Source organism: Globicephala melas, chromosome 6, assembly GCF_963455315.2.
Source record: "Globicephala melas chromosome 6, mGloMel1.2, whole genome shotgun sequence".
Taxonomy (NCBI): Eukaryota; Metazoa; Chordata; class Mammalia; order Artiodactyla; family Delphinidae; genus Globicephala; species Globicephala melas.
In genome coordinates this window covers 99,917,226-100,171,816 of record NC_083319.1, presented here as the reverse complement: position 1 = coordinate 100,171,816, position 254,591 = coordinate 99,917,226, and the positions used below count along the sequence as shown (strand labels likewise).

At 49.6% G+C, this 254,591-nt stretch overlaps 1 protein-coding gene and 1 pseudogene across 1 annotated transcript; both read left to right on the top strand.

Annotated features, from left to right (window-relative positions):
* The first annotated feature begins 29,599 nt into the window (after positions 1-29,599).
* Positions 29,600-242,359, top strand: PEBP4 (phosphatidylethanolamine binding protein 4). Its single transcript, XM_060300032.1, has 7 exons — positions 29,600-29,697; positions 29,783-29,919; positions 35,044-35,170; positions 143,263-143,361; positions 227,879-227,924; positions 230,166-230,279; positions 242,110-242,359. Exons 2-7 carry the CDS (start codon positions 29,801-29,803, stop codon positions 242,259-242,261), a joined length of 657 nt encoding a protein of 218 aa, XP_060156015.1. The 5' UTR covers positions 29,600-29,697; positions 29,783-29,800; the 3' UTR covers positions 242,262-242,359.
* Positions 197,393-198,178, top strand: LOC115840124 (small ribosomal subunit protein eS4-like; annotated as a pseudogene).
* Positions 242,360-254,591: the final 12,232 nt, after the last annotated feature.

Here is a 254,591-nt window from a genome sequence, read left to right as displayed (position 1 = left end):
AAAGCAGCCCAGCTGTACATCCGCAAACTCGACAGGGGCTCTGCTGGACGGCAAGGTCACCCCGCAAAGCATCACTCTGGGGAGCTTGTCACGCATACCAAAGCGATCACAAGACTCCCACCAGGGGTGGGGAGGTGACTCCCCTGGGAGAGCTGGTGCAAGATGTGGGTCTCATCTGGCCCAAGCGGAGAGGTTTGGGAGGGACAGAGAGAGGTGGGGGACTGCAGGGGCTGAGGAGAGCAGGACAAGAGTACTAGCCCAAGGGGGCACGTGCTGTCATAGGCTTGGAGCCAGAGGAAGTGCCCCTTGTCCTGCAGACACGGCCTCTTCCCCTTTGTCTCCAGGAGCTGCCAGTGGGCCCAGCTCACCCCATCAGGGCCTCTTCTTTTGCCATTTGGCCTCAGCCAGGAGGAGGGGTCTCTATGATTAGAGTGCTCTCTAATTGTCTCCCCCATTGTTCATTTCCCCATTCACTCTGTGATGGCTTAGTGAGGGCTGCCTGTGACAGCAGGCAGGGAGAGGGTCAAGACTTCCTGAAGAAGTGCCTTGAGAAGAGACAGGGGAACCACTAGGTGGCGTCTCGGGGGGCTCCAAGGCGCTCCGGTCCTTTATGGCTCAGCAAGGAAAGAATTCAGAGAGGCAAAGTGATAGATAAGAAGTGATTTATTAATGGGAGGGAGACGCAAGAGGGAGGAGATATGGGGATATATGTATACATATAGCTGATTCACTTTGTTACACAGCAGAAACGAACACACCATTGTAAAGCAATTGTACTCCAATAAAGACGTTTATTAAAAAAACCCAAAATAACCAAATTGGGCCACATGTTATAAGGTATTAGGTTCACCTACTGTGCTGAGCTGCAAAAAGAGAACTTATAAAAACAACAAATTCAACAAATTGTACCTTTAGTCCAAAAAAAAAGTGATGTATTAGAATAGGATGCTCCTGAGGCTTCCAAATGGGTGGGCGAGAGGGTGCCGCACCCCGAGAACTTAGTGGGCTGGAGTTATAATCAGAGGAAAAGTGGGGAGGGGGAAAAGACCACCTTCCTCCTCATTCTTGAGTAGACGTCATGCTTCCATCATCAGCTCATCCTCCAGGTTGGGCTGGGGAGTTTTCTTGTCCCTACATGGTCAAGCCACGACTGTCACGGCACTACGGAAAAATTATTTTAGGTTTCAGTACAATGAGGGTCTTTCACTTTGAAATGTCACCTTTCCATAAATTATTGTTTTTTAATGCGTGCAGAGAGCATGTCCCAGGGGTCATTAACTTACTGAGCTCACTGCGCAGGATGTGAGTCTCGTGCCACCATTGTTTTATTGTTTCGGGGCATATCTCACGCTTCTGCTGCCTGGGTTTTATTGCTAAGCAAGCCTGCTTGGTTTTGTGGTTAAGGGAACCTGCTTTCTTGAGTGATAATTAACTCACTGGGGGCTCCCATCCTTTTTCTTTACTTACAATTCCCTAATGGGATTAACCATTTAATTGCCTACTTTGTCCCTTTACTCTGTCCCTATCAATAAGAAATTGAAAAGGGGCTACCCAGGCAGGGGAGAGACGTAAGGAGTGTCAAGGTGCAAATGAAATATGTGCAAAAGCCCAGAGGCAAGAGGAGAGCCTATCTCCATGAGAGACCACAACTACTGCAGAGTCACAGGAAGGCAAATTCAGAAACGCATGAGGCGGGACTTCCCTGGTGGTCCAGTCGTTAAGACTCTGCACTTCCACTGCAGGGGCCTCAGGTTCGATCCCTGGTCATGGAGCTAAGATCCTGCAAACTGCGCAGTGAGGCCAAAAGAAAAACAAAAACAAAAACCCCAGAAACACACAAGGGGAGACAAGGCTGGTGGGGAAACGGAGGCCACACTGTGAAGGGCCCTGAGGGGAAGCTTGGACTTCGTCCTGACAGAATAGGGGACCGTGAAAGCAGGGGTTCTCTAACGTGGGAGCAAATTAGGAAACTGGATTGTTGGGTCTTGCCTCAGATCTACAAAATCAGGAACTCAGAGCTGGAGGTCTGCGATCTGTGGTTAACAAGCCCTCCACATGATTCTGAGTCATGCTGAAGTTTGAGAACAGCGGAGCAAAAGCTGTGCAAGTTGGTTTGTGCAAGTGGAGACAATGAGGAGAGGTTGCTCTTTCAGGAAGTTTGGCTGTGAAGGAAAGGAGAGCAATGGATGAGGGTTAGCGGGGCTTAGAGAGTGTCTTAAGTCAGTTCCCTGGAAAACAGATGATGAGACGGAGGTTTGCAGGCAGGAAGTTTCTTGGGGAGTACTCCAGAGGGTGGGGGCTGAGTGAGGGAGCAGAGGGAGAGGTGAACTGTGATGCAGCGATCCAGGTATTGGCAGAGCCCTCTGGGAGCTGTGGAGCTAGGATGGCCCTTCCTAGATGTCCCAGAATCAAGTTAAGGGGGCTTGGCATTTTACCCCATGTATTAATCGTGTCATTTTATTTTCTGTATTTTCTGTTGTTTTGACATCTGGAGCCTTGCTGATTCTGGAGAGACTGCCCCTCCCGGGACTAGCTAATTCTAGAGATAGAAGATGACTCCTCTGTGCACATGACTTTCCTATGCAAATCAGCCAATCCAGGGTCCATACCCCCCAACCATCTCCTTTATCAAGATCTTACACCTGGGCCTCTATCCACCTGTCCTAATCATCTCAGGATCAGACACCAGAGCCATCCATATACCCTAGAGCCCATGAAAGTATCCAAACTGACCAATCCTAAACCCGCTTACACTGTCTCACCTTGCCTTCCTCATGGAAACCATAATAAAGGTTCTCACATTTTCCCCTATTTTCCCCTCTCTCCCTCTGCTTCCTGACCAACTCTGGTGCTTCCCCATGTGGCCCTGCATGGTGTGCCATGTCTCCTGTTTCTAGGGATCTATGGGTATAAACCTATTCCTTCATGACAGTCATCTCCATGCCTGCATGTCTTACTATACCTGCTGAAAACAAATCCCAAGTACCCTTAAAATGCCCCAGCACCTACCAGCCATAGGCTGTGGCCTGCCCTGGAGAATGGGTGTCACCTTGGGCAAGGCAGCTCCCTGTGGCAATTCCCGGAGGGGGCTTGAGCTGCCAGCTGTCAGCAGCCAACACTCCTGGCAGCTGGAAGAATGAATGTCTCTGTGCAGAAAGGGGCATCTGGATTATGTATCACAGCATCCACTACAGAGGGATCTTTTAAAGATGGAAGAGGGGCGGGGCTTCCCTGGTGGCGCAGTGGTTGAGAATCCGCCTACCGATGCAGGGGACGCGGGTTCGTGCCCCGGTCCGGGAAGATCCCACGTGCTGCGGAGCGGCTGGGTCCGTGAGCCATGGCCGCTGAGCCTGTGCTCCGCAACGGGAGAGGCCACAACAGTGAGAGGCCCGCATACCACAAAAAAAAAAAAAAAAAAAAAAAGATGGAAGAGGGGCTTCCCTGCTGGTACAATGGTTGAGAATCTACCTGCCAATGCAGGGAACATGGTTTAGATCCCTGGTCCAGGAAGATCCCTCATGCCACGGAGAAACTAAGCCCGTGCACCACAACTACTGAGCCCGCACTCTAGAGCCCGCGTGCAACTACTGAGCCCGTGTGCTGCAACTACTGAAACCTGCGTGCCTAGAGCCTGTGCTCTGCAACAGGAGAGGCCACCACAATGAGAAGCCCACGCACCACGTTGAAGAGTAACCCCCACTCGCCGCAACTAGAGAGAGCCCGCGTGTAGCAATGAAGACCCAACACAGCCAAAAATAAATAAATAAAAATAAATAAATTTATAAAAACAAAAAAGATGGAATAGACATAAGTATACTTAAGTGCTGGTAGGAAGAATCAAGTTGAAGGAGAGGGATTAAAGATACAGGAAAGGAACAACTGACGGGCTGAGTGAGGAGGAGAGGGGGAGGATTAAAATATAGTAAGAGGGATAAGTCTTTGACCTAGGGAGGGACACCTTTCCCATTATGTTGGGAGGAAAGTAGAGGAATTCAGGTAGTCCTTGTCTCATAGCTTCTGTTTTTGTTTTTTGGGGTTTTGTTTGCTTGTTTTCCTGTAAAATCAGTCTATGGGACTGATGAGTTTCATGAGGTTGAGAAACAGCTTTAGTGGGAGTGAAACAGGAGGGAAGGGGGCAGGGCACAACCTTTAAAACAATGACATAGCCCAAGGATACAACATAAACTGATTAGAACCAAATAAGTACAAGATGGCAGACAAGTCAGACAAGCCGACTTCCACTAGATCTTGAGCCTCAGTATAGCTCACTGTAACACATCCCCATGCTAAATGACACACCCACAGGCTCCATGATGGTTCCAAGGCTGACCCTAAAGGTCAAAAAGTGGGCAATGGCTCAATATTTGGAAATCCCCCCCTTTCCCAAAATAGCTGGAATAGTCCTCCTACAGATTAGCCTAAGAAATTGCCCACCCTTATAAAAACTGACAACCTGAAACCCTGGTGCCTTTCTCACCTTCTGAGATGGCCCACACTCTGTCTGTGGAGTGTGTTTCTAAATAAATCCACTTCTTACTTATCACTTTGTCTCTCCCTGAATTCTTTCTGTGACAAGACATCAAGAACCTGAGCTTCGTTAAGTCCTGAGACCAGGTGTGTGATCTCAGTTAAAAGACCTTGTGTTCAAGTCCCAATCTGAGTTGCACAGTTTCAGGAGGAGGTCAATGAATGAGAGAGCTGGAAGGATGGGGCTGAAAAGGAATGTGAGATTTCAGATAGCAGAAGTGGAGCAGTGTGCCCTGGGGAGAGAGTGGCAAAGACACAATGGATGCAAAGCTCTTAGGAGGTGAGGTAGTAAGGAACTAAGAAGCCATCATGTTGGATCACTCAGACTTGGGATGCTGAACTGACTTAGAGGATGTTAAGACCTGAGTAGAGAAGACAGTCAGCTGGGTTTCAGAGCCCTTGGGGAATGAAGAATTGTGATTAGGAGGTCAGCACATGGCCTCCATAGGGAAGCAGAGAGGGCAGTATGTCTTGGAAGCTGGAACAGAACCCTTAGAAGTCAGTCGTGATGCCCTGCAGAGAACTGACTTTCCCAACTCCTGCATGTCTGTACTTTACTTATTTAAGCCATACTTTTGTCTGTCTTGCCTCGTTACTGAGCTCAGTTTCGCCTGCTCACTGCTCGAAAGCCAATACTCGAGAGACAAGTGTTGGTTGGAAAGGAGAGGTTGTTTTATTCAGGAGGTGGCAACCTGGGGAGAAGGTGGACTTGTGTCCAAAAACCAACTCCTGGGAATTCCCTGACGGTCCAGCCGTTAGGACTCCATGCTTCTACTGCAGGGGGCATGGGTTAGATCCCTGGTGGGGGAACTAAGATCCAAACAAACAACTCCTAAGATTCTGCTCAACCATGCAAGTTTTTAAAGGGAGAATCATTTGGGGAGGGGATAAAAGTCTTCATTATCTTCCACTTTGTGCAGACTTTCTCTGATTGGTTCAAGGTGAGGTGACAGGGCAGTGTTCAGGAATCTTGGGCTCAGCGTGAAGTTACCATCCTCTACCTGGGTGGGGGCCTTAGTTCCTGCAAAAGACTTAACGGTATTGTTATGTATATTCCTTGAGGAGGAACCAGGACCCTGCTTTATCTCTGCACTATTGTTCCTTGAGTGCTTCTCTTTTGTTTCTGCATTCCTTCGCTTACCTGATTAGTAACTGCTTGAATCTGCCCTTTGGCACCTAGGGAAGGTCTCAGAGGTGAATGAAGCCAATTTTCTGCAAACAAGAAACAGGGAAGCTGAAAAAAAAAATGTAAAAAAAAAAAGAAACAGGGAATGTGGAAAGCATTTGTACCTGGGAGGGCCCCACAGGGTCCTGCTCAGTTTCAGTTTCAAGCCTATTACTGCAGGTTATGAGGTCTGTTAGATAAGAATTGTGTTTCTTCTTTAAAGGGAATTTTAGAGAAAAGGATCTTGTGGAATCATAATGTGATTTTACACATTTGAATAAAATCTGCAGATATACATAGTTGGGCTGAGAATGCCAACCCCCATGAAGGACAGTGTGACCATTTAGGAAGATTCTTATTACCTCTTCTCTCTCTTCTCTCCATCATATACCTATCTATTCTCCTCTCTCCCAACCCACTTACTGAATATCTTCTGGATTTATCACAGCAAAACATATGTTCACTTTATAACATTTTGAAGGAAAGAAAAATTAAGATGCAAACACAAAAAACTACAACACTTGGGCTTCCCTAGTGGCACAGTGGTTAAGAATCCGCCTGCCAGTGCAGGGGACATGGGTTCGAGCCCTGGTCCGGGAAGATCCCACATGCTGCAGAGCAATTAAGCCCGTGTGCCGCAACAACTGAGGCTGCGCTCTAGAGCCCATGAGCCACAACTACTGAGCCCAAGTGCCACAACTATTGCAGCCCGCATGCCTAGAGCCCATGCTCTGCAACAAGAGAAGCCACCACAGTGAGAAGCCTGCGCACAGCAACGAAGAGTAGCCCCCACTCACCACAGCTAGAGAAAGCCCGCGCACGGCAACAAACACCCAACACAGCCAAAATAAATAAAATAAAATAAAATTAAATTAAATTAAATTTTAAAACTATAACACTTGCCCCTAGCAATAACCACTTTTTAACTCTATAAACATGCACATTCGTAACCCAAAAGCAACCCCTGTAAATATTTTAACTTTTTTTTTTTCCCATCCAAGCTTTTTACTTCGTCTTAAAGCCATAACTAATCTGAGAACATGGTATATCTCTCCATCTGTTTGTGTCATATTTGATATCTTTAATCAGCGTTTTATACTTTTCTGAAGACAGGTCTTTTACCTCCTTAGGTAGGCTTATTTCTAAGTACTTTATTCTTTTTGTTGCAATGGTAAATGGTATTGTTTCCTTAATTTCTCTTTCTGATCGTTTGTTGTTAGTGTATAGGAATGCAAGACAGTTCTGTGCATTAATTTTGTATCCTGCAGCTTTACCAAATTCATTAATTAACTCTAGTAGTTTTCTGGTGGCATCTTTAGGATTTCCTACGTATAGTATCATGTCATCTGCAAACAGTGACAGTTTTACTTCTTCTGTTCCAGTTTGGATTCCTTTCATTTCTTTTTCTTCTCTGATTGCCATGGCTGGGACCTCCGAAACTATGTTGAATAATAGTGGTGAGAGTGGACATCCTTGTCTTGTTCCTGATCTTAGAGGAAATGCTTTCAGATTTTCACCATTGAGAATGATGTTTGCTGTGGGTTTGTCATATATGGACTTTATTATGTTGAGGTAGGTTCCCCCTATGCCCACTTTCTGGAGAGTTTTTATCATAAATGGGTGTTGAATTTTGTCAAAAGCTTTTTCTGCACCTACTGAGATGCTCATATGGTTTTTATTCTTCAGTTTGTTAATACGGTGTATCACATTGATTGATTTGCGTATATTGAAGAATCCTTGCATCCCTGGGATAAATCCCACTTGATCATGGTGTATGATCCTTTTAATGTGTTGTTGGATTCTGTTTGCTAGTATTTTGTTGAGGATTTTTGCATCTATATTCATCAGTGATATTGGTCTGTAATTTTCTTTTTTTGTAGTATCTTTGTCTGGTTTTGGTATCAGGGTGATGGTGGCCTCATAGAATGAGTTTGGGAGTGTTCTTTCATCTGCAATTTTTGGAAGAGTTTGAGAAGGATAGGTGTTAGCTCTTCTCTAAATGTTTGATAGAATTAACCTATGAAGCCATCTGGTCCTGGACTTTTGTTTCTTGGAAGATTTTTTTTAAAATAAATTCATTTATGTATTTATTTTATTTTTGGCTGCATTGGGTCTTCATTGCCACATGCGGGCTTTCTTTAGTTGGGTCAAGCGGGGGCTACTCTCCGTTGAGGTGCACGGGCTTCTCATGGCGGTGGCTTCTCTTGTTGCGGAGCATGGGCTCTAGGCACACGGGCTTCAGTAGTTGTGGCACGCAGGTTCAGCAGTTGTGTCTCACGGGCCTTAGAGCGCAGGCTCAGTAGTTGTGGCACATGGGCTTAGTTGCTCCGCAGCATATGGGATCTTCCCAGACCAGGGCTCGAACCCGTGTCCCCTCATTGGCAGGCAAGTTCTTAACTACTGCGCCACCAGGGAAGCCCTATTGGAAGATTTTTAATCACATTTTCAATTTCATTACTTGTGATTGATCTGTTCATATTTTCTATCTCTTCCTGGTTCAGCCTCGGAAGGTTATACCTTTCTAAGAATTTGTCCATTGCTTCCAAGTTGTCCATTTTATTGGCATAGAGTTGCTTGTAATAGCCTCTTAGGATGCTTTGGATTTCTGCGGTGTCCTTTGTAACTTCTCCTTTTTCATTTCTAATTTTGTTGATTTGAGTCCTCTCCCTGTTTTTCTTGACGAGTCTGGCTAATGGTTTATCAATTTGGTTTATCTTCTCAAAGAACCCGCTTTTAGTTTCATTGATCTTTGCTATTGTTTTCTTTGTTTCTATTTCATTTATTTCTGCTCTAATCTTTATGATTTCTTTCCTTCTGCTAACTTTGGGTTTCATTTGTTCTTCTTTCTCTAGTTCCTTTAGGTGTAAGGTTAGATTGTTTATTTGAGATTTTTCTTTTTTCTTGAGATAGGCTTGTATTGCTATAAACTTCCCCCTTAGAACTGCTTTTGCTGTGTCCCATAGGTTTTAGATCATCGTGTTTTTGTTGTAATTTGTCTCTAGGTGTTTTGTGGTTTCCTCTTTGATTTCTTCGGTGATCTCTTGGTTATCTAGTAACATTATTTAGCTTCCATGTGTTTGTGTTTTTTACAGGTTTTTTCCTTGTAATTGATTTCTAATCTCATAGCGATGTGGTCAGAAAAGATGCTTTGATATGATTTCAATTTTCTTAAATTTACTGAGGCTTGATTTATGACCCAAGATGTGATCTATCCTAGAGAATGTTCCATGTGCACTTGAGAAGAAAGTGTAATCTGCTGTTTTTGGATGGAATGTCTTATAAATATCAAGGAAATCTATCTGGTCTATTGTGTCACTTAAAGCTTTTGTTTCCTTATTAATTTTCTTTTGGATGATCTGTCCATTGGTGTAAGTGAGGTGTTAACGTCCCCCACTATTATTGGGTTACTGTTGATTTCTCCTTTCATGGTTGTTAGCATTTGCCTTATGTATTGGGGTGCTCCTACGTTGGGTGCATGAACATTTATAACTGTTATATCTTCTTCTTGGATTGATCCTTTGATCATTATGTAGTGCCTTCCTTATCTCTTGTAACAGTCTTTATTTTAAAGTCTATTTTATCTGATATGAGTATTGCTACTCCAGCTTTCTTTTGATTTCCATTTGCATGGAATATCTTTTTCCATTCCTTCACTTTCAGTGTGTATGTGTCCCTAGGTCTGAAGTGGGTCTCTTGTAGACAACATATATATAGGTCTTGTTTTTGTATCCATTCAGCGAGCCTGTGTCTTTTGGTTAGAGCATTTAATCCATTCACATTTAAGGTAATTATCGATATGTATGTTCCTATTACCATTTTCCTAATTGTTATGGGTTTGTTTTTGTAGGTCCTTTTCTTCTCTTGTGTTTCCCACTTAGAGAAGTTCCTTTAGCATTTGTTGTAGAGCTGGTTTGGTGGTGCTGAATTCTCTTAGCTTTTGCCTGTCTGCAAAGCTTTTGATTTCTCCGTCAAATCTGAATGAGATCCTTGCTTGGTAGAGTAATCTTGGTTGTAGGTTCTTCCCTTTCATTGCTTTAAATATATCATGCCACTCCCTCTAGCTTGTAGAGTTTCTGCTGAGAAATCAGCTGTTAATCTTATGGGAGTTCCCTTGTGTGGTATTTGTCATATTTCCCTTGTTGCTTTCAATAATTTTTCTTTGTCTTTAATTTTTGTCAATTTGATTACTATGTATCTTGGCGTGTTTCTCCTTAGGTTTATCCTGGCTGGGACTCTGCGCTTCCTGGACTTGGGTGGCTATTTCCTTTCCCATGTTAGGGAAGTTTTCGACTATAATCTCTTCAAATATTTTCTTGGGTCCTTTCTCTCTCTCTTCTCCTTCTGGGCCCCCTATAATGTGAATGTTGTTGCATTCAATGTTGTTCCAGAGGTCTCTTATCCTGTCTTCATTTCTTTTCATTCTTTTTTCTTTATTCTGTTCCATGGCAGTGAATTCTACCCTTCTGTCTTCCAGGTCACTTATCTGTTCTTCTGCCTCAGTTATTCTGCTATTGATTCCTTCAAGTGTATTTTTCATTTCAGTCATTGTATTGTTCATCTCTGTTTGTTTGTTCTTTAATTCTTCTAGGTCTTTTTTAAACATTTCTTGCATCTTCTCGATCTTTGCCTCCATTCTTTTTCCAAGGTCCTGGATCATCTTCACTATCATTATTCTGCATTCTTTTTCTCAAAGGTTGCCTATCTCCACTTCATTTAGTTGTTTTTCTGGGGTTTTATCTTGTTCTTTCATCTGATACAAAGTCCTCGGCCTTTTCATTTTGTCTATCTTTCTGTGAATGTGGTTTTCCTCCCACAGGCTGCAGAATTGTAGTTCATCTTTCTTCTTGAAAATTTCTATTTTAACATTTCATTTTTTAATCCACCTGAAATTTTTTCTGGGTAAATTACGGTGTTAAAATCCAGTTTTATTTTTACATATGGAAATTCAGTTATCCTGGCAGCACTTATTGGATAGTCTGCTCTTTCTCCATTGACTTCAAATGTCACTTCTGTCATGTAAGGAAGTTTGAATAAGCAAATAATATTACTGAATGTTTGCCATGGAAAACTGCTTAGAGCACACTCTTGTAGGTTTTCTGAGATTCTGCCCCTTTCATGACTTGAGCTATTTTAAAACTCCATAAACTGTAGATAATGATGTAGATAACTAAAAACAATGCTGAATAATTCTTGTCTATAAACATGTAAGTAAATTCTGTGTGATGGAGGTTCATTTGATTTCCCTTGCCCATTGCATGTTCATTTCAATATTCCTGATCAATCAATGTGTCTATTCTTTGGCTTGCCCTTGAACCAGTTATAAGGCCTTAATTCCCTCTTTAATAATGAGTTAAATAAAATTTTTAACATATGTTTGTATCTGTGTGGGAGTGATGATTTTCCCTTTTTTGAAAATTATCCTTTAGCAGTCATATATCTAGGACATCTAGCTTTAAGAAAACCCAAAGATAAACGATTGTTAGGTAGCAATTATTCACTTATATAAGCTCTTCCCATGTGAGCAGTTACAATAGGATCCAATTCACAAGTGTTTAGACTCTTTCTTTAGGGGCACAGACCTGAGTACAGAGGCATGTTTTTTGCTTATAACAGTGTTCTGGGTGGCCAGGGGGAAAGAAACCAAACAGGATACATATTCTGATATGTCTCATCCGTATTATAAGGAAACTTTCCAACATTGAGATGGTGGTAGAATCAACACTGAGCATCTGGAATGAAGGTGCCTGACTCAACAAGGCAGAAGATATGAGCTTTCTAGAAGTTTCCATCCACCCATGCATTCCTCAACAAATATTCACTGAGTGCCCACAAGTGCTGTGCTCAGTGCTACACGCAATGAATCAAGAAGTAAAAAAAGTCTCTTCAGTCTGGTTGAAATGTATTTCCTAACTCCAAAGGTGGAACTCGCCCCTCGGTCCCTACAAAGAAAGATGTGATGGGATCAGATATGAAGAAGTAAGAGGATATGAGAGATGTGACTTGGATCTGAGAACGTCAAAGAGCAAGTTGTAGTGCTGCCTCCTGTCCCAGCCCCAGGAGGGGCTGTACTGAGAACTTCTATCTCTCCCGCTACAGGCAGGGGCACATGGTCCTGGCTGGTAGAGCAGGGCTGGTGTCCTTCTTGCCACCCTGTGCTCTCGAGGCCATCATCTGTGAGGACTCCAGGAGATGTGGCCGACTGGCAGTCCTACCAAGGAAAACCTACTTCCAGGGCCCCTGTGGGAAGCCGTGGTGTCATCTGTTTACAGTCTAAGGACCACAGGCTCTACTAATTTAGGAAAAAAATCTGGTGACCAAAGAAAGTCTCATTACTGAGTGACATTTCCCTGGGGAACCCAAGCCCCTCAAAAGGTAGTTTTCCCAAGACCCCTGCCAATGCAAAGACATAGTACCTCAAGGAATATGAACCCTGCTTGAGAAGGCAGACATGTACAGATGAAAGTCAAACAGACATGTCAGCTTAAGGGATGTAGGTCTGGAGGAGCACTCAAGGAAAACTTGCAGCAGGAAACAGCCATGAGGTGGGCATTAAAGAGAGGTCAGATTTGAGAGTAGGGTAAAGGAGGACATTCCCAGGGCAGAGTAGAGTGGAGTCCCCAGAACAGGTGGGGAGTAAGCCAGAGGAGTCCCAGAGGCAGGCGGTGGTGGGGAACCTGACTGTTGGGGGATGTTATTTCTCACACATGAGCGTAGGGCCTGGAGTGAGTCTTCCCTTCCTGAGAGGGGGAGGTTGGAGTTGGCCCCCTGGAGCGGAGCTCCTTTCTTGGACAACCAGGATATCCCCTGAAAGCCCCTCATTTCAGAAGCCTGTCCCTCTCACATGTGTCAAAAAATACCCAGGCTGTGTGTGTGGATGGGCCGGGCCCCCATCCAGCCTCTCAGGAAGGTGCCTTTCCTCCCATCAGACTGCTTTCCTCTCCTACAGGATAGACCAGGGAGGCCCCTGGAAGCTTGGAGGGGACGTTGAAAGTGGAACACAAAGTTTGGCAGAGGGATGAAGTCAGTGAAATCAAACACGGCCTTATTCACATGCTGTCTGGGGTCATCGGACAAACAGACGGAAACACCAAATCCCAGTTCTACGTATTAGCTCCTCCCTGGAATTCCTTGGAACTTTCTCCAACTGCCTCCCCAACGACCAACCACTGCCTCCTCCGCTGGCTACTCCAGGAGCCTTCCCTATACTCCCAATCCCTGAACACCGCCAGACCCTGATCGCCTTAAGGGCCCATACGCTAGGGCATCCTGGAGGGAGCTTGCTCCCCACCTTCTCCAGCCCAGAAACCTGCCAGGATTGCTCGCTCCCCTGCAGCCGTCACCACCCAACAGCTCCCACACTGCTCCGAGTAGGTGACAGTGCTCTTCTCCCCTATGTGGGGTATGAGGTGTGAGGTAGGGACTTTCCATAAAGACCTTCTAGAGCGACAGAGAGACAGAGAGAAGGGAGAGGCCTCAAGGATGAGAACTGTGGCCTGGAGAACTGAAGGGAATGCATGTTTAGGGTGGAATTTCTGTATGATTTGAAGCTGTTCTTCAAGGAGTTTCTATGCTTGTCTCTGAGCATCCAACATTTATCTAACTTTCCTAGAAAGGACTCTTTGGTACATTTCTCACTCCTGGAGTTCTGGACTGGGAACTAGCATTACTAATGGGATTAGCATTACTGATTTAGTTCATTCAGGCCTTACGGAGGAAGTAAGTAACAGACTCAGAAAGTTTCCTTCCTTTGTGGGGTCCTGATTTCCTCTTCCATGGGAAGAAGGATCCCCATTTCCTCCCATCTTTAAACGTGGGAAGAATTGGAGACTGGAACTATTTGCGAAAGGAGGGGGCCAGGTAAATACGCAGCTCTGGTGGGCTCTAAGCTCACTTCTCACCTCCATGAGGAGAAACAAAATTTTCAACCTTCCAAGGGTACCATGGCAGCAAATGAACCTGAAAGACGCCACCGTTTCATAACACATCTGGGACCTTCCATTCTGTGGATGGAGTGATTCATTAGTATGTACTATATATGGCTAAAGAAATGGGCTTATTAGGTCAATGGTTGGTTGCTGAAACCAGCAGCCTGGGGCTCTTGGAAAGGAGAACTTGTGTCACTGGAATGAAGTGGCCCAGGCCCCTAGCTTCCAGCGAGAGGTCTAGCAGGTCCTTGGATAAGAGGAGTGGTTGGGGCAGAGCTAACCACTGGGCTTTTCTCACGGACACTCCATTAGTCCCCTCACTCTTGGGAAATGTAACTGCTAGAAAATACAGCTCTGGAGCTCTCCCTGCCACTGCCCCCAGGCCCTGCTCTCTGTCACCACCACCAGCTCCTATATCTTCAGCTTGATAAGTTAAAGATCTCTAATACAAAATGTGATGGAAGGAAAGCAAGCATTCTTAAAATAACAAGAAAAAGATATACATTTTGAAACTTTTGCTTGTTTGTTTTACCTGCCTTGGGTCTTTGTTGCTGCGCACGGGCTTTTCTTTAGTTGCAGCGAGCAGGGGCTACTCTTCGTTGCAGTGTGCAGTCTTCTCATTGGGTGGCTTCTCTTGTTGCAGAGCAGGGGCTCTAGGCGCGTGGGCTTCAGTAGTTGTAGCACTCGGGCTCAGTAGTTGTGGCTCGTGGGCTCTAGAGCGCAGACTCAGTAGTTGTGGTGCACGGGCTTAGTTGCTCCACGGCATGTGGGATCTTCCCTGAGCAGGGCTCAAACCCGTGCCACCTGCATTGGCAGGCAGATTCTTAACCACTGCAGCACCAGAGAAGCCCACATTTTGATACTTTTACGTTCCAAGACAATTTCCAAATTGGTCATCTGAAGTGAAAGGCGCATGAAAAGCAACGGATAGTAGCTGATAACTAAAAGATGGTCCAAGTGCATTTTGAGAGTCTGTGGAGTTCTTTCCTGTTCTCCTAATATGAAGAACAGCAAAAGGTCAGCATAATCTGTTCACAATGTATTGTTTTTAACTGTGTGTGCTTGTTTATTTCCAGCATCTACTATGTGCAAAGTACCGTGGGGAACGCAGAGACAATTGGGGCCCTCACGGGATGAAATATATGCACAGAGAACTAGAGTAGAAGGAAGATACTGATGACTGCTATCAAGAAAGGAACAGGGCTTCCCTGGTGGCGCAGTGGTTGAGAGTCTGCCTGCCGATGCAGGGGACACGGGTTCGTGCCCTGGTCCGGGAAGATCCCACATGCCGCGGAGCGGCTGGGCCCGTGAGCCATGGCCGCTGAGCCTGCGTGTCCGGAACCTGTGCTCTGCAATGGGAGAAGCCACAGCGGTGGGAGGCCCGCGTACCGCAAAAAAAAAAAAAAAAGAGAGAGAGAAACAAACTGCCCTGGTGCACAAGTGAGACCCAGATTAATAGAGGTGGAGGTGGGGCCTTCAGGAAGTCTATATCCACCCCGCCCTCCCTTATTCTCTTCCTTCTTTAAGTGGTAATTGAGCATCTGCTGTTTCCCAGGCACCGTGCTAGGTGCTAGACACAGCAATTCACAGGATACATATGGTCCCTCCCCCGTAAAATAACAGACCAACACACGTAAATGGCAAATAAAAATGGTCTGATAATACCATCATGGTGGAAGTATTGCAGATACTGGATGTAGATATGAGAGGATACCCAAGAAGTTTCCCCGAAGGAAGCGATGTTTAAATAACACCTGAAGGGTGAGCAAAAGTTAGCCATATGGATCATGGGGCAGGAGAGAATGGCACTCCTTGCAGAGAGAATAGCTTCTGCAAAGGCCTTAGGGTGGGGAGAGCATAGCTGACTGGGAGGATGGACAGCAGTCTACACAGGCTGATTAAGTTGTCCATACAGTGAGGAAAATGGATTAGGTCAGTGTTTCAAAAGTGGGCTCTATAGAACACTAGGTCCTTGGATTTGTGTTTATGTGCACAGGCATGTGTGTGCACACACTTGTGTTAAAATATACGTAACATACCATTTACCATTTTAACCATTTGAAGTGTACAATTCAGTGGCATTAATTAAATTTACAATGTTGTGCAACCATCACCACTATGTATTTCTAAAACATTTATTACAGAAAAGAAAATTTGTAACCATTAAGCAATAACTCCCCATTCTCATAGCCCCTGGAAATTATCATTTTGCTATGAATTTGATAACTCCAGGTACTTCGTATTGGTGGAATCCCACAGTATTTGTCTTTTTTGTGACTAGCTTATTCCATTTGGCAAAATGTCTTCTGGGTTCAACCATACTGTATCATATGTCAGAGTTTCCTTCCTTTTATGGGTGAATAATATTTCATTATATGTGTACACCACATTTTGTTTATCTAGTAACCTGTTCATTGATGCATGGGTCGTTTTCACGTTTTGACTGCAATGAACACTGGCATACAAGTATCTGTTTCAGTCCCTGCTTTAAATTCCTGTGTGTATATGTCCAGGAGTAGAATTGCTGGATCATAAGGTAGTTCTATGTTTAGCTTTTTGAGGAACGACTAAACTGTTTTCCACAGTGGCTACACCATTTCCCATTCCTACCAGCAGTGTGCAAGGGTTCCAATTTCTTCACATGCTCTATAACACTTGTTATTTTCTCTGTGTGTTCGTGTATCTGTGTCTGTATGTGTTTAGCAATAGCCATCCTAATGGGTATGAAGTGGTATCTCATTGTGGTTTTGATTTGCATTTCCCTAATGACTAGAGATGTTGAGCATTTTCTCATGTGTTTATTGGCCATTTGTATATCTTCTTTGGAGAAATATCTATTCAGGTATTTTGCACAATTTTTAATTGTTTATTTTGCTGTTTTTGAGTTGTAAGAGTTCTTTCTATATTCTGGTATTAAGCCTTATCAGACCTATGATTTGCAAATATTTTCTCTCATTCTGCAGTTGTCTTTTCACTGTCTTGATAGAATTCTTTGATGCTAAAACTTTTTAATTTTGATGAAGTCCAATGTACTTATTTTTTACTATGTTGTCTGGGTTTTGGTGTCATATCCAAGAAATTATTGACAAATCCAGTATTATAAAGCTTTCCCCTATGTTTTCTTCTAACAGTTTCATAGTGTTAGCTCTTACATTTAGGTCTTCGACCCTTTTTGAGTTAATGTGTGTGTATAGTGGATGGTAAGGGTCCAACATCATTCTTTTGCATGTGGCTATCCAGTTGTTTCAGCACCATTTACTGAAAAGACTGTCCTTTCCCCATGGTCTTGGCACCCTTGTTGAAAATCATCTCACCACATATGCAAGGGTTTATTTCTGGGCTCTCTATTCTATTCCACTGGTCTATATATCTGTCTTTATGCCAGTTCCACTTTGTTTTGATTACCCCAGTTTTGTACTAACATTTGAAATCAGGAGCTGTGAATCCTCCAACTTTATTCTTCTTTTCAGTATCGTTTTGGTTATTCAGGGTCCCTTGGGATTCCATATGCATTTTAGGATGGATTTTTCTATTTCTGTGAAAAATATCACTGGTATTTTGATAGGGATTGCATTGAATCTACAGATCACTTTGGGTAGTATGGACATCCTAACAACATTAAAGCTTCCAATCCATGAACACAGAATTTATTTCCATTAATTTGTGTCTTCTTTAATTTCTTTCAGTAACATTTTGTAATTTTCAGTGTACAAGTCTTTCTCCTCCTTGGTTAGGTTAATTCCTCAGTATTTCATCTTTCTGATGGTATTCTAAATGGATTTTTTTTCCTAATTTCTGTTTCGATTGTTTAATGTATAGAAATGCAACTGATTTTTGTGTGTTGAGCTCATATCCTGCAACTTTGCTGAATTCACTCTGAATCATTAGAGTTTTCTACATATAAAATTGTGTCATCTGACAATAGAGATAATTTTCCTTCTTCCTTTTCAATATTCCTTTTATTTCTTTTTTTTTTTTCATGTAATTGTTCTGGCTAGAACTTCTAAGAGTATGTTGAATAGTAGTGGTAAAAGTGAGCATCCTTATCGTCATGGTCTGAAATGTGTTCTCCAAAAATTCATATATCAAAGCCCTAACCACATTCAGTACCTCAGAATGTGACTATATTTTGAGGTAGAGCCTTTAAAGAAGCGATTAAGATAAAATAAGACCATTAGGATAGGCCCTAATCCAATATGACTAACATCCTGTAAGAAGAGGAAATTTGAACACACAAAGCAACACAAGGGTTGCACACACACCGAGAAAAAACCATGTGAAGACACAGTGAGAAAGATAAATATTTGCAAGCCAAGAGGTCTCAGGAGAAACCACCTTTGCTGACGCCTTGATCTTAAACTTCCAACCCCCAGAACTATAACAAAATAAATTTCTATTTTTTAAGCGATCCAGTCTGTGATATTTTGCTATGGCATCCCTGGCAAGGTAATACATTTGTTTTTGTTTGTTTAATATTTATATCTTTTTTTTTTTTTTTGGCTGCGTTGGATCTTTGTTGATGCACGCGGGCTTTCTCTAGTTGTGGCGAGTGGGGGCTACTCTTCGTTGCAGTGTCTGGGCTTCTCATTGCGGTGGCTTCTCTTGTTGCGGAGCACAGGATCTAGGCAAGCAGGCTTCAGTAGTTGTGGCACACGGGCTCAGTAGTTGTGGCTCACGGCTTAGTTGCTCCGCGGCATGTGGGATCTTCCCGGACCAGGGCTCAAACCTGTGTCCCCTGCATTGGCAGGCAGATTCTTAACCACTGCGCCACCACAGAAGCCCAATATATTTGTTTTGTTCCTGATCTTCAGGGAAAATTTTTCAGTCTTCCACCATTGAGTATGATGTTAGCTATGGGTATTTCATATATGGCCTTTATCATATTGAATGAGGATGTTTCCTTCTCTTCCTAGTTTGTTGAGTGTTTTTATCAAAAAAAGGTGTTGAATTTTATCAAATCCTTTTTCTGCATCAATTGAGATAATCATGTGGCTTTTCCCTTTATTCTGTTAATGTGATATTATGTGATATTAATGTGATATTAACAGAATAAACACAATTACATTGACTGATTGTGGTAGTACATTGATTGACATTTGTATGTTGAAACGTTCTTGCATTCCAGAAATAAATCTCACTTGTTTATGTTGTATAATGCTTTTAATATGCTTCTGAATGCAATTTGCTAGGATTTTTACATCAGTATTCATAAAGAATATTGGGCCATAGTTCTCCTTTCTTAAAGTGTCTTTGGTTTTGGTATCAGGATAATGCTGGCCTCATAGAATGACTTAGGAAGTGCTCCCTCCACCTTAATTTTTTGGAAGTTTGTAGTGACATGTTTTTATTTCCTTCTCATTTCCTTTCGTGTATATCCTATAGATATATTTTGTGGTTACCATGGGAATTATATATAATGTCCTAAAGTTATAACAATTTAATTTGAATGAATACCAAATTAACTTCAATCACATACAAAAACTCTACTCCTGGGTAACTATACCCCCCACTTTGTGTTATTGATGTCACTAATTACATCTTTATATGTCTGTTCACTAACATATAACTATAATTACTTTTGTGTATTTGTCTTTTAAATCCTATACTTTTAAAAAGTGGAATTACAAACAAAAATTATAATAATACTGGCTTTTATGTTTGCCCATGTATTTACCCCTACTTGAGATCTTTATATCTTCGTCTACTGTCTATTGTCCTTTCATTTCAACCTGAAGGACTCTTGTTAACCACTTCTTGCAGGGAAACTCTATAGGTAATGGATTTCCTCAGTTTTCGTTTATCTAAGAATGTCTTAATTTCTCTCTCATTTTGAAGAACAGTTTTGCTGGATATAGAATTCTCAGTTGACAGTTTTTTCTTTAAATATCTTAAATATATCATCCCAATGTCTTCTGGCCTCCAAGATTTCTGCTGAGAAATCAGTTAATAATCTTATTGAGGATCCCTTGTGCATGACAAGTCCCTTCTCTCTTGCTGCTTTCAAAATCCTATTTTTGTCTTTCAACAGTTTGGTTATGCGTCTTGGTATGGGTCTCTCTTAGTTTATCCTGCTTGAAGTTTTTTGAGCTTCTTGTATTTGTAGATTCATGGACTTCATTGAATTTAGGAAGTTTTGGGTCATTATTTCTTCAAATAATCTCTCTGGCCCTTCTCTCTCTTTCTCCTGGGACTCTCATCATGCATATATTGGTCTGTTTGATAGTGTCCCATAGTTCTTATGCTCTGTTTACATTTCTTCATTCTTTTTTCTTCCTGCTATTCAGACTCAATAATTTCTATTTTCCTATTTTCAAATTCACTGATGTTTTTCTCTCTGCTAAAAAATGCTACCAAACCCCTCTAGTAAATTGATCATTTCAGTTAATTTTCAGCTCCAGAATTTGTTTTGTTCCATTTTATAATTTTTTATATTTTTGCTGATATTTTGATTTTGTTCATATATTATTGTCCCGATTTTCTGTAATTCTTTGTCCATATTTTCCTTTAGCTCTTTGAGTATATTTAAGACAGTTATTTTAAACTCTTTGTCTAATATGTCTGATGTATGAACTTCCTCAGCAACAGTTTGTGTCAACCTACTTTATTCCTTTGAATGGGCTTTGTTTTCCTGTACCTTGTGATTTCTTTTGTTGTTGTTGTTGAAAACCGGGCATTTAAATGAAACAAGCACCTCTCCCAGTCTTTTAAGAGTGCCTATGTGCCAGAGAAGTCCTCACTGATTAGCTGGGTATGCTCTAGGTCTAGGGATCAGCCCAAGGTGAAAACTTAAGGTCTTCTCAGGTCTTTTCTGAGCATGTGTCTTGCCTGGACCTGCATGTGGCTTTTTCAATTCCCCCACATATACAGCTGTTTTTGAATGTCTTAATTTCCCCAAGAGTCTCATCCTAGCTTCTGCTTGGGGCCTTAGATTGCCTTTTATGTGTATTCACCCATAATCTCTTGCCCCAGGTGTCTGTGGATCTGTAGTTTCCCTGCAGCTTTTGTGAACAATGCCCACTCCTTATCCCCTCTGAGATCTGAGTTAGGCAAAACAGAAACTAGTCCTTTAGACAATTCCTTGATAGGTTAGAACACTGCAATAAGGTCTTCTCTGCTCCCTCTGATTTGAGGGAGAAAACTGGTAACTGGGTTGCAGTCTCCTCCAAAGCAAGACTGAACTATGCCAAAGAGGGGGTGGGGCAAATGCAAGTGAACACGTCATGCAATTTTCTACTACTTTGAAAGTAGCTTTTTCTTTTCTTTCTTTCTTTTTTTTTTTTTCCAAACTCCTAATTTATCCCCCTCCATCCCCTTTGGCAACCATAAGTTTGTTTTCTATGTCTGTGAATCTATTTCTGTTTTATAAATAAATTCATTTGTATCATTTTTTTAGTTTCCACATATAGGTGATATCATATGATATTTGTCTTTATCTGGCTTACTTCACTTAGTATGTTAATCTCTAGGTCCATCCATGTTGCTGTAAATGGCATTATTTCATTCTTTTTTATGGCTAAGTAATATTCCATTGTGTATATATACCACATCTTCTTTATCCATTCATCTGTTGATGGACCCTTAGGTTGCTTCCACATCTTGGCAATTGTTAATAGTGCTGCAATGAACATTGGGGTGCATGTATATTTTCAAATTATGTTTTTCTCCAGATATATGTTCAGGAGTGGGATTGTGGGATCATATGGTAGCTCTATTTTTAGTTTTTTAAGGAACCTCCATACTATTCTCCATAGTGGCTGTACCAATTTACATTCCCACCAAGAGTGTAGGAGGGTTCCTTTTTCTACACACCCTCCCTAGCATTTATTATTTGTAGATATTTTGATGATGGCCATTTGACCGGTGTGAGGTAATACCTCATTGTAGTTTTGATTTGTATTCCTCTAATAATTAGCAACGTTGAGCACCTTTTCATATGTTTTGTGTCCAACTGTATGTCTTCATTGGAGAAATGTCTGTTTAGATCTTCTGCCCATTTTTTATTGGGTTGTTTGCTTATTTTGATATTGAACTGTATGAGCTGTTTGTATATTTTGGAGATTAATCCCCTGTCGTTCGCATCATTTGCAAATATTTTCTCTCTTTCTGTAGGTTATCTCTTTGCTTTGTTTATGGTTTCCTTTGCTGTGCAAAAGCTTTTAATTTTAATTAAGCCCCATTTTTTAATTTTTGTTTTTATTTCCATTACTCTAGGAGGCAGATCCAAAAAGATATTGCTGTGATTTATGTCAGAGTGTTTTGCCTATGTTTTCCTCTAGGAGTTTTACAGTATCTGGTTTTATTTTTAGGTCTTTAATCCATTTTGAGTTTATTTTTGTGTATGGTGTTAGAGAATTCTAATTTCATTCTTTTACATATAGCTGTCCAGTTTTCCCAGCACCACTTATTGAAGAGACTGTCTTTTCTCCATTATATATTCTTGCCTCCTTTGTTGTAGATTAATTGACCATAGGTGCATGGGTTTATTTCTGGGCTTTCTATCCTGTTCCACTGACCTATATTTCTGTTTTTGTGCCAGAACCATACTGTTTTGATGACTGTAGCTTTGTAGTATAGTCTGAGGTCAGGGAGCCTGATTCCTCCAGCCCCATTTTTCTTTCTCAAGATTGCTTTGGCTATTCAGGGTATTTGGTGTTTCCATACAAATTTAAAAGTTTTTTTTTTTTCCAGTTCTGTGAAAAATGCCATTGGTAATTTGATAGGAATTGCATTGAATCTGTAGATTGCTTGGAGTAGTATAGTCATTTTCACAATATTGATTCTTCCAATCCAGGAACATGGTATATCTCTCCATCTGTTTATATCATCTTTAATTTCTTTCATCAGTGTCTTATAGTTTCTGCATACAAGTCTTTTGTCTCCCTAGGTAGGTTTATTCCTAGGTATTTTATTCTTTTTGTTGCAGTTGTAAATGGGAGTGTTTCCTTAATTTCTCTTTCAGATTTTTCATCATTAGTGTATAGGAATGCAAGAGATTTCTGTGCATTAATTTTGTATCCCGCAACTTTACCAAATTCATTGATTAGCTCTAGTAGTTTTCTGGTGGCATCTTTAGGATTCTCTCTATATAGTATCATGTCATCTGCACACAGTGACAGCTTTACTTCCTAGTCCATCATTTTGCATATGTTACCTGGATTGTTTTTATTTAGTTAGGTTTTTGTTTGTTTGTTTATTTTGGCTGCTCCAGGTCTTAGTTTTGGCATGCAGGATCTTCATTGAGACATGCAGAATCTTTAGTTGCAGCATGCAGACTTCTTCGTTGTGGCCTTCGTACTTCTGAGTTGCAGCATGCATGCAGGATCTAGTTCCCTGAACAGAGATCAAACCCAGTCCCCCTGCATTGCAAGTGTGGAGTCTTATCCACTGGACCACCAAGAAAGCCCCTGAATTTTTCTTTTTAAAGATTTATTTATTTATTTATTTATTATTTTATTTTTGGTTGCGTTGGGTCTTAGTTGTGGTATGCGGGATCTTCATTGAGGCATGTAGGATCTTTGTTTGTGGCACGCGGGCTTCTCTCTAGTTGCGGCGTGCAGGTTTTCTCTTCTCTAGTTGTGGCACGCAGGCTCCAGGGCATGTGGGCTCTGTAGTTGTGGCACACAGGGTGAGAGCACGTGGACTCTGTAGTTTGTGACACATGGGCTCTCTCACTGAGGTGCGTGAGCTCAGTAGTTTTGGCATGTGGGCTTAGTTGCCCCACGGCATGTGGGATCTTAGTTCCCTGACCAGGGATCGAACCCACATCCCCTGCATTGTGAGGTGGATTCTTTACCACTGGACCCCCAGGGAAGTCCCCCTTGGATTGTTTTTTAAACAGCTTTATTAAGACATGTTACACATATTACACAATTCACCAAATTGTATGTATGTATAAGTTAAATGTGTATAATTTAATGGTTTTTAAAGTGTATAATTCAACAGTTTTTAGTGTATTTACAGATGTGTGAAACCATCACCACAGTCCACTTTAGAACACTGTCGTCACCTCCAAAAGACACTTCATACCTTTTAGCTATCACCCCTACCTTCCCCATTAACCCACCCACCCGCCCCCAGATTTAAGCTAATCAACTTTCTCTCCCTATATATTTCCCTACTCTGGTTATTTCATATAAATGGAATCATGCAATATGTAGTCTTTTGTGACTGGCTTCTTTCACTTAGCACAGTGTTTTTCCTCATCCCTTTGCACCAGGCTCTGTAGAAGGTGTAAAGTACCAAGAAGATAAGTGGGAGTGGGGAGCAGCAAGGGTGCAGAGTGGAGCAGGTAGACTCTTGGACTGGTCCAAAACTGGAGTTACACTCAACAGCCACAACACGAGGGTAAGGAGGTAGCAATATAGATGTTGGCAAGTGAATAGTAGAAATGAACGTTCCCAGGACCCAGGCACCAACATAGATAAGGAGAAAGGAGAGTGGTTAAAAGATTGAAGTTCGGAATGAGATGGAAGACTAGATGCAGTGGGAGTAACAAAATGAGTGACTAGGAAGGAGAAGAGGTTGTCATCAGAATGGCTGCTTGAATTTAAGATTTTTGGCATGGAATGGTTTCAGTGATGACAGTGTCTAAGAAGTCGTCATGGGAAGAGAGTCTGGAGGTGTTGGAAGAGGTGACCCATAGATATAGATGTCACCCAGGGTCGATAGCAAGACTTGGAGCAGGAAACAAAGTCCCCATGCCAAGTAGCAATGTCTTCAGTGAACAAGGAGTGGTAGGAAGGCAGATGACACTGATTAGAAGTATTTCAGATGGAATAAGCCCCATGAAGTTTAGATTTTGACAAGAAGGCTGAGAGATCATGGTCTAGAAGCACCAAAGGGGAGTGGGGGTGCTCATTGACCTTACCTCCCAAACCTGAGATACATGGAGAAGCAGCTTCTCAAGGGGACAGGGAGGCTCTGGTTATGGCAGGAGGTGGAGGTAAAGGGGTTTCAGTGGGGAAAGCAAAGTCCTTTCAGCAAACGGTGTTGGAACAAGTGGATAGCTACATGCAAAAGAATGAAATTGGAACTTTACCTAACACCAGATGCAAAAAATAAGTCAATGGATCGACGATGTAAATGTAAGAGCCAAGACTGTAAAACTCTTAGAAGAAAACATAGGAGTTAAGTTTCATAACACTGGCTTTGGCAACGATTTGTTGCATATGACCCCAAAAGCATGGAGAACAAAAGAAAAAACAGATAAATTGGACTTCATCAAATTTAAAAACTTTGTGTATCAAAGTACACTATAAAGAAAAGAAAAAGAATGGGAGAAAATATTTACAAATCAAATATCCAACGAGGGTCCACAGTTCTGACACCAGTTCTAATGTGTGAGTTTTTCCCCCACACCAAACAATTCTCTGACACCATCTGGGTATCCTACAGTTCAACTCAATTCTGATGCTTCTTACCTGAAGATAGCATCAGCTCTCACAGGTTAAAGGCTCAGTTCTACAAGACTTCGCCCCAACTTCTGGTGCCAATCAAAATCCAGGTTGTCACCTGGGCTTCTGATCTATAGGGTATAGGTTAGAGGTTCCAATGACCCCTTCTTGGGTTTAATTAATTTGCTAGGGCGGCTCACAAAACTCAGAGAAACATTTTACTTACTAGATTACAAGTTTATCACGAAAGGATATAACTCAGGAACAGCCTCAGATACAAGAGATGTGTAGTGTGAGGTACGCAGGAAGGGGCGTGGAGGTTCCATGCTCTCTGGGTGTGCCACTCTCCCCAAATCTCCACAAGTTTACCAACCCAGAAGCTCTCTGAATCCCATCCTTTTGGGTTTTCATGGAAGTTTCATAACATAGATATGATCGATTAAATTATTGGCCACTGGTGATTGATTCAATCTCCAGCCCCTCTCTCCTCCGTGGAGGTGAGGGGGTGGGAGGAACTGAAAGTTCCAACCCTCCAATCACGTGTTTGGTTCCCCTGGCAACCAGCTTAGGTGCTTTCCAAAAGTCACCTCATTAACATAAACTCAGGGGCGGTTAAAAGGTGTTTGCTATAAATATCAAAACACTTTTATCAGTGTCTAACATCCAGAATATATAAAGAATCCATATTACACAATAAGAAGACAACCAATTTTTTAAATGGGCAAAGGATTTGAATGGACATTTCTCTAAAGAAGATATACAAAGAGCCAAAAGTTCATGAAAAGATGTTCCACATCATTAATCGTTATTAAAATGCAAATCAAAATGACATAAAATACCACTTCATGCTCACTAGGCTGGCTATAATTAAAAAAGAAACAGTAAGCACTACTGAGGATGTGGAGAAATTAGAACCCTCACTGCTGGCAGGAATGTAAAATGTAACGGCCACTTTGGAAAACAGACTGGCAGTTCCTCAAACTGTTAAACATGGAATTATCATATGACCCAACAATTCTACTCCTAGGCATAACCCGAGAGAATTGAAAATATAGGTTCACAAGCAAAACAAAGCAAAATGTACACAAATGTTTTTAAAGGCATTACTAGTAATAGCCAAAAAGTGGACACAACCCAAATGTCTATCAACTGAGTGGATAAATAAAATGTGGTATATCCATACAGTGGAAGATTATTCAGCCATAAAAAGGAATGAAGTACTGATACATGATACAACATGATGGACCTTAAAAACACTATGCTAAAGTGAAAGAAGCCAGTCACAAAAGAACACATATAGTATAATTCCATCTATATGAAATGTCCAGAATAAGCACATCTACAAAGGTAGAAAGATTTAATGGTTCCCAGGTTCTGGGGGAGGAAGGAATGGGCAGCAACTGCTAATGAGTTATTTGGGCTCCTTTGGGGTGATGAAAATGTTCTGGAATTAGTGATGATGGTTGCACATCCTTTAGTAATTTTTGTACTAAAACCCACTGAATTGTACATGTTAAAGGAGTGAATTTTATGGTATGTGAATTATATTTCAATTTTTTTTTAATGAGGGATGAAAGAAAAGAATGAGGGGGAATTTGGTCCCTGCAGTACAGCGATTCCTGAAGGCATAAATGGAAAGGTTGAGGAGAGAGGGAAAGCATGAGAGTCTGCGTCTGGGTACAGAAAGGAGGTGACACTTGGGCAGTGATAGGGGGGTGTCAGGCACAGGAGGCCTGGAGGGATGGGAGGGGGGTAAAGTGTTCCAGGAGCACTGGTCCAGTAGATCCAGATGTCTGGAAGGACCAGGACATCTCAGGAAGCCAACCGATTTGGCCTTATTGATGGTGTTGGGAGGCGGTCTCAGCCCAGGTGCCTGAAGGAAGAGAAGGCAGCTTCAGGGATGGGCACCGAGGGGTCTGGAGATGGTGCCTCTAGAGTGAAGCAATTGAGCAAAACAGGCTGGTGATGGAAATGGGGAGCTGTGCTCCCCAGGCTTGAATGTGGCTCTCCAATCTTGGACTCTGAGTTCAAAGCCAAGTCCTGTAACTCCCCAAGGAAAGGATCAGATTCAAAAACACCAAGAACCGCTGCATTCTGTCAGATCTCTCCGTACAAAAACAAGCCAAAGAAAGTTAGATAAATAAGCAAAAGGGATCCAGGGCCCGAGGCCAACCTGAGTGGTTAGCTTCCTTCTGATATTTATAGAGAGTTAGGAGCTATTAAGTGAAATGAGGACGATCAGAAACAGAAGTGGCAAGTTTGTCAGGCATTCAAACAAGAATTTATTTAGCATCTAGGCCCACCAGGGAAAGCTAGACACAGACTAGGTACTGCCTCTGAGAAGCTTGTAGGCTGGGGGATGGGGAGACTATAAGCAAATCACTAAGTAAATAACTACAAAACTATTTTACAAACATATAAGAACAATAAGAAAAGGAGTAAATTGCTCTGATTCTGCATAACGGGAATCTAACGGAGTCTCGGTGTCAGAGCAAGTTTCTCTGAAGAAATGACCCTTCGGGATCCCCCAGGATGGACTGGGAAGTGAGGGCCGAGCATAGGAAGGCCCTGGGGCAGGAAATAGTTTGAGGACAGGCGGAGAGTAGAGAGACGTGGCTAGAGAGGCAGGAAGAGCCAGATCTTGCAGGGCATTGTGGGACACCTGGACGATTCGGGACTTTATTCTAAGAACAAAGGGCATAGAGGGGGAGTAAGTGGAGGCACAGTGGAGCTGCAAGAGGGGGCAGTAGAGCAAAATGGTTAAGGAGCATGGAGTCAGCCAGCGAGGGTTCAAATTCCAGGTCGGCCACTTACTACCCATGTGACCCAGGTCAGCTAACCTCTCTGTGCCTCAGTCTTCCCCTCTGTAAAATGGGATCATAATAGTACCTACCTCAGAAAATCATCATCATGAGGATTCAGTACTAAAAGCCTGGTGCTCACTGAGTAGGGAGGAATTGCTGACGTGAGTGGGCTCCACAGGAACAAGCCTGCACCGTGGACTGGCCCCCACCTCCCGACAGCCATTCGTCACTGGGGCTAAGAGCTGTTGGCACCCATGAAAGTTCTGGCATCTCTAGTGGCTGCCACTTTGAAGACAGGAGTCTCTTGGCCTTGGATGACCATTCTGGCACCATCACCCTCTGGCTCTGGCTGTCCTGTTAGCTCCATGAGGACAGGGGCCATGGTCAGCCCATGCCCGGGGACCAGCCCAGGGCTCAGCACATAGGAGGTGCTCCTACCTGCTGGTGAGATGGATTGTGTGGGAATGAATGAAGGGATGGATGGATCTGTGGAAGAATATTTACACTATCCATTAATTATTGAGCATTCTCTATGTGCCAGGCACCTTACTAAGTGCCTTACATAATTCATTTCATTTTATTTTCACAACCGTCTTGTGGGGAGGCTGCTAGGAGACACTCTCCAGTAGGGGAGATCTTGGGAAGGATCTATGGGGGAGCCCTAGTCATACTTCAGGGAGTCTGATTATTGAGAAATGTGTTTCATTTGTAACCTCAAGGAAAGGCTTTTTGCTGGAAGTTGGGATCCTGGAAGCAGGAATTCAAGCGGAAAGCAAACTCAGCTGAAAACGGTTTCTCTAAAGATCTAGCTGCATAGACTGCAGAGCTACGATCTCATCTTCCTTAGCCAAGCGCAAGGGCAACGGGATCACTTGTTTTTGAAGGATGAATGTGGTGTGTTCTAGAGAGGCATGGGGCCCTCCAGCCCTGTGGAGGAGCTCAGAGCAGAACCCAGGAGTCCTCAGTCCCCCCCATCCATCCCCCCAAGGTGGGAGAACCGTCTTTGATATCCCCCCATCGCGCCCACTCCCACCCGCTCTGGATCCAGTCAGAGCTCCACACACTCCTGCCTCCTGCTGGCCTGTTCCGTAGGGAATGCAGGCCGCCCTGCGGTCCCAGCCAACTGGTTCGGGGTGCACCCCCTCCTCCCAGCACAGCGCTGTGCACGCGGCCCCCTTCCCGAGCAGCCCTGCTGGCCTTTTTCTCCAGGGACTATTATTTTGGGAGAGTGCTGAGTTCAGCACCGCGGCAAGCTGTAGCGGGACGCGCCCTTCTGTCCTCAGCTGGCCCTCCGGAGCTGGCCCGGGGCCCGGCGGCTCTACCCCTCGTGCAGCAGCCCTTCCTACACAGGGTCACCGCGTCCAACCACGGCCACCGTCCGACAGCCCCAAGGTTGTCAAGACAGGTGGCAGAGGAGCTGTGGGTGGGAGAAGCAGAGCTGTGCAAGGGGCACAGCCCAGTCTCACTCCTGCTCCTAGAAAACCCAGCAAGTTGGGGCCCTCATCAGCACCCCCAGAACCCGAAGCCGGGGGTCACCAGCCTCCCAGGGTTTGCCTTAAAGCCAAAGGAGCGGGCTGGCCCTCAGCCAACTGACCGCGCACGGGGCAACTTGGGTGGGTGTGTGTGTGCAGGACGAGGGCCTCGCAGGAGGCTTGTATAAACCCTCCTGCTCTGCAGCCTGCTCTGTGCCCTGGCAGCAGGACAGAGTGACGGCACGGCCCTGCTCTCATGGAGGCGGGGCCTCGGCCACGACTGTCAGTTGAGTCCAGCTGGGAGGAGGCCCAGGGCCGCCCAAGATACTTGTGTCCGGTGGCGGATTAGCTGCCGGAGCCCAGGCTGCGCCCACCTTTCTCCCTGCTGAGCAGAGGGCTCTGTCCCACCAGGTGGGCCCCCAGGGTTGGGGGCTGCAGGGTGGGAAGGGCGCCCCCTGCAGAGGGCCAGCAGCACTACGGGCTCCTTCCATTCCAGGTGCCCAAGAGCTGGACCATGAGGCTGGCCGTGGCAGCCCTGCTCCTGGGCCTCACGATGATGGCCACCGGAGACGAGGGGGACAAGGACCCGTGCGTGTACGAAGCCCTGCCTGACAACGACGCTGTCCTCTGCAAGTAAGGCTGGGCGGCCCCCCTACCCCAGAGGGCAGAGGGAGGAGGGCTCCGGGAACCGAGGGCCACTGCCTCACAAGGCGGCCTCTGTGGACAGGCAGAGCATGAGTCAGCTCTGGGGCCACCCGGCTGGAGGACAACACCCAGGGAAGGATTTTGAGACGGGCCCGGGCCGTCCGTCCAGACGGCGGTTCTTCCAGGATCGGGAGGGCACACGGACCTGGCCGGCTCCCCCTGGGGCCTCCACACCGGAGGGGCCCTGTGGGGCTGGCCTCACCCTCCCTGCTGGGAGCCCAAGAGAGACCATCCCTGCCTACAGCCTTGAAGGCTCCTTCCCCCCAGCAAAGTGGCATTTTAAAGAAAAGTGGCATTTGACACACGGTGTGTGATGGTACCCTCCCTGTGAGAGGTGGTTGTTTGCTTTTCTCTAACAAGGCCCCGGGAATGTCAGGACAGGCAGGAGTGTGGCCACTGGACGTCGTTCAAAGAAGAGGCTGGGCGTGGGAGGCTGGCTGTGTCCCTTCCAACGGTGCAAGCTTCTCCCCTTCTGCGTCAGAAGTCAGCTCTCTCCTCACCCACTGTGGGTCAGAAAAGCCAGTCTTCATTGTCCTGGAGTCATGGGCCATCCTGAGGGCTGCCCAGGCCACGTTGCTGCCAACACCCTCCGCCAGCCTGGTGGCCGAGGACACTGGCATCCCACTGAGGCCATCAGAGGTCAGAGCGGGTCAAGGACTCTCACTTCTTACTCTGTCTCCTTGAGTACATTTGAATTCTTACAGACATGACTTTTAGAAAGAAAAATGTTTTCCCTTAAAAAGTTAGATAGGGCTTCCCTGGTGGCGCAGTGGTTGAGAGTCCGCCTGCCGATGCAGGGGACACGGGTTCGTGCCCCGGTCCGGGAGGATCCCACATGCCGCGGAGCAACTAGACCCGTGAGCCATGGCCGCTGAGCCTTCGCATCCGGAGCCTGTGCTCCGCAAGGGGAGAGGCCGCAACAGTGAGAGGCCCGCGTACCGCAAAAAAAAAAAAAAAAAAAAAAATTAGATAGTTGAATTCCCCCCCCCCAAAAAAAATAGACACTGATTTTGTTCCATTTTTTAACTCTGGTGAAACAGTCCTGTGTGCAGTTTTGTGTGGGGCAGGAGGGAACAGCTACCCCTGCCATGTGGGCACCAATGCTCTGGGTGCTCTGCTGAGTGGGACCTTCCCAGGAGTGGACAGTCCTTTCCCTCTGGCAGGCAAGTCAAGCCCCGCAAGCTGGGGATGACAGCAGGCCCAGGGCAAGGCCAGGCCGGGCTATGATCACAGCCCCATACAGAGCGCCCCTGTATGTTCCCTGTGGAACATGTAGAACGTGATCACATGTGTACGGTCACTGGAGGAGACCGGCTTGCACCCCAGCTGCCCCAGGCTCGGCCCTGCAGACGTCCGCACACTCGCACCCCGGTGGCCTGTGTACTGTGGCACATGCGGGAGCTCTGGGGCACCTGCTACCTGCCAGGAGTTCTGCTGGCGATTTTAAATCTTTGACTTATTTCATTGTTAACATAACCCACCAAGTAGGTGTTATCATCCCCATTTTGAAGATGAGGAATCCCCAGAGATTAAATAACTTGCCCACAGTGCTCACACACCTGACAAGTGGCAGAGCTAGGATTCAACCCCCCTCGTCTGACTACACGCATGCTCTTTCCCCACCCACCTTTAGCGGCTGACCTTCCTCCAGGGCCCAGAGTATCTCAAGGAAAGGGGAGCTCTCTCAGTCCATCTGGGCTGCTATAACACAATGCCACAGACTGCGTGGCTTACAAAGGACAAAAACTTATTTCCCAGCACTCTGGAGGTTGAGAAGTCCAAGATCAAGTCACCAGCAGATTCTGTGTCTGGTGAGAACCTGCTTCCTGACTCATAGATGGCCATCTTCTTGCTGTTTCCCACAGAGGGGAAGGGGTAAGAGAGCTCTCTGGGGACTCTTTTATAAGGGTGCTAATCCCATTCATGAGGGTTCCACCCTCATGACCTAAGCACCTCCCAATGGCCCCACTTCCTAATTCCATCTCACGGGGGGCTGGGATTTCAACCTAATGATTTTTCAGTCCATTGCAAGAGTCACTCTCAGGACTTCTTAGAAGACACCAGCAGATCCCCAGTTTGAGAAACATGGACTTACAGCACTAAGCCTGCCTGGTAGGACGATGGCTTTTGATTGTAAATCATCATTGCACAAGGGAAGCTTTTGTTTGTAAAAGATCACCACTGAATGAGAACACATCAAGGACATATCAGACCCCAGAGGAGAGATCAGTATGCTGGAGCCCCTCCCCAAGAGCCCTGCTCAGCTCAGGCTTCTGACTCCACCGAGAGACTGCCCCCAGAAAAGCACCTCCTTTCACGGGTATTGTTAGAGTCTAATAGGGAATTCTTGAAGTTAGGACTCAATACCTAAAGGTATTAATCTATAAGGGAGGAATTTTTTGTGCTGTGACAAGCAGTGGGGAAACATTGTTAAGAGAAAAGTTCTCCCAGAATAATACCTTACCCACTCCTGAGAAAGCCAGACTGGACTGACAAAAACTCGGAGAGTCAGAACCCTAGGCTCGGTCTCAGAAGTGAAGGAACCATAGTCGTCCAACCCTGACCCAATGGGTGAACCTACTCAACACCCCTCTCCCTGCTGCCTCCGCACGTGTGGCCTCAGTGGACTGTCCCAGGGACCAGGACCTGCCTCCCCAAGCCCTCTCTTCTGTGCTGAAAAGCTTCCCCCTCAGAGGGAACACCTTTATGTCAAGGCGGGGGCTGCCTTTCTTTCACTTCACCCCATTCTTCCTAGTTTTGCCCCCAGGCACTGGATAGAACAAATCTAGTCTCTGGAGGGTCCTTCAGCTGTTTGGACACAGATGTCATACCCCCCACCTTCACCCGCTGCTCTTTCTTCTCTGGGCATCCACCTCCCATCCTTCAATTCCTCCTTAGGGGCTTTGTTCTGGGCTCCCGCTTTCGAGAAGAGTCAGTTGGAGACAGACCCACACTGAGAACCATGCAGCAGAGGGTGGGTTGCCCCCCGAGCCCCCAGGCGCCTCTGTGAAGGCTACCTTCCCTCCATGGGCCTTTTGGTCTCCCTCGCTTTGGGGCAGGTGGGATTTGGAGCTTTTTTCATACCTGATCTGGTTCTTACAATGCTGAAGGGACTTCTGTGACCATCCAGTCCCAGGGAAGTGCAGACAAGACTCTGCAGCCCTTCTCTATTGCCTACAGCACAACACCCCAAACCTAGCAGCAGCACACGTTTATCGCCTCGGTTTCTCTGCGCATGGCCCAGCTGGGCACCTCTGGCCCAGGCTCTCAGGAGGCTGCCGTCCAGCTGTTGTCTGGGGCTGCAGTCTCATCTGAAGGATGTGACTTGCAGGCAACATGTGGGCTTCCATCCCTGGGCAGGCAGCGCTCCGTGGGTATGACGGGGACCTGGGGGGGACGGACCTCACTCCTGGTCCCCTGGCATGTACCCTGTGAAGGCACTCTCTGGGGCTTTAGGCCCACTCACCAAATGTCAACTCGGTGATTTTGCTTAACTGTTTTAACATTTGCAGCAGTTCTACTGGGATCAAAAGAGGAGGAACTTTTGTTCCCTGGGGAAGGCCCCCTCTGGTTCTCAGTTTCCCTCCTCCCCACCCCTTGCCTCTCCCAGTTCCGGGCTGTGGGCTGAATCTCCATCTCTCTGCCAGTAGAGGGTCCCCTCTCTCAGCCTCGGATCTCGATAGCTGCAGTGGCAGGGAACTGTGGCAGAAACAACCCAAAAATTCCTTAAAATGCTGCCGTGATGGGAAATGAAAATCCATCCTCTAAAACTTCTTTAAAAGCTATTAAAACTATGCCATTGGAAAGGCACTACTGTAAACTTGCAAGGAGTTAAACTGGCTTCAGTGAATAGTCCTGCTTCAAGGGGCCTGAGTCCTGGCCTTGGCTGTGCCGGTCTGAGGAAGCATCCTGTGTCTGCAGACTTGGGCTACCTCTGCCCAAGGCAGGACCTCAGGATCCACTGGAAGGGGTGGGGTGGTGGGAGGGGGAATGTGGGACTCTCCAGCGGGAAGTGATCCCTGTACTTCTCCCGGGTCCTGACCTCGGGAGCTCCCCTCCAGATCTACTCCCCCAGGGACATTCTCAGGGGTGCCCTTCAGGCATCACCCCCAGCAGGAAACGTGGCCAGCTCCGGGTGACCACTGTGGAGCTGGTCTGCCATGCTGGGCTTTTGGAAAGGCTGAGCGAATCATCTTAACCAAATGACCCCAGGCCTTGGTGATAAAACATGACAGTAGGATAGGGAAGAAGGGCAAGCAAAAAAAAAAAAAACGTTGACACAGAGGTGTTTTTCCTGTATCTGTTTGAAAGCCTGGTTTCCATCCCTGAGTTTCAAATACAAGTGAGCCCTTAAGTCTAACCCTGGTGAAGGTGTGGGATCAGCCTGCACGGCAAGCCCAGTTCTCAGGGCACTTGTGCAGTTCAGAGCTTCTCAGGGAGAAAGTAGATAAATGGATGCACACCACGGACTTAGGGACTAGGTATTTTCCCCCCTGAGAGATATTTGCATTTTGAAAGCACAGTGAATGGCAGATTGAGAGCCTAGGGTAGGGGCAATGCATCACCCAAAGAAGTGGGTTATTTAATTACTGGTGGGATTTGCAGGTATGGAGAGGGTCTTGATAATTTAGGGGCCAGAAAAGTCTGTGCCCATGAAGAAGCCTGTGCTAACTTGCTAAACCTTTCTTTATGTAATAAGAACATTCCAGAAAAGCAATGTGAATATATTGTTCTTATACGTCCAGTCCTACTTTAAAGACACTGACCAGGTTTGCCTCTGGATGTATATATTTTTTGAGAAGTAAACACTGACAGTAATGAGTACTTTCTGACCCCTGATAACCTGCCAGGCTCCGTTGTAAACACAAATCACCATTTTACTCCTCTTAGCGACCCTACAAATAGGTATTATTAGTGTCCCCATTTTACAGGTAGAGAAACTGAGGCACAAGTGGTCAAGTAACTCAGGCTACACAGGTCAGACTGAAGCCTTACGCACCCCGGGCTCCCCTAAGATCCTGACATGGGCCAACCACCTCCCTCTCTCCCTAGGGGCCTTAAGGTTTTCTACCCAGAGTTGGGGAACCTCGGCTGCCTGGTTGTTCCGGAATGCAACAACTACAGACAGAAGATCACCTACTGGACCGAGCCGATCGTTAAGTTCCCTGGGGCCTTGGACGTGAGTGAGCCAGCCTGGCTGGATGGGAGGGTCATGGGTCTCGAGTTCCCTCTGGGTTTGCTCATCTGGGTGACACGAAGCCACGTGCAGAGCCAGCTGGGTTGGCTTTGGTGGTACCAGATGGCCGTTGCTATAAGCACGTGCCTTCTTTAGAGCAGCCCCGCCACCTTGGAGGAGGGTGGGGTGGGTAGGAGGGCCGCGGGCGGGAGCTTTGGTGGGGCTCCGGGGCCGCTCCGCCGGGGCCTCTCCCTCTCCTGGGCCCCTGAGCCTGGCTCCTCAGTCAACATGGCGACCAGCCGGGGTGTGCTTTGGAGTCGGCAGAGAGAAGGAGGAGAGAGGGGCTTGTGGGGACTTGCTTCTCAGGGTGCAGAGTGGCTGGGCTTTCAGAGTGATCTGAATGGGGAGGGACCCGGCTCTTAACGGGCAGCGCCTCTCACGTAGGTTAAACAAGCAGAGGTCCGTGCCCTTGACTCTTGGGCATCCCAATATGACAGTCGCTCAGAAGTTTGCCCCGAGGGGTAGGAAATAAAAAATAGAAACATTTTAAGAATTGTCAATAACTGTTCCTTTTGCTGGGAAATGATTGGCACCATCTTGTTCTGGAAGCTTCCCTGGGCTTGGGGATGCGATAAACCTGGGGAAGGGCGCTGGGGCGTGGGAAACGGGGCTGCAGCTGCTGGGGAAGCTGCTCCAGTGTCCTGGTCAATGTCTCTGTCTTCCTTGACTCTAGGCTGAGCCCCCAGAGTGTCAGGGGTGGAGGGTGACCCTCGCTTTGTCTGCGTGTTTTAGTCAGAGGTGCCAGTGTCAACCTAGGCACAAGGACTGTTTTGTGTCCAGGACTCAGGCCACAAAGGCGTGGAGACAGAAGGGTCATGGCCGGGATGTGACCACATGCGCACTGCGGTCAGCCTCCTGGTCCCCTCTGTTCACCGTGGCAGGGAGAGTCCACAGAGGGCTCCTCCCTTCTGTCGGTCCAGCCTGGGGGCTGTCAACACAGGTATACCTAGATAACAGGTTCTAGGGTGGGGAGCTGCACAGACTACCAGGAAGCAGAGGGGAAGATTTTTCTTTCTTCTTTTTTTTTTCTCTGGCAGCACCTCAGGGCTTGCAGGATCTTGTTTCTCCCACCAGGGATCAAACCCGGGGCCCCAGCAGTGAGAGTGCTGAGTCCTAACCTCTGGACTGCCAGGGAATTCCCGAGATTTTTCTTTCTTTAACTGCCTTTCACTATCAGGGAACAAATAAGTGGCGATATGTCTCAATTTATGAGGCTGAGAACATGAAGAACATGAATAGCCTTTGACAGGCTATTGTGTTTGTCACCGTGACAAACATCCTTTCCTCTGGGAGGCTAAGAAAGCAAGTCATGAAGACGCCTTCTGGGTGTCCTCTCCCTCCATCCTCCCAAGCCTGGCACACATGCACACGCATGCACATGCACGTGCACACACGCACACGTCAGCCCTCCCCACCGGAAACCCTTGGGCTGGGTCACACCCCTGGACGGGCAGGACAAGCAGAGGAAACGTAAGCCTCGGTGATTGTAACTCAGGACAGGAGCAGGGCAGGAGCCTAATCCTCTAGGGAAGAGTATAACGCTGTCCCATGGGACAAGACTCTCGCCTTCACCCTTACTTCACTTGTTCTTAAGGAGTGAAGAGTTTGGACCAAATACTTTCACAGTCCAGTGACTGTCCCGAGAGGGAGTCTAAGGCAAGAGCTCCATCCCATGTGCTATTGCTACAGATGTCCACTAGATGGCAGTGTAGACTTTCCTGAGTACCTGGTGCCCTTAGGAGGGGCAAGTTTAAAGCCCGTTTGGGAAGCTTTTGCATTTGATCCAGTCTAGTTGGTACTGATTGTCCTGGGGTACGGACACAAAACGCAGAGAAGATATCACCCCCTCCAGATCCTGAAATCTCCTATCCTGTCTCAGCTCAGAGGTGGGGCAGGGGAGAAAATCTGGAGATTGATGAAGGATGCAGAGCTGAGGTTAAGAAATCCAAGGAGGGCAGAGATTTCACAAAGGACGGCTCGGTCAGAGTGGTGGAAAGAAAGAAAAAGTAGTATTCTACTGCTATAGAACTAAAGTTTATGGAAATCTGCCCTTTGAGAAGGCAGGTTCAGCTAGAGTATCAAAAGCTTCCATTTATTGTGTGGTACTTACTTTATGTTGGAGACTATTCATGTGTCGTTTCATTTAATGTGCTCGTCAAGTTAAGTATTTCTTTAGTCAAGACTGTTAGTAGCAAGTGACAAAAATCAACTCAAACTGGCTTGTGCCAAAAAAGAGGGAAGGTGTTACTGGTTCACAAACTGAAAGCTCCAGGGAATACTTCAGGCATGGCTGGATCCAGGTGCTCAAATGACGTCACCAGGAATCTATCTGTCCCTTTTCTCTACTTTTTTTCTGTGCTCGTTTTTTATGTAAATAGACTCTTTCCTTGTGGTGCCAAAGATGACCTCATCATCTTCAGAGTTATGTTTTACTAGTTTATTAACCCACTGGCAATAGATTGGCCCCATCCAACCATTAAAGGTCCCAAAACTTGTCCTGTTTGGATTACATGACCGTCCCTGACCCAAACAGTGATGCTGGGCAGTCCCACTTAATCTACAAGGGCTGAGAGCAGAAGAGGATTGTTCCCCCAAAGGAGAATCAAGGTGCAGGGGGAAAGGATGTTGGGTAGGAAAAACAAGAGAAGGTGCAGGGCCCCTCAAAAGTGGGGGCGGGGGAGCCTGAGTCCTTAGTAACAGAGACGAAAATGAAGGCATTTCCTCTGGGACAGGGCCTGATGGAAAAAGCAAGAGGTTGGTGACTGGCTATGTGGAGACAGTGCCTCGCTTCAAAGGGGATTAAAACAATGCCACCAAAGCAGCAGCTGCCAGTGGACATGCTCAGGGAGCCCCCCCACCGAGCAAGCCCCGAAGCCCTGGAAGGAGGGGCCCAGAGGTCAGGGGACAGCGTCTCTGTGCCCAGCAGGGGTCTTCCTTCCTGCACACCATTGCTCAGGCCACTTCCCCAGACTTGGACCCTGTATTCTGGGATACCCTGCCCCTACCAAGACGCTTTCTCCTCCAAGAAGCCTTCCTTGACTGCCTCCCTCTGGGTCCCACCCCCATCTCACTCAGGTCTCTTCTTTCTCCAAGCGTTTTTCCCCTACCCTCCAAACCCAGTGTTTACTTGCCTCTGTCTTGTATTGCTTATTCATATCTCCCATAGCCTCAACCAGTTTATAAGCTCTAGGAAAGCAAGACCATGTGTTGTATTTCTTTGAACCACCCACAGTCCCTACCAGCATCGCAGACCCCGCGTTGGCTGACTGGGTGGCCAGGTGGCCGAATGAATGAATGAAGGAGTGCATGAACGGCAGGTGGACGGACGCCTTCTGGAGGGGGAGCTCTGAGGTGTGTGAGCCCGGTGGTTTGCACTTTAAGCTGCCGGGTGTCCTGGCGCCTCTGCAGAACGCCGGGTCAGCACTAGTCTCTCCTCCGCCAGGGTGGATGGGGTCTGGGGTGGATAGGAGGAAGCAGAGAGAGAAGAGGAAGTCAGGTGGGCTCCCGAGAAGGCAAAGTAGTGCAGGAAAGTGTGGATGGTCCTGGTGCCGACAGCCGCTGAGGGCTGAGAGAGGTGCTGAGGTAAGAGGAAGCTTTTCTCCCCTGGTGCTGTGACAAACATTAAGAGGCAAACATCTCGAAATGCATCCCTTCTCAAGCCAGCGAAGACTGAAAGGCCCTCCAGAAGCTTCTTAACTGGGGCTTAGTCTTCACCTTGAATTTAACCCGCTGGAATCCTTTTGAAGGGAAGAAATTGCCGTTACGTGGGGAACGTGCATTGCATTAGAAGGAAGGAACGCAGACCACAGCTGTCCTTCCTGCGGTCCCTTGGCTTTCCAGTCAGACTCGGCTCAGCCCTATTCTCCTCCTCAGAAAGCTGGTGACCCCGAGTGTCCTCCTCCTGGGCTGGGCAGGCACGTCCCCATGTCACCCTGGGCCTGCAGCATCTCTGTGTCTGCCTTTTGGGGACCACCTCCCTGCCCTTGGCAGCCCAAGGTAGAGACACAAGTTTGGGCACAAATCTTCTAGGCCTGGAAATCTGGAGACGTCCACGTGTGGTAGGGTCACAGACGCTCCTCGATGAAAGAGACCTTGGAGCTCCCCGGCCCACCTCCCATCCTTCTTTTTATGCACAGAGAGAAAAATGGGAGCTGCTGCCGTCATGAAGTAGTTAGCAGAGGCAGGACACAGGGTGCCGACACGCGGGGTAGTTCTGGTCAGAGCAGCCCCTGATGGGTGAGGCAGGCCCCCCCGGCTCGTTCAGGAAAAGATACCGAGAGGGAGCGTGCACACGTGCCGGGGCAGCTAAGTGCATCTGCTCCTGGGACAGCCGCCGGCACGCAATTTGGTGCTGGGGATGTGAAATGATTCACTAACAAATACAGATGGAACACACAGGCACCCTCTTAGTGCTGGAGATTCAAAGATAAAGGGCACCGTCAGGGAGCTCCCAAGTCTAAGGTGGGGAGACAGACAGGTGGACGGATAGCAGGGACACGGTGTCAGTGCTTCAGGACAGGAACCTCAGGTAGCACGAGGGCCAGGAGCGGCCTCCAGGAGGGGGTGACCCCAAGCTGACCTGTGCTGGTGACTCGGCAGGGGATAGACAGGGGAGCAGGGTTGGCCAGGTGTGGGATGAGGCTCCAGAGAGGGCAGGACCATGCTCTGAGGGGCCACAGGTGCTGGTTCGTGGGCCCTGGTGTGGAGTCTGAATTTTATTGTGAAGCCAGACTGGGGAAGGGGCGTCACCGTTCGATTTTTAGGCTGATGGATGTGATCGGATTAGCAATTCAGGAAGGTCACTTGGGTAGGTCACTGAGGTGCAGGTGGGAGGATGGAAGAAAGGTGAGGCTGGAGTCAGGGAGAGTACCTGCTGAAACAGAAGGGCAATGGCATGGACCGGGGCCTGAGCTTGAGGGTGTAAAGGAGGTCGAATCCATGGAGCTTGGTGACTGTGGAGGAACGGGGATTGCAGGGAAGGAGAGAGTTGGGATGACCCTTGGGTTTCTGCGACAGGCAGGTGGGTGGCTAAGGGTTAAGCTGAGCATGTAATTCATCCACTGAAACGACGTTTTTGAGAGTGAACGGGGAGGTGCTGTTAATAATCGGGACGAAGGGTGTGATTGGGCACTCTCCCTAATACTGGTGCTGTCCCCAAGCAAGGGACACAGGAGAAGGCCTGTATCTATAGGGACCACGGGCAGCGGAAGCAGCTTTGCATCCCTGAATCTGAGGCCCCTACGTGCACCCAGTACGCGGATCAACTGTCTGATGCTGGGAAGAAAAGACAGGGCTGGAGGCCTAGCTTTGGCATCCAGGGGTTGGGGGTGGGGGGTGGATTCTTCAAGGTAGCCAGGCTCCTTGGGGAGAAGATACGGAGAGGCCAGAATCGGCCAGCCCACAGAGGTCAGGTCAGAGAGGCAAGGGAGAGGCTGCTGCAGGGCCGGGCTGGGGAAGAGCCGTCGGATTTGCCAAATTCCCTGGCGCTGCTCTCGAGCGAGGGGGAGAGGAGTTTCAGGACAGTGAGCCTGGGAAAAAGGTAAAGTCAGGACACGGTAAGGAGTTTACTGGCGGGGGTTCACCAACGTGCTAGTGAGGCTTTAGGGAAGAACTGATGAGGTGTAACTGTAACCCAGTGCCTGGCAGTGGACAGGAGCGTGATAAATGGTACAGGTTGTCATATGATAAGAGGCTGCTTTGTAGTCTGAAGGGCAAAAGACACAGAAGAAGGGTTTGGGCTTCTGGAGGCTCTGGAAGGAGCCAGTGCGGTGGTACCAGAGACAGGGGCTGACAGGTGGAGCCAGGCCAGGAAGGCAGGTGAGGAGAGCACCCCGCACCCAGGCAAGGACGCATGCGTGGAAGAGAGCCCGCTCCCATGTCATTTTAACCTTCCTGCTCGGTCAAAGGCTGCTAAAATCACCCAGCTGTGTCCCACCCCAGCCCAGGCCAGTCCACCATCTGTTATGGGAGCACCTCCAGCCACAACAGGACCAGGCAGGAGAGGAGCGACGCTTATCACCACCTCTAGCCTTTGCAGACAGATTTTGAGGCCGTAGAGAAACTTCCCATGCAGGATTTCACAGTCCTCCTAGCAACGTTGGGAGCTAGGCAAAGTAGGGATTATCCCCACAACTACAGGATGGGGGACGCTGCCCAAGGTCAAGGTCACGCTCACCCAAGCTGGGGAGTGGAAGAACCAGCCCTAGATGGCAGGTTTCCTGCCTTCCAGTTTCGCTGCTCTTTCACCTGCGAAATGTTGCCTCTCAAATTTACCCCAGCTCCTGGAGAATTGGCCCCGATGTCCAGACTTGGGGTGTCATGCATGTATCCGTTCCCTGGTGCAGATCCTGTCCCTCTACCGGACACTGTCACAGGAGCCAGGGACACACACACAAAACAAATCCCCACCCCGCCCACGAAGGGCATCTCGTAGTGGTGAGAATGCGAGTCGCTGTCATTGTTGAGAGGATGACGGGAGAAGCGCTTGTGTGGCTAACGTTTTGCTCCCGGGTGCCTTCGTGAGGGAGCTTCCTGGCCTTGATGTTCAGTTCCAGTCCTCTGTATCCCCCGCCACCTTTCCTGTCGTTATACCCTCTGCTCCAGGGTTTACAGAACCTCTGGCCAGACCTTTCAATAAAGCCACCTGTTCCCAGTCTGCAGGGATGTTCCTCAGAGCACAGGCGAAAAGGGCGTTTGTTCAGTAATTGTTCGGTGATGTCGGCTGAGAGCTTCCAGTCCAGTGCTGGGGAAATGGGTTCCAGATGTTTTTCAGATCAAATCATGTTTCTTTGAAAAAACTTTGTGGGCTGTTCCACCGAGGGGGCAGATGGGGCCTGAAAGGCAAGTCCAGCAGGTTTGCATCCTGGTTTAAAGAAAAAAGGTCATTCAGCCGGTGTGTGTTTTGGAGGGGTGGAGCGGGGATTGCCGTATGACTGGGGTCTGTCCCCGGCGGTCTGCTGGGAACGTGAGCAGAGGCTTCTTGGATTTTAAGTAGCTGCCTGGCCTCAGTCGGAGCCGTTTAGAGGAACAAACACTTGAACTTTGAATGCTGCAGTGACTTCTTTTTTTTTTTTTTTTAACAATTTAATTGATTGATTGGTTGGCTGTGTTAGGTCTTCGTTGCGGTGCGCGGGCTTCTCATTGTGGTGGCTTCTCTTGTTGCGGAGCGCGGGCTCTAGAGCACGCAGGCTTCAGTAGATGCCGTGCGCGAGCTCATTAGTTGTGGCTCATGGGCTTAGTTGCTCCGCGGCATACGGCATCTTCCCGGACCAGGGCTCGAACCCACGTCCCCTGCATTGGCAGGCGGATTCTTAACCACTGCGCCACCAGGGAAGCCCTGCAGCGACTTCTTGCCTCCTCTGGCTGGAGTTCTGGGAAAGCCTGTGAGGAATTTTAAATGAGTAATAATGTCCTTTATTGTTCGTTAACACTTGAGGACTTGGGGGTGAGGGGGGAGAGGAGGAGGTGGGGAGGGCCTCTGCTGGCAGAGCAGCTGCTGGGACAAGGTACCCACTGCAGTCTGAGCCCTCCTGGGGGCAAGGGCTGGGGGCCGGCGGGGCGGTTGTCATGCCTTCTGGACTTTGAGGGTCTCTCTCCATCACCAGGGAACTCCTGACGCCCCGCCAGCACGCAGCTTTTTTTAGAGCCCATCTGGCCGCTAACCATGACCACATGGGACTGGCAGAGTGAGCGTGGTTGTCTCTGCTTTACAGATGCAGAAACAACAGCTCAAGGGAAATTATATGTCTGTTTCATTTTTAATACTTTATTTTTTAGAGCAGTTTTAGGTTCACAGCAAAAGTGAGTGGAAATTACAGAGACTTCCCCCAGAAAGCCTCGCCTACTATCAACATCCCCCGTCAGAGTGGTACCTTTGTTACAACTGATGAACCTACGCTGATACATCATAATCACCCAACGTCCATAGTTTACATTAGGGTTCATTCTTGGTATTGGACATTCTATGGGTTGGACAAATGTATAACAACAAGTATCAATTACAGCATCATATAGAGTGTTTTCACTGCCCTAAAAATCCCCCGTGCTCTGCCTCTTCATCCCACCCTCTTCCCTAACCCCTGGTAACCACTGACCTTTTTATTGTCTGCCTATTCCAGAATGTCATATAGTTGGAATCACACAGTATGTAGGCTTTGGGGATTAATAGCCTAGGCTACCACCTGGGGCTCCGGTTCTAGCACCTTCTTCACCGTGCAAGGTTTGGTAACGCTGTCTATCTTTCCCCAAGCCAGTGGCCAGTTGTCCTGTGGCTTAGCTCCCTCCTGGGAATTCTGCTTTTCTTAACTGGACGCTTAGGAGTGGACAGAACCCACCTACGCCTGCCCGTGGTGTCAATTTCAGCGTTCTCACCACTTGTTTTCTTGTCTGTCTCTCCAGCTACAAGGTAAACTCCCTGCGGGCAGAGACCTTTGTATGCTTGAAAGACAGGCAAGAAAAATAGGCAACTCCCTGGGCATGAGATTCGTGCTCCAACGTGGAGCTAAGTGCAGGGTGCTGGGGGCAGGGTTGTTTCTCAGTAACAAGAATGTGTTACAATTTTCAAAGCCCCTTCCCTGTCCTGAAGGTCCTTATCTCTGATCAGTCCTGAGAGGTGGGCCAGGCAGGGGTCTCTGCCCACGATGGGGAGCCCGAGGCCTCGTTTGCGTATCATCACAACCTTGTGGACATCGGTTTGCTCTAACAGAGATGTTAAATGATGAGACCAGAGCTCGGACGCTCTGGCCCCTATACCGTGCTCTTTCCCATGCCCCCTCCATCCCGATGGTCCCGAGTATATAGTCCGTCTTGACATTTACTGACCGTCTTCCACGCAGCCAGACTGTGTGCTAAGTGCTTTATGGACATTATCACACTAAAACCTTACGACTACCAGCACAGTGGCAATGATTACCTTCATTTTACAGGTCAGGAAACTGAGGCCCAGAAAGATTCCATAGCTCATGAGCAGCAGAGTCAGGATTTTAACCCAGGTCTGTGTGGGTTCCAAAGCTCGTGCCCTGACCATACCACAGCACCGCCACCTAAGCGGTAGAGGGCAACCTGCGGTGCACCCCAAATGGCCTGAGCTGTTTCCCGACTGCCGCCAGGCTCCAGGTCCAGGAAGAAGCCAGTTCCTAAACCAACACAGGGAAGAAGTGGGTTGTGGAGTTCCTCTTGTTCATCAGCCCTCATGGGCTGATGGAGACCCAGCAATGTCAAGTGACTTAGCAAAGGGACAGATTGGGGGGGGGGGGCGTACAGAAGCGTGAACAAATCAGGGCCCGTTTCCTCCCCACCTGCAGGTCTGTACCACTAATCCAAGGTAAAGTCAGGAGAATCCATCGGACGTTCTAATTCCCAGGCCTGAGTTCTGCTGGCCACGTCGGGAATGCAGAGATCCTTGACGCGCCCTTAGAGGCAGGCGACGCCCAGAGGGCCAGGAGGGAGCAGGGCCAGGCCCGGCTGGTAGGCGTGGCTCTCCAGGCCCAGCTGGTTGGAAGGCGATGGCCTCCTCTACCTCCTGGAGCTGCAATTGCAAGAGTCGACACCAGGGGGAGATAGGCAACCGTCATCCTGCCCCGTCGGGGTGAGCGGGCTGGGTGGCCAGGGTCTCGGGCACAGGCAGGCGATGGCCAGGGCTGTGGGACGGTGGAGACCTGCCTGGTAATGGAGAAACAGAGGGTCCCTGACTTGGGTTGAGTGTGCACGCCTCTGCACCCCTTGCTCACCGATCCTTTGCCAGCTGGCTGTGGAAATGCCCTTCTATTCAAATACAAATATGCCTGGACTGGAATTCCTTACACTAGGGGCCATGAACTTGACATGCCCTCAGGGGCCAGGCCCCTACTGAGGTGGGTGAAACAGCTGCTTAGAAGGCAAGGAGGAGGGCAGAGGCAGACCTGCACACAGAGAATGCCCCTCACATCCCACCTGGTAGTAAAAAGTTGTTTTAAATTGTGTTGGTGGCCCTCTGTTCATCCCGTTTTGCTTGCCTACAGACTTGACCTGCAGAGTAGGAAGAGTCTGGCGGGACTGGAAGCTGCTGGGTGTGGGAGCTGACTCACTGGTTCACAGAGGCTCGGAGCCCCGAGGGCTGGTATGAGAAGCAGCCAGGGCTCTGGCTTTGCACAGACCTTGTCTTACATCCTAGTTGATTGCTCATAACGCCGTGACCTTGAGCAAGTTACTTCTTCCCTCTGAGATTCCTTTTCCTCACCTTAAAATGGGTGTAAGATCCCTTTCTGGTAATATGAGCGATCCGTCATCAATCCTAAGCTTCCCTATTTATTTATTTATTTATTTTTGGCTGCGTTGGGTCTTCGTTGCCGCGCACCGGCTTTCTCTAGTTGCGGCAAGCGGGGGCTACTCTTCGTTGTGGTGCACGGGCTCTAGGCACACGGGCTTCGGTAGCTGTGGCTCGCGGGCTCTAGAGCACAGGCTCAGTAGTTGTGGCGCACGGGCTTAGTTGCTCCGCGGCATGTGGGATCTTCCCAGACCAGGGCTCGAACCCGTGTCCCCTGCATTGGCAGGCGGATTCTTCACCACTGTGCCACCAGGGAAGTCCCAATCCTAAACTTTCTTGGCCCATCAGCAGCATTTGGTCTAGCTGGTCTCCTCCTCCTCGTGGTTTCTGGGACCCACACACTCCGGATCTGCCTTCTCCGTTTCTAGTTCTTCACTTCTTGGTCCCCTCTGCTGGGTTCTCCTCCCGCCAGCTTCTCCATGCAGGATACCCCAGGCCTCAGGGTTTGGTCTTCTTGTCATCTTTATCTACACTTTCCCCCTCTGTGGTCTCATCCAGTGTCACGACTGTAAATGTCATCTGTATGTATGCTGTCCTACTCACATGGCCACTGGGGTGACTGATGGACACGCTCACAGGCAACACGTCCAACCCCAGTGCCCAGTCTCTACCCTCCCACAAACCCGCACCGTCTGCCGTCTTCCCCATCTCAGCGAAGCGCTGCCCCGGCCTCCCAGCTGTGTCGGCCAGACATCCTGGCGTCATCAGTGACTGCTCCTTCTCTCCCACCGTACATCCAACCCACCAGGGAACGCTCTTGTCTTCGCTTTCAGAATCTATCCGGTCGCCGACCACTTCTCTCCTCCACTGTTAACACCCTGGCCAGAGCCACCTCCTTCTACCTGGATTATTGCAACAGCCTCGTAACTGGTCTCCAACCCACCACACCTGCCCCAAATGCCCAGCGTACCCTTAACAGAGCAACCAGAGCGAGCCTTTACATCTCCAGTTCAGATCAGTTCACTCCTCTGCTCAAAATCCTTCCATTTCTCCTTAGGTCACCAGAGTGAGAGCCAAAGAGCTCACAGTGGCTTACAAGACCCCATATGACCTGGCCCATTGTCACCCCTCTGACCTTGATCCTGTCATTTTTGCTTTGCTCACTGGCTCCAACCTCCTGGCATCCCATCTGCCTTTTTTTTTTTAATGAATTTATTTATTTATTTATTTAATTTTGGCTGCGTTGGGTCTTCATTGCTGTGCACAGGCTTTCTCTAGTTGCAGCGAATGGGGGCTACTCTTCATTGCTGTGCTCAGGCTTCTCTTGTTGTGAAGCACGGGCTCTCGGCGCGTGGGCTTCAGTAGTTGTGGCACACGGGCTCAGTAGTTGTGGCACAGGGCTCAGTAGTTGTGGCACACGGGCTCAGTAGTTGTGGCTTGCGGGCTTAGTTGCTCCGCGGCATGTGGGGTCTTCCCGGACCAGGACTCAAACCTGTGTCCCCTGCCTTGGCAGGCAGATTCTTAACCACTGCGCCACCAGGGAAGCCCCTCCTCCTTGACCACAGCAGCTATGCTTGAGGGCCTCTGCGTGGTGGTTCCCTCTGCTGGAGTCTGTCCTCCCCTCACATAGTCATGGCGCACATCCTCACCTCCTTCCAGCTCTGCTTAAATGTCATCTTCTCAAGGAGGCCTTCCCAACCCTGGCCCTGGCACCCCGAGCCTCCTTATCCCTCTCTACTTCTTTCCCTCGTATTTATCACCTTCTAAGCTACACACAGTTTCTTTAGTTATTATGTTTATGTGTTTGTTTTGCCTATTCCTGCCTCCACCCCACAGCTGGATATAAGCTCCGTGGGGGCAAGAATCTTTGGTTTATTTGCTGGTGTATCCCAAGCACTAGGACAGTCTCTACCACATAGTAGACACTTAATAAATACTTGTTGAATGAAGATTATTGAATGATGATTACGAGAGGACACATATGTAAAGGCTGTCGGTGCCAACACAGGAAGCATTCAGTAAAGGATGATGGTGATGGTGGTGGTGGTAGTTATAATAATCTTCTCCAACGCCCAGGTGACTAGTGCATCCTGCAACGTGAAAGCTGAGGCAGGGCAGTGACTAGAAGACATGGGATACAAGGCAGAGGGTTGTGAGGTGTTTTTAGGGGTTTAAGGAGAGATAACAGAGAGCAGGAGATGGGAGGGAAATATTTTATCCCTCGTTGGAAAGGAATAGACCACCATGGCTGGACACAGAGGTATGCAGAGACTAGACCCTAGTAAACCTGTGGAATGAATGAATAAATCCCTTGCCTTGTCAGCACATGCAGAGATGACTTTAGTAAGTGGGCAAACAGCCTTGGCAAAAAGTTTGGGGTGCTGAATTGAAATAGGGACAATGGAAGGAAGGCGGTTATCTCCTGAGGCTGGACAGAGCGGGGACAGTCTGCAGCAGCATCTTCCCAGATGGCGTCCGAAGTTAACCACCCTCTGCTTGGGATCACAGCATCCTGCCTGGTACTCACTGACTCTTGGGGCCCTTTGGGTGATTGGACTGAAGAGAAGGTCCACATCTCTGGGGAGCTGAAGTCCCAGGTTCCCTCTCCCCCACCCCCACCCCCTGTACCTCTTCTTCATGCAAACCTGGTATTTGGTGAAATGCAATGCCAGCAAGACAGGCTTTAGTTCTTGCAAGTAGAGTGATGGTTAATTTCAGGTTTGGAATCTACTCCCTTGATTTCTAACGTGCTAAGGATGAAGCTGCTCGCCAGCTCTCCATGCATCTGGCACCCCCGATCCTCCACCTTCCCATCTCAGATGGGAAACAAAGCCACGTGAGGTGTACCTTTTTCAGTGTGTAATCGTGAAACAGCTATTTCCTCCTCCCTGTTCATTTCTCCCATTCACTAGCAAAAACCAGGACTCCATGGAAAGGTGCCTGCAAGGCTGAGATCTCCTGAAAGGCAGGAGCAGCAGGTCAATTCCTGCATCTCCCTGGCAACCATCTCTAACCTGGCCCTGCAGACTCCAGCCTCAGGACCATTAGACAAGAAAATGCAGAACCACACCTGTATAAGAAATCCAGGCGTTTTAGAGCAGTCAGTGTGAAATCAAAACCACAGAGCCATAAAATGGCTAGAAAAGCAACATACAGATAAATATTTATCGGATTTCAGGTTAGAGAAGGTCTGCCTGGGCATAAAAATCTAAAGATAAAGTCATAAAGGAAAAGAAGGGTGGATGTGAGTTACAACAATATTTGAAACTTCTGCACTTTAAAAAATGCCATAAACAAAATAAAAATCCAACGACAAACTGAGAGAACATATGTGCCATAACTATGACAAAGGATTATTATCTTTATGCATAAAGAGCTCTTATAAATCAATAATAAGAAGATGAATACCGCATAGAAAAAGGTGGCAAAGGATGTTAATGGGTGATTATAGACAGAAGAAAGTTCATTAAAAATGTGAGGGGAGGGCTTCCCTGGTGGCGCAGTGGTTGAGAGTCCGCCTGCCGATGCAGGTAACACGGGTTCGTGCCCCGGTCCGGGAAGATCCCACATGCCGCGGAGCGGCTGGGCCCGTGAGCCGTGGCCGCTGAGCCCGCGCGTCCGGAGCCTGTGTTCCGCAATAGGAGAGGTCACAACAGTAAGAGGCCCGCGTACCGCAAAAAAATAATAATAATAATAATTTTTTTTAAAAAAAGTGAGGGGAAAGCTTAATTCCATTTATAATTCAAAGAAATGTAATTTTTAAAAATGGTATAGACTTTATTTAAAACCGACCAAATTTGAACTTTGGATTTTTTTTTTAAGGAGAGTATACATTACAGGAAGACGTATAAATTGCCCCAACCTTTCTGGAGGGGATTTAATAATGCATATTAGAATTATTTACATATTCATTGCGTTTGAACAATAATTTTAGTTCTATGAATTTATTCTAATCTGATTAATGAGACACACACAAATTGATGTAAAAGGATGTTCATTTTAGTGTTATTGAAAATAGTGAAAGAAAAAAGGAAAATCATCTAAAAAGCTCAACAATAGATTGGTTAAATAGAATATGTTCTATCCATATGAAAAAATACCATGTAGCTATTAAAAATCATGTTCTCAGGGAATATTTAAGGCTATTGGAAAGTCTTACAATATGTTTTTAAGTGAAAGAAACCAAATGATAAAACAGTAATTTCACTATAGTCCCAATTTTCAAAAATTATATCTTTTTATGCATGCATGCAAAAAAAAAAAAAAAAAAAACTAGACGAATGAAGAATACATCAAAATGTTAACATTGGATTGCTCCGAGTGGTGGGATTAAGGGTAATTTTTATTTTCTCCTTTACACTTGTCTGTAATTTCCATATGTTCTCCAGTGAATGTGTATTACTGTAATAATAACAGAAAAAATGCTATTTGGGGAGAGGAAAAAAGTGAATGCTAAGAGGAAAAGGCTTCAGCTACCCAAATGGTCTGAGTGCTGGTTGCTGTGGAAACTGTAACTTTCAATTGCCCAACTTTTTGTGAATTACTTCCCTGCTCTGCAGGGTTAGCACTAGGGCTGGATTCAGTGTTATCAGGGCAGGCGTGGGCATGCGTCCAGGGGGTGTGGTAAAACTGACGGGCGCTGCCTCAGGCGAAGGCCCACAGGCGGACCCGGGGGTTCATCCTGGCTCCTCTCCCCTTCCACGTGTGGAGGGGTCTTGTGTCCCCCGGGGAATGCCTGGGCACAAGCTGCCCCATGCGCAAATCAGCTAGGGAACCAAGAAGAAGCCCACTGCTTCTCTGAAAGGGTTCTCCCAGTGCCTTGTGGAGTACTGATGGTTCTAATCAATCAGCCTTTCACCACTCCCAGCCTGGCACTTAAGGATGGGGTCCCAGCAGTGGCGTGGGGAGGCGGGGCAAACAGCTGATACAGCTGAGTCCCAGAGACAGTTCGCGGAAGTGAGGCATCTAAGCAAAATCCCAGCTCCAGTTTGAGCCTTGACCCTGTGCCGTCTTGCCTGCCTTCTCTTTACCCCCTGGAGAGCAATCCCTGCTCTGAAGGGGAGCCGGGATGAAGCACTAGCCCCAGGGCCTTTCAGGAAGCTGCCCGGGGGGGCTGGGTACCCCGAGTGCAAAGGCACTTTCAGATGCCTATTCTCGGAACACGAATGTCTCGCTGCCATTTGTGAATCCTGCTCCGAGCTCTAGGGTGTGGAGAACTGGTTGATTTATAGATCGAGGCAGCCACAAGTTGGAATTTTAAAAAGCAATGTGTCCTTTGAGCAGGAGCCCGGGCTGGGGGCTTTGCAGGCTGTCGCTTTGTCCCAGGGACCAGATGGAACTTGTTTTTCTGTTCACTTGGGGGTTTAACCCTTCGTGCACTCCCTCCCGTACAGCCCCACTCAGGAGTTGCTGCCTTTGGGGCAAGGAGTCAGCTATGAGACAGAATCCACACATCTGAGCCTCCAAGACATTTATTGGATATGCCTCATCTTTTCAATCCCCTGCCTTGGCCGGATTATTTTGTTTTATTTAGCACAGTGACATGTGCCAGGCGCTTCTAAGTGCTTTAGAAATACTAACCCATTTACTTTTCACAATCATTATTATCCCAGTCTTACAGATGAGTAAACTGAGGCACAGATAGGTTAAGCAACTTGCCCAAGGTCACACAGCTGGTGAGTGATGAAGCTGGGATTTGAAGCCCAGCTGTCTGGTTCCCAAATTTGTGTGTTTAATCACAAAATCATGGCTGCCTCTCAGATAGCAGGCAAATGGACTCTGCTCTTAACAGTTCGGAGTTCCTGGGGTGATTCTTCCCACTTAAGCTATGAGAATGTAAGGCACCATCAGCGTGAGATGAAATCCAAGTCCCAGGCGTTTGTGCCTGAGATATCACTGCCATCCTGGGTCTGTCTCACCTGATGCTCCTTCAGGCTTGTCACCTGATTCTCCCTATTTATGAGGTCCGTGCGGCGTAATGAGAGAGGTCCAGTGTTCAATGCCCTCCTCCACTCCACCCACAGCCTGTGTGAACCCAGTGGGATCCAGGGTCCCTGAGTTTGGAACTTGTTCTGCTGGAAAAACTTTGTGTCATATATAGTTTTCCTCCAGCAGGGGTCCTGGGGTCTGCCTTTGGTCAAGCTCTCTTGCGTATTTATGGAGCAAAACCCACAGGGCTCTGCGAACATTTGTAAAATATTGGAACCCCAGGCAGGCAGATGGAACTGTTCCTTACCCTAGGGAAGTCAACACGGTTCTTTGTCCCTTCTGTACAGGGAAAGGAGTTGGACAGAGACTGGGGCTGTGACAGCGGTGGTCAGAATTGGGTGTCCACGGCACCCAGGCTGCATAGGGAGAGGCTGCAGCCTGGGGAGAGGGTAAGAAGGCATCAGGTGGGGCTTGTCACCTCCTCACCGAGGTCACGGGTGCCCGCGGGAACACTGTGCCTCGTGCCAGGGGACCCGGAGAACTTGGGGTGGTTTACTCAGGAAATGACGTGGGACTTGGAGTCATTTGAAAAAAATGGCACTACAGTGATACCATGCTGGAAGTGAGCTGTTCTTTCTAAGCTCACCTTCTGGATAATCGAACCTTGCCCGTTGACATACTCCAACTTCTTATTTTAATCGTTTTGTATGGCAGTCTCTCTAAAATAGATTACATACAACCCCGCCTTCTTAAACAGTCTAACGAATATAGCTTAACCTCTGTTAAATGATTCCATGTCATCCTTGTAAACATCTGTCACAGCCGGTGCCCTTGCTACCTACGGCCGCTTCTTCAGTGCCGCAGCAGGAGTTGCTGAGTCATGTTGTAGCAGGGCTTCCGGGGACTTCTAGCGGCTAAGGCCACGCCCCTGTGGGCAGGTCCAGCCTGGCCCTGGGGGGAGGTAGCCCTGATGATAAGTCCTCTTAGACAGGGAATCAGAACGCTGGAGGCTGCCTCAGGGGCCCGCAGTGTTTTCTCCCACTGGGCTTCTGATACCAAATGCGGGGTTTTATCCACACCGACAGCTAGCTCTCCGTCTCTCCAACGTGGAGCCCTACAGTTCAACTCAGTTCTCACCAAACTACCCAGACTTAGTATCAGACTCCACAGGTTAAGGGCTCAGTCCCACAAGACCATCCCCTACTTCAGACGTTCATCACAAGTATTGGTGCCAAGGGTACCCACACTTCTCTCCGACTCGGCTAAAGAATTATGGTCCCCACTACACATTCCCTTTCAAGTTCAATAATTTGCTAGGAGAGCTCACAGAACTCAGGAAAGCAGTTTTCCTACTATTACCAATGTATTATAAAGGATACAACTCAAGGAACAGCCCAATGGAAGAGATTCATAGAGCAAGGCATGGGGGCAGGGGTTACGGGGGGCTTCCGTGGCCTCCTCCGGAGCAGCACCCTCCCAGCACCTTAAAGTGCTCACCAACTCAGGAGTTCTCCAAATCCCATCACTTAGGGTTTTCATGGAGGTTTCATTACAAAAGCATGATTGATTAAGTCGTTGGACATTGGTGATTGACTCAATCTCCACCTCTCCCCTCCTTGGAGGTCTGGGGTTGGGGCTGAAAGTTCCAACCCTCTAATCATGCCTTGGTCTTTCTGGGACCAGTCCCCATCCTGAAGTTATCTGGCATCTTCCCCCACCCCCCCATCCCCGCCCCCAACCAGTCACCTCATTAACACACAGAAGACATTCTTAATCACTCTGGAGATTCCAAGGGTCTTAGGAGCTCTGTGCCAGGAACCAAGGATAAAGACCAAATATATGTTTCCTATTATGGTACAGTTGTGTTTGACAGTGTAGGGAGTGGATGGGTGGTATTGCAGATGACTTTATATGAAGTTAGGCAAGACCAAGAGGGGACTCATCCCTCTCCAGGGGTCGCAAGCTGCTGATTAACATGACACGCTCCCTCCAAGGGCACAGGCAACACCAAGAGGTCACAGAGAGTCAGTTAACTTCACAGCTGAAGGCCCTGAACCTAGGACTACGCTGGCACCTGGCAGGTGCCTGATCGATAGTTACTGATTGTGTAATTGACAAGCAAATGGCTATTTTGCACCAGTCACCTGGTTTCACGTTAATGTCTTCATCAGCTTCCCTTTTGCTGTCCCTGAGTCTTCAGTGAATCTGTGATGCATTGCTCTTTTCACAGTGGTACTGAGAACAAAAGCTTCAGTTCTGTGTCTGTGCTCTGCCTTCACTGTAGAGGTGGAACGTGCCCAGAACAGGGGCTCAGAAAGAAGAACAAGAATCTTGAGGAACAGGAGTCTGAGATGCTTGTGGTCCAGCTGCCCTGCCCAACACAGAGTTTCTTTTTTCTGGAGCCAGTTCTGCCTTAGGAATATAGGTTTTATTTTATTTTCATAAGGAAGGCAAACTTTTTTTTTTTTCTTTTTTCTTTTTTTTTTGCGGTACGCGGGCCTCTCACTGCTGTGGCCTCTCCCATCGCGGAGCACAGGCTCCGGACGCGCAGTCTCAGCGGCCATGGCTCACGGGCCCAGCCGCTCCACGGCATGTGGGATCTTCCCAGACCGGGGCACGAACCCGTGTCCCCTGCATCGGCAGGCGGACTCTCAACCACTGCGCCACCAGGGAAGCCCCAGACTTTTTTTTTTTAGATCACTCACAAGTGATAGCTGTAGAGATCAAAGAAATTTGTAAGGTTATTTGTTTCTACACAAAACCACCCAACACTGCTAAAATTACTTTTAAAATTTATTTTCCTCCTGTCATCTGTTATTTCTTGCTCCTGTCAAAGATGATTGGTATCCTTATGTCCCTTCTGATCTGCAGCAGGATGGGAAAACTGATAACCAAACAGGTCAGAATTATTTCTAAACCAAGAGTAAACAGGCTCAAAGTGAGAACGTGAGTCAAGTGCCTGAGTTTTCACCTACAAGCCCCGTGACGTATATGAGATGCCTCTGTGTGTATTTTTCGGAGCCGGGGGCTGGGGGGGGGGCGGGGTGTTCAGGAAAGCATCACAGGGGGGTCAGAGCATGAGCTCGAGGTCTAGAAAGACAGATGTGAGTTCAGATTCCAGTTCTGTATCCAACTACCTTCACTAGTTTCTCAACTTCTTAGCCTTACTTCCCTCATCTGTGAAAGCGGATGGTAATATCTACTTTGAGAGGATTAAAGAGGAAAATGGTCAAAGCAACCAATTTGAGTGCAGAGAACTTTCCCACAGTAGGCGCTCGGCCTTCCCTTTCTGATGTTCCGCCGTGTTCTGGACACTTGGGGTCGTGGGAGAGGTGACCTCCCGAGAAGTCGTTTTTATTGTCTCTCACATTTAAAGAGCCTATTATACATTGTGTGTTCCTCATCCTTGTCTCATAACGGTCCCCTGGGCCTGGCACAACCTGTACCACGATCCCCGATTTGCAGATGAGAAAGCTGAAGCCGAGAGACGTTAAGGATTTTGCCCAAGGTCACACGGGCGGGGGGGATGGAGCCCCCACCAGAAGCCCGCTCTCCTGGCCTTCTGCTTTCTCTGTGCCTCGCCCCTTCTGTTGTCACAGGTTCCCCCTCCACGTTCTTGACTTCCTCACTTGCAACGTTGGCTAATAAAACCTTCCTGGCCTTCCCTGCTGTCTCTCGGGGTCCAAGATGGTTTAGCTGTTGTCCCAGGCCCCAGGTGCTTCAAAAGACGTGGTACCCATGAAAGCTCTTCGAAAAAAGTAAAAGCGGTACACAGGTGAATTCTGCCATTTTTCTGCTCTATTTTAATCCCTTTCTAATGACACTGGGTAGGTGAGATGCCTGACAGCCCTCTTCCCTCCATCCCCTCTATCCCTTCCCCCGACCCCAGGGGAAAAACAGCCAGGAGTCAGAGCAGCTTTTCCAAGAGGACTGCCGCTCCACTGAATTCAGAGTCCCGGGAGCTCGGCATCAGGCCGTGCGCAGCAGGGCACACCCGGAAAACCTTCCAGAGGAGAAAGCTAACAAGCACTTTTTTTTTTTAACCACCTGTAAAAGCAAGTCTTCCTCATGCCTGGGCTTTTCAGAATTAACGGTTTTGAAGGCTCAGCCATCTCCTGTGAGCACTTCAGGCCCCTCAGACCGGGACATGAGCCGAGTGAGCCCTGCTCTGTCATCCCAGGGCCGAGACTCCCCAGGAAGGGGCTGGCTCTTGCCCAAAGGGGCCGGGTTGGGCTGGGGACGGGTAAGGGTAGGGGACGGATGGCCAAATGCCCAGCAGCCCTTGGCTCTGTAGGTCTGCGTCCAGCTTGCTGAGGGCAGCTTTTCCCTCCAGAGAGCAGGGCGTGATGAGAGCTAACTGGTCAGGTGCAGTCCTAAGTTCTTCAAGTACCATCATCCTTTAATCTTCCCAGCAATGCTGTGAGGTGGGTGCTATTATCACCCCCATCTTCCAGATGAGGAAACAGGTGTGTAGCTGGCCCCAGGTGCTGAGCTTCAGAGCTGGCCTTCAAGCCCACGGGTGATCTGGCCCCAGAGGCTGTGTATTAACCACCACACTGCACTGATTGTCTAGGACAGTGGACTGTAATTCCAAGCCACATTCCCTCCAGTGGAAACATCCACTGGAGGGACTAGCAAAGTGAGACTTGGGTTCAGTTTCCCTGCCTCATCTAGTTTCCATGGTGAGGGCTGTCCCTCTCTGTCTTCCTCAGCTTCTCCACTCTAGAGGGTAAGGGAGCCTCCTCAGGGCTCAGCCCCTCAAAATTCACCCCTTTATTACCAGCAGGGCTCTCCAGCCTGCCCTGCCCTCCATCCTGGCTGCTGTATTTCAATCACAAATTTTCTCTTACAAGCAGTGTCTCATCTACCCCAGACCCTTGAGAAAGACTTAGTAACTCCAGAGGAGAAAGAAAAGAGGCAGAGGACCTAACAGACATCCCAGGGGCCCACTCTTGCTTCCTCCTGGGAAGGCAGAGCATGAGGGAAACATCTGATTCTCTCGGGTAAGAACATCAATTGTTGTCTTTCAAAACTTACCCTAAACCACAGGTTAGAGCACTTTGGTTGAGGTTCTTCATATTAGATTGAGCTGTTTGATGACTGGGAGGATACTTAACCAATTTCTGAGATGGTGTCTTAGTCAGCTCAGGCTGCCATGACAAAATACCATAGACTGGGTGACCTGAACAACAGAAATATATTCCCACAGTTCTGCAGGTTGGGAAGTCCAAGATCAAGGTGCTAGCCAGTTCAGTCTCTGGTGAGACCTCTCTTGTCTTTTCTTGTAGACAGCTGCTTTTTCTCTGTGTCCTCACATGGAGAAGAAGGAGAGAACAGAGAGCAAGTTCTCTGGAGTCTCTTCTCATAAGGGCACAAATCCCATCATGAGGGGCCCACCCTCACGACCTCATCTAAATGTAATCACCTCCCAAAGGCCCCACTTCCAAATACCATCACATTGGGAATCAGGGCTTCAACATATGGATTTGGGGTGGCCACAAACATTCAGTCCACAGCAAATTGGAAAGACTAAGGGAAGAGCATGTTTAGGGGATGGGTGCAAGAACTCGGGCCATCTGATCTGAACATGCTGAGTTTGAGGTGTTATCAGACATCCAGGGAGAGATGTTGAGCGAGTTTTTATACAGAAGAGTTTGATGTTCAAAAGAGAGGTCCAGGGCTTCCCTGATGGCGCAGTGGTTGAGAGTCTGCCTGCCGATGCAGGGGACACGGGTTCGTGCCCCGGTCCGGGAAGATCCCACATGCCGCGGAGCGGCTGGGCCCGTGAGCCGTGGCCGCTGAGCCTGTGTGTCTGGAGCCTGTGCTCCACAACGGGAGAGGCCACAACAGTGAGAGGCCCGCGTACCGCAAAAAAAAAAAGAGGTCCAGGCTGGAGATAGAACTGGAGTTGAAACTTACGTCTCCAAACCACAGTTTTCTCAATTATAAAATGGGATGATGAGTAATACCCATCTCATAGGGTTGTTGTAAGGTTTGACGTAGAAAAACAAAATGCCTTGTGATGTTGCTATGCATGCTAAAACCAGAGAGCTAATTCTCGGAAGTTAAACGGCAGAGATAAGCCTGGCGAAAATTATGACATAGTTTGTCTCTGGTACCTCAGTCCTCCACGAATCGTGCCCTTCCCCTCATCTTTTTTCCCCCTTAGACATGTCAGCATCCTCTTTCTTCTCCAACCCACCCCCATCTATGTCTGTTCTTCTCAAACACATCACATCACAGTGTGGTGACTGATAGCAGCTTAAAATGTTATCTGCCTCAAGGGATTTTGCATGCTAAAAGGCTGAACCGGTCTTAAATTTAAAGAAGAAAGAGAAAGAAAAGGAGAAGGGCGGGGAGGGCTGTATTTTCTCAATTAGCGGAAAAACGTAGTCTTTACTCAGTATTAATTTTTTCCCCATACTTTTTATAGTCTTTCTTAAATCTTTTCCCTTCCCTATTAATGTCTACATTAAGCCTTTATAATATATGTATTTTTTAGTATATTTAGTATGCTTGATACTTGATTTAGCTATATATTTGTTTATACCTATCCGTGTATAAAGATTATCTATCTATTGATCTATCATGTGTATATGGAGAGAGAGAAACAGAGAACCATCATATGCTATGCATCAATATAAGTTGAGAACTACTGAGCTAAAGAAAAGAGACACTAATGGTGGGGTTTTAGGCATCATATATCAGGCGGTGAGATGGATTGAGGCTTCTGACACCTCTGAAATTCTGTCCTGCCATAAACTGTCACTTCCTAAGTTCAGTGTAATTCTGGTTCTACCAATGAGCAAATTAGATTGGGAGAGTCTTAATCATTGCTGACCCTCAGCTTGAACAAGCAGAGAGAAGCCAAGGACAGGTGGACAAAATGAGAAATGAAATAGGTGATGTGGTTTTCTAGATATCCAGAACTGGAAAAATCTTACTGGACTAAATGTCAGGAAAGTTAATGTAGAAATGCATCTGATTCAGCCCCAAGAAACCCATGGAGAGAGGGGTGGAAGGAAACTGACCATTTGGATGATGAAGGGAGATCAGAAGAGACTCAACTTGGATGGAGGGTACTTGAACCCCAGTAATATCCCCGCTGAACATCGCAACCATCAGGTAAATAAGCCATTGGGGTGAGAATTCACAGGTAAGGAGAGGCAAAACTCCAAAAACAAGTACAAAATTCCTGGTTACTAATGGATGTTAGCCCTGACCCATGCATTGCTCTAGCTCAGACCTTCATTATACCATGCTCAGGTTATGACTCAGCTCCCTGTCTCTTCTCCCAGATTACTACATCTTCCTCTGCGCTCCCACATTACTCTGCATCCTAAGAGCATTTATCTCACTCCACATCAGGATGTGGTGTTTTGGAATCATGTCTCTTTTCCCCAACTATGTCACTAGCAACTTCCAGGGAGCTGTCTCACATCACACATCAGCCCTGCCCCAGAACCAAGGAAGCACCAGGTAGGCAGTAATTGGGAGCTCAGGCAAGCAGGATGGCATGAAGCAATTTGCCCATGGGAAGCAGGGTCCATGCCACTAGGCTGGGCTCGGGGCTAGGTCTCATCCCCTAGGAGGCAATCTCTCAAAAAGGCAGAACCTTCATCAAGGAAAACTAGATAGGTTACTGAAATGGACCTTAGGATGATCTTATAAGCAAATTGGACATAGCAGATGAAAGAATCAGTGAACTTGAAATAGATCAATAGAAATTATCTAAACGCACATAAAGAGAGAAAAGAAGAGACAGAGCAGAGCATCCAAGAATTGTGGGACAATAGAAAATGCTCTAACGTACACGTAGTTGGAGTCCCAGAAGAAGAAAGGGACAGAACAGGGCAGAAGAAATATTTGAAGACAGAATGGCCAGTACATATTTTAAGTAATGAAAGGCAACAAACCGCAGATTCAAGAAGCTCACACAACTGTAATCAAGGTTAAACAAACAAAATACCAAACACCTAGACATATCATGATCAAACTTCTAAAAACCAAAGATAAGAGAAATTCTCAAAATTCTGAAGACAGCCAAAGAAAAAAATAATGCTGGCATTCCCCTCACCAAAGTATTTCTAAATACTCATGAAGGAAAGATGTTCTCAGGGGACAGAGTTAGGGAGTACACGAGGGGGGCAAATGTGTTAACCTATGCCAACATTTCCGTAGTTCTCCACGTATTTAGATTCTTTCCTTTATATTATGTCAAGGAATTCCTGTCACCTCAATCTCATTTAGTGTAGGATACCACTGAGTTCAGATGTCATCATATAACCCACTGAGCAAACAGAACCACCCCCGGATGATCGAGCTAACTTTGGATCTAGAATCCATATTGATCAATCTGGCCCAGTCTAAGATTATCTTCTTTTCTCTCTGATCTAGTATCTTTCCCACATATATTTCTCAGATTTCTGGCAATAAATATAAGAAAACAAATGACAATTATTTTTGTACGGAAGTCTGCCGTTTCAGGATCAGACTTTGTACCTCTCCACGGGACATGCTGAAATCTGACTCTAGAATAGGTTGTGAGCAATGAGGGTTGTCAGTGTGGGCATCAAGAACAGATATTCTGTTGCAAGGCAAGATCAGCCTTGTCAGACAGAGAGAAGGGGTAGCTTCTGCTGGAAGGGGAGGTGCAGTGGGGTCTGAGGTTCAGCCATCTGAATCATGCATCCCACTTCAGAAGGTCCCAACCTTTCCCAGTCAGTGCTCTCTCCCATAAGAGACCTGAACAGAACTTAGGCTGTAATTCGGCAAACTGCAGGGTCAGTTTCCGTTTCTGATTCCTATTTTGTTGGCCCTGAAGCTGCAGGCTACTTGAAGATAACCCACATCTCACTGATGTAGCATTCTGGGGTTGTTTTTTTTCCCCCAAAGGTTCTTTCAGGCTAGTCATAAGTGTTCCCTGCTCTTCTGATTGTGCCTTGAGTCAAGAATTTAATCCCCAAGTTTGTTATTTTTTTCTTTAATCTCTCTACTTCAGGCAGAAGAAGCCATCTTACTCCACTGTCTTTATATTCATTAGTGCCAACATAATCAACTATCACGAACTCTACCAAACTCTTATCTTTCATAGACATTTTATTCTAAGCAACCACATTTGACAATTAAGAATCTTTCACTGCTGTAAATATCATGGGCTACCAGTGTCACATTTTATATTGGTAATCTGTTCCCCCATCTGATTTTAAGCAATTTGCTATCATGTACTTTGGTGTCATTTATGTCATGTTGCTTTTGCTTGGAGTTTCTTTTACTGAGCTTCTTGGACCTGTGGGTTTATAGTTTGCATCAAATTTAGAAATTTTTCAACTATTATGTCTCCTAATATTTTTTTCTGCCTCCCTCCTTTCAGGAACTCCAATTACATCTGTATTTAGCTACTTGAAGATGCCCCATAGCTAACTGATGTGCCGTTCTGGATTTTTCCCCCCAGTCTTTTTTATTCTCTGTTTCTCATTTTGGATAGTTTCTATTGCTGTGTCTTTAAGCTCACTAATATGTTATTCAGTGTGGCTAAGCTTCTGTTCATTCCATTGAGTATATTTTTCAACTCAGACATTGTACTTTTTTTTTTAGCCCTTCCAAATCAATTTGGAGTTTTAAAAACTATGCTCCATCTCTCTTGGGATATTTAAGCATCCCTACCTTCTTGAACGTATGGAATATAGTTATAATAATTTTTCATGTCTACTACTTCTATCTGTGTCATATCTGGGTCTGCTTCTATTGATTGATTTTTGTCCTTGTTTTGCTTCTTTGCATGCCTGGTAATTTTTTTTTTAGGTGTGTGCTAGACATTGTGAATTTTTACTTTGTTGGGTATGAAATATTTTTTATATTCTTGTAATTATTCTTGAGTGTTGTTCTGGGGTGTAGCTGGGTTCACTGAAAATAGACTGATCCTTTTGAGGCTTGCTTTTAAGCTTTGTTAGTGGGAGACCAGAGCAGCCTTTTTCTAGGGTTAATTTTGCTCTACTGCTGTGTATTCTACTACCCCATGAATTGTAAGGCTTCTTTTTTTTTTTTTTTTAAATCTGGCTGGTGGGAATGCAAACTGTTCTTAGCCCTGTGTGAGCCCTGAAGATGTTCCCCTCTGTTCTTTTGGGAGTTCTTTCCCTGGACGTACATAGTTTCCTCACATGCAAGTTCTGATCAGTACTCCACTGAAGACTCAAGGAGGACTCTCTGCAACTTCCAGAAATCTCTGCACAGCTCTCTCTCTCTCTGTCCTGTGAATTCTGGGCACCTTGACCTTCTTGGACCCCCAGCCCTATCTCTTCGATGCAGAATGACTGTCAGACTCCACCTGGGTTCCCCTTCCCGGCACTGCAGCCTGGAAACTCTGTTCAGGCAGTAAGCTGGGGTAATCGTAAGTTTCTCCTCATTTGTTTTCCCTGTCTCACTGATCACTGTCCTGCACTGCCTGCTGTTCAAAGTCCGAAAACCACTGTTGCACATATTTTGTTCTGTTTTTTAGTTGTCTCAGGTGGTAGGGTAAATCTGGTCCCTGTTACGCCATCTTGGCTGGAAGCAGAAGACTTTTACCTGTCTTCAGACTGGACCAGACAGGCGACCAACCCCAAACATGAGGGTCTACTGCCTGCAACCTCTTCTAGTTCCAAAACACTACATCAGTCAGTGCTGAGTTATGGAAAACTGAAACCACACTCTAGCTATTTTGAGCAGGGATGTACTTACTACAGGAAACTGGGTGCTTACAAAACTGTTAGATGGGCTGAGGGGTGAGCTCTAGTTTCAGCCTCCAAGAATGACTCCTCCAGGAATAAAACCACCGAGCTGGCCTACCAGGGGAGCTGCTTCTTCTGCCCCAGTGAGGAAGCTGGGGAATCAGGATGCTGTCTCTGGAATTGCTGACTTCAAAACACCACAGCCACTGCATCCAGGGGTCAGGGGGCTGTCTCCAGCTCCGAAGAGACATTTAGCTCCCGTGAAGTCAGTGACTGGACTTGAGAACAGTGAGTGTGGAGGTCTCTGTTGCTGCATCTCTCCCCTCGTGAAGCTGCCATCCAAGACTGGAATTTTGCTGCAGAGAAACCCAAAAGTCTTCACAACTGCACCAGCCCAGGAAGTAGGAGAAGGCCTCTGCCTCACCTTGTTGTGTGGGTGTATCTCATTGGTGGAATCAAATTTGCATCCAGAACCCCCACTGCGAGGGAGTCTGGGAAATGTAGTTTTTAACTTCCAGCCTCTGCAGTTCAGGATGGTCCACTTGCAGGAGGTTGCAGAGGGTGCCAAGTGACAATCACTGTGTAGTAAAGAAGAGCCTGATTCAGGAAGAGGATGAATGTGGGAAGTTAAACTGAAATGCACAGAACTATGATTTATCAGGACAAGGCTGGATTCTTTTTCCACCTTGTGTCCTTTAATAGTCTCCTTGCGTGGAGTTTATAATCTGGTACATCCTCGCTGTGATGATGAGAAAATCTCCAGTCTAGAGAGAGTGGGACTCTTGCTGACTGTAAAGAGACGTTCCAGAGATGCAGGAGGGCAGTGGGCCCTGTGCCCCCACCATGGGGTGGTCCCTAAGTCTTCAGCTGGTGACAGCACAAGCAGGGACCACCATGTACAGCCACATCCATCAGCCAAAGGAGTTAAAGTGACACTTTTATTGATAATTTCTTATCTCATCTCCGAGCAGTGACATTCCGAGTCAGCGACCTGATATAAGCACCAGGTTTGATTGAAAGGGACTGCAGAGGAAGAAAAGCAAATCTTGAGGGCAGGAGGCACACACCTCAGGTATTTTATTGCTGGTATGCTCCATTGTACAGAGCAGAGCCCTTATCCTGGGACTCATCAATAGTCTAGAGACCCTGGCTAGGCTTTGGGGAAGCCACAAACCCCCTAAATTATTTGCAAATTTACTTCTGCAAAGTGTTTTTTGGATTCCATATGTTTTAAAAATTCTCTTTAGGGTTCTATGATTTTAAATAGTTAAGAATCCCCTGAGGTGTGGGGATTTCTCTTCCAAGAATAAATTCTTTATTTCTCTTTCCTTTTTTATAGCCTTTGCAAAGCAAACTGTCCCAGTGGTTTTTGAAATTATCTTTTTATTAATGGCACAAAGCATCATGCCCATTTTCAAGCTATGACAACGGAAGCCCAAGAAATTTGAGTTTGTTCTCATTCTAAGTTAAATTGGCAATTGAACCATCACTTAGCCTGAAATCTTCTGGGTCCCTCAGCCCTCACTTAACCCACAGAATCACGCTACCTGCCAACATACAGTCTCTAATTTGATCACCCACGGCCTGTCAAGACCAGTTTTAGAAGCAGAACGCAGGCTTCCTGCCCTGTGTTTTGTTTACCGTAGTCAGGGGAAACAAAAGGGTCACCTTTATGTGCCAAGGACATACAAAGGAAGGGAAGACTAGAATGAGTAGCCTGAGTCAAGGAAGCCTTCTTGGGAGAGATGAGCCTTTAAACCACTTGATGTTTACTTGGTACCATCATATAGAAGAAGAAAGGGCGGAATATTCAAGATGAAGGTATGGAGCAAAGCTCAGGGGCTGAAGAGACAGAAGGAAACTAACATTTCCTAAGTACCTACTTTATACCTTAATTTCATTTCATCACAATCCTAAGAGGAGGTTGAGATATTATTATCTCTAGTTCCCTTATCAGGAAACTGAGGCTCAGAGAGGTAAGTGGCTTGTCCAAATTAATACATTTGTGAATCATGATAAAAATCAATCAAAACACCTGCCTGAAATGGAGGGAAAAAAAAAACACACACAAAACTTCAGAAATTTAATCCAGAAAATGTAGGCCTGTTTCCGTGTACTTATTTTATTCTTGTTAATGTTCCTGCCACTCTTTGGCAAAATGTAACCTCCTAAACTTTGGAACTTGAGATTGATATTTCGTTGCTATGGTCACAGCGATAGTAAAAATAATATGAAAAACATCTACATTAAAACATAACCTAGGACCCTTACCTTATACCATATACAAAAATTAATTCAAAATGGATCAAAACCTAAAACTAAGAGCCAAAGCTACAAAACTCTTAGAATAAACCAGGGTAAAGCTGGATTTAGGCAATGATTTCTTGGATGTGACACCAATAGCACAGGCAACAAAAGAAAAAATAGATAAATTTGACTATATCAAAATTTTTAAATTGTCAAAGGATATAATCAACAGAGTAAAAAGGCAACTACAGAATGAGCAAATATTTGTAAATCATATATCTGATGAGGGATTAATATCCAGAACATATAAAGAACTCCTACAACTCAACAACACCAAAAGGAGTCCAATTTAAAAAACGAAAAAATGACTTGAATAGACATTTTTCCAAAGATACACAAATGGCTAAACGAGCACATGAAAAGATGCTCAACATCACTAATCATTAGGTAAATGCAAACGAAAACCACAATGAGATGCCACCACATACCTGTTAGGATGGCTACTATTTTTATAAAGGAAAAGCAAAGACAATAACAAATGTTGGCAAGGACGTGAAGAAATCGAAACCTTGTGCACTGTCGGTGGGACTGTAAAATGATGCAGCTACTATAGAAAACAGTATGGTGGTTCCTCAAAATATGAAAAATAAAATTGCTGTATGATCCAGCAATTCTACTTTTGGTTAAATATCCAAAAGAATTGAAAGCAGGATATTGAAGAGGTATTTGTACGCCCATGTGAGCAGTATAATTCAAAATAGCCAAAAGATAGAAATGACCCAAGTGTCCACTGACAGCTGAATAGATAAACAAAATGTGGTCTTATCCATAAAATGGAATATTATTCAGCCTTAAAAAGGAAGGAAATTCTGACATGTGAGACAACGTGGATGAACTTTGAGGACATAATGCTAAGGGACATGAGCCAGTCACAAAATGACATATACTGTAGGATTCCACTTGTTTGAGGTCCCTAGAGTAGTGAAATTCATAGAGACAGAAAGCAGAATGGTGGTTGCCAGGGGCTAGGTGATGGGAGAACAGGGAGTTGTTTCATGGACATGGAATTTCAGTTTTGCAAAATGAATTTTAGTTTTGCAATATGAAAAGCGTTCTGGAGATTGGTTGCATGACAACCAACCACACAACACTACTGAACTGTAGACTTAAAAATAGTTAAGATGGCAAATTTTATGTTAGGTGAATTTCACCACAGTGTTTGAAATATATCACCAATACATGGCATTTAGAAATAATTCAGAAGATACATTACTTGGGAAATTATTTTTAACTACTTTAGCACTAAGTAGGCTGACTACTGAATTTCCATTGCTCATACTTTGAGTTAATTAAGTATGATTCTTAGTGCCTCTACTTTCTACTTTCTTGGTTTCTGAAGGTATGAAAGAGGCTGTGATTATGGCAGAAAGGTGGTGGAAAGACCCAGTTATAATCCCATCCTTGCCCCTGCTCAGCTGTGCGAGGCCGTCTCACCGATCTGGACTTTATTAAGGGCCTTAGTTGTCTCCCAGAGACTGCTCTCTAAATGACTCTAATATTTGCCTCCATAGCCCTGAAGTCTACATAAATAACATCCCATGGTATGCTAGAGGTAATACCATGCCTTAACCACGTTGCCATCCCCACACCCAGACTCCTCATTCCCCAAATAGCTGTGCTCTCTGGGCAGTAAATGACTCATGCCAGACCAAGAGAGCATCTGAGTATTTCATGCATTTGCCACTTGGGTTTCATTGGCAGGTGAGGATGTGGGAGAAATCAGGTGAGATTATCAGGGAAAGCAGGAGGCACCAGGCTCCAACCCTCTCAACCCAGCCTTCTGCGCTGGCTTCTCTCTACTGCAGGATCTAATATGAGCCACTTACACTTTGTTTGTCTCGGTTACCTCATAAGTACTCATTCATTCATTCATTAGGCAAGTGCATTCTGAAGAAATACAAAAGGGAACTGGCCCTTTTTGAACATCTGGCTGTGTCGAGCTCTTTATAGATGTTATTCCATTTAATAAGACGGGTAGAATTTGAGGAAGAACTTTATTCCCAAGACACCAGTGAGGAAGCTGAGGCTCAAGGAGGAAAATAATTTGCCGAAGATGAAGCATGCTTGTCAGTAAGCGGTGGAATCGGAATTCAAACCCACGTTATCTAATTCCAAACTCCACACGGTCCACCACACTGCACTGCTCCCTGTCATCTGCCAGGCTGTCTCCAAATATGAGTGGTGTCTAGGCACTCAGCGTCCAGTGGATGACGCACCGTGAGGTGGCGGGTAGAACCGCAGAGGTGTGCCCACCGTGTTCCAAAGCACAGAGGAGGGGAGCAGGGAGTTGGAAAGATAGAGCTAATGATACCTTTCCCATGTGAGGATGGGGGAATGGACCAGATTACTTCTTGGGGTCTTTTCCAGCTCCAAGATTTGTAACTCTATGCCTTGAAGATGCTTGAGGTCTAGAGAATTGCTACCCCAAGTGTGACCCATGAAATTAGCAGCATCAGCAGCCCCTGGCAGCTTGTTAGAAATGCACGGTCTCGGGCCTCATCCAGACCTACCAAATCAGAATCTACGTCTTAGCAAAATTCCCAGACACATTTCCCAGCGCTCATCGCTACAGCTTCTCTGCTGGATGTTCTCTGGCCTTTCACCCTTCAGCCCCTGGATGTTCTAGAGCACAGTCATTGCTGGGCTCCCAGGTTACCTCTTCTCCATCACCATCTTCTTCCAGGGCCTTCTGTCTCCCTGCCTGTTGAGGGTAGTGAGTGCGGGCTCACATCTCCCCACTCCTCCCCAGGAGTGTGAAGTCTTCCAGGTAACATCTGGTAGTGCTCAGCCGCTTGCTCAGAGACCTCAATATTGCTTGGCTCAACCAAAAATAAATTGGAAAAGAAAATTGAACATTGCATCAGTTTGGAGCAAGTTTATAAATTCTGCGGCTAAGCAATACCAATAGAAAATGATAGATCGCTGCAGAGCAGGGCGTCCCTGCAGTGATGTATAGTCACATTAGCTGAAATACCGTATTACATGATTCTGCTTTATTACCAGTGTTGGTGGCAGACAGAAAAACAGATTACACTTGAGTTCAAATCGATAGGAACTTTATTTACTGGCCTTGTAAAAACATATTTCTGCACTTTATAAAAACATACGGTAGATGCTATTGATAGAGCTTGTCTGCTTGTTAAAAAGCAATTTGCCCAAAACGAGGCTTTTAAGCTGTAATTTACGGCATTACCTTTTTTTTCAGGGTTCTGTTCGCCTGGCTGTGCTTTGACGACTTCCTTAGACTCCTCTTGCCTTTAATTTTCTCTCTACTTATCATCTCCCTAAACTCCAAGCTCCCCAGGGCCTCAGAGCAGGAAGGAGAAAGGAGCAGTCTTCTCTCAGTGGAGGCTGGGGTGTGTTCCCCAAAGCCCACCCTCCTATCCTCAGCCCCCTTCTGTTGTTCTAGTTTTTGAGGGGGCTCCTGTGAGTTCAGATGGCCCGGCCTCCCCCTCCTGCTGTTTCTCACTCCCATGGACTCTCCTTTCTCTCCTTCCGCCCTCTGAGAAAGGCACGTCTCTCTCCCAAGCCCTGATTTCAGTCATTCTATGTGGTAGGAATATTACTTCCATGTTATAGCTGTGCAAACTCAGGCTCAAAGAGCTCAAACCCAGATCTTCTGACTCCAAGTCAAATCAAGTCTTTTTCTTTTTCTTTTTTTTGGCCGCACAGTGCGGCATGCGGGATCTTAGTTCCCCGACCAGGGATCGAACCCGTGCCCCCTGCAGTGGAAGTGCGGAGCCCTAACCACTGGACCACCAGGGAATTCCCAAATCAAGTCTTTTTTTTTTTTTTTTTGCGGTACGCGGGTCTCTCACTGCTGTGGCCTCTCCCGTTGCGGAGCACAGGCTCCAGACGCGCAGGCTCAGCGGCCATGGCTCATGGGCCCAGCCACTCCGCGGCATGTGGGATCTTCCCGGACCGGGGCGCGAACCCGCGTCCCCTGCACCGGCAGGCGGACTCTCAACCACTGCGCCACCAGGGAAGCCCAATCAAGTCATTTTTGAGGCTGGAAGATGTGTGTGGCAGTAAGCGGGTGCTATGGGGATGTGGAAGAAGGCTAATGCGTGAGCTGGGTTATCCAAAAGACTGTGATCCAGTTGGGGAGACAAAACAAAGCTATAGGCAGACCTCGGAGTTATTGGGTTTGGTTCCAAACCACCACAATAAAGCAAATATAGCAATCAAGCGAGTCACTCAAACTTTTTGGCTTCCCAGCGCATATAAGTTACATTTACTGTAATCTATTAAGTGTGCAATAGCATTATGTCTAAAAAAAACAATGTACATACCTTAATTTAAAAACACTTTATTGCTAAAACATGCTAACCACCATTGAGTGATACTGTAATCTTTTTGCCAGCGGAGGGTTTGAAATATTATCGAAATGTGATAGAGACACAAAGTGAGCAAAAGCTGTTGGACTATGGCACCAACAGACTTGTTCGATGCAGGGTTGCCACAAATCTTCGATTTGTAATAAGCGCCATTAACTGCAAAGTGCAATAAAGCAAAGCACATTAAAATGAGATACGCCTGTTCTTTGCAATACACGACGGGAGGCGCTTATCAGTAGTTGAACTGAATAGTGACCGAGCTCGTGGGAGTTTGAGGAAGAGCGGCACAGGCAGGCAGAAGTCAGGGAAGCTTCCTGGAGGAGTGAGGACTTGAGCTCAGCCCTGAGGGATGGCCAGGGTTGGCCTCGCTCAGCCAGGGGAGGGGAGAGATGAGAGAGCTCCCTGCGGCAGGATGATCAAGGTGAGGGTATGTACGTCAGCAAAGCGGAGCCCAGCACGTTCCTGAAGGGAGAAGAGCAGCCCTGGCTGTGTGCCCGAGAGAAGTGAGACATTAGCCTGAGTGCATGGCAGTCCCTGACTCCCAAGGAGAGAGCTGAGAGTAGATGGGGACAGCGAAACGGCGTTGTAGGTTCCCGGGTGTAGGACTAGCCCAGAAATAATGGCTTAGGGAGATTTATGCCACAGCGATGTGAGACCATGGTTGAAAATATGGAGACTCAGAGAACGTGCCTGCAGCTGTGCCAATGGCCCTGCTCAAGCCGGCATAGCCCTGCTCAGAAGGGCACCAGGTGGGCTGGGTGGAGGTGGGCAGACCCGGGCGGGCGGCCGTCTCAGTGACAGGTCCCAGCCTTGGAGCCAGGGGCCTGAGACTGATGGTTCTTCCATAACTCTTTTTTTTTTTTTTTTTTTGCGGTACGCGGGCCTCTCACTGCTGTGGCCTCTGCCGTTGCGGAGCACAGGCTCCGGACGCGCAGGCCCAGCGGCCATGGCTCACGGGCCCAGCCGCTCTGCGGCATGTGGGATCTTCCCAGACAGGGGCACGAACCCACGTCCCCTGCATCAGCAGGCCGACTCTCAACCACTGCGCCACCAGGGAAGCCCCATAGCTCATTTTTAAAGAAGTATCCGTTGAAGATGTATTGCGTGGGAAAGACAATTAAATGTAAAGAAGTAGAAAGCAATTAAACTTAGAGCACTAACTCCCTTTACATTGTTGTCATTGTCATTATTATGAAATGTTTTGAGTCAGCAGGTGTATACGGGTCACTGTAAAAAGTGATTCTCGCACTCAGCTCTCCACCTCTGAAGCAACCACTGTCACCCATCTTTGTGTGTGTGTGCACCCTCCAGAGATACTTTACGGGTTGCTGACCTCTCCCCACCCCCTGCGTCTTGGCCTTGACCTGAGACCCCAGACTTCACAAGTGCCGAATGCTTTGGACATGATTCCATTTAACCCTTACAACTCCATGAAGTGGGCATGGTTTCCAGCTGCATTTTAAAGATGAGGAAGTCTAGGCTCAGGAAATTTAAGAAAGCCTCAAGTTCCCCCAGCTACCAAGGATGATCAGAGGCCATGAAGTTGAGGGCCAGATCCACATAGCTGTGGGCTGCATTAAGTGGTCTCCTGTAAGCAGCCTGGACGTAGGAGTTTGTCTTTCGCCTGTTCCAGAAATGTGGCAACTTGCAGACAGAGAAGGGAGAAATGTAGCCAGATCACTGACTAGGAAAGCCTTGACGATTCCTCACATCCAGGCAGTCAGGTGCCGTGTTGAAGCCCTCTGTGGGTGGCTGCCTCTGATCCCGTCTCTCTGTGAAGTGCAGCAGTAGACAGTGTAGCACTGAACAGAGGGTTGATTTGCACCGGAGGCAGGATTTGTCTAGTAAGGGTCTTATTACTGAAGAAACGGTTGATGAGTGAGTGAGGGAATGAATCGACAAATAAATGTAACTTCCCTCCTTAATCTACGATTCCATGTTGATTATGCTTAAAGATCACACAAGAGAGGTGAGCCTGACTCCTCAGAAGGGGTGGATGGATAAATCAGCTCTTTACCTAGTATGTGACTAGGAAGTAGTAAAGCAGATTCTGGGAGTGACCCATAAGCTGGCACGAAAGGCGATTCCCAAACGCAGGTGCTCCCACACTCTTGCACCCTGGCAGTGTGCCTGGGACACAGGACAGGCGTCCCCGGGAGGGTCCTGGGGAACACCACTGAGGAGTATTCATTGGGATGTGTGAGTCCTGACTTCATTCAGAAAATCGCTGGCGACCTTTGCCAGAGCTGCTTCAATAGCGGCGATACTACAGAAGCCAGAAAGCAGAGATAATTAGTGCCTATGGACTGTCCTTCTATGTCCTTCTCATCTCCTTTGCTTGAGCAGAAAGGGAAGTGTCAGCATCCTGGAAGAACAGAGAGGGGTCACAGTTGTGTCCTGACCTGGGGCTGGGGAGGTGGACGAACAGGGCCTGGCAGCTGGCATCGCTGAGCTTGGCACTCATCTCGTGGAAGAGACCAGTGCCAGCCTGGTTTTCGTGTTTTGTCTCAGATGAAAAGGGAGGGGGCTGGAGTCATGCAGACCTCAGTTCGATTTCTGGTTCGGCCCTGTACTATCTGTGTGACCCTGAACGAGTCATCCAAACTCACTAAGCCTCAGTTTCCTAATCTATAAAAAAGAGAAATAAGAGAAATCGCCTCACAGGATTGCTGGGAAGATTCAATGATTTGTATAAAGCACTCAGCATTTATAAGCTCTCGATAAATAGGGCTATTTTACTACTAGCATCAAGCGAGGGTGGTGCACATTTTCTAGGACTAGGTGATACCCGTTTTCACTGTTACGTCCATCTCTGCTCGCATCGCCCAATGCACCGCCATGTGCAGAGATGCCACATTCCATTCTCACTTCCAAGAAGTGTACACTTCATCCGGGAGCGTGCAGTGAACTCTGCGCAGATGTAACCTGGTAATTATCTAACAGTAAATAAATGCCCCTGTGACTCAGGACAAAGATAGCACTGCAGGGTGGAAGAGGTGAGCCTGGGTAAGACTTGCATGAGCAGAGAGAAAAGGGGAATAGGACGAGCCAGGACACAGAGGCAAATATTCTCACTGGAGGACTCAGCAAAATTAAGGAGAGGACCTTGGGAGAATATGATGATGGGATGGAATTGAACTGGTCATGTGAAGGCTGGGGATAAGTGAGAAGCCTGTTCAGAGGAGAAAAAAGGAAGGGGAACATCCAAGTCAGGGGGACGGACGTTGATCCTCGGAATGAACACCCCGCCTTCTCCCTTCCCCACCTCCTGGGGTCCTCAACAGTTGTGAACTGAGTGGATCTCATCAACTGGCCCTTCCTTGATTAACCTCCCTCCTAGATCCTGAGTCATAGTTTGCACCTGCTTCCACCTATTAGCCAGTGCACTCCCCCATCCCACTGGAATCTGAGAACACACGTCCTGACATTATAATAGGCTCCTCAGAGGAGGAAATGCCATCATCCGTGTTGGTGACAGCGGCTCCCAGTCCTGCCAGGTAGCTTTAGCAACGTCCTAGTCTTCCTTGTCTTGTTAATTAGGAGAGCCTATCTCACAGATTTGGGCAATGAATCTCAGCTAGCAGCTCTTCAGCCTTCATAACTACTTCTAACTAGGTGGTGGGACCAGGTGCATTTCGTATTCCGCCTAAAGAGGCCTTTGGGTTTGAGGTCTGTGTGTGACCCCTCTCCGCAGTGTGGGGGCAAGAGGAACCGCCCATGATGGGGAAACAGAGGGACATTCTCTGCAGCCTGTTCAATTGCCTCCAAACTTGCTCATTCTTCAGCCCCAGAGCCAAGATCGGTCTACTCGGTCCCCTTCCCTTCAAGGATGTGTGTCTAGGTGTCAGGGAGCCTTTGCACTTCAACATAAATGCTTGTGAACACCCAAGCTGAGAACTGGTGAAATCAGCTGATGACGGAGTTTTCCCCCTCTTTTAATATTCCCCGTAAATAGTATACAGTAATCAAAGTTTAAGCCGCCCGAGACGAAACAATTGCTTAACAATCATATAAGACAAAAATGATCCAACAAATGACAATGAGGCCCCGTGATATACAGAACAGATGCATTCAATGTACCATATTATAATGTGCTAATACAAGATTGACAGCACGATAATAGGAGTGAGCAGCCATTCAGCCTATAATTCCGAACCAAATGTGAGGCTGTCCACAGAACTCAAATCCTAGCAGGCTGCAAAATTAGAGGTAACACCGCGCAAAGTTCAAGACAACTCATTAGCAGGTTGGCAGAGTGTTTCAGGAGCAAATTTGTCTGTCGAAGGAACTCATTTTGCGCCATCTTCAGCTCAACTTTCTTTTTTTAAAGTGTGCAGATACCGTATTCCCTGGAGAGGAATGCAGGGGTGGGAGTCGGAGATCTGGTCGTAGCCCTTGGGGCACAGTGAGGTCGCTGTTGTCAGTATTTGAGCGGCCGGTATTGGGTGTAATCTGGATGTGTTCTGTGGAGCTGACAGCGGTGATGGTGACAAACACTGTTTAGATTAGTCTCAATGTGAAAGAGTGAAGGGATGCCTTGCTGGCTGTTGGGGGGCTGTTCCCACATCAGAAAGGGTTTGGATCAAGGATGTCATTAAGGATATGCTAAGGATCCTTCCAGGTCCTGAATCTCTAAACTTCTATATAAGTGTCATAATACCTGCTTTGTGCAAATGCCCCTACTCTTTGAAGGATGCCCAGGGTTTGTTTGAAGCAGGTGTGGTAAGACACACGACACAGAAGTGACTGCCATAAAGGAAGAAGTTTTTATACTGACAGGTCCCTAGAAACTAGAGGCAGACCACGCAGGGGGACCGCATGGGGAAGCACCAGGGTCTGTCAGGGAGTGAGGGAGTGAGGGGAACTATAGGCAAAAGCCTTTATTGTAGTTTCCATGGGTAGGAAATAGGTGAAGTAGGGTAAGTAGGCTTAGGATTGGCTAGTTTGAATAACTTCATGGGCTCTGGGGTATAAGGGCTGTCCCCAGTTGACTGGTGCCTGAACCTGGGGTGATTAGGCAGGCGGATGGTGGCCCAGAAAGTGAGAACCTGATGAAGGACTGGGGACATAAAGACCCTGGATGAGGCTTCCCTGGTGGCGCAGTGGTTGAGAGTCCGCCTGCCGATGCAGGGGACGTGGGTTCGTGCCCCGGTCCGGGAAGATCCCACGTGCCGCAGAGCGGCTGGGCCCGTGAGCCATGGCCGCTGAGCCTGCGCGTCCGGAGCCTGTGCTCCTCAACGGGAGAGGCCACAACAGTGAGAGGCCCTCGTACTGCAAAAAAAAAAAAAAAAAAAAAAAAAAAGACTCTGGATGGTCTGCTTAGCATATGAAAGGCATGCTCTGCTTATAAGAATTAGCTAGCCCTGGGAGGGGCAGTATCCACACCCCACCCCTGGCATCAGTGAGACCCCAAGACATCAAAGCATCAGAATACAGAACAAAAAGACATGATGAATGAACACACGTTCATAGCCACACACCATCAGCTGCCTTCCCTTTCCTGCCAGGCTGGGGCCTCCCCCATCCCTTGCCCCAGACCCCTAATGAAAACAGGGCATGGTGACATCACCATCTGCACGTGACAAAAAGCAGGTTGTGTCGGTATGTTACCCAACACCACCCCAATCCGGGGTCTGTGGGGTCAGGAAGGGAAGACTCCCACCACCCTTTGACCAATGGAGCCATTGCCAAGCTCCTCCCCGTCTCTCCTCCCTCTTTGGGGGCCCGGGTGCTGCCTGGGTGTGGACGGCACCAGCCACGTGACTGGGGCTGTCTTAGAGCGTGATTCAGAAATCCTACACGTCTCAATTCCACCAATAACGGGCTGCGTGGCCATGGCAAGTTTGCTTCACATTTCTGGGTTTCCGTTTCCTTCCCTAGAGAGAAATTGGACCAATCCCAGTTCTAAATGCTTTGTTTCTCTGAAAAATTGGGGGAAAGGATGGGGAGAGGCAGCAGAAAAGCTAAGGAGATGGGTAGGGGTGTCTAATCCTCACATAAAACCAGTGATGTGCGCAAGGTCAGAGAAGCCCCCCACGCCCCCCAGCCCTCCTCCTTCATCCATCCTGTGGAGCTGACACTCTCCCAAGTGATGGTGACGATGATGACCATTAGAGTAACAGGAATCCAGCCCCTTCGGGGTGGCCAGGCTTTTACATTCACTACCTTATTTAATTCTTACAACAGCCCGAGGAGGAGCAGCCCCACTCAGCACCATTGTTCGGCTGGGGAAACTGAGGCTTAGAGAGGTTAAGTCAGTTGCTGGCTGTCACACAAGCAGTAAGTGAAGAGCCAGGTCTCAAGCCCAGAGACTCATTCCTAATCACTGCACTCTGCTGCTCCCTCTGCCGTGGGCAGGTTGGTCCAAAAAGGATTCAATGGAGTGTATCCCAAGAAGCAATAGATATTCATTCCAGGAGGGAGAATGAACCCCCAAGGAAAGGCATTGCCCATGGGGAGAACTCTGTTTGGAACTTAAGGGGTTTCACTTTTTCTTTCACCAGCTATTCTGAGTCTTTTAGGTGCCTGGCATGGCTCTAGGCACTGAGGATGCACAACCGTGAATGAGACAGGCCAGGCCCCTGACTCAGGGAGCTCTCAGCCCGGTGGAGGGAAGGGGGCAGACAAGAGGAAGCGAACGGGTAAATACAGTAGCCGTAGAGGGTACCAGCCTGACAGGCTCCGGCCCTCCCTGTGTCAGGGCCTGCAGGTTGGAAAGCTCCAGACACCGGAAAAGGCGCAAGGCCGCCGTCAGAGGGCAGAGGGTGACCGCCGCCGTCAGTGACCAGGTCAGCCTCCCTCAGGACTCAGGGAGCCAGCGATCGAGACCAAACAGGAGGAGCGCAGCCCAGCTGCCGGCCTAGCCGTACCCTCCCCCTCAGCCCCCTTCTCAGGCCTGAGTGTGGGAGCAGCTCTTCCGATTGGCGGCCAAACTTAAGCGCGTGCAGAAGCCAGAACAATATTTTCAGCTGCGGGAACAACAACAAAAATGATGTCTAGCAGCCCCTTTCATGCAAATGCATCGTGCCCATCTGAGTGAGGTAGAATTTCACCAAATTTTACGATGAAGTAAACATCCCAGAAAATACTTGTTTTCTTCTCTGGGGGAGGATGCAGAGATGTTGGTAATTAAAACTCCCATCGATCACTGCTTAGATCTCAGAGATAATTGCACGACTGCTGCAGATGTGTGTTGAATCATGCAGTTTTGTTTTCACGGGGGTGTGTACCCCAAGGCCTGGAATCACACCTCCCCCGGCGTGTCCCCTGTCCTCCCCCACCAGCGTGGGGCGGCGTGAGGACTCTCGGGGGGCAGTCCTGGAGCCCCGAATTAGCTGTGTGGGGTTGTGTATGGCGCTTAACCTCTCAGGACGTCAGGTTTGTCTTCTGTCAGCTGAAGAGTAGGACCTCGATTATCTCAAGGTTCTTTCCACCTCTCTTGCTTCCTGGAGTTGACCTTCCCCTCGAGAGCTGATCATGTTACCAAGTCCAAGCTCGTACTGCTCGCTGCATGGCAGGCCACTCAAGCAAGAGACGAGTTTTGGGGGCAAAGGAACAGGGGCTTTATTTGGAAAGCCAGCAGACCAAGAAGATGGTGGAGTGGTGTCCCAAGGAGCCATCTTATCCTTGTTAGAATCGAGGCTTCTTTTATACTAGAAGAGGAGGGGGTGTAGTTGGTTGGTGCAAACATCTTGGTGCCAGAATCCTTTGTTCTTGCAGCTCTGTGGGTAGGTCCGGTCACAATGTTCCTGTAAACCTCCAATAAAACAAATGTTATTCTCTGTTCTGCAACTTTTTATCTCTATATGAATAGGAAAGTGTTATACCTTTAAAGGTCAAAGCCTTGAGAATGGGCGATCCTGCATATTTCAGGCTATAGGCAACAGTCTTATAGCAAAAGCAGAAGAATCCAAAGGTTACAGTAAAAGAAACAGATCCAGTATGGAGTCAGATTAGCTCTTCCTTATTACAATCATCTCTCCACATTGAGTTTTAATCTCATCTCTGCAACTGATTCACGTGTCTGTGACACACTTATTGAGTGCCATGTGTGTGCCAGGCCCAGTGCTAGCCTTGGAAGCACAAGGATGCCTGAGGTCCACCCTGCCTCTGAGGGGCTCACAGTCTGGTGGGCTGGATGGCCCGGAAGCAGACACATCACAAGAAAATATGTTGTGTGCCTTTCCAGAGATTCGCACTCTTGTTGTGTGGCCAGCCTGCCCTGAGGTACCATCAGCTGTAGTGAGACCTCGCGGGAGCATTAGCTGTAGTAAAGCATTTCCCCTGGGGCAGGACCCGAACTCTCCTTCTTCCCAAGAAATCAGGTACACAGAGGAGATACGGTGGATGGGTCCAGAGCCACACTCAGGAACAAGAACCATAATTTGTAGCTCTTGCCCTCACCCGTGGCTCTCTGATAAGAAGCCAGATCAGCACCATTCTAAATGCTCCCTTATAGCCTCTGGGATCGGCCCTTGGTGGCTTGACTGTGACGACTACAGTTGAAGAGCCAGAAACCTTTGGAAGGGAGGGATATTCTTCCCTCAGCATCCAGCATGGCCTGGGTGTTCGGTTTGCTACCGTATTCCATGAGCTCCGAGCCTCCTCTGATGAAGCCAGGGATGCAGCCCTGTTCGTTCTTGCACTCTGCTCAGGGCTGACCAGGAGTGAGGAGCCCCTGTACATGTCCCGGAAGCAGAAGGAAGGAGACCCTTTTCCCGGCTGGCTCCGGCTCCAGGAGCGCCACCAGGCTCTCCCGTGTACTTTGTGATCAGAACTGAGCAACCAGATGACTCAGAGCCTCCGCCGGAGGCAGCAGCAGCGAGCTCACTAATTTGGCGCGACAGGTAAACTGACAAGCAGAGAAGTGCAAAAGCTCCACCCAGAGACGGGAGGCTTCTGCAGTATACCCGGTTCTGCCGCGTCTCAGAGCCCTCTCCCTGAACATCTGCAGTTTGCATATGGCTTTGACCTGCAGTATAGGTTTGAAGTAGAGGCCCCCATATCCCCTCTTACTACTGTATTCTCCAACCTTCCATGCCAGGGACTTAGCCCCTTCCTTCTTCGCCATCCTCACCCCATCTCTACCTCACCCTCCCTAGGAGTTGCTGTGCAGCCAGCCTCCTATGCCTGCGATGGATTCGCTGGCAAACGCCCAGCCCACAGTAGTGCAGTAGCCCTGGAGACCCCAAGAGGTCTTTCCCCAGCCAAGTCTCGTTTGGAGGGGAGTGTGGGAGGAGGTGGGGACAGTGAGAGGCCCTTTGACTGTACTGTGTTCTTCCCTGCCTCCCAGTTACTACCGAGCTCGTGACAGAGCCTCTGCACGTGCACCATGGATGGATGGATGGATAAATGTCCCCTCTGTAGTGGGATGGGGAAACTGTCCTCTCCCCCTGTATCTTTCTGCCTCTCCCCAACTCCATGCGTTCCCCACAGCAGGTGTCTCTGAGGCAGTGTTTATGCAAGCAGCTCGTGTTCTGCAGAGTTACAAGAAGCTGTTGTCAATTTGAGGAAAGCCCCCAGCTGCCCATGTGTGCGTTGGTCGTCCCTGACAAGTTCGTAACAGGACTGGAAGCCGGGTGGGTGGGCTTCCTGGACTTGAACCACTGGACTGGGGGCCTCCCTGCTGCCGCCCGCTGTGTGTCTGTCTGAAGCCTCTCGGGGCCTCGGGCTTCCCAGCTTGGTGTCCGGAGCCTGTGTCCCTCTCCTGTAGTAAGTGCGTCCTGGCTCTGGCTGGCCGCTCACGGGAGCACAGTACCTCACTTAAGTGAGGGCAAAGAAACCTGACTCTTGAAGGCATGACAGTCCCCAGGACGACCAACCCTCCAGCAGGCCCAGATGAGCTCTGCATCGCCCCTCGGTGTTTAATTCCAAGTCAGGAAAAGCAGCTCTTCGATGATATGCTCATTATACACCAATAGTCCCTTTCTTCCCAAGTCGTCCCTGACCTGATCCATGTGTCCACGGATAGGAAGGGAGTGAAAAAGGTTTTTGAGCCACCAAAACAGTTGAAATGGCTCAGAAACCTTATCCCTGAGGCTGAGGGGCTCCGTTTAAGGATTCCCACCCAGCACAGAGGTATCACAAAGCCTTGTCACTTCTCGGCTGTTTTCTAATAGGAGAACCCGGTTTGGGGAGAACAAAGTCCGAAACGTGATGTTCATTTGATACGTGTAAAAGCAGAAAAAAGTCCTTGAAAACCAATCCACCATGAAAAAGCTTCATGTTTCTGAAGGGCTTCTCTGTTCCAGACACATGCTACCAAATTCACATTTAGATCCTCACAAGGACCGTATAAAGGAGATACTCTTATTCATATTATCCCCATTTTAAAGATAAGAGAGGTTAAGTAACTGACCCAAGGTCACACAGTGGCTGAAGAGAGGATCATGGAAACTCGAAACTCGGAGTCTTTTTTTCCTACCCTTCACGTCACAGAAATTTGCTTACCTAGTTTGGTCAGCAAGAAAATGTATTGGTTTTGCCCTGGGGAAGCTGATGTCCCACCTGAGAAGTAGCTTTGTTTAAATAGCTGAGGAAACAATTCCTAGCTCATTCATTAACTTCTACTTTACATACTTCAAGTACTGCTTATTTACACAACCCAGGCACTGTAAACACACACTCACCAGTGAAGCAGGGCTGTGAGCTGAGGTCGAGATGGGTGCGTCACTCCTGCACCGAAAACTTCCTCACTGGATGGTGACCTCCTTCCTGAGTTTCTGGGTTTTCAAGCGCTTCCAAGCAATCTCATGCAAATCCTTTCCTGGAATGGGGTCTAAAGAGACCATTCCCGAGACGCCCAAGAAGGAGCTGGATGCCGTCTCTTCTGGGTAATGCATTCATTCCATCCTTCCACAAACCCTGGCTGAACTTCACCATGGACAGGATGTACCTACCGGTGATGCAGAGAGTCCTAAGACGCCACCTCTGTCCTGGAGGAACTTGGCAGAAAGAGTCAGCAGACACGTTACTGTAGTACGTATGGGATGCACAGGAGCTGCGTGATAGTAAGAGGGGTGGCTGCGCATTTGAGCTGACTCCTGAAAGCTGAGAAAACCAAGTCTAGAAAGGTCAGAAGGAGTGTTCCAGGTGGAGGGAAGAGTACATGCAATGACAGGAAGATCTGGAAAGCCTGGGAGGTGTTTCGAAGCATAGCATGAGACTTAGCCGGTCTCAGGACAACGTGAATGGAGAGGAGCTGGAAAGGAAGTGGGGGGGCCGGACCTGTGAGGCCCTTGAGGGCTGAACCCGGCCCCTGATTGCTGCCAGCTTCAGCCCTCTCAGACAGCAGAGGAGCAAGTCGCTGGGGTTCCAAGAACCGTGTTACGGGCTAGAAAGTTACGGGCAAGAAAGTGCAGAAGTTTGTAAACAATTAAACAAACAAAACCAAAACCAGTCATCTCCTATTTGAGATTTTTGGTAAAATAATGTCCTATATGGTTTCCTGACGAGGGAGAGAAAGGGATGGAGTTAGCCTTCGTGGGCAGGGAATTATGCATAATAGCCAGTGCCCTCTCTCAGGGCTTGAGAGAGCTTGAGAATCACTTCGCACGTGAGTCTCCCTGGTGCAAAGGCTGCGCACAGCTGGCTCCGAGGGATAAATTCATTATTCCTCTAACAAGGTTGTCTCACAAGGCGAAGAAGGGAAGCGATTTCAAGGTTGTGGGTATATAGCCTGAATGGGGAAGCAGGGTAGCAGCCCTAGACCCCCACCCAGAACGCCAAATGAGGAGGAAGACCGCCAAAACCTCCCTTTCTTAAAGCCCCGATGAACAGCTGAAAATTACTTGCCCCTGGAAAAAAAATAATAATAAATTCCACATTATCATTTCAATGGCTCCTCACATAAACACCAAAGAATCAGAAAAGCTGGTGCCTCGTGTTGCTCCCAGAACCTGAGAAATGGTATCTTTCAGTTATCAGATTTTATTTCTTTGCAGCGTTACATTTTATACATATTTATTCATGCAGAACAGAAGCGCAGCGTTATTGAGGCTGCCATGGGAGCGGAAGGAAAAGCTGTTATACATAAGAATGCACCGCATTTACATCGTCGCACTTTGCGACAATTGAACTGTATGCAACTTTTTTTTAATACTAAGAAAAAGACTCTGACTTGCATTTAATTTGCTGATTTTTTTTTTCGTTCTTCCTCCTGCATTTTCCTATGCCACAGCAATGTGAAATGGGGAGGGGTCGAGATCCTTGAAGATACAGAGGGTTGGGGGCTAGCAAGAGGTAGCTTTCACGGGGAGGGGTCAGGGACCCAGGGCATGTTTATAACTATTTCTTTTTTAACAGATGCAGTGAACTGAACTGCAAAACATTCATCTTCCGATTTAATAACTCATTCTCCCTGCATGGAGACGGAGGTATTATAATGTTGGATATCGCTCTTCGGGCTTTTGAGTGTCAGTGATGAATCCCCCATCTTCTAATGAAACACGTTTTCATAGTAATTGAAATAATCAATTTTTTTTTTTGCCTCTTCATTTTCCCAGGGACTTATAAAGGGGCTTTTGACTTCTTTCCCTTCCCCTCTTCCGATCTTCTTTTAATTGAAATTCCTTCAGCCCCTGAGAGGCACAGGGTCCGTCTTTCTGGAATCTGTGTTCTGATGGCCTTTATGCTTCCCCCACAGTCACAGCCACAGGATGGGCTCCAATTCCAGCAAGTTAGGGGGCCTGAGACCTGGAATTCTGGGCTAGGTGTGGCTTTTCACCTTAGCAAGCTGAGCATCCCCAGGGAGGGAAAAACATGGTAACCAGGCAGTCGCGGGGACCCCAGAGAAGAGCAGGGAAGGGCCCCAACCTGACAAATCCTGAAGCTCACACATTAGACCAACGCCTAAGTCTCCCCTAATACCCCCAAGGTCAACATCTGGGACTGCCCCTCCCCATTCTGCATGCACCTCTCAGGCTGCACGTGACCTCATCCCTGAGAATTAAAATAAATATCAGTGTGTTAAGAACAGTACTGCTTCCTCAAGAATAAAATTTGGGAGGGGGCAATGGGGGCAATGATGATGTTGCACTGAGTGTAATATATTTAATCCGCAAGTTACTTTAAATGCTATACTGGGGGCTTCCCTGGGGGCGCAGTGGTTGAGAGTCTGCCTGCCGGTGCAGGGGATGCGGCTTCGTGCCCCGGTCCGGGAAGATCCCACATGCCGCGGAGCGGCTGGGTCCGTGAGCCATGGCCGCTGAGCCTGCGCGTCCAGAGCCTGTGCCCCGCAACGGGAGAGGCCACAACAGTGAGAGGCCCGCGTACCGCCAAAAAAAAAAAAAAAAAAAATGCTATACTGGTAAACTTAACTGGAATGGACAAATGTAACGTTGTCCCCTAAGACTTCTTTTCCTCTCATCCTTTCCTCCATGGCTGACACTGAAGAGAAAGAAAAGCTTTGAACAATCGAGGTACAGCCTCTCTGGTAAGTGTACCAGCTTCGGAAGATTTTCCTGGCCCTTTCTCTTCATACCCACCCAGGGAAAGATGATTTTGGTGGAACCTTGCTCGGTTGCAGCTGTAATTTAACTTTGCCTATAGGAATTCTCCCCTTTCTGTGTTTAGTCTTTCCTGATCTAGCAAAAAATAACTTGGAAGTCAGGAATCAGGATTTGGAACCAGTCCTGGCCAGGAACTCAAAGTAGCCATTGAGTAAAAAAGGTCAGGGAGACTGATGGCCTTTGGAGGCAACTTCTTCCTTCACAGTCATGGAAATAATATGTTTTTGCCCCTTCGTTTTCCGAGGTACCTTATAGAAAAAGGCTTTTGACTTCTTTCCCTTCCCCCATCCTATCGGAAAACTCACACGTGGTACCCTGCCATGTCCCAGCTAGCAGACTTCACCTGCTCCGTGCAAGTATATGGGCTGCAGCCAGCATACTCAGTACCTTTGTCCAAATTGCAGAAAGGAATCCTGTCTTTGGGTCTGATCATCCCTAGGCCAGGAGGCATGGTTTGGCAAATGGAGCAGGGGCTGAATTTTAACCCCTAGTTTAACCCCCCTCTTACCTGGGGACCTCTGTGCAATGCACGCATTGCTTAACCCTGCTGGCAGTAGATGGTAGCTTTTGAGTTCGAAAGACCCAGGTTCAAATCCCGACTCCACCATTTTCTAGCTATGTTACCTTGGGCAAGTAGCTTGATTTCATACGTAATAGTACCTGTATCCTAAGAATGCTATAAGAACTAATTGAGATAATACTTTGAATCTCTCAGTGCTAAATCTCTGGTGACTATTATTATTCCAGAGAAGCTTTTTTGGTCCTTTAGCACCCGTGAGAAGCAGGAGTGAAAATAACATTTTTGGTTTTTTTTACAACAGGAAGGGGTGACAAAATGTTGGCCCAAGCCTGGATGTGAATTGCCCTTAGGACAGAAGTGCTGGACTAAGAGATCTGATCAGTTAAATACAGGAGGGGGCAAGAGAGGAGAGAAAACCAGTGGCTTGTTTGACCTTGGCTTCTTGACAGAGGCAGGACTTCTGCTCCTATTTCTGGGGTCACCTACCCCAGCTGTCCTTGCTTCTCCATGAGCATTTCAGTGGATTAAAGGGCCCTGCTTCCCCCAGGACTTTGAGCCTGGGGATGTGGGCAGCAACAGGAAGTCTCTTTTATGTCCCTGCCCTCGTTGCCTAGTTGAGTAGGAAGCAGACAAGTCCAGGGCATCTGTAGAGCCTCCTCCTGGATGTCCCCCCAACACCCACACCTAAGGCCATTCTTTGTTGGTTTTTTTTTGCGGTACGCGGGCCTCTCACTGTTGTGGCCTCTCCCGTTGCGGAGCACAGGCTCCGGACGCACAGACTCAGCGGCCATGGCTCACGGGCCCAGCCGCTCCGCGGCATGTGGGATCTTCCTGGACCGGGGCACGAACCCGTGTCCCCTGCATCGGCAGGCGGACTCTCAACCACTGCGCCACCAGGGAAGCCCCTAAGGCCATTCTTGATGCTGAGATTTTTGAGATGAGTGAGAGTTGTTCCAGAACAAAGCCCCTTCTCTGGCAAAAGCCAAGGGATTCTTTGGCAAGGTGAGAAGAAGCCTGCAGATCTACTGCTTGCAAAGACCTGTGGCCCACTCAATCTATTTTATTTTATTTTTTTTTAGTAGACTTCATTTTTTAGAGTCATTTTAGGTTCAAGCAAAATTGAGTGGAAAGTGGAGAAAGTTCCCGTACACCCCGTCTCCACACATGCGTTGCCTCCCCCGCCCCCATCAACATCCTGGACAAGAATGTTACATTTATTATAGTCAGTGAACCTACTTGGAGATGTGGTTACCACCCAAAAAGCCCATAGTTCACATTAGGGTTCACCCTTGGTGTTGTACATTCTATGGGTCTGGACAAATGGATAATGACATATATCCATCATTACAGCATCATACAGAAGAGTTTCACTGCCCTAAAAATCGCCTGTGTTCCACTCATCTCTCCCTCCCTCCAGCCCCTGGAAACCACTCATTATTTTAGCTATCTCCATAGTTTTGCCTTTTCCAGAATGTCCCATTGGAATCATACAGTCTGTAGCCTTTTCGGATTGGCTTATTTCACTTAGTAATATACCTTTGTCTTTATCCATGATTAATATTCATGTCTTTTCATGGCTTCAGAGCTCATTTCTTTTCAGCACTGAATAATATCCCATTATCTGGATGTATCACAATTTATCCATTTACCTACTGGAGGATATCTTGGTTGTTTCCAAGTTTGGACAGTTATAAATACGGCTGCTATAGATATCTGTGTGCAGGTTTTTGTGCGGACATAAGGTTTCAACTCATTTGAGTAAATACCAAGGAGCACGACTGTTGGATTTTACCGTAAGGGTGTGTTTAATTTTATAAGGAACTGCCGCACTGTCTTCCAGAGTGGCTGTAGCATTTTGCATTCCTACCAGCAATGAATGAGAGTTCCTGTTGCTCCACATCCTCTCCAGCATTTGATGATGCCAGTTTTCTAGACCGTGCCCATTCTAATAGGTATGTGGTGGCATCCCATTGTTGTTTTAATTTTCAAATCCGCAAGGATATGATGTTGCCTATTTTCATATGCTTATTTGCCATGTGTATATCTTATTTGGTGAGGTGTCTGTTCAGGTCTGTTGCCCATTTTTGAATTAGGTTGTTTGTTTTCTTATGGTTGAGTTTTAAGAGTTCTTTGTAGATTTTGGATACCAGTCCTTTATCAACTATGACTCTTGCAAAGACTTTCTCTCGGTCTGTGACTTGTCTTCTCATTCTCTTGACCCCATTCAATTCTGTTCCCTCTTCCTGTGTGTCCTGCAGACCCACAGCTTCTTATCTCCCTGTAAGCGCCACCAAGCAGCCAGACCAGCTGTGGTACGTACATAAGCATATCATATAGCTTTCTAGAAGTAAGTACAATGTGAAGAAAAAAAGAACAAGGGAGATTGGAGGTGTTTGCATGGGGGAGGTTTGCCATCTAAATAGGGTGGCAGGGTGGGCTCCACCGAGAAAGGGACATTTAAGTAAAGAAGATGCAAGAGGGCAGAGAGATCAAGCAGAGAGGCCAGCCAGTACAAAGGCCATGAGGCAGGAGTGCGCCTGACGTGTCTGAGGAATTCCAAGGATGTGGCGGAAGTGGAGTCGAGGAGCAATCAGAAGAGAGGTTTCTCATGGATTTGATGTGTGGGTGAGAGGAAGGAGAATCACAGATGACACCAAGATTTTTGACCTGAGCCATTGGAAGGACGTCATTAACTGAGATGGGGAAGAGCAAATTTCCAGGAGGTGGGGCGTGGGGACATAGATGAGGAATTCTGTTTCGGACATGCTGAGTTTGTGCTGTTAGACATCTTGGTGGAGACATCTGGTAGGCTGTTGGATAGATGGGTTTGGAGTTCAGAAGAGTTTGTGTATAAGACTCTGGGCTGAGAGCTGTAACAGAAAGAATAAAACCCAGTTCCTCCACCCCTACCTTTGTCCAGGAGTCACTGGGCACTCGGAGGGAGTGCGGGAGGGCAACGCATAAAACAGGCACCCCCCCTTGAGGCTTGAAGGCAGGTGAACAAAATCCAAGCTACCCAAAATTACACTGAAGACAAATCAGATGAAAGACAGCCCCCAAACCTCTTGACTGCTCGCTTCTAGGAAGTCGGCAAGAAGCAGAAACCAGGGTGGTGTTTTACCTTGCCCAGTAGCAGCAACACAGACATGTCAGATTTTTTTGAAGATTATCACAAGGGCCCCTCCTGGCCCATTTGCCTTCCCATTCACTTACAAGGCACATAAAGGCAGAGAAGGAAGGCTGAGAGGGGGCCCAGCAGCTGCAGGGGCAGTCGCTTCAGCTCTCCTGCTCCCTCGGCTCTGCCCCCAGCCAGATCAACCCCGGATCAGGCCAGGCTGGGCTGGGTCCTGTGGCCCGTGCATGCACAGAGCTAGCTGTTTAAAGGGAAGAGAACTGGGACTGTGGGTTCAACCCCACATTAGATCCATATTAGGCCAAATCCCTCGTATCAGTAACCCGGGTCCCAGGGTTAACATGCCAGCTGTGGTCCTCACCCTGAAATAGTCAATCGCCCAAAGCAAGAGCTGTGTTTTCACATTAAACATCCCCGAGTCTCTCCTGCTCAAGTGGCAGATGGTGAATTTCATGCAATGACGTGAGCAAAGGCCCCTCTATTTCCAGCCTGGAACTCGGAATCTGCAGAGGAGCTGCATCTCTGCATCCTGTATACTGAACGCTGCAGCTCTTGTTTGGAGGAGGGCCGGGGGGTCAGAATGTATCTGAGAGGGCTGGGGCCAGGAGGGGGAAAAGCAGTGAACTGGGCTTTGTCCCAGGTTCTCCAGCAGAGAAAGGGGAACCAGGGCACTTTGGGCAACCTGGGCTGGATGTGGAGGACAAGACCTGCCAGCCACCACCTGAAAATCTAGTGCTTTAATAAGCTGAGGCTGATATTAGAACTGGTGTGCCCAGGGACCTCAGAGGGATGGGCAGCATGGAGCAAGCGGGGAGGAGGTTACTAATGGAATGTCTTTGCGGGCTTGGATCTGAGTGAGAGTAAAACTGAGTTACGAAAGGGGGCCAGATTAATGAAAATGTACATCGTTAACAAGCCATCCTCAATGACTTCCGCCCGAGCTCTTTGGCCCCTTCTGACCCAAATATGTTGACCGAGTCTAATGTCCTACACCCAGCCTTCTCACCTCCGAAGACAGAAAAAGATATAGAACACAATATATAGAACACAGTAATAACCTTCAGGAATCACAGCCAACTCCTGGACCGCTCTCTTAGATCCCCGAGGGAATTAACCCCTCAGGGAAGGTTTTAGGATAATATTAAGGGTTCGGAATTCTTTATTTGAGGGATTTGACAAGAAATTCAATTGAGGCCTCTCCTCCCACACTCTGGCCCCTCTTCACTCCTATCACATAGACAGACTTCCTTGCAGTTTCTTCAGCCAGCCTGTCCTCCTGCCATGCCTTTGAACCTCTGGGGTACATGGTCCTCTCCCCTGGGGTTGCCCTTCCTAGGCTTCCCACTGGGCAAATGCAAACATCACCATCTTTTGGAAATTTTGCATTCAAGCTGTACTTTAATACCATTTATTGCTTTTCTTTTCTTATAAAATTCATATTCAGTGCAGAAAATATGGAGCTTATAAAAAAAATGAAGAAAACAAAAATCACCCATCATTTTGACATATATTCTTCTGGTCTTTTTTTTTTTTTTCTGAGTGTTTATATATATTCTAATTGGGAGCGTCCTGTACATTCTGTTTTGTGATCTGCTTTTTTCCCCTCACTTAAGGGTAGATAGTTAAGCAAAAAAAAAAGGGGGGGGGCAGTTTAGTATAGTGGTTATGTGTGGGTGGGCTCTGGAGTCAGAATGTCTGGGTTCAAATCCTGGCTGCACAGCTACAGTCCTGAGACCTGAGCAAGTTACTGACTCTGTTTCCGTGTTTAGAACAGTGTGGTTTACACTGAATTTTAATCTATAATTTTGTTTTCTCGCTTTTTCACTCAACTGTGAGTTCCTTGAGGTCAGAGAGTGACTCTCGTTGGTCTTTCTGTCCCCAGCATCTTGCTCCCACATAATAAGCATCCCCAGAATGTTAAATGCATGAAAGACCCCAAAGAAGAAGGCCTATGGGCTTCCCTGGTGGTGCGGTGGTTGAGAGTCCACCTGCCGATGCAGGGGAGACGGGTTCGTGCCCCGGTCCGGGAAGATCCCACATGCCGCGGAGCGGCTAGGCCCGTGAGCCATGGCCGCTGAGCCTGCGCGTCCTGAGCCTGTGCTCCGCAACGGGAGAGGCCACAACAGGGAGATGCCCGCGTACCGCAAAAAAAAAAAAAAAAAAAAAAAAGAAGAAGAAGAAGGCCTAGAACTAGGAGTCAGATGAAAGTTCCTGAAATAGAGAACCAAGCATTTGCGAGCTCGGCCTTGCAAATGCTCGGCCTTACCTCTCTTAGCTAAAGCTGGACAATACATTGTTTTCTGAGGCTCCTGCTTCATCTTTTGTCAAATGGAGACGCCAGGGTGATTGTGAGACAAGCAGGATAACTTGGTGGACCTGCTCTGCAAACTGCAGAACTTTGCAAGTGAAGTTGTGAGCTCCTAATTTCACACGGCTCCTCTCCCCCTCTGAATGGGGACTGGGCACGGACCGATGTCCTCAGTTCTCGGTAAAGAAACAGCGAGCGGGGCGGGGTGGGGGGCAAACTGTGCGCGCTGCGGCTCAGGGCTTCTCGCCTCCCGGAGTCGGTCAGCGCGCGGGACCCCGGGCGCATCTCGGGGCACTGGCTCTGAGTCGGAGGAGTGGGTGTTGGGGCACCGGAACCAGGAGAGCCAGGGCTGCGCTGGCCACTGTGCAGCGTGCCCCGAATCCCGGCCCGGGTCCGAACCCGCCAGGCCCCTCTGGGTGCCGCCACAGTCGCTCGGGGCCCCCGTTACTAGCTGCCCCCTCCTTTCCCCAGGACCCGTCCTTCCGACCACCAGATCCGGTTGGGGGGCGGAATCCTATTCCCCCTTCTCCGGGATCCGGGCGGGGAGGGGAGGGTGGTGGTGGCTAGAACTGAGTCTTCCTTTGCCTCCTACTCTCCGGCAGAATCCGATTCTTTTCTGAGCAGGATGGGGCGGGGGCGGGGGGCCGCGTGCGCGCCGGGCGGAGGGAATTCCTTCCCCGGCGGGCGCCGCAGCGCCTGCCCTTTTTTTAGCTCTTCCCCGGGGCTCCTTCTCGGCGCGACCGGGGGGTGGCGGCGCGCTCCGCCTCGCGGTGGGGGGACCGTCGCCCCCCACCCCCAATCCGCCCGCCCCGCACCCCTGCAGGCGCCAGGGCAGCGCGAGTGGAAATCGGACAGCGACGCGAGGGTCCCGCCGCCGCGCTCGTGGGTGGGCAGCAGGGAGACTTGCTGGAGGAAGACCCGGGGTGATTCCCATCCACCCGCAGCTCTCCCAGGGCTGCCCTGAGCAAGGAGTTGTTTCGTCATTTTGAAAAGACACCTTCCCCCCGCCCCCTAGGCTGTTTCAGAAATGGCATTGAGTCAGACCTGAGTCACAGGAGATCGTGGGCCCCTCTCTCCCCTCCCCGGCGATTCTTTCTCGTCCAGCCCGTAGCCCCGCTCTCTACCCCACCCCACCCCCTCTACACCCCCATCCGTGATGCGGCCCCAGACGCCGCGGCCCCGCCCGCTTCCTCCTCCTCCTCTTCCCCCTCCTCCTCCCCTCCCCTCCCCTCCCCTCCTCCCCCTCCCCCTCCTCTGGGATACCTGCCCACCCGCCCCGTCACCCCGCCCCCTCCCGGTTGCTGCAAAGGCAGCTCATCTGGGGACAGCAATCGCGTCCTCAGACTGTGAAAAGGCCACAGTCTGCCCCCTGCCTCCGGGCACGGCAGGCCACCTGCCCCTGACCTGCCCACGCAGGCGGCGCTGCTGGGGGTCAGGCTGAGCGGGTGCTCGGCGGTGGCCACGGTGTCCCCCTCGGTAGTTTACTGTAGCGCTGACCGCCCTCTAGGACTGGGTCAGCTTCTTCCACCTCTGGCTACCTGTGTTCTCACCCCTTCCAGCCTTTCCTGAGCTTCTGCCGGGAAGGGGCTACACAAGTCTATTTTTAGTTCTAACAAGCTGCCTGCCAGAGCAGCTTTCCATCTGCAGCTCTCAGAGCCCTTTACAAATGCTAATGAATGGAAGCTGCTGCCTCCAGAGTAACTTAGATTCCTCTTCCCCCCTCTTCCCCACCCCCACGCTTTCCTAGTGGGGAAACTGAGGCACGGAGTTAGGGTATGGAGGTGTGATCAAGCCGGGGTCAGAACCCCAAGTTTCCTACGGCCTGTTGGTGGTTCTGCCTTGGCCAGTCCCTTCTTTTACTTCACACTCAGTGCCAGGTCCTGGATCAAGTTCAGGGGTCAGACAGTCCTTGTTCTCAGTGAGCTGAGGTTCGGGGGAGAGGGGAGCGTAGAAGCCAATCATTAGAGTACAAATAGGTGGCCCCAGAGAGCTGTTTCTGCAGAGAGCGTTGTAGGAGCTCAGAAGTCTCACCCAGTGTGGCCACCGGGGAGGAAGGGGGTTAGGGCAGTTAGTGGCTTATTTCCTAATCAGGTGAGGCTTCCTGGAGGAGATGACCACCTGAGCTTAGTCTATAATTGAGAATTGGAGTTGATGGAGCAAAAAGGCAAGGGGCATTCTGGGAACAAAATACAGGGTGGAGAAAGAAACAGTTCAGAGTTGCTGGTGGTGGAAATGTTCCATGTGTCAGGCTGGGGAGGATCTTGGTGCAAGAAGGGAAAGGACCCGGTCAGATTGGAGGGTTTTTGTGTTTGTTCCGTTTGTTTTGTTTCGTTTTGTTTGGTTGCGTTTGGGTCTTTGTTGCTGCACAGGCTTTCTCTAGTTGTGGCGAGCAGGGACTACTCTTCGCTGCGGTGCGCAGGCTTCTATTGCGGTGGTTCCTCTTGCTGCGGAGCACGGGCTCTAGGCACGCGGGCTTCAGTAGTTGCAGCCCACGGGCTCAGTAGTTGCAGCACGTGGACCTTAGAGCGCACGGGCTTCAGTAGTTGTGGCTCGCGGGCTCTAGAGCACAGGCTCAGTAGTTGTGGTGCTCGGGCTTAGTTGCTACGGGGCATGTGGGATCTTCGGGGACCAGGGATCGAACCCGCGTCCCCTGTATTGGCAGGTGGATTGTTAACCACTGCGCCACCAGGAAAGTTCCAGATTAGAGTTTTAAATACAGCATTCTGGTGGCGGGGAGGAGGGCGAGCTTGACGGGATAAGAGTGGAAGCCGGGAGACCAATTAGAGGTGATGAAGACCTGGACCAGGTGCCGTGGAGAAGACAGGGTGCATTTGAGACATGTTTGACAATTACCGAACTGGAAATCCAGAGTGACACAGTCTTTCTTCCTTCCTTCCTTCCTTCCTTCCGTCCTTTCTCTCTCTCTCCCTCTCTCTCTCTCTCTCTCTCTCTCTTTCTCTCTTTTCTTTCTCTCTCCCCCTCTGGCCCACTGTTAGGTTGGCAGGGCAAACATCTCCCTGGGAATTCAACGAGGTATCACCACCCAGGTGGCACCCTTCTCTTTTGAACTGGATGCCTGGAACCCCTGGAGGGCAGTACCTACCCTCTATCTCTGCCATGGCAACTAACAGCACTGCAGACAGTCCCGTTTCAATGCTGGTTCAATGAATGGTGCTTTGATCAGATAAGGGTAAACAAAAGGGGTGGGAAATTCTTCAACTGCAGGTAGGAAATATGCATGCAAGACCCTAACCACTGTTTATCAGAGTTAAAGCCCTGCGCTCACTTCCACAGAAAGCCAGCCCTTCCTCTAGGGCTTTCACCATGAATCAGAAAACACTGCCAACTGCTATGAATGCAGCTTCAGAAGCTGTAGGAAGTCTCCTTACCAGTTTCAGGGCCCTGCTTTCCAACCAAAAAATCATGGAGCACCTGAAATGCATTCCTGCTGGAGCAGGCTGTGCAGAAGATGGGAGTGCATGTTGGCCCTGGGGATACACAGACAGGAGGGTGACACGGAGGGACTCACCCACATCAGCAGTTTTGTACATTGTGGTGGCAGGAATTCAAGGCGATAGGCCTTTGCTCACTTAATTCTCCATGTTACCTGTGTTGTGCTGGAGATTCCTACTGCTGCCTTTCACAGCAAATAGCTTCCTCTGGTCTGTTGTGGCAATAAAGGTCTGCAACCTAGTTAAGAGCGTGGGCCTTGGTCTAGGCTCAAATTCCATATCCTCTGCTCCTACTAGCTGTGTGCCCTTAGAGAAAGTTAAGTGACTCAACCTTTTCAAACCTCCTTTTCTCATCTGTAGATTGGGTGTATGTTAGAGATATTGTGAAGTCTGAAAGAGCTGATGCCTGTTTAAGCGCTTAGGACAGTGTCTGGTACATGGTAAGCCCTCGGTAAATATTAATTGTTGTTAATATTACCAGAGTCCTCTGTCGTCTATTTGGTATGGCTGTACTTCCAGCTCCTTTTACCAGCTGCTCAACCCATGCTGCTGTTTTGGAATCCCGTGAAGTCTTCCCTCCATCCCTTCATTCATTTTAAGTCCCTGGATACTTAACTATTGACACTGTGATTCCTGAATCACTCTTCTGGGGGCAAGAAAATAGACTTCATTTAGAAAAAAAGATCCATTTTTGATTGAAGATGAGATACTCTTGCAAAGATGACTGAGATATAGAATCATAGAATATGGAGCCGGAAGACGTTTTGGAAGTACTAATTCAAGGTCACATTTTTCAGAGACGCAGCAAGATGGAGTTACTTGTGTAATCAGTGGCAGATGGACGGTGGGAACCCCGGCCTCCTGCTCCCAGTGCCTCCTGACCATCACTGCCGGCTTCCCTGGGCTCTTCTCTCGCCTGCACCTTCAGGCCATCTGAGTCCTTTTGGTCTTTGCTCTTCTCTCACTCTTCTCTGCCTCTGGTCGAGCCTTCTCTTGTCTAGTCCAAAACCACACTAGTGGTCTGTCCCTGTATCAGTCAGGATTCAACTAGAGAAACAGAACCAGTAGGAAATATATAGCAGGGGGTTTATTGCAAGAAATTGGCTTATGTGATTGTGGAGACAGCTAGGCAAGTCCCATGTGTGGCGTAGGCCGTCAGGAAGAGCAGGCAGGGAACTTGGGCAGGAATTGAGGCTGTAGTTCACAGGTGGAATTTCTTCTTCTTCTGGGAAAATTTAACTGATTGAATCAGACCCACTCAGGTTATCTCTGATAATCTCCTTTACTTAAAGTCAACTGAGCAGAAGCAAGAAGAGCTACAATCCTGCAGCCTGTGGAACAAAAACCATGTTCACAGAAAGATAGACAACATGAAAAGGCAGAGGGCTATGTACCAGATGAAGGAACAAGATAAAACCCCAGAAAAACAACTAAATAGAGTGGAGATAGGCAACCTTCCAGAAAACGAATTCAGAATAACGATAGTGAAGATGATCCAGGACCTCAGAAAGAGAATGGAGGCAAAGATCGAGAAGATGCAAGAAATGTTTAACAAAGAACTAGAAGAATTAAAGAACAAACAAACAGAGATGAACAATACAATGACTGAAATGAAAAATACACTAGAAGGAATCAATAGCAGAATAACTGAGGCAGAAGAACAGATAAGGGACCTCGAAGACAGAAGGGTGGAATTCACTGCCACGGAACAGAATAAAGAAAAAAGAATGAAAAGAAATGAAGACAGCTTAAGAGGCCTTTGGGACAACATTAAATGCAACAACATTCGCATTATAGGGGTCCCAGAAGGAGAAGAGAGAGAGAAAGGACCCAAGAAAATATTTGAAGAGATTATAGATGAAAACTTCCCTAACATGGGAAAGGAAATAGCCACCCAAGTCCAGGAAGCACAGAGAGTCCCATACAGGATTAACCCAAGGAGAAACATGCCGAGACACATAGTAATCAAATTGGCAAAAATTAAAGACAAAGAAAAATTATTGAAAGCAGCAAGGGAAAAATGACAAATAACATACAAGGAAACTCCCATAAGGTTAACAGCTGATTTCTCAGCAGAAACTCTACGAGCCAGAAGGGAGTGGCATGATATACTTAGAGTGATGAAAGGGAAGAACCTACAACCAAGATTACTCGACCCAGCAAGGATCTCATTCACATTCAATGGAGAAATCAAAAGCTTTACACACAAGCAAAAGCTAAGAGAATTCAGCACCAGCAAACCAGCTCTACAACAAATGCTAAAGGAACTTCTCTAACTGGGAAACACAAGAGAAGAAAAGGACCTACAAAAACAAACCCAAAACAATTAAGAAAATGGTAACAGGAACGTACATATCAATAATTACCCTAAAGGTGAATGGATTCAATGCTCCAACCAAAACACAAAACACTTGTTAAATGGATACAAAACAAGACCCATATATATGCTGTCTACAAGAGACCCACTTCAGACCTAGGGACACATACAGACTGAAAGTGAGGGGATGGAAAAAGATATTCCATGCAAATGGAAATCAAAAGAAAGCTGGAGTAGCTATACCCATATCTGGTAAAATAGACTTTAAAATAAAGAATGTTACAAGAGGCAAGGAAGGACACTACATAATGATCAAGGGATCAATCCAAGAAGAAGATATAACAATTATAAATATATATGCACCCAACACAGGGCACCTCAATACATAAGGCAACTGCTAACAGCTCGAAAAGAGGAAATCGACAGTAACACAGTAATAGTGGGGGACTGTAACACCTCACTTACACCAATGGACAGATCATCCAAAATGAAAATAAATAAGGAAACGGAAGCTTTAAATGACACAATAGACCAGATAGATTTCATTGATATTTATAGGACATTCCATCCAGAAACAGCAGATTACACTTTCTTCTCAAGTGTGCATGGAACATTCTCCAGGATAGATCACATCTTGGGTCACAAATCAAGCCTCAGTAAATTTAAGAAAATTGAAATCATATCAAGCATCTTTTCTGACCACAACGCTATGAGATTAGAAATCAATTACAGGGAAAAAAACTTAAAATACACAAACACATGGAGGCTAAACAATACGTTACTAAATAACCAAGAGATCACTGAAGAAATCAAAGAGGAAATCAAAAAATACTTAGAAAAAAATGACAATGAGAACACGATGATCCAAAACCAATGGGATGCAGCAAAAGCAGTTCTAAGAGGGAAGTTTATAGCTATACAAGCCTACCTCGAGAAACAAGGAAAATCTCAACTAACCAGTCTAACCTTACACCTAAAGGAACTAGAGAAAGAAGAACAAAACACAGAGTGAGCAGAAGGAAAAAATCATGAAGATCAGAGCAGAAATAAATGAAATAGAAACAAAGAAAACAATAGCAAAGATCTATAAAATTAAAAGCTGGTTCTTTGAGAATATTAACAAAATTGATAAACCATTAGCCAGACTCATCAAGAAAATGAGGGAGAGGACTCAAATCAATAAAATTAGAAATGAAAAAGGAGAAGTTACAATGGACACCACAGTAATACAAAGCATCCTAAGAGGCTATTACAAGCAACTCTATGCCAATAAAATGGACAACCTGGAAGAAATGGACAAATTCTTAGAAAGGTATAACCTTCCAAGACTGAACCAGGAAGAAATACAAAATATGAACAGACCAATCACAAGTAATGAAATTGAAACTGTGACTAAAAATCTTCCAACAAACAAAAGTCCAGGACCAGATGGCTTCACAGGTGAATTCTATCAAACATTTAGAGAAGAGCTAACACCCATCCTTCTCAAACTCTTCCAAAAATTGCAGAGGAAAGAACACTCCCAAACTCATTCTGTGAGGCCACCATCACTCTGATACCAAAACCAGACAAAGATACTACAAAAAAAGAAAATTACAGACCAATACCACTGATGATTATAGATGCAGAAATCCTCAAGAAAATACTAGCAAACAGAATCCAACAGCACATTAAAAGGATCATACACCATGATCAAGTGGGATTTTTCCCAGAGATGCAAGGATTCTTCAATATATGCAAATCATCAATGTGATACACCATATTAACAAATGGAAGAATAAAAACCATATGATCATCTCAATAGATGCAGAAAAAGCTTTTGACAAAATTCAACACCCATTTATGATAAAAACTCTCCAGAAAGTGGGCATAGAGGGAACCTACCTCAACATAATAAAGGCCATATGTGACAAACCAACAGCAAACATCATTCTCAATGGTGAAAATCTTAAAATGTGTATGGAGACACAAAAGACCCTGAATAGCCAAAGCAGTCTTGAGAGAAAAAAACGGAGGTGGAGGAATCAGACTCCTTGACTTCACACTATACTACAAAGCTACAGTAATCAAGACAATATGGTACTGGCACAAAAACAGAAACATAGATCAATGGAACAGGATAGAAAGCCCAGAGATAAACCCACACACCTATGGTCAACTAATCTATGACAAAGGAGGCAAGGATATACAATGGAGAAGACAGTCTCTTCAGTAAGTGGTACTGGGAAAACTGGACTGCTACATGTAAAAGAATGAAATTAGAACACTCCCTAACACCGTACACAAAAATAAACTCAAAATGGATTAGAGACATAAATGTAAGACCGGACACTATAAAACTCTTAGAGGAAAACACAGGAAGAGCACTCTTTGACATAAATCACAGCAAGATCTTTTTTATCCACCTCCTAGAGCAATGGAAATAAAAACAAAAATAAACAAATGGGACCTAATGCAACTTCAAAGCTTTTGCACAGCAAAGGAAACCATAAACAAGATGAAAAGACAACGCTCAGAATGGGAGAAAATATTTGCAAATGAATCATCGGACAAAGGATTAATCTCCAAAATATATAAACAGCTCATGCAGCTCAATATTAAAAAAACAAACAACCCAATCCAAAAATGGGCAGAAGACCTAAATAGACATTTCTCCATAGAAGACATACAGATGGCCAAGAAGCACATGAAAAGCTGCTCAACATCACTAATTATTAGAGAAATGCAAATCAAAACTACGATGAGGTGTCACCTCACACCAGTTAGAATTGGCATCATCAACAAGTCTACAAACAGCAAATGCTGGAGAGGGTGTGGAGAAAAGGAAACCCTCTTGCACTGTTGGTGGGAATGTAAATTGATACAGCCACTATGGAGAAAAGTGTGGAGGTTCCTTAAGGAACTAAAAATAGTATTAACATATGACCCAGCAATCCCACTACTGGGCATATACCCAGAGAAAACCATAATTCAAAAAGACACACGCACCCCAATATTCATTGCAGCACTATTTACAATAGCCAGGTCATGGAAGCAACCTAAATGCCCATCGACAGACGAATGGATAAAGAAGATGTGGTACATATATACAATGGAACATTACTCAGCCATAAAAGGACGAAATTGGGTCTTTTGTAGAGACGTGGATGGATCTAGAGACTATCATACAGAGTGAAGTCAGAAAGAGAAAAACAAATATCGTATATTAACGCATATATGTGGAACCTAGAAAATGGTACAGATGAACCGGTTTGCAGAGCAGAAATTGAGACACAGATGTAGAGGACAAACATATGGACACCAAGAGGGAAAGCGGTGGGAGGTGTGGGTGGTGGTGTGATGAATTGGGCAATTGGGATTGACGTGTATACACTGATGTGTATAAAATGGATGACTAAAAAGAAAATAAATAAATAAATAAAGAGATTACCTGAGACCAGATTAGAGGAATGCAGGCCCTGCACAATAAAATAATTAAATAAATAAAATAAAGTCAACTGATTGTGGACATTAATCACAACTACAAAATACCTTCACAGCAACACCAGTGTTTGACTGAATAACTGAATTCTGTAGCCTTGCCAAGTTGACACATAAAACTGACCACCACAGTCCCCTAGTGACCTTGCCATTTCTACTCCTTCTAGTCTGTCTAATATACTGCTGTTATATTCACCTTCCCAACGCTCTGCCTTGCCCTCCTTTTTGAAGTTTTCCATGGTGGTCCACAGGTTACAAGAGAAAACCCAGCTTGCCAACTATATCTCCCACTTAAACCTTCTGTTTTAGTCAAACCTGTCTACTTGTCCTCTGAACAATAACCATCCCTTCCCTCGCCCAGTTGCTTCCCAACTGCCCAAGCCCCACCCCTCCCTTTAAGGCCACTCTGTTTGGTTCCTGCCCCAAAGCTCCCCTACCACCACTCATCATGCCCTTCGTCACCACTGCAGCCCTTCCATCCGTCCCTCCAGTTCCAGAGGCATCCGTTCTCTGCACCCCTCACTTGCTGCTTAGCTAAACAAGCAGGAGAGATTAATTCAGGATGCAGAATTGGTAGGGAGATGGGGAGAGGATCACTGCTCCTCCCTCCTCCCAGACCAGCCAGTATGCTGGTCAAACCTAACACATTGCTCCTAAGATCTTATCGCTAAAGTGAAAGATGGGGTCCAGGTTATTATAAATGGCAACTGAAACAAATTTCTCTCCATTTCTTTTTACTTCCCCTGTCCACCACCTCCACCCCACACCTTTCTGTCAAGAGAAGTTCTTAGTTCTTGATATCTCTTTATAATCAAGTTGACATCCCTTGGATTTAAGGAAATTCAGAATGCAAGACTCCAGACCAGCCAAAACAGAAAATAGGTCCGTGACATGAGAGAGCACCCCCGTTAATGTTTTAAGAGGTTCTCCAGTGGATTCTGCTAACTGTAATCTACCTCAAATCTCTCTCTTTCTTTTTTTAATTGAAATACAGTTGACTTACAATGTTGTGTTAGTTTCAGGTGTACAGCAAACTGATTCAGTTATACACAGTACACATATATCTTTTTTTCAGATTCTTTTCCCTTATAGGTTATTACAAAATATTGAGTATAGTTCCCTGTGCTATATGGTAGGTCCTTGTTGGTTATCTGTTTTATATATAGTAGTGTCCAAACTGCTGATTTATCTCTCCTCCCTGCCTTTCCCCTTTGGGAAAGCTTGTTTTCTATGTCTGTTGGTCTGTTTCTGTTCTGTAAATAAGTTCATTTGTATCTTTTTTTCTTTTTAGATTCCACATATAGTGATATCATATGATATTTGTCTTTGTCTGGTTTACTTCACTTAGTATGATAGTCTCTAGGTCCATCCATGTTACTGCAAATGGCATTATTTCATTCTTTTTTATAGATGAGTAATATTCCATTGTATATATGTACTACATCTTTATTTATCCGTCCATCAGTCAGTCAATGGACATTTAGGTTGCTTCCATGTCTTGGCTATTGTAAACAGTGCTGCAATGAACATTGGGGTGCATGTATCTTTTCTAATTATAGCTTTCTCTGGATATATGCCCAGGAGTGGGACTGCTGGATCATATGGTAGCTCTATTTTTAGTTTTTTAAGGGACCTCTATACTGTTCTTCATAGCGGCTCCACCATTTTACATTCCCACCAATAGTGTAGGAGGGTTCCTTTTTCTCCACACCCTCCCCAGCATTTATTATTTGTAGACTTTTTGATGATGGCCATTCTGACCGGTGTGAGGTGATACCTCAACAAATCTTGCCAAAGCAAGATGTTCATACCAGCACAGTGTAGTGTGAAGAATTTGCCTGGCGACTTCCCTGGTGGCTCAGTGGTTAAGAATCCTACTGCCAATGCAGGGGACACGGGTTCGATCCCTGGTCCGGGAAGATCCCACATGCCATGGAGCAACAAAGAGTAGCCCCCGCTTGCCGCAAGTCTGAAAGCCCATGCACAGCAACAAAGACCCAACGCAGCCAAAAATAAATAAATAAAGTTATTAAAAAAAAAAAAAAGGGAATTTGCCTGCCTGGGTGTATAGGCAAATTTCCGGCAAATCTAATAATTTCGTTTGTAGATATAGGGTAAAGTATTTAGCCTCTCTGTGCCTCAGTTTCATCATTTGTACAATGGGCATAATAAAAGATATTTACTTATCCTACCTAAAACCCACCTCTTGGGTTTATGGTGAGGATTCAGTTAGTCTGTGGAAAGCACTTAGAAAGCCCGACATGTTGAAAGAACTCTGTACATCTTAGCTACCGCTTTTATTAGCAAATGGGCAAATGGAGTCTCCACGTCTCTCTCTGCACATGCCGATATCAGCAGGCTAAGTTACTTTTATAAAGTGCCCAATCTCAACCCGTGGCCCTGCATCAGCATCAGGTAACAGACGTGGCAATGAGGTTGCACTGCCTTCTAGCTCATTGTGTCAGTCGCTTAGAAGTCAAGAAGCCCTGCACTCTAAGGGGTGCAAATTTAACTCTATTTGAACAAGTGTTTATTGGTCGTCTCCCATGTTCAATATATTGCGCTGGGCCCTGGAGATGCTGAGATAAGATGTGGTCAGGTCCTCAGGAATTTACAAGGGAGATGACTAATGTGGAAACCATCAAGAATACCTCGAGGCAGCATGGCGTGTCAGGAACATGGACGGTCAGTGCTGTCACGGAGTCATTCCTGAGCAGCGTGCCAGGAGCTGAGCTTGAAGGGAGGACACGTGGGAGACTGTGGGTACTCATCTTCGCGTCCCTGCCTTGCACAGTGCCTGCTACATAAATGATGCTCAGAAGATCTTTGTGAATGACTGGCTATAACCGAGAGTCTTGAGAAAAGCTTCATGAAGCAGGTACCTTGGGTTTTAAGCTTTGAAGACAGAGTCAGATTTTGAAGGGGCAAAAGAGATGGGAATGGATGAACAGAATGTCGTATATACGTACCATGGAATATTATTCAGCCTTTCAAAGGAAAGACATTCTGACCCATGCTACAACATGATGCAACTTGAAAACATTGTACCAGTCACAAAAAGACAAACACCGTAGGATTCCACTTATATAAGGTACCTAGAGTAGTCAGATTCATAGAGACAGAAAATAGAATGGTGGCTGTCAGCGGCTGAGGGGAATGGGAGTTGTTTCATGGGAAAAGAGTTTCATTTTTGCGAGACAAGTTTTGGGGCTGGGTTGCTTGTCAGTGTGAAGGTACTTATCACTGCCGAACTGTCCACTTAAGAATGGTTAAGGTGGCAAATTGTATATTATGAGTGTTCTAGCATGACTGATAAAAACGAAAGCCAGGAAGACGCCTGTAAGAACCAAGGTGTTAGGAAAGGTAGAGGCAGAAAGTGCAGGACGTGTTCAAGGGAGTACGACTGGGACATGGCAGGAGATGAGGTCAGCTGGAGGTCAAATGTGCCTCAAATGCCATGTCAGGGGGTATGGAGGTTAAAATTTTGACTTTGCTTTCATGTGCCGCTGAGGTGAGTCTTCTAATATTCTCTTCAACCTTGACTACTATAGGATCATCCTGGGTACTCTGTGGGCCAGTGTACCAAGCCGTTATCCCAGTTCTACACTAACCCCACCTCTTCTGCTAAGCAGACCCCAAGGCCCACCTCACCTGGGCCAGAGGGGGGCCCATGGCACCGGCGCCTCTAGGCAGTTCTTCTGCTGACTTTGGTTTGAACTGACCCTCACAGGAGTGTTTAAGTTCCAGATGCCCTGATGGAAACTCAACGAGATCCCAGTCTGATTAGCCTGACTTCTTTCCAATTGAATATTCATAAGCTGCAAGCACCACTCTTGGCAAATCGCTAGCTCTGCATCAGAAGCCACTTGGATTTTCCCACCCCTGACTTCCTCCTGAGGTGCAGGCTCCGCGAGGGGGGGGTGGGGGTGGGGGTGGGGGATGGGGAGTGGGATGGCCACGTGATCAGGTTACCTGGAGGCGCTGCCTTACTTTGTGTTATAGGCTGGGCTCTTTTAGGTCTAAGACAAAAGGCTTCCTTGTTGAAAGTAGAAATGAGTGGGTCTAGGACATTTTGGAGTTCAGTTTGTTGTAATGTTTGTGTTTGCGTGTCAAGGACACACTGGGCAATGCTGACTTCTAGATGGAGCTGTGACCCAGATGGCTTAAGACAGACCTCTCAATGTAGCTCTGTTTCTTACTTAACATAAGATTTTTAAGCTTGTTATCATCTCTAAGTCTCGGTTTCTTCATCTCAAAAATGAATGTAATAATCCCTTTCCTGCTTTCTAAGGATATCCGGAAGATGAATGGATGACGTACTTTGAAATCTGAATGACAGGATGAACACATAATACTATGCATTCTCCAAGAATGCTGGGACTAAACCTTTGCCAGTGAGGAAGTATTGTGCATGCCTCGTATCCCTGTATTTACCAAATGGAAACAGAAGAAAGTTCTTGTTCTGAGGTTGACAATAAGCCTTAAACTGAGTGGTCATTCATTGAAAGACAGGCCAATTCCCTTCTTGGGCTACAGTGCTAAAAACAGTTCAACTCCTTAGATGCCCTGGCTATTTTGCTGCTCACCAGCTGAGAAAGGAACTTAGTAAGAAGAAATGCAGGAATCTAGATGATTCCTTTCACCATTCCCTTACCCACACCATCCCGCTTTGACCCGCTGTGTCTGTCGGTTCACCTGAAGCTCCAGCTTCTCACTGGGACCCAGAGAGGAACCCTCCTTAGTTATAATAGCGGCAAGAGCAAAGAATGTCATAGGCCACCCTGGTCACCTCAAAGAATTCTACCACATGGGCCCCACGCTCTACAAAATAGTGGAGAAGATGCTTAGGATAACAGCCAAGAGCTTTCCCTGTCCTTGGTCCATTAAACATGGACTCTGCACCAGGCCATGGACAACCCCTATTTCAGGTAATTCTCATGGATAGCTCTCCTCCTGCACCCTCTCCATCATGTCGTGTCCATCTCCATGGCTCACTGCTCCCTGACTCAACACACTGTCTTAAACATGTACAAAATGAGAGACTGAGAAAGCAGTTCATTAGGAATATTCAGTATTTGAGGTCAGTTACTGGCTTCTCAGTTTCATAACCCACTTCCATCTCCCTCTTTGATTCTAGACTCTGAATCCCACTAGAATCAACTCTAGAAGCTCCCCAACCTAGAGTTCAGATGAAAGACCCATCCCACCAGTCCTGGGTTCAAGAGCCCCACCAACCAGACCAGCCCCTGGCCCACCATCTCGGCTTCTAACTCAGCTTCTGCTATTTACTTGCTGTGAATCCTGCTCATTGCACGGAGGCCAAAATACACTGAGCGTCAGCCTTTCACCCTGGGTGGTCCTTCAAGAACTTGCCTCTGGCCATAAGTGTTTCTGGGATGAGTGAGAGGCAAGAGGCAAAGAGAAGGGTACAGCTTTGGTATACAGGGGGAGCCCCATGCGGTAGGGAGGTTTCATCTATAAATTGGGAAGTCTTACTGAGAGCATTAGGGCAATTAAACCAAAATGTGAGAGAGAGAGTGTGTGTGTGTGTGTGTGCGCGCGTGCACATACACCACTCAGTGTGCTTTATAAGTAGCCCAAATATTTACTATAAAATTTTGGACTAGCCACATTTTTAAGAAAGAAAGAAAGGAATGGAGGGAGGGAGGGAGGGAGGAAGGAAGGAAGAAAGAAAGAAAAAGGGAGGGAAATGCTCTTACTCTGGCACTAAAAGATGATTAGTAATAATATCTTGGTATAAATTCCTCCACATTTTTTATATCTATAAATTGTATCTTACTTTATATACTGGTTTATAATTTTAATTTTTTCCACATAAGAGTGCCTCTTTACATGTCATCAAACATTCTCCTATCATTGTTAATGGCTGAATGACATTCCATGGGATTGTGACTTTACCAGACTTCATTTCACCAACTCTTCTTTTTGGACATTGGTTGTTTTGTGGGAATTTTTTTTCTTTCACTACCATAAATAATTTGGCATCAGGAAAACTCAGACCTAAATTTTTTACTGTATATAATTTTTATTTATTTATTTATTTATTTATGAATGTGTTGGGTCTTCGCTGCTGCACACGGGCTTTCTCTAGTTGTGGCCAGCGGGGGCTACTGTTCGTTGCAGTGCGCGGGCTTCTCATTGTGGTGGCTTCTCTTATTGCAGAGCATGGGCTCTAGGCACGTGGGCTTCAGTGGTTGTGGCACGTGGGCTCAGTAGTTGTGGCTCGCGGGCTCTCGAGTGCAGGCTTGGTAGTTGTGGCTCATGGGCTTTGTTGCTCCGCAGCACGTGGGATCTTCCGGGACCAGGGCTCGAACCCGTGTCCCCTGCATTGGCAGGCGGATTCTCAACCACTATGCCACCAGGGAGATCCTTTCACTATATTTTTAATTCCTTAGGATAAAATCCTAGAGGAGTAGTTAATAGGTTAAAGGGTATGTATTCTTCAAGGTTTTTGATATTCGTTGCCAAGTTGGCCCCAAGAAAGTTAATCAATTTCTACTCCCATACCTTCAACACTTTAACAACACTGGGTATTATAATTTGTTAAAACAATTACCAGACTGGTAGGTTAAAAACAGTATCTCCCTCTTTGATTGTGGAGTAAGTTGGATTTTTTTGATGTGCTTTTTGGTCATTTGTATTTATTTTGTGATTTTTCTGTCCACTGTTGCCCATTTTTCTATTGAGAGTTTTTTCTTATTGGTTGGTCAGAGCTTTTTAATACATTAAGGACATCATCCCCTTTGTCATACATGTTGCAAATATTTACTTGGTCTTTTGTTTGCTTTTTACTCTACGGTGTTTTGTTTTCTCTTTTGATGAAGAGGGATTGTACATTTTTGCATAGTCCAATCCATCACTGTTTTTCCTCTATGATTTCTATTTTCATGTTATTATTGGGAAGCCTTCCCACTCATTAGAGCATTCTTTCTCATTAACTTAACTCTGAATCCTTGGAACATAATACTTCAATCTATTTTATCTCCGGAATCCTGACCTTCAGGGATGCATTTTCTCCAAGACTCACAGGAGACTCACAGGGTAAAAGGGGGGAATATGGAAAATGTAAATCTGAACACAGACCTCACATCTGATAGAGTCTCCGAGGGCTGGGAAGGGACCTTACGGCTGTTCTGGTCTCCCGGCGACAATCTGACAAGTCCAGACTCTGCTTCAAAATCCCTAGTTATGTCACCTGTGGATTTAACTTCTTGTCCAAATCTTTAGAAAGGGTCCCTGGGTTCAGAATAATGTCAACATCTTTCCAAACGTCCCTCTCCCAGGAGCTTTCAGTGCCACCAAACCAGGCGGCCTGTGCCCTGACACGTCCACCCTGCACAGGGCCAGAGGTCACCCCAGACAAGTGGGAGAGAGAATGGAGGGGTTGACCCCATCACCGTGAGCATGGCGATGTTCCACTATCGGCTACGGAAACACTGACCACAAGGCAATGTTTGTGCTGTTCACACCTGGGTTGTGACACCCCTGCCGGGGTTTGAAAATGCCTTTCTTCCCTGTGTGTGTGTGTAAGCACACACGCACACACTCGCTCACACAAGTTGCGGACACACTTTCTAACTTCACTCTTCTACTGGTTAATCCTAAATGGGAAAAACTGTCTCTGTAATTTTGAAGAGGGGGATGGGGCAGTGGAGCAAATACAACCTTCAGTAGACAAAGTAAGAAAAAGATGTGCACTGAGCATGTGCAGAGTAATTTTTCTTCTACATGCTTTATTAAATAATTATGTGACATAATTACACGTTATAATGTCTTTACACATATTTATGGTAATTACGTCAATGCACATTTGATGTTCTGTAATTACAGTAAATGTACAACAATCCTGACAAATTGCTTGATCAAGAATTCAGATTCCCTACGTGAAGACCCGGGCGAAAAGACATTAACCCTTCTGCTTCCTGATTGCCCCAGGGCCTGACTTTTCGTCTGCCTTTTCCTGACACTTTGGGGGTTATTTTTGTCCCTGGGTGTCCCCAAGGCACAGTTACATTGATTTCCGTCAGGAACGTTCCTGAGATGGGTCCCTACAGCAACACCACTTATTTTTAGCATAGTTTCCCCTACAACGCTGCTGTGCACGCTGTTCATGGAGGAGGAGTGAGTGCCAGGCCCTAATGGGGCCCCAGAGGCTGGTAGGTCATGAACGGGTGTTGGTGAGCCCTCAGTGAAGAGAACTGTCCAGGGAGATGTGGGAAAATCCAGAGAAAGTTGCAGGTCGAGATCCATCTCCTGTGGAATCGGAGCCTCATGGATGGAGTCAGCAGTGAGAATGAATACTGTTCCCTTACCTACAGGCAACTGTTAATTTCCAAGCCACTTTGCCATTCAGTAAACTCCTAATGGACCATGTTTAATTCTCTGGCACCTGGAATCATGCACTGGGACTTTTCCTATCGAGGCTCTGATACTACCGTCTATGTACGGCATTGCATGCATTCATTATGCCAAATGGATAATTTTCTTCTCCTATATGAATATTTTTCATTGTCCAGTCATCTCTTGACTCTGGTGTTGCAGGTTTTGTGGTTCTTGCAAACTAGGACCCATGGCCTGTTTATCAAATACAGTCAGCGATTGGTGTCATTGTCCCAGCCGAGGTGCTTCTCCTGTGATCTATTTATCTGTCTGTCCCAATCCCTCCGAAAGTCTGGAGGAAGTGTTTCTTTCCCTCTGCCCTGACAAAAATCATCCAGATAAGAGCCCCCTGTGGATTCAAGCCATCGTCCATTTAGCCCAGAGAAGGAGTGCTGGGCCTCTAGGAGGCAGCAGAAGAAACCAAGTGCAGGATTTGGACTCCAAATCCCCAGAGACATAACAATGGTTCACTCTACTGGGTTTCCTCTGGTGGAAGAAATCTACCATGAGGCAAGTTGTAGACATGAAAGTATACCCAGGGCTGGCGGTGGGCGACCCTCTCTCTGCAGAGATGGGTACTTGCCTACCTACTTCAGGGACCGTGAGCTAATAGATGTTACGGAGTTTGAAAAGTTAAAAACTTAATAAAAATCAGGAATTTGCAGTAAACTCTCTCCTGTGCCCAGCATTGGCCTCCCTTCGTGTGGAAACAGGAATACCCTCCCTGTTTGCATCCGCCAATTTCATCCCACCTCTGTGACCCATAGAAACGAATTATCCCTATAACAGGTGGTCTTGAAGGGAAATTTCACTTGATCCCTACAGGTGCAAAAAAGAAATGTTACACTGGTTCAGGCCAGGGTGGGATAGGACTAAAATGAGGGCTGACTAATGACGCCTAGAAGTAGCCAACTTCTTGACTAATATAATTCTTAGTCATGACGTCACCATAGTCCATACATGCTGAAATCAAAGCAATTACAGATTTAAATGAAGCTGGAGTCCTTAGCGCGGAAAATGCTTTAGCGCAAGATGGGGGCTCAAGGTGAGCAATCCGTTACTCCCCCAGTAACGAAAGCGCCTTGCAGCCTGCAGGCTTCTGGGGATGGTAATTGCTGGGGACTGAGGTGGGCATCTCACCACTCTAATGAGGCCCTATTCCTTTTTTGAGGCCTCACTCCGCTTTTCACATAGCGCCTCGACTGCCCAGGAACGCAGCACGTCTTAGCCTTCTGCATTTTTCAAAAACGTCACCATCATCTTTTTTTTTTTTTTTTTTTGCGGTACGCGGGTCTCTCACTGTTGTGGCCTCTCCCGTTGCGGAGCACTCGCTCCGGACGCGCAGGCTCAGCGGCCATGGCTCACGGGCCCAGCTGCTCCGCGGCATGTGGGATCTTCCTGGACCGGGGTACGAACCCGTGTCCCCTGCATCGGCAGGCGGACTCCCAACCACTGTGCCACCAGGGAAGCCCCACCATCATCTTTTAGTCTATCTTTCTTTCCTTCTTCCATCCTTCCGTCCTTCCTTCCTTCCTTCCTTCTTTCCTTCCTTTCATTGTTAATCATTTAGGATCTGGTAAATTTAGACCAGTGTCTCATCCATGTAATGAAACACGTGAGCGAGTGAAACGGAAACAGATGTAGCATTTTCTTTCTTTTTTTTCCTTTTAGTGAGGACTTTGCATGGCCAGGAACCATAATTCAGATTTTCTTCACACTCACAAAAGATTCTGCTGGAACCAAGTCTGTGTTGGGAAACAGATTTTTCTAGGCTCTTTCTGGTTGGCCGTTGTAGTTGATGTGTTTCTAACTGCTGTTCATTTACCAACTACTAGAAAAGGTGGACTCAGAGGGAAAGTGGACCAAGGTTTGCGCCTTTTGTTTTCTTTAATAAATTTATTTATGGCTGCGTTGGGTCTTCGTTGCTGCACACAGGCTTTCTCTAGTTGTGGTGAGCGGGGGCTACTCTTTGTTGCGGTGCGCGGGCGTCTCATTGCGGTGGCCTCTCTTGTTGCAGAGCATGGGCTCTAGGCTCAGTAGTCGTGGCTCGCGTGCTCTAGAGCACAGGCTCAGTAGTTGTGGTGCACGGGCTTAGTTGCTCCGCGGCATGTAGGATCTTCCCGGACCAGGCCTCGAACCCGTGTCCCCTGCACTGGCAGGCGTATTCTTAACCACTGCGCCACCAGGGAAGTCCCAGGGTTTGCTCCTTTATACATAGATTCAGAAAAGAAACCAGGAGGTTTGTGCTCTTTTGAAGGTCTTTGAAGGTGTGCCTGAGGGGACCCCACAGATGCGTTCGCGCAGTCAGGGCAAGGCCATTCCACAAAAGCAATTTCTTGCCTCAGAACAACAGGTAGAGGGAAAAGGGAGAAAGAAAGAAACTCAGCTCTCCTACTTTCTAAGGGTTGATGCTTTGGAGGTGGAGGGCAGGAGTTTGAAATTAAGTATTCAGAAGAGAAATCAGCAAGGGGCAAACTCCCCAGCAAAAGACGTCCATTAAGTCTCAGTGATGGGGCTGCTGATGAAGTCTGTTTCAGCCTCCACCACCCCCCTCCCTCGCCTCATCCCCACCAGCAGGTTTGGGAGTTCAATAACTCCTCCAGAGGGATGGTGCTCTATTCTCTCCAGGTCTGTAGAATCCTCGGCTGCCGAGCTACCAACCGCGGTCCCTGGGGATTGAAAATCAATTTCTTTCCCTGCCCCACGCGGCTGATCCCAGCTGGCCCGTGGCTCAGCTGGGAGCTGGGGTCAGATGTGCGAGACCACCAGGGGCTTGGGGTGCACGATCAGGGCCTTGGGCCGAGAAGGCGTCTAACGGTACAGAAATGGCATTTTCTGCTTAACTCAATTGCCGCTTGCCGGGCTGTCTCTCTGCACCAAGATTCAATTATCAGGGCCGACGCATGTTCCCCCTTCCCCCCCAGTCCTCGCCTGTGCTGCCTGGAGAGCTGTGTCGTGTCCTCTTTTTCTGGCAGCTGTGGGTGATGGGATTCCCATAGCTGCAGACTGTCAGCTTCAGAACTAACTCTGATGTGCAGTGGGTGGCACCACGGAAGAGTACCGGAGTGTTCTAGCTGTGTGGCCTTGGGCAAGTCACTTAACCTTCCTGAGCCTCAGTGTCCTCCTCTGTACAACAATAAAGTTATACCAGATGATCTCTGGTCTCAGAGTCTAGTTCTAAAATCCCAAGGCGTCTATCTTAGTACATTTCACTGAAGGTCCCAAAGCACTTCCTTGACCAGGAGTGGGTTCAGTCTCAAAAAGTAATTCAGAAGAAACTAGAATACAAAGCCATGAATCAAGGGCATTGCGGGACCCAGTAACTGGTGCAGCTGGAACTCAAGCCAGGTATTCGGGCTTCTAGCCCAGGGTCTTCTGCATCCCCTTCCTCAGGCAGCCCAGCGATCTCCGTGGAGTCCTGCATGTCAGGACTTACTAGAGGCTCCGTGCAGACCAGACCTGGATGGGAAGGAGGAAGTAGAGACTATCACCCAGGGCACGATTTGCTTGGCATGGTCGCCTGGAGGCTGCCTTCCCAGGTCCCCAGCCTCTCGCTCTTCAGCTTGTGAAGCTTTTGATGGAAACCCGATCCAAGTGTTGCTGTTTCAACGGTGTTTGCCCAAGAACTGTTGGATGCCCAAGATGCCTTCTGAGTCTGTTTTCTTTTTCCAACAAACCCGTTTCTTTTCCTGGAAGTGGGACATGGCATGAAGCCGGTGGAATCTGAACCCCAGTCTATTCCAACTCCTTTCTAAACTTGGATCCCATTGCAATGAGAGGATCTGGGAGCCCAGCAGAGGCCCCTTCCTCCTACCCCTCCCCAAGGGTCCTGGAGGCAGTGGCTCTTAGTAAGCACCGAATGCACGCAGCAACCTTCCTGCCTATGAGCTAGGCGCCACTCCGTACATGTTGTTCACGTCATCTTCAAACCACATTGGGAGGGGGGCGTTAGTGCCTCCGTTATACAAGTGGCAGACGCTACCTTCAGACCTAGGCCCATAGCCCATGCTCTTTCTAACATCTCACACACAGACACACACACACACACTTGCTGTGAAGATGTATGTGCTCATTTTTACACCAAGGAGAACCCCTCCTAGCTGGTATAGCTTTGAATCACTTTGTTGAAGAGTCCCGGGCCAGATCATAGCTGCTGTCTCATCATTGCTTATCTTCTTGGCTGTTTGAACACAACTTTCTTCTCTTGCTTCACAGTTCTCCCGGCAGCCTGGCTCGCTCCAGGGAGGAGCCCTGGCTTTGTTCCTTTCCCAGTTCTTGCTCCAGTCCCTTCCCACTGCTGGCCAGTCCCCTCGTCTTGTTAGTCTAATTTGAAACACTAGCCAATAGGCTCTAGCGCCATCCCTCCCGCCCTGTAGAGTTGCCATCATTTTCTGTAGCTCCCGTCCACCCTGCCTCTAAACCAGGGGAGGCTTTGGAGGAAGAGCAGCGACCCCAGCTTTATCACTCACTGGCCCATGTCCTTGTGCCCACCGCTTATCCCTCCCGAGCCACAGATCTCTCTGTCTTCCAAGGGGGATAATAATACCTCTTCTCTCAAGGGTTTCTGGGGAATCCAGTGAGTCAGTATGCGTGGAGGGACTTGGTGAACAGCAAAGCACCAGGTTAGACCAAGTCCATCTGCACCCGTTCCCCCCACCTTCTCTCCTTTCCATCCAGCCTTTATCAAAGAGTCACCCGTGCCACCTCCTTCTCAGAGTACACCCGGGTCCTCTCTCCCAGCCCCGCCCACAGGCTGGGTGCATTCCACAACAACAGAAGACAGACTAAAGCCACAGACACATGGACGTCCGGGGTTGGCTTCATGTGAAAGAAATCAGAAGCACTGGATTTTGACATCTTTTTTTAAAAAACTTTTTTTTTTTTTTTTTTTTTGCATAAAAAGTAGATGTGAAGAGTGAAGAGTTGTAGTAACACCCCAGGCCAAGTAGCGCATTCAAGACAGCACGGCAGGTGACACGAGGGATGTCAGAGAGCGTGACAGCAGCAACAGGAATGTGAATAGCATAATGCCACACATCAGTGTCTCCGGCGAAGCCGGTGTGACTTGGCAGAGGGCGTGGAAATACCATCTGGGTCAGAAGATGCCGGGAAGAGCCGGTGCGCGAGCCTGGGCCCAGCAACACTCCTCCGAGCTCCACACCTTTCACCCCATCTCACTGCCCTTTAACTGACCTCCCCCGCCCATGCGTGGGGATTCCCACCTTCATATCCACACTGTGAAGCGCCTTCAGGGCTAGGACCATGTCTTCAAGGCCTTTGGTCTCCACCAGGCCCAAAACATGTCTGTGGGTAGGAGGCACAAAGCACCTCAACTGATCAATAGATATAATCTTTGTTTACTCAGTGCCTCAGCTTCTCCGCTTGTAAAATGGGAGAATAATTCCAACCCTCTTCTAAAGCAAAAATGTAGTGTCCGTGGAGCGTGCTGAAGCCATCTATTAGGCCTGCCCTGCACTCCTCCTCATTTCTGATGATGATCTTACCCACCCACTCCTGCCTGCAGTCACTGATGGGAATTCAGGTGCTTGCTGAGGGCTTCCCTGGTGGCGCAGTGGTTGAGAGTCCGCCTGCTGATGCAGGGGACACGGGTTCGTGCCCCAGTCCCGGAAGATCCCACATGCCGCGGAGCGGCTGGGCCCGTGAGCCATGGCCGCTGAGCCTGCGCGTCCGGAGCCTGTGCTACGGAACAGGAGAGGCCGCAGCAGTGAGAGGCCCGCGTACCGCAAAAAAAAAAAAAAAAAAATGCTTGCTGCTCTCCAGATCTCTACCCGCAGACTGTGTTAGGACAAAGGGAGTAGTGTATTTCTGACTCTGTGGAGTGACACTGGCTAAAGCTTCTGCAAAGAGACCAGAGATGAGGCAGGGCACTTTTGTCTTTAAAGGGAAATGATTCCACTTCCTCAGCCATCCTACCTTTCTGCCAAACCTCTTCTTTCTTGGTGACCCTCATTTTTTCTTGCCTAAAAACACAGTTGATGAAAGGAAATGTCTCTTTCCTCCCCACCTGCCGTTGCTGCTACTCAAAATCCACTGTCTCCACCTTTGGGACCCCATCTCCTCCTTTCCCCTTGTCTATTTTTCTCTGGCTACCAGGCGTTCGAGATCGATCTGTTCTCACGGCTCCAAGTGGAATTTGACTCTTTGCATGGAAACAGTCAGGAAGAGCTGACAGCGCTGTCAGACAGTGAGCACAGCTCCTGACATCCGAGCATGGGAGTGAGTGCATGTACACACACACACACACACACACACACACATACACACACACACGCTTCCCCACAGGATTCCCTCTCCAGCCCCCTCTGGCTGGTCCCACCTGCTTATCCTCCCCTGGTGCAGCCCACTCCACCAACATGGGGCCCGAATCCACTCCAGACTAGCAGACAGCCCTCCTGCACCTTCCCCCTCCTCACAAATCCAGGCCGGGGGGCCGGGAGAGCTGCACTCCAGGATAATGAGTTGAGAACTTCCAGCCCCTCATCTCTCTCTGGCTGGTGACTGACACAAATGGAATTCATCTTTAATCATCTGTTAACTCATTGTCTATTATAGCTCTTTAATAGCACCATAGATATTCTTAATGAAGCATGATTTAAGGTATTTACAGCACATGGACCGACAGACATCACTCACGGTGTGCAGGTAATGAGGCATAAAACGGCTTTTGAATTCCCCCCAAAAGAAAAAGCGACAGAGAGAGAGAGAGAGAGAGAAAAGGAGCTTTAGCACTGGGGCAAAGAAAAAAGAAATTAAAAGCCTTCTGTTGTAAGGCTTGTTTTAAAATGTTTAGGCATTTACAGTCATTTTAGCTCTTTTGAGGTGTTTGGCTTGCACAGTTTAGCAGTTACCCTCTCCGAGAGTTGCAGGCTCGGGTCCCGGCGGTCACCTCAGCCTCAGGCCTCTCTCCTGGCACATTTCAGGGGTCTGGGGGTGGTGCTCCAGGCCATGAGTTCTCCTCCATATGGAATGTAGGCCTTCATCTGGTTTTCCTGCCCTCAAGCCAGTGTTCCCTGATGGTGTTCCAGGCTATCACCCTATTGGAAGGAACAGTGGTGATATGGGTGGTGGCCATTCCCACAGGGAAGGGGACAGGGGCTGGGGGCACCGTCCCACGTAGTGGACAGGCTGCATGGGGCTGGTGCCTCTGCTCTTGCACTTACTTAAAAGTCTGGCCTGAGACTTTAGAAATAAAAGCAAAAGTAAACAAATGGGACCTAATCAAACTTATAAGCTTTCGCACAGCAAAGGAAACCATAAACAAAACAAAAAGACAACCTATGGACTGGGAGAAAATATTTGCAAACAATGCAACCGACAAGGGCTTAATTTCCAAAATATACAAACAGCTCATACAACTCAACAACAACAACAAAAACTCAATAAAAAAATGGGCAGAAGACCTAAGTAGACATTTCTCCAAAGAAGACATACAGATGGCCAATAGGCACGTGAAAAAATGCTCAACATTGCTAATTATTAGAGAAATGCAAAACAATGAGGTACCACTTCACACCAGTCAAAATAACCATTATTAAAAACTGTACAAATTATAAATGCTAGAGAGGGTGTGAGGAAAAGGGAGCTCTCCTACACTGTTGGTGGGAATGTAAACTGGTGCAGCCACTATGGAAAACAGTATGGAGGTTCCTTAAAAAACTAAAAATAGAGCTACCATATGCCCAGCAATCCTGGGCATATATCCAGAGAAAACTCTAATTTGAAAAGATACATGTACCCCAATGTTCATTGTAGCACTATTTGCAATAGCCAGGACATGGAAGCAACCTAAGTGTCCACTGACAGATGAATGGATAAAGAAGAGGTGGTACATATATACAAAGGAATATTACTCAGCCATAAAAAAGAATGAAATAATGCCATTTGCAGCAACATGGATGGACCTAGAGACTATCATACTAAGTGAAGTAAGTCAGAAAGAGAAAGGCAAACACCATATGATATCACTTATATGTGGAACCTATAATATGATACAAATGAACTTATTTACAAAATAGAAAGACTCACAGACATAGAAAACAAATTTATGGTTGCCAAAGGGGAAATGGGGGATACATTAGGAGTTTGGGATTAGCAGATACAAACTACTATATATAAAATAGATAAAACAACAAGGTCCCACTGTGTAGCCTAGGGAACTATATTCAATATTCTGTAATAAACCATAATGGAAAAGACTATGAAAAAGAATATATCTGCATCTACATCTATATCTAACTGTGTCACTCTGCTGTACACCTGAAACTAGCACAACATTGTAAATCAACTCTACTTCAATTTAAAAAACAAGTCAGGCCTGTGAGGAGCAGAGTACCTAGCCTATCACATCCCACCGTTCCTTTCACTGATAGAGGGACCCAGAATTATCCAGCTAGTTAGCGACCAAACCGGAACGAAAAGCGAGGTCTCGTCTCCCTCGGAGATGGTTGCTCCTCCCGGCACACAGCCGCTGTGTGGCTGCCCCTGCAGACCTCATGAAACCATAAGACAACGAGGATTTAAAGGGACCAGAGAGACGGGGTGGGGTGGGGGACGTTTTCCCAAGGATGTGCCTTAAAGACAGAAATATCCAAAGCAAAAGAGACCCCTTCGAGAATTGTGTGCCAGGGTCTGACGGCATAGAAACTGCAAGCTCTGGCTTCCGGCTCTGAGCATCGCTTCCATACTGTGGGCCTTTGAACACGCTTCCCAGCCTCCCCCTTCCTTTCTCTCTGCCCCAGAGGGATGGGCCCAGCCCATCTTCCCTACAATCGAGGTACGAGGTGAAGAAAATACGTGACCTGGGGGCTGGGGGTTGGAGGTGAACACCACTCACAGGGATAGAAGCCATGTTACTTGCATCTTGAGGCCCAGGTCACGAGATTCCCCTCTTCGTTTTGCCTCTGCTACTTTCTGTCGTCTCCCGCAGACGCAGTCTGTGCTTGGCCTCAGCCCGAGGCAAGGGCTGAGCGGGCACTACGTGTCCACGTCCTGTGCATCACGTCCCCTTGCTGCAGCTGACCGGTGTTGGCCACTCGGGCTGTGGTAGATGCAGGCAGGGGACGGGCGCCCCCAGGCCCAGCGTGCTCCCCTCTCACGAGGAAGCAGAGTTGGGGTGCTCTGGAATCAGAGCCACGCCTCTCATCTGGCTTTGGTGGGTGTAGACCAAGGCTCCCCGCCCCTCTAGCCTTCCCTCTTGGAAAGCAAGCTGTGAGAATCCCAGTGCGGGCTTCAGTTACCGCTGGCTCAGCAGCTAGTGGAGAAGGTGGGCCTGCGGTGGGGATGGGCACAGGACAGGATTTCCCGGGATGGGGTGGTGAGGATGCCCACGTTGGCTTGACTAAAGTTACCAGCTTCTCCTCCCGCGGAACCAATCTGCCTGCGTGCCTGCTGCCTCCTCCCGTGCCTCTGAGGAGCTGGTGAGCATAGGAGGGAGCCAGACACCTTGATCTGCATGTGTGCACAGGGGGGTAACATTCTGAGGACATGGAGAAGAGAAAGGGGTGCCCAGTGCCCACCCAAGGGCAGGGTCCACTTAGGAGAAGGGCACTGAGCTCAGTTCAAAGGGCATTCGTCCGGCATGTCTACCCCCCTGTCCCAGCCTCTGTGATCCGAGCAGGAAGCCTGTGCGCCAACAATATCATTCATTCCTTTTTTTTCTTTTTAATATATTTATTTGTTTATTTATTTATTTTTGGCTGCGTTGGGTCTTTGTTGCTGCGCGTGGGCTTTTTCTAGTTGCAGGGAGCGGGGCTACTCTTCGTTGCGGTGCGCGGGCTTCTCATCGCAGTGGCTTCTCTTGCTGTGGAGCATGGGCTCTAGGCACAGGGGCTTCAGTAGTTGTGGCTCGTGGGCTCAGTAGTTGTGGCTCGTGGGCTCTAGGCACACAGGCTTCAGTAGTTGTGGCTCGTGGGTTTAGTTGCTCCGAGGCATGTGGGATCTTCCCGGACTAGGGCTCGAACCCGTGTCCCCTGCATTAGCAGGTGGATTCTTAACCACTGCGCCACCAGGGAAGTCCCACCACCATTCATTCTGTGTGGATTTGTGCACTCATTCCATGCCTGGCCAGACATGGTGCCCGGTCCTGAGGGTAACTGAGCTGCTTGCCCAGAGGAGCTCACAGTCTGGTCAGAAGACATAGCCATAAAGGAATGATGTTTCATGATGGGTTGGGGGTGGTGGGAGCAGTAAGAGGTGCCTCCTGGGACAGGAGAGCAGAATGAGTCTGGCTGGAGTAACCATGATGTTTAGGACAGATTCTCACCCTTAAGGATGGCAAAGTGTTACCCCCATAGGCCACACAGTTGGATACAGAACAGACCAGCCTTCTAATACGTACAGACTCGTGGGATGGCAGCATGGGAGGAGGCCCTCCAGCTTCCCCCCATGTGATGGTGAGCTTACCCTTCTGCCCTACCCTACACCCACTCCCAAGCAGCCCATTCCACATCTGCTCTGTGCTGACTCTCGAAATTCCTCCTCGGGGCCACATTGAAATCTGTGCCTCTCTCCCTTCCACCTGCTTCTACCCTTCAAGTAAAAGAAGGCTCGTGTGCAGGATTCGTGAAGACCAGACAGGGAGTAGAAGGCTGGTGGGCCCCAGGTGGTCCTGGGAACAGAATTCCCTCTGTGCTGCCGACCTCACCCCCGGTCATTCTGACCCCGCCTGAGTCTCGGCCACACAGGACTTCGATTCGCACTTCTACTGCCCCCTGCTAACGCACCCTGGTTCAGAGTACTGCAGAGGGTAGAATAGGATTGGCTCAGCCCAGCTTTTCTTGTGCCGGAGCACGCACTGGCTGGTTTATGGATTGCCTGCCCCAGGTCACGTGTCCACTGTGGTCCAGTCAACTAAGGACCAAGGCTTGAGACCAGAGAAGGAATCAGGGTCAGGCTTCAGATACACTGGCCTCCCGCTGAAGGCAAGGGCAGCAGCCCTGCGAGGGGGTTAGGAGCACACCTCCAAAACCCCTCGACTAGAAAGGACTTCTCTCTCTCTGAACACCCAGAGCCAGGATTATCCCGATCAGAGCTCATTTCCTAGACAGAAGAGAGAAGAGGGAGCAGAACACATTCCCTGAAAAGGGAGAAAAAAGCCTGCACAACTTTACTGGGATATTTGAAATTTTCTAACCAGGCAAAGCCTTGCGATTGGGGATTTCCTTGCGGCACGGCCTCATAGTTTACAGTAACTTCTTTTCTCTCGGATGAAAAATGCCAGCTGCGAGCTGCCTAAGTGTCTGTGGGGAATTTCTGGGACCTCGTCTTGGTTTTTCTTCTGTAATTATTTCTGGGACAATGTGAGCACTGAAATTAATGATTTCCGTAGTATTTTTTTTTTTCTTTCCCAACCGTTCCAGCGAGGACTTTGCCAAGAACCGGCCCCTTTGTGCTTTCTAAGGAGGATCTGAGGCAACTTGCTCTGAAGATAGAGAAGCCGAGGGTCCCAGGAGTGGAGCGATTGTTAGAAATGTCACTTCAGTGTAGGGATAGGAGAGATGAGAGGCATGGAGAGGCACAGCCTGGCCTAGACGCTCCTCTGAGTGTCTTATTGCTTTTTTCTTCCATAGTATCAGTCTCACCCTTGACTCAGAATCCAGGCTCTTCTAGCTTCCCAGAGAACTCAGGAGTGGCCCTTGTCATAAGTGCAACTCATTACTTAAGAATGTTTCCGAAAAATACAACTGTCTGGGAAGAAAGGGGAAGGCTGTCCTTCAATCCCAAAACACCTACTTGAGACCAGGCCCCAGGCCTTTTTTTTTTCACTCTTCTAGATGATTATGCTAAGGCATTGGCCATACAACAGGTCTTTGAGCAACATGAGACATGCCCCAGGCTCCCCTGGGCCTGATCGCTCCTGTTTTAGTCCCTGCCATTAAGAAATGCTTTTAGCAAAGCATGTGTGTGACACTCAGATGGAGCAACTAGTTGCCTAGGAAACTGTCCATTTTACACGTGTTCCACTTCCTGGTATCGTTTGGATCCAGCTGCCTCGACTGGCCTTCTTCCTTGACCTTCCTTTGACATCATCCCCCCACACACACATTGTTAGGCCGGCTGAGTAGCTCCTATCAAGGACCAACGACATAGTTTCCGGGGCCCAATGCAAAATGGAAACGCAGGACCCCTGGTTGAAAATTATTGAGAATTTCAAGACGGCAACAGCGCGTTAAACCATGCCTGGCCCTTCTCAGTGCCGCATGGGGCACAGGCCCAGGGAGCTGGCCCTGCTCCTAATAGCAGTAAGAAGCGACCTGAACACGCTTCCTTTGGCTCTGTAGGATTACTGGGATCCTGGCCTCGTGACAGAGCCACGCCCCTTCCACTTTATCATGATCGCTTTCCAAAGCACCACACACTCAACCCCCAGATTTTTAAGGCTCCCCCTGTTGACACCCGAAAGGCAGGGCCCATATAATTGTAGGAACCAGGAATGACTTTTTGTAAACCATATTCAGTCTATTCAGAATATAAGTATAATATTTCTTACCTCCTTCGGCCCAAAAAGAACATCAGAATTGGCACCCTGGGGTGAAATGAACCGTATTCTGTCCAGCTGTGCATGCCACCTCTGGCCACTGCACCCAGAGACCCTGAATGCTCCTCTCTGCCATCAGGACTTAAGCATCTCCTCCTTAAGTCACAATCTACCCAAGAAGCCATTGTGAATCGATAGCCCACAGGTTTCTCCAAACCTTTTAAGGAGCAATTTGTATTTTCAGCCTGTCTCACCTCTTGGGTAACGAAGTAGATGAGTTTACCCCCCAGTGTGTAAGTTAGCAGTTTCTTTTCTTTGTCAAGAGCTCTTGACAAAGAATTGCTTTCCATTTCAGGCGTCAAGAGTTCCCCCTAGGTCCGCCTTCAAGGATTTGGTGACCAAGAGTGTGTTTAGACATTTGTGCTCTTAGTCATTTGAAACACTTTGCTCATTTTATTAAAATTAATTTTTATTAGAGTATAGTTGCTTTACCATGTTGTGCTAGTTTCCACAGTTGAGCAAAGTGAATCAGCTATATGTATACATATATCCCCTCTTTTTTGGATTTCCTTCCCATTTAGGTCACCACAGAGCACTGAGTTCCCTGAGCTATACAGTAGTTTCTCATTAGTTATCTATCTTATACATAGTATCAATAGTGTGTATATGTCAATCCCAATCTCCCAGTTCATCCCACCCCCCCTTCCCCCCTTGGTGTCCATACGTTTGTTCTCTATGTCTGTGTCTCTATTTCTGCTTTGCAAATAAGATCATCTGTACCATTTTTCCTAGATTCCACATATATGCGTTAATATATGATATTTGTCTTTCTCTTTTTGACTTATTTCACTCTGTATTTGTAGAGACATGGATGGACTTTGCTATTTCTTATCTTCTTCTCCTGCCCACTGCTGGCCCCTCTGGCTCCCGTTCCTTATATTGGACCATTCTAGTGACCCCTTTCTGCAGCACTCAAAACCGAGGACAGCGCCTCCACGTGGGCATGAGATGGTTCTACGCAAATGCACACACTAATTCATACAGATTTCCTTCTAGTTAAGCCCGACCTTTGTTGTCCTTCTGGGTCACAGCAGTCTTTAGGGAACAGTCCGTAGCAACTATGATATCCTTTCCTGAGCTGTCCTCCCAGAAATACCCAGGATTTTTTCTGCCCAGGCCCTGGCCTGGCCTGGACTTGCCTGGGAACTCATCTGCCTGTATCTCTGCTCTCACGCGGCCTCCCAGGGTCAGCCTGGATTTGTCCCCATCTGGTGGCGTTTCCACCTGCCCAAGGATTTCCTGACCATCTGATTGCCTGGAGGTTTCATTGCACACTTCCTCTCCCATACAATTCATATAAAGGTGTAGAATGTAGAATAAGAGGCCTAGAATTGAGGCCCCCAAAGAATTTCATTTAGAAGTGAACGGAGAAAGAGATCATTTGTTGCTTTGTTTGTTGCTGTCTCTAAGCTGTTCCCTATCAATGACAAAATATTTAGCACCACAGGTTTTTAATTTTGAAAGTACCTTGGGCTTCCCTGGTGGCGCAGTGGTTAAGAATCCGCCTGCCAAAGCAGGGGGCACGGGTTCGAGCCCTGGTCCGGGAAGATTCCATGTGCCGGGAAGCAACTAAGCCCGTGCGCCACAACTACCGAGCCTGTGCTCTAGAGCCCGCGAGCCACAGCTACTGAGCCCGAGTGCCACAACTACTGAAGCCCACATGCCTAGAGCCCATGCTCTGCAACAAGAGACGCCACTGCAATGAGAAGCCCGTGCACCGTAAGGAAGGGTAGCCCCTGCTCTCTGCAACTAGAGAAAAGCCTGCGCGCAGCAGCAAAGGCCCAACGCAGCCAAAAAAAATAAAAATAAATTAATTAGTTTAAAAAAAAGGAATCTTGTCAAAAGCTTTTGAAAGACTAAATACAATTTTCCTTCCCACTAATTTATGTACCCCCTCAAAGAACTATAACAGATTAAGGAGGCAAGATTGCACTCTACAGAAATCCTACTTCTTCTCTCTCAAAGGGGAGCAGAACAGACAGTTTAAGAGCCCCGGCTTTGGAATCATACAGAACTGGGTTTGATTTTTGCCTTTGCCACTTACTAACAATGTGCTCTCGGGCAAGTTACTCAATTTCCCTATGCCTCAGTTTTCTCATCTTTAAACAGGAATTATAGAACTGACCTCGTATGCTGGCTGTGGAGTTAAATGAGGCAAGGGATCTGGAATGGTTGGCATATAATAGGGCTTCAATTAATGGTAACTATTATTTGTTTGATAATCTTTTATTACTGATTGCATCAATTTGTACATCCAGGGTTTACTTTTTACGGAAATGCATTTACTTGGTGGTAAACTCCTTAGCTGTTTGCACCATTAGTTATATATGTTGTTCATGTATTCTGCCTGCTCATTACTGTACCTTTCATGTAGGTAGAGGACAGTAAGAGCCAGCCGTCAGTCCCTGGCCTGGAGGAGCTCATAAGATGATGGTGGAAACAAACACACCAAAAACTAATACAGTGTAGCTAGTTTTTAACACAGATAGTCTCTCAAGGAACTGATTCACATTCTTTCCAATCAAGTCTTTGGCCAAAGGAAATGTGGATTTTTACAAGATAACGCTGAAAATTTGTCCATAAGAAGAAATAGCTTAAAATTCTTCCCTTTCAGATTTCTTAATCTTCTCTTGTATTAAAAAAAACTAGGTTCTTTTGGGACAACCTTCCCCCCCACCCAGCCTATCAGGTCACATTTCATCTACACCTGTGTATTTTGAAAAATCTTAAAGGCCTGCCAATCTCTGTGATTCACTGGACCCAGTTTTAAAGTAGATCTACAACATCCTGGTCACTTCTGAGGGTAATCTGAGGTGGCAAAGAGAGGTGAAATCTATTCAATACCTGAAAAATATCTTATACTATCATCATCGTCACATGACGGCCCCTCTGAGTCTCCACTCGAGCCTTTCCAGAATTTTTTTAAAAATCATTTTGTGGGTTTGGAGTATAGAGTCCACAAAAAAAAAAAATTTTTTTTTTCCCCAACAAATGTCTTATTCGCAGCTGACCGGTCACATTTCCTGGATTTCTTTCACGCGAAAACACTTCTTAGAATTTTAAGAAGACTTAGCGATCCCATGGCTGTACTCCCTTAATCCATTTCCTTCTTTCTCCATCCAATTCACTCTTAAAAATCTCAGCGGTGCCTTCTCCTTGGCCATTGCAAGGGGGGCGGTGGTTGGGCGAGGGGGTCAGAGCACCATTTTCAGTTTCACAGGATGAGATGTGACACTCAGGGTTGGGCCCTCATGTGGACGAGCTAGGTAGTGGGAAGGAAGGCACCAGAACAAAGACCCATTGCGTCATGGTCCTCATAGACATGCTTGCTTAGTACCCCCGGGAAAAACGAAAATCCCACACACAACCTTGCAAACCAGTGTGCTTCAAATCCACAAGTACTCGGTTTGCGCTTTTAATAGTTATTATATTTCACACACCACGTCTTAATGGTCCTTTGTAGTTTAACCCTCCCTCAGAAGAATTCTTGACATTTTGCAGTAACCCGTTCATTCTCCTAATAGCCCTTCAGGGAAGGAGGTCATGGAGATGATCCCCTCCCATTTTGTATGTGGAGAAACTGAGGCCCAGACAGAACAAGCCATGTAGCTCAAAACCTCCACCTCCCCGCCAGCCCTTCCACTCCAGCCTTTCCTCCAGGCCTTGATACCATCGAGCCCCTGTGCGCAGGACACCCTGCACCATCGAAAAGCCCCTGGCTTTAGATTCCTAGGGACCTCACCCCTTCCCAGCAGCCCCTCGTTGGGTCGCCCGACCAAGGGGCCACTACCTCAACTGGGGCCAAATCCCTGGTGACCAACAGCACATCCCAAAGGCTAAGCCACCAGCCCAGCCACTCACCCCCATCTGGCTGGGCTCTGTCACCCCGAACAAGTGTGAAAACGCCACCTTCGCAGGCCGGAATCCGCAAGAAATTGGAAACCTGCTGTTAGTTCCATTCCCACTCTCTTTTCATGTTTGCTGTTATTTTTTAACACTTTTTTTTTCTCATAAAAGCACTATCCTCTTCCCCAGAGCTTGCCTGTAGCAAAGGCATGGTCTGTACAACTGCAATTATTTCAGAGAACAGATGGAGAGAGGAGCAGAAAGTCTGTTAATAGTAATAGAAATGCTACATGTTAACCTGGACAGCACACGATGACAGTCCCATGACTACCCGTTCTGTTCCCACCAGCTGGGCCACCAAAGTAGGAATGAGATATTCACAAACACAGCCATCAGCCACGTAGCCACCTAAAGTTAGAACTCGAATTCCTTCACACCAGGGGCCTTGGAGACGGTGGCGGCCCAGGCCGAGAGCAGAGGAGGCCAAGCCCCAGCTCAGCACCAGGCCAAGCAGAACTGCCCCAGCTCTGCTTCAACTGCCCAGGCTTCCCGGGTCAGCCGAGGCCCAGGCCCAGGCCCAGCTTTCAGGCAAACGCTGAACTCTCCAACGCTAGGAGCCAAACTCACCAGCACTTTACTTGGGTCTCTTGGGAGGAAGCATTAAGTCTGAGTTGATCTTGACTTCCTGGGAGGCAGTGGGTAAGAGAGGGGCCTGGTTCCCCCAGGCTGAGGCCAGAAAGACAAAGGCAAAACTCCAGAGCAAGCCACGCAGTGTCAGGGCCAGCAATACAAAGGGCTTGTCCATCTCTGGAAGCAGAAATCTCTTCCCTCTTCTAGAATGCAGAAAATAAACCAATGTCTTATCCTGATGGAGGAAATGGGTCACTTTACTTCAACAAATATTTCTTAAGCACCTACTGTGTGCAAGAAAACATGCCAGGCACTTCAGGAACAACAAAGAAATCAGAGTCCCTACCTTCAAGAAAATCATATTCTAGTAAGAGGGACCAAGTGACTTCTGCCCACGTAAAACCAGATATACAGCAGACAGCGAGAAGTATTCCAGCAAAGGCACAAACAAAATACGCTATCAGGATTCAAATAGTAAGGACATCGTATCTGGTCTAAGGGGCTCGGGAGAAGTCTTCATAGAGGAGACGGGTAGTATTTAAGGTGTGTCTTGAGAAATGGGAAGGATTTTTCGATGGACAGAGAGACCGGTACAAATAAAGCCACAAAAGTAGGGAAGCAGAATCACACTGGAGACCAGAAACGTGCCCAGTCTGCATACCCCTATCAGGCCGCGGTGGGATCGGCTGGGCAGGCTGAGTGAGAGCAAGCTGTCAAAGGCCTCTGCCAGGTTAGGAAGTTTGTACAATATGAAAGTCCTAAGTCCATGGGGAGCTGTTCCTCAGACAGCTGTGTGCTGGCCAGAGCCAACTCTGTCCAGCTCTTTCCAACTCCTCATTCTGTGGCCTCACGTTGGCAGCTTGGATGGGCCACGGTGTGAATATTTACCCTGGAAATGGGCAAGCGCTGCAAGCCAGGGCTTGTTTTTCTATGGCTATTTGTTTGTTTGTTTTCCAGAGAACTGGTCTACCAAGTCCACACTGGATTTCTCTAATACAAGCCAGCCGCACATGAGTAGGAAGGGAGACAGAGAGGGAAGAAGGCCAGTTAAGAAACTGTTGAAATAGTTGAGGCAAGAACTAGTTCAGACCTCACCCCAGGGTGTCAGAGAGTAGGAGGAAAAGTGAGCATGGGTTCTAGCGAGACCCTAAGCTTGGAAATCAAAAAGAACGGGGCACGGTCCGAGAGGGAAGAGTCCAAAGATGATTCATATGTTTCTTTTGGTGGCTAACAAAATGGCAGAGCCGTTCGCTGAAACAGGAGGAACTGGTAAGCAGGGTGGACGTGAATGTAGCTTTGGAGGTGGGGATAGCCGTCCGATAACTAATTCGTTTAAAGAAACGAGCTGCACACACTATGTTGCTTACGAGCCCTCCTTTTCCTTTCCCTTCCTTCAGTTCCCTCCTCTCCCTCCCACCCTCCCTCCCATGCAGTAGGGATAATATCTCAATTCATCACTCAACAGACAGTGATCTCTGCTGCCTGCTTAGCTGCGTGTGAGGCTTTGAGATTTATTAAATAAGTCCCTTAGCTTTATGAAGACAGAAAAGTGGCAGTCGACCAGAGTGGGGGCTTTGGGGAGTGGGTAGAGTACAGTGAATTCGCCGGGATTTGAACTCACCACTCGGCTCACCCGCATCCCCCCCGGCACACAGCCAGAATCCCAAGAGCCTCCCTTCCCCCAGCCATCTTGAGTGGGCAGATGCTGTGGAGGGACTGCCGTCCCCAGAGGACTGGGCAGCGCAGTGGCAGAAGGCACTTGATTCAGAGATGCCGGAACACGTTGCCAGCAAGTACGTCTTTGTAGTATGTGTGTTTTAAATTACACAAGCGTCCAGAGACTTAGGTGTGGAGGAATCTGCAACACGCAAACAAATACCATATTCTTGTGAGTAAGAGTCAACGTCAAATCTGTCCCTCTTCCTCCAGACCTATGCCTGCCCTCTGTGCAGGGAGAAGAGGGTGGAATTGGGAGACAAGGGACATGGTTTTAAGTCCCAGAGAAGCCGTTCAGTTGCTTACAAAGGCTGGCATTTATCGATCGCTTAACGTGTGCCAGCCACTACTCTGAGCCATTTCACTCGCTTAATGTGAGTAACAATCTAAGAGAAAAGAACTCTGATTATTACGATCTCTCTTTTAGAGATGATAAACCTGAAGTCCAGAGAGTTTAGGCAACTTGCCCAAGGCCACACAGCAATTGAGTGGAATTCACATCACTAAAGCATTTTGCCTCGGACGGATCCACTTAATCCTTCTGAGCTTCAATTTTTCCATCTGTAGACTCAGAATGATAATCTCTATTTAGTAGATGTTCCCTGCAGTGGCCCCTTGTTCCCAGTAATGTGACTCTGGCCACAGCAAATTATGGCCTTAACAGACTTGGACCCATATCACCCGCAACCTCCAACCTGCACCCTCCACGTCTGGCCGTCGTAAATCATCCTTTCTTCTTCTCATCAAGTACCGCCTTCTCTGTAAAGACTGACCTTCTCGCCCCCATTCTGCACAGAAGTGTTTGGTCCCTGTCCTATGTTCCCATAGCCCTTTGTGTAAGTCTTTATCCCAGCATGTCACAGCGTGCTGCAGTTGTTTACATGTCTGTCTCCCTTGTTATTTTGTGAACCATACAAGGGCATCTTTGTATAGACAGAGTGTGGGTTGCAGCTCCAGGTAGCTGAACCAGTTGAAGAGACAGGGCTCTTTAGCCTGAACAAAAGGTCATTGTGAAGCTGTGATTGCCTTCAAATGTCTGAAGGGGGGCCGTGTACAAGAAGGACAGGACTTGTTCTATGCAAGAAAGAAGAGGAACAGCTGTGAGTTTTAAGGGTAGTTTTGGGCTCCATGAGATGTAGCCCTTTCTAACATTTGAATGAGTCGCCTCCCCAGGGAGTGAGGGACACTCACCGCTGGGAGCGCCATGGAGACACTGGATGGTTGCTGGCTAGGTTTGCTTAGGGAAACTCGGCCCCTGCTTCCTCCAGCGTTCCGGGGTTCTGTAATCTGTTCCACTCCCAGATCAACTTAGTCCCTCTGGGAACACAAAAAGAGCGAGGGTTAGAGGGAAACAATGTGCTGTCTCCGCATGCACTAGCGTCCCTGGCCAGACTTAGAGATGCGGACAGCCCAGCCTCTCTGCCTCCAGACAGCTGGTGACAGGCCGTTTGGAGGATGTCTTCTGGCCGTCAAGGTAACTGCTACTCCAGGGACCATAGGGAACAAACACTGAGGGCATTTGTTCACATAACGAAACCTGACCCACGGACATCGCTTCACAGTCTTAAAAATACTTTCACACTTTTAACTCATTTTATTTTTAGAGTAACCCTGTTGTGTGAGATGCATTTTACTGCCATTTTGCAGATCAGTAAACTGAACCTTGGCGAGAGTAAATAACTTACCTCCAAACACGCAGCCTATACAAGCAACAGCAGGGGCTCAAATCCTAGTTCTCTATCATTTACTTGAGTAATCTTTTCACAACATCAGGATGCCTTTCTGAAGATCAGCCTCTGACACTCACTTGCCAAAACCAGCACAGACAACTGATGTGTGTGTCAGGTAGGAATGTGTTTGGCTGCAAGGAAGAAAAATCTCTACCCTAGGAACATAAAGGGATTATTTGTTTCAGGCAACAAGAAGTCTAGGGGCTGGCAATCGCAGGCAGATTCAGCAGCTCAAGGACCCAAGTTCTTGCCATCTCTCTGCTTCACCATCTTGAGCACACAGGCCTTCAACCTCATGCTTGTCCCCTCTTGGTCACAGAATGGCTGCTACACATCCAACATCACATCTACATTCCAGGCAGAATGAAGGGGAACAGGGAAAGGGACAAAAGGCAACAAGGGTTTTCTCTGAGTAAGCCTTTGCCTTTTTTTCAGGAAGAGATCCCTTCCCAGGGACTTTCTCCTATCTCTTCTTGGCCAGAACATGGCCTCCCCTTAGTGCACAAGAGGCTGGGGAATCCAGTATGGTAGCTCCCCAGCCTCTAAAGTAGAGGAGAGCAAGGAGGAAGGATAGCTGATCCACAGTGACTACACAACACCTCTTCCCAAATGTGTGAAAGCAAGGCATGAGCCCCAACTCCCAGGTTGACATGCCTCTGTCCACCCAGCCCAGGAACTGTCTTTGTCGACAGCTGAAATGTGAGTCAGTCGTCAGGGATGAAAGGCTTTAGGCTCAAGGGGCAACACCCGGACTGCATCCTGGTGAGACTATCAGTCCTGGTGAGGAACAGCTGTTACACTCAACCTCCCCCAGGAAGAAGGCTCTTAACTAGATTTCCCATACAGAACTTTGTGGGGGAGGTTCAAACACAACCAACCCACTATAGGCTAAATTTGTACTCCAACCAACCTCATAATGAATAGTGGGAGAGGATGGTGACTTGTATTTGTGACTTCAGTTTCTCGATTCAGTGCTCAAGCCCCTTAATCTCCAGGGTCCCAGGCGTAAGGGACCCCGGCCAAGATCGGGGGAAGCCTGTCCTCTTTAGGTAGAGGGTGCATGATCTTCCCTGAGAGTGCATTAAACAGGAGGAAAGAAACCTGAGTTTTAGTCAGTGGCAGATTCAGTCAAGGACTTGGGGGAACCAGATTTTAGGACTGTGGTTCTCACCCCTAACTCCGCATTTGTGTCACCTGGGAAACTTCCATGTCGACACTAAAGCCGGGGCCCCTCTCCAGACCCCTTAGGTCAAAGGCCCAGCCTTGGTAGCTTTGAAAAGCTCCCTTGGTGATTCTAGCATTCAGGCAGGGGTGAGAACTACTGCTTTGGAGAGGATGGCTCTCCACTCAACTTGACCGTGAAACTTAACCATATCAGGTCAGCCCAGTCCTTCATTCTGGGACAAGTGAGTGCTGTAGGCAACAAGAGACAGACATCATCATATTAGAACATGAGAGAAATGCAATGCTAGATACTCCCCAGGTTCCTGTAGTCTTCAAATGGTCTTGATGGATATCTGAGTCCGAAGGAGTCAAGGGCCCTGTTCTAGAACGTACCTGGGATTCGTTTTAATTGGATGTGATAAGACACGCAGATGGAAATGATGATCATGAAGGAAGACGTTTATACTCACAGATCCCTAAAGACAGGAATCACAGCACACTACACAGGGCCACACGGGGAAGCACCAGGGTCTGTCAGAAGGCAGAAGGAGTGAGGAGAAATCATGGGTGAGAATCCTTACTGTGATTTTTGTGGGAAAAAATAAAACATTGGCGTAGGAGGATAAGCAGCGTAGACAGGCTTGGGGTTGGCTAGTTTGAATAGTTCTGGTGGTCTCTGGAACACAGGAGCTGCCCCTGGTTGTCTGGAATCTGACCCCTGGGTGAGTAGGCCAGGAGGATAGTGGCTCAGCCCAATAAACGAGATGGCATAGGCTCTGGATTGGTAGGTTTGCACTTGAAGAGCATGGTCTCAGGTACGTGTTTGCTGTCTCTGGGAACTGGTAGCATCTCCAGAGACAGCAAGACCCCAGATGTCAAAGCATCAGAAAATAAAAGGTGTGATTAATATAGACCACATCTTCTCAGCACTTCTAGGGCTCAGAACTGCCTACTGAAGTCCCATCATAGTCTGTCCAAAGAATACTTTTCACTCCTCTCTGGGAAAGGCAGGCACACACAGACTGCTCAAATAGCAAGGTGGAGAGAGGGGGCCTCAGAGACCCCAGAGCACCCCTGCACGTCAGAAAGGCCCCTCTGCCCAGGCATCTTCTGCAGTGCCAGCAGTGCTCCTGGTAAGAGCCCAAAAGGTGCTTGGATTCTTTGCGTATATGATAAGGGCTCAGTCAATGCTTGTGGAATGAATGAATGAATGAATGAACACGTGAACAATTGAACCACCTGGGCCAGCTGCAATAATTGTTTTATTTACTCATTCAAAAATATTTATCAAGTGTGTTCTCTGTGCCAGACACTGTAATCTATGGGCGTATAGTGGTGAGCCAAAACAGACGCAACCCCCGTTTTCAAGGAGGTCTTAGTCTTGTGGGGGACACAGACGTTAATCAAAACTTACGCCAACACACGTATAAATTGACTCTAAACTGAGATGCGTATCTGAGGGAAGGAAATGCGAGCACGTTTAAGAAAGGAACTTAACCTAGAACAGGGGTGAGGGAACACTCCTCTGGAGAAGTCACCCTGAACTGGGTTCTGAGGTATGAATAAGAGTTCACCAGATTCAAGGGAGTTGGGCGGGAGTGGGGAAACATAGGCAAAGGCCGTGGGGTAGGAGGGAGCAGGGCAAACCTTAGAAACAGAAAGGCCCCTGAGAGTGGAGTAGAGGGCAAGGGCCATGTGTACAAGATGACAAGGTGAGGTGGGAAGGGGCCAGATTATTCAAGGCCTTGTAAGACACACTAAGGACCCATGGAAAGCCAGGGAAGGATTTTAAGCAGCAGGATAACACAATCTCACCTGTGTTTTGAAAAATTGTTCTGGATCAGGGTGGAAAATTGATCAGGGAGTAAAAACAGGTAGGAGGAAGCTTGTTAGGAGGCTGTTACAGGAGACAAGACAAACAGTGGGGAGAAGGAGAGGTTAGGCGTGGATGCAGTTAGGGTTTGCAGGCTTTGAGGCAGACCTGGAAGAACTTGTCATACGATGGCTTCAGTTTCCTCTGAGAAGTTATCGCTGAAAAGTTTACCTGCCAAGAGAGAGGGTTAGGGGGAGTGGAGGGAGGTTGGAGGTTTAAGGATACTGGAAAAGGTTTGAAATCTTGGAAAGCCATTACCAAGGGTGGCAGATCAAGTTGATGCCAGAAACGCAGAGCAGTATTGAGGGCCCATCATGAAGCTGGAGGCCAAGATATATGGAGCCAATCTTCCCCGGGATATGACTTTCTCTTGGTGGGCTCACTGCTCACGTCATACACAGAAGCAGAGGAAAGTTGGGTTTACTCAGCTTTGGGGTCTTTTGAAGGAAATATGTTTAAATGATAGAGGGACAAGGGAGTTTACATTTTGACGATTTGGGACACAAGCAAAGACAAGAGAGAGCTGATGGGCTGAGAGAAGGGGCATTTACCAACGGTCTGGAGGTCCCCTTGGGGTCAAAGATTAGTCGAGGTAGACAGAGTTGAAGAAGCAAGCTGAACAGAAGGGAAATTGTGGCCAGAAATAGTGACATGGGGAGGTGGAGCAGTCTGGGGGGATGATAAGTTTCAAGGTGTGACTGTGGGAGTCGATAGTTGAGATAAAGAAAGAGAAGCTTGCCTGAGATGCAAAGCTGCAGGTATGCGGGAGGCCACGGTGCTGGATGGGTGATCCGCGTGTTTGCCGGAGTCACCAGGGTGACTAGGCAGGACCTAGGGAAGAAAAGATGACTGTGATCAGGTGCCAGTGTCTTCGATGAATGAGCAGGAACCATCACGAGGTCATAGGTGACAGCAGCCAGGACAGAAGGAGGGGGTATGTATGGTTGAGTGACTTGAGCCACAGAGGATGTGGCAGCCGGGAGCTAGGACACCTCTTGGGGTTTAAGGGCCATGAGAGAACACACATCAGCACTCGAGGGAGCTAAGGTGAAGGGACTCTTCAGGGGAGAGTCAGGCAAAGACAAGGAAGTAGACAGAGCGATTTATGGAGAGACAGAGGATGGAAGGGACGTGGCTTGTTATTTAGTGGCTTTTCCAGAGGGCAGAGTAGAAGGGTTTGGAAGTGGAGGAGGAATAGAGAACTGGCCCAGAGGAAAAGAGAGAAGAGCATGTTGGCATGATGGTGTGGTGGAGGAGATGGCAGGGGGTGGGTGGTCTTTGAGAAGATCTGGATGGGAGGCAGGGAGATTGGGGCTCAAGGATTTCTCTGAAGGAGGCCAGTGGATCAGTGGACTGAGGGTCTGGGGGAGTTAATGTCAGTGGTGCTCTCTGCTCACCTGGGTTGGTGGCCGTTCCTGAGGTTGACATTTCCCTACTGGAATAATCAGTGTCATGGTGAGATACAGTAGGAAGACAGCCCCATGTACAGATGATGGATGAGGGCAGAAGCCAGCGGTTCAAGGATGAGGCAAATCCAGCTCTGACCACCTTCTCTCCTTCCTTTCCACTCTCCCCACTGCTCACCTTTTCCCTAACTCCCAGTTGGGATACAACTATTAAAATTCCTTCTAGAATGGGGCTTCCCTGGTGGCGCAGTGGTTGAGAGTCCGCCTGCCGATGCAGGGGACACGGGTTCGTGCCCCGGTCCAGGAAGATCCCCTGTGCCGCGGAGTGGCTGGGCCCATGAGCCATGGCCGCTGAGCCTGCGCGTCCGGAGCCTGTGCTCCGCAACGGGAGAGGCCACAACAGTGAGAGGCCCGCGTACCACAAAAAAAAAAAAAAAATTTCCTTCTAGAATAATAAGAAGATAAATTTTAAAGGGGCAAAAGATTTATACAGACATTTCACCAAAGAAGATACGCAAATAGTCAATAAAGACATGAAAAGGTACTCAAAATCACTAGTCATTAGGGAAATGTAAATTAAAAACTCAATGAGTTTTTAATTTATATTTCACGCTTTGCACCTGCTAGAATGGCTACAATCAAACAGACCGATGATAACAAGTGTTGGTGAGGAGATGGAGAAATTGGGAACTTCATACACTGCTGGTGGGATTGCAAAATGGTGCAACCATTTTGGGAAACCGTTTGGCAGTTTTTAAAAGTATTAAACATAAATTTACCATATGTCCTAACGATTCCACTCTAGGTGTTTTCCCAAGAGAATTGAAAACACATATTCACACAAAGACCTGTAGCAAATGTTCATATCAGCATGATTCACAGTAGCCAAAAAGTAGAAACAACCCAAATGTCCATCACGTGGATGAACAAAAGTCATACCAACGGTATACTATTTGGCAATTAAAGGGGATGGTGTGCTGATGCACGCTACATGGCTGAACCTCAAAAACGTTATGCTGAGTGAAAGAAGCCAGGCACAGAAGACCTCATATTCTATGATTCCACTTATGTGAAATGTTCAGGTAAGGCAAAAAGGAGATTATAGAGACAGGAAGTAGATTAATGGTTGGCCGAAGCTGGGGGAGGGAACGGGAAGTGATTGCAAATGGCACAAGGATTGTTTTGGGGGTGACGAAAATGTTGTAAATTTAGATTATGGTGATGGCAGCACAACGCTGTTAATTTACTAAAAATTGTTGAAATGTATGCTTTAAAGGGGCGAAGTTTGTGGTATGGAAATTATACTTCAATATGGCTGTTTAAAAAACTTCACATGGACAAGCCCAGATCTAATTCTCCTTCTATGTTGCCGTCATTATGTCAAGGTACTGTGATCTGTTGACGTGGCTTCCCATACCTCGCTCATGCCCTGAGCTGCAGAGCCCAGGGCCCTGGTCCAGCATTTGCCCTGCACCTAACCGACCCCCAAAGATGCAATGAGGATTCCACGAGCTCTCCCTACCAAAAAGGGCAAAGCCATCCTTCTTCACCTCTCAGCCAGCTAGAGAGAGACTAGAGACTAACTAAGATAATACTATGTGATTACTGCACATTTCACTTGATTTTATAATTTTAGTTTATGTTTAGCAGGTAATGTATTCACACGGCTCAAAAATCAAGATGAAAGAACAGGCACGTAGGAGAGATTTCCATCCCACCTCTGTCCCATCCACCCATAGCACCACCACCACCCACGTCTTTTTTTTTTTTAAGTATCTCTCCAGCGTTTGTTTATGCAAATACAAACCAATGTGAAGACATAGCTTATTTTTTCTTTCATATGTAAAAGTAAGGTGCTAGATATACTGTTCTGCACCTTGCATTTTTCACTCATTTACCTTGGAGAGCTTTTCAGATCAGATCTGAGACATCTTCATTGTTTTTCACAGCTATAAAGTATTCCATTGTGAGTACGTATCAGTGTTTATTAACCAATCCCCAACCGATGGACACTTGAGTTATTTCCAACTTTTGCTATCATAAACATGGCTGAAATGAATACCTTATACACAAGTCATTTCATAAATATGCAGGTATCTTTAGGGGAAGAAATTACAGAAGTGGGATTGCTGAGTCAAAGGATAAATCGGCCCCATTTTTGCATTCCCACAGCAATGTATGAAGCTTCCCCACCGTCTCGCCAGCAGAGCGTACTGTCAAGGTCTGGGATTTGCAGAATGCTTGATGAGGGCGTTGATTCTGTCCTGCTTTCTTCAAGCAGGATTACTTTCTTCTTTTTAATTTAAAATTTTATTTTTTTGCGGTAGGAACATGAGATCTACCCTCTGAACAGATTTTAAAGTGTACAATACAATATCATTAACTACAGGCGCAAGGTTGTACAGCGGATCTCTAGGACTTATTCACCTTTTGTGATTCATGCTTTGTCCCTATTTAACAGAAACTCCCCATTTCCCCCTTCCCTCTGCCCCTGGCAACCACCGTTCTGCTCTCTGCTTCTGTGAGTTTGACTATTTTAGATGCCTCATATAAATTGAATCAGACAGTATTTGTCCTTCTGTTACTGGCTTATTTCACTTAGCATGATGTCCTCATGGTTCATTCATGTTGTTACAAATGACAGGATTTCCCTCTTTTTCATGGCTGAATAATATTCCATTGTGTGTATAAACTACCCGGTCTTTATCCCTTCATACCTTGATGGACATTTAGGTTTGTTTCCACAGCCTGACTATTGTGAATAATGCTGCACTGAACATGGGAGGGTGGATATCTCTTGGAGAACTTCCATGAAGTTCCCAAAATATCTATTAAGGATTTTGATTGGAATTGTGTTAAATCAACTAATTAATTAAAGGATTACTGACATATTTGCAAATGGTGGCTTTGATGTGTAAGAGCATAATATGTCTTTCTCCATCTCTTCAAGTTTTCTTTTTATGTACATCAGTAATGCTTTGGTTTCTTGGTGTAAGCCTTGGATTTTTCATCAAGTTTATTCCTAGATATTTTATATTTTTATTACAATGGTAAATGGGATTTTAAAAGTATATTTCCTGACTACTATTTGTCCGTAGGAAAGTACTGATTTTGTGTGCATTTCATAACAACTCACTTTATTGAATATTAGTCTAGTTGCTTCCAGCTGAGTCTTTTGGTTTCTCATGTAGGCAATTATGTCATTTGGAAAACAATTAATTAAAAAACAGAAAGAGCATAGATTTTTTTTTTCTTCTTTTACAGTATTTACACTTTGTTCTTATTTTCTTGCTGCTTTGGCTAAAACCAATTCTTGGTTGTATCAGACAGTTTTTCTCTCTGGGAGTCTACTGGGATCACACACACTCGTGTGTGTGCACACAAACATACACACACACACACACACACACACGGGCTCCTTAGGATATAATCCTACTTTCCCCCTAATATTTTCATCTCTTTATCCTTCTCTTCTGAGTTCTTGGAGATTTCCTTGGGCTTTATCTTCAAATTCTCTGAGTTAATTTCCTAGAGCGTTTAATATGTGGTTTGGGATTTTAACGTTCAGCAAACAGTAGTTTTATCTCTGAACTGCTCATCTCTGGAAAGTAGCCAGTTCTCCCCCAATTGTCACAGCCAGTACGGCTTTAGGGTCCTCTTCCCTGATGGCTCTGTTATACTGAGCCCATCCCCACTCCTTCCTTGAACCCTTTTTCGTCTTGGTGTCCGTGACGCTCTGCTCCCTGGTTCTCCTCCTAACTCTCTTCCCCTCAGTCTCTCCTCTCCCCACCACTCTTAGTTCCTGAGTTCAAAGGAACTAAGTTCCTTTTCAAAGTTCCACCCTAGCTGTTCTGTTCTCACTCCATAAGTTCTCCCCAACAATCTTATCCATCCCCATGCCCACTACCCACATGCCAAGTCTTGAGAGAGCTCCAGGCTTCATAGCTCCATTTAGGGTACATCTCTGCCTACATGTTTCAACACCAAACTCACTGTCTCCCAGACTTTCTACTCATAATAGTCATGGTACCATCATCCACCTAATTGCCCAAGATAGAATCTCATAGACCTCCTGGACCCCTCTCCCTCTCTCACCTGCCCTATTCAGTCACCTCATGCTGTTGATTCTGTGGTACAAATCTCTCTATCTTTATTACTACTTGAATTTTCAAGCCCTCGTGATCCCTTTTCAGAGTCTCCCGATTTTCTTCTTTTTTTATTTTTACTCTGCTTTTAGTCTTTTACTCATCCTCACCATGTGCCTTCCCAAAGCATGCATTTCATCATGTCAGTCGTCTGTTCAAATAATTTCAGTGAGTCCTGTTGCAAAACAAATTCTCAACAACTTAGGACATGTGAGGTTTTCTATTATCTGGTCCCAGTAACCTTTCAGCTCTGTCACCCACCATTCCTTTCCAGATGCACTCTGTCCCAGCACACCAAGTTTCTTGCCCTTCCCCAACCCCTCATGCCTTTGCCCAGACCCTTCCCTTTGCCAAGGGAGTCCTTTTCCTGACCCCTTACGAGCTCATCCTTCAAGATCAAGCTCAGATGACAACTCGGTGAAGCCTTCCTGGACTCCTGAGGTGGAGAGATTTAGGTTCCCTCCTCCATGCTCCCTTAGTGCCTGATAAATGCTCCGCTACCCATGCCCTTCACATACTGTACTCCAGTTATGTCTATGTCTCTCTCTCCCTCCAGAGCAAGAGGAATCCCAGGACCCTCCTTATTTATCTACTCACTTCTTACACTCTCACTCCCTTCTCTTCCATCATACTCGCCAGTCTGTCCATATTCAGGCTAAACCCAACGATGACTTATTCCCCGTCTGCACTTGAACCGTCAAAAAGTGCATAATTGTGGAATGTAATATTACCCAGTAACCTTACTACATACCTCTGGTATACTCAATTTCTCACCTCCCCAAATGACTATTCCTCACCTTGTCTGTCCCCAAACTTCCTATAATCCCTCTTCCCCTGATGACCTTGCCTCTAACTCATTGAGAAAACAGAAGTCATCGGAATCCAATTTCCTCATTCCTCCCCACATCTTCCAGCACCCTTGCATCTGAACCTGTATCCTCCGCCCCTGCCAAAGGCCAGGCCCTCCACTTTTGCTCTGGATCCTGTCTCCTCCCACCTTCCCAGAGTCTTGGCTCTTACAACGAACCCCTTTCTTCTCTCTGACATCTATACCTCCCTCCACACTGGATCCCTTCCATCGGCTTGCAGACATTCTTGACGGCCACCCATCTCTTTAAAAATTTAAAAAGAAATAAATCTCTAGACTCTTCCTTCCCATCTAGTAACAGCCACTCTGCGTCTCAGCTGCCCTTCACACTATAATTCCTCTTTTATCATCTTTTTTTTTTTTTTTTTTTTCGGTACGCGGGCCTCTCACTGTTGTGGCGTCTCCCGCTGCGGAGCACAGGCTCCGGACGCTCAGGCTCAGCGGCCATGGCTCACGGGCCCAGCCGCTCCGCGGCATGTGGGTGGGATCTTCCCGGACTGGGGCACGAACCCGTGTCCCCTGCATTGGCAGGCGGACTCTCACTGCGCCACCAGGGAAGCCCTATCATCTTTAATAACTATTTTCAGTTCCTCGCCTCCCATCTCCTCGCCACCTATTCCAATCAAACATCAGTCCTTACTACTCCACTGGCACTGGTCTTGCCAAGAAAACAAGGGATCTCCATGTTGTCAGATCACATTGTCACATCTGTGTCCTCATCTTGCTCCGCGTTTCGGCAGCATTCGACACAGCTGACCACTTCCTCCTCCTGGACACACTTTCTGTCTCGGCTTTCATGATACCTACGCTTCAGGTGGCTCCCCTGCCTCCCTGGCTACAGTCTCCTTTGCTAGATCCACCTCTCCTCTCCTCCTCTCCTCCTTAGCATGTTCTAGAGTTCACTCACGAGACCTCTTTTCTTCCCCATGTCTAATCTCTCCATGAATCATCTCATTATTCTCTGGATTTAGGGGCCATCTTTGGTCCTTGGGAGTCAGTGACTCCAAATATCATAAATCCAGTCCTGATCTCTCCTCCAAACTCTTGACTCTGATACTTGCTTGTCTTTAAGAGGTGTTTCAAATGTAACATGTCCAAAATAGATCTCTCAATATCCCCCTTCAAACATTCTCCTTTCCAAGTCTTCTCCATGACGTTACGTGGCACCATTCACCCAGTTGTTCTAGCCAAAACCCCGAGTCATCCTCGATTTCTCTTTCCCTACCCCCTCCTCCCTGCCCTACAGTCCAGTCCATCAGCAAATCCCACTGATGCTCTCTAAAAATACTTCCCCGATCCATCTACTGGCTTCTATCTCCATTGCTACCATTCTAGTCCAAAATGCCATCATCCTGCCCTTTATCACTGCAATAGCCTCCTCTCTCGCCTCCTGCCGACCATTCAACTCTCCACCCAGCCACCATGACAACTATTTAACAATGTAAATCAGAGCATATCACTCTCCTGGCTTAAAAACAAAAGCAAACAAACAAACAAAAAAACCCTCCAGTAGTTCTGCATTGCACTTAGAATAAAACCCCCTCCTCACCCAGGTCTGCAAAGCCTTCTGTAGCCGGGTCCCCACTCATCTCTCCAACCCTGCCCTGTCCCCTCCCCTTGCTTGCCTCTAGCCACATGGCATTCTTTCTGCTCCTCAAACCTTCACTCGTTCCCACCTGAAGGCCTTTGTAGCAGTTGTTTCCCCTTCTTGGGACGCTTACTTCCTCCAACCCCATCCTATTTTATTTTAATCATAGAACTAATCCCAAGTTGGCACTCCCTTGGGTTTTGTTGTTGTCTGGGTTTTTTTGAATTTTATTTTATTTATTTTTTTATACAGCAGGTTCTTACTAGTCATCAATTTTATACACATCAGTGTATACATGTCAATCCCAATCGCCCAATTCATCACACCATCACCGCCTCTCCGCAGCTTTCCCCCAGTGGTGTCCATAGGTTTGTTCTCTACATCTGTGTCTCAACTTCTGCCCTGCAAACCGGTTCATCTGTCCCATTTTTCTAGGTTCCACATACATGCGTTAATATACGATATTTGTTCTTCTCTTTCTGACTTACTTCACTCTGTATGACAGTCTCTAGATCCACCCACGTCTCAACAAATGACCCAATTTCGTTCCTTTTTATGGCTGAGTAATATTCTATTGTAAATATGTACCACATATTCTTTATCCATTCATCTGTCGATGGGCATTTAGGTTGCTTCCATGACCTGGCTATTGTAAATAGTGCTGCAATGAACATTGGGGTGCATGTGTCTTTTTGAATTATGGTTTTCTCAGGGTATATGCCCAGTAGTGGGATTGCTGGATCATATGGTAATTCTATTTTTAGCTTTTTAACGAACCTCCATACTGTTCTCCATAGTGGCTGTATTAATTTACATTCCCACCAACAGTGCAAGAGGGTTCCCTTTTCTCCACACCCCCTCCAGCATTCGTTGTTTGTAGATTTGCTGATCATGACCTTTCTAACTGGTGTGAGGTGACACCTCATTGTAGTTTTGATTTGCATTTCTCTAATAATTAGTGATGTTGAGCAGCTTTTCAGGTGCTTCTTCGCCATCTGCATGTCTTCTATGGAGAAATGTGTATTTAGGTCTTCAGCCCACTTTTGGATTGGGTTGTTTGTTTTTTTAATATTGAGCTGCATGAGCTGTTTATATATTTTGGAGATTAATCCTTTGTCCATTGATTCATTAGCAAATATTTTCTCCCATTCTGAGGGTTGTCTTTTGGTCTTGTTTATGGTTTCCTTTGCTTTGCAAAAGCTTTTAAGTTTCATTAGGTTCCATTTGTTTATTTTTGTTTTTTATTTCCATTACTCTAGGAGGTGGATCAAAAAAGATCTTGCTGTGATTTATGTCAAAGAGTGTTCTTCCTATGTTTTCCTCTAAGAGTTTTATAGTGTCCGGTCTTACCTTTAGGTCTCGAATCCATTTTGAATTTATTTTTGTGTACGGTGTTAGGGAGTGTTCTAATTTCATTCTTTTACATGGAGCTGTCCAGTTTTCCCAGCACCACTTATTGAAGAGACTGTCTTTTCTCTACTGTATATCCTTGCCTCCTTTGTCATAGATTAGTCGACCATAGGTGCATGGGTTTATCTCTGGGCTTTCTATCTTGTTCCATTGATCTATGTTTCTGTTTTTGTGCCAGTACCCTATTGTCTTGATTACTGTAGCTTTGTAGTATAGTGTGAAGTCAGGGAGTCTGATTCCTCCAGCTCTGTTTTTTTCCCTCAAGACTGCTTTGACTATTCGGGGTCTTTTGTGTCTCCATACACATTTTAAGATTTTTTTTGTTCTAGTTCCGTAAAAAATGCCATTGGTAATTTGATAGGAATTGCATTGAATCTGTAGATTGCTTTGGGTAGTAGAGTCATTTTCACAATATTGATTCTTCCAATCCAAGAACATGGTATATCTCTCCATCTGTTGGTATCATCTTTAATCTCTTTCATCAGTGTCTTACAGTTTTCTGCATACAGGTCTTTTTTCTCCCTAGGTAGGTTTATTCCTAGGTATTTTATTCTTTTTGTTGCAATGGTAAATGGGAGTGTTTCCTTAATTTCTCTTTCAGAGTTTTCATCATTAGTGTATAGGAATGCGAGAGATTTCTGTGCATTAATTTTGTATCCTGCTACTTTACCAAATTCATTGATTAGCTCTAGTAGTTTTCTGGTGGCATCCTTAGGATTCTCTATGTATAGTATCATGTCATCTGCAAACAGTGACAATTTTACTTCTTCTTTTCCAAATTATATTTCTTTTTCTTCTCTGATTGCCGTGGCTAGGACTTCCAAAACTATGTTGAATAATAGTGGTGAGAGTGGACATCCTTGCCTTGTTCCTGATCTTAGAGGAAATGCTTTCAGTTTTTCACCATTGCTGTGGGTTTGTTGTACATGGACTTTATTATGTTGAGATAGGTTCCCTCTGTACCCACTTTCTGGAGAGTTTTTATCATAAATGGGTGTTGAATTTTGTCAAAAGCTTTTTCTGCATCTATTGAGATGAGCATATGGTTTTTATTCTTCAATTTGTTAGTATGGTGTATCACATTGCTTGATTTGCATATATTGAAGAATCCTTGCATCCCTGGGGTAAATCCCACTTGATCATGGTGTATGATCCCTTTAATGTGTTGCTGGATTCTGTTTGCTAGTACTTTGTTGAGGATTTTTGCATCTATATTCATCAGTGATATTGGTCTGTAATTTTCTTTTTTTGTAGTATCTTTGTCTGGTTTTGGTATCAGGGTGATGGTGGCCTCATAAAATGAGTTTGGGAGTGTTCCTTCCTCTGCAATTTTTTGGAAGAGTTTGAGAAGGATGGGTGTTAGCTCTTCTCTAAATGTTTGATAGAATTAGCCTGTGAAGCCATCTGGTCCTGGACTTTTGTTTGTTGGAAGATTTTTAGTCACAGTTTCGATTTCATTACTTGTGATTGGTCTGTTCATATTTTCTATTTCTTCCTGGTCCAGTCTTGGAAGGTTACACCTTTCTAAGAATTTGTCCATTTCTTCCAGGTTGTCCATTTTATTGGCATAGAGTTGCTTGTATTAGTCTCTTAGGATGCTTTGTATTTCTGTGGTGTCTGTTTTAAATTCTCCTTTCTCGTTTCTAATTTTATTGATTTGAGTCCTCTCCCTCATTTTCTTGATGAGTCTGGCTAATGGTTTATCAATTTTGTTAATCTTCTCAAAGAACAAGCTTTTAGTTTTATAGATCTTTGCTGTTGTTTTCTTTGTTTCTATTTCATTTACTTCTGCTCTGAACTTCATGATTCTTTCCTTCTGCTCACTTTGTGTTTTGTTTGTTCTTCTTTCTCTAGTTCCTTTAGGTGTAAGGTTAGACTGCTTAGTTGAGATTTTTCTTGTTTCTTGAGGTAGGCTTGTATAGCTATAAACTTCCCTCTTAGAACTGCTTTTGCTGCATCCCATAGGTTTTGGATCCTCATGTTTTCATTGTCATTTGTCTCTAGGTATTTTCTGATTTCCTCTTTGATTTCTTCAGTGATCTCTTGGTTATTTAGTAATATAGTGTTTAGCCTCCACGTGTTTGTGTTTTTTTCCCTGTAATTGATTTCTAATTTCATAACGCTGTGGTCAGAAAAGATGCTGATATGATTTCAATTTTCTTAAATTTACTGAGGCTTGATTTGTGACCCAAGATGTGATCTATCCTGGAGAATGTTCCATGCACACTTGAGAAGTGTGCTGTTTTTGGATGGAAGTGCTGTTTTTGGATGGAATGTCCTATAAATATCAATGAAATCTATCTGGTATATTGTGTCATTTAAAGCTTCTGTTTCCTTATTTATTTTCATTTTGGATGGTCTGTCCATTGGTGTAAATGAGGTGTTACAGTCCCCCACTATTACTGTGTTACTGTCGATTTCCTCTTTTCGAGCTGTTAGCAGTTGCCTTATGTATTGAGGTGCCCTGTGTTGGGTGCATTTATATTTATAATTGTTATATCTTCTTCTTGGATTGATCCCTTGATCATTATGTAGTGTCCTTCCTTGTCTCTTGTAACATTCTTTATTTTAAAGTCTATTTTATCTGATATGAGTATTGCTACTCCAACTTTCTTTTGATTTCCATTTGCATGGAATATCTTTTTCCACCCCCTCACTTTCAGTCTGTATGTGTCCCTAGGTCTGAAGTGGGTCTCTTGTAGACAGCATATATATGGGTCTTGTTTTTGTATCCATTCAGCAAGCCTGTGTCTTTTGGTTGGAGCATTGAATCCATTCACGTTTAAGGTAATTATCGATATGTATGTTCCTATGACCATTTTCTTAATTGTTTTGGGTTTGTTTTTGTAGGTCCTTTTCTTCTATTGTGTTTCCCACTTAAAGAAATTCCTTTAGCATTTGTTGTAGAGCTGGTTTAGTGGTGCTGAATTCTCTTAGCTTTTGCTTGTCTGTACAGCTTTTGATTTCTCCATCAAATATGAATGAGATCCTTGCTGGGTCGAGTAATCTTGGTTGTAGGTTCTTCCCTTTCATCACTCTAAGTATATCTTGCCACTCCCTTCTGGCTTGTAGAGTTTCTGCTGAGAAATCAGCTGTTAACCTTATGGGAGTTCCCTTGTATGTTATCTGTCATTTTTCCCTTGCTGCTTTTAATAATTTGTCTTTGTCTTTAATTTTTGCCAATTTGATTACTATGTGTCTCGGCATGTTTCTCCTTGGGTTTATCCTGTATGGGACTCTCTGTGCTTCCTGGACTTGGGTGGCTATTTCCTTTCCCATGTTAGGGAAGTTTTCATCTATAATCTCTTCAAATATTTTCTTGGGTCCTTTCTCTCTCTCTTCTCCTTCTGGGACCCCTATAATACGAATGTTGTTGCATTTAATGTTGCCCCAGAGGTCTCTTAGGCTGCCTTCATTTCTTTTCATTCTTTTTTCTTTATTCTGTTCTGCAGCAGTGAATTCCACCCTTCTGTCTTCGAGGTCACTTATCCATTCTTCTGCCTCAGTTATTCTGCTATTGATTCCTTCTAGTGTATTTTTCATTTCAGTTATTGTATTGTTCATCTCTGTTTGTTTTTTCTTTAATTCTTCTAGGTCTTTGTTAAACATTTCTTGCATCTTCTCGATCTTTGCCTCCATTCTTTTTCCGAGGTCCTGGATCATCTTCACTCTCATTATTCTGAATTCTTTTTCTGGAAGGTTGCCTATCTCCATTTCATTTAGTTGTTTTTCTGTGGTTTCACCTTGTTCCTTCATCTGGTACATAGCCCTCTGCCTTTTCATCTTGTCTATCTTTCTGTGAATGTGTTTTTTGTTCCACAGGCTGCAGGATTGTAGCTCTTCTTGCTTCTGCTCTTTTTTTTTCTTTCTTTTTAATCTGTGTCTCTTACCTAGAGTAAAATCTTCCTGAAAGTATGGGTCACACCTGCTTGTTCTCTGTTGGATTCCCAGCACCTAGAACAGTTTCTGGCACATAATAGGTGTTGAGTAAATGCTTATTGAAGAGATAAATGAATCTGAGCATTCCTTGCAATCGGTACAGTTCCTGACATGGAGTAAGCTCTCCTGTATTTGCTGAGTTAATGGACAAGTCGCTCCAACCACACTGTGAGCTTCCTGAGAGCAGAAGCCCTGTTTTAGGCTTCTTTGTTTCCTCCACAGCTCCTGGCATGATGTTACAGACTTCTAGGTGCCGAGTAAATATGCTTGTTTGATTTATTCTTCTTTATAAAGGGAAAGCCAAGCTATTAAGCTGCCTACTTGATAGACTTCATTCCTCTGAGAATAAGCATGTGACACAAGAGGAATGGCATGAGAACAGGGATGAATCGAGTAGGAAGCTTTAGGTGTTGGTCAGCCACTCTCAGCTGGAATTGAGGTAAAAGGAGAGTCTGCACCTTGTAGATTTCCTTTCCAAATTCTAGCCACGATGCTACACTTCTTTCTGGTAATGTGTTACAGGGTGCAGCCTACATCCTGGTGATGGTGGATCCGGATGCCCCCAGCAGGTCTTCTCCCAAAGCTCGATTCTGGAGACACTGGCTGGTGACAGATATCAAGGTAAGCCGGCCAGAAGGCACTTTCTGATTCACTGGCGATTGGGGCTGGAGGATTATCATTCTGCACAGTTCTCAGCTCTCATTCAAGAGGGCTGGGGACTCTGATGAGCAAGGACTTCCGTGTCAGGTTGCCCCCAGCGCCCAGCTGTCACAGCCTCGCCCATGTTTTCTAATAATTTCAGAAAATGACCCAGGATCAGTGATACACAGGATCAGGATATCCTTATCTCAGGATAAGTGGGAAGAAAGCCCCCATTTGTAGTGTTTGCTGATTTCTGTAGTGTAAAGAAAGACTCCCACCGTGGCCAATTTCAAGTTAACGATTTAATGAGTGAATGACAAATTTTCTGAAAATGTAGCAATTGCTCCAGCACACCACTGCCAGGGGCCTGGATTTTGGGGGCACCAGGTGATTCTGTGCAGTCCAGGTGGCAGGGGACTCTTGCAGCGTCTCCTGCTGATGGGCCAAGGGGCATGGAAGAGGCATGGCGATCTCTTTTTCTTTGTACAGAAACAAGTGGCCTCCCCTCATTTTTGTCCTTTTGTCGTCAACCATAATGACGAAGGAGCCCGGCTCAGCCTTTCCAGAGTAGGTCTGAGGGATGCAGATTTGGTGGCTTGTTAATGGGCATTAGGTGAAAAAACAAAAAACCAAAAGGCTCCATTGCCAGGCAAGTTTCGGGGACTCTGGGTTAAAATGTATTAATCCCATCCCTCACTGAAGGGCCTTTTAGAGCTTTTAATATCCTAGTATGCATTATATAACATGCATTTATTTTCCAATCTCACTTGACTGTTGAATCTTTTGTTCACGAGCATGTGGCAGTGCATTTTGGGAAAATCCACACTAGCATCAGGCATCCACGCATCTTGTGCCTAGAAAGCCTGCCGGTGGCCTTTGCGCCACATGTGCAAAGGCACCAACCCTGTAAGACAGTGGGAACCCAGACCTAGAAAGACTACGTTTGGATCCAGCCTGGGCTGGTTCCCACCTCAATGATCTCCACCATGTCATGGAGTCTCTCTGCGTTTTGTCTTTATCTGTAAGGTGGGAACCGTGTTACCTCTGCTATGTGGTTGTCGTGATCATCCAGTTAGAGTGTCCTAAGAGCACTCTGTAAAACACAGCACGTACCACAACTATAAGGACTTTGTGTTTTTCCTTCTAGAGCTACGGGGCAGAGGAAGGGGTACTGGTCTGAACTAGCTATTGACTCTCCTGGCAAGTCTGGGCTCTCACAACCACTGGAGTGGGGACGTGGTGGTGTGTGGCGGGTTACCCTGGCAACCAACCCCCTCCCAGTGACCATAGGCCCTTCATAGGACGCTCAGGGGAGCAGCCTGTTTTCAGGGATAGCCCTGGCTACGGCCTAAGAAGGGGCTCCCTCCAGGGAGACTTGCGGCAGCAGCTTCTGGGACAGAGGCCGAGTCGGGCTGTTGAGGGAAAGTAGGGTCATTGCTCCATCACCCTTCCCTGGCCAAGCGCCCCTCTCGGCCTCATGGAGAGCCTTGGAAACACCATAAATATGCGAAAGGGAAGAGCTGGGGGAGAGACCTGACTTAGTGGAGGGAAGGGAGCTGAGAGCACAAAAGGGAAAGATCCTGGATCCTGCCCCAAATTAGAGCACAGGCACAAGGTGGCCACAAGGGGGTGAAACTCTCAAGAAAAGAATACTGCTCTGGTCATCATATTTACAGTCTGCCCCCCTGCACAGGGCTGCCTGTAGGAAGGTTCTACTGGGCAATTCTGAGTCCCAATTTCAGAAACTGGAATGAAATCGAATGTGGATGGAATCATTTCAGAGTAGAAGGGGCCTTGGAGCCATGAGGCTTCCTCTCTTCCAAGCCTGAAGTCTCCCCTCCCCCAATACAGGCCAGGACAGTTCTCTCGCACAAGCCTTGTGAGGCCAACATGGGTTTAGCCCCAGCAGCCCAGCTTAGAAGCAGAACAGGTGGCAGGTGGCAGCTGGCCGGCGAGACCACTAAGCCACAGAGCTTACCACGGCCACCTGCCCGGGTGCGGCCCTCAGCTTTCCCGCTCAGGCCGGAGGAAGCTTGGGTTTCCGCCGCGTTTTCACCCACTTGCCCTGATGCAAGGGTCCAGCAGGAAGCAGCAGCTCTCCCCAGCTATGTCCACTCGGCCTGCCCGCCGGCCCCCGCGTTCTGCCAGTTGCACAGCCAATAGAAAAACCAGGCCAGTGTAGGTCTCAGGCTGTGGACCTCGGCCAAAGGAAGAGAGGGCTCTAACCAAACCCAGAAGCATCTCCTGTGTGTTGGTGATAGCTGTCAGTCCCCAACGTTAGAGCACGTTCGTATCTGCTGGCAAGCTTGTTAAAATGCAGATTCCTGGGCACCACTTGGGTCAGTCCAGAGAGAACAGGGCATCCGCATTCAACAGGCATCCAGGAGGGGTTTAGCAGCTGGAAGGAAGACGGCAGATTCAGAGTGCCTGGGTTGTTGTTAATATCACCTATCTGTGAAGCAATTTGCACAATTTCCTTTTAATCCTTGCAATCACTTTGTGAACCAGGCATTCTCCCCATTTTACAGATGGGGAAACAAAGCCTGGTGAGATCGAATGATGCGGTCTCTCCGCGAGGGGGTTGTAGAGGTGGGTCTTCAATCCAGGCGACCGAACTCCAAACCACCATCCCACGTGGTTAGGCTTCACACCACATCTCTCTCATCAACTCCACTGTGGCGAGGGGCACGTCATGGTGCCCTTTCTGTAAATTGGTATGCATAATCAGAAACAGAGCCCCCGTCATCCCAGGGCTCTGTTCCTGGTTACCTTTTACAGGTTGATGCTTCCAGGGAACCTCCCCAGGGAATGCTGATAAATATCTTGGATCCCCCCCGCCATAAAAGCAAACCCTACATATTATCATAACCCTCAGCAGCAAGGGACCTCAGCAATAAGGCATGCCATGAAGTCACTGCAGATATAGAATGACAGTGGCCCTGCGATTCACAATGGCCACAGAGGCAAACTTGGTGGAACCTAGGCTGGCCGTGTTATTAGGGACTCAGGCCTAATTGGGTGGTGGGCTGCCCCATGGCCATGGGAGCCCCTCAGTAGGGACAGTTTTTGGACTGCCTGTCCAGGTTGAAACAGAGTATAAACCAGTCCTTAGGAATATGTGAAACATTTGCAGCCCCCAGTGAGAGACTGGTGGGGTCTAGGACAGGGTAGGGTAAAGCTCTAGTCCTTAAATAAAAACTAGGAACTAGAGAGAAGTCCATCAGGAGGGACCAGGCATTCATGGCACCCTTGTTCATGTCATTCAACAAGTGTGGATTGACCATTATTTGTTACGGCATAGTGTTTCAGGGTGAGGAAACTGGACCCAGACTTGTGGTTCGAATCTGAATCCACCAGTATTAGCTTTGTGATTTGGGTTGGGTGGGGGTGGGTGGAGGGGAGTTGCTCAACCTGTGTCTCAATTTGCTCTCTTGTAAAGTGGGAATCCCAATAGTCCCTGCCTCACACTGTTGTTATTGATGCTTAAACGAGTTTTCTTAAGTAAAGTGTTTAGAACAGGACCCAGAACACATAGAAAGTTCTATGTAACTGTTTGCTGTGATGTTATCATGATTGCTCAAAGTCAGACCCTGCACTAGCACTGGGGTTACAAACACAAACAAAATAGGGGGACTCCCTGCACTCTGAGGGCTTCTACTCTAGGAGGGTAGAGGAAGGAGGCTGCAGCTTGCGGGTGGGGTTATGAGGGTACCAGGAGCTGGCTGGGGCCGGAACTCCCTATACCTGTGGGTTCTCATTCACTCAGGGAGAAGACTAGACTTTAGTCCCCAAACCTGGCCAGACCACGGCAGGCAGGGACTGATAAATAAAGCGTGCTGTCTTTCTGGGTCCCCTCTTTGATAATCTCTCATTGAGCGAAAAAGATTTCGAACAGAACATTGACACATAACATCTTTCCTTCCCCCCAGTGCCACATCCCCAGCTTTTCCTTTAAGATGCTTTCAATTCTAATTCAATCTAATTAATAATCTTCGTGCTAAAGCCTAATTAAGATATCAATTAATTTGCATCATTTATTTCAGAAGAAATGCTTATTGGTGGTTCATCTTCTATTTGTCTCTGAAATTAGTGCTCAGGGCTTTTCATGCAGATATTTTCATTACGTTTTTTATTGTTAATGGGAATATTGAACACAGGAAGATGGTATATTAATACTTTCCACAAAGACTGTCATGATTGGTGACAAAGAACACCAAGAACAATTAAGGAGACAAGGGTACCTTTTTTCTTCCAAAAAAGAAAATCTTCCTAGAAACCGTCAATGATTCTAAAATTTGTCCTGAATATCTTTTTTGTTTTAAGAAAGAAAAGGAAACGGCAAGTTCATGTTTCCCTTTCATTCAGTGCCCTCAACCTTTGGCAGCTGTAAGTGCAAGCAATTCTGGGCTGAATTAAAAGGGCCTTAAGGGCTCATTATTCTGTCTACTCTTCTATAGCATTGGATTTTTCCATAATGAGAGGTGTTTTTTTAGAGGACCTCTTAGTATGTTCGGTGAATAAGATAAATGGGTAACCCAATAAACAGAGCTGGGATCATAGCCCCTTGCTTTCCAGCTGGGTGATTAGCACGTGTCAGGACTCTTGTGTTGGAATTATTGGTCCCACTGCTGAGAGATCTCAGGCAAGTTACTTGACCTCTCTGAAATCGTGGCTTCTTGTCTGTAAAACTGACACAAATCCTTGCTCTTCAGGATTGAGACGGGAAAAGGGAAATTACATATGCAGCAAGGAGAAGCCTGCCTAGAGAAAAGCACTACATAAAGGGGCAAATTTATCCTCGCTCCTAATCAATCGAGCAGCAGATCCAATAAAAATTTAAATATAGGGCTTCCCTGGTGGCGCAGTGGTTGAGAGTCTGCCTGCCGATGCAGGGGACACGGGTTCGTGCCCTGGTCCAGGAAGATCCCATGTGTCGCAGAGCGGCTGGGCCCGTGAGCCATGGCCGCTGAGCCTGCGCGTCCGGAGCCTGTGCTCCGCAACGGGAGAGGCCACGACAGTGAGAGGCCCGCGTACTGCAAAAAAGAAAAAAAAAAAAAAAAATTTAAATATATATATAATTATATAATCCGATTTTCTGTATGCTCCAAAGCAAGAATAAACAGAAGAAGAATAAATAAGTAAACAGAAGAAGCATAAACAGTCTTCATCAGGACCACATGTTCAGATGAAGAGGTCAAACCGAGGAAATAGGATTCATTAATTCCTTTCTTTCTTTAGACCTGTATTTTTAGTTTTGCTGCTGCTATTTGTGCACATGCCCATGCACGCTTTGCCCTGCCCTGTGAGGGTCCATTTTAAGTAATAAACACCTGCAACGCATGGCATATGCTCCCTAAGGGCATGTCGGTTTGGATCCAGGAGCCCTAAAGAGCGTTTGATGATGGGGACAATGCAGAGGCCCTGGTTATAAACCAGGTGTGTACGTGGACACCCAGATGAACTGAGGGAGGCTCCAGGCTCTGCCACTTCCAGTTGGGAATCTCTGAGCCTCAGTTTCTTCATCCTTAAAATGGGCATGATAATAATATCTATTTCCCAATGTTCGATGAGTTTAAGGGTCGTGGCACAGAACAGAAGAGTAGGGCCTTGGTCAATGTGACTCTCTCTCCCACCGCCCCAACTCTGAGATCTGACCACAGCAGCTACTTATGATTTAGCAACTTTCCTTAGGCTGTTGGACTCACGTTTTGCAAAGTAAGAACTCTAGGCAACTCTAGGCCCCAACACACAAACCATGTGGTGAAAGCAGCTCATCCTTTTTTATTATTATTATTTTAATTTTTATTTATTTATTTATTTTTGGCTGCGTCGGGTCTTAGTTGCGGCACGCAGGATCTTTCTTTCGTTGCGACACGCGGGCTTCTCTCTAGTTGTGGTGTGCCTACTTGTGAAACGCGCGGGCTCAGTAGTTGCAGTATGCAGGCTTAGTTGCCCCGTGGCATGTAGGACCTCAGTTCCCCGACCAGGGATAGAACCGGAGTCCCCTGCATTGCAAGACAGATTCTTAACCACTGGACCACCAGGGAAGTCCCAAAAGTAGCTCATCCTTTTGCCTCTGGAGTCTAGATGGATCCAGGCCTAGCCTGCAGGCACCAACCTGACCCAGACTTACTTTGGTGGGAGAAGAAGTTGGGGGAAAGGGGGTCTGCCCCATCATTCAGCCTCTGGGAATTGCCGTGTGACCCCCTGGTCCAGATCAGGGTCCCCTGGAGCCACCCCAGACCACAGCCGGCACACAGGGCTGGGCTGCAAGTGCCAGTCAGGCCTATGGTGTGTCTCCCACTGTCAGGACCCCAACGCTTCCCACCTTTATTTTTAACCCAACCCAGCACCCCTCACCATTTCCTTATCTCTCACTATCCCCACTTGGCTGTCATTGTCCCGCCACAGAGATGCCTTCGCTCCCGTTCAAAATAATTTAAATAAAATGTTGCTACAAAGTGGAATATTATCTTTTGATGAATGTTTTTAAAGCCCTTTAGGTTTTCATGGTAATTTGCAGTGTAAAATTATTTGGCGATAAGAGCCAAATTAGCTCTCGGATGCCGAGGTCGCTGTGTCCTGTTATCCATGTGAGCACTGTTTAAATATAATCAACCCTTAGACTAATGCAGCATAATTGTTCATTTGAAACAGCTTTTTTTACTCCATTCAATGAGTCATTAAAATATTCAAGGGATAATGCAGTGAATTGGAAATGAATTTATCATATTATCCCATACATACTGTAGTGCTTCAGGTAACTAAGGAGAAAGGGGGAGAGAGAACATGAATATTATGTGCACAGGCAGGAAGGGGGCCCGGATATACAGGAATATGGGAAACAAAGCTTTTTAGGTGATTTGTGGAAAGTAGGTATAGGGAGACTGACCGGGAGGGGTGAAAAAAAGGGAAATGCTGTTCTTTGAAGAGCCCTCTCTCTCCCTCTCTCTCTCCCCCCCCCCTCTCTCTCTCTCTCTCTCCCTCTCTCTGCACTCTGAGAATCTGTGCTCCACCACAGCTCCGCAGTTAACTTATTTTTATCAAATATGTTTATATCAGAAAGTCGTTATGGAAACCAATTCTGCCATCCAGGAGCATTCCTGGATCAGGCAGAAAACTCTTTCTTTCTCTCTCTCTCTCCCTTTCTCTCTGTCACACACACACACACACACACACACACACACACTCCTACCCCTCATTCGAGCACACACACCCGTAGATGCCCCAAAGCTGTAAGATGGATGAGGCTGAGACCAGACGTCCAGGCCCACCCCCTGCCCTGCCATGAGAAACCTGGGCTCGTCACCGTCCCCTGGGCCCCAGCCCCCCACCCCGAGCACATGCGCTGAGGCAGAGACAAAGGGCGCCAGTGGCAGCATATTCGACATGGTGATACTTCCTTGATCCTAGGAAGGTCCTGTGGGTGCGCATGGCTGGTACCACACCTGGAATACTGTCTTTTGTTCTGGCCACAGTATTTTAAGAAAGGCAGCAAACACCATGAACGAAACAACCAGAAGGGTGAGGCTCTGTAGAAACCACAGCAGGAGAGCAGGGATGGCTGCCCTGTTGGAACCACCAAGGGAAGCCGTGAGAACCGACTTCCAGGATCCTTTAAAGGTTTCTTTTAAAATTTGAAGAAATTGAATTGGAAAACAGGGAAGTCCTGCTGTGCTCTACTGGGGAGAATTAGAACCAGTGTGTGAAATTTATATGAGTGTCAGTTTGGACTCCATATAAGAAAGAACTTTCTAAGATTTGGAACCGCCTAAGAACTGAGCATGTACTCCGCACTGGAGGGAGTACTTAGCACTGAAGGTACTTTGTCACGGGGGACCCAGGAATGTTCCCCCCCAATCCCCCCACACACAGGAGGTAGAGCAGATGACCTGTAACGTGTGCCCCTTGGTGTCTACAGTGTTTCCACCTGCCATATTTCCCCTCCCGGGTGGAGATACTCCTCTTAGAACTTATATCCTTATAACATGTTAACAACAATAATGATTAAAGAAGGAAGAATAAAAAGAAGGAGAAAAAGGAAAGGGAAGAGGAAGAGAGAAAAGAAGATAAAATATTTGCACACTTAGCATGTCGTGCTGGGCACTGTGCTTTCATGAATTTCTCATTTCATCCTCACAAAAGCCCAAAGAGGAAGGTCATCTAGACAAGAAAATTAACGCCTAGAGGGGTTAAGTGACTGTCCAGGACCCCACAGCTGGTGAGTGACTGACTGGGATTTGAACGCAGAGCCTGCACACATTATCATGACACCACGTTAGGTCTCTAGAGTTTAGGTAGGTTCCACCCCCTGCTACCCAGGCCTGGTCCCTGTGACAGCTTATGTCAGGGCCAGGTGTGGCTGCTAAGAGGCAGCGGTGCTGGTGTGAGCAGTGCGGTTTGAGGTTCCTGGCCCCCTACCCTTCACCTCCGTTGTTGGCCGTGCCCACCTCAGCCGTAACACAGCTCTGACCCTGGGCCTTAGAGAATGGATCTGGGAGGCACCTTCTCCGACTTAACTGTGAGCAAATTATTCACCACTCTGAGTCTGCTCCTTCAACTGTTAAAGAGGACACTAGCAAAAAAAAAAGAATTTTATAAGCCACATAGGCATGTATGCAAAAACTATCATTTGTCCAAAAAAAAGAGGACACTAGCATCAAACTCGCAAGAATGTTGTGAGGACACAATGAGTTAAAATGTGTAAAACACCCAGCACCTGGCACTTAGTAGGCTGGTTCTCTACTCCTTCCACCTACTATCACCATAAATCCTCCACAGGAAACTTAGGAAGTTGAGCCTTTGGCAGTAAAGAGCTTATGTCACTCCCAAGAGGTAGAAAAGGGCCTGGCTGGAGAATGAACTGTCCACATGATTATCACTTAAAAGACCTTAAGGGAAAAGAGCCATCACAGGCAAAGGACTTAACCAGGAAGCGCTGGGACCAACTGTTTAACCCGCACTGTGTTCAGCACTGTGGCTATTAAAAAATAATAATGTAAGACACACATGACAGATAGATGATAGATGCATAGATAGATAGATATATAATTGGATGAATAAATGTTAGATGGATTTAAAATGTGTTTTTCCTGCTCCCCAGTTGGAAAGACAGGGCTAATGTATAGGAAACAGAGAGTAGAACTCACGGGGGTTAGCATCAACTCAACTGGGCCCTTTAGACTCAAATAGCTGTGAGAGTTCAGATCACTCTCCCCTTTACAGTGAGGCAGCTACTCCTCCTTCAAGGCTCAGCTCAAATGTCACCTCCACTGAAAAGCTTGCTCTGACGCCCCCAGACTGAGTTAGTCAGTCCCACCCTGGGCTCCTACCACACTCAGTCAAACCTCTGCTAGCGTCCTCGTCATATGAGTTTGTTATTATTTATGAATCTCTTTTCCCTATTAGACCATGAGTCCCTAGTGGGCAGACCTGCGTCATATCCTGAGCACTTAGCCAGTGCCCAGAACATAGAAGGCCCTCAGTCAATTTTGAATGAATCAATGAATGAAGGCATGAAGGAAAGGATGGATAAAAGAATGAAGGAAAGGATGGATGGATGGATGGATGGATGGATGGATGGATGGATAGATAGTGGCTGGGCAAGTGAATAGATGGCTGGATGGGGTGATATCATATTGTGACGACTTCACAGTGGAGATAGGAGTTGTGCTGGGGCTTAAATTATGAGCAGGCCTGGAAAAGTCAAAGGATATAAGAGACTGCATTCCAGGAAGAGAACAGAATAACCAAAAGCTCAGACATTTGAATGGGGTAGAAAAAAAGAATCGTAAATATAGAATTAAAAGCCAAGATGGCTGAGCTAATTAAGGCCCTTAACACCCCTCCCTAGATAGTTATTGCAGAAGACTTCTAATGGATCCCCCTCCTATAACCTCATCCCCTACAAAAGTATCTTTCCTTCATGGGTGATGTTTCTAAAAGTGAAATAGGATCATGTTACTCCCCTAGTTGAAGCCTTCAGTGACTTCTCAATGTCTCAGGACAGAGATAAATAAACAAGGCCCCACAGCAGCGGTTATCAATCGCAGATGCATCCTTCCTTCCTTCCTTCCTTTCTTCCTCCCTCCCTCCCTCCCTTCCTTCTTTCCTTTCCTTTCTCCTGGTGGGTTCTACCCTGCTCGAGGGTCACCTCTTCTGTGGAGCCTTCCCCCTTGCCCACCTTCTCTTCTCCCATGGTTCTTGGGACTTAACTCCATCCTAACCCTCTCTACTCTGTACTGTAGTCGTTGATTTACTTCTCTGCTCCCCTCACTACACAAGGCACTCTTCTCTGGAAGGATTTGACTTTATAAACATTTGATCTGCAGTGCTTGAATGAAACCCATGGCCTAGGATGTGCTGAACACATGCTGAATGAATGAATGAATGAATGAATGAACAGAGGGTGGTCTGACTGATGCAGAAAAAGGGAATTTATAATCTTCAATGATCTAAAAGCCTCTACTTCTATGATGGATCTAAGATTATATTAACTTTCTTAACTCTTGCATTATGGTTTGACATTCTATTATTAGCTTAAAATTAGCTTAAAAGTTAATGAAAACTCCTCTCATCTTTTCCCTTCATGAACTCCTGCTAGGCCAAATCTTCCCCATTCTGTGCTTGTGCAATTGATTTGGAACCTAACTATAGAACTTGAGATTAATCCCTATTAAGTTTAATTTTTTTCAATGCAGGCCCATCCTTCCAAATTTGCCAAAATTAACTGTTTTATGTCCCCCTTCATATTAGCAGTTCCTTGAAACTTTGGGTGCCTTACACATTCAGTGAGCATGCTATCTATAAAGATACTGAACAAGGTGGAGCCTATGGGAGAATCCCATGGCATGTCACTAGGGACTGCCCTGGAGGTTGACACTAATTTATGAGTTAACGCTCTTCAGGAACGGTTTGTTAACTAAGCCACAAACCCACCAAACACCATAGTCATTGAAACCATCTTTGCCCACAAGGCTACCATGATTGACTTGGTCTAAAGCCTTGGTCGGTCAAGCTGTACTGTGCTTACTTAGCGTTTTCTCCTGGTCCACTGGACCACTGCATTCATGAACAAAGAAGTCTGAGCGGTCGGGAGTGACTTGTTTTCCGTGAGCCCATGCAGACCCTGTTCAGTGTTTCCTCTGTTGTCTCAGACCATCTGCTTATTAAATTGTTATGGAGTTTTGATGTGGATGGATATTACACTCAGCAACAGGAAACCACATTTTCCCTTCCTGTTTCTCAAAGTGACTCTGTGATCGTAAATCTCAGCTCTTTCTGGACCGCGAAGGTGTCATTCATCTAGAGATCTTAACTCCTGTAAAGCAACTAAGTGTTTGCAGGTTACAGAAAGGCTTCTTAGGGAGAGGGGCCCAGGCGAGTCATGGTCCATAGCGGCCTGAGACACACAGAAGGGTTAAGACACCGTGTGCAGCTCGGCAGGGGCACCACGGGGTGGTGTGGCAGGCAGAGCCAGAGCCCCAAAGGCCGTTAATAATACACTGACCAAGATGCAAACTATTATACATAGGATGAATAAACAACAAGGTCCTACTGCAGAGCACACGGAACTATGTGCAATATCCTATGCTAAACCATAATGGAAAAGAATATGAAAAAGAATGTATATATATGTGTGTGTGTGTGTGTGTGTGTGTGTGTGTGTATAACTGAGTCACTTTGCTGTACAGCAGAAATTAACACGACTTTGTAAATCAACTGTACTTCAATAAAATTTTTAAAATAAATGAATAAATAAATAGACCTGTGTCCAGGCCCGGGCAGGGAGTTTGACACATGTGCTATTGGAGGATTTTAAACAGGAGGATGAAAATGGCTTTGTGAATTTTTTTTTTTTTTTTTTTTTTTTTTTTTTTTTTGCGGTACGCAGGCCTCTCACTGTTGTGGCCTCTCCAGTTGCGGAGCACAGGCTCCGGACGCGCAGGCTCAGCGGCCATGGCTCACGGGCCCAGCCGCTCCGCGGGATGTGGGATCTTCCCAGATCGGGGCACGAACACGTGTCCCCTGCATCGGCAGGCGGACTCCCAACCACTGCGCCACCAGGGAAGCCCCGACTTTGTGTTTTTAATGGTCACTCTGACTGCTGCATAGGGTGGTAGCAGGGTGACCACAAGAGGCCCTTTGTCCTTCGGGAGGGATAAGGGTGGCTTGCACCAAGGCGAGAGCAGTGGACCAGAGAGGACAGCTTCGGGTCCTTAGTGACACTAAGAGCCAACAGGACTCACCGATGGATTGGAGGTGGAGGGTGAAGGGTGGTCCAAGGACGGCTCTTAGATCTGGGGCCTGAGCGAAGGGCAGCGCCTTCACTTAGATGGGGAACACTGGAGGGTGGGCAAGTTGGGGTGTGAGGGTGGAAATTTCAGGTTCTGTCCTAGACCTGTTAATTCTGAGATGCTCCTTAGATCTCCCAGTGGAGATTTCAAATAGGAGATTGAAATGAGTCTGGAAGTCGGGAGAGATGCTCAGAGAGGAGGCCTGACGTTGGGATATATCAGGGGGAATTGACATCCCTGGGTCTGAGAGGAGGGAGGCGATGCTCAAGAAGAAGCCGTCTGCCAGGCACTGGGCAAGAACTTGAGTGCCATTGTCTCTCAGATACTTCCTCCAGCTCTGAGCTGCTGGGCTTTTATAAGTGAGCCTGACACCAGCCTGCCTGGGGCAGAGCATCACACTGGGAGGAGAGAGGAGAGCAGCAGCGAGGCAGGGGCTGTGGAGGGCTATGGAGGCTGTGAGGAGTCTGTCTATTTAGCAGGAGAACGGGCAACCCTTTGGAGAGAGTGTGGGACCGGGACTCTGAAGACTGGCGTGCTAGGTCACTTGCTGGCTGGGAGACGCCGCTCCAGGGTCTGCCCTTCTATGGGTCTCTATTCTCCCACCTACAGAATGAGACGGTTAGATGGGTGATAAAGAGCACCGGGGAGAGTCTATGATTCTTGATCCCTAATCAGCAGTCCTCAAACTTTCTTTGCGCCAAAATGCTATTCACATGCGCAACACACTCCCCTGGGCCTCCCGGCACATAAAACAAGCTCCAAGTTCCTCGCAATTCCCCGTGTAGTGTACTTGCCCTCCCGGTCAACAAAGCGTTTCGAGCACTGGCGAGAGTGAGATTGTTAGAGGGAGGACGTAGAAGCTGCCCCCGTTTATTTTAAAAGGTAAGTCAGTCGCGGGAGCTTTGTCCTTAGCAACACCCTCCTCGGAACCTACTTCCCTAGTGATTTACGCCCCGAGGTTGGCACCCGTGTCAGGTGGGTGTTGCCAACTTCAGCCATACACCTTAGGGAACCAGAGTGGGCCACTGGGCAGTGTGGCGCCTGAACAGCTCTGGTCAGGGAGCATCAGCCAGCCCGTGGCAGGAGGCGTGCTGGGGGCCTCTGCAGGGATGCAGGCCCCAGAGTGAGCCACGGCCCCCAGTCGGGGCAGCGGGAGGGCAGGAAGGCCCGGCGCTTCCCAGGGCTCTCCTGCCAGCCTCGGCCCAGAAAGACACAGTGGCACTGGTATGGAGAGATCGGAGGCCAAGGCGGCAGGACAAAGCGAACCACTTCCCCACAGTGGGCTCTGTTGCTTCCCAGACAGATGAAGGAAGGAAACCACAGTCCAGAGTCTTCAGGCAGAATCTGGGGCTCTGCTTGGGTGTGGGTGAGGGGCGGCCAGGAGGGACTTAAATAGGGTGCAAGACAGCGCCCAGAGCTCCTTGGGCTACTGGCCTGTCAAGCCCTTGGCTAAGAATTCGCTTTTTCCTTTCAAACAGGGTGGAAGTCACTGTTTTCTTGTCTCAGTTGATGAACAGATTCTGGGTGGCAGGAGTCACCATAGAAACAGGTGCTATCTTAAGCAAATGAGCCTTATTAACCTTAAGAGTGGTGGAGTTTTCACAAGATTGCACATATAGGGTAGGAGGGAGAGCGGGGTTTGGCGGGGGGAGGGCCGACGTGGCCGGGGAGCCGTGCCGTGGCGGCTCTGGGTGTGGATGCGTGTGCTCGCGTGTGTGCACGTGCGCGTGTGTGCATGCGTGTGGGGACATGTCTGCGTGTGCTTTTGCAAAACCGTTCCCCAGGGAGCGAGCTCATGTTCTATCTTTTCCCTAAGAAACTCACATGTCCCCCAAAGAAACCTCAGCCTCCTTGGGAACTGGCCTCCTGGTAGCAGAGGTCAGAGCCCTGCCTCCACCCCTGACTCTCTCTCCCAGGGCTGCTTCCAGTCCTGGAAGAACAGGTGCCTCCCTGGGGGCCCACCGCCAGTAAGCAGGGCCCTCTGCTGCAGGCGGCAGTGGTGGGAGCGGGGAGCCTGTCACGGGGTGGACCTGGGTCCTTAAGGCCGCTCTGTAGTTCTGAACCAATGACCCGCCTCCGTGAACCCCAATGTGTAAAAAGCAAAAAACACTTCACAGGGCTGATGAGAGGACCTGGGTTGACGTGGAGCATCTGCCCCAGCCCTCCCCCTGTGATGGGCCTCCTTTCTGGGGTGAGGAAGGGGTATCTCCCCACAAGCACAGCCATGACCTGACAAAGATTTTCCAAAGCCAAGGTTAATATTTCCCAGCATCATCTCATCATATAGGTTTCCACTCCTGCCTGCTGTGATGTTAGGACAAAGAACCTGCCCTCAGGGAGGTTAGGACAAAGAACCTGCCCTCAGGGAGCCTCAGGGAGGCTACTACACCGGGAAGTAGCGAACTGGGTAGAGAGAAGAGCGACAGCTGCTCAAAGGGAGCGTGCAGGGAGGGGGCAGCTGAGGAGGGGTGGGCGGGTCTTTGAAGGCCAGGTAGGCCTGGGGTAGCAAGGAGGAAATGTCTAAGGAAACGGAGTGTATATTCACCCCTTGAGGCAGACTCAGTCAAATTCTGGACTGTTCCTAAGTCGTGAAAGGTAACTAGGAAATTGGCACTCTCCCACAGGAGCTGGGAGTTGCGCACACTGGCTCCAAGAAGCTCGTCTGCTGCCCTCTGCAGCCCCGCCTTGGGCAGGACACTCAGCCCACCCTAGTCTGGCTCCAGTTCCGGGGAGTCAACCTGAACCGCCATTCCAGGGGCTCTGAGGACCAGTCCTGTGTAGCCCCGCCACTTGTACCCTGAAGGCACAGCATGAGGGGACCTTTTATTTTCCTTTGCCCAGAGGAGTAAAGGGTCCCGGCACATGCCTGAAGCTGGGACGGGGTTGGTAGCCTGGAGGAGGGACTGCTTCCTGCTTCATAGATTTCTAGATGTCCAGAGCCGGAAGGGCCCTCAGATGTACGTGGTCCTGCTCCTCCGTTTTACAGATGAAGAAGCTGAGGCCCAGAGTCATCTAAGCTCATTGGTGCAGAGTGTGAACCAAAATTGAGGAGTCCCAACTTTTAATCCTACTGCTCTTTCCTGTCACTGTCCCAAGCTTGCTGAATGAGCAAAGCCACCGCCTAGCACGTGCCTAAGTCCCTGGGTGATTAACCAAGTCCAGGGAAGGAGAAAAGGGACGTTCATGCTGGGCTCCCAGCTCTCACGTCCTCTCTGTCTCAGAATCAAAGTTTGGCATTTTGTGAGCTTCACCTGGTCCCAGCCAAGGGCTGCAATTTTAGTAGTTCCAGGAACGTTCTCCCAGTCTACCCATGCCTTCCTCCCAAATTTTCTTCCCCGTTGGCCTTAGAGGCGCCTGAAATTCCTTCATAGCAGGGAAAGCATCATACTGCAGTTGAAGGTGAGGCTGAAAGGGCTGCTTCCTGGGACTGACGGGGCCCAAACTGTAAGTGGCAGTAAAAAAAAAAATACTGGAATTTGGCTGGGCCACTCAGAGAAAAACAGAGCAGGAGGTCCCTGGGCAGTGATGGAAAGTGAGGTCTGGGGAAGATGGAGCAGGAAAGGAGAGTCAGAGGAAAAGAGGGGGATCTGAACCTAGCTCTGTCTCCCCCCAAGGTCCACGCTCTTTCCTCTGCACCAGCTGCCCGAACATGATGTCTGTTCCCCTCCCTCGTGTTTGGGTTGTACCCAGGATATAGAAGTGACTGAGTAATGACTCGGAGAGATCAATACCATTAAAACAAGTTTTATTACTCAGAATCCCCAAGAGAAGGGGGCATGTCTAGCCATGCAGGGTCACATGGGGAAGCACCAGTGTCAGTCAGGAGGCAGAAGGAGTGAGAGACAAGGATGACCCAGGGCCTTTATTGTGGTTTCTGCAGGAAGGAATGGGTGAGGCAGGGTAGGCAAGTTTGAGCAATTTTAGGATTGGAGAGTTTGAATAATGGCTATCAGCTGACTCTGGGCTATGGGGGTGGTCTCTAGTACCTGACCTTGGGGTGATTAGGACAAGGGAATATTGGCTTGGTGTGTGAAAGTTAGACAGAAGAGCTGCTTGGGGGTACAGCCTCGGGGTTGACTGATTTGTAAATGAAAGTTGTATTTGCAGGTGAGTGGTTTGCTATCTCTAGGAATTAGCTAGTCCTGGGAGGGGCAGTCTCTCCAGGATTAGCAAGCCCTCAGGATGTCAAAGCATCAGAAAAATACAGAAAATAAAAGACATGATCAATACACCTGGAAACCCCCTTCTCTCCAAAAGCTGCTTTTTTTTAAGAGTTCTGCTCAAAATCCACGTTGTTCAGCGTGCCTTCCTTGTGGCTCCAAGACCCTTCCCCTTCTCTGGCCGCCCGCTTAGCATTTTGTGCTGCGCAATTTAGCACTGGATTCCGGGCTGTCTTGTTTCCTAGTTGTCCCAGGGCACGTGCCTTGGTTTCCCAGCCTCCTGGGAAAACTCTGCTTGCCCTCTTCCTGCCCCAGTGCACATCTGGCCCTCTACCCAGAGCATGGCAGTTCTTCTTGGCATCAGGCCTTGCCAGCTACTCTCCCGGCCGGGGTACTTGCCCGACCACCTCACCTTTCATGCTGTCATCCCCTGGCCAGGCTGTCACACGACACTGCGTCGTCCCACCGACAGACGACAACAAGGCTCTCTTCCTCGGGTCCTCTGACCACATAGACCCTGCAGCCGTCTGCCAACAGCCTCCTCCAACAAACACGCACCCTCCACTCACTGCCACTTCTGCTCGCCACCGACTCCCACCTCAAACCTCTTCTCACATCACCTCTGAATCACACTGAACTCCTGTCACCTGGTTCACTGACTGAGCTGAACCATTCATCTCCCTGGACCTTGGTACCATCCCAGGTAAAATGAACAGTTGGCCAGCATGGTGCCCTAGGCCCCTTTCAGCTCTAACCATCTGCGGTACCCACACTCTCCATTTCTCCTTAGGCAGCGTGTAGGCAAAGAATAGGGCTCTTATGCCTGGCATGTCCTCTCCACGGAGCCAGTGCAGAGCACGGCCCAGAGGAAGCCTCCTCAGCTGCTTTCTAATGACCAAACTGTCCATAGTTACAATAGCTAGAGAATTCCATTCAACTCAGCCATGATTTACTGGACATGCCTTCTGAGTTCAGCTCTCTGCTGGGCATTGTGGAGGCGCTCAAAGAATAGGATGAAATTCCTGCCCTCAAGGAACTCAAAACTCAATGGGGAAATGAATTACACATGTATACACATATACATGACGTTTGAGATTTGCCAAGGAAACCGGGTGCATTTATAGGTTAAAGAGGCAACTTGAGTCACTGCTTTGAATCTTTACTTTGGATTTGCCAATGCTTCACTCTAAATATCTCACAGTATGCCAACGTGAACCCATCAGAAATATTGAGTGCCCAACATGGTGTAGGCGCTGTAGTGACCACCTTGGGCTCAGAGATCACACCTTTGGGATTTGGCCAATACGTTTCCAATTTTAAATGTCCCCTCCTGATTGCCCTCTTAACCATAGGAATGCTCAGAAATTCTCACATTTCAGGATACAAACTACACCTCCCTAGTGTATTGATCATTCGTTTATTTATTTATTTATTTTTGGCTGCGTTGGGTCTTCGTTGCTGCACGCGGGCTTTCTCCAGTTGTGGCGAGCGGGGGCTACTCTTTGTTGCCGTGCACGGGCTTCTCATTGCGGTGGCCTCTCCCGTTGCGGAGCACAGGCTCTAGGCATGCGGGCTTCAGTAGTTGTGGCACGTGGGCTCAGTAGTTGTGGCTCGCGGGCTGTAGAGCACAGGCTCAGTAGTTGTGGCACACGGGCTTAGTTGCTCCGCGGCACGTGGGATCTTCCCGGACCAGGGCTCGAACCCGTGTTCCCTGCATTGGCAGGCGGATTCCCAACCACTGTGCCACCAGGGAAGACCCAATCACTAGTTCATTGATAAATAAACTGTCCAATAAATGTGATGAATTTCAATAAAAAAAGAACTTTCACAGGGAGGATGAAAGACTTTAATATAGGGAGAGATATCAGAAGTTCATAAATCAGTATTTCCCAAATTAATTTTCACATGTGCTCCTTGTCGATTAAAAAAAGGATTTTTATAGGAACTCAACAGTATGATTTTTATTGGAACTTAAGGTTACTTCTAGATATTAATACATGTTATAAAACTACAATTATTTAGAAGGATGGTACTGTTGAGAATATACACAGACATATCATTGATAGAGAAGAGAAAGGTCTGAAAAAGATTAAAATACTCAGTGTCTTATAAAGGAATCATTTTAAAACCAAGGGGGAAGAATTGATTATTCCATAAATGTTATGGGGATGATTGGCTAATCATCTTGGGGGGGGGGAGCGGGAAATAACATTGAAGCTCTTTCTCATAATCAAAATAAATTCTAAATGGATTAAATATTTAAATGTTAATAATTAGACCATAAAAGAACCAAAAATATATATACATTTGTTTGTATTTCTCTGATCTCAAGATAGGAAAAGACCTTTTAACATATATTTGCAAAGACAGAAGCGAAATAGTTGATCAATTTAGCCACATAAATCCTCCATAGATCAAAACCTCCTCAGACAAAACGAAACACGATCAACACATTGGAAAAAATTGTGATATAGACAACAAAAGATTACTATCTTTAACATATGAGTCACTTAAAAATCAGTAAGATAATACTGCAATTGTATGTTACTCATGAGCTGTTGGAAGGAACAAAGGAAAAAAAGCAGTATAGAAAGTACTCAAGGTAATGCCTGACACACCCTCAACAAATGACATACACGCAATAAATGTTAACTGTTATTAATTTATTTTGTAATTAATAGAAAAGTGAGCAAAAGGACAGAAATAAGAAGTTCTTTAAAAAGAAACACAGAATAAACATATGAAAAATGAAGACCTACACTGGTAGTCAGAAATGCAAATGAAAACAAGAAAGTGTTGATGCCACTCCCTCACCCACTGCAGCCATTATTTGCCAATGTTTGGGGTTTGTTTCTTTAAAAAAAAAAAATGATAATAGTAACACCAGAGTCCTCTCACATGGTGCTGATGAGAGTGTAAATTGTTAAAAAAAAAAACCTTTTGCAGGGTTATTTGGCAGTGTGTATCAAATATCACACGCCTTTAAGATGTACATAGCCTATGACCCAGCAATCTCCTTCTAGAAATTTATACTAAGGAAGTTATAATGGATGTGAGGAGCAATTTATCCACACAACAGTGTTGCTTATAATGGTGAAAAGTTAGAAACAATCTATTGGTCCCAAAGCAATGATGGGCAAATAAATTATGGTCTGTGGAATATTCTGCAACCATTAAAATGACCGAAGATCAGTGTGTAAGGACATCAATAAAATACTCGTGCCATATTGTCACATGACAAGGAGAAGAAAACTAAAAATAATTACATAGAGCACAATCTAAAGTTTCCCAAAGAAATGGGAAAGGGTACACACCAAAATATTCATAGAAGTTAGTTAGGTCTGGGTAGCAGAGTTATGAGTGACCCTTATATTCTTTTTTGAGCTTAGCTCTTTTTCTAAATTTTCTGTAGTATGTATTCTTTTTTTATAATCAGATGTTAAATGCTATTTTTAAAAAGTGAAATCGCAGGGCAAGAGAATATGATCATCCCAGCTATGGGGGAATATAAAGATAATTAGGTAAGGTCCCTATTCCAAGGAGTCTGTGGCTTCTTTGGGGAGCATCTAAGCCTCATCTCTGATGCGGAGCCTGAGAACCTTCTTGCTCCCCCGCCAAGCCCCCCCCTGCCTGCCCCCATGGTGCCCTGTGCACAACTCTGTCATACACCTGGCCCTCGTAATTACGCTTTGCTCTCCTGTCCTCCTACTAGGCTGGCAGGTCCTCATGGGCAAAGCTAAGGTCCTTCATTTGTGTGTCCCCCAGAGCCCAGGGCCAGGCACTGAGTAGAATTTCCCCACGTGTTCTTTGAAAGAGCAAAATAAGCTTAGAACAAAAAATGATAGCTATCAACATAAAGCAGAACGTAATAAGGGCTGGTGAATTGCACAGACAGTAGGATGTCATAAGAGGGACACTTTGGTTATGCCTGGGGTGAGCAGGGAAGGCTTCAGGGAGGAGGAAGATGTTGAAAAACACCCACAAACAAGGATGGGATATGCGGGTCCCACGCACCCTTCCCCGGGCACTTTTACCTACACCTTAAAACCACCCAAAAGTATTCTAGTGGGGCATGATGGCCCTTCAGCCCTGAGAAGTCACCTGTGCAGGGAATCCCAGTGCCACCCTCACTTGCTATTGTTCCACTCAAATGGACTGTCTCTCCTGTATTAAAAGGATACTGACCTACTGATATATCCCACCAGCTCACTTGACGGCTGTCGTTACAGTTTTCTGCACATTTGTTGGAAAACCTGTATTAAGACTCCAGGGGACGTTAGCCCCCAGAGGCAGGGGCTTTATCTAACTTGTTTATCACTTTACCCCCCAGGGCCTAGGACAGTGTTTCATGAGTAGGAAGTGCTAATTAAATGTTTGTTGAGTAAATTAAATATGATAGCTTAAATATTGGCATACAGGACTCTGTGCTGTATTACACATATATGTGATAAATACATACACACACACACGCGCGCGTATATATATATACACTTCCGTAGCTGCCTTGTGAATATGCATTACGTGTTTGTACATCCGATAAGTAGAGAACCCTAAAACAAATGGGCACACGTGAGCGCACACACGCATGCGCACACACACGCATGCGCACACACACGCACAGAGAATTTGGGAAAATATCAAAAGGAGAAGCCCACAGCTTTCTCAGGAGTCAATTGCATCCTTTGAGATGAGGCTTCCAATAAAATAGAAGTTGGATGGTGTCACAGATAAATTTGCCTTTCTAAAAGCTCCCAAATTAAAATTTGAGAGAGGCTTGAGCACGAAAACAGGATGGCGATGACTCGTTATGAATTTGCTTTATTTGCCTGGCTCAGAAATCCTCTCTGTACCATTTGGGTTGAGGAGGGAAAGCTGCAGAGGCGAGGTGCCAAAGGCTCGCCTCTACCTGGCTGCCTCCGGCCTACTTCTCAGCCCCACCAGCTAAGGCTCTCAGGGAGCCCACGGGAGTGCAGCCCCTTCCTCGCCCACCCCCACCCCCAGCCCCAGAAGCCCGTGGAATTCAGCCTTCTCTGTGCTGGGGACGCTGGTTGTCTGCCTGAAGGCAGTAGTTTAGGTTAATGGTGCCTGTGAAATTACCCAGCTTCTTCTGGGCCTCTGGCCAATCAAAGGGCGCTGACTGCACCCTCCCCAACTGCCCTCCTCCCCCGCCCCACCCAGTCAAAAAGTCACTGCTGTCATATTGTTCCAGCATCTTAAGCCCTGGGGGATCATTTCGTGTCCCAGTCACTCACAGATCCCAGCGCCTCCTGCTAAGGACTGTATTTAAGGGTAATGTAAACAGTTTGATCTTTAAAGTACCCTGGATGCATAATATCTATACATAGTTCCTGAATTTTTATTCTAAAAACAATTAGCCAAAAAGCCCTTTTTATATGATATTTGCAACTACACTGACAGTAACAGCAATTAAACCCCGTCTGTTGGCTGAGAAGGGAGCCAACTCTCCGTTTCTCCAGAAGCCTGTAAAATGTACAAATTCGGAGCTAGAAAACTCAGCCTTCAAAGGTAGCCACAGGACCCTTCAAGGTCAGGCCCCAGTCCAGCTTTTCTCTCTCCCTCCACCCCACGTGAACCCATCATTCCAATCAGCCACAGCCACGCTGTATTCCCAGTGTTTCTCCCACTGCTGAGCCTTTTCTGGGATGCTTTTCTTCCCCTTCCCTCTCTTAACCTGCTCGTCCATCCTTCAAGCCACCTTTCAGACGCCCCCTGACTTACGAAGGCGCCCTGGTCCACCTCCTCTGATTCCTGTGTCTGCCCGTTACGAGGAGCTTCCACATGTCTGTGGGGCAGTCGGTTCCATGGGTCCCCGCTCCCCACCAGACTGCAGTCTCCTTCAGGGCAAAAGAGCATCTGGCTCTGTGCCTGCGTGTGCGATGAGTAGATGAATGAGTGAATGAATGAATGAATCATCTAACAGCCTGCACAACTGAAGGCCGACAGAAAGAGGCTTCCAGATAGGTGGAGTGAAGGCTGTGCTTCCGGGGCTGAGCGTCGGAGATGGGGGTGTGGAGCAGGGAAACTTTACTTTAGACTTCATCTGCAATGCTTACCCCTAAACACCGAGGTGCCTCTCACTGAGAGCTGTCTTAAATTTCCTCTTATGCTTTCCTGATAGGGGGAATGTTTCCAAGTTCTTAACTTTTATCCAATTTTTGCTTTTATTCGACAAATATGTTAAGCAGTTGCTCTGAGTCCCTCTATTCTAGGCACTCCGGTTGCATCAGTGCATGAAACTAAGATCCCTCTCCTCATGGAACTTACTTTCTAGAGGAGGGAGACAAACGAGCAGCAATGAGCTTAATAAATAAATGAATGAGCTGGTGTATCAGAAGGTGTGAAATACTAGGGGCGGGAAATGCAGAACAGGATTGTGGGGTGAAGGGGGGATGCACAGTTTGCAGGATTAAATCTGTGCTCGGGGTGGGGATCATTGAGTAGGTGAGATTTGAATGAAGACTTGGGGGAAGTGATGGAGCAAGGCCCACAGAAGTCTGGGAGGAGAGCCCTCCAGGGAGAGGGACTGGGCAGTGCAAAGAGCCTGGGGCAGGTACACGCCTGCTGTGTCCAGGGAAGAGCTGAGAGGCCAGTGTGGCTGAAGGCGGTGGGCGGTGGGGTCGAGGCGGGGGGGCGGGGGGGAATGAGGATGCATGGGAGAGGAGTTCCGGGAGGTGAGGGAGCCAGGTAGGCAGGGCCTGGTTATGGGCTCAGGCTTGCTCTGTGTATGTCATGTACCAGGAGGCAATGAGTGGGCAGATGAGCAGAGGAAGAGCGTGTTTTACTTGGGTTTGAGCAGGATCCCTCTGGCTGCTTCGGGCAAGGGGTAGGAGCAGGGAGACTTGTCAGGAGGCTATTGCAGTGGCCCATGCAAGGGATGACAGAGTGGCCGTGGTGGTCAGCATAGGGCCAGAGAAGAAGCCAGGCCTGACCCCTCTGGCCTGCGTTAGGAAGACGGTGCGGTGTTACTGCATTAACGTGGATGACAGGGCGAGTGCAGCCGTCTCCCCCCAGTTTGGCTGGGTGACAATGAAATGCTGCTGTAGCCCAGACAGCCCTGCACCCCTCGAGCAGCCTTGAGTGATCCGGGCCCCAGGGTGTGCAGGGAATAGAGGAGTCCATGACCCTCCCGCCCCAGAGTACGTAGAAATGCAGTCACCTCGTAGATCTTAGTGTGGGGTGGGGGTGGTCTCTGAGGGCCACATGCAGGCATCAACTGGAGGTTGTTCTAGACCTGGTCCCCCAACCCCATCCCCGACTAGTGACTGTCCTAGACCTTCCGCTAAGCTTGAACTTCTTCATCTGAAAAGTGAGGAGGTGGGGCTCCCTGACCTCTAGGGTGAATTCCACTTCTAAAGTTCTCTCCTTTCAGAATATCTCCACTTCCTTGACTCCGTGACAACCTACTTTCCATCCTAATGACTTCAAAATTCACATGAACACACGTGGTGTCTAACTCTTTCTGGTTAGTTTTTTAAGTTACATTATTCCAGATAATACTCTACTTGCTTGCCAAGAGAAGGAAAAAATGACATTAATTAAAGATTTGGTCTGTGTCCTAATCAAAAATTTTAAAAATGAATGTATCATACTGTACATTCTGTAACGTAGCCTGCCTTTTTACTTAGCAATATATCATTAACATTTTCCCATGTCAACACATATTCTTCTAAACCATGATTTTTAGTGCAGAAGTAGTTTACCATATGGATGTACTATAATTTACTCAGCCGATTCCTTACTATTGGACATTAGGTTGTATCTTTTTTTCACAAACACTACAATGAACAAAGTTGTGAATATCCACTCTCCTTACTCACCTCGGCCGTGACTTTGTTAGAAGAAATTCTCAGGTCAGAGGTTTTACATGTTCGAAGGCTTTTTGGTAGATATTACTAAAACGCCACGCAGAATTTAGAATTTCTGTCAATTTGGAATCCATATAGCATCATAGCATATGAACAAGCATAAGGACAATCCAATTTGAGAGCTGAAAGAAGACCTAGTACTGCAATGATCCAGGCCCTTCTTCTTCCAGGTGAGGAAACTGAGGCCCAGGTTGCTGTGGGACTAGGTATGTGTCCCGAGCATCCCTGCAAGTGTGTGGGAGACTTTGAACCCAGCTGGATGCTGGGTGTGCCCCACCCAGCCCTGCCAACCTCAGTCCTCACTGCCAGAGGCTCCCAGAGCCCCCCAGCTCCAGCTACGGCCACCCCACTTCTCACCTGCCTTTCCCAGCCACGCTGCTTCTCAGAGAAGGCTGCGTGTGCAATGTCTCCCTCTTCAGCACCGCCCCCCGCCCATCTTTCCTGCGCTGAAATGGTTCCAGCTTTGACCCTCTCACTGCCATATCTGACGGAGACTTGACAGTTCTCATCCCAGTGGCATCTCTGTCACCGGTAGATGACACCTACCATTTTGAAATGCGCCTCTACCATGATTTCCCTCCCAGATTCTCCCAGCCTCCCTTTCCCGTTAGGCTCTGCCAGGAGGAGCTCGTCCATTCCCACGGCTTCCAGCACACCCCGTTACCTCTTCCTGAGTCCAGATCTGGGTGCCTATTACCTGTGTGTCTCTCTGGTTGCTCTGCAAGCCCGCTCTCAATGCGTTCAAAATGAAACTAAGTATCCTCCCTGCTCTACTCCGCCACCCTGCCCCACCCCCTCCCGCTCTACAGCCTCACAGCCACCCCAGAATCTTCCTAAGGGTGGGACCACTCCCCTATTTTACCCATTGACTGGTAAACCCACACACCTTGGCATGGACAGTAGGGCCCTCCCTGACCCGCCCGGCCTCCTCTCCAAGCCTCATTTCTCAGCAGTCCTCCCACCCCACCCCCGATTCCCACCCCAGCAGTAGCAGCCTTCCTGTGCTCCTCCCTAGCAGATCGTTTGGGTCTTCCCTTCCCAGCGCTCAGCTCAACCCCATGATCTGCCTAGATCATCTTTTAAAGCTGAGCTTAAAAGCGTCACCCTGCGCAAGGCCTTCTTTTTAAGCACCACTGAGGCCATCTCCTCTCGGAAACCACCATGGCCCAGACGTTCCTGCATCCGGGAACTTAGCACAGGGCTGCAAGTAGCAGCAGCAGCAAGAGTAGCAATAGTTTATTTTTCTGACTCAAGTGCTTGGGAGTAGACTCCATGTTTAATCCGCATCTCCAGTGTGTGCTTCTTTTTTTCTTTTCTTTTTTAAATTAATTTATTTTATTTTTGGCTGCATTGGGTCTTTGTGGCTGCACGTGGGCTTTCTCTAGTTTCGGCGAGCAGGGGCTACACTTTGTTGCGGTGCCCGCGGGCTTCTCGTTGCGGTGGCTTGTCTTGTTGTGGAGCACGGGCTCTAGGAGCACGGGCTTCAGTAGTTGTGGCACGCAGACTCAGAAGTTGTGGCGCACGGGCTTAGTTGCACCGCGGCATGTGGGATCTTCCCGGGCCAGGGATTGAACCCGTGTCCCCTGCATTGGCAGGCGGATTCTCAACCACTGCACCACCAGGGAAGCCCTCCAGTGTGTGCTTCTTGATTGAATAGAAAGGGCAGAGAAGAGCAAATGTTAGTGTTACTAGTTAACGCCTCTTTGCCATCACCGGCCAACTGGGAATCTGTACAAAGCATCATTTCTGGCTGCAAGGAGAGGATATGAGTACTGTTGAAACAAAAGTGACCTAACAAAATGCTGGTATCCCCGCTTCGTCCACTTCTGCCAATTCCCAGACAGAGAACGTCTAGCAGGCAAGAGCGATTTGAGATTTTAAGACCCTGTGTAATTCTTGCCCTTCTGACCACGTCTGCAGTACAAACGCTGCATGCTAACTTAACTGACATATCTAGAAAAACAGACGCCAACTCTTCAAGTCCGCTCACTGGATTGCGTTCTTCTAGAATACTGCCCTTCTTCCTACCTGTGCAAATCCTGCACCCCTGCCAAGAGAGGCATCTGGGAAGTGTTCCTGGAGGGACCCACCTTGAATTAGAGGGACTAGAGGGACCAGCCCTCTTCCCTTCGCACGACTCCCAGGGCATTGGCCATCCATTCTTCCCATTGGCTCTCTTTCCCACGCTGCCTGCCATGGAGCTATGTAAGGAGTGTGAACTCTGATGGGTAACCTTTGATTAGTCAGTTGAAGATCTGACTGTTAGAGGGACAGGAGAGAAAGAGATTGTTCCCTCTCTGCACCATCTAACTGCCGTGGCAACTTTTTTTTTTTTTTGCCGCACTACATGGCATGTGGAACTTCCCCAACCAGGGATAGAGCCTACGCCCCCTGCAGTGGAAGTGCAGAGTCTTAACCACTGGACCACCAAGGAAGTCCTGCCGTGGCAACTTTTAAAAAGGCACAAATAGATGGGTTTTCAAGTTCAGAAATATATCTAGCCTTTTCCCATAGGTCCCAGCCTAATTCTAAGGAAAACATGCCCCAAATATTATAATGTACTAGAGCAGGGGTCCCCAGCCACCGGGCCACGGACCAGGACTGGTCGCTGCCTGTTAGGAACCGGGCCGCACAGCAGGAGGTGAGCGGCAGGCAAGTGAGCGAGGCTTCATCTGCGGCTCCCCATCACTCGCGTTACCGCCTGAGCCATCCCCCACCCCCAACCAACCCGTGGAAAACTTGTCTTCCATGAAACCAGCCCCTGGTGCCAAAAAGGTTGGGGACCGCTGTCCTAGAGTACCCTTTCCTTGTTATCTCTAATCCAGATCCCTCCAGAATGGACGATTTAACGGTTCTCTTGCTGGGAGACGAAAAGATGGGACGAAGCGAGTGGGAGGGAGAAAGGGAAGGAGAGCCAGGATTTATTCCATTTCTGCTCTGCGCTGGGCACTTTCCGCACATCCGTTATCTCATTCCATCCTCACTCAGCACTGTGAGATGAGCATCAGTGCTAATGGACACACGAGGAGACAGGCGTTTGGAGGAGTTAGTCCCCTTGTCCAGGGTCATGTAGGTGGTAAAGAGCAGAGCCGAAATTTAAGCTCAGCTCCAGGTCCACTTGGAGCAGCAGCGAGCCCAGGAAACTCCGCTCCACGTTCATCCATCCTGTCACTGCGTCCTCTACACACTTATCAAAGGCTTATCGGATGCCAGATAGAATTAGTAGACGTCATCTCCTGGGCCCCTCACTGGACCCTGTATGGTAGCTACTGTCCCCATTTTAAATGAGGAAGCAGGCTCAGAGAGGACACAGGACTTTCCCAGGTTACCCTGCCAGGACCCCTGCCCGGCCCTGCCTCCCTAACCGGGCTTTCCTCTCGATCCCCTGCCCCGATACATGGAGCCGCGTCCACGGTGGGGCATCACGCAGCAGACTGGTCCCAAACCAGACTGCACCTCGACACTCAGCCACATCCTTGCCTTTACTGTCTTACCCCATCCTGGAGATGTGGCCTCCTCGGAAATGCCTTGATATGGCTGTTCTGCTGTCCTGGGCGCTGGGCAGGAGGTGCAGAGGGAAGGTCTGGGTCAGGTTCCTAAAGGTGCCCCAGGAGGACAAGGAAAAATAACATGAGGACAGGGCGGCTCCCAATTCCATTGCCTAAGGCCTGGTAACCTTGGTGGTGGGCACCTGAGGGTCAATGGCTTTTTTCTCCAAAAAAGAGAGTAGTCAAGACATCACTGAATCTGGCCCTTGATCCTTGGAAGGAAATGCAGAGAGACATTCCCTGACTAAAGCTGACTCCGTGGGGAGGCTGGGTCCCCATGGCTCTGTGCTAAGCTGTTCTTTTGTCCCAGAGAAGAGCCAAACGGGGTGACGAAGTGTTCTGAGCACACCGGGGCCCTGAGGAAGCAGGCCCAGCCGCAGCTCAAACCTGCAGGGCCTGTTTGTGGCCGCGGGCAGGTGCCGCATGGCCTGCCTTGGCCCCCTGGCCTAGGCTGTGTCTCCAGCCCCCCAGAAAGGAAGCGGAGCCTCAGATGGGGCTCAGAGCACCTCTGATGGCCCTCCCCTCCCTCCCCCTGCCGTCCTCCTAGTGTCATCGCTATTGACAGAAGATTATGTAACCTCCAAGGAAAGGAGGTCTGGAGTTCTCCCCAAAGCGGCAAGTGAATCTGTTCTTGCTGCCGTCATTTTCTCAGCAGGAATCTGCTCTGTGCAGACTGGATTTAGGGGCTTTTCCTGGATGCTTCTGTTTCATTTAACATGCAAGGGCTAATAACTTGTCACAATTCAATAAGGCGGTGGTTACAAACACCCGGGTGGCTGCTTATTTAAATGCAGGTTTGTTAATTAGTTTCTCTTAACAAGGCGTGTGCTAAATCGGGCACCCGGCTGGCAGCCCCCAAGCCTGGCACGTCTCCCGGGATGCAAGGTTGGCTCCGGGGTCATGTCCAGTGGCTGCAGCAGGGCCAGGATTCAAGGCTAGGAGGCCCGTCCAGCCACCCCACTGCCTCAGTTTCCTTAAAAACAAGGCATCGATGACGAATCTTTAAAAACAGCTACAGGATAGCCACAGCCTGCCTCTTCCCGCCTGTCCTGGTCCTTTTCTCTGCCTTGGAGTTCTGAGCGCATTCTCCCCTCCAGGCACGTAGTTTGTCTTTACTCTTGTTGCCATCCTACCTGGTCCCCATCTCTTCCGCTGAGCCTTCCTTCACGTGTTCCGCAGCCCTCTATGGCATCCGTCTCCTCTTACACATGACTAGGTACTCAGTTCTGGTAGCGGGGTACCAGTGATGGGGACAGAAGAAAACCAGCAAAGCTGGAGTGCCTGCTGCACGCCAGGATCCAGGCAGGCACCTCACATGACCCATCTCTGTCATCCTCGCAGTGGCCTAGAGGTCTGGTGTCCTTGGCCTCCTGTGGTCCAGAGAGGTAGCCTTCCCAAGGTCACTCGGCAGTGAGAGTCTCTCTGGGCCTCGCCCTCCAGGCCCGGCTCCAAGACCTACACCCGCTCTACTCCTGGTGCACACGATGTGCTCAGACAACAGGCAGTGAAGTGAGTGCCCCTCGCCCCTACATCATACGGATCTCTCCTCTGAGATCTCATGGAGCACACTGACCCTGGTTGAATCCAGGAATCTGATTCCACTCAGAGCCTTCCGGCCTCTCCCGGGCACCCGACCACCAGCCACAGAAAGCTGAGAGAGCCCGCAGGAGCAGTGAGGCCTCCCTCTCGGAGGGCCCGGCCCCTCGTGCATTCCTCCAGGGCAGCTCCGGGCACCTTGGCCTGGTGAGGAAGCTGAGGCGGGGCCGAGGCCAGAAGGAGAGGGTATAGAGACCTGAGGAGGCATTTCTGTAGACTCCTGCCGGTCCTGATCGGACTGCCATGCCCATCTCTCCTAACAGGGAAAAGAGGGTTAAAAGCACAAAGAGAACTGCTAGGCGTCATTCGCTCATTCTCAAGAAAGGACTGAGAAAAGATCTAAATATAGAAAGAGAATCAAAGTGAGGTCAGAACAGGGGAGACAGAGCCCTGAGAAGCCCCAGGTTGCCCAATCCGGCCCACATCCCTGGACCCAAACCTGGCGGCAAGCCTGGCTCAGCAGAGAGGCCGGATGTGGCTGTGCGTGAAACGCCCCTTCGGTGCCTCTGGCTGAGGTTGAACCTAGGGTCTGAGCAGGGAGGCTGGGGTCACCAGGGGGGGCTTCCCATGGTCCTGGCAGAGGCAAGCACCAGGATCCTGGAAAGCTGATCACTAGGTCACAGTCATTCAACACTGGTCCTGCGGCGTGCTGTGATGTTCACGCTCAGACACCCTAAGACAAGCTGCTTCCAAACCTGGGCCGGCCTCTGATAACAGGAAGGGCCCTTAGCCCTTGGAAGATCATAGACCCCAGTCTGTCGAAAGTGCTGGGCCTCTCTCTAGAGAAATATGCAGGCAAGCAGGCACACATGTATACAATTTTGCAATCTCTGGCCATTTACAGACCCCCCCCCCCCCGCCCTTGAAGGCTGTTCATGAATCCTAGGTTAAGAACTCGTGCTTGAAGAAGCCCTAAGAGACTTTGCTCCTAGTTAGGACTCCTGTGTGGGGGGATAAGATTTTCTGTATGTGGTCTGAGGAACCCGTCTGACAGTCTGAAGCGCTCTAAAACGCTCTGAGGGATGGTTTGGACCCGACGGCTTGCACAATGCTTAGCGTGGAGTGCGGTCTCTCCAGATTGGTGTTGAGTGAATGAGTGAAAGATTCCTCCATGCTGTGTGATTTGGTACCATGCTGTTTTTATGATGCACACGATCGCCCTTCAGTGGTGGTATTGAACCCACTGGTCAGGGAGGGCTTCATATCATCAGGACTGACGTCAGGACTTTGAAAGGTGATGTAGGAAGGCGCTCTGGGCACCTCTGCCCAGTGTTTCCAGCTCCGACCCCGAGGACTCCCCACCTCACCCCGACTCCCACACCAAGTCTGTTTCCCAAGAGATTGGGCATCTCCATCCAGTCAAGGCTGACATGGGCAGTTTGGAGGGAGCCAGAGGGGATGGAAGGAAGGACATCACATGCCAAATCCTCCCCTGCCCCAAGACGTTAAGCGTGAGCAGGGCGCCCGGGCCCACAGGCCCTGTTCTTAGGGCGCGGTGTCAGCCGTGGGTGTCCTGCGCCTCGCTGAGGTGGGCCCGGCTCTGCCACCTTCCCCCGCAAAGAGAGCAGTGAGGAGAGCCAGCCATGCCTAAAGTTCAACATGGTACCTCCAGAAACGAGCTGGGGGCCCTGAGCCTGAGGCAAACTCCAGGCCTGAAAATGTGAGGGTCTAGAACAGGGGCTGACAGGCAGGGCGTTTGGTCTCCCAGATTTCTCCGGGTGGCTGGGCCACATGACAGTGCCAACGGAGGTGGGGAGTGGCTGCGTGGGAGGCCTGGGTACAGGGGGAGGGAACTCCTACCCCCGCCCAGGCCTTGGATCATTTGAAAGGCAAATGTGCCGGGTTGCCTAGGGAACGGAAGAAAAGGGACTTCCCTAGCACCGGTGACTAGTAAGGGATGGAGATGGGAGCTGTGATGCTGAGAAAATTGTTTCCAAAAAAAAAGTAAAAAGCGGTGACTAAGCAGCCCTGGTTATGTAAAGCGATCCCTGAGGAAGTGCGGGGAAAAGCCTGGAACCCACCCCCGTGTCCCTCCTCCCCACTCCCAGCCTGGTTCCTGCTGCCTTGGGGAGTTTCCACCAGCCCCTGGCTCCTCCCCTTCTCCCCGGAACTCCCTACTCCTCCACAGGACTCAGGAGGAGCTGGCCCGGTCCTCAGATGGGGCTCTCGCTGCCAAGAGCAACCGAATGTGATGGGCGGGGCATGGAGGAGGGGATGCCTTCCCTGACCCGAAAGGGTCCATCCGCTTGGAGCTACTCTGGGACCTCTGCTCAGAACAGGGTACTCCGGGTCAGCCCAACAGGTGGCAAAGGATCATTTGCCTACCCAGAATCAGGGGCTGTTCCACTCTGAAGACAAGTGTTCCAGATTTGAGCCCCGACACATTGGTTGCTCACTGTGAACTTGGGCAAGTTACCGAACCTCTTGGAGCTCCTTTCCTAGGCTGTACATTGGAGCTAACATCTACCCCCAAAACCTTGCTGGGGCAATGAACTAAGACAACCCGTGTGCAGTTCCAGGCACAAGGCTGACGCGTGGCAGGCACTCGACATGTGTTAGTTTCCTTCCCCCTTAGCCAGGAACCCTAGAGACCCTCCTGTCCTTTTCTGGAAGGGAAAGTCTGCAGCTGGTCATTAGACTCACTGGGAATGCAAGCAGTCCAGCCATCCCTTCACTGCTTCTGTTCACTTTCCTCCAGCGGATGAAGGGCTGCTGATCCAGGCCCCTTCTCTGCCTGTGGGCATGTGGCAGGGTGAGCCTGTGCCTCCAGGCCTCACATTTCCCACCCCGGGTATTCTCCCAGTTGCCAGGACCCTCCTTCTGGCTGCCTGGAGGGCATCCTCTCGAGAGCAGCCCAGGGGATCAGCGGGAACCTCAAAGCACTGATGAGATGTTATCACCCCCAAAATCCCCATCAATGGTTTAGACAGAAATGCAGACGCCTCTGGCTCCCCCATTCTCCCTACTGTGCGTCCTTGGGGGTAAAGCAGACCTAGTTGTTCCAGACAAATAGATTTCAAGGTATGAGCTACCGTGGATCTCAAAAAGCTATGGAAAGGGTCTGGGGAACAAGAGCCTCTGTCACCAGTGAAAGTAACCAGGCCTGAGTGAAGAAGGAAAGGAATCCACCAACTGCCGAAGGATACCTGGGCAGCAACCCCACTTTTAACTACACCCAACAGACCTCTGTGCCGTCCGTCCCCTCTCTCAGGAGGGTCGCATGACCAATCGAAATTCCCAGGCTGTAGTTTAAGCCCTGTTTCCTCTCGTGTGTCCTCCTTGGAAAATAAAAACAGCTAATCCCCTTCTGTATGCTTATATTTCATAAGCCCAAAATATGAAGAAAGACATCATTTAGGGATCGAGGTCTGAAACCTAACGTTTTCCCAGAAGTCTGAGGGATTGGGAAAGCCCCCCATTCCTTTTGAAGCACTGTCCCCAGTGCTTCTATTGGATTGACCCTTAAATGGGTCCCCTGGGTCACGGGAACAGACTTGCCAGGCCTCTGGAGCAGCCAGGCTGACTCCACAGCAGAGGCCCAGGGAGAAAAGCAGAGACCCCTCAGCAGAGGCCGTGGTCGTCTCGGACCCCTTGTTGCCCTCCTTCCCTCTGCCCACTGGCAGGTCCTGTTCTGTTCTGCCCCACGCTGTCCTCACGACCAAGACCTGAGTTCAAACGCACCTTCTCCCAGGCCCAGCGAGGCCACTGTAGGTTTTCTTCTGGGATACTAGCATCTCCTCCATTTGCTGTCGAATTTCAGCTGAATCTCTCCTCTCAGAGACCAGGCCTTCCTCGCCCTTCCCATTGCTAAGTGCTGGGCCTGCGGAAGTAATCGATGGGTACTTGCCGGGCCAATGAACGTTGCCAGGGGTGACTCTGCCTCTGCCTCCTCTCGTGGAGAGGCCTCGAGGGTCCGGAGTGCAGCCCCAGCCATCACCCCTTGGGCTTTCAGTCCCCCTCAGATAACGGGGGGACTTGTGGCCTGTGCCCTAGATGATCTGCTAAGACCCTCGGGGCTCTTTGCGCAGCTCCTGAGACACCCAGGAAAAACACACAGGTCTTGCAGTCAGAGACATAGCTGCATGGAGCCGGGTCCCCTCTTAGCTGGGTGACCCGTGGCAGGTAAGTCCCTTATTCTCTGTGCCTCAGATTCTCCATCTGTACGTTGAGGCCAACACCAGCGACCTCAGGGTTGTGGGGAGAATGGGTGCCTGGGACATGTGAGGAGGGCCTCAGAAAATATTGGGTGAGTCCGAATACGAGGTACCGTGGACCCCGCAGGGGTATAGTTCTCCTGCGGGGACTCTGGGTCCCCATAGCTTTCCCTTCCTGGGATCGCGTGCGGGCAGCCAAGCAGCTGACTTGGTGAGGAAACCCCGGGCCCCGCCTTGCCCCTCCTCCCCCGCCCACCTTCCCACCACCTCCTCCCCAGAGGCTCATAATTGGTGTTTTGAGGATTAGTCACCGCGCCTCCCCACAGCCCGGGCCCCCCACGCAGGCAGGCTGGCTGAATGCTCCACTGGAGTTCCTCACACCCTCCGAGGATAGCCTGCCACGAGACGACAGGGACGCAGAGCCGCGCGCAGACCCCGACCCTGGAGCGGGGCCGATGACGGGCCGAGGACTTTGCTGCCCCCCCCGCCCCCCACGAGGCACCCTCCCCGTGACCTCAGCAGAGCAGGGAGACAAGACTGGGAACCTGTCTCGGTGCTCAGCACCCCAATAGGACAGGGCTTCCAGAACCTTCTCTTGAGAGGCTTGCTGGAAGGGTCTCCACCCAGGCCTGTTCATCTCAGTAGAAAGGGCAGCCCCAGCCCAGCTCCATCAGCTGAGGCCTCTCTCCCCTCCCAGGATCACAGGAGAGAAATGGGGACAGCAGGAAGGCAGGGAGAAGCCGTTGGGGAGGGCAGCTCCTAGGAGTGCGGGGCCCTGGGTGGAGGCTGCAGGAGGCCCCCTACACCCGTGCTCCCGTGTTCCCCCACAACTGCCTCTAAGGAAGGCTGAGAGGGGGTGTCAGAGGCAACAGGGCCTGGGCTCACTGATTTGTCAGTCTGGGGCCGCTGGAGGCTGTTGGTCCGGGGGAGTGAGGTCACTTGTCGCCTTATCCGCGCTGAGCTGGGTGAGATAGACACTCACTGGGGAGCTTAGGTGAGCTGAGAGCAAGCCGGAGAGCCCAGGTCCAGAGGGGCATCAGCCTGGGGGGCGCAGGGGACAACCAGAGAGAGGGAGGGGGCTGCCCTGGGGGCGCCGCCGGCTGAGGGGGCCGCCGCGGTGGGACTCTGTTTCCCCTCTGGGGTAACTGTCCCACCCTGAGCTAGGAGGGGATGGGGGCTGGCAGGAATCAGAGCGTGCTGGCCCTGGGAAGGGGAGCTGGGGGCTGCAATGAGGGATCCGGGCTGTGATTTCTCATTTAGGGCCTGGGGAAGCCAAGAAACCTTCTCCCACACACCCGCAGCCTCCCCAGCCTTCTCATCTAATTGGATTTCCTCGGCCTCCCACAAGGTTATCCTCAGCGCCAGGAAAATGCCTCACGGTTAGATTCTCCCCCCAACCCGCCCCCCCTCCCAAAAGGAAGTCTGGAGCTCAGAGCAGCTCTGCCATTCACAACATTTCTCCATGCGTGCCGCAGTCACCGCCCTCAGCTGTGAGGGTGACAGGAGTGCCATGCAGGGAGGTAAGGAGGGGAGCCGGGAGCCTCAGGGCAGGACCAGGGCAGGCTGGGAGCCAGGGGCTGAGCTGCCACCCGGAGACCCTGCCCATCTCCTTCAAGGCCCGCCTCTCCCCTGAGGGTCCAGGGGCTGCATCCCCACTGCCTCTCTGCCCCTCTTACACCCCAGGCCAAGCTGAAGTGTTCCCTTCTCAAGCAGTCCTCACAGCCTAGAGGAATCCCACCCATGCCCTCATCCTCCCCAGTTTAACCCCCGTCCCTTTGGGCTCGCCCCTCCCCAGAATCCACGACGCCATGACCACAGCTGTCCTGAGGGAGTTTCCCCTCAGCAACTTAGAGCTCCGTGTGTCCCCAGGTAGAGAGTTACCCCGAGGACAGGGCCACGCCCCGCACCTTCTCTCAGGCCCCTCCCAGGCTGGGCTCAGGGGAACACTTAAGGGATTGGTCAGGTGCACTATTCTGTACACAAGGCCTAGACTTCTGCCCAGAGGGTCTGCTTAACGCCCCGAGTCTCAGGGAGCACAGAGAGGAGCTTCTTCCTACTAGATGTTTTCTCTTATCTACCAGTACCTATAGGCAAGTGTCGGTGCCATGTGGGATCCACGTGACACCTCACGTCACGTGTCACAGGTGCTCAACACAGGGCAGGCGCGATGTCGCTGCCCCTCCGCCTCGTGGTCCTCTCAGTGTGACTTACGTCCACGAGAACAGCCGACCTGGGCCAAGCCTCTGGCCGCGCCTGCCTGTCCCCCAACACAGCCCGAAGCAGTCTCCACCAAGCCCAGCGGGCCCTGCAGGGAGCAGACCCAAATGTTTTCTGGAAATGTCATCTGCAGTCCCAGGTCCAGAGAAAAGGGTCAGGCGGAGGTGCCCAAGCCACACCACACTCCCTGGTCCCAGCTCTGCCACCAGATGACTGTGGGGCTTGGGCGGCGCACTCACTTATCTGAGCCCCCAGTGCTTCCAAGGTTCTGTCTGGCGGCAAAAGGTTTGATGTATCCCACGGACACTCCAAAGTGCCTTTTGGGCTAAGTTTGCCCGACACTTTGGTCTTCACCTTCCTTGCCTTATACCTAATTTAAGGAAATAGTGTTTAAAAGACAAAACAAAACACATACTTACATGCAACCTGATTTTAACATTCTCCACGCAGACGTACCTCTCCCTCCATGTTCTCTCCTTTTCTCCTCCTCTGATCCCCTCACCTCCTGGCCTCCCCTCCCCCTCTAGGCCTTTCCTGAAGCCACTCCGTCTCCCTTCCACTCTCTGTGGCAGGCAGGGGTGAAGCAGAGGGGAGAGAGACGTGAGGGGCTGCAGCAGCCGGGGCAGCAGCCTGACTGCCCTCCTGTGCAAACCCAAGCTGTGCTCGTTTTGGTGTCGAATGCGGAACTCTGAAAGAGCATCTGCAGGGCTGGGGAGGCAGGTCCTGTCCCCTCCATCCCATCCCGGGAAGCTCTCCCGGAGCAGCCACACCCCCTGCCATTCTCAAAGTGAGAGAAGAGCTGGTGTGGGGAGTGGGGAGAGTGGGGGAGGAAGGCGGACGCAGCAGAGCGGAAGCGAAAAGGATGGAGAAGATCTGGGAGAACAGGAAGGAGGCATGCCTGCCCTGCTGAACTGCTTTCCCAGCCTCTCCCTCTGGCCCACGATGCTTGTCTGCACGGCTGCCTCCTTGGCAGCCCCCTCGCCTTCCCCGTCTTTCCACCCACGCCTGCACTCCCCTGGGACCCGTCTCCCCCACCCACCCGACCCAAGCCATGCCCCCCAAGCCGTTCTTCAGGTAGGCCTGGCTACTGAGGCCACGTGCTGGTCACCTCCCCGACCCGCAGGCCCCATTCGGGTACTCTGAAGGGTCAGCTGGCTGGGGTTACTTAACCACCACCTTGGGTGCCTGGATCAGAAAAATGCCCTGCCAGCCCTTCTCCGTCTCCGGTTCCATAACCTGTTCCTAAGCTCGTCGCCAAGTGATGGTGTTTGAACCCGTTGGGAAGTAGATGGTGGGATCAGAGTTAGGGAGGAATCATCATTTGCAGGTGGAGAGGGAAATAGCAACAAGAAAAGATGAGGAAAAATGCAGGGAAGACTGGACTGATGGAGAAAGTGGTGCGGGAGGATGGAGCGGCCGCCTAGCTGAAAGGCCAGTGGTTTGAAGGCCAAGGGCAAGGCGGCTGGCGTGCAGCTAGCCCAGCTGCTATTCAAAGAATCTCGGGTGGGGCACCCATGGAAATCCCCCGAAAGCCACATCGTGTTGCTTTTGAAAGGGTGTGTCTATCAGATTCAACTTGGATTGCTCATTGTACCTTAGAGAACTCTCATGTTTTCCTCCGTCTATGAGTAAAAGGAAGGATGAAGGGATGGCAAAAGGTTTGCAATGGCTTCTGCAGGCCCAGGTAACTGCGCCCCCAAAACTCCTTGGGGTGATCCTTTCACCCAACACGTGAGCCCCAGCTTCACCATTTCAGAATGCTGTTCTTCAGAGAAACCACTGCCCATGAGGCTTTCCAAGAGCTACTCTGCCGTAGGGGTGAAGAAGGGGAGAATCCAAGTGGTCCCTGGGCCCTGCAGAGGTGATGGCCTCTGCCCTGGGCGGCCCTGGCCACAGGCTCACCTGCTTCCCCAGTTGGAGGTGCCCCCAGATGTATCTACAAACCCCTATTGTTTTGGGGGTGAGCCCAGATGACCCCCGACGTCCCCAGTAGGGACAGATGGGCTAGAGAAGCTCACTGCCAGCGCCTCCAGAACGGGAAACCCCACCCCCCAAGAGCCTAGGAGTCAGGCACTCCTTCCTGCCCACTCAGAGATTCCGGAAGCCCTTCGAGTCTGGAGATCCCGCCTCCCCAACCTCTCTCTCGATTCCTCTGTCTGTCTCCTTCCCGCGACTCCTGTGAGTGCACAGGAGGGCTGAGGGAAGCCCCGTGTGCCTGTGATGAACGGAGCTAATTTCTGGTTTGCTGGTATGCCGCAGAGACGCTGCTGCCTCCGTTCCCCTCCTTCCCAGCAAACCCTCTCCCACACACAGACAAATAGGCTGCATATTTAATTGGAATTCCTCACACCTACAGGGTAAAGCCTTGTCAGTAGAAATAGAGCCCACAGCCAGCTGGCTTCCCCCATTCCACCCACCTTGTCTCTTAAAAAGAAATCCCCCCCCCATACGTGAACACCCACCCACGGGCCCTTGCACGTCCCTCCCAGCATGGTTGTAAAGGAAGGATTCATTGGCAGTGACGCTCCTTTCCTGGGCTGCTACAGCTGGGCCCACCCGGCAGAGACCACCCAGAGGCTTCTCCCTGGCAGATGGGCCCTGGCCATCTTCTCATCGCCCACCTTGGGAACCCCCTGGCCAAAGGTCTTGGGGCTCTGGAGTCCCTGAATGGTGCTGAGAGGCACTGGCTGCTTAGGTATCAGAGATCAGGTGACGCAGAGAAGGAAGGAGAGCCGTAAAACCCTAGAACATTACCTAGAAGAGACCCGGCCAAACCTTGTTCTCCATTTCAAAGACTCCGCTTTGCTTCTTTCTCTGTGGCTTCTCTGCCCAGACAGGGCGGAGGGTGGCACCCAGAGGCTAGCAGGACCAAGGAAGAAGGGGTCCAGGGGAGGAGAAGGGGAGAGACAGGAGTGTCCAGAAGGGCCAGGGACAGAGAAGGGGTGAAAGACCCCAAGGAGTCCTGACAGGTGAGAGTCAGCTTGCTTTATTTCCCAGATGGCAACAGAGAAAGGTAAAGGCGGAGCCCACCTGGGGAGGCTGCGCTCCCCTGGATGGCCTCAGGGACGCCCAGCCCAAGCTCTGTCCAGGAACCACATCCTGGTGGGGACAGATGGGCCAGAGAAGCTCACTGTCAGCGCCTCCAGAACACCGCCCCGCCACCCCCACCCCCACCGAGCATTCCGGGTCAGCAGCTTCAGCCGGGTTTGCAGGGCCTCCTCTCCGTTGGTGACTTCTCTCCTGGCACCTATTCCCTGCGGGGCCTCCTTCCTCCCCTGGCACAGGGCCCCACCAGACCTGTGTGTCAGTGAGCAGACAGCTGCCTGTGGGGCTCTGAGGAGCGCTGTGACATCCTCTTTCTCCCCCACAAAATATCATCTCAGTTTGCCTGAAAGTTCACCATTAGTGACTCATTTCTTTGGGTTAAACATAGCCCTCCCTTTTTAAATGCAGCTGCTCGAGGAAAGGGTAACTCATTGAGTTCTTAACATCCTAGCGTGAATGGGGATACAGATGAGATCTAGGAGTTTTCGAGGAAGGAAGAGGAAGTGGGGAAGGAGACAAAGAGGAGGAAGGGAAGCTACTGAAAAGGAAGAAGAGGCCAAAGAAAGGACCAGCAAGAAGCACCTCCGTTCTACCTTGAGTGCCTTTTTCACAAGCCAGCCCCGTTCCAGACTGAATTAAAGAAGCCCCTTTATTTAGGTAGAGTCCCCTGTGATTTACAAAGGACCTAAACGCCCACCCCCATTCGATCCTCACAGCTCTGTGAAGCCAGGACCAGGGAGGTTGTTGTACCCATTTTCCAGTTGAAGAGACTGAGGCTCTTGGACTTTGGAGGACTTACCATGTAGCCAGTGAGCGGAAGAGCTGGGACTCTCTACCTCCTTTGTACAGAAGCCCGTGAAGACACCCTCACCGGGACTTCCCTGGTGGTCCAGTGGTTAAGAATCCACCTTCCGATGCAGGGGACACAAGTTCAATCCCTGGTCTGGGAACTAAGATCCCACATGCCGTGGGGCTACTGAGCCCGCACGCCGCAGCTAAGGATCCCGTGTGCTGCAACGAAGACCCGATGCCGCCAAAAATAATTAATTAATTTTTAAAAAAAGATGCCCTCACCGAGCTCACCTCCTCCCTAATTCACCCACAGTCCTCTAGTCAGAAAGACCCCGGTAGAGGAACAAGAATGAAAATGGTGCCAGGAAGGGGTCAGGGGATGGAGGGGGGCAAATGCAAGATCCTCCACAGCAGGAGTAGGGAGCACGTGGCATGTCCTAAAGCCCCCGCCCCGAGCTGGAAAGGAGGAGATGTGGACGGAGGGCAGAGGCCTCCACGCGCTCACTGGCGACAAGTCTGGTACCAACATCCGGGACATCCCACGCATCCTTCAGTTGGCAGCCTCTCTCCTCAGGCCTCCACGCCGGGGCCAGGAAGGCCTGCGAGGGCTTCGTTGGCCTTGGGTGTGAAGAGGAGGCTGGCTGTGGACACAGCAGGGTAGGCTGGACCCAGGAAGGTCCCCAGGGAGACAGGGAAGCAGGAAGAGACCCCAGAACCCCTGCGAAGAATCCCCACAGGCTTCCAGGCCCAGTTTTTCCTGTTCCCTCCTCTTCCTTTCCTCACTGTTCTGTCTTCAAGCTTTCCACCCTGCAGGAAGTGGTCGGTCCACCATATTGAAACTGTCCCCTGTGTCTCCCCCTTAACGAGCCAGGTTAAATATGCTGTAATCAGGGTAATAATACACCTGGGCTGGTTCTCGAGAGAACTGCCTTTTGTACGGCAATAGGCAATAGGACGTTAATAGCAATTATTCTGCTTTGTAATCGGAGCTTTAAATACTAATTCAAACAGCCAGAGGAAAACCAATTAGTGCTAATTTATCTCTATGTGTTTTCCAGAGCTGGTGTCTGTCACACTGTGAAGAAATAGGTCGGTAATTATTACAGTTGGGTGGTAGATAGAAGTCATTATCAGATTCTTTCATTTTTCTTTGGGAAAAAAAAAAGGGAGGGGTGGGGAGGGCCGAGATAGGTTCTGTAAGTCTTCGTTCCCTTGAAGTTTAAAGGGAGGACACACGCTGGCTCTGAGATCCCAGCCCTCAGCATCCCAACCGTACAGGTACCTCCAAGAGCTCGGTGGGCTCTGGTGGAGGTTGCCTTGAAGGCCTTAACAAGGAGCCTGCAGCTGATAGGCTCGTAGAAGTACTGCCTGCAACATTACAAGAAGCAGAGCATTTCTGGGGAAAGGTTGGTGAGCCCCCCCACCCAAGCTGACCACAGGAGTAAGGGCACAGTGGGACCTGAGTCCCAGGCGGGCCTCTATGTCTCCAGCTGTGTGGCCCGGGTAGAGGCACTAAACCTCTCTGGACGTTGGTGTCCCCATTTGTAAAATGGACAGAATAATCCCTATCTCACAGGGTTGTTGTAAGGATTCGATCAAATAAAAGAATGTTTATAATGACCCTAGAACCCAGTCATAATAGGTATGAGTTATTGAGTGCAAACCATTTGCCTGGGACTCTTCTAGACGATTTTGTGCATATTAATATTATCTCTAACCCTCCAAAGGCATGGGCGACCTCACTGCATTAGTTTATTTCCCTGTTTCCTCTCCTGTCCATACCTTTCACCAGCTGTGCAACTCAGGAGAAGCTATTAATCTCACTAAGCCTCGGTTTCCTCATCTGTGTAACAGCGGTGATAATGGTACCTTCCTTGAAGATTAAAGGAGACAATGATGCTAAAAGCTCTTAGCAGGTGCTCTATTATCATTATCAATATTATATATTATCCTTTCATTGCATATAGTTTTGTTGTCATCTATACAAATCCTCTATTGAAAGATACGGCACTTTTGAGTACATTTTATTAACTAATCCACAAGGACTTATCAAATGTCCGATGCATACTCACTACCATAGCAAGCCTGCTCACACCATTTCAAAACATAAAGCTAGCACACCCTGAACAACAGAAGGCGGGAGAATAATGGCATGTGACAGAGCTTTACAGTTTATATCAACACAATGCCATCATGTATATGATTCCAACGCCTTTTCACAAGTCAGTGGGTTGAGAACTACTGAATCCCCATTTTACAGGTAGGAAAATGAATTTAAGTGATCTGCTCAAGAACGTGGTAGAATCAGAACCCAAACCCAGGCTTTTGACTGCTCGATCTACCTAGGCACTCACTAAATGCTTGTTGAATGGAGAAGTGTGTTTCCACTAAACCGTATCACCCAAGCTGCTAAAGGGGACCTCACACCCCTGCGTGAGGAGCAGGGCTGATCGAGGAGAGGTGAGACGGAGGCACGGAAATCTTCAGAGACGAGGTGGGCCATGGCAGGGCTGGGCAGCTCCGCTCAGCCTAGACAAGGCTTCTGAACGTGTTGAATTAGTAGGCGACATTAAAAACTTGGGAGACTGCATTTAGCGACCTGGGTGAAGATCTGTCAACTCAGGCCATCTCCTGTTCTCACAGACCCCATCCCCCACACACAGGGGACATGCCTAGGCCCTACTGGCACATGAGGTGTGACCCCTGGGCCGGGCCTCTGAGGACAGCAGTATGAGGTAGGGCAGGGGAGCAGGGGGTAGAGGGTGTAGGTTGGGCAAAGGCCCCAGGAGGGGCCAAACACACAGTGTTGGAGAAGCAGGGGCTAGACTGGCCCGGCAGGTCAGGAGCGTAAGTGCTGGGACCGGTTAGTAAGGTAGAATTGGCCCCCATACAGCAAAGGGCAGGTGTGACCAGGGCTAGTTATTCGCTGCTCCCACAGAAGGGACAGGCGGGGACTTCAATGCAGCCTGCACCCTGCCCCCTAGCCACTCACCCAGGCCAGGAGCTGCCTCCACCCTGAGGAAGGGGAGCCTTCTTTCCCATCACACAGAGGCGCCTGCCATATGCTCGTCAAGCTGTGGGCTTCCACCCAGAGGGACACCTGTTTCCTGCGGGCCAGTGGCTGCCCGAGGGTCAACGTGTTTCAAAGGCAGCGCTTGAGAAAGTGGTAGAGGTGGCAGGGTGGACAACGGCGGGGGGGGGGGGGCCACCGAGAGACTGAGGGGAGGAGAGCGTAGACGAGGTGATAGTGGCAGGAATGGGGAGACGTGAAAGAAAGGAAAAGTTGTATGTATGTAGGCAGGGACAAGGGACGAACTGGGCATGTATCAAAATATTAATAACAGCTTTGACTGGAGGGTTATGGGTAATTTTAATTGTCCTCTTTTTGGTTATGGGTATTTTCTAAGTTTTCTACATTGTGCATAGCTCTCTTTTATACTAAGAAAAACAATGAAACTTAATTTTAAAAAAGGAAGGGACATACGCTGGAGACATTTTGAAGGAAGAACTGACAGAATTTGATAAGTGACAAGATAAGGGTGATAAAGGAGAAAGATGAATCAAAAATAACTCGGAGGTTTTGAGACTGGGTGATAGGGAAAATGACAGGGAGAGGGAAGTTAGGTGGGGGGGTTAGAGAGTGGGGATGGGACCCGTTCAGGTGAGACAGTGGAGGATATTCATTCCTGCAGCAGGAAAGGAAGAGCTGCCCTGAGAGGGGCTGTGCTCACCAGGCCGCAGGGCAGCCTTGGAGTCAAGAGGCGAACTCGGGACACCCTTACCAAAGCTCCGTCCAGAGCTGCAGGCAGACCTGTCTTTCTCGGCAGGGAGTTTAAAAGAGAGGCACCCAGACAAGACCCTGAGGTAGACCCGCCCACGACCAGCAGGCCTTCCCAGCCTTGGAACTGGGCTGCTTGGCCCTGGGGGGGCCAGGACAAACTTAATGCGTGACAGGGAGCAGGGCTGGGGAGCGGAGGATGTTAGGCCCAAGGCCCTGCCGGCAGAGGCTGCAGAAGACACAGCATGCTGGCAGGGAAGTCCCAGGGTCCCGGGGTCCTTGGCGATGGCCGTGCGGGGGTAGAAAGCGGGGAAACTCATCTCTGGAGGATACAGGAGGCATTCCCACGTTGAGAAGGGTCGCCCTGGATCTTAGTTCCCAGCCAACCCCCTCACCCCCCATTGTCCACAAACACGTTGTTAATGCCTAGAAACCCATTCTGCTGCTCCTGGTTGACGGGTCTGCAGAGGCTTTGGACCTGCCAGAGCCTCGGAGACCAGCTGTCCCAGGCCACACAAACACCCAGGACAGGAAAAGGCTGTTCCCCCGCGCCTCTAGAACCATCTGCCTTGTATCTTCTGGTGACTCGGCCAAGGGTGGGTCTCCTGAGGCTCTGAGTGAAAAGTTTCATCCTGACTAGCGCCGTCCAGCAGGCCTGCAGCAAAGCCACCGCCTCTTCCGTCGGGGTCACCCCTCTCCCCCTCCCCAGTCGGCCCTGTCCCCTGCACCCGCACCAGCCCTCCCAGCACCAGGGCCGCCTCACTGAACCACCATTGCCTTAAAAGACTCCACATTGACTAAGCCTGAGGCCCCACCGGAGGCTGCGTCACTGTTTCCTTGGCAACCAAAGGGGTGGGTGCAAAGTAACACACAAAGCAAACAAAATGAGCTCCACATGGGTGGCTGGGAGAGTCACCTCAGCATCCTGGGGCCACCGATTGCAGTGGGTATCTGGGTGTCTGCCGGACTCCTGTCACGGAGGCTGCTCTGGGGGGCACCTGACAGCCCCCCAGATAACCTAGGCAAGGAGCACTTCACAACACGCCATGGCCTCTGCTGGGAGCTGTCTTGCCAGAAGGAATGAGATTATCTGGTGAGGGTCCCGCGTCTCCACGCACTGGGCACTAATGAGGCTGAGACGTCAGCCCCGAAAAGTTGTCAGTCAGGAGTGTAGGCCACCAGGGAGAGCTCGTGGCCAGTCGCTGACTGCCTGAGACGGCCTGATGTGACCCCAGCGCTCCCTGGGTTCCTACTGTAAAGGTCCTTCCAAGGTGCACTGTGGGAAAACCTTGACAGGTGCATGGCTGAGATTCCAAACTGCTTTTCAAAAAAAATTTTTTTATTAAGTTACAAATAGATCCATCAAATACCCAGATATTAAGTGTAAAACTTCCATTGTCTTAGTCAGTTCAGACTTTTATGACAGAATACCATAAACTGGGTGGCTTATAACACTTCTCATGGTCCTGGAGGCCAGAAGTCTGAGATCAGGGTAGAGCACGGCAGGTTCTGGTGAGAGCCTTCTTCTGGGTTGCAGACAGCCGACTTCTCAATGTATGCTTCCTTGGAGAGTAAGGAGGAGGAGGGGAAACAAGCTCTCTCTGACTCTCGAAAGGGCACTAATCCCACCACGAAGGCCCCACTCCCCGGACCTCATCTAATCCTAATTACCTCCCAAAGGCCCCACCTCCTAATACCATCATACTGGGGGTAGGGTTTCAACATACACATTTTAGGGGGACACAAACATTCTGTCCATTCACCATGTAACCACCACCAAGATCAAGACATGGAGTATTTCCAGTGCCCCCAAAGCCTCCCTCTTCCCAGTCAATATCCCCACCCCAAAGGCGACAGAGTTCTGACTGCTGTCACGGTCCATGAGGCTTGCTGAGGCCTTCACGTAATAGAGCCATGTCGAGGGGGCGCTCCTTTGCCCTTGCCTGGCTGCAGGCATGGTGTTCTGTCCTGGGAGCCAACCACATTGTTGCAGAAGAAGTCAGGGGCTCATAAAAAGAAACGAAACTGAGTTATTTGTCATGAGGTGGATAGACCTAGAGCCTGTCCTACAGAATGAAGTAAGTCAGAAAGAGAAAAACAAATGCCGTATGCTAACACATATATATGGAATCTTAAAAAAAAAGAAAAAAATGGTTCTGAAGAACCTAGGGGCAGGACAGGAATAAAGATGCAGACATAGAGAATGGACTTGAGGACACCGGGAGGGGGAAGGGTAAGCTGGGACGAAGTGAGAGAGTGGCATGGACATATACACACTACCAAATGTAAAATCGATAGCTGGTGGGAAGCAGCCCCATAGCACAGGGAGATCAGCTCTGTGCTTTGTGACCACCTAGAGGGGTGGGATAGGGAGGGTGGGAGGGAGGGAGATGCAAGAGGGAGGGGATACGGGGATATATGTATATGTATAGCTGATTCACTTTGTTATACAGCAGAAACTAGCACACCATTGTAAAGCAATTATACTCCAATAAAGATGTTAAAAGATATAAATTAAAAAAAAAAGAAGAAGTCAGGGGCTCATTGTTTTCTCTCGCTGTGCAGCATGCCTGGTGCTTCTAAGTGTCTCAAGGGTTTTCTCCAGGTCCCTGACCTGCACCTGTTATTTCTACCAGGCCACGTGTGGCCAGGGACACCCACGTGCAGGCACGCCCAGGTTGTGCCCAATCCCAGGTGCACCCTTTTCTACCCCACTCGAGAAGTCACGTAAGAATGAGAGTGGGTATGACCATATCATGCAACTAACCTTGAATTCCCTCTAAGGTAACCCCCCAAAGTGTGTTTGGGGGGGATTATTCAAAAACGGTGGCACTTTATTATTAGCAGCATATTTGTTTGTGATACATCTCACAACTGCTGGTACCATGCCAGCGCATCACAGCTCTTAGGCTGAGAGCTGCTAGTCTAAGTGGTGTGATTTCAGAAGTAAAGGAAGGCCATTTTCTGCCCCCAAAATATCTCTTTCCCCTCCCCCACTGCTTCTCCTGAAGTTTCTCGCCATCGATTTACTGTGCTGTGTCAGACAGCGCCAGTGTCCTCTTTTGAAATGCAGGAACTCCTGAGGAGAGGGAATCCATTAAACCCACAGTACCTTACCTTAGTGTGACTTATGGGGGCACCGGAAAGACACGCATGCTGGGGGCTGGCGGCATGCCTGGTGCTGCAGGGGAACCTTTCCCACGCCTCCTCTCCCCATCCCCACAATGAGGTTGGGAGGATGGGATTCTTAGCCCCATTTTACAAATGAGAAAACTGAGGCTCGAGGAGATTAAATAACTAGCCTGAGGCCACATAACTCTTAGGGTGCAGAAGCAGTCATTCAAGGCCAGTTTAGTCTCCTCCAAAGCTCAGCTGGGTAGGTGGAAGCATCAGGTATTTGTGAGCAAGGAGAGAGAAAGGCATAGAAAGGAGAAGGGCCAGACGCTGTGCCGAGGAGGAAGGTGACACCCAGGCCATAAATCAAAGTGCCAGAGGAAAGAGGGAGTTCCTTCATATTGGATTTCATAGTCGCCCAAGTGCTGCCACCCCAGAGCCAGCGGCAGGTGCACCATCGGGGCAGGCTGGCCACCATCGGCCCCAACACCTCCTCCGTGCTTGGTGACCACCAAGGGATGTGTCACAGGCACCAGGTCACATCCCTACAGAGATGTGCACAGGCCTTCCTCCTGACTCAGAAGGGCCAGTTTCTTCAAGCCCCTCTTGGGGTGCAGAAGAATGCCCATTTGGAAACTTCACGGAATGTTAACTCCCTGCCGGGCACCCTATATGCACTGTTTCAGTCTATACAGCAACCCCGTGGCGTGGGTAGTCTGAGGCCCCATTTGTAGATGAGAAAGCCGGTGCGGCGCCACGAGGCTGCAAACTCCATGAAGGCAGAGATCACATCTCTGCAGGGTGTCGCTCTACAGGCTAGCACTTACCACTATGCCTGGCATATTCTGGGTGCTTTTCTCCTCAGCACAGCATCTTCCCCTATTACCTCTGGGTCCCTCAGAGGTGTATGGCCAGGTCTTCCTGACCCTAAAGAGGACGTCCTCATCACCAGATGAGGTACACTGCAACAGAGACCCAGCAGGAGGGTGAAGAAGGCCTAATTCTGGGAAAGGGGAGATGCCTGGGCTTCAAAAGGAAGAGTGTATATTGAAGGGGTCCATCAGGTTAGGCCCAGGAGCTGGCTGCCTGTATCTGTTGGTACAAGGCAAGAGCGCTTCCTCAAAAATAGCACTTGCACCAGCCCTACTTCCACCAGTGTATGTCCACTCCCTCGGGTCTCAAGCACTGTGTCAGGCTGTGGGATAACAATGGATGAAACACGGTGGTGTCCTCAGGGTTTAGAAAAGGGGAGGTGCAAAGCCCACGATAGGCACGGGCTGTGAAGGGGGCCCTCTCGGCTGCGGGTCTGGCACCTGTGAGGCCCCAAGAACAGCGCCAGGCATGGAGCAATGGTTAGACATGCACGTGCTCACGTGCACACGGGCCGCGATCTTGCATGGGATCCTGAAGTAGACAGGGAGGCTTGCGGAACAGGTTGTAGCAGGCGAGTGACAGCGTCACATGTATCTCCCATCGTGCTAACTTTGGCAGCATCAGTGACGGGAGGGATGGACGTGCGGGGTAGGCAGGGGGACTGACCGATGACGTCGTACCTTCTGGAGGATTCACGTATCATCAGCTGGCACCCTCACGTAGCGGGGAATACCTCAGCCAAGAATACCCCGGGCTTGAGGAGGGAGGCTAGGAGAAGGCAGGGGTCAGCCCTGAGAAAAAGGCGTGTCCCTAAAAGTGGACAGACCCGAAGGCAGCCTCCTCCGCTTACCCAGGGTCAGGGGCTGTGGGCATGCATCTGTGGGGGGATGCACGTGCACACATGCGCGTGCACGCACACACACACACACACATGCCCACACGTACACACACGTATTGGATTTAAGAATGAGGAGCTTTAGGGCTTCCCTGGTGGCGCAGTGGTTGGGAGTCTGTCTGCCAATGCAGGGGACACGGGTTGGAGCTCTGGTCTGGGAGGATCCCACGTGCCGCGGAACAACTAAGCCCGTGAGCCACAACTACTGAGCCTACACGTCTGGAGCCTGTGCTCCACAATGGGAGAGGCCGTGACAGTGAGAGGTCCGCACACCGCGATGGAGAGTGGCCCCCGCTCGCCACAACTGGAGAAAGCCCTCGCACAGAAACGAAGACCCAACACAGCAAAAATAAATTAATTAATTTAAAAAAAAAAAAAAAAGAACGAGGAGCTTTAAAAAAAAAAGAAACAACGCATACCTGGGTCCCATTCACCCATGGAATCCCAGTCTCTTGTGTTTGGATGATGGACACAAGGTGTGCCCTTGACTGAAGCTGAGATTTGCCACCATTTTTTCGTCATCCCTGGTGTATTCCTTTCAGTGATTTCACATGAGGAAAACGGGCTGGAAGACAGTTAAGTGAGGAACAGGCAAAGAAACCAGAGCATGTCCCCTGGGGAAGAGAAGCTCTGAAGAGAAATTGTAAATTCTTCTGGTGTTTAAAATCCATGAGATCGGACTTCCCTGGGGGCGCAGTGGTTACGAATCCACCTGCCAATGCAGGAGACCCGGGTTCAATCCCTGGTCCAGAAGATTCCACATGCCGCGGAGCAACAAAGCCCGTGCGCCACAACTACTGAGCCTGCGCGCCAAAACTACGGAAGCCCCTGCGCCTAGAACCTGTGCTCCGCGACAAGAGAAGCCACCGCAATGAGAAACCCGCGCAGCGCTATGAAGAGTAGCCCCCGCTCCACGCAACTAGAGAAAGCCCACACGCAGCAACGAAGACCCAACGCAGCCAAAACAAATGTAAAAAAAAAAAAAAAATCCATGAGATCGGGGAGCAAGTCTTTTCCACATCTCTCTCTTCTCTTGGCACTAAGTACCTGGCATGCAGGGGTCATCCAGTGACAACTGAGCACTGAATGAATGAAATAGTTGAAAACAGTCACACAAGGGGCTTCCCTGGTGGCGCAGTGGTTGGGAGTCCACCTGCCGATGCGGGGGACACTGGTTCGTGCCCCGGTCCGGGAAGGTCCCACGTGCCGCGGAGCGGCTGGGCCCGTGAGCCATGGCCGCTGAGCCTGCGCGTCCGGAGCCTGTGCTCCACAACGGGAGAGGCCACAACAGTGAGTGGCCCGCATACCGCAAAAAAAACCAAACCAAAACAAACAAAAAAAAAACAGTCACACAAAGAGAAAAGTTAATCTTGTTCCGTAGGGCCCCAGGCAGAGCTACAACCATGGCAGTTATGCTAGGGAGCTAGATGAACTTCCTAACAATAATAATAGCTAAGCTTGGTTAGTTTAGTAGGCTGGGCACTGCTCGACATGTATCATCTCCTGTCATCCTCACAAAACCTTATAGAGCAGGCACTTGTACTGTTCCCATTTTACAGAGGAAGAGGAAACGGAAGCAAAGAAATGTTAAGTCCCCTATCCAAGGTCCTAGAGCTGCGACATGGCTGTGCTGGATTTAAACCCAGACACTCTCGCTCCAGCGTGCACTGCTCTTAAACACTTACTTAACCATGAGAGCTGCACAGAGATGGTCTGACACCCTGGGAGAAGGTCGCCAACCCTCCATCCGCAGAGGAGCCAGAACCGAGAATGAACAAGTCATGGTTGGGGACGTCATGAAGGGGGTTCAAGCAGCAACAGAAAGGTGGACTAGGTGACTTTCCAGACCTCTTCCAGCTCTCGGAGAAGAGAATTCTGTGTCTCAGTCCATTTGGATTGTTATAACAACTGCCACAGGCTGAGTGGCTCAAAAGACAAACATTTATTTCTCCAAGATCTAGAGGCTGGGAAATCCAAGATCAAGGTGCTGGCAGATCCAATGTCTGGACAGCCGCCTTGTATCCTCACATGGCCCCAAGAGAGCAGAGAGAGGAAGCAAACTTTCCCCTGGCACTTCTCATAAGGGCGCTAATCCCATCAGGAGGAGTCCACTCTCATGACTAATCACTTCCCAAAAGGCCCCACCTCCAAATACCATCACATTGATACCATTAGGGTTTCAACATGTGACTTTGAGGGGAACACAAACATTCAGTCCGTAGCACTCTGTCATTTTATTCCTTTGCCCTGGGTCATTTGTGTGAGAGAAGAGTCATCTGGAGTTACTCTATCCGAAGTGGAAAGCGTACTAGCTTGGGAGTCAGGACCCCAGGTTCCAGCTTGAACTGCAGGCAGCTCTGTGCTCTGAAGTTCCTCAACTGTTAAAGATGGGAAATTTCTAACCCCTTCAAGTCCAAGATCCCACAGTTTTCTGATTTGATGTCGGGGGAGGAAAAGGAAGACCACAGTGGGGAAAGGGGACCCCACTTTGCTCCTTACACAAGAGCGATGCTACCTTTCTGGGACCCTGCCATCACTTTTATCTTTAGAGGCATGACGACTAGAGGCCTGACTAAGAAGAAACCAGTCGGGTCAATATCAGGCCATCCATCCCCATGGAACTTGGCCTTCTTCTCCCTTCAGGACTGAGAACCTGACCATCTAGGGCATCTCAAAATTAATCTTGCTTTTTCTCAACAATGGGCAAGGCCTGATGTCAGAAATATCCAGAAAAACTGTTGGAGCGGAATTCTCACTACATCTGCAGATAGGCATTTTGAAGGGCCACCCTGCATTTTGGCGGGACTGCTCCCTGCCTCATGGTTTTCCACCCCTCTGTTGCTTTTAGAGACGTATATTTGTATACATATAAATATCTCTTTCCCTGAGGGACAATGGAGCTCAGCGACTGGGAGCTCAGCGTGATCCTGTAGGATTTGTTAGGAAGGAATTTCACTGGGTCGGGGAGCAGAGACTGTGTATTCAGGACGTTACCTGGTTAATAAAAAAATTGCAGAGCTCCCAGAAACACACGAGATTTCCTTTCCTATTTTTTCCACTTTAAAGTAGCAAAGGGGGGACTTCCCCGGTGGTCCAGTGGTTAAGACTCCGTGCTTCCACTGCTGGGGGCACGGGTTCGATCCCTGGTCGGGGAACTAAGATCCCGCGTGCAGCGTCTCGCAGCCCGAAATAAATAAATTAATTAATTAAAAACAAATAAATCGATTGATGAACCAAGGGTATGTCGTTTCCCCCACTTTTGCCAATTTAAATTGCAATTATTCTTTTTTGAGACAATAAGCGAACTAACAGTAAGGGTTAAATAATTTTTTAAAGGGTCGCGGGGTAGAGAGGAGTTGGGGTTTGAAAAGGGGGTTGGGGGAACTGGAATCTGCCAGTAGCAGCAATAAATGCAGAGTTGTGCCTCAGGCATAATATATCAAAGAAAATATAATGCATCCAGCTTAAAACTAATGATTGCCGTATAATTAGATGAGAAGCATTGTGCTATAAACGTGTATTCTTTAGCGTGCTGTGATTTTACTGTAAAAAAAAAGAGAGAGAGCGAGAGAGAAGGAGACAGAAAAACACAGAGCCCAGCAACATACTATAAAAAGAACCTTCTGTTGACTTCTCTACTGTTTAGTATTCCTTGGCTGTTCTCCCTTGGGAGTGTGTAATTAGTACTTTATGAAGAGTACATTTAAAGCAGTTTAATATTCACCTCATTCAATCTGAAACAATGTGATCCATGCTTAGACAAATCAGTGCTCCTTGCTGACATAACCTGTCAGAACATTACCTCTGAAAAGACCTTTCAGGAGGTTTGGATGTTAATTAGTTGTCTATCATGTATAAACAGAGCAGTGAGCAGAAGGGGCTCCGACAGGCCAGAGGGATACGTTGGGAAATGCATTTTGTATGAACGCGGCTTGCAGGGGGGTCTTCTCGCTCTCCCCCCATCCCCCCATCCCCCCTCCCCCGTGTCAGCAGCCACGCATGCTTTGAACCTCTTCCGGGCAAGAAAAGAGGTTTCCAGTGGCTTCAAGGGGCACCTCCAGCCCCCAGAGGGGACTGGGGACGCTAAAGGGGTCCCCCGTACACCACCCCTGCCCCTGACACCTGCTGGCGCCCCAGGAAAGGGCCACCTGCAAGTGTGGCAGGAAGCATGACCTCACAGGCCCACCTGGCTTGCTGGGAGGCTCCAGGCTTTGGGCCCCGGCTGGGTCCCACCTCCTGTGGATGGAGAGAGCCGGGAAGAGATGAAAGTGTCCTGATGCCCATCTCCTTGCTCCCCCGAAAACTCTGCTCCTCCAGGCAGCCAGTCCGCTGTAAACAGAGCTGCATGGTACAAAAGAGGACTCCCCGACACGGGAATTCATGCAACTTCCCTCCACAGCCTGGCTTCTCAGAGGGCCGGCAAGGTTCAGAGCGTACGGGGCACGGAGTCCAGACCCAGCCTCAGGGTGATCCTTTGCCAAAGTGCATCCTGCAAAGGCACTGCCTTCGTGAGCCGTCGAGGGATTTGAACTAGCTGTCCTTTATCCTGGACTTAGAATGCCCTTGTGCGAAGCGCTTCCTAGCATGTTGAAGGTGCTTACTAAGCAGTGTCAGGACATCATTCTGTTGTTCTTGCCAGGCTCGTGATTCCAAGATGGCATGGCAGCTGGCAGCAGGAACCTCCTCCCCTCCAGGGTCAAGCAAGCCCCACCCACTCAGCTGTGTCCCCCACTGGTCTTCCTTTCCCGGCTCCCAGCACCCCACCTTCCTTTAGTGGGCCCAACCCCCACAGGCTCTGTATTCAACATTCTTTCCATGAGCAACCACTAAGTGCCTACTGTGTGCACTGCACTGTGCTACATTCTGCAGCAGCAAAGATACGTAAGTCGTGGCCTCAGCTCACGGGCCATTTACAGACCCATAAACTTATTATCACAGTTTGGGGTAATTATAACTAGTGTCAGAGAGGCAATATCATTTATTGGTTAGGAAGGAGGGCACTGAGGTCATACTGCCTGGATTCAGACCCCAGCCTCACCTCGGGCAGGTTATTTAGCTGCTCTGAGCTTCGGTTTCCTTATCTGTAAAATGGGGATAAGACCCTTTCATGGGTTTTTGAATGTTAAATGGCATAATTCAGTAAAGTGCCTAGCGTAAGGTGTAGGATGTACTAAGTGCTCGATTAATGTTTGTCCCCCACCCCCAAATAGTATAATAATCAAAGTGCCTGAAGGCAGAACAGGGAGATACTAACTGTGCCTGGGTAGTCTTGGAAGGCTTCCTGGAGGAGGTGACATTTGAGCTATGTTTTAAAGGATTGAGTAGAAGTTTACCAGGTAAAGAAGTAACAGGATGGCTTTCTAGATACAGGAACAGTGAATTATACGTGGAAAGGGGCACAGAAATAAGCAGGGTGTTGGCGACAGGAAGACATGGCCCGCTGTGTACCGAGTCACACTGCTGAGTTCCAGCCCGGGAGGCTGGTCTCAGGTGACCCTCCAGAACCAGCCACGGGATGGCACAAGTACACAGAAGAGAGTGCTCCAGGTTCCACGGCTGGGTGATGATGGGGTTTTTCCAGCAGCCGAGGAACTAGTCCTTTTCACTGTATTTCTCAAAGAGAAGAATCGCCTCTCTTTTCGTGCCTAGCGCAACCATGGGTCGCGGTCCCAAGAAACACCTGAAGCACATAGCAGCTCCAAAGCATTGGCTGCTGGATAAACTGACTGGTGTGTTTTCTCCTCATCCATCTACCAGTCCCCACAAGCTGAGGGAATGTCTCAAGGAACAGACTTAAGTATGCCCTAACAGGAGATGAAGTAAAGAAGATATGCATGCAGCGTTCCATTAAGATTGATGGCAAGGTCCTCACTGATATAACCTACCCTGCTGGTTTTATGGATGTCGTCAGCATTGACAAGACTGGAGAGAATTTTCTTCTGATCTATGACACCAAGGTTCGCTTTGCTGTTCATCGTATTACATCTGAGGAGGCCAAGTATAAGTTGTACAAAGTGAGAAAGATCTTTGCGGAGACAAAAGGAATCCCTCATCTGGTGACCCACGATGCTCGCACCATCCGCTACCATGATCCCCTCATCAAGGTGAATGACACCATTCAAACTGATTTGGAGACTGGCAAGATTACTGATTTCATCACATTTGACACTGGTAACCTGTGCACGGTGACTGGAGGTGCTAACCTGGGAAGAATTGGTGTGATCACTAACCAGGAGAGACGTCCTGGTTCTTTTGATGTAGTTCATGTGAAAGATGCCAACGGCAATAGCTTTGCCACCCGGCTCTCCAACATTTTCGTTATTGGCAGAGGCAACAAACCATGGATCTCTCTTCCTCGTGGAAAGGGTATCCACCTTACCATTGCTGAGGAGAGAGACAAGAGACTGACGGCAAACAGAGCAGTGGATAAAATGATCTCTAAGTGACATGATTGGAAAAGTCTTTGTACTTAAAGATAACTACCACATAATTGGAAAAAAAGAAAAAAAAGAAAGAAAGAAAAAGAATCAAGATCTCACACTCCCCTGACCTGAGTACCCACCCAAACCTGAACCCACGGGCAGAGCTAGGCTCCCAGGAGGCAGTGGAACATCAAAGAAAGCAGGACCATCCTCGCCCGGCTCCAGCCCCTGCAGCTGTGAGCCTTCCCCCGCCCCTCCCGCCCCAGCATTGCCCGGGCTCTCTGGGGGGATGGGGGGATGGGCATACAGCCCCCAGCACCCGGGACACAAAAGTGCTCAGTACATGGTGGCTCTTACTCTGACCCACACTTTTTCCACAACTGCTTCCTTCTCTAGTTTCTCACTTGACAACAAGCCAGGACTCAAGGGGACCAGGGAGTCGCCGGTGTCCTCTCGGCAAAGCCCTGGGTCCCCCCGGGCCTCAGGTCTGTGTGGAGCCTCTCGTAGCCCCACAGATTCCCAGACGCCACCTCCTGCCCAAGACAAAGCTGGTGGTGGGACAAAGGTCCCAACCCTACACCCAGCCCCTCGACATAACCCCAGGTCTTCCTCTCCTCATGAAACCCTGGCCCTCTGCCTTCCGAGCAGGGCCTTGGTTGGTCACCTTGTAGAATATCCCAGACTCTGGGAGGGTGCTGTCCTCCCCACCACACAAAGGACAGGGTGGGCCGTCCCTCACCCACTGAGCCGTAATGATACCACCCCGCATCTCTCAGGCACCTGCTGCGGTGTAGACGCAGCCCTCTGAAGTAAGCAGGGACTATTACAGCCACGAGGCGACAATTCACTAAGTCCCGGGGAGGTTGAAGAGTGATCCGAAGGCCCTCAGGCAGGCAGGCAGCAAAACTGGGGGTCTAGGCCTTTTCTACTTCCAAACTCCCCCGCCCCCAACTTTACACTAGGCCAGGCATAGCAAACTACAGCCCGCGGGCCAAACCGGCCTGTTCTTGTAAGACCTGTGAACTAAGAATGTTTCTTACGTTTTTAAAGAGTTGTATGGAAAGAAAGAAAGAAACAAAGAACATGTGACCAAAATCGCCTGTGGCCCATGAAACCTCAAATATTTACCAGGTGGGCTTTTGCAAAAAGTTTGCCAGCCCTGTCCTGGAGCCCATGGGGCCACCCAGGGAACATTTGATTCGGGACCAGACACTGGGTACCAGAGATCTAAGTGGAAAAGCCACAGTAGGGAAGACAGACGTTTGACCAGGACAATTGCTGTGTGACCCGCCGCTTCAAAGCCATTTTTAAAAAGGTCTTTAGTAGAGATGAGATCGGGCTGAAGGGAACACCAGTAATTTCTCTCTCTCTGCAGGCTTTATAGTTGATGAAATTTTTCACACGCAATGTCTATTTCATGTAGTTAGTATCCTCACTTTTTGAGTGAAAAGTGGAAAAGCTGAGAGGGGAAATGACTGATTTATGGGTCCCTAGGGAATATCCTCTCCAGGTTCCATGACCTCAAAGCCACTGTTCTTTCCATCACACCAGGGCTGCCTCTGAGCCCCAGGCATCCGGGGAAGGGAAGCAGAGAGACGGTGCCGGGACTGGCCAGGAGGGGAGCTAGTGTGGTGACCACTAGTCCCAGCGCCTCTTTCTTGGCATACAGATTGCCTTTATATGCATCTCAGATTTCCTTTTTTTAACACAAGCCCAGCTATCTTGGAGCTGTTTCAGCCACTGAGTCAGCCCTTAAGAAAAGCACCCCAATTTGCTGTATCTCGGGGGTGATTCTAGCCCATACTCGTCAAGCTAAATAACCACCTTCAAGGTCAGGGATGCCTGATTTCCAGTCCCAGCTCTGCCGCCAGCCAGCTTTGTGACCTAGAACAGGCCAGCGTCCCTCTCTGTGCCTCCCTTTCCTCCCTGGGAAACGGAGTCCCCACCCCCTCCTTAGCCCACATGGGACTGTGGGAAAGTGAATGAGATCATGTCTGTGTGGGGCTTGGCGGAAGGAAGCAGCAGTACAAGGTAGTATTATTTTCTGGGTCTAGCTGGGCAGTTGCCATGAAGCTGCTGAGATGTACAAGTCTTTCAAAGGCCTCGGGAACCCATCCCAGGAATGCCATGGGAAGGCAGTGTATCAGAGCCAGCTTAGGCTCCCAAGCCACTGGGGAGTGAGTTCAAAGCCCAGCTCAGCCACTTACCAGCTTTGGCAAACCACCCAATTGCTTTCAGCCTCAGTTTCCCCACCTGTAAAATGGGAATAATCCCAAGCACAGAGGGCTGCGTGGTTAAGGATTAAACAAACTAATCTTCAGCACTCATGTCTGTGAATACCGTGGGCCTCGTCAGGACACCTCTTTGTGTTTTTCCCTGAACTGCGTCCAAATAAAGCACAAATGTCCTCCCTCCACGTCCCCCCTCAGGATGGCCTTCTGCAGGAGGGACGGGCTGGGCTTACCAAGCACCCCCTCTTAAAAAAGAAAAGTGAGAACCGAAGCAGTGAGCCCAGGCCCCTCCCAGCATCACCCAGGCAGCCTGTGACCTGCAGGGCCCGGGGTCCAAGGCCAGGGGACTGGGTGAGGGCAGATGTTCCCTGGAGCCCTCTCCCCTTGATCAGTGATGGAGAAGGGCCCCGAGTTCTGGACCCAACAGTGCCAACTTTAGCAGCCAAAACCCTCCGGCCGGCCGGCCAGCCAAGGGCAGCAGGCCACAGCGCCCTTCACCCTCACCAGGTGCAAAATGAAGGGCCTCAGTGAGCCCCAGGCATAAATGAACTGTCTTCCTGGCCTCTTTTTGGAGGGCAGGAAGGGACGCAAAGTTGGGGGATTGGACGCCTACGGAGAAGGTCTCCGGGAGGCAGGAGTGCTGATGGAGCCGTGGTTGAGGTTGGTGGTGGCCCAGGCCAGCAAGGGAGCTGAGACATCCTTCCAGCAGAGGGTGTGAGAACCAGCCACCAACCAGCCGGGCCTCCTGCAGCTGACACCAAAGCTGCCGAGCCAATCTGGCCGAGACGGTCTGAATTAGTCACCAGTTTGGCAAGGAGTTAAATCAGTTACATAACAGCCTCCCTTGCTCTCCACTGGCTCTCCTGAGCTGGGCTCTCTCGGGACGAAGGGGCTGGGGTGGTGGTAGGGAGGTGACATTCTGGGAGCCGAGGGGCTGAGGTTCCCGCACCAGCCCTCCCCAGGCCCGCTCCAGCCCGGCAGGGCCAGAAGGAGGCGCCAGCTCTTCGCCTCCTATCTGAGTCCTGGCCACCCTGCCTCCCAATCTCTTGCTAGCCAATCCCTTGCTAGCCTTGCAACCCGAGGGCTCCAGGCTCTAAGGTTAGCAGGGAAGATGCCCCAGACGAGGAGTTAAACTGTTTCTCAGCTCATGGCAGCTCAGAAGCACTTCAGAGCACTCCCAGGCCCACTTCTGCTTAATCTGTTATAAGACATCATTATAATTCACTATTTTCAATAAGCATTTAGCAAGCACCTTTGGTCGTGCCCTGTTCAAGGCATTGTAGCAGCTACCAATGTGAATAAGAAACAGATACACAGCGGCAAAAGTAGCTTGGAATTATAACACCTTTCCTCTGGAAAGGAGAGCACTTTCATGTAAAGGAACTCGAAGCCACGGGCCCCATTTCCTGCTGCGGGTCAGATTTAATCCCTGCATAAGGGCTGGAGAAACCAGCCTTGACCAGAGAAATGCCCGAAACGGTGCAGGCTTCCTGTGGCCGGAGTTTCTTGCTGATTTACTCACCCACTGCTCTTGGCTGAATGAAGAACCATAAATGCTTAACAGTATTAATAATGGGTGACGGTGATGGTGATGAGCGTGATGACAAAAATAACGTTAGAGAAGAGTACACGTGTCCCATTTGGGGCCCAAGCCCTTGGGACTTTAATCCTTCCTTTGTCCCTATTGGCACTTCTGTTACACCCACAAGGTAATAGAAAACAGGAGTAGAAGCTTGGGAAACATTTAAGAGTCATTCACGCAGACTTTCTGGCTTCAAGCAGGACTTGACTAACTCATCCAGGAAGAGTCACCTTTGCAGCAAGTGGGTGAACACAGGCATCCACAAGTGGAGCAGTAGCTTTGTGGGCCCTTCCTTCCCCCCACCCCAACCCCGCAAGCCTAAGTTAAGGGAAAGTCCCCAGCCCAGGCTCTGGGGGACAGTGATAATATCAAGGGCCACATTCCCTGCTCATCATTCTACCAGATATGTGACATTAGGAACTGGTAGAGAACTCAGAGATTCCCTAGTCCAGCCTTCATTGTTCAGATGAGAACACAGAGGCCCAGAGAGGAGAAATGACTCACCTGGGGCCACACAGTAGAGCTGGAACTCCAGCTCCCATCTCCTTTTTTTTCCCCAAAGCTCATTTATTTTATTTTTTGAATATTAATTAATCAATTAATTGATGAATTAATTAATTATTGGCTGTGCCGGATCTTAGTTGTGGTACACGGTATCTTTCAGTTGCGGCGTGCAGACTTCGTACTTGCGGCACGCGAACTCTTAGTTGCAGCATGCGTGCGGTATCGAGTTCCCCGACCAGGGATCAAACCCGGGCCCCCTGCATTGGGAGCGTGGAGTCTTACCCACTGGACCACCGGGGAAGTCCCTCGCATCTCCTTTTATTACGCCGTGAGAACCGGGCAGAGAGAGGTGATGGAGGACAGATGCAGGGAAGCTATAAACCTCCCCTACTCGTGGAGGTCCACGCGATTCATAATTCCTGCCTCTCTGGCTCTGTAGCAGGCAGGTAATAGCTTTGCAGAGAGGGGGAAGCAGCTGCCCCAAGGACGACATGCAAGTGGCCGTGATGCCAAGTCAGTGTGTTTCTAGAACAATGAGCCTTTCCCCTGTGCTCAGCTCCCTAGAAAAGAGCTTAAAGAGGTAAACTACCCTTAGGCCCGCAGGCAAATTCCTGATGAGAATCTGAAAGTTTCTATCTCCCAAAGATCTCTGAGTGTCTACTTGGGAAAAGCTTCCCCAGCAATATTTACAGCCAATTAGAGAAAATTAAAGCATTAAATGGGAAACCTTGTGTCAATTTAGGCCATGCAATCGCTCACTCATTTAGCAAACTTCTACAGTGTCTACTCTGTGAGGATTCAGTGATGAAGACGATAGGGTCTCTGATCTTGGTACACCCGCGGGCTAGTAGGTGAGACAGAAGAAGGAGCAGTTACCTCGGGGACTTTAATTGCTGCAGTGTAAGACATTTGGGGAGCACAGGAGAGGCGAGGAGTTGGGCAGCTTCACAGAGGAGACGCCGGACCCTGGGCTCTCAGGAGCCACCTGGAAGCCACAAGCCTACCCTGGGCAGATGCACTCTGATCCATTTGCTTTTAAGTTTCTCTTTGCTCTTCATCCCTTCCTCTTCCCCAGAGTTCAGACATTCTTTTTCTCATGGGAACATACCCCCTCAGCAACCCCTAGCTCCTGCCTCTGCCTTCAAACTTTCCTTTCCCACCATTTTCCCCATTTGGGATCCAAACTGAGCCCACACCCTATTGATGAACGGGTAGACTTGGCATGGAGGTTGTGGGGAGGGGCCCCACTAGACTCACCCGGACAGATGTGCTCTGTCCCCCACACAGCTGTCTGGGCAGCCCATCTGCGCTCACTTCCTGCCTCCCAGCTCTAGCCCCTCACGCCTCCCACACAGGGGTGGGGAAGTCTGGTCCAAAAGCCAGTATTCAGCCCTCCTACCCACCCACCCACCAGCACACCAAAGCCAGTAGCCCAGGGCCCTGGCTTCCACCCTCCACCCTCCTCCACAAGGAATGGTGGCCTGGAAAGGACTTCAGCAAGGTGGCCACTCTGGAGGGCTCTGCCTCGGGGTTCAACCTCAGGCTCCGGGCAGCTACAGGAGCTGCCCAGCTCTCTAGTTCTCCCAGCAACGTCTGTCCATATGAAACACACTACAATATCACTGATCTGATTTCAGTATTTGGTCACAACTAAGGAGTCTGCTTCGCTCTGGCCAGATGTCTCCCAAGGAAGGAAAAACTATTTTCAAAAAAAGGTTTTATGTGAAAAGGTGTCCCAGCTAAAAGTGTGCCCTTGCCGCGTTGACTCATTGTCAAGGTCCACGTGGTGTCCCCAGTTTCAATGCTGGGAGGCGGGAGGAAATGGGGAATCTCACGAGGAAGTGACTTCTCTGGAAACCTGTCTGCTTCTGGGACGCTCTCAGTTCCCTCCTGGCCCCTGAGCAGGGCATGTGCATTCTCTGGGACTGTAAGGATAATTCAGGCAGCTCTACGCCTCCCGTGAGCTGAAAATTTTTTAAGGGCAGGAACTACAGTCCCATAGCCCCCAGCCCTGGCTCTGTACATGGTAGGCACTCAATAAGAGTGTGCTGAACTGGGCTACTCCCTGGCCACCTGCCTGCGTCAAACAAGAAAGCGGGGAATCTGATTAACCCTCTCAGTTTGCTCTTAGGAAACTCAAATTGGGCAATCAGTTAAAGGAGAGACATCGCCGTGATATGTCTCCATGATGGAGAATGGGGACGGGAGAGTATTGGAGGAATGGGAAATTTGCCTGTAAAATTAACAGGTGTCTCCTACTCAACCCAGAGCCTTTTCTTTAATACTGTGTCCTAATGCATTAGGAGTTAGGGAGAAAGATGATAAATTGTTCCCTTTTCCTAGAAACGGAAATGTCTTAGGAGTGTGTGCAAACCCCAGAATCCTACATCTCCTGAACAGTGGGATTGCCTGGATGGAAACCGGCTTCTCGAAGCAGAAATGAGCCCCCAGAACAAGGGCTGGTGCCAAGAACAAGAGCAAAGCGCTAACCCAGGCTTTCTTGTTGCAAGAAGGGATTGCCTTCCTGACCGCCATTTTTAAATGAGGGGAAATTCCAATTCGCCCCACTCTTCCCACCACATCCACAGACACACACAGCCTTTGTATATGACTGTAGGTGAGGGGCAGTGCTAGCCTTTCTGCCAGGCTGGAAACCCATTAACCACGGATGTTGATTCGGGATTTTCACATTGTTCATTTACGCGTCCTCAAGGTGACCAGACAACTGTGGAGTTAGGTTACTTTATTTTCAAAGTGTTTTGCTCAGTATCTAAGAAAGAAAATTTCTTTCACAAAGACATTCATGTCACCATTTTTCCACTTTACAAATCTGGCCACCGTAACAATGGCGGAGACCCTGAAATTCAGGTCCCAGCCTGAAAACTCTGATCACCCGATAAGTCTGAGCTTAATGTAACAGAAAGAGAAGGTGGATGAGAGATGGCTGATGACAAGAGGGTTGGATGACAGCTGGGCAGAAAGGCAGGCTGATAAGACCACAGCAGGCAAGGAACCCCATCCTTGTCCGGGGCCTTTGAGGCAGGCTGCTTGGCAAAAGGAGAAGCTCCTTTGTTTTAGGAACGGTAATTTATGCCCCTGTGCTTTCAAACGAGAGTAACCCAAAGTTTTCTTTAAGTACACACACGCGCACACACACACACACACACACACACCTTCCCCCTCCTCCTCCTCCAAGGCAAGGCTTCTTTCCACTAGCCCGGTGATTTGGGGCCTCTCTCCCTACTACAGGTTTAAGAGAAAGGGAAAATCCATATTCACCAATTCACCCAGATTATCCCACTAGTTCATCGTGCCAGGGAAGCCCCAGGACCGCACAGATGTTCCTGGGTATCAGACCCAAGGTCCACAAGGCAACTGGATCTTGGAGGGAAGGGACAGAGTTTCATTCCAACCACCCGCAAGAGTCAAAAATAGTCTTGTGGGCCCTCCGAGACCCCCAGAATAAGAGCTTCCATGGGCTTCTGAGTTGAGGACCCCAGCCTTTGCTCTCCTAATCTAGGGATTTAGGTTTAGGGTAGCAACCCTCACCCACCCCAACTCTGTCCAGAAGCAGGAGGCTTGACCTTGGACCCCCTGCAACACGGATTCCCTGGGACAGATTTCACAACCCAGCACTGAGTTTTACTACAAGTTTCAGACAAAGAAGGTGTGTCGGAGCCGAGAGCGTGCTTCTGCCCGCTGCGTGGGTGTCAAGTTAAATACCTTCTTGTCAACACTTGAATGTGTCGAACATCACTCACATGGGCATTCTTTAAGAAACCTATTAACTTAATTACCCAGGCTTTTATTTTTTCTCCCTCTCCCCCCATCCATGCACCTTATATAAAAATTTGGCTTTCTTCTTTTCTGAGATACTTTTGAGGTAACTCCTCTCCCCTCGGTACAATACCTATATCTTGTTTATTTCTCTAACAGTCAGGGTGGCTGCCCTAGTTAGACTGACTCCTTGCCTCGGGTCCTGGCGCTGCAGGAAGCTAAGAGACAGCAAAGCGTGCTCCTAGCGATGGGGGAGTGTGGGTCCTCTGGCATCCTCTTTTCTAACTGCCGGACAGGAGTGGAAATCTAGAGGAGAGCAAGGAAGGGATAAACCAAGCTCCTACAGGGTCTGACCCCTCCTTCCTCTAGAAAAGGAGAGAGGATTCACCCGGAGACACAGGTCAATCAACAGGCACTTATTAAACACCAGCCAGGTACCCAGAATGATCCACTTAGATCTTGGAAGAAGAGAAAATTCTGCCCGGGGTCAGTTTTTCCAAATCCCAGCTGCATGCACATCCAAGCCCCTGGGAAAATGAAGGACTTCATTTGGTATAAGGTATCTCACACCGGGAATCAGGAGAACCGGGTTCCAGAGCCATGTTGCCTATAAGTGGTCCTGTGGATGCCGGGGCCCTGAATTGGTTCCTCAGTAAAAGGTAGAGGGTAGACCTCGCTAAGGGGTCTCTGAACTCCCTTCAGATCTCATCATCCACGGCTCATCTGTGCTTGCACGGCTGTCGGCAGCTACCCACCTACACGGGGAATCTGCTCAAAGAGAGCGAGGGAAAGGCAATGTCCAGACAGGCAAATGGCGACCATCTCAGAGAGTTGATCCATGTGCTGTGTCTGGGGGCCAGGCCCTGGATGGTGACTCCCCTGTCTGGGGAGGGAGGAGGTAGGGAGAGGCAGGGGCTGGGGCAGGCGTGGCTTTCAGTTCAAGCAGGGTCAGTGGAGGTCATGAGCCTGGGAAGGCAGCTGTGCTCCTAGGGCTGACGTGACAGAGAGGGGACCTCTTGCCCACAGATCTAAAGCAAGAAGAGCTACACAGAGGCCCAAGAGACGTGTGAGGGAGGTACCCCCCAGCCAGACCTCAGGCTCCCCTTCACTGCATTGTGGGAAGTCCGGGCTGTCAGCTATGATAAAGGAAGAACACAGCCCTCAGCTTTCCTGCCAAAACCATGCATAACCGAGAAGCAATTTTCAGACCTTTTCAACTCTCCCCCTTCTCCTTCCAGGGAAGTGAAAGCCCTGGAGCAAATTCAGAAACTCCAGCGGAGCTCTGTGGGACACCCCTTTCTGTACCCACACCTCAGACTGTCCTTTCCCTAGTTCCAACAGCGGCTCCCCCCACCCCAGACTCTCTGTGGACCAGTTTGGGTCCACACAGCCAAGAGGCATGGGTGTGGTGAGTCCCCTGTGTGGAATTCCAGAGTTCGAAGGGACCCAACTGGTCATCTGGTCCAGCTCCCTGCCTCCAGGCAGGTCTGCTGCTAAGTCGCTCACCTTCTGTGAATGCTCCAACATGTACAGTGACGGCAGAGAGAGAGGCCTGGTCTGCAGGCAGAGCCTCGCGGCTTCCCAGTCAGGAAGGGCTCTTTTCCCAGGAAGCCCTTGTGGGGAGCAGGGCTTGTGGGGAACTCCAGGACTACCTGATGCTGTTCCCACCCACCTCCCTGACTCGGGGCTGATAAAAGCCCGGTTACCTCTGATCCACACACACACACACCCTTTCTTCACTCACCCCCCAGCCACCCCCTCCATCTGTGTGCAGTTGGAGAGGGGGTGGGGCACTGGTGGAGGCTGAGGGTTTGACCCGAAGGCTGGAAAATTAGGATCTCAAGCCCTCAGCGCCCTCTCCCCCAAGGCATCTAGCATGCAGCTGCGCCCTGATGCAACTCTCCGCCAGGGGGGTTCGGGGACCCAGGATCCCTGAGGCCTGGGCACACCTTCTGGGGCAGAAGAGAAGGCATCCCATTCTGTCCACACTCTGACCATGTCCCATCACTTACTGGCTGGTGGGCTTCTCTCCCTGCCCCCAGAGGGCTCCTCTCAGTGGTCCCTCCCATCTCATAGTCTTGGAGCCCCCATCTCAACCAAGAAGCCTAAGAATACCCTCTCTCGGGGCATCCCCCCTTATCTCCAAATGTGGGGGGGATCTGCGGTGACAGAGGCTTGGAGGGAGGGCAAAGCAGCAAAGGCTAATTTATTTCCCTTCCACACCTCCCTACGCAGTGTGTGCACATGTGTGTGTGTGCGTGTGCGTGTGTGTCCGTCCAAGTTGTTGGAATTGACTAAGAGTCTAAGCATTGCATAAGCCAGGCCCTGGGTCCAGGTGAAACCCCTCCCCGCTCCCCAGGCTGGGACACACATCCCTCCAAGGCCAGGCTCTGTGGGAGACCGCACGCAGCCTGGGTCTCCTGCTCTCAAACTCACACATTCCCCGAGAAAACCCCTGGGGCCTCTGTGGAAAGGCTTGCTGGGATACTTTTATGGCAAAAGAGGAAGTCTGGGGCATCATTGGAACACTCCGGGCCGAGGATTGGGCAGACGCCCAGCAGAAGTAGAGTCAGACCACAACCTTCCCCATCTAAGCAGCCTTCAGCCCCTTTCCTAGTCTCAGGCTGTTCAGTTAGGTAGGATCCCCAGGGTCTCACTGCTGTGCCTCAACCCTCCACCACATACACACACCTTTGTGCATGCATGCACACATACATGCATAGGTGACTCACACACATGCATACACACACACACACACAGCGCCTGTCCTGCTGTTCACACGGACTCGCCCAGATCTGATCATAGCAGGATCCGGCCCAGAGAAGCACTGAACTCAGAGTTGGAAGGAAACCTTGAGGCTAGAGCAACTTCCTCAAGAAATTACTTTCATTATTTGACAGAAGAGTCTACTGAGGCTCCCAGATCCAATGCCCAGGGTCATCCAGGTCCAAGCCCAGAACTCCGTGGCCTCTCACAGTTCGCAGATTAGGAAGCTGAGCACAGGAGGGAAGCTGGGTCCCACAGAAGTTTGGGGGAGAGGCAGGGCCTGGACAAGGAGGGGCACCTCCAGGCGGGTCCAGCACTACGTATCATTTAGAGCTCTGATGTCCAGCTCAGTAGCTACCAGCCACATGTGCCAATTAAAATTAAACTTCATCAAAATTTTTTTTAATGTTTAAAAATTCAGTTCCTCAGCAGCACGAGCCACGTTTGAACTGTTCAATAGCCACATGTGGCTACCAGCTACTATATAAGACAGCACAGATCGAGAACATTTCCATCATCACAGAATGTTGTATTGGATGGATAGGGAGGAGGTAGACTAGGGGAGCCAATATGAAGAAATTGGTTTCCTGATAGAAGCTTGGGGTCCACGTAGGAAGGAGAGGAGGAGAAAGAGGAGAAGAGGGCAGAAGAGAGGGGTGAAGAGGAAGAGACTGGAGAGAAAAGAGAACAGAGGAGGAAGAGGCTGCAATAAGAGAGAAGGAGAGGAAAGCAAGGGAAATCCTGTGGTCGAGAGCTGACCAGCTACTCCTAATCTGAGAGACCGACACTCTCCCCCACCCTGCTCCATAAAGGCCAGAGAACAGAATCACAGACCCTACGGTCAGGGGCCACAGATACGGCATCTGGTGGTTTTCCAGACCTGAAGAGCCCAACCTGTCCCCAAATGGATCAGCCCTTGTGACCAGGCCTCTCTCCATCCCCCATGGTGGCTTTCACACCTGGGCTCCTGGATTCACAGAGATATGGCACAGCTCCTTCCATTGGCAGGGGTTGAGGGGCACATCTAACAGGGATGGCCCTGAGGCCCTTTCACAAATCACTGCAGCAAAAATGTTTCCTGGGAAAAAAGAAGGAAGCAAACAAGCGAACTGAATCTAATGAAATATAAATGCTTCTTCTGCCACAGGTTGGGTTCATTTTCCAAGCCAGGGGACAGCACCTTGACTCAGTCCCATAGACATATAATCCATTTTGTCACTTTCTCCCACATTCTTCTAAGCAAGCATTTGAGAGGCACCGTTGAACTGGGTGAAAAGAATCACGTCTGAAATCAGCAATATCTGGGTTTAATCCCACTTCTGCCACCTAATGACCTGAACAAGTGGCTGCTCTCCCCCAGCCTCCATTTCCTTCCTTGAAGGGTCATTGGGATGATCAAGTGCACTGATGAATGTCGAATGCCTGGACCAGGCCTGCGCTGGGTGTGTGTCAGTCCCTCCCCTCCAGGCCCGGGTATGTACCTCTGCCACAGGAGCAGGAGACAGAGCAGCGGGGGGCCAAAACAAGATGCTCTGGAAGAACTCAGGGCCAGAGGAGATGCAGAAGAGCAAACAGCTGTGGGTCTAGCCTGGGGCGGGGGTGGGGGATGGTTCTGTACTACAGAGGGGAAACACTAGGAGAGAGCACTCGAGGAAGGCTTCATAGTGGAAAACCAGTGGAAACTAGACTGGAAAGATAAGGAGAAGCAGAGGAGGGCATTGAGACAGAAACTACAGAGCCAAGCTCACAGGGAAACTCAACTCTTATTAGTAAAGCCAAGGGCCTGAGGAGAGCTCTCAGCATCGCACTGGTAAATCCTCCAGCCACAGGGCTCCAGGCCCTCCCCAGTTCACCTGGCCACCCCTCATTCCTCCAGATCCCACCTCCACATCAGGTTGCCGATGCCTCTGCAGAACCTAAAGCTAGTGAACTGTTGACTCATCACAGCCCACGCCCCTCCCAGTGGCCTAACAGTGGCGCTCAGGGTCCCCTAAGTCAGGAGGACACCGGCAAAAGTGACCCGCTCCTGTCCAAAAAGTTTCCTGCCCCCAGGCCTGGGCGTGACCCGGGAGAGATTTAGGAAGATCTAGACTGGCCCTTCAGCCCAATCTGAGTGTATTCAGGGTCACCCAAGAAATTCCGGCAAAGGGGAAAGAAATCATCTCTTCGCTCTAGAACTGATTTCCTGAACACAGCCCCCTTTGTTATGAGGTACAGGCAAAGTAACCTTGGACTATGAGTCAGGAGGCTTAGATCATGGACCAGGACACCTGGATTCCATTCCCAGATCTGCAGCCAATCGGGACTATAACCTCGGGCAAGTCACTTAACCTCTTGGGAGCTTGTGTTCACCAACTGCAAATTGGGGATGATAAGCCTTGTCCTTTCTGCCTCCTTGGGGAGGAGGGTTAAATGATACCATAGCATGAAAGTACCTGATAGGCCTCAAGAGAGGAGAGCGGCCGACACACGTATTGGATGGTGGTTGTTACTGCCTAATAACCACGACACCACCTCCGAGTGACTCACCTCACTTGTTTGCTCTCTGAGCCTTTCTAAAGGTGCCTTTCCTACCATGGTGCCTCCTGCTGAGAGGCCAGGTATGGGGTGGGGGATGCTTCTTCTGCCCTGCATTGTCAGGGGGCGACTGCCTCCAAGGGGAGGGCACCGAAAATGGGAGGTTGGTCAGGGGCCCAGGAACCTACATTCCTGGGATCCTCTGCCCTCCTCTGACCCCAATTATCTGCAGATGGCCTGGAGGCAGGGCTGGGTCAGCGCCCAGATGGGAACACTGAGGCTGCAGGCTGACTCAGAGTTTCTTGCCACTGGCAGACCTTGTCATGACGGCCTGTGGCTCCTCTCTAGTCTCTGACCGAAAGACCACAGTTAGGCAGTTCCGGAACTCTAGGGAAAGAAAATTGGCCTGTCCCTCCATCCTCCAGGGTGTGGGGACTCTGATTCTGCCCATCCCACCTGCCTCAGATGCTACCAGCCACCCAAGGTCCCCTGGCCACCACCAGGGGCTTCTCCATGACAAGCGTATTGGATTATTTACTTCCACTACCCATTTTATCCCAAGTGAACTCATGTTCCCCTGACAGCTTTCTACTATCAAATGGGGTCGGGGCGGGACTCAAAGAACAACGTGAGTCTCTCAATGAGCTAATCCTGGGAACACAGGGGCAAGTATCTCTTTAAAAATATTCCCTGCCTGGCAGGTCCCACTAGCCTGCAGCCACAACACCCAGGGTTGTGATCTCACCAAGCTCCAGGAAGCCAAACAGGGTCAGGCTTGGCGAGTCCCAAGCAGGGAGACCTCCCAAGCAAAACACAGGTGTTGCTGGTGAATCATCAGGCAAGCCCCTCCCTCCTGGGGTCTAGCTCTTCTCAAGCGAAGGAGTTGACACTGGGATGATTTGTGAGCTCCTATTGGTATAGGTGTGGGGCAGAGGAAGGGGGCGTGGTGCAGTCAGCCGCTGCTAGGTGCCCTTTCTCTGCAGCCACGTGGTACAAGTGTCGACACTGTCCATAAGAATCAGGGTGTATATGCTTCCTCCCTCCCCATCGCCTGCCCACTTCCTAAGGCTGGTCACTGTCAGGCATCTCCCTAGACTCCTCGGGGCGGTTTCAACCTGATAAGGGATGGAGGAGGAAAGGCAGCCTCCGAGGGGCCTCAGTAACCAGTGGGCCCCAACCCAAACAGCTGGACCTCAGCCCCCAGGACGGTCCCTTCTGGTTTGGGAACCAGTAAGGATAAAAGGGGTCCATTAAATGAAGGCAGTCATTAGTCTGTTTTATGAGCACACAGATATTCATTATACCCCAACCCCATCATTAGAGGCTGCAGCGAAAGAGAGCTCGGGGGCCCCTTTTTTATTGCTGTAGATCCTGAGGGGGTTTCTCCCGCAAAGGGAGCTCTGCTTCTGCTTCCCAGCAGGGGGGTCCCGCCCAGGACAAGGTCGGTTGCCTCCACGCCCTGCCTGACTCTCACTCCCTTTCCTTCATCCTCAATCCTCCCTCCCCCTAGCCGCCAAGCAGCCCAAGGGGAGGGTCAAGCATCTCAAGGAGTAGGTGATAAGGGCCTGGGGCTTCTTGGGGACGAGGACGCCCTGGAAGGGCTCTGGCCTGGCAGCTGGGGTCCAGAAATATGGGCCTCCCCTTCCCCGCCAAGCACCACTGACAGGTGGAGAGCTGATTCGTGCTTCTTCCAGGAAGCCCTCCCCGCCCCAGACTAGGCCCTCTGTAAATCCTCTGCTTAGCACTCATCTCACCTGTAATTTACCTCTTTACTCTCGTGTCCCCGCCAGCCTGTAAGCCACCCTCTCACGGGCACAGCACGTGGCACCTAGCAGGAACTCAGTCAGTGTGGGCTACGTTGGCATTAGCCAGGAGCCAGGGCGGGTGAATTGGGGTAGAAAGAGGGACTTTCCCCTAGTCCCGATTCTTCTCTGCCTTCTCCCACAGCATGAATGATCTGATGGCCTGACCGCTTTCTCAAAGCCACAATCTGCGAGTAACTGAAAAACCATCCCCGTTGTCTAGACCACACTCCCACTTACCTCCTAATTATCATCCCTTCACACAAATCCCACTGAGCAGCTGTCTGCCCCCTTCCTGAGGGGGTCACCCAGGGACGGCACCCAGCCAAGCCTGCTCCTCCAGGGCCAGCCCCTCACGCAGGACAGGACGGCTGGTTCAGTAGGGCAGAGGGGACGCGGGGGCTCACCCTCTCCCCCATTAGGGCCGGAAGCGCCAGTGGTAATAGGTTGCAGGCCATCGAGGCTGAATGGAGCGTGGCCAGACCCCACAGAGAGGAGCGGGGCTGGAGCTGTCAGATTAATCAGCGGCCGTTTGCTTTCATTGAAGGCCCCTTGCTCACGCACTGCAGCCTCGGATGCCAGGGCGATTAACCGCTCGCAGCGAAAAGCTCCAGGGAGAAGTTTGTCTCGGCTCCTTGTGGTATAGCCTAGGGATTGGCCTGGCATCCCAGAACCCCAGACTCCCAGGGTGGAAGGCCTCTGAGGTCCAGCCACATGGGTTAGGGCTGGAAGGAGGCAGGCTGAGCCCCAGCCCCAGAAGGCTCCGGAGTCAGCAGCTGTGAAAACCCCTTAACCCCTCTTTGGGTTTTTTCTCTGCTGTCACCTTGTCCCCTTTCCTCCCATCTCCTCATAGCCCTGGGCACTGTCACCTGGAATTGCCGGGCCCTCCTCAAGGTTGTGCAAAGACCCATTTCAACACACTTTGAGACCGATGATGATTCCAATCGGGCCGGCAGCCAAGCATCACAACTGCCCCAAGCCCAGCTCTCCACCTGCCGGGGAGGAGGGTGGGTGCCGCTTCCAGAGGCAGCCAGGGTCCTCTGCACAAACCTCCCCATTGGCCTCTGGGGCTCAGCTGAGTGGCCCTAAACAGGTGACACCCACTGAAGGCTCAGCGTAGTGACCCAATTCTTGACCTTGCCAGAGAGGGCCGTAGATTCCGCCTTCCTCTCCCTGGGATTATGTCAGTTTCCAAGCATTCCAGAGACGGATGGGACCAGATGTGAGGTCAGGGTGGAGTGGAGTTTACTGACCTCACTCTCTGTTGTTTTCTCACTGTGATTGCCAAGCTCCCCAGATTGGCATCTGCCTGCCGGGCACTGTAAAATGTGACACAACAGAATGAGAGCAAGCCCTGGTCCCGGCTGACAACTGCTCGGCCCCAGTGGGCCACGTTCACGGCTCCCTTGGCCTTGACACAGGCAGGCAGGCCCACCGCACCACCCATGGCGTGACCAAGGAAGACGAGGGCAGCCTGGCAGCTGGTCGGGGATGGCAAGTTTGCATGGGCACCTGTGAAGAAAGAAAGCTGAGGGAGGCCCGTGACTGCAGCCCTCCTGCTGGGACCAGACACCCCCACCCCCACCCCAGAGCAGACCCCGACCTGCCACCTGCGCCTCTCACACCCCCTCCTCTGGTCCTCAGACTGCAAGGAAGAGCAAGGCTCTCTTACCTCCTCCTTCCCCAGAGATTTCTAAACGCCTGGTGGGGGACTACCCTGGTGCTCCTGTGCTTAGGACTCCGTGCCCTCCCTCCGTGCACTGCCAAGGGTCTAGGGGGGTTCAAGCCCTGGTTGGGGAACTAAGATCCCACAAGCCGTACGGAGCGGCCCAAAAATAATAATAATAAATAAATAAACACCTGGGGAATAAACATTCCCCCTCCTCAAATAGAGTCGGGAGTGGGGAGCATGATGGGGGGAAGGAAGCACCAGTGGGTGTGTATCCAACACCCCGTGAGGCACCCAGCAAACAGTGCACCCAGACGTGGCTGCACAGGTCCCCCTCCAGCAGGAGAGGCTGCCTTGCCTAAGGCCAGAGACTCAAAGGCTCAGAAAAGTGAGCAACACCACCAAGACTCACGGACTGGGCCTGCTTTTCGTGGCCCCAAGCAGGGGTGCAGGGAAGAAGGGTGCACACCAGGCCTCACGTCTCCCGGTCCCGGCCGGGGCCCCAACCCCTCCCCACCTCCTGCAATCGCCCAGGAGCCCAACCAGTCTGAACAATCTGACTTGAGAGCTGGGGCCATCTCAGCACCTAAAGGTCAGCCAGGTGCTGCCCAGGGAAGGGTGATCCCACGGGGGCTCCTGAGCCTGGGAGAGACCTGAAATGGGATAGTTTCAGGGACAAGAGCTCAGGTGGCTCCCACCAGTGCTGCCACCGCAGTTCTGATGAGGAGTCTCCCGCCCGGTCCAGAGACCCCAGGGCGCTGAGAGCAGGACGCTGCCGCAGTGCTTCTCAGACTTTATGGTGCATGCGAGTCACCGCAAGTTCTTGTTAAAAGAAAGATTCTGATTCACATTATGTCTGAGGTGGAACCCAAGATTTGCATTTCTAACAAGTTCTCATGTGATGCTGCTGCGGCTTTGAGTAGCAAGGGGCTAGAGGACTGAGGCCAAGTTCACTGTCAGTCCCTCCCTAAAGAGCAAGATGGGATTTGAATGAGACTTAAGACTGTTTCTGCTTATTAGCACCCTTTCTAAGGAGCACGGGGTTTCACAGAGCCTCCAAATCTTCCCAGCATCTTCTCTTGCTCAGAAGTCCTGATCCCCAAGCTTCCTTCCAGAAAGTCCCTCGCTCCTTCCTTCATTCCATTTCACAAGGCAGCCCCAGGCCTGGGCCCTTTTGGTGGGGAAGCAGGGAGAGGCCCCAAAGTACAGATTATGCCTTGGAGCCAAGTATGGAACAAAAAATAGGGCAAAGGAGAGAGACAAAGCAGAGAACAGAGCCCAGGAGCCTGACTGAGGACCCGCCGGCCTCTGGGGCCTGGATTCTCTACGACAGCCAGCATCCCATAGATGGTACACGGGGAGGACAGAGTAGCCCAGAGACAGTTGGCCATTTCCTGGTGGGCGGTAGTGGGCAGGATGGTACGGGAGGGGTGGGGGGAGTCTTAGGCAAAAAGAGAGGAGATGGAAGGACCAGGCGGGCCAGGATCCAGAGGAGACTGCTGAGCCAGGCACCCCGAGAAGGCTCCTTGGCTGTCGGTGAAGGTGGTCCCTACCCTGTGAACCTGGGGGAGCCCCCATGTAGCTCTCACAAGCACCCTGGGATCGTTCCAGATGCCAGCACTCCCTGACCACTCACAAACCCTGGGGTACTACTCCCCAGGCCAGGGAGGGGCTAGGGGGCTGCTGGACCCCCTCTGTCCAGCTGGAGTTGGGGAGCAAAGATCTCGGCAGATCACCTCCTCCCAGTTTATTGGTCCTCCCCAGTTCCTCCTGGCCTCTTCTGGGGTTGCAGCCACCCAGCCAGAAAGACTAGATGCTGGAGATGAGAGATGCAAGGCGATAAGAGTGGGCCTGAGGAGGTAGCCCTGCAGCTCCCTCCCCTCTGGCTGGGCTGCAGTCTCTCAAGCCCTGTTTGTTTTGGGGATTCGTGGGCAGTGTTTCCTAATTGTTTTGCTGCTCTAGGGAGAGAGGGCAGGTCAGCCTGCAGCGTCCTACCACAGCAGAGGCAGGAGGGCAGGAGGGCAGGGACAGGGACGCCTCCACTCCTAGCCGACCTCCTCTCCTGCCAGGGCTCCCCTTCCTTCCTGCATCCCCAGCCCTTTGGCGCTCACACTTCGGAGGGTGGACAGAGAACAGCTCAATTCTTACTCTCAGCCCTCAGTCCTACTCGGCCATCTCTTTGTCCTGGTCTTCTGCCTGGAGATTCCCACACCCACCTCTCCTAATCCCACTGTCCACGCTTTAGCCTTGCCCTGGCCCCCTTCCCCAGTGCCCTGCAGCCGGCAGCTCCCTTCATGCTCCGCCTCGACATACCCACCAATGAAAGCTGCCTGCGAGAGGGAGTGTGTGTGAGCACGTGTGTGTATGAGTGCCTGTGCAAGCGTGCATACATGAGTGTATGTGGATGCATGTTAAGCGTATATGCGTGAGAGTGTGAGCATGTGTATGTATGTGTATGTGAGTGCATGTTGTATGAGCATGTGTGTGTACATGTGAGCACGTGTGTGAGCGTGCCTGTGTGTTGTGTGTATATGTGCGTTGCATAAGTGTGCGAGGTGGAGGGCCCTGTGTGTGTGACCGTGTATATGTGAACATGTGTGAGTGTGTATGTGTGAAAGCATGTGAGTGTGTGTAGGTGGGGAGGTGTATGTGAGTGTGCATTGACTAAGCGTGTTGTGTGTGTAGTGAGCGCGTGTGTGTGACTGTGTGGACGTGTGAGCGTGTCTGAGCGTGTGGAGGCTGTGCGTGAACGTGTGTGTGACTGTGGACATGTATCTGTGAGCATGTGAGGGCATGTGTGAGTTGAGGGGTGTGCGATCATGTATCTGTAAGTGTGCACGTGAGTGCACGTGTGTGTATGAGCGTGTGTGCATACATGGGGGGTGCTGGGAGTGTGTGGATGTATGTGGCTGTGAGCACGTGTGAGCCTGAGTGAGCGTGACTCGCTGTTTCCCCTCCCCTGGCTCTCACCCCTCCCCCCCCCCGCCCCCCTTCTCAGCCCCGCCCTGCCCTAGAGGGACCAGAAGACCTCTAGTCTCTCTCCCTCCTGCTCCCACCAGGGCTCAGCCCCGCCCCAGCTCCAGCTTCTCCTGTCTCACCCCACCCCACGCTGCTCCGCTCCTTCCCGTTTTGGTAAAGTCTTGCCACTGCTTTGCTTCCCTTGCTCCCATCAGCGAGCACTTTCTGGCCAGCTTCCCACCTGACAGCCGAGCCAGCAGCATCCTACTTCCTCCCTCATCCTGGATCCTCTGTCGGAACCCTGTGGCTCGACCCCCATCCCAGCCCCTGCCTCCTGGGACAGCTCTGCCTCCTGTCCCTCCTCCGGGGGCCCTCGTCTCTGTCTGTGAGTGGGTGTGTGTCTCCACGGGATGGGGGAGAGAGAGGAGCAAGAGAAGGAAGGAGGCCAGGCTCAGACGGTGTCATTAGGAGATACTAATGCCCCTCATCAAGGCATATTCATAAACATTATGTGCCACGCGCTCTGCGCACCCTGGCTGATGCAGGCCCAGCAGACGGGCCCCACGTTTACAGCTGAGTAACTGCCGAGCCCACGGCACAGCCATTACCCTGCCAGGAGGCTTCCTGGGCCCGTCACAGCTCGCGGGATGGGTTCTGAGGGCGGACTGACGGAGGCTGGGGGCAGTGTCTCCCCGCCTAGCCTGGGCAGCAGTGGCCTCACGCCTCTCCTTCCTCGCTGAGCCCGGGGAAGGGAACCGTCATGACCCTTACCCTCAGATGGCACTGTGGGACTTCAGACTATCCCATTTCCTAATTTCATCTTCACGAGTCTGTGAGGAAACCAGGGCAGGTATCATTATCACAGCCACTTTACAGGTATGGAAACTGACACGCTGGGAAATAGTGTCTTTCTCAAAGTCGTGCAGCTAATTGGTAATGACATTGGGCTGAAGCCCAGGTTGCCCTTTGGAACGGCTGTGTTAACAGCTCAGTCACGGATCCAGTGGGGCTGCTTTTAACCAGATGGCAACATTTCCCTGGTTCTTGCAGCGCCAGAAGCCAGACCACGAAGCTCAGCTCCCTCAGCAGGACCGAGGGTCTTCATCCTCCCATTGGCAGTGCTGGCGGCAGGGGTGGGTGTCCTGAGGGTCACCGCACCTTAGTGGGAAATGGGCTGCGAGGCGGGGACCGGAGTGATCTAACTTGCGTAAAGATACTAGTGGAGGGCTTCCCTGGTGGCGCAGTGGTTGAGAGTCCGCCTGCCGATGCAGGGGACACGGGTTCGTGCCCCAGTCCGGGAATATCCCACATGCCGCGGAGCGGCTGGGCCCGTGAGCCATGGCCACTGAGCCTGCGCGTCCGGAGTCTGTGCTCCACAACGGGAGAGGCCACAACAGTGAAAGGCCCGCGTACTGCAAAAAAAAAAGAAAAAAAAGATGCTGGCGGAATGCTTGCCACATTGTAGGCGCCCCACAAGAGGTGGTTCCCCTTTCTTTATGTACGGACCACTGTGTCAATATTAAATTATTGGACCCTGAGGAGGTTTGAGCAGGCGGAAGGCTGAACGGCCCGTTCTTTGTATTTGTTTTTGAGCATTACAGTCCTGTGCTGTCGCAGGGTGCAAAACTGGCTACTCACTGTGACAACCACAATGGTGTTTAAAATTACATAAGGTATTATTCGTGTGTGTGTGTGTGTGTGTGTGTGTGTGTTGAAGAACATGAGAACTAGTGTTTTAATAAGATCGCTATCCAAAATAGTTAAGATGAAAGGAGTTGGGGAGCTAAAAATATAAGATCCAAGAGATCAGGGAAATGTTCTTATGAAAAACATCCAATTCCCTACATGATTCCAGGTAAATGAGCCATTCCGGCAACCTGTTGTTGGTCCTGAAAGCTTCAGCGTTCGTTCCGTGTGTCTAGAAACGGCAGTCTTTAGCCTAAGCTGACATTGATGCATAATAATTATATTTAGCTATCACCTCATGATATTTGCTCTCAATCTATCTTAACATTTCTTGGCTATTTCTAAGTGGGACAAGTTTAATAAGACCATACGTTGTGTTCTTTATTCCTTTTTTTCCTTTCCACCCTCTTCCTAACCCTACCTAGATGCTACGTCCTGAGAATGGGTGACCTGTGACAGGCCAGGGTCAAAGAGGGCTGGGTCCACCATCTCCTGAGGTCCAACCCAGTCTCTGAGCTTCAGATACTGAGAGTAACTAAGGCACGTTTCCCCAAGCAGATGGGAGTCCAGCCAATGCAGACCCCAGAAGGGACCAGGGGCTCAAAGCTGACACTTGCATGACGAGAAGCTTTGGGACCCAGATGCAAAGAAGGGAGCCCTGGTGCTCTCAGGGCAGCTATCTCTATGCAGAATGATCCAGGGGATTCTTTTTCTTTCCAGTTATTTTCTTCTGTGTTTTAAATTTTTTCTACAATGAACATGCTGTCCTTTAATGATCTAAAACTGAAAAAGTTACGGTTTGTAAAAGGGATGGGTTGGGGTTCAGGGGTCCCAGGCGCACCTGTTCTGGGTGAGGCCATGGTCGCAGGGTTCAGCTCCATCCAGCCCTGACCTGCCACATATGGGCAGTGTCCCAAAGCTGACCCCACCCAGATTTGTTCTTGACCGGAGAGGCAGCTGACCAACCCCCTTTGATGATGCTCCTGGGATACAGTTGCTGAGCATTTGGAAGACAGAAAGAGTCTTGCCTGGGGTCTGTGGGCCCAAAGTTTGGTTTGCTGATGGCTGCAATTCTCAGAAATCAGAAGCACTGCCTGCCATTCAAGCCTAACCCCAGCCTACATTTCCAGCCTCAACTTGAGCTTCTTCCAGACCCACCTGTTCTTGTCACACCTTGTTGACATATTTATAGATTGCTTATACAGTTTCCTCAATGTAAACTTCCCCTCCCCTCCCTATCCTGTCCACTGGAAAACTGGAAAACTCTTACATACCCTTCAAAGCCCGGATCGAGTACAGCCCCCTTTCAGTAGCTTTCCCTGATTACTACCCCCAAGCAATTACAATTTCCTTCCTCTCTGCTCCTTCAACATTTCCTATAGACTGCAATTATTTAGACCTATAATACAGTTATTTCTTTATTGATGTATCTGCCCCACTAGACCATGAGTTCCTCAATACCATAAAATGTGTCTTAATTCATATTCTTATTTTCGATTTCACAGGGGTTCTCATTAACTGATTCATTTATCTACCCATCTCCCCAGCCATCATGCCTCAGGGCTAACCCTATGCTAGATAGTGTCACATACACACAGGTGCAAGACACGTTGGCTTATTTGGGAACCACTCGCATCTCCATATGTCCTGGAACAAAGGGCTTAGACAACCTGTACTTGTTAGACCACAAGCAACCTTGACCCCGGCCTTGGGAAATCTTGCTTCTTCACCCAGTGTTGTGGAGAGTGGTGAAGCTCCTCCCATCTGGGTAACTACTTACGCCAAGAAACAGACCAGCAACACCCCACCTCACCCCAACTCATTTTGGCATCTGGAGACCCAGGGAAGTAACTGACTCCAGATCTGAAGCCAAACTAGGAATCAAAACCCAAGGGTCCTGTTGCCAGTTGGAGCCAAATACCAGAATCTCCTGGCCATCCACTGGTGTCTTCTAAAGACGGTGCAGCCCATCTTTAGAAAACGCCACGCAGTCCGCCACCCAGGAAGGTGCCAGGAGGAGACCATCAGGTCTTTGATGTTGACCCTTCTTGAGGGAAACCAGTGCCCAAAATAATCGGCCATCCTACACCCTGGAGTCTGGAAGCACTTGGCTCCCAGAAGGGCTCATGTCTGTGCCTCCTTCTCACCACTTCCCACGGATTCCACTCCACCCACCTTGGTGGCCGGCCCCCCGTTTTCCCAGCCCCAGGACAAAAAAGCAAGCCATCGTTTTAACTGATCGCAGCCTTTCCCTTGGGGCAGGTACAGTCTCCGGGGCTGGGTCCTCTCCAGGTGGGTGTTAGGCGGCCCGGCAGCCGCAGCCCCTGGAGATCTCAGAGCCCAGGAGCTGTCAGTGCCTTCCACTGACTTACCCCTTGTGAATTGCAGAATCCACAGATTGCTGGGTAGCACTTTCCAATCCTGCGCCTTTTCCTAGATCCTTTGCCACTTGGCAGGTTGCAGGCAGCTGTGTAAAACAGCAGGGAGCTCTCTCGTCTGGTGCCAGTGTCAGAGAGCCTGGAACTCTGTCCTGTTTTCCCCATTTTCCCCCCGAGTTTTGCTCGCTGTTTTGCTCGTTTCTCCCTCGGCTCTTCCTCGTCTCCACTGCACCCTTGTGTGTCTCACATTTCCAGTTCAGGACTTTCCAGATGCCCCCCGCCCCACCCACCCAGAGATCAAAATGTGCAACTTCCCACTCTGACTGAGGTTTGAAGCCAGGCAGGAGAAGCGATTACATCCTCCCGCCCAGATGGAAAGAGGTGGATGAAGAGATTAAAGCATCTCCCTAACGCTCAAGGAAATGTGCTGCTGACCCTCTGCTCGAGGGGTCAGCAAGCCCGAGTACCTGGGGCCTTCACGTAAGCCCAGGTGGGCGGGCAGTTGCCTGGAGGTAACTGAAGGGAAGTGAAGAAACTGGGCCAGCCTCCCAGCAAGGCCCAGTGCTGAGCCAGGACCCTTCCCCACCCTCCAGACATCACAATCCAAATCTTACCTAAGGGGTTCCCCAGCCTGGGGGAGGGGCATCTCTGAACCCTTCATTCTCAGGGAATGTAGCTCTCCGGCTGTCCCCAAGGGGACAAGAAACGAAAGATCGAGGTGACTTTCATCTAGTTGGCTCATCTGTTTGTGGTTTTCCAAGGGCTTAATATATCAGGGACCAATTCTGTCAGGGAACTCTAGGGTCTGGCCCGGGAGGGCAGAAGGATCCAGGTCCAGACAGCAGCAGTGAGGTCTCATCAGAAGAGGTCAGGACCAAGAGTCAGCTGCCTAGGACACCTTGGACAAAGCCTTCACTCATCTCTCCATTCATCCCACAGATGTTTATTGGACCCTTACTGTCTTAGCTTGGGGTCCCCCAGAAGCAGAGCCTGAGACAAGGATATCAGTACAAGTAGTTTATTTTAAAGGGGACACGAGAGAGCACGAGAGAGTAAGGCAGCAGGTAAGACAGGAAAAGGAAGGCACCCAAGGAAGGTTCAGGAGCAAACAAGTTCCACTGGGGGTACCCGGAGCACTTACGCACCAGTTCCCATCAGCCATTGGTTAAGAGCTGTTGCCAGGGAACATTAACGCCCCAGCACACCTGCCCTAATGCACAGGGGGTGAAGTGAGCTCGGGATGCCAGTGCTGGCCCTGGGACCAGGAGAAGCAGATTGAAAGTGGAGCCGGTGAGCCAGGGGATGGGCCAGGGCATGGATAACATCTACTACCCCTGCTATGTGCAAAGCATCCTAAGGGCTACAAAGATGGAGAGGATATAGTCCCTGACCTTGAGAAGCTGAAGCGTCTCTGTTTCTCTCCGGTCAAATGGGGAGACCAATCTCTGCCCATCCCACGCAAGGGCTGCTATGAGATCCATTGGTTGGACAGTGCCCTGGAGAATAAACCCTAAAAGCTCATTACAAATGTAGGATGGGGGGTCGGGGGGGCAGCTCCCAGCTTCCAGCACTGTGCTTTTTACTTGCTCTGAGACAAGCCACTCAGAACAACTCTGGTGCGACAGTCTGCATTGCCCTGGTCCAAGAATGGAGTTGCTGCGATTCTCCGTTGAACCTCAACTTTTCTTAAGCATCTCATGTGCCAGTTCCAAACTAGCTTAACAAGACCCAATGGGTTCTTTTTTATATATATATTAATTTATTTATTTTATTTTTATTTATTTTTGGCTGTGTTCGTCTTCATTGCTGCGTGCGGGCTTTCTCTATTTGCGGTGAGCGGGGGCTACTCTTCCTCGCGGTGCGCGAGCTTCTCACGGCCGTGGCCTCTCTTGCTGCAGAACACGGACCCTAGGTACATGGGCTTTGGTAGTTGCAGCACGTGGACTCAGTAGTTGCAGCTCGCGGGCTCTGGAGCTCAGGCTCAGTAGCTGTGGCGCACGGGCTTAGCTGCTCTGCGGCATGTGGGATCTTCCTGGACCAGGGCTCGAACCCGTGTCCCCTGCATCGGCAGGCGGATTCTCAACCACTGCACCACCAGGGAAACCAGCAATGGGTTCTTGAGGTGGGAGAGAGCTGGAAAAGAAATCTCGTGTTCTATAAACCAGGAAGTTCCTGCAAAGGGTCCATAGAGTTGAGATTCTTCTCCGCAATTAGAATAATTTGTGCTAATTCCCATGCCAGGAAGCCATGGACACACACATGCACGTGTACATACACAGATGCACACACGTATGCACACATGCACACATCGGGCACCAACTTCTAAGAAAAAGGAGAGGCTGTCTTATATCCTGAGCATTTAAGGGTCTGATTGAGCAATTTTGTGCCTTTCCTCCCCTCTCCTTGCTAAGAGGGTGATGGGTATCGGGCTCCCCATTTCCAGAGGATGCTGATAAGGAAAGGAGATGCTCTCCCAAGCCCACCGAGTCCCCGTGTCTTAGAAGGGCCCAGGACATCCTCCCAAAGCACACTGACCAAACACCTCCGGTGCTTCTGTCCTGACTCCTGAAAAACCCATCCTGGGCTTCTCAGTGGTCTTGAGGATTAGAAATCCAACTATTTTTATACTGTTTGTCATTTAGGCCATGATTTCTTTTTTAAAATCAGCATTTAGACAAGTTCCTTTTGAAAATGTCCACCTGTCTTAGCTATAGTAAGGGAAAGGAAGTTTTGTCTGTGCCCGGTGCCCAAGAGGAGCAGCGTACCTGGGGGCTGGGGAGGGGGTGGAGGTGAGGCAGCCCCTCCCCTCCTGAGGCTCTCCTGCTAAACCTCTGCTGTGCTCAGACTTGACAGGTATGGGGTCTGGTCCTCAAATGCTGGGCTCATCGCCACCCTCAGGGCACTTCCCTCAGCCCAGTCTCCCTGGGAAGTGCTCTGAACGATAGATTTCCCCCTCTTGCCTTCAAAATGTCCCTGAATCTCTCCCGTCCCCAGAGGCTTCCAGTTTTCTAAGGTGACTTCAGGCTACATGTGACACACCAAGGCACGAAGATGTTTTAGGAGACCTCACGTTTTCACATGGGGTGAGGGGAAAGGTAGGCCACTTCCACAGCAGCCCCAGACCTCTGGGTGATATCTGTGTACGTTAATAATGGTCTTCCCCAGAACGCCTCCTAGAGGAGGGATGGGATGGTCATGATGTCCTAGAAGAGGCACAGGTCAGCACTGCAGGTCCAAGGTCGAAGGGCCTGGGGCCCCCTCCTCCTGGAACATTCTGGGATTCTCCCACTCACTGCTCGTAAGTCTCTGGACAAGTCGTCTGACCTTGGGGACTCAACTTTCTCACCCTTTGGCTTTAGTTTCCTGACTCCCCCACCAGATATTGATTCTGCGGTAGAAATTTTAGGCCCCCAAGGACAGACCAAGGAGGGAAGATTTACGGCCCAGAGGGAGCTTCGCCAATATTCAGCCCAACGCGGGTACGTACCAGCCGTGCTGACCACACTCAGGGAGCCCTTCTACGGCCTGGGCCTTCCCCAGAGCCTTCACTCTGTGCTCTTCCTTCCAGCAAGGACCAGCACCTGTCCATGGGACAAGCTCCGGAGAGACCCTAAAAGCTCTCAAAGCCATCAGTGCCCTCTGCTCGGGGCCGGCGGCAGCTGCCTCAGCTGAGCTCAGGGGCAGCGGGCAGGGGAAGGCGGGCAGGCAGGGCCGCCAGCTCTACTGACGAATCCAAGGCTTTGCGTGCGTCTTTGCCAAGCTGGCCCCAGTCGGGGAGAAAAGACTCCCCGGAGTGAAAGGGAGGGACGGAGAGCCTCCCCACCCTGACCAAGGCTGCCATCAGACTTTCCACACTGCTCTGACCTCACGGGCCCAGGGCCCATCCTCACCCTCAAACCCTCCCTGCGCTCTCACCAGGAGAGAGGCCTGTTTATCACTCTGGGTGGGACCAGAGCCTGTGGGGAATTGAAAAGAAACAGGCGGCTTAGGTTGCTATTGTTTTGTTTAAACAAACTGCTGGCCGGGATGACTTGGAAAGGAATGAGGGGGAGGCTGGGAAGGCAGAGGAGGCCGGGCTGGGCTGGGCTTCAGAGACCTATCTGGGGAGAGTGGCTGCGAGGCCTAGGGCCCTCCCCGCCTCTCCCGGGAGAGAAGGGTATCCAGGGGAGGGGCCTCCGTGCCCCCCGCCCCGTCCTGGCACCCTAGTGACCCCTGGCCACACCCCGGCCTGATACTGAGGGGAAGGGGGCTGTGCTGGGAAGGCCAGGCAGAGGGAGCGCGCTCTGCTGCGTCTGACAGGCTCCTGGACGCTCCTGAGCAGGGGGAGGGAAGGGGCAGGGATGTCAAAGGACGTGAAGGAAACGGAGGGAGGGGGGCTCAAAGTGGGGGGGCGGTCTGTCCTTCTGCAGTCTCCTGCCCCTCCTCCGACCAAAGGTAACCTAGATGGATACAGAGGAGCCTGGGGGGAGGGACGTTCTGGAAAAAAAGGCCCGAAGGGGGTTTCCCTGGTGGCGCAGTGGTTGAGAGTCCGCCTGCCGATGCAGGGGACGCGGGTTCGTGCCTCGGTCCGGGAAGATCCCACATACCGCGGAGCGGCTGGGCCCGTGAGCCATGGCCGCTGAGCCTGCGCGTCCGGAGCCTGTGCTCTGCAGCGGGAGAGGCCACAACAGTGAGAGGCCCGCGTACCACAAAAAAAAAAAAAAAAAAAAGGCCCGAAGTGAGAACAGCCGGAGGGCAGGCTGCCGCCTAAAGAGGAGAATGGTGGGGGAGAGGCTCTGGAATGCGGGGAGGGGCTTACATTTGGTAAAAAGTCAACCACACTAGGGTTTGGGTCACCCAGGTGAGTCTGAGAATCTCCACAGAGAACTGAGAAGAAGCCTCACGCTCCCCCATCCCCATCGCCCCCCATCTCCACCCTGAGCACCTCTCTCGAGGGGAAGGAGCAGGGGCTGCACCACAAGGGCTCAGTGTAAAGGTGGCCAGGGCACACTTAGGTGTCGGCAGAATCAGTGAAGAGCCATGCTAATCACCATCATTAAGGCTATGAAACCCCACACCGAGGGGCCGCAGGACTCCCTGGCATGGCGCCCTGAGCTGTGGCACAAAACCAGGGCCCCAGCTCCAGCGCCTTTCATCTGAGCATCTCCGGGTCCTGCACAAACAGTAATTAGCACCCGCGTCCCCCTGCCCACGCCCCGGGATCACCTCATGATCCCACAGACACTGAGCAGAGGGGAGAAGGGAGGGAAGAGGGAGGAAGAGAAAGAGGGAAACTGAAGCTGTCCCACCGGCCCAGGGTGCTGGGCTGAGTCCGGTCGAGGCTGGGGGAAGTAGCTGCCTCTGAATCAGGGAGTCCGGCCTCCTCCGGCCCTTCCCTGCCCTTCTGGCTGCTCAGGCAGCCGTTGGCCGAGTATTCTGAAGGCCCCAAAGAGAACCCGAGAGGATGGGCAAGCAGTGAGGATGGTCAGCCCCGCCCTAGATCTCACCAGACCCCACAGGCCCCAGAGATGTGTCCTGGGCCCAGCCTGGGGGCACAGATGGTGAGAGTGGGGCAGCCCTTCTGGAAGGGTCCCGTCAGGCTCTCCAGAGATCAGGGGTCCATCCCTCGCCACCAGACCACCCTCAGCAATGTTTGCACCTGTCCTCTCTCCCCAGACCCGCAAGGCACCATTCCAAACCCCACGGCCCGTTCTGGCAGCGCCCCCCAGGACAGCCAGACAGCTTCCTCCTCTTCCAGCCTACTCCCTCCGAGAGGAAGAACTCAGCAGGGCCCACCTGGACTAAGTGTGATGGCATGGCCTCCTGCTGCCCCAGGAGTGACCCTCGCCTGTGCCTGTCTCTTATTTTCAGGGCGCTGACATGAAGAAGGGGAAGATTCAGGGCCAGGAGTTATCACGTGAGTAAGACCCTCCAGCGCCCCTTCCCCCCAGCCAGGGCAGTGAGGGTGATTACAAGAATCACAGCGATACAACTTTATGTGGACGCTTCACAGTGTGCAAAGCGCTCAGCCAGCAGTTTACTTGGACCTTCTGATCTTATCTTCACAACTGCCTTTTAAGGTCGCTGCCATCAATATCTCCATTTTAAAGAGAAGGAAACTGAGGCACAGAACCACCTGCCCCATGTCACACAAACAGTAAGGAATGGAGCCCACAGTAACCTGCAGGGCTCCGCTGGGAGAGAACCCAGAACTAGAACCGCCCCCACTCCATGGGATTGGCAGGCAGCTCTCTTCCCTCTGCCCCCTCTCTCTTTCCCCTGCCCCAGTCCCACCATGTGGCTGCGAGTGGCTGCGTGGACCTCTCTTTTCTCTGATGCTCTCCTCTTCCCACCCCCATTCTCACCATCAGCTCCCCACCTCCCCTCCCTCTGGGATCCCGCCAGCAAGGGCATGCCCTCCACTCAACTTGAAGGGGATGCTCAGGTGGTGAGCTGGCCTCTGGCAAAGGGTTGAGCAAGAAAAACCAACCAAGCATCATGGTTCCATAAAGCAACGCGGACTCGGGCACCAGATGGGCCTGGATTCAAAGCCCAGCTCCACCACTGACCATCGGCCTGACCTCACCTCTCAGAGCCTCAGTTTCCTCATCCAGAAAATGGCCGTGACACCCAACTTACCAAGTTGTGGTGAAGATTAGGGAGATGTCACAGGGAAAGCACTTAGCCAGGACCTGGCCCTGAGACGTGGCTCAGCAAGTGTGTCCCCCTTCCCTTTCTCCTCATCCCTACTTTTGGAGGGAGACCTCTTCAGGAAAGTCCTAGTATGAGGGGGTTGCGTCTCTCTCTCCCCCAAGGATAAATTCTCAGCTGCATAGAACCACTGAGTTCCCTCACTGGTTGGCAGTGTTTGTAAAAAAGCATCAGTTTACCCACATGTACACACACACTGACAGAGACCCTCCAAAACAGCCTCAGCTCCCGTGCCCATCGGCTCCGCCAACACCTGCACCCACCCCAGCGGAGACCCCAATTCACACAAATTCACATGGCTCCTGGCACAGCCTGTGCTGTTCTCATTCTGCGGGCGTGCACACACGCGCGCGCGCACACACACACACACACACACACACATACATCTGCTCTGCAATGCAAAAACCCAGGGAGAAATGAATAGTCAGGAATTCCCCTGGCTGTGGGCACTCCGGAGGCCCCAGTGGCCAGAAGTGCACCACGAGGAACGCTTCCACAGCTCTGAGCAGCAACTGGTTCTTGTCTAACGATCAGGAGAGGGAGGGGGCCCCAGTGTACCGGTACTCCCTCCCCCCAGCATCCTCCTTGCAAACACTTCATCCCCACCCACCCCCAGGAAGATGCTTGGCTCCTTGGAAAGGGAGATGAAGGGAGCAAAGGGGGGGAGGAAGAGGCCCACGCTCTTGGAAGGAGGCCCAGCTGGAATGGCCCGCGAAAGTCGGCCTGCAAAACCCCAAGGCCCTGCATAGACTTGGGGGAAGGATGAGAGATGTCCCCACCCCGCATCTCCCCCGAAAAAGAGTACCTCCCGCACAAAGAGCGAAAGGAAGGGAGATAGGCATTCTCCTCCGGAAGAGCCTGCGTCGGCTCCCGGTGCCCCGAGCACCCAGATCCTACAGCTTCCATGATCAAACCTTTGAACCGAGTCCCACCCACCCCCGTAACCACTTCCAGATCCTCCGGATCCAGCCAAGAAATTGGCTTCTTTGGGGATTGAGTTCATAAGGAAATGCTGAAAAAATAAATAAAAATCTCCTGCCAAAAACACTCGCAGAGGAAGATGAGTTTCTCTTGAGGGAGGACATCCATCAGGACAGACTAAAGCAAAAAGAGGACAACGCCAACACCCGCTGGCCCAGGAAGGCCCAAGAGCCCGGCCAGCGCCCAAGACCTTCAACCAGCCCATACCACCTCCTCCCGCCACCCCAGATAATGTGCTTCTTAAATGAAGCTGCTGAAGACGAGATCCTGCCAAAGATAAATCCTAGTGGTTTGCAGTGGGTGGGACCCCAGGAGGGGTCCGTGAAAAGGACCAAGAATGATTCTGTTTCCCCCTGCCCAGAATAGCCAGGAACCCCTGGGTACTGTGGGATGTGGAGCGGTGGGCTCCATTTTTCTGGATACCCTGGATACCCATGAGGGTGCTCTCTCATTTTTCTACCCACAGCCTACCAGCCTCCTTCCCCACCAGCACAAAGTGGCTTCCATCGCTACCAGTTCTTCGTCTATCTTCAGGAAGGAAAGACCATCTCTCTCCTTCCTAAAGAAAACAAAACTCGAGGTAAGGCCTTCCCATCCTTCAAAGCCAGGATGAATTCTGGGGTGGAAGTGGATGCTTCGTGAATTCATGGGGAAGTCAGGACCTTGACCATACCCGTGAGCCTTGCAGGTGGAGTCAAAGGGTGGTGTTTCTTGAGAATAAACCGGGATGAGTGTCTTCAAAGAGATGTTGGCATCAGATATGGTCTCCCCCCAGAAGTTCCATCGTCCTAGATGGTGGCTTCAGCGGGATGGGTGGATCTATAAGGCAGAGTCCCAAAGGGAGTAATTGGAGCCTAAGAGAGAAGCATCTCCCCCAGTAGTTTCTTTTTTTTTTTTTTAATTAATTAATTTATTTTTGGTTGCATTGGGTCTTCTTGCTGCGCACGGGCTTTCTCTAGTTGCGCAAGCGGGAGCTACTCTTCATTGCAGGGCGCAGGCTTCTCATTGCGGTGGCTTCTCTTGTTGCGGAGCACGGGCTCTAGGCGCACAGGCTTCACTAGTTGTGGTACACGGGCTCAGTAGTTGTGGCGTGAGGGCCTAGCCGCTCTGCGGCATGTGGGATCTTCCCAGACCAGGGCTCGAACCCGTGTCCCCTGCATTGGCAGGCGGATTCTTAACCACTGCGCCACCAGGGAAGCCCTCCCCCAGTAGTTTCAAATGGCATGTGCAGGCAGCTACCCCACACCACTTCTGCAGGTAATTGTACCCTAGAGTTGAGTCTGATCTGGGCAAGAGGGCCATGGAATGCCACCCTGCCGGTCTGTCTTCAATGGTCGTTAATTGCTCTGTGCCATCTCAGTGGTGGGGTGAAGACTTCCTTGGCCATGCCCCCTCCATTGGCTTCTCTGAACAACCTTCCCGGCACTCTTCAGAGGACCCATTTCCCATAGCTTCCCAATGGCTAACCCAGGCTGCTTGGCCTTGGTCCTCCTACCACCAGAGCTGGGGAGCTGGGGAGCCCAGGACACCTGGCTCCTGCAGTGCCGATACCACAGGTGACTCACCTGACCCCGTGTGGGCCATGCTCCCTCTCTGAGCCTTAGGTTTCTCTTCAAGAAAGTGGAAACTATAGTAATCCCTGTGCACTCTATGACCCACCCCCCCTCCCTCCCCCCAGATGAGGGAAGGAAGAGAATGCGGAATGCACAAATGCCAACTTGGGAGCACAAAGGGCACATCCCCCAGGCTGCCAGGAGGGTGGGTGGGTGTCATCAGCCATTTCCTCTCACCCAGTGACCCTAACCAACCTCCACCCACTGGGAAGCCGGAGAAAGTACTGTTACAAGCCTACTGCCCCAGGCCCCGGAGGAGAGGAGGGGAGCATGGAGCCCTTCAGATGTGCTGAGCAGGGGCCGCCAATCACAGGAGGCTCTGGACTGCCCTAGAAGCGGAGTTGGTGCAACGTTTCCACTGCTGAACCTTTCCCCAGGTGCCCCCAGCACCTTGCCAATCTGTAAATCTGTTTAAATGGCTCTGCCCAAGACACCCTTTCAAGTCTGGATACAAAGAGAGAAAGGAAAGAAAAACGTATCTTGCCCAGGCGAAGATCAATTTCTCCAAGTCCCTGGGTCCCTGTCTCATCATGAAGCCCCTTCCGCCAGTCCAAGCACTGTGATCTCCGGGGGCTGGAAACTAGCACCTCAGCCCACGATGCTTCCCCACACGTGTGGGAGTCGCATAAACTAGGGCAGTACCTCCGATCACCACGTTAAACGTCAGGGTCACAACAGTCCCCTGAAGGCGCCTCCGTAGGACCGAGTGCTCTCCGAGGGCGGGATGGAGGGGGAAGGAGCGTTAGGTGATGCCTGGAGGAGCAGTGAAAGGGGCAGAGGAGGAAAAGGGGCGTGTGCACCAGAGACCTTTTCCACCCCTGCCATGGCTCGTCCTCCTGAGCCATGGGTGCTTTTCCTATGATATCAACAGCAGGCAGGGAAGCTGGAGACCCATCGGGCCTGAAACTCATTGTTAGTCCCTGTGGATCTTAGCCCAGACTATGGTTGGTTGTGCACTCCCATGGCCACCCCCCTTCCATCTACGTGAAAACTTAGGAACCGGACTTGCCCCTGGGCAGAGTCCCTTTGGCTTCCATGCTGTTTCGTTTGCTGCCAGAAATGGAGATGATAAAATTATTCTCACGGATGAAAGCTCTGGCCGGGGTTCCAGCCATACCACGTGACGCCTTCCACGCACCCCGTACTAAGGGCTTTGGAGAGAACACAATCCAGGGCACAGGGAAAGCTCCCTGCCTTCAAGAGACTTACGATCTCCTTTGGAAACACTTAAATAATGATGCAGAGCGGCGTATAATTAAGCACTTAATTGCGTTTCTGGCTGTACGGACAACTGGAGATCACGTGGACTTAGGGGCAGTCCTGTCCCTTCCCAGGATCCCTTTCCCTCCAGGATGACACACCCTCTTCAGCCAGGAAGAGTGAAAGGTATTTTCCTGCAAGGTGAGGATATGTTGATTTCCAGTCTCTAGCTAGTGATTTGACTTTTAAGCAAGTCAGCTAATGTCTCTGGGCCTCAGGTTCCTCCTCTAGAAAATGAGGGGTTGGATCTAGATGATCTACAAATCCACATGATCCTGAGGCTACCTGGAGGAGGCCGGGCGTGGGCCAGGAGGAGAGTGAAGGAAAAAGGGAGCGCTGGGCTGGGGAAACTGCAGAGGCAAAGATTGTTTTAAAAAGTGAGAAGGAGGCCCCCTGTGATGGTTATGAAAGGAGAAAGTGGGAGAAGGCTGTGGAGGATCTCAGAAGCTCGGCACAGCTGTGACTTTGGTGGGTGCCCTGGAGAGCTGCTGGAGATTGCTCGCGGGAGAAGTAACATTCAAAAGCCACTCTTTAGAGATGACGGCGCTGGAGTGGTAGGCAGGATGGACCAGAGCGAGAGGACAGGAGGCCTCCAGAGGCCTAGAGACGTGTGGTGTGGATGAACCCAAGGGGCGACTGTAACAGCAGAAGCAGCCTATGCGCAATGGCGGAATTCCAAAGGCCTTGGCGGTCTCTGAAGCACCTGCACGGTGCTGGGGGGTCTCCAGCTGCGCCAGGCTGGACCAGCACTCAGGAGGCCAGGATGAGGAGCCCTGAAAAGAAATGTGGACCCTGGGGCTTACTTTGATCTAGTTTCCTTTTTTTTTTTTTTTTTTTTGCGGTACGCGGGCCTCTCACTGTTGTGGCCTCTCCCGTTGCGGAGCACAGGCTCCGGACGCGCAGGCTCAGCGGCCATGGCTCACGGGCCCAGCCGCTCCGCGGCATGTGGGATCTTCCCGGACCGGGGCACGAACCCGTGTCTCCTGCATCGGCAGGCGGACTCTCAACCACTGTGCCACCAGGGAAGCCCTGATCTAGTTTTCTTTCCATGGAGGGAGGTGGGGAGTCCCAGGGTATGCGTGCCATAGCCAGCCTTGGTTAGGTGAGCCCTGGATGAACGAGCAGGAACAACGTCCGGAGGCTGCAGGCGAGAGGTCAGTATGCAGGAGCCCAGCTAGAAGGGCACCCATGGAGGGTGGTTAACTTGACCCAGTCCTGCGGGGTTGCCTCTCTCTCTGGGACTTAGTCGTGTATGACAAGTTTAGGATGAGAAGGGAACATGAGATTATTCTCATTGAACTTGTATGACTGTGTTGGGGGTCGGGGTGGGGGAGGTGGAATTGCTCAGAACCGGGGACTGAAACCCTCTCCCGGATTCCTCTTTGTCCTGTGACCCCAGGATGACATACAAGGGGTCAGCAAATGGAAGATCTTGACATTCAAACTCTCACCATGTGACCTTGGACAAGCCACCTCACATCTCTGGGCCTCAATTTCTCCATCATCAAGACTAGGGGTTGGACTACTTGGTCTACCAGTGAATGACCCTGAACAGATTTGCTCCCAGCTCACCGAGCTCTCCCACCTTCGAGTTCTGCCAGACAAATTAGGGTGTGACTCACCCTACCAACCCCACACGCTTTTGAGTAGAGGTCTTCGATCAGATACGGGGCCACCGGGACCACAGCAGGGACGTTGGAAGCGGATTTGGAGCCACCTCGCTCCTAGTTTATAAAATCCTGCCTTTCAAATCCACAGCTCCTTCCTCCCCGTTCCGTTTTCCCCACCACGCTTGGCATGGTTCACCAATGCCCTCTGCGTTCATTCAGATGACGCTAAGTGTCAAGTATGAGGCCCCGTTCTAGGCGCTGTGGGTACAGAAATACATCCCTGCTGCCGTGGATGTATGGAGTCACCTGGTGGAGCTCTGCAGATACTAGGAGCTCACAGAGAGAGTGGAGGGAGATAGTCACATAGCTTAAGCAAGACCGCATCCCAAATGGGGGAGAACACTGAAGCCGACAGAACCTGAACTGGTGCCCTCTGACAAGGGCTGGCCCAGTTTCACTATTTGTCCCTAAGGCGACACTTCACCTTCCCAAATTTGGAGCTGTGGCATTACCTCGGGCCTGTAATACACTGGACTTGCACCCTCGACCTCCAAGTTAACTCCCCTCCCCCACGCCCAATCCCCCTGCTCCCGCCCTCCACAGCCAAAGCCTAGAATAAGGCCTCTGGGCTCATCTGGGATTCACGATGTTTCCTCTACACATCTTCCTCACAGCAGCCTTGGATTTGTCCTCCAGACTTCCAGGTTCTAGAGGAACCAGCCGAATGCTTTGAGGGGCCATGTCTGAAGAGGGTCCACACTCACTGCGTTGGTTCACACCCTTCCGAACCACACGCTGCCAGGATGCCCACTGACTCCTGCTTCTTCATTCACGTCAACCTGCCCACCTTCTCACTCAACAGTTGATTTGCTTCTGCCGGCCGACCCGGGCAGAACATTTTCCCCCTTCCCCCAAACCGGGACCGCCTTCCCACCTTCAGGACACCAGTCTGTGGCGCCTTTCAAAACTACGCCACAGGGCCACCTTCTCTCAGTCGGCGACCCTACCCTGCCCTCTCCTGCTCCTCTCACAGGCTCACAAAACACCCTGTTGTACGCCCTCAGTTACCTGCTTTTCTCTCTTCTGTATTTCTTTACATTTTTCTCTTGCCTGGGTCCTACTTCCACCATGAGACCAGAGAGATTCCTGGAGGGAAGAGCTCACCTCTATCTTTTCTTTTGTTGCTTTTAGTATTTATTTTTTTATTTTTATTTTTTTGGGCTGTGTCGAGTGTTAGTTGTGGCACAGGGAATCTTTCATCGCGGCACGCAGGCTCTTCGTTGCGGTGCGGGGCTTCTCTCTAGTTGTGGCACGCGGGCTCCCTGACCAGGGATCGAACCCGTGTCCCCTGCACTGGAAGGCAGATTGGTTACCACTGGACTACCAGGGAAGTCCCCGAGCTCACCTCTGGTCTTACGTTCCCTTTTTTGCCACCTGTTTCTGGGCTCAGCCCACTGTGGACTTTATTTTTTATTTTTTTAAAAGATTTTTTTGATGCGGACCATTTTTAAAGTCTTTATTGAATTTGTTACAATATTGCTTCTGTTTTGTTTTCTGGTTTTTTGGCCCCGAGGCACATGGGATCTTAGCTCCCCGACCAGGGATCGAACCTGCACCCCCTGCACTAGAAGGCGATGTCTTAACCACTGAACTGCCAGGGAAGTCCCCACTGTGGACTTTGAATCAATAAGTGTTTGTATAGGGGACACACCCACGTGTGCCCATTCAACACACACACACACACACACACACACACACGGATCTGCACATTCTCACATGCCACATTCACAAACACACCTCACGGTCAAGTTCCTTTAACACCTGCGTAGGCAGCCGCTTCTGTGAGCACCGTGCCCACAAATGACGATTTCGGTGTCCACACCCTCCCTGTCCCAACGCCGAGCCAGCGGGGCCGCGCACGCCCAGCCTCTCCGCCAGCCTGCCCTGCCCCTCCCGGACCTGCCCCTTGCCCGACCGTGTGGGGTGGGCAGCACAGCGGCCACTGTTCCCCAGGGCAAAGGAGGAGACCGGAGCCCAGAACAGTGAGTGGCTTGCCTGACCGAGGGTCTGCAGTTAATAGCAGGTTCACTTCCTTCTGCTTTCCGGGGCAAAAGGCTCTTTGCAGCCGTTTCACCCACATTCCCTCTCCCCCAACCCCGACCACCAGATTTCTGGGCCCTGGTGTGGGGACGGAGAGGGAGCAAAGCTGTCCCACTGCCTTGGGTGGCCTCAGCGACACACCCACACACCCCTCCCCTGGAGGAGGGCTGTAGTCCAGCGCCGCATGGGGACCACGAGTCCCGGGAGCTGTGGCCTGTGCCGTGCCTCACCTCAGCGCCTCGCCCAGGGAGATCACGAGCCCGCGTCACGCTCCTCAAGGGTGAGCCAGGGGAATCCCCTCCATGCCACAACTCAATCCAGAAGCCTGTCGAAGGCTGTGAGTGAGCCCAGAACCGTGCCGCAGAGCCAGGGGAGCCAACAGGCCACGCCAGGCTCGGTCTCGCCTCCATAGGCTGGCCTCGGGGACCTGTAGAGGGACTGCTCCTTGCAGAATGGGATGGGGGAGCGGGGGCGGGCAGAGGAGGGTCCCTGGGCTCCGGACCAGGCAGCGAGAATCTGCTCCCCAGCACCACAGGCAGCTGAACTGAACAGCTTCTGGGCGAGCCACCCACCCACAGGGGTCAGAGAGGAGGGACAGGCGGAGACTTGCCACGTAGTGGGCTTGAAGTCCTGCTTGTGGCGTCTAAAGGCCTGCGGGGCACCGTGGGTGATTGAGATAAGGGGCGCCGTGGGGAAATGTTTGAAAGCACGGGCCGAGGGCGTGAAGGCAGCCGAGCTCCAAGCAGCGTCAACAGTAGGAGGCAGCACGCGGAGCGACCAAGGCTGGGAGGAAATCCACCAGGCCTGGTGGCAGTGAGGAGAGGCACAGTGCAGGCCAAGCAGCAGGGAAGGGGGCCCCGCCTGGAGACCAGCCCAACCCAAACACACACAACACACACAGACACAAACACATGCAGCCCACTGCCGAACAGCCCCTCTCCCGCCCCCCATGACCTCCCATGGTGGTTCACCTGGCCAGGCCCCAGGAGCCCCCGGGGCCCAGCCCCTGAGTCACCGTGTGGGCTTGTGTCAGGCAGCCCTCTTCTGCCTCCGAAGCGCCCCACCCACCTGGCAGAGCGGGTAGGACTGGGGGCCTGGCAGCGGCCCAGATGGGGGCAGCTGTCAGACAGGCGCCCTGGCTAGGAACCGCCTGCCATCTCCACAGGCCCCAGGCAGCCCTCTTCCAGAACATGCCCCAGTCGATCCCAACATCAACTGCCCAAATCTGTATTGAACAGGTCATCGGGAAACCACAGAAAATCCCCAAATTTCACCCGCAACTCCAGCCAGCCGTCACCACCACCAAATGCTGGAATTGATAACTGGGGGCGAAATGGACCGTTTCGAGTCTCCACTCTTCTCGCTCCCTTCCCCACCCCTGCCCCCAGCCACAGGGTGGAGGGAGGAGGCCTGGGTGATCCACTTACTGGATAGTTAGGAATGGCACTTCCGCTCTCCAGCTCTCCTGGGTTCTCCTCTCCAGAGGAGCCGGAGGTAACCCCTCCCCACCTCGGAAAATCCCCCTGGCATCCCCCCGCCAACCTCACTCCCGCCAAAGTCAAAGTAGTCCCCTCGGCCCCAAGCCTCTCGAGCCAGCGGGATCAGCCCCTCAGCAAATAGCCTCCAGAAGTAATTGGATGTGATGGAACGAGGGCTTTTCAGCTCCTGAGTGGAAGTCTCTGGATGTCATTTAATGGCACAAAAAATAAAAGGCTCGGGCCTCCCGCCCACCACCGCCAGGACATCATTAATCTCAGCAGAAAGGCATCAGCACTCCCATCACCGCAGCCAGCCCCACGAAGCGTCAGACAAATTACAGACCTGAGCCGGGCGCTCAGCGGGACGCTTATTAGGCTGGTGTTCCGTTTTTATCTTTTCTTCAGGGCCACTGTCCCCTGCCAGGAAGCACTTGTGTCCCTGCACAGGGGGAGGGCAGGGGGAGGGCAGGGAGAGGCCAGGGAAGAGCCTGGCTGCCTTGGTTAGACGCAGCTCCCGGCCTGGGGTGACAGGGCGGCCCCAGGCCAGGCGCCGGGCACCGTGAGTCCCAGCAGAGGCTGAGGGGACCCATCCGAAGGCTTAGAACCCACCCCTTGTTCCCAGCTCACCCAAATGGGGGCCTCCCTCCCAGCGAGAGGGGGACGCTTGAGGGCCCACTGAGGACCAGATGACAAGTCAGGTGGGAGCAAGGACACAAGGGAACGCTGTCCTGTGCTGTTGGAAGTCTTAAGAGTAGGACTGCTGGAGAGACTCCAGGACCACTGCTGGGTCAGGACCTCGTCTGCCAGGGTTGCACGCTGTGCTGCTGGCTGAGGCCACCCTGCGAAGGCCTAGCTTCTTATTAGTCCATTGTTAATTGTCCTATATTATAAACTCGTAGAGGGCAGGAGTGGCGCCTGGATAAAGCCACCCTCCCCCATGCCTGGCAGACCCCGGAAGCAGCTGTCAGTGTTGGGGGGCCTGGATCCCAGGGTCTGAGATTTCCCTCCAGCTCAGAGCTTCTGAATTCTAGCCCAGGTGCTGTCTACCCAGCTCTCCCGAATCCTGGGGTGGCTGGGGGTTGCTAGACTGGGTGTAGCATCCCCTTCTCAGTCTCTTGGATGCCTCTTAACCCTGATAGGCCCAATGGGAGTGGTCCAGCCCGTGTGATGAGCCACTCCCAAGCAGTGGTAAGCCAGCCCCACAGATCTGGGAGGCCGGGGATGAAGAGATGAACTGTTCAGGAGCTGTCCCAGGGCCATTCCCGAACATTCCAGCCTTGCAGTCCCCAGGACTCAAACTCAGAGGATGAGTCTCTATGAAGCCTCCCTCCCAGTTGTTGATGACAGGGGTCATTCACCCCCTCCCAGTGTCTCGTAGAGATCGGGCTCAGAACACCCACTCCCCACGGCTTTAGATGAGGTGACCTAACTTCCCCTGCTCCCCGCCTCCGGGCCCAGGTCTGGAACATCTCTAACCTCTAACATCTTCCCCATCAGTACCGGCCAGTAAGTGAGCAAATGGCCTCTGCGTATGGCTTAGCTGGATGGAAGCAGCACCCCCTAGGGTTGTGCAGGGACCCACCTGGACATCATATGCGGTAACCCTGCCCTGAAGAGCCCAGGCCTCTGTGTTCCAGCCACTGGCTCAGGAGACACCCTCCTCCTTCCTCCCTGTGGCCGGAGGCCTCCTGCCAGAGAGGCCTTTGAAGTGTACTCACCACTCCTGCCCTCATCCCAGGAAGAGCCCATCCAGGGTGGGTCCAGGGTACAAGGGAAGTGGCCCGAGCACAGGCAGCAGCGCCGCCCTCTTCCTGCATGGCAGCAGACCCCTGCAGCTCAGGGACCCGGGCAGTGCCATACAGGATGGGGCTTTCCACAGAAAGCGGCGACCGCAAAAGCCACAGCCTCCAAACTCCTCGTCTCTCCCCACATAGCCCTGAGGGCCTGACTCACCCCTCTTCCTTCTAGAACTTGCACAGGGTCAGTTCCTCTTGCCCTCTGTGGCAGGAAACGGAGGTGTAAGGAGTCACGGCTAAACCAGGGGAGGAGGCCGCAGAGGCTAGCAGCCAGGCGGCACTTGGGCCCCGTCTCCCGAGCGATGGGGCGGGCTTGCGGAGCTGCCCAAGGACCCCAGCGTTGTTGGAAATGGGACCCGGAAGCAGCTGCAAGGCCCCCCGGGCACTCCTAGCTCAATCAAGAGAGCAGACTGCTGGGAGAGGGGAGCAAGGTCTCCCTGGGTGCAGGGGATTTCTTTCCGTCAACTTGCTCTGATCTCATGATGAGTTTCAATTCCCTCCCTGCCACCAGGTTCCTTCCTGCCCTGCTCCGTGGGGAAGGCCCCCTTGTCCCCGTGCCCGCCATGCGCCAGTTCACCCATGACCTTTTCCCTGGTATGCAGGCACACACACATGCACATATACAAGCATGCACACACACACACGCACACGCACACACACACACACACACTTTCCCAGGGTCGTGTTACTACAATTCTTTTCCAGTCCGCTGGGTGCCCTGGGTGCAAAGGCCACAGCCAGGCGAGTACCTGCTCCCTCCTTTCTCCCTCCCTCCCTCCATCCCATTCTAGTGGAAAATCCCCAGCATTGGGTCCTACAGCCCAGCAGCAGCCCATCCCATGCAGCCCTTCCCCCAAGAGAACTCCCGAAGCACCTATTTTCTAGGCCCTCAAAGGCCCAATTTGAATGCACAACCACATTCACAATTACAGCCAGATAAGACCTGAGGGAACCCGTAGAGGTCCTCTCCCCCATCCATGCCCCTGAGAAGCTTCCGCACCGGAACCTGGTCTTGTTTCCCAAACCCTGGGCCTCAGGCACCCTCAGCACCACCATCCCATCTGTGCACTAGGAATAAATATAGTCTCCCCTTGTGAGGATTAAGTGAATATGTGTGGAGTTCCTAGAACTGTGCCTGGCACATAGGAAGCACTATATCCATGTTATTGCTATTATTATTATTATTATTATCATTGTTTTGTTTCTTTGGTTTAAAAATTGTCCTCTCCTTGAGACCATCTTTGAAATGCAAACAGCTGGGGGTGTGGGAGGGTGGCAGGTAGAGGGGATTTGCCTTCTTCATTGCTAAAAATGGAGGTGGGTGTAGACCAAGGACCACAGGTGGGTAAAGGGGCGGCTCAGGGAGGAATCTAGGCTGCCAGCCCCTCACTTCCTGCTCTCCGTGTGTTAGAGATTACTGTTCTCCATTGGTTCAGGCTATATCAGCCGCTGTCTAGCTCTACTCCAGGCAGGCTCTACCCCTAGTACTCCCTCCAGCCAGGGAAGGCTGCTAGATTTTAGGGGGAAAAAACCCAGGGGGCGGGCAGTGATGGTGATAAATAAATAAATAAATACAGGATGTCCAATTCAATTTGCTAGTATAAGTATGGCCCAGGCAATATGTGGGACATACTTACACTAACAGAGTATTTGTTGCTCCTCTGAAATTCAAGTTGAACTGGGCAACCTGTATTTTACCTGCCAACCATCCACCGAGGGTGCCTGAGGCCCAGGGTTTGGGAAACAGGAGCATGGGAATGTGCCTCTGACCGCCTCCCTCAGCCTCTCCCCCGTGCCTGGGGCCTCGCTCTCCTTGCCCTGCTGCTAGGCCTGTTCACACTTGTCCCAGAAGATGCACCTCCCCTTATGCCCCTGTGTTCTCTTCCCCCGAGGAGGCCCCCTCTGACCTGGGCACCCACTGGACTTCCCCAGGGTCCAGGCCGGGAATGTCTCGCCCACACTCCGCTCCCCTCCAGGATCCAGGTCTTCAGGGCAGGGAGAAGCAGCCTGGCCCTATGCCCTGCCTCTCACCTCTGCCACAGCCAGGGAAGGAACCCTGTCGCACAAGGTCTCCTGGGACTCCGGGGGAGGTGGCCGGGCCTCTGGGGAGGAGATTGGAAGAACGGCATAGACGCTTCTGCCAAGCTCAGCCCCGGCAACTGGGCTGACCAGGTATGAAGAAAAGAAGCATTCAGGCCTCAGTCAGGAGAGCCTGCAGGAAAAGAGGGGTGGCTGGAGAAAATGGGCAGCCAACCTGACTGGGCATTTCCTTTCTGCGTACGAGTGAGAAGGCAGAGTTCTGCCAAATAAAGTCCTGGAGAAACTGACCAAAGGCCATCCCTGTTGTCCTCCAGGAAGCGTCCTTCCCAGACGCTGCTAACATCCAGAGACTGCCCCTGCAGCCAGGAGCCAGAGGGCACCCCTCAGACCGATGGCCACGGCCGCCTCCTCCTCTCTCTGCTCCCCACAGCTGGCCTCCCTCTCAGGCCTCTTCCAGCTCTGAAGTCCACGGTTCTCTCTCACTACTTCCCTGTGGTCTGTTTGTCCTTCCAGGCTCTTGGAATATGGACAGATTTCTGAGCCGCTTCCACCTGGGCGAACCTGAAGCCAGCACCCAGTTCATGACCCAGAATTACCAGGACACGCTGCATCACCAGGCTCCGGGAGGAAGCAGTGAGCCCAAGGACAAACCCGAACCGAGATAACGGCCCACCAGACCTCAGGCTTCACGTTGCAGGTGTGTGCACAGTACTCACCACCCGTGGTCTGTGTATAGAACCCACTCCGGCTATGAAACCCTTTCTCTTCCGAATAAAAAAAAAAAAAAAGTCATCCAGGGCTTAATGGTTGGATGTTCTGTTTCCAAACCTGTCCTCCTTCTAAAACCAAGAGGAGGAAATCAATTGATGTTCAGCACTGGGGCCTGGGGCATTCCTGTAAATGCAAGTGGTGGGGTGGCAGGGGAAGTGGGGTGGGAAGGATGGACAGGCGGGCGGGGGGGATCTCTAGCCCTGAAGGATCACTGAGGCACCGTGTGACCTTGAGCAAGTCACTTATCCTCTCTAAAATTCTGCTTCCTCAGGTGTGAAATTGAGGAAGAAGAGGCAGGGGGTGGTTGGTTTATCACCATGGTCCTTTCCAGCTCTGACATTCATTTAACAAACATTGTCAGCACCTGGTGTGTGCCTGACCTCCTGCCAGGTGCTGGGGTGACATGTATGACCAGGGCAGGCCCAACAGGAGGCTTGCTTCTTGGAGCTTCCAGACTACTACAGGAGGGCAAACTTTATCAGATGACCACAAGCAAATTCCAGCAAATGTGGCAAGTGTTCTAAGGTGTAAAGGCGACGCGCTTTGTGATGGGGGGTGGGGGGTGGTAAAGCTCAAAAAGCCCTCTTCTTGGGCTTCCCTGGTGGCGCAGGGGTTAAGAATCCGCCTGCCAATACAGGGGACACGCGTTCGAGCCCTGGTCTGGGAAGATCCCACATGCCGCGGAGCAACTAAGCCCGTGCACCACAACTACTGAGCCTGCACTCTAGAGCCCGCGAGCCACAACTACTGAAGCCCCTGCGCCTAGAGCCCGTGCTCCACAACAAGAGAAGCCACAGCAATGAGAAGCCCGCTCGCCACAACTAGAGAAAGCCCGCACGCAGCAACGAAGACCCAGGGCAGCCAAAAATAAATAAATAAAAAATAAAAATAAATAAAAGAAAACTGCCTGCTGACTTAAAAAACAAAAGCTCTCTTCTTCCTGAGGAAGTGATGTTTAACTTCAAGGCTGAGAAGTGGGGTAGGGGTGAATGATGAGTGGGGACAGGGGGCAAAGAGGAGAAATGACACCTCCAAGCCCCCGTGACTGATGGGGGCAATGAAAGGCCAAAATCATGGCCACCTGGACAGATAGACAGACAAGAACAAGCCAGGCCTTGCAGCCATGTTCACGTTTTGGACTCTACCCTGAAAGCGCTGGGGAATTGTGGAATGATAAGTAGACTGGAGGGGAGAGGGGGCGTCATCTGACTTATGCTTTTAGAAAGCTGGGAAGAAACACCTTGGTGTCTGCAAGGAAGGGATTTTCAGCGTCCTGACTGCCCCTGGACGTTCTCTGAAGGTCTCTTGGCTTTCCCACCCAAAACCCCCTTAGAGGCACCTCTCTGCTACGGTCTCATTCATAGGCTAAACTCCCCTACCCTCAACTCCAGTCCCCTCAGCCCCACCCCTACCCCCTCAACAAGCCCCTCTGCTCAGTTTCCCTCCGAGAGTTAATTACTCCCCACCTCCTTGGCTAGAAAACAGCAAGACGGGTGACTCATGCATGCAAAGTGCCTGAGATCCCCAGATGAAAGGGGCAGGCCGCACCTGGGGCCAGGGTTATTACCTTCCTAGAGGCATGCCCCGCATTAGCTGGAAGGCAAGGGGCCCAGGCCAACCCCTCAGCCCAGCCCAGCACACTCTTGACTAGTGGGAAGATTTTAGTGACGGGCATCTGAAGAACACCAGGAGGTGGGAGATGGAGTTTGTGATGGGAGGGGATTGGATGGTGCAGCCGCCCCCCTACTGCCCCACACCGATAGATTCAGCTCCCCGCCCAGGTGATGGACAGCAAGCTCTTATGCTACAGAAGGGCCTTTGATGCCAGTCCAGGCAGCAGGAGCTCCCTACTCCCTTCTACGCCACCAGGCAGGCTTGTCGGCAGAGCTACAAGAAGAAGCAAAGGCAGTGTCCCTTTGCAGTGTCATGGAAGGCAGCCCTGGAAGGGACTCTCTGAGTGTGTGTGAACCTCCCTCTCTCCGGGCCCTTCTCCCCTCAGCACCCACCCCACCGGGCCCGGAGTGTAATTGGCAGCTCCGGTCGGTGCCCAAGGCCAGCATAAATAGCAGGTCAGCTTCCTAGAGCAGCCCCAAATCGAGACACATCCTCCTCTCTTCTGCTTTTAATTCCTTGTGGCTAGCATGTTTATTTTGGGTGAGGAAAAAAAATCGGATGTTTATCCTTCGAGGAAATTATCGGCTTGCTTTCCTTCCCTTTCCCCCCTCCTTCCTTTCTTTTCCCCTGGTGTTTTGGGCTTTTAGTTCAGCTGCCAGAGAGACCCCCACCCTCCTGGCCTCCAAACTTGAAAAAAGAACAAAACTAGCCCAGGCTCTAGGCTGAAGCCAGCCCTGTCAGACGTCCCTGGAAGCCACAGAGAAGGAGTTCCCAGTGGCCGGGAGGGGAAGCCTGGAGGCCAGGAGACCTTGGGGAAGCCCCCTTAGTCAGCTGTCTGCCTGCAGAAGGCTTTGGGCCTCGTGCCCCTTTTCTTTCGCTGCCTCCTCCAGGAAGAAACAAAATGAGCATGTAGATTGCTTCGAGACAGCTGACAAAGCAGCTAAGAAAGGGAGTGTCAGTGACCCCTTTACAGGGATGAAGAGAATTGATAGAATTATCATCATCATCATCATTATCACATACCATTTGTTGAGTGCTATCTGCACACCAGGCACCATGCCAAATGCCTGACATGTGGCATCTCAGTTAGTGCCTTCCTGCCCAGCTTTACAGCCTACCGGGGCCTTCATACATATTCTCTCATCCGATTGTCACAACTATCGAATAATGTAGGTGTCATGATTCTCATCTTACAGATGAGGAAACTGACATTCCGATAAGTTAATCTTAAGATAAGATAAGCACCTAATCCCTGTTCTGTAACTAGTAATGGTAGAATCTGGTGTTAACTCAAGCCTTCCCACTCTCAGTACTCACAGGTAAAGGGTACTCTAATTTTGCTCTCTGGGTTACATAAAATAAAGGCCCGACATTCTATTTATTCAGAAGCCAGGTAGGCCAAGAAGGAAGGCTGGAGGTTCCAAAAGAACTGAAAGGGAGTCTCCCCCACGTGTCTTCCCTGAACCCAGCTTCAGCTATTCTAGACCAAGTACAATTTGTGGGGAGGGCCAGCCCCTGGACACTCACAGCAATGGCCTGGCCCAGCTCAAGGCCATTACCACCCAACTCAACCTGCTCAAGGCAAATACCCCAACAGTTTACCACCCTCAATCCCCTCTCCCTCCCAGAACCTTACCTGTGTAATAACTGCTAAAAAAGAGATGGAAAAGGATATATAGGAAGACTTCCCAGTGATGATGATGGTGATGGTGATGATGATGAAGATGATGATGGTGGTGGTGGTGGTGGTGGTGGTGATGATGAAGATGATGATGGTGTTGGTGGTGATGGTGATGGTGATGATGGTGGTGGTGATGGTGATGATGATGATGATGGTGATGATGGTGGTGGTGATGGTGATGATGGTGGCGGTGGTGGTGGTGATGGTGATGATGGTGGTGGTGGTGGTGGTGATGGTGATGATGATGGTGCTGGTGGTTATGATGGTGGTGGTGGTGGTGATGGTGGTGGTGATGGTGAAGATGATGATGATGATGGTGATGATGATGATGGTGATGGTGATGGTGGTGATGGTGGTAGTGATGGTGACGATTATGATGATGGTGGTGGTGGTGGTGATGATGGTGGCGGTGGTGGTGGTGATGGTGATGATGGTGGTGGTGGTGGTGGTGATGATGAAGATGATGGTGGTGGTGGTGGTGATGGTGATGGTGATGATGGTGGTGGTGATGGTGATGATGATGATGATGGTGATGATGGTGGTGGTGATGGTGATGATGATGATGGTGGTGGTGGTGGTGATGATGATGGTGGCGGTGGTGGTGGTGATGGTGGTGGTGGTGATGATGAAGATGATGGTGGTGGTGGTGATGGTGATGATGGTGGTGGTGATGGTGATGATGATGATGATGGTGATGATGGTGATGATGATGATGATGATGGTGATGGTGATGATGATGGTGGTGATGGTGGTAGTGATGGTGATGATGATGATGATGGTGGTGGTGGTGGTGATGATGGTGGTGATGATGGTGATGGTGGGTTCAAGCGTTAGGGCTGAGCACCCATAGGATAAGAAGAAAGCTGGCTAGATGCACGAGGTGGTAAATTTTTTTTTAATTTATTTAAATAATTAATTTATTTTTGGCTGCATTGGGTCTTCGTTGCTGCGTGCGGGCTTTCTCTACTTGCAGTGAGCAGGGGGCTACTCTTTGTTGCAGAGCACGGGCTCTAGGCATGCGGGCTTCAGTAGTTGTGGCACAGGGGCTTAGTTGCTCCGCGGCATGTGGGATCCTCCCGGACCAGGGATCAAACCCGTGTCCCCTGCATTGACAGGCAGATTCTTAACCATTGCACCACGAGGGAAGTCCCAAGAGGTGCTAAAATTTGAAAAGCACAACTTTTCTTACTTAGCACACCTAAGATCACAGAGTCTCTACCACTCGATAGCTCTTTGACTTCAGGCAACTTACTCAACTGTTCTGGACCTGTGTTTCAACTGCAAAAACAAAACAGCATAATGGGAGGGAAATGTAAATAAGTGCCTTCCTTAAAGGTCTGTTGCAACGGTTAGATGAGATGGCATGGAAGGCACCCGGCACAGTGCCTGGTGGGCAGGCTGTTCGGTACCTGTGTGTTTTCCTCTCCTTCCCTGCCTGCACCTCACCTGCTCTGCTCCCCATCTCGGCTGGAGCAAGCAGTGAGGCCGAGGGTAATGGGAGCACTCACCCTCCCCAGACAAGAGTCCTTCCCAAGAGACCCATCCAACCGTCAGCAGCCCCAGGGAAAGGGCCACCTGGCAAGGGAGCCTCTAGCCCCAGCCCAGCATGCCCCTCCCAAGCTCAGCAAAAAACTGGGTGGCTTGGATCAGGAAAGACAACCCAGTTCCCTAGCAACTAACAAGCACTTCCCTGTAAAGACAAAGACCCTTCACTCAGAATGCCCCCTTCCCCCCCTCCTCTCCAGGTATCTGATCTGTTTTCAGGAGTGGGGCTCGGGGCTGCCCACTACCCCCAGGAGGTCTGAGGGCCTTTAGCCCCACCCTCCCGGCTGTCCTGATATTACCTGCAATTACCCCATAGCACCTTTCATCCTGGCACTAATTAACTTTCCCATTACCCCCGGGAGCTGCTGGGAGACACGCGAGGTGCACATACACACACCCGCACACACATACACACCTGCATGCACACACATACACAAATCCCCATAGTTCCCCTGCAGAGACCCCCACTCCATTTTAGAGACCAGGAAACTAAGGTTAGAGAAAGAAGAAAATTCCTTGAGGGTTCTCATCCTCCTCCTGGGTACTTGGAAGCAGAAATAGGAGCTGAAGAGGCTGGCTTGGGGAGAGGAGGGGACAGGGTCCCTGGCAGTCCTTGGGGGATGAGGGACCAGGAAGGAGAAAAACCTTTGGAAAGGGCAGATGAAAACCATGCCAGGACTGAGGTCTTGGGTCTGAGTACCCCCTTGGTACCACCAAATGCAAGCCATCTCGCTTAACCCAGAGAGGGCATTTCAGAGAGGAAAAAAGGAAATATTTCAGTCGAAAAGTCGAAAGGAAGAGAAACAGTCAGAAAGAGAAGGAAATAGGAAAGAAGGACACGGTCAGCTCGTCTGATGTAGCTGAAAGAACCACTGACCAGGAGTCAAGACCTGATTTTAGCACCAGGGCTACCATTCACTGCTGTGTGACCCTGGGCATGTCAGCTGCCGTCTCTGGGCCTCAGATTTCTCATCTATAAAATAGTTTGGGATGGGTGCTCTCAGAGGCCCCCTCCAGCTGAATGTTCTACAGTTCTATATGGCTATTTGGGGGCATGGTAGAGAAACCATTCAGGGATCCTAGCAGAGGGAGGACGGAGGGGCACATGGGCACTCAGGCACAGAGGGTAGAAATATGACTCGAGAACCTCCTGACCCGCCCTGAATGAGGGCAGGACACAGAAGCGCCCTCTTTATTCCTCAGGAGCTGGAGTCCGCCCCACTGGCATAAGTCAGCTGTGCAGGAAGCAGAGGGCTCAAAGGAGAGAGGCTGAGCCTGTCAGAAAGGCAGGTGTAGCAGGGCCCTAGTGCAACTTTCATTTCCAGTCTCGTGAAGTAAGCAGACAGTGGGCTCAGGGGGCTTCCTTTAGGGCCTGGGCAGCAGAGCGAGCCTAGGTAGTGCCCGAAAGGAGTCCAAACACCTCCACCCACACCCACGCTCACACACAGCCACACAAACTCAGACATCCCATGCTCACACTCACATACTCACACACTTGCGCATTCACTCACACACACATAGACACAGCTGGACGTGTATACTCAAGCCACCACAAAGGCAATAGATTCTTTCTCTCCTTGCTGTGGCTGTGAAGCCAGCGCCCAGTCAGCCCTTCCCCAGTATTGATGGAGGCTCAGCTGAGTGCTAAGAATTGAAAGGGCTACAAAAGAGACCTAGAAGGTCTCTACTCACCCCCACCTCCCCGGGGAGGAAGCTGAATTCGCCCATGAGAACGCTGGTCACCCCTGTCCAGAGCTCGCCTGGCTTCCTTCCCTCATACCCCAAGAACCAGACCCTGCCGGTCCACACGTATACAAACGTGTGCACGCACACTTACACACACCTCTGCTATACACATCCTGCACACATACTGTAAATACACCAGCCCACACAAAATCACACGGTGTACGCACCCGCTAGACACTGCAGGGTTTCACCTCTGCCAGGCTCTTTCTAGACATCCATGCAAGCTGCATGGGTGTGTGTTGTCCAGCCCAGGCAGTGGCAAACGTCGGATTTGCATGCACACACAGTGTCCACGGATGCACGCCCACTTCATTCACAACCCACAGCACACCGGCCTGCCAGTGACACGGGCACACCATCCTTTCGATTAAACTGAGGACCAGACCAGCCCTAACCCCACAACTCTCACTTTGCAGACTCCTGATGCAGCAAGTGCATTTGTGGCGGCGGCGGTGGAGGGTGTGTGTGTGTGTGTGTGTGTGTGTGTACGTGCGTGCGCGTGTGCGCAGTACATGCAGTTTGGGGAGTGTTGGAGAGGGTTGAGGAGGAGGTTCTGGCAGAGGATGGGAAGCAGGCCTTCCCCTGAAGTCCACAAGGAAAGCACTCAGACACACCCTCCTCCCAGCAGCCCTACCTCTGGGCTCTCGCCTGCTGCCAGGCCAGGGAAAGGAGAAGCTAAAAATGTGGCCAGTCTGACTTGCTAAATTGGTCTTCGGTGGAGAAGGGGAAACGCGTCAGTTCCCTGGGGAAGTGGCCGAGCCCAGGGTGGCCACAGGCCCCTGGGCTTCTACTCCGATGGAAAAAAAAGTTGCTCAAATAGATCTGACGCTTTGTTTTCGAACCCAAAATACCCTGTGGCGGCTGCCGGAAGTGTGACCGCGGGAGGGAAGTGGGGCAAGAGGGAAGGTTAGCTCGAGTTTCCACTGCAGCAACTTTTTCTTTCATTTGGGGTCTAGAAAGCTCTCCTGCCCATCCAGGAGAGGGTTTGTGTGAGAGGCAGTGCAGCTCTGGGATTCGGGGCTGGGGTAGCCACAGCCACAGTCACCCTTGGCCCACTGACACCTCCTCCCCAGAGGCCTCTGAAGAGTCCTCAGGCACTGTCAGAGTTTTCTCTCAGGCCACCTGGTGGCAGGCAGGAAAGCCTGTCTAGGGAAGAGGGGCTGTCCCAGGGGCAAGGGGCCAAGTCACAGGTGACTTTGCCTTCAGAGACCCGACTTTCCTCAGTGAACTGTGATGTAATTTTTTTGACAAAGATCTTATTTACATAAAAATTTTCAAAGAGCATCCAATAAATTAGCTGGACTAACAGCACAGACCCACATCTTCTGATTCAGTACTTTAGTCAGTGGCACTAACGCTAGCTCCAAACGCAAGGATCGGGGAAGAATGACTACATACAACAGGATCTCAACGTGCACATCCCATCACTCTCTCTCCCCTTATCCTCATTTCTTTTTTCTCATATCACTTACCACCACCTCGTAGGTATCTTCTTATTGCCCACCCTCACCCTGAACCCTCATTAGGTCTTGAGTCTCCCCACAGGCTCTTTTTGTCACAGCTGTATTTCCAGTGCCAGACACACGGTAGGTGCACAAGTGATAACTGTCAAATGTTAAAGACGATCAGGTGCAGGGGCAGTCAGCAAACAGTTCTCTTGCCTCATGAGGACTTGTTAATTCAAAAATGCTGAGTCCTGCGATACCCCAGACATTCGCGCTAGGTGGGGATGGGGTGGGTTGAGAGGAGGCCGTATCGTGGGAATACGATGCAAAATCAGAAGTGGCTCCTGCCCTTCTAGAACTTGGGGCAGGAGGATGGGAGGCAGGCATCCATCAAAGGATTACACAGATAAATGTAAAAAGGTAGGTAGGACCACGGCAAACTAGGAGTGGTGTTTGGTACATCACCTGGACCAGGGGTATGAGAGGAAAGCCTTTTCTGGTTGGGTGGCGACTGAACTGAAGGAAGAATGCCCTCAGGGACATCGTGGTCCAGAGAAAAGTCACGCTAGATGCAGGATGGTGTTGGGACCGCGCAGATGGTTCGAACTGGTGGCCGGGGAGGCGGAGCGGCGCTGCCCGCGGCCTGGGGCCTGCGGACCCCGGCTGCAGTTAGAGGCGGCTGCGCGCCCTCGGTCCCTGGGTGATATTTACGGACTCTTAAATGACGGCAGGGTAATCACCTTAATGAAAAACTCCCTCAGGGCGATGAGGAAACCGGGAGGCATTTCGGAGGCGACGGTGACTCAGGCTGAGTATGCCGCGCGCGGCCTGGCCACTGGACACGAAGGACTAGCGAGTCCCCTCCCCTGCTCCGCGCGCCCCTCCAGCGCCGCCCCCGGCGGGCGGGGAGCCGAGGCCCCGGCAGGCTCTCCGTCGGCCAAGCCACGGGCAAAACCGATCGCCCACTGCCACGGTCGCCAGGCCCGCGGCTGAGACTCCTTTCTCTGCTCCGGTGCGGGTCTCCGGCGCCCCTCCCCACTCACGACCTCGGCTCTCCAGCTGCCTGGCTTTGGGAGGGGGCTGCGCTCTGGAGTGCTCACGGCACCCCTGCAGACGCCGGGCTCTGCTGGCCTTTGCATCCACTCTCCTAACGGCCCTTCCTCCGCCAGTGCCTCAGTTTCCCCAACGGAGCACCAACAGCTCAAGATTCTCCACACCACCTCCACCCTGCCCCCGGGTGGCGGGAGTATTAATTACAGCTTGTTCCTGGCTTTGAAGATGAAAAATGCCAAGGATCATTGCCACTCAATGAACAGGGCTATTACCACTTAAGTTTATGCCTGATGAGTCCTACCCCACCCCCAATTTGGGGTCCATGTTGCCTTGGACTCCCCGAGTCCTGCTTTCTCCTGGAGCTCACACCTGGAGTTAGCCCCTTTCCTGCTCCTGCGTCCCGAACCGGACCTGGTAGAGCGTCTGGCACATTCATTCTCCCACAAATACTGATGGAGCACCCACTATCCCCTCCACAAGCCAGGTTCTAGCTGCGGATACAGCAGTGCAGGTCCAGACCCAGGCCATTGCCTTCCTGGAGCCTACATTCTAGTAGATGCCCAAATGTCTGCTGTCATCTTGCAGATCCAGCCTCAGTGCTATCTCCCTTCTCTCCCTCTAGGATTCCTCACTCACCCACAAGCAAGCCATAATCAGGCCAGAGAAGTCCTGGAAGGACAGTGCTAATGGGCTCTAGGTAGTTTCAGAGATGAAAATAAATAAATAAATAAATTTAACGTGAAAATGAGGGGGGAAAGCACAGCTCCTTACACTGAATACCTCCTGCCCTTGTCTCCCCCTTCCCTCTCCTCTTCATACCTCCCCTCCTCACTTATGGGTCTTAGCCCATCCTCAAGGCCTCGATCAACACCACCCCTCCCAATCAGGCTTTCGCCTGTCCCTGAACATGTCCTCTTGCAAGTCCTTCCCCCTCTGAACTTCCTGCCTGCACTTCCTTTCAGAACCGATCATGTCTTGTGTGTGATGGCTTCTACCTCAGCCTCATTCCTCACTTCCCTTTAAATCACCTGCCCCCTGACAGACCGCAGGATCCCAGCCTCAAGTCTGATTCCCTCCACAGGAAGTGCGCCCTGGATGTTTGTCTCATTGAAACGAGAGAGCTAAGTCCCAGACCCAGGAGCCTCCCCCTCCACCCCAGTGGGGAATGAATTTTGGTGGACAAGGGGCCCCCCCATCCTGTATAGTGGGCGCTGGGTGGTAGAAATGCAAGGACAAAGTGGGAAGGTCGCCGTCTATCCTGCGCTCCTCAAATCAGCCATGTTTCAGAATCACCCATGTGGACCCTTGAATCAACAACCTCTTATGGAGCACCTGCTGGGGACAGGCAGTGGGAGTGCTGGGAAGACTGAGGAATGAGGCTCAGTCCCTGTCCCCAGGGAGCTCGGATACCATCTCTTGTCATCCAGTAACTTTCTTGACGATTTGGGGCCAAATAATTCTGAATAGCCCAAATAATTCTGCAAAAAGAGAAAGAAGGGGGGAGAGAGAGAAATCTATCATGTCCCTTCTCCTTTGCCCATCTGCCCTGAGCCCTGGCAGAAAAGCTCATGCCATCAGTCAGGCTGATGGGCAGACTTCCATTGGGTTCCAGCTAGCCTGTATTGTTCAGCCCTCAGAGTGATGGGATGGGCCGAGGGCAGTGTTTGTTAGTTCTTCACTCCAGTGGCTGTAAAGAGTGTCATTTTCTAGCAGAGCTATGGCACAACAGAAGTCAGGAAGCCCTGCCTAGGCCATCTGGTGAAAGAGGATGCTGACAGCACTGAGGACCTCGAATTAGGGGCCCCAAAGAGTCATTAACTGCTTTTCCCCACATCCCAGGTTTTTGGACTGCATAGAACAGCAAAGAAGAAGCCAGAGGTCGGCCCCCAACTGCTCACCTTGGTGGACGAGGCGAAGGGCCCACTTGTTTCAGGCTGAGGAGGGCCCTGAGACTGGGAGTTAAGAGACACAAGATCTAGAGAGACCACAGCTCTCTCTGACTCCCCAAAGGTTTTCCTTCCAGGGCAGGGAGGAAAGGAACCTGCCAGCCTCTTGGATCCTCGAGCTGTCCCATGGGTGAAGCCTGTAGCCAGCAGGAGGCTGGCTGCGTGGGGAGCAGTGGGGGGAAATCCTCTCTCCTCTCTGCTCTCACCTCTCTCTCCCTCCTTTTCTCTCTCTCACTCCCTCTTTGCTCCCCCTGACTGCCTCCCCAATGGCCCCCCACACTCACACCTTTTCTGGTTCATTTCAGATGACAAAGTTCCTCTTTCCAAAAAGCCTCTTCCCCCAAGAGTCTTTTCTGCAGAGACACCATCCCTCCCAGCTGAGAAGGGGCTGTCCCACAGTGGGCCCCAGGGGCCATGACAGGCCCCCTGAGCACATGACTCCACTTACCCTCCAGGCACCGCTGAACTAAGACAGCAAAGTTCCCATTACAAGCCCTCATGCCCTGACCCATCCCTTCTCCTCCTCAAGGGTCCCAGGAGCCCAAACTTGACTGGGAACACTAACACGTCTCCTCCCAACCTTTTCCGCAATAGAATCCAAAATTCATGGATCAAAGGAGCTGGGAGGAATTTAGTGGTAGGTTATCCACTCCAACCCACCAGAAGCCCAGGAACCAGAGGGTGGCCCAAAGTTACACAGATAATTAATGGTGGAACCCAGAAGTCCTGATTCCCAGGCCAGGGCCTGTTCTTCCCATTTACCCGTACAGCACACTTTTTCCAAGTCTTGCCTTCTATCTAAGACCTGCCTTCTCTCCCTGCCCCAGCCCAGCCCAGCCCTGAGCTCTCAACCTCTGGACCCCCATGGCAGTTACTCACTGCCTTGGACTTGCGTCTGAGGAGGGGTCTCCACCTCACCGGCCAACAAACGTTACTTTGTAACAAGACTTTCTCCCTTTGGTCACCAGGTTCTCCCTGAAATTGCTTGAAGAGTAATCCAAAACACCCGGATTCAACATGATTCTAATGAGTTCGTTGGAATGTAGGCACAAGCAGATGTTTCAAATGGAAGTGTGTGACTGGCTTGGCGAGGAGCCTGTGACCTCTGTGACAACCTAGGGCAGTGGGACCTTTGCTCAGAGTGGCACAGATGCTACTCCACCTACCAGGAGCCCTGACAGAAATGCTGCTCCT

What these genes read in the sequence shown, in the direction of transcription:
- PEBP4 (XM_060300032.1), top strand. Translation starts at nt 29,801, where the DNA reads ATGAGGCTGGCCGTGGCAGCCCTGCTCCTGGGCCTCACGATGATGGCC. An exon ending in AACGACGCTGTCCTCTGCAA is followed by an intron (nt 29,920 to 35,043) that starts GTAAGGCTGGGC and finishes CTCTCTCCCTAG; the next exon opens with GGGCCTTAAGGTTTTCTACC. An exon ending in GGCTGGTGACAGATATCAAG is followed by an intron (nt 143,362 to 227,878) that starts GTAAGCCGGCCA and finishes TCTTATTTTCAG; the next exon opens with GGCGCTGACATGAAGAAGGG.